The sequence below is a fragment of the Saimiri boliviensis genome, chromosome 3 (assembly GCF_048565385.1).
Source record: "Saimiri boliviensis isolate mSaiBol1 chromosome 3, mSaiBol1.pri, whole genome shotgun sequence".
NCBI lineage: Eukaryota > Metazoa > Chordata > Mammalia > Primates > Cebidae > Saimiri > Saimiri boliviensis.
The window spans coordinates 91218853-91507210 of NC_133451.1; the positions used below are offsets into that span (position 1 = coordinate 91218853).

General features: G+C 41.8%; 1 protein-coding gene and 1 long non-coding RNA gene across 6 annotated transcripts in view; both read right to left on the reverse strand.

The window, feature by feature from the left end:
• Window positions 1–1133: 1133 nt before the first annotated feature.
• On the reverse strand, window positions 1134–192621 carry TSPAN5 (tetraspanin 5). Of its 4 annotated transcripts, none has more exons than XM_003929530.3 (8): window positions 192150–192619; window positions 36561–36611; window positions 17329–17475; window positions 12292–12462; window positions 9918–10043; window positions 7130–7177; window positions 6907–7023; window positions 1134–3345 (listed from the first exon to the last, which is right to left on the reverse strand). In XM_003929530.3, the coding sequence occupies exons 1-8, from the start codon at window positions 192228–192230 to the stop codon at window positions 3280–3282; spliced, it is 807 nt and encodes a 268-aa protein (XP_003929579.1). In that variant the 5' UTR covers window positions 192231–192619; the 3' UTR covers window positions 1134–3279. The 4 variants fall into 4 exon arrangements, with proteins under 4 accessions (XP_003929579.1, XP_074252584.1, XP_074252586.1 ...); XM_074396483.1 differs by lacking the exon at window positions 192150–192619 and adding an exon at window positions 153319–165771; XM_074396485.1 differs by lacking the exon at window positions 17329–17475 and having other exon boundaries at window positions 192150–192621.
• A 7020-nt stretch (window positions 192622–199641) lies between these two features.
• Window positions 199642–288358, reverse strand: part of LOC120363581 (uncharacterized) — a 156370-nt gene continuing 67653 nt past the window's right edge. Inside the window, exons 2-4 of one of the 2 annotated variants that reach the window (XR_012516885.1) lie at window positions 210839–210979; window positions 202653–202684; window positions 199642–201043 (exon numbers count right to left, since the gene is read on the reverse strand). This is a non-coding gene — a long non-coding RNA (uncharacterized LOC120363581). Of the gene's footprint in view, window positions 201044–202652; window positions 202685–210838; window positions 211372–288358 lie in introns of those variants that run through there. The other variant, XR_012516884.1, reaches the window with a different exon arrangement.

The window sequence follows — 288358 nt, forward strand, 5'->3', positions numbered from 1 at the left end:
AGACCATTGTGGCCAACATGGTGAAATCCCGTCTCTACTAAAAATATAAAAATTAGTTGGGTGTGGTGGCATGCACCTGTGGACCCAGCTACACAGGAGAATTGCTTGAACCTGAGAGGTGGAGGTTGCAGTGAGCCGAGATCGTGCCACTGCACTCCAGCCTGGCGCCTGGTGACAGAGGGAGACTCTGTCTCAAAAAAAAAAAAAAAAAAAAAAAAAAGAAAGAAAGAAAGAAAGAAAGAAAACTCTCAAGAAGCAGAGGATTGGTCATCTCCAATTACCACTGATAAATTTCCTTAATATCTAAATAACATTGTTGTTCAAATATCCGGGAAATTAGGCAAAATGTTTCTTGAGCAAGTCTGAGACTTGTCAGGATCTAAGTGTGCTATGCGAACCTTAAAATTTGTTTTCATTTGATCTTTGAAAAAAGTCTTTAATCAGTTCTAACAACAGAAGTCTTCTTCTGCAGTGATAATTCACAATGAAAGACATTTAAGCTGACATTTCCCAAATGGGTTTTTAAGATTCCGGCTCCAAGAGACTATGAGAAATTATTTTCTTATAAAAAAGGTTGTGAATATTATCAACATTTATCTAAGCCCATAAGTCATAAATCCCACCAGGCATTAAATTTTCAAGGGAGCTTTTAAATCATACATACCCCAGGTCTCCCACTCCAGAACTGCTAGGGGTCAGGTCTGGGGATCTGTATTTCACATGGTCCCCAAGTGACTGTAACCAGCAGATGACAACCTCATGGGCAGGGATTTCCTACATATGGGGCTCTGGCCCCTGTGTCTTGTCAGTCAGCATTTGAAAGTATAAAGAAATGCCCTTCCCAATTACAAAATCTTACCTCTCCATTTCCCTTCCTAGAAAACTGGATCCCAAGAGCAACGCTTCTCAAAGGGTAGTTCCCAAACAGCATCACCCATGATCTTATCAGGATACAAATTCTCCGTCCCCACCCTAGACCTACCAAGTTAGAAATTATGGGCATGGAGCAAACACATTCATGTGTTTAACAAGTCCTCCCAGGGATTCCGACACCCGCTAAAGCCTAAGAACCACTGGATTCAAAAATTTCACAATTTCAAGAAAGAAGTAACGAAGACAGACACAACTCCATGTAAGGTAGAACCAAGTTTATTAATGACAGCCTTTATTACAACCACTCTCAAGTGTAAAAAATAAAGGGTGATTAATTAATATTTAAAACTCACTCGGACTTGCTGTTTGGCCTTTCAGTGGATATGCCAAAGAGCAGGGATCTTGCCTGATTCTGAATCAACTGGCCAGATGGAGTTCACTGGAGAATGAGGCAATCAACAAAAAGACAAACGATGCCGGCTGGAGGGCTCATGTCTACTCCGTGCTGGAAGGACATTACAAAATGGCAACTGTGGTGGGGACAGAGATGAAACAAGACAACCTTACAGTCAGAGTAAGACGTGAACACCTCTACCTATACAGAGACAAAAACACACACATGCAGAGCCATACGCACACCCAAACTGTGAACACAAGCTTTGAAAAGAATTTCCTCTCTGTCCTTTCTCTGAGCAGACTGACACATTCATCAGCCACCACAATGCACCATGGGGCTGAAATAGAAAACCTTGCTTAATTTTCACAAAGCATGCTAGCTGGCTGCCCGGGATGTGCTGGCAAATCTGTCCGCACCGTAAAATGTGCCTGTGGTTTTCCCAGCTTTCCACAGACTGATACCTGCTCCCCAGGAGGGCAGCAGCCGGTGGACACAACCTGGATTAAAATCTAGAGGGCAAAGCTCGTCCCTCCCACCTCAAGTAGGGGCAGGGGCGGCAGCACCAGGAAGTGGTTTCCCACTTTGTGTTAGAGTACTTGCCCCGGTTCAACGCATTCCCCTCCAAAGTATTTGTGCTTTGATACCATCCTGATGGTTAGTCTGCCTAAGAGAACTGAAGGAGCTATGGCCATGCACTATGTTCTTTTTTTAATAAAAGCAAACTAAAACTGGAAGAAGAAAAAGAAACCATTTAGAAGCTTTTTGATCGTGCCAATGTTGTTTCAAAATTGGGTTTAATTCCATTCACAGAGAAAGAAGGGGAGGGTCAGAAGAGGCCACTCAGATCGACTGTGGAAGAGAGTGGCAGCCCATGGAAGCACGTGCAATGGCACAGCTGGGCTCTTCCCAGCCACGCTGGGAGGACATGCCGCAGCCTCCCAAGACTGTGAAACTAGGAAATAAGTGCTGACCAAATAACATACTTAAATGTTTGTAGAAAAGCTGGCAGAAAAGGGAGACGATGGATTCAGGTTCACAGGTCATGCAGGTTAAGATTTTATCAAAAATGAATGCTTGAGCTGAGTAAGAAAACACTAAAATTTAAGTGGAACCGTATCATAGCTTTCACCTTTGGGAGACGAAAAACAAACAAACAAACAAAACAAAATGACCCAGAATATTCCAGAGTTTCCAAAAATCCAACTGCTAATTTTGGCAGGGTGAGAAGAAGGGGGTATTTAACTAATACCTCTTCATTAACCTCATTTTCTCCTTGAATGTCACTGATAAACAAAGCTCAGGCCTACTTAGAAAAAAGGCCAGTCCTGCTAAAATACGGCATCATGAAGTCTTCCGACGTTCTTGCTCGGTGCACGTGAAATACACAATTTCTCTTATAAGGAGACTTTCCAGGATAGGCCAAGTGTGCTTGCCCAAGGGACTTGCTGAACACCATCACAAAACGTGAACCCAAGGACGAGTTGTTTTCCTCTTCAGATGAGAGTTGCAAGTGTTTCCTAAAACGTACATGGAGGGAGGCCGACAGACCACTGCCCTCCCAGGCGAGGGGCCGACTCCTTGAGGAGACGCACTCCTATGGGCCATAGAACAGAAGGTGGTCCGTCCAAGGTGGGGTGACGAGCAAAGCTGCCTCTCCCAGCCCTCCAATTACGGAAGGAGAGGACAAGACTGTGTTTTCCGCAAATTCAAGTACATCTGGGTCCCCCACCCTCCCTTTTTCTCTTTTTTGGTAAGCATCCAACCATCCATCAATTCATGGCTACAGTAGAGATTCATGGCGCAATGACTTTCATACTGGTTATTTATTTTTTAAAATTCTGTCAGTGAGCAGCATTTCCCAGTTTTACACCCCCCTAATGGCAGCTCCATTAGGCGAGACTGCAGGCTGCACTGTGATTAGGTCCATGCAGCTTGGACATCAGTTCGGCACGCGGGAGGGTCCCGAAGGTGGGTCTGTCCAGTGTCTTGCAGCAGCGGTTGCAGGGGCTCTACCAGCTCGCCCTGACAGCTTCAATATCGCTAACCAAATTCTGGGCCAGGCATATCCCAAAAATCTGAGAAAGGGAGAAAATGTGAGTCAAACAGTGGCACTCTTAACTTCATTAGGCTCTTCCCTGGCCACTATGTCTCATTTTTTAAAATCGTTGATTTTTGAATTTTTTTTTTTTTTAAGACGGAGTTTTGCTCTTGTTACCCAGGCTGGAGTGCAATGGCACGATCTCGGCTCACCACAACCTCCACCTCCTGGGTTCAGGCAATTCTCCTGCCTCAGCCTCCTGAGTAGCTGGGATTACAGGCACGCGCCACCATGCCCAGCTAATTTTTTGTATTTTTAGTAGAGAGGGGGTTTCACCATGTTGACCAGGATGGTCTCGATCTCTTGACCTTGTGATCCACCTGCCTCGGCCTCCCAAAGTGCTGGGATTACAGGCTTAAGCCACCGCGCCCAGCAATTTTTGAAATTTAAGATGTAATTCGTATGTGGTAAAAAGCATCCTTGTAATGTGTATACTTCAGTGGCTTTTAGTACATTCACAAAGCTACGCAACTATCACCACTATCTAATCAGAGAACATTTCATTACCTCAACAAAAAATCCTGTACCTGTGAGCATTCATTCACATCCCACGACCCCTACAGACCTGGCAAACACTATCCTACTTTCTGCCTCTGTGGATTGCCTCTTCCAGACTTTTCATATCAAGTGAATAATATAATATATGGCTTTTGTGACTGTCTTTTTCATGCAACAAAATATTTCCAAGGTTCATTCACATGTACTATTAATGTATTCATTTTGATGGCTGAATGGTATTCCACTGCATGGACATGCCACATTTTCTTTATCTACTCCTCAGTTGATGGGTATTTTGCATTGCTCTCATATTTTGGCAATTATGAATAATTCTGCTATGAACATGAGTCTACAAGTTTTTGGGTAAACGTGTTCTCAATTCACTCCTAGGAGTAGAATTGCTGGCTCATATGGTAGCTCTGTATTTGACTTTTGAGAAACGGCTACATTGTTTTCCAAAGAGGCTGCAACTTCTCATTTCCATCAGGAACGTGAGGGTTCCATTTTCTCCTATCCTTGCCAATACTTGTTACTGTCTGTCTTTTTTATTCTAACCACTTTAATGAGTATGAAGTATGTGGCTTTGAATTGCATTTCCTTAATGACTAATGACGGTATCTTTTCATTGTGTGTGTGTGTGTGTGTGTGTGTGTGTGTGTGTGTGTGTGTGTCTTTTTAAAATAATTTAAGAGACAGAGTCTTGCTCTGTTGCCCAGGCTAGAGTGCAGTGATGTGATCAGGGCTCAATGCAGCCTCAAAGGCCTGGTTTCAAGAAATCCTCTTGCCTCTGCTTCCCAAGCAGCTGAGATTACAGGGACAAGGCACCATGCCTGGCTGCCCATTTTTAACTTGTCTTCTTATTGTTACATTTTTAAAGTTCTTATATTTTCTAGATACTAGAAGTTATCTTTTCACTTTCTTGATGGCAGCATTTTCGGCACAGAAGTTTTACATTTTGAAGTCCAACGTGTCTACATTTGTTTGGTTGCTTATGCTTTTCATGTCATGTCTGAAAAGACACTGCTTAATCCAAAGTCACAAAGATTTATGCCTGTGTTTGCTTCTGGTGTTCAACAGTGTTAGCTCTTATATTTAGATCTTTGCTTAATTTTGAGTTAATTACATATGGTGTGAGTTAGGGGTCTAAATTCATTATTTTGCATATCCAGTTTTCCCACTACCATTTGTTGAAATGACTGCCCCTTTGAATGGTTTTCGTCCCCTTGTCAAAAATCAACTGACCATAGATGTACAAGCTTATTTCTTCTTTTTTATTTTTTATTTTTGAGACAGGATCTCACTCTGTCACCCAGACTGGAGTGCAGTGGCATGATCTTGGCTCACTGCAACCTCCCGGGCTCAGGCAAACCTCCCACCTCAGTCCCCCAAGTAGCTGGGACCATAGGCATGCGCCACCACGCCTGGCTAATTTTTGTGTATTTTGTAGAGAAGAAGTTTTGTCATGTTGCCCAGGCTGTTCTCGAACTCCTGAGCTTAAGTGATCCACCTGACTCAGCCTCCCAAAGTTCTGGAATTACAGGCATGAGTCAACTGCACCTGGCCTTATTTCTCCTATTTTTTCTTTTTTTTTTTTTTTGAGACAGGGTCTTGCTCTGTCATCCAGGTTAGAGTGCAGTTTCACAATCATGACTCACTGCAGCCTCAACCTTCTAGACTCAAGCGATCCACCTTGGCCTGCTGAGGACCTAGGACCATTGGCATGTGCCATCACGTTTGGCTAATTTTTTTTTTTATTTTTACCTTTTGTAGAGACAAGGTCTTGCTATGTTGATCAGGCTAGTCTTGAATGCCTGGGCTCAAGCCATCTTGCTGCTTTGACCTCACAAAGTGCTGGGATTATATCCATAAGCTACCACAGCTGGCCTGGTTTTACTTCTTGATTTTCAGTTTATTCCACTGATCTATATGGCTAACCTTACTCAAGTACACACTATACTGATTACTATATAGCTTTGTACTAAGTTTTGAACTGGGTAGTATGAGTTCTCCAACTTTGTTTTACTTTTGCAAATTTGTTTTGGCTACTATGGGTCCCCTGCTTTTCCATATGAATTTCAGGATCAGCCTGTTCATTTTTGCTAAAAAGGTGGTTACAATTAAAAAGGTGTTATATTAATAAAAAGGTGTTGATAAAATGAAGTTTCATAATTGTGAACACAGGGTATCTTTATATTTACTTGGGTCTTCTTTAATTTCTTTCAACTATGTGCTCTTGGGAAAGTATCACACCAACAACATGAAGAATCCAGCGCTTGAGACTGGCCAGAAGAAAGGTGCTCCCTTCCCTCACTAGCACTTTGGCAAGGTGACTCGGGGAGAGAAAGGGTTATGGCTTCTCTGTGAAACTCCCCAAAACCTTAACCTCGCCACTGAGATCTACTTCTAACTATGCATGTTTGACTCAGTTGCCACAACATGGTATTACTGAGCCCATGTAAATGACGGAATGCCAGCAAGCAACAACTGATCTAATCAATGTCTCCATCTTAGAAAAAGAAAAGGTTTCCTCAAATATTTCACGATAGTAGCATCTAAACTCAGAGCTTTAATAAAACACAAACCAAATCATTTAGGTCTGTTCCCCAGACCTCCAATGTGTCTTAAAAACTGTGACAGGAAGGTTTTTGTTTTCCTTTTTTTTAGATAGATAGGGTCTCGCTTTGTTGCCAAGCTGGAGTGCAGTGGCATGATCTTGGCTCACCGCAACTTCCACCTCCTGAGTTCAAGTGATTCTCCTGTCTCAGCCTCCCGAGTAGCTGGGACTACAGGCGTGTGCCACTAGGCCCAGCTAATTTTTGTATTTTTAGTAGAGACAGGATTTGGCCATGTTGGCCAGGATGGTCTCAATCTCTTGACCTTGTGATCTGCCCGCCTTGGCCACCCAAAGGGCTGGGATTATAGGTGTGAGCCACCGTGCCTGGCCCCTGACGGGAAGGTTTTTAAGCAAAGCTTCGATCCTGGCAAGGGCTCTGCCAGGGCATCATTCCCCTATGATATCCATAAAGGACCCTTATCTTACCTGTAGCAATGCAATGCCTATGAAAATACCAGCCACGATGGTTAAATTGTCCTGCAACCACTTCTCAAACTGGGGCACACAGCCTTTCGTGTAGATTACAATCTGCTGGTCAACTTCCTTCACAAGGGAAGAGAGAGCACACTGTCACAGATAGAGCACCAGGGACATGCCAAAGCTCCTCCAACACCCTTTGTGCTAAGCAACAAGATGAGATTCCACTTACTGGTTTTTGCCTGGCATCATAGCCACACTGAGTGTTGATGACATCTTCCTGAAGAGGAAAGGAAAGAGAAAAGTGAAATTTACTCATTAAACAGAAAGCCCACCTAGAAATGTGCAGAAGACCTCTGTTACGCATGGGTAATAAAACGTGTATCTGAGCAAAAAGACTGCAGCACCGTGTTAAACACTTTATACACATGACCTCATGTCATTGTTGCGACAATCTTCAGAGGTAGGTATTAAAATATGCCCGATTTTACAAAGAAGGAAAATTAAGGCTTGGGGAATATCAGAAAAGACAGCAAGTCTATCACACAGGAGGCTGAAGATTCAAAGTGTTGCCAACCCCAAGAAGCTTATGGGATTTAGGGCACTTGAGACAGTTAAAAAACATAACCTAACTCTTCAGGTGTGCTCTTTTGGATGGACTGCTAGTTTTTAATCTATATACTTCTGTGTTAAATGGGTTTTCAATGAGCTTTTAATAATTAAAAAACAAAACAATGCCCCCATCACATATCACACGGACAACCTGACGTCTCACAGGGTCTGATCAGAAGCATGGGTTCCACTTTTTTGGGTTAGTTTATTTTCCTCCTCTGTGGGGTACGGGGCAGATTTTATTAGCTTAGAATGCAAGGCACGAGCTAGCTCTACCCAGAGGATGTGTAGGTGCAAGAGGAAGCATTGATGCCTCTGAGAATCCAGAATTCTCCTGAGGGAGTGTTCACGTGGGACAGGAACTGGCCAGAGGAGATGCGCTGTGCGGCACCCGCTGGCCAGTGCCAGGCCAGCAAGATGAGCCCCTTGGGCTCTAAGCGGACACTCTGCTGCCATGTGGCCCTCCTCAGAGGGGAGAGGGAGAGGAGCTGGTGGGAAAGGGCAGCCGGCGGGGCAGCACAGTCCTTAGTGACTTTGTCTCCTCCTCAGACCAAGAGAAATAGCCGAGGTGGTCCCCCGGGGGCAGTCTGCAAGACGTTCTGCTTTTCCAAGACCACAGCTCTTTTTAAGAGCCCGACCACCTCCACCATAGGAAGGAGCATCCCCACTAAGCTCGTCAGCACCCACTCGGCTCCGCTTCTGGGGGAAAGAGAGAGCCTTGGGGAGGACATTCGGGGACTGCAGGGCCAGAGGATGGTTGAGGAGACCCAGAAGGGCTCTGTGGTTAGGAGCGCACACAGATGTGCAGAGTAATCCCTCATGTTTGTCATGCTAACACTAGAAAGTTGCTTTTGTTTTTTTTTTTGAGACTAAGCTTTGCTCTGTTGCCTGGGCTGGAGTGCAATGGTGCAATCCCAGCTCACCACAACCTCTACCTCCTGGATTCAAGCAATTCCCTGTCTTAGCCTCCCGAGTAGCTGAGACTATAGGCAGGTGCCATCAACCCGAGCTAATTTTTGTATTTTTAGTAGAGACAGTGTTTCACCATGTTGGCCAGGATGGTCTCAATCTCTTGACATTGTGATCTACCTGCCTCGGCCTCCCAAAGTGCTGGGATTACAGGCATGAACCACTGCACTCAGGCTGGAGTGCAGCGGTGCAATCTCGTCTTCCTGCAACCTCCACCTCCCAGGTTCAAGCAATTCCCCTGCCTCAGCCTCCCGAGTAGCTGGGACTATAGACACATGCCACCACGCCCAGCTAAGTTTTTTTAAATTTTAGTAGAGACAGGGTTTCACCATGTTGGCCAGGATGATCTCAATCTACTGACCTCGTGATTCACCCACCTCAGCCTCCCAAAGTGCTGGGATTACAGGCATGAGCCACTATGTCCAGCCTTTTTCTTTTTTTTAAAGAACTGTGGTCTCACTGTCACCCAGGATGGAGTGCAGTGTGGCATGACCATGGTTCACTACAGCCTCCAACTCCTGGGTTCAAGTGATCCTCCCATTTCAGCCTCTAGGATAGCTGGGACCACACGTGTGTGCCACCACACATAGCTAATTTTTTTAAGTTTTTTGTAGAGATAGGGTCTCACTCTCTTGCTCAGCCAGGTCTTTTACTCCTGGGCTCAAGGGATCCTCCTACCTCAGCCCCGAAAGTGCTGGGATTACAGGTGTGAACTACTATTCCTGGCTTAAGAATTGCATTTTAAGTCATTCTATGTTTCAGGTACATGATTTGACCCAAAACATTATCAAACCTGTGGCAAAAGGGAGTGATTTATAAATAGATTTTATATTTTATTCTTTTTTTAAAATAAAATGCAAACTGCGATTCCTGTGATTACTACGACTCTCAAGAGTCCAGCTGCTGCGGTCTTTCTACACAGCAGTCCAGCCCTGTCTTGTCTGGAACTCTCCTCCTACTCCTAATATTTCCCTTAGAACTGAGCCAAAAAGAAAAGGGTTAGTTACTAATTCCAAACCAATGCAGAGAGCTCTTACAGGAGCCTGCCCTTCTCATGAAGAAAGACTAACAGGGCTACAGGTGGCTGCCTAGGTCTCATACACCACTCCATCACCTGCAGGCAGTGGAAGCTTGGGAAAGTCACTTACACCTTGTGTGGCTTGATTTCTTCCCCTGAAAAGGGAGGGTAATGGTGGCATCTGCCAGTAGGAATGTTTCCAACTTAAAGGCTTAGAATAGGAACCAGCACACACTGCTAAATTAATGCCAGCAATTATTACTCCTACTAGGAAGATTTGAGCACTGTACCTGCTACAGAAGCTACAATTAGGAGTAACCAAGTAAGAAGAGGTTTCAACAAAAAAATTACTCTGCCCCTCCCATGCATACTCTCGGCTTGATGTTGAGAGCAGGCCAACAGTTCATTGGCATTCACTTACTGCAGGGTCTTTAGTGCAGCAGGAGAATGGAACGCCACATCGCTCTCGACTTGCATTGGAATCTGTGCAATTGAAGTAAATATTTAGGTTCCAATCATCAGCTCCAAAAGCCCCACAGCACTGCCACTAGAGCAAACAGGAAAGAATTAGAACATCCCAACTTGGAGGCAAGATGGTGCCTACACTCACAGCCACTGAACGACACCCAGCTTCTGCCAGTTCTGTCCTTTCTGCCCCAGACTTTATTTTTAAGTCAAACTAAACCTAAATGGCCCATATAAAAGCTTCCAAAGTAATTAAGGCCGAAGGTTTGTAGGGATGTGTTGGCACGTGATTTAAACGACTGATGAGATCCGTGGTGTTAGGTGGAGGAAGGGCAGAGCAGCTATACAGCAGGGCTCGGTTAGAACAAGATCTGTTTGGCTTGGGCATGTCATTCTAGAAGGAGAAACGAACATTCTAGAAGGGTAAATAAGACACCAACAACAGTGGTAGTGACAGAAGGAGGCAAGTGGGGTTATGGGTGGGCTACTGTAGGCTTACTTTTTTAAAGTTTGGATCTCTATATTCTAATGGTTCGTTAAATATCTGATTTGTTTTATGGAGGTAAAACTGAAATGCAATAATCTGTACATTTTAAAGTATACGATTTGATAAATTTTGACATCTGTATATATCACAAAACCATCACTACAATCAAGAACTATATAGTTAATATATCCATTACCACCAGATTAGAGCTTTACTTTTCACATTTGTTTCTACTCTGAATTTGTTTAAAAACAAGAGCATGTGTTTTACATTTTCAACTTAAAAATGTCAGTCTTCCAATTAAAATATAATAAAACAACCATTTACATTCAGTGGTTCTTAAATGAGGCCTGAGTCAAAGGCTGCTACACAACCCTGTCCTCACTCCCCTGGGATGTACTTTCTTTACTTTGCTGAGTTAAATAAGTATCAAGCCTCAACCATTTGAAGACTTTCTGGGCCAATAGTGACTTCTAAACATTAAATTCCATGATGCAAAAATAAAATCACGTGAAACCACAGTGTTTCCATATAGAGCACACAGCATTCCAAGACAACATGGTCCTTCCAGGGCTTGGGGTGTGCATTTCGAGGTGTGTCCACAAAGCTCCATCAAAGTGCCATCGAGCCAGTCAGGAATAATGCCGGGGAAGGGATTATTAGGGAGCCCGAACCCACTAGAACCGAATAAAACAGTGAAGTGGGCTGAGGACATGAATCAGGGCTTAATTTCCCACTTATGGTACAACTTGCTCCAGGATGGATGTTGCTGCCACTGAACAAAACCACATAACCCAGCTCAGTCCTGAGTGCCTAAGGAAGGGGGTGGCCTCCCTCGTGACGAGTATTGACATGGCTGCTGCCTCCCTTCATCAGAGGTAGAAAACTGTCCAACCCCAAGCAGACTACCAGTTCACTGGGCTTCTGCTTGCCCTCTGGTCCTGCCATATGCATGAATGCCACAGACACCACTATCCAAGTCTGCTCAGCCTACCTGACTTTTCGGTGCAGGCATATAAACACCTGCAAATCTGTAGGACCTGACGCCTTAAGCCTAATGTCAAAACATGTATGTCTCATCAGAGTGTCATAATATCCCTGTGAGTTAGACGGTAGCTAGTATTATTTCCATTTTATCACTGGGAAAATAGGTCAAGGTCCCGTGAGCCCAGGGTCCCTTATCAGATTTTGGCACTAGACATGTGTCTTTTGGTCCCTTGCATTCTGAGTGAAACGAGACATCTGTCACTTTGCTGGCACTGAAGAAGCCATTTCACAGGCATGCTCAGGGACCAGAGGGAGTGGCCCCGACTCCACCACACAGATTCTTCACTTGTTAGAAGCCACTGGGCCATAGGAATTTCTAAGCTTATGCTTTTAACTGCATGTGCAATAATATTTGGATAAGCACGTTTTAGGAACTTTGTGGCAAATTATTCTGTTAATAAGTAGATTATTATAAGCTGTGAAATATCAAGGATTACCAAAAAAGGGGGCAAGGAATAAGAAAGATCCATATTTACTAACCAAAGAAAACTTTAAACCTGGAGCAACAATGCTCCTCAAATACAAATAGGAAAGGACATCCATGATTAGAACTTTTTGCTCAAGCATCTTCTTTGTTCCTCTAACTTAACAGAAGTTGAAACAAGTGAAAATGGGACATTTCCATTTGCAATAGAAATCCTGTAAGTCACACAGCAAGTCGGAAAATAATAAACAGAAACCCACGCAGCAGTCAGGTAGTTTCCAGCCGGCAGATGCAGAAACCAGGAAGGATATTCACTGGGGTCATCGTTCAGAGAACTTTAACTTGAAAACAAACCAACCAGTTCAAACTTACATATTCCTGGGTGAAGTCTATGAGGTTCTGCAAATCAATGTCATCCCGATATGCTCTGATGTTGTTGTTTATAAAGAAATACAGCTGGTCTTTGATCCAGTCTTTGAAAACAAATGCTAGAACTCCGGCAGTGAGCTCCAGGAAGAAAATAATTCCCAGGAACACAGAAAACTAAGACAAAAGACACATACACTGAGAACAGTTATAAGGGCTATTTTGATCATATGTAGCTAAGTGGTTCCTCTCTAAACAGGTCTGTAATTACATTGGATTGTTACACATCTCCAAAGCAGATAATCTTCAGTTTCTGCAGATTCGTTAATAGAATATTACACTCCAAGAAAGGACTTTTAAAAATTAAAAATCATTTCATAATCACATTTTAGGGTCTCTGGTGTTCCATTTGGTAATTAACCAACAAAGCCCATAAGCAAACATGGATAATAAGAATTTCTCATTAGACCCACATTAAGGCCTAATGAATTTCTCATGATTAATGTACTGCCAGATGCTTGAGCAATGATCTGCCCCAATCTCTAGTAAGCATCTGTAACTTGAAAGATAGATTATTCCAATATTTTAAGATCGCCTGTCATTTGCTACTGTGGCCTTGATTCTCTTACTCAATATATTCCTTTTATGGATTCAGACACTGTTTTAATTCTCCTTTGCACCTGCTGTACAGGGGAAAGTAACAGATGTGTTCATCTTAGATGAAGGGGTCAAAGAGGAAGTAGTGGGGTGGGCAGTGACTGTGACATGAAAATAGTTTCCCATCATAAAAACACAATGAAACCCCAGAGTTGAGGGCTTTCTTGGGAATGGTAGCTGTGCTTGCCTTCCTCTAGGAAGCACGGGCCCCAGCAACATTTTAAGTGACATCAAAATACAGCCGAAGGGAAACTCCTGCTTAAGGTAGACAACAACGGGTTGAAAAGAAGGGCTCAAAGCCATGAGGCCATGTGGTAACTGCCCGTAACTCTGGAGAAATTTCCCTTCCATCTAGAAAACTCAGAAGAGTCTCAGCTTAGTCATATGGACCTTCTGCTCACACCCACTGTTTTTTCCACCTCCTACCATCCTGTATTCTCAACCTTCTCAAACGTTGTTGTTAAAATAGATTATGAGAAATGAGCTGTGAAGGACCAGAGGGTACACTGCGGGTAAACTTCTGGTAACAACAGCAGAGAGGGTGACATGGGGCCACAACTGAAGGCCACGTGCAGAACAGTGAGCGTCTGAGGAGGCGGAAGGTGCTCAGGGCTGCAGTTCTGTCTTCAGCAAGCAGACAAGGAGCCACCAGCCAAGAGAAAAATATATTGGGAGGGGTGCAAAGGAAACGACAGTTACTCATTAAAAGAAAAAGCGAAAAAAACATTCATTCATTCCGCAAACATCTACTGAATGATCCACAATGGGTCAGGCCCCGAGGTAGGTGGGCTCTGCAGAAGCAAGGATGAGTAACACCATACCCCTTGCCTTCAAAGACGTCCCCCAGTCTTATGTGATCAGGGGGAGGCTAGGAGCAGGGAGTGGGAAGGACCACTACACATTAGATGTCCGCAGATCTGACAGTGTTTGTCTAGGGTGCCAAGTACTGCTTTGTGAGGGTGAGCGTGGGAGGAGGGGTGGAAGGTGGAAACAGGTGCCTGGCAAAGTTTTTGGACTCCCAGGTTTAGACCCCCATTCTAGACCCTCCAGCTCAGCCCTTCAGGTCTCCCTAGAGTTCCTGCTTATATATCCTTCATGAATTCACTGGAAATGGAATTTAAACAGTTCTTTCAGTCTCCAAAAGTGCTGGGATTACAGGCGTGAGCCACCGTGCCCAGCCAAAATTTAAACAGCTCTTAATGATCATCAGCAATGCCAATAATTTCAATTTAAACTTTCCCTAATCTTGAAAAATGAACAGAAAAAAAAATCTCACCACTTTTACTCAATGCTTACCCTACAGTGTAAATAACTCCCTGCCCTGTATTAGGCACCACCTTAAGCATGTCAATATGAATTACGAATTATCGTACTATCAAAATGACAAAATTAGAGCTAGCACACAGGAGCACATGCAGGAAACACCAAGTCAGGGAAAGATTTTAATTCGATTTTTGTTCTCACCTCCACAAAGATTAAGTGCATTTTCCAGTTCCCCTGGTAATTTTTCTCCTCATGTTACATAATATACATACCGAAAATTGAGTCCAAAATCAATTCATATAAAATATTTGGTAGATAGCTACATGCCCCAGGCCCTGCTGAACTAATTTCCCCTATTTCCAAAGATGTGGACACTGATTCACAGGCATCATCCTAGGGCCTCAGCCAACCAGGAAGCTCTATCTGCTTTTCGCAGTATCCCAGTTCTTGGATTTTTCCCTCAGCAACTCTCCTCACGGCGGCAAATCTTTGGGCTATTTGGAGTCCTGTGGACGTTTACTTACTACTTATCTCAGATCTCCTGCTCGAAGGTTACTCCTGGCCAGTTTTTATCGTTTGTATTAAATGGAGAGAGAGGCCATTTAAGACATTTTCCAAGTCTCAAAAAGCCCAGAAACAACACGGTTCTCTTCATTTCCAACATGAGACTTTATAAATATGGTGCTGATTTAGACAAGTGTGTATTTTTCTGCTTATTCAGTTAACGCTGGAATCTTCAACTATAAGAAATAATAAATTATAGTAAAGGGACAACCACTATAAATGAAAGTATAGTCAAGTAAGTCACAATTAAGGGGACTGGACAGGTGCAGTGACTCCGCCTGTGATCCCAGCACTGTGGGAGACCAAGGCAGGCGCATCACCTGAGGTCAGCAGTTCAAGATCAGCCTGGCCAACATGGGGAAATGCTATCTCTACTAAAAATACAAAAATTAGCCAGGCATGGTGGTGGGTGCCTGTAATACCAGCTACTTGGGAGGCTGAGGCAGGAGAATTGCTTGAATCTGGGAGGCAGAGGTTGCAGTGAGCTGAGATGGCGCCACTGTACTCCAGCCTGGGCAACAAGCGTGGAACTCCATCTCAAAAAAAGAAAAAAAAAAGAGGATCCCACATTCTGGGGCATAGAGGCCGAAACTGATAAAACAGCAACAGCTGAGCATGACTAGAACCCAATCAGGCTACAGGAAAGCTGGCGAGGTGAGCTGAGTACTGAGATGCCTCATGCCAAGAAGACAGGCAGGTTGGAAGGTGGCAATCAGGGACAGAGCTCTCCTGGGGGCTGCCCAGGTCTCTTGACTAGGTGAAGAATGAAGCATTTGGTGGTGTGTGTGTGTTCGTGTGTATGTGTGTGAGTGTGTGTGTGTGTTTGAGTGTGTATGTATCTGTGTGTTTGAGTGTGTGTGTGTGTGAGTTTGAGTGTGTGTGTGTGTGTGTGTGTGTGTGTGTAGCAAAGGAGGGATCTGGCAGATAAGGCAGATGGAGTCTTAGGAAATTAGCTACAGCCACTTTGGTTCCATGCATCCAGAAGAGATAACCAGCTGCTTGCGAACTTATCTGTAAGACCAAGTACCCCTCGGTTTTCCTTGTTAGAATGAGTCATGCTAACTTTCAGGTTAAACAGCCTCCAAAACCTTGTCTGAGCCAGAGCTGCTCAGATTTGAAATGGGCTGCCCTGGGTGGGGCACAGTGAGTCCCCTCTTCTCAGGGATGTTTAAGAAAAGATGCCAGAGGATGATGTGGCAGAAATGCTGGGGAAGAGAATCACACATTACATGATTATTGGGGTAGTTCTCGGATTTTCTGTAAACAAAAATGTCCCTGGATGATGATGTGTCAATAAAGGTTGGGAATAATTCTGGTAACTGGTAATATTACACTACAACTGTTGTCTGGAAATCGCCACCATCCTCCCTCACTACATGAAGGTGGGTGCTTTTGATCCTTCTCCCTGTTCTTAAAAAGGGGGAATGGGGCGGGCACGGTGGCTCAAGCCTGTAATCCCAGCACTTTGGGAGGCCGAGGCGGGTGGATCATGAGGTCAAGAGATCGAGACCAACGTGGTCAACATGGTGAAACCCCGTCTCTACTAAAAATACAAAAAATTAGCTGGGCATGGTGGTGCGTGCCTGTAATCCCAGCTACTCAGGAGGCTGAGGCAGGAGAATTGCCTGAACCCAGGAGGCGGAGGTTGCGGTGAGCCGAGATCGCGCCATTGCACTCCAGCCTGGGTAACAAGAGCGAAACTCCGTCTCAAAATAAATAAATAAATAAATAAATAAATAAAAAATAATAATTAAAAAAAAAAGGGGGAATGGATGCTTCATATAGAGGGCTGTGATGCAGATGCTCACCAGAGCGCCAAGCTCCATGCTGACAGGCACATTTGGCTACATTCACCAACCCTATTTAAGATACATAAATGGCACATGCCATTTTCTTCTCCATTGAAAGGAGTCTCCAAAGCAAAGGCTTTCACTTTTCATTCTCTATTTTAACTTTAAATACCAATAAGCCCCCTGGTGAAACCTCTCCTCTACAAACATGCACTCAGACAGTGATCACACCAACTGCGCCGCATCTAAACATCATGCTAGTCATACAAAGGAGAACTTTGTGCCGGCTAAGGACAAAAGAGATTTACCTTTTACTGTTTCTCCAGTCAGCGAAAGTTACTGCTTAACAGATTTAATCTGGACAGGCCACAGCCACTGTGCTTTTGCCTGGTTTCTCCAAATCCACGGCCTGCACAGCTCCCCACTTTCTATGTGCATAAAAGCGTGGGGAGGAATCACTTAGAAGAAAACTATATATACCTACCTTGGTCCTAAAGGTATCTTAGGGAATGGAATCCAAGTCTGTGATATATATGTACGAAACCTCCATGGAGGTCACGGTAGGGGAGTGGGGGTGGTAATATCCTTATTAAGGAGGCAGGACTGAAAATCAGGGCTAGAGAACTCTCTCAAAAGAAAATCACGACCTGGGCCCTGCTTTTGCCAGTGCCTTTGGTACAGCTCACTGTCTTGCCTATAGATAGGGTGACCCCCTGAGGGAAGGTAAAGTTTTGGCTCTCAGTCTGAGAGTAGAGAGTGGGATACTTACAAACTTGAGAAGGAAAGTGTTTTCCCGTAGCGCTCCAATGCACCCTGCAAATCCCAAAATGAACATCACTCCTCCCACCACAAGGAAGAGCCAAACTGGGTCAAAGCCGCCGAGATCGGTGATGGAAGAGATGTTGGACAGAACTCCCTGGGAGCAGAAAAGAACACACAACAAGGCACCGGGATGTGGGGTCAGTTTTCCAACATGTCAGCATTATTGCATTTGTCTTTTCCCCTCCCAAAGAAAACCTTCAGAGAGCATCTGATTGTCAGGTATGTGATTCATATTCAAGAGGGGAAAGAAGGAGAGAGAGAAACCATGAGAGAAAGAAAGAGAGGGAAAGAAAGGGAGAGAAAGTGAGAGAAAGAAGAGAGGGAGGAAGGAAAGAAGGAAGGGAGGAAGGGAGGGAGGGAGGGAGGGAGGGAGGGGGAAGAAGGAAGGCGGGAGGGGGAGGGGAGAGTACCAAGCAGGGGCCACACACTTGCTTCCCAGTACTTCCCAGTCAGCGCTGATCAACATCTGAACTTGAGAGTTTTAAGTTTTCATCCATTTAAAGGTTGTGGGTAGGAACATTCAGAGAAGGGTATTTTGTTTGTTCTTTTTTGTCTGTTTGTTTCTTCCTTTGGCGGGGGGGTGTCAACTTACGAACAATAATAGGATATTAATGACAGAATGCATATGGGGAATTAAAAACTCTTAAAATATAAAACAAATGTAATTTTAAAAAGTCTAAGGTTTAAATAAAGTCACAGGCAAAGGGTTGAGAGGCTATGAAAGCAGTTAGGGTTGAGGGTGAATTCCTTAACTTCTGGGGTGACATCACAGAAGGCAACCACACCCTTCAGGAGGCTGCATAGACCAAAGGCTTGATCCAGTTTTGTGTTTCTTAGGTTTCCAAGCAGAGAACTATGAATATTTACTCTGGGGGGGAAAAGGTCGAAGGAAAACGCAGAAATACTCAAACCAATTCTCCACCCATACAAATGATCCTGAGAAGAATTTGCCAGGAAAGGCAGACAAAATCCAAGCAACAGGCTGAGTGCAGTGGCTCACACCTGTAATCTCAACACTTTGGGAGGCTGAGGTGGGAGGATCTCTTGAGGCCAGGAGTTTGAGACCAGCCTGGGCAGTATACTGAGGCTCTTTCTCTACAAAAATAAAATTTAAAAAATCTAAGCATCAATGGTAGAGGCCCAGGGTTGTTAGGAAACCAGTCTCTCCCCTGAGAAGGCCTTTAACCACAGATGTTTGTACCTGAAGTTTTCATGTTATGAACCTTCTCAGCCACGAGAAGAGAGAGAAGACTTTGGGGTCCATGAAAACATTCTTGGAAGATTTTAAGTTTAATTATGGGAGAAGAAACGGTTAACTTGGCACCAGAACGAAGAGGTGGCAGTAGAAGAACTGACAGAGATGTCAGTTCCATCATAAAGAGGCATTTTCAATATCAACAAGTCTGTTCAATGAACCAAAGAAGGCTGCGCTGAGAAACATGGGATTCCCCAAGAGGGAAGCTAACGCCGTGAACCTTTGTCAACAGCATTCTAGCAAAGATCCCCAAACTGGATGGGAAATAAGGCCTTAATGTCCTTTAAGATTCCTTTCCAGACTGTTCTATGATTTCACCCATTTTTAATGGGCTTTTTAGTTGCAGCTCGCAAGTCCGAACAAAGATTAGATTGCTCCCAAACCCTCACTCGGGATCCATCGTTGTACATAAAGAGCTCAGTGGGTAACAAAGGCAACGATCTGAGCAACCCAGCAAAGCAAGCAATAAGCTAGCAAACATACCTATGGCTGAAATATCAAAATAGTCCCTCCCCCAAAGACAAAAACATGTGATCCCAACTGTCAGGAGATTCCTAGATCATTTGCACTCTCAGTTTAATAGAGAGGATGAAAACTGGCTTAAGAAAAACTCATTTTAATACGTCCTCTCCCCGGCCTGCAGAGGCAGTTTTAATTGAGAGGCCTTCAGCTGTTTCCAAGGAAACAACAATCATTTGGGGGCTTAGCTGGACTGCAGGTTCTACTTATTTAATCCTAAATTCTGGCAAAGATAGAGCTGCAGATACTACGGAAAGCTAGGGGGAACGAATCTCCCACAATGCATAGGAAAGACTAGCAACAACTTTATTTTTAATGGATTCCGAATATACACAGGTAGTTACCAGTTGAAAACTAACTCAAATCTTTTTTTTTTCCCTGGGGTGGAAAGAATATATCCTTTATTTATGTATCTAAAATTATTTTAAATTAAAAAACTGAAATGAACATAAAATTTTATGTATAGTCCATGTCTTGAATATATATATTCATTATATATATATATATATATATATATATATATATATACACAGTGGAATGACTAAAGCTGGCTAGTTAGCATGTGCATTACCTCACATAGTTATCATTTTTGTGCTGAGAACACTTTACATCCACTCAGCATTTTTCATGAATACATTATGAGCTATCATCACTACCTCAAATCTTGAAACACAAGAAGTGAATGTGAAAGTCAATGCCCAACGGCCAGTACTTTTCCCCTTGAGATTAGGCTTATTTACCTAGAAGGAGAGAAAAACAGATTTATTCTTTCACCTGTGCACAATTTCCCAGCATTCACTGAGCGACAGCAGTTTTACTGCTTTTTACTACACAGAGCAGGTGTCCCCAAACTTTTTACACAGGGGGCCAGTTCACTGTTCCTCAGACAGTTGGAGGGCCGCCACATACTGTGCTCCTCTCACTGACCACCAATGAAAGAGGTGCCCCTTCCTGAAGTGCGGCGGGGGGCCGGATAAATGGCCTCAGGGGGCCGCATGCGGCCCGAGGGCTGTAGTTTGGGGATGCCTGACACAGAGGACTGAGAGGCTGAGGCAGGCAGATCATGAGGTCAAGAGATGGAGACCATCCTGGCCAACATGATGAAACCCTGTCTCGACTAAAAATAGCCTGGCATGGTGGTACGTGCCTGTAATATCAACTACTCGGGAGGCTGAGGCAGGAGAATTGCTTGAACCTGGGCGGCGGAGGTTGCAGTGAGCCCAGATCACACCACTGTACTCCAGCCTGGTGACAGAGCAAGATCCCACCTCAAAAAAAGAAGAAAAAAAAGAGGAGCTGGTCATAATCCTGGCAACAGTGATTTGGATCACAAAAATGATAAGGTGTTCAGTCTTCTGTTGTCCTAAAGATGAGGTCTTTCTCTGAACTTTTTAATTTCCTTAAGCTCAATTTGACAGATGAGTAACAAGTGCTAGTTTATGCCTGCTGAGAGTAATTATAATTAAACCTTGTAGTTGACAAGAAGCTGGAAGAAAAACAAATCTAAGATTACAGTTAAGTTTACCAAGTAATTTAAAATCGGCACTCATATTCACGGTAAATCCTCAGGAATGTGCAAGAACATCACCAGCAGACACCTAGTCTTCTGGGAATAAGAGGGCACCCCCCTTCTTCTGGGAAGAGCACCACCTCCTCCCTCCTCCTCGTAAGGACGCCTTCGCTCCTCCGTTCACTCCATGACCCCTCGGAGCTGCCAGGATCTCACATGATCCCGCTGGCATGGTGAGGCCTAGAAGTCTGGATTCCCTTCCTGGAGTGCCAGGAGTTAGAACAGGCACCTTTCTCTAGTGGCTGAGACTCTAAAATGTCAAACTCCAGAGCCTTGTGAAGCATGTCATGTTTCTTAACACATGGAGAAAGTCAGACTGCAGTGAGAATAGAAAATCAGCGCTCAGGAAGAAACAAAGAACAAAAGCAGGGAGAGAAAATCCAGACAGCATTATAAATCCCTGGTCCAGTGGTTCCTGAGGCCTGCCCTAGAGTTACGTATGTCACTCCAGGAGCCTTAGATACACTCCCTTGGTTGCTTATGCTGGTTCTTTTTGGGTCTTCATTTGCATCTGAGAAGTCCTGCACAACAGAAAAGCTCTGAATAAAGTATGCTTCAGTTCTCCATGAATGTAAACGCATACACAGACACGCACATAGACATACACACACACACACACACACACACACACACACACACACACACACAGCCAAAGCTGGGAAAAAATGTGGGAATAAGGAGCAAAGGGATGCACCGGGTTTTAAATGGTTACTTTCCCCTGCTTGCTGATATTTCAAGTCAACATGGTAATTAAGCCAGTGTAAACAGTCTTCATTCATGTTAACTCACTATCAACTCAGCATCATCAATGAAATTAGCAGTTCTGGGGAACTTCTATGGAACTTTTAGGTGCTTTGTCTGTTACTGACAAATAACGCATAGCATGGTTGAATTTCCAATTCTGCATGCAAACTTGAATGTTTAACCCTTGAGTTTAAATATCAACTTTTAAAAACTCAAACATGGAAAAAAATCAATACACTGGGAGGTGGGGAGATTGCCTGAAGCCGGAAGTTCGAGACCAGCCTGAGCAATAAAACAAGACCCCATCTCTAGAAAAAATTTAAAAATAAGTCAGGTGCAGTGGTTGTGTGCCTGTAGTCCTAGCTACTCAGGAGGCTAAGGCAGAAAGATCACTTGAGCCCAGGAGTTGGAGGCTGCAGTGAGCTATGACCATGTCACTGTACACCGCCTGGATAACAGAGTGAAATTCCTTCTCAAAAAATAATAAAACATAAATAAGTAAATAAACGAATACAAAATGTTATTCAAGTACTCTTCTGTACCTGGAACTGCTGTTTATGCCAAAAGTACACACACACACACACACACACACACACACACACAGAGCTTGGCATTTGTATTCCTTAGGAAGTTCTCATCCTTCTCCTACCTGAATCCTACTGGCAAAGCAAGCTCTGGGAGCTAACGATGTCAAGGGTACTAGACTATGCAGATAACATCAGAAAATATCCCCTGAAGCTGAATCTAACTGGAATGAGGATAAATGAGTGAGAAGCAGAGTAACGAGCCACACGTACTTATTTCCATCTGTTTTAGTTGATGTATGAAAGTGAGATTCTGAACAACAGTAGCAGAAAGAGAAAGATTCAGAACAAGAGAGAGTCTGCACCAAGACCGTAGGTGATCAGAAAAATATATTCAAGAGGATCGATTCAGAATGCTGTGTGGGAAGAATTCCTATATGTGTATCTTATTACACAATAAGATTATATTAGTAAGAACTGATATAAATGAATATATTCATAAGAACTCTTCATATGCAGACTATATGCTTTGTCAGCATTCTTCTTAGGATCCTTAATCTTCTTTTCTCCCTCTTCTAAAGTCTACAGCTGCTGCTGCGGCAGGCAGCAGAGGCAAAAAACAAATTGACCATAACATAAAGTGCTGCTATAGAGACAAAATGAATACCAGTCCATGTAAAAAGTTGAAAGAAAAAAATATATTCAACAAATTGGCCATTTTGCAAATTAGCTTTTGAACAACTAGCTCTGGGCATATCCATTTGGAGCCTTTAAGAGATCATTCTGGAATAGGAGATTTCCATTATCCACTAGGTACTAGACAGCATCTCTCGTAACTTAGCGAATAGACCAGTATATGTTTAAGAAGAAATAAGACACATCAGTGGTCCCTATCTGAGGCAATAGCATTGTAACAGAAGTTTAGAGAGCCACAAGCAACAATGTATCCATTTGCACCCATCAAGGTACAAGGGAGACTCTTGCTATTTCAGCCACTTAGACTAGCCTGCTCTAGAGGGGCAGAGAGAGCATTCCTCACCTCCAATATCCCCCGGGATCTAAAAATCCAAAACTCAGAGTGGGGTAGCCTGGACGATAAGGGGGGACAGACAGACATACAGACTAGCTTGTCTTGAATCCCAATCCTAAGCCAAACTGAGGCTTAGGCAGATGGGGTAACCAGCTTAAGATCACACTTAGTACCTGTGTCTGTGAGTACTTATTCATCCGCCGAAGCCTCAATTTCTGTATCTGTGAAAATGGTACCCTACGTCCTAAGGTTATTATGAAGATCATGGAAACAATCCAAGTAAATCCAAACACAATGTGAAGTGCTTGGAACATAATAAAAATTCAGTAAAAGTATATTGCTATCATCACTGTTGCCACTATTATATTAATAATATAATTATTAGAACAAGAGGAAGACAACAGACACTGTAGAAGTACCCAGGAGGAGTGTCTCACCCAACTGCACTGAAGAAGAATCTGTTTTGCTCTGGGTACTTGCCTTGCCTGACCCCCTCTAAGGAAAGCTATAGCCACACCTGACGATCATGCCTAGCAGAGGTGACAGTCACTGACTCGTTAATCAGATCTTCTTTTGGGGGGAACTGGAAATAATCTAAGACACAGAGAGAAAAGGCAGAGGGGGGAAGCCATGAGGACGCTAAAGCCAGGAGTTGGCAGGAGCCATGAGTGGGCAGAAGCTTAGGATACTGAGAAGTGGAGCAGCAGAGAAGAGAGCAGGGAGGAGTCAGTGACTGCAGTGGCACAGCAGCGGTGGTGCCACAATGGTGGCACATGGATCCAGGAGCAAGGATACCTCTGTTGCTGGGGCGCTGACGGGCACACTGACAACCAGAGTCACCACTCTGGAGTGACCTTCCAGTGGCTGAATTAGGTTCTATCCCCGTTAGATCTGGCTTTTCAGTGGTTTGATGAACATAGTATGTCTCAGTAAGAATGTGAAAAAGCAGCCAAAACCTTCCCCCTCCTCATTGGTGCCTTATTCATGCAGCTGTCTCTGGAATTTTAGTGGCTTCTTCCCCGTGCTTCTGCAATAAAGAAATGTGTTCGGAATAACTATTTCTTCTTGAAAGAGGTTTCTACGCACATACAGAAACGAGAAGGCAAACAAAACTCCAGAAGGGTTCTACACCAATAAACTTCAGGAGTGTCTGTGGTTTTTTCATCACCAGCACAGAGCAGCCTCTGTGTGCCACCTGGCAAGCTGCAATTTCTTCTCTCAACCCACACAGAAAAGAAATACAAAAATAGCATTAATAAACCCCAAGGTCTGGGACTCTTCTGCTTTTGCATATATAAGCACATTCCTTCCAACTGCTGGATAAGAAAGAGAGAGACAGGCCTATGAAATGTGTATCCAGAGCTGGGCCACATTGACCCCTTTGAGATTTATGAGACTGGCTCTTGATTTGCCCACCTCTCCATAAACCAGATCCTACTGACAACAGTTTTCTTAGAGTAAGAGATAAAGAAGCATTTCCCTAGTGAGAAAGGGTAACAAGAATGACATTTCAAAGAAAATACTGCTACTCGGAGAGAGGTGGTCCTGGAGAGTCAGAAATGAGGTTCTAAATGGTATACACAGGAAGATCAAGTAGAGACCACAGGGTTACAGAGGAACCTGCCCCTATAAAAACTTGTCAAAGATGCTAGGCACTCTGTAAAACTCCAAACACCTACCTATCTAAGGAACTGCTTCAGAGGCCAGAGCGAAGACTCAGGATGAGAAGAAAGCTTGTCAGGCCCTGAACGGTCCAGGTAGATGTAAGGGAGCCTGAGCAGCTTAGTTCATGCCTAGCAAAGAGAGGCAAGGATAAAGGATGACCAGCTGCTTCAAAGGTGCATGGCACCTACTCATCTTTTCTTGTCACAAAAGATCATCAGTGAGACTCAAGTAATCCTTTACTTTGCAGATTAAAAAGTGATCATGGCCTGCCTTTGAGGGGAGGAGGAGGAGAAGGAGGGGTAGTCATCTTTTAGGTCTCCATAAAATCCTGCAATCAAGTAGCTGCTGTTGGGGAGGCCAGTGGTGCCAGGTTCCATCAGCTGGCACTGCTCACAGGCAGGGAGATCACCATCCCTACACACTCTGGTGGGGGTGACTGCCCCATCAACATAGAAATAGCCACATGCAAAAGGGCAGCCTTTCAGAAATCACCCACATTCTCAGCCATTCCCAGATTTTTCATTGACATTCAGAAGGCGAGGGACATACCTAGAAACATTCCAGCCTAAGTGTAAAGTTTCAGTTGAAAGACTTAATGGAGGCTCTGGTGTGGACTGACGGTTTATGTCTCCCCCAAACTCACATTTTGGTGCCCCAAGCCCCAGTGTGGTAGTATTTTGAGATGGGGCCTTTGAGAAGTAATTAGGTTTGGAAGATGTCATGAGGGTGGGACCCCCATGATGAGATTAGTGTCTTTATAAGAAAAGGAAGAGGCTGGGCTTGGTGACTCACGCCTGTAATCCCAGCACTTTGGGAGGCCGAAGCGGGCGGATCACTTGAGGTGAGGAATTCGAGACCAGCCTGGCCAACCTGGTAAAACCCCATCTCTACCAAAAATTCAAAAATTAGCTGGGCATTTTGGTGGGTGCCTCTAATCCCAGCTACTTGGGAGGCTGAGACAGGAAAATCACTTGAACCTGGGAAGTGGAGGTTGCAGTGAGCCAAGATCACGCCATTGCACTCCAGCCTGGGTGACAGAGTGACTCCATCTCAAAAAAAATACAAAAATTAGCTGGGCATGGCAGCGTGTACGTGTAGTTCCTGCTACTCAGGAGGCTGAGGCAGGAGAAGCACTTGAACCGGGGAGGCAGAGGTTGCAGTGAGCAGACATCACGCCATTGCACTCCAGCCTGGGTGACAGAGCAAGACTCCATCTCAAAAAAAAAAAAAAAAAAAAAAAAAAAAAAAAAAAGGGGAAAAAAAAAAGAGAAAAGGAAGAGACCAGAGCCCTCCCTCTCTCACTCTGCCACGCCAGCACACAGCAAAAAGGTGGCTGCAAACCGAGAGCCCTCGCCAGGAACTGAACCTGTCAGCACCTTGATCTTGGACTTCCAGCCTGCTGAACTGTGAGAATAAATGTTTGTTATTTAAGCCACCCAACTCTGTAGTATTTTGTTATAGCAGCCTGAGCTAAAACAGGCTCTGATCATGATGCCCCAAAACTCAAGTGAAAAAAGGCGAAGTCTTCAGTAGCACTAGTCCTAGAAAACAAAAAGAAGAAAAAAAAGAAAGAAAGAAAGAAAGAAAGAAAGAAAGAAAGAAAGAAAGAAAAAAGGCGAAGTCCAGACTAGCGGCAGGAGATCCTCTATTCTGGGACCTCAAAGATATGTGACTCGTTCATTTATTGAGCGAATACTTTCATGAGGATCACCTGTGAGCTGCTAAGTATTAGTCAAGGGTATTTCCAGTAAAACATACAGTGACACCCTCGGGCTGCGTCTAGAGGGAGGTGGTTAAAGACAAGAGTGTGCTGGGCAGAGGCACAAGCAGTGGGTGTCACGGGGTCCATGGGGAGGGGTAGAAGGTCCTATCAGCAAGAGGCGGAGACAAAATGACAGGATTTGGCCTACTGGGGCCTCTACATAGCAAGTGGTGAGAGAAGATGAAGAGGCTGGTTGGGTGAGGCTGGGTTTGTATCTGCAGGCGTTTACGGCAGAGGAAGCTCCAGGCCATTTCTGTACTTAGGTGCCCGCTCAGGTGGCAGTCAGGTGCTGCGGAAGCAGCTGGCAGGCTGTGGGGTGATCCAGGTCACCCTGAATAAAAGCAGCACCGAAACAGCTACACCGCTCAGCAGTGACTCCAGCCAGGCACTGGGTTACCTGGATTATTTCACCCTCACGAGAAACCAGCCAGGTTGGCACTCTTACACATGTTAGGAGACAGACACAGAAAGGAACTAACTTGCCCAGGTCACCCAGGTCAGGAAGTGACAGAGCAGGGATCTGAGCCGGGGCGCCTGACCCCACAGCAGGGTTCGCATCACTCCCTGTGCTCTCCTGCTGGAAGACAGGGTCACAGCAGGCAAGAGGATTTCTATTTCCAACTTCATACCATACACGTGTTTCCAAAATTTTAAGAAAAATACACAATATGATGCAATAACATGCTTGCCTCTGATTTCACTGATCACTACCTGAAAGCCAAAGTGAGTAGGAAACAAGACCTCCCCTCCACAGCCCACCTCCACCACTGCTGGCAAAGGATGTCTTTCTTTTGTGTGCCTCGGTGAACTCTGACAGGGATAAAGGGGTCAGAAGCAGGGCTGAGAGGGGAAGTGAGGTTTCTCTCGAGAAAGCGGTTGCTGTGCTGTGACACCACTCCCTGGGGCCTAGTGGTGGGGTGTGGACAGCCTCTTTCTCACCCTAAACCTCAGGAAGTGTTCCAAGGCACTGCAGTTAACTTGCACAGCCATTAGGGACCGACTCTGCCTAGGAAGGGCCTGTGGCCTGCGGGCTGCCTCCTGCCCTGGCAACCTATTGAGAAGGGCTGGCCGCTGCTCTGGTTATCAGAGGCAGGCAAAGACAGGCACAGGCTGTTCTGGGGAGACTGACCTCACTGCCAGATGAGTACCTCCCGGGGAGAACACGGGGGCAGCACAGACGAGGTAGCCTGGAGTCATCCTGGACACTGTCAGATAGGGCTGCCTGCAGACGTGAGAACTGACCTCAGAAGGCAGAGCTCAGAGGTACGCTGGCTGAGGAAGGTGGCCACGTGCGAGCAGGGCTGCCAGATGGTCACCCAGAATCGAGACAGCCACCAAGCTCAAGGAAACCACTAGGCACAGGCACTCACCAGGGGAGCTTCCCAATGACGAGGCTATCCTCCCCTTTAACTTCTGCCAGGCCCAGAGAGCACAGCCCACCCAGCTTCTACCCGAGCAGGCAGTGGGCAGAGTCATCTGGGAAGGGTCAGGGGCCAGCAGGAGGATGCAGAGGGCAAAGGCCCACATCCCCTCCCCTCCTCAGGGGCCAAGGCAGATGGGAGGGCAGGGAGAACATGTTAATGCAAAGTTAGGTTTGGAGTTTTATTATCCAGCCCTGTCTCATCACTGGGCCTGGATCTGTGCCCCCAAGTGAGAGGAGGACTGTGATCTCTGAGGGTGAACAATAAAGTCATTGAATTTTTCATACAACTGAATTTTCATCCCCCACTGAATACAGTTTAAAGGGGAATACACAGAGGAACATGAAATTTTCTTCCCACATACTTCATGTGTATGTGAAATATACTGATTAAGGCATATCGGATCACGTAGCTTCCAGGTACTGACCACCAGCTGTTTGGTTTCCAGCTCTTTGGATCCAACAGAGAACTTGAGGGAATCATTGGGATAACTGAGGAAGAGAATCGCAATCTACATTTCAGTCTAGAAAATGCACAAAAGTATTTTCAGCATCTCAGAAATGTCTCCTTACAGAAGTTTCAATGCTAAGAAAGCCATTTTTTCTGTTCAAATCATCTGGGTAACCATTTTCCCCTATTGCCTCCCTCTGGCTACAGAAACTGGCCTGTACTGCTATGACTTGCCTGAATCACTGAATCTCACTGAATTTTCCTCCCTGGGCAAATAGGGAAAGTTTTTCCAAGGTGAATCTCCTGTATAATTGTGATGGGAAAAACCAGAGGTTTCTGCAATGACACCTAAAATCACAGACAGCAGGTAGGGGAAAACCCTCCAGGAAAAGGAATCATCATCTACAGCAAAGCCAAAGAGAAAAGCAATACAGGAGCTAGAGCTCCTGTAATTCCCCCTCCCTACGGGGATCAGCTCTGGGCACCAGCTCCTTCCTTCCAACCACCCCTAGAGAACCCAGCCTCGTGAGTGCAATGGAGCATGACGGGCAACTGGCCAGAAGACTGGCAGGGAAAGGGCCAGACTTGGTGCCTCGGTTTCCCCGCCATGAAACAGAATGTCATTCTCTTAAAGTTAACCCGAGGGGATCCAGAGGTCAGGGAAGTGCAAATTCAACTCCTTTATAAAAAGTGATTTTTTTCCTGTATAGCATTTTAGAATGCATAAAGCTCTTTTTTGCATATTCTCATTGGCTGAGTCACCAACAGCTTCTGGGCATCCACTGTACAGGAGGCACTGCACTAGGAACTGAGCATGAAAGGACAAAGACAGGCTCCTGTCCTCAAGTTTCCAGGCCAGACAAGCCAGGCCTAGGTATTCCCTCTGCTTATGGGTTAGGTGCTGCATTAGGGGAGGCAGGGGCAGAATGGGAACATTAAATTCACACTAAGGATCAGGGAAAGGCATTTTTTCCTCCTCTGAAAAGCTGAGTCCTCCCACACCCCCAATACCCTTACTTCTAATTGTGGGTGAGTGATCACTCTCCCTCTTGCCCCCACTTAAGAACTAAGTAATGAGCACAAGAGTTGGGCAAAATGGAAAGGGAATGGCAACCCTAATTTTTCCATGAAATGAGATAATCATATATAAATTTCCACCTTTACAACAGAAGTCATTTTTTTCTTTTGATACAGACAATATATGTATTTCATGTTTCTAACCCCATATTATTCTCAAATCAGACTTCAGAAACCACATGTATGTATCTCCTTTTATTCTGTAAGAATTGCCAATATAGTATGCTTACTGGAGATGTGAGGCAATTACTGACTTCTGTAACTCCACGATACAGCCAGAGTTTTTTTTTTTTTTTTTTGAGACGGAGTTTCGCTCTTGTTACCCAGGCTGGAGTGCAATGGCGCGATCTCGGCTCACCGCAATCTCCGCCTCCTGGGTTCAGGCAATTCTCCTGCCTCAGCCTCCTGAGTAGCTGGGACTATAGGCACGCACCACCATGCCCAGCTAATTTTTTGTATTTTTAGTAGAGACGGGGGTTTCACCATGTTGACCAGGATGGTCTCGATCTCTTGACCTCGTGATCCACCCGCCTCGGCCTCCCAAAGTGCTGGGATTACAGGCTTGAGCCATCGCGCCTGGCTACAGCCAGAGTTTTAAAGAATGCTGTCATTGCTCATTTGCTCATTCATTCTTTCATAAGCAATACCTCTTGAGTACTTGCTATGTGCCATCTAACGTTCTAGGGACTGGAGTGCAGCAGTAAACAAAAAGTCCAGGCAATAAACTTGTTAGTGCCTAAGTGATGAGTCCCATGAGGAGGAAAAACACAAGGAAGGGGAAGAAAGGGCTGGGTTGAAGGTGACATTTGAGAAGAAACCAGGAAGTAAAAGACAGCACCAATGTGGTTTTCTGGGGAAGAGCATGCTGGGTAGCGGCAAGTGCAAAGGCCCTGGGGTGGTGGGAGGATGTTTGGGATGCAGGAGGAATAGTGAGTTGGTAAGCAGGACTATAGAACACTGTGAGGAAGGGCACAGCATGAAAGCAAGGGTCACACAGGCCATGGACACCATAGATGGCTCTGGGTGAGAAGATAAGCTCACTGGAGGCCTAGGAACAGAGAAGTAACAGGATCTGTCTTACATTTCCAAAAGATCACTCCAGCTGCTGCACGGAGACAGGCCTAGGGTGAGGGTCAGGGTGCAAAAGCAGGGGGAGGGAGACAAATGGAAGCCTTCTGCACAAATGCATGCAAGATGTGTTGGCCACTTAGACCAGGGTATAACAGCGGAGGTGGTGGAAGAAATCAGATTTTCAATATAGTTTCAAAGTAGAGCTGACAGTATTTGCTGATGGGCTGAATGTGGTATAAGAAGAAAAGAAAACAGGAATGAGCAAGTAGAAGAATGGAGTTGTTTCTTTACTGCATTTGGGAAGAGCAGGTTGGGAGGGCATGAGAATCAGGCACATTGTTTTGAATGTGTTAAGTTTCAGAAGACCACTAGATATTTAAGTGTGGATGCTGGGTAGGCTACTGGCTGTGCAAGTCTAGAATTCAGGTGAGGTTGGAAGCAAAAATATTAATTGGAAGTCATCAGTGACAGATGGTGTGTAAAGCCCCAGGTCTAAATGAGATTTCTTAAGATGAGTGAAGGCTCAGATTGAGCCTTGGGCAATCCAAAATTTCAAAGTCAGGGAAATGAGGTGGAACTAGCAAACACGTGAGAAGGCACCACCTGTGAGGTACGGAAACCAGGAGAGTGTGATATCCTGGAAGCCAAGTGGGGAAAACGTTTCTAGAATTGAGGAGTGATGCCTCATGCTTTGCTTTACTGATAAAGGTTCCCAAGTACCAGGATGAGAAAATGTTGTGCTTTGGGTCCCAGCATGGGTTCCATAAGAAAGTGCTAGATTACCTGGCCTAGGCCAGGTAATCAGTGGAAAAGCGGAAGATACCATCTATCCACAAAGACAAGATGCAGAAATACAGTCTGATGCAATGACAAGTAGATGGATTAGAAACTGCTTGACTGATGACACCCAAGGGCACACATAAGTGAATGAGTGTCAACCCCAAGGAAATTTCTAGTGACATGTCATTGGGCTCTGTCCTTGGCCTGCTCAACAGCATATCACTGGCTTTTATCGATGATAACTAAACTTGACTGCAGTCACAACAGTCTAGGAGGCTTGTTAAAATAGAGCATCCCAGTGTCTACCCTGGACCTACTGAGTCAGAATTTTTCCGGGTGGCATGGTGGGGCAAAAGGACAGTCTGACTTTGCAGAAGGAATAAAGGGAGGAGGCTGATCAAAATGCACAGCTGAAACCAAGCTGGGCAGAAGGGGAAAGAAGCTAAAGGAAGGTCTGAAGGGGTCTCAGCAGGTGGAGAGGTGGGCTGAAATATGACTGTCTTTGTGGAATCCTGCAGCTGCCTCTGAAAATCAGCCATAGGTGAGTTGTGTGGGATAACCAGTTGGATGTGCAACCAACTGGGGACTCTCAGTGAGCTGCAGACACAATGATCTACAGAGGATCCCAAGCTGCACTGATGAGAGGAGAAAGGATGCAATCCAGCCATACTCTCTACAGCCCACAAAGCTTCCTCTACCTGGTGCAGAAGACACACCAGAGCAGGGCCAGATGAGCACCAACAAAATGGACAAGGGACTCCAGCCCGCATCCTGCGAGGACCACCTAGAGAGAAGCAGATGTTTAGCCTGGAAACTCAGAAGGAACCAGGCCCTCACCCTGACATACCTCTCGGGTTAACATGTGGAAAGACTTATTCTGTGGGATCTAACAGGGTAGATCCAGAATCAGAGAGTGAAAACTAGTGGGACATGATTCTAATTTGGTGGAAGCAAGGTCTTTCCAACAGGAAGGGCAGAAATGGTGAGTACTGTGCTGTGGGAACCATTCAAAATGCATATATACCCCTAAGTAGCATTTAATGCAATGTATTATTTTATGTATATACACATACGCTTCCTACAGCTGGGTAAACCCCATGAGGACCGAAACTAGGTCACTTCATCCACACTTCCCTACAATTCAGCACAAGCGCTGCCCATGCTATGTGCTCAATAAATGTTGTTTGAACGAATGAGTTGACTGTGACTGGGTGTTTCAAGGGTGTTGTGGAGGTGAATCAAGTCACATAATTGTTAATGTTCCTTTCAAACAGCAGATCCTACGATCTCTGAAAACCGCACACAAATCAGCTTCCCCTGGAGACACAGTTATCCTTTGCATCTTTACAGTTGATTTGAAACTCAGACAAAACGAATTCTTGAAATTATTATGTCTCATGTTGAACTGCAGCATTAGCCCTGGCTTTAAAACTCAAACTGATACTAAGCATGAGGGGTAACCATTTTTGCTTCCTGCTTCTGTATTTTACATAAATATGTTGAAAGTTCTATCTGCTAAGAAAATTTGTTTCTTCCACTGGAAATCTCATTCTTGCAGCCATGATCTGGTTTGGGGATTTACCCTCCAGGCCTCTTATAAGTAAATGTCACCACATCTGGGTCTGGGGGATGTAGTGCTTCATGAGCTGGTGGTGTCAGCTCAGCAGGTGCAGGGTCCACTACACTGTCTCACTCAGCAGAGGCCTGGCCCAACTCAGAAATTAACCCAAAGGGCTTTCAGATCTGCAGTTACCGAGGAGATTAACGCACTTCACATGCTCCTCAAGAGAGCACAAAACAAAACCAATTCTCTGGTCCATGGATCAAAGCCTGAAACTCCTAAAATTTGAGGCCACTTTCAAAGCCACCTTTGTGCTCTTGCCCCATGTAAGAGTGGACAGCCTATGGTCATGGGTCCAGGGGAGGGAGCCGTGTCTCCAGTGGGCATCTGCCTTACAGCAGACACTGTACTGAGGGTGGTCTCATTTAATCTTCACAACAATCCTATAAAGTGAGAATAGCATACCAATTGCACAAACAAGGAACGGGCATCTCGGAGAAGTTAACTCAGTTGGCCAACATCACACAAATGAGATGGTAAATGGAGGAGCCAGTATCTGAACTCTGGTCTGTTTAGCCCCGTCTTAGTTGGCTAGGGCTGCTATAACAATTGTCATAGAGTGGGTGACTTAAACAATAAACATCTACTTCTCATAGTTCTGGACACTGGGAAGTCCATGATCAAGGTGCCGGCAGATTCGGTGTCTAGTAAGGGCTTTCTTCCTGGTTATGTCCTTACCTGGCAGAGAGAGAAATATTCTTTCTTGTCTCTTCTGTTATCCGAAGGGCATTAATAATCCTATTCATAATGGCTCCACCCTCATGACCTAATTACCTCCCCCAAAGCATCACCTCCAAATATCATCACATTGGGATGAGGGCCTCATTTGGCATATTGATTTGGCAGGGTGGGGAGACACATTCAATCCATAGCAAAGCTGCAAAGCTGTGTTCTTTTCCCAACCAGCAACCAGAGTGATCTTAAAACAAAAGTTGGGCCAGGCACAGTAACTCATGCCTGTAATCCCAGCACTTTGGGAGGCCGAGGCAGGTGGATCACGAGGTCAGGAGTTCGAGACGAGCCTGGCCAACATAGTGAAACCCCGTCTCTACCAAAAATACAAAAAATTAGCCAGGCGTGGTGATACGCACCTGTAGTCCCAGCTACTCGGGAGACTGAGGCAGGAGAATCGCATGAACCCAGGAGGTGGAGGTTGCAGTGACCTGAGATCACACCACTGCACTCTAGCCCAAGCGACAGAGTGAGACTGTCTCAAAAAAAAAAAAAAAAAAAAAAAAAAAGTCCTATCAGAACACTCCCTTATCAAAATGCTCCAGTGGCTTCCTTTTGTACTTAGAATACATCCAAAATTCTGCAGGACTCTGCCCAGTCTGGCCTCTGCCTGGCAACACGCCCTACCGCTTCTTGTCCTTGTGCTCTCCCTTTCAGGCCTACTGGCCTTCTTGCTGTTCCCTGGAATCACCGAAGTCCCTGCCTCAGGGCCACCGCACTCGCTCTTCTCTCTTCCTGGAATGCTCTTCCCCCAATACCCAGTAGCATCCCTGTCGCCACTGCAACGCCACCTCCTCAGAGGGGCTGTCTGCAGTGACTTCATCTAAAAGAGACTCCTTTTCCCACCACTCCCTAACTTGATGTTTCCTGCCAGCACTCACCAGTACCTGGACAAACACTTGGCCAGTACTGCTTCTCATTAGTGACCCACTAGAATGCAAGCCCCATGAGGCAGGGACTCTGTACCCCTCACTGTCCTATTCCCCACACTCAGGGCCCAGACACACGGCCAGCACTCACTGGACTGGGCTGGTACATGGCTAAAACCCACTATACCCTCCACTGCCTCTACTTGCTCTCAGCTCGTGGAGTTCTGCTACATAGAACTGGGTGATCTTGGCCAGGCTAACTTTGGATCTCAAGAGAAATCTTCTATTGGCTGATGGTGGCTCTGACAAAAAAGGAACTGCTATTTCCTCCCTCCCTGAAGACCGCCTCACCCCCTTGCTCTGATATTTGTATGACACTGCCAGTTTTAGAAGTGTGTGATTTTATCAGAGAAGAGACATTTGAGGCAACTGATGAAACAAAAGGATAATTATATTTCATAAAGAGAAAATTAAAAAAACTTCAAAACGACCAACTGCTGTTTATTGCTAGAACAGACAATTAGTTCATTTACTGCCTTCCAGCATTTTTTCAAAGCAGATAGAAATGGACTCTTATTAAAGGAGTTATAAAAAGCTGTGTTATCTGGCATTTGACCAACTTCTGAGATTCCAGAAATCTCCAAGCTCACAATAGGTTTGAGGCAAAAGTTAATCATAATCCAAGACAAGACCAACTGATACTCGATGTAAAAGTTTCTGGAGATGAAATTACCTCTGTCTTGGGAACTTAATTGGTCTCACCTCATACATAATCACTGCCCTGCCTCAAAATTCCAGGAAGCCTCAGTTACTCTGGTTGCCAAAAAGTGGTTCATTTTCCGTAAAACCTTTCACATTCTGTAGAAGCATTTTGTAAATAAATAGATGAGGGTTCATTTTCAAAACTCAGGATTTGCTTTGAGTTTTGCTTTATATGGTCTGTCTGAACATTGCTTCAGTTGTGGAAACGGCGACTGGCCTCTGAGGGGCTTTTGTTCGCTGGACCTTCCTAGTTTTTCTCTCTTTTCTTAATGCATTTACCACCTCAAAGGAACTCTCAGCTTCAGGCCAGGGTCAGGCTAGAGGGTGAAATACCTACTACGAGATCAAAGAATGGTCTTCTGGGAAAATTTAAGTTAAATTTTAGTCTACAGCCACTTATAACCAGTCTGTACATCCCCTTGTCCTTACAAGGTGGGAAATAATAAAGCTTTTGTGTACAGCCAGATACAAGGATAGATAAAATGCTGCAGATGATTTCACTTGCAAAGAAGGAAGGAAAAGGGGGTGAGGGGGATTTGTATTCATTGTTGAATTCCAGTGGTGCTCTCAGTAGGGGGAGTTGTAGAGAAAACATCAGAAGGTGGGATGGGAAGTACAGGATGGGCGTGGGCACAGGCAGGGTCCTCGTGAGAGTGCTGCTTAGAGCAGAAACCTCCCAGAACACTGCATCTTCACTGTTACGTAGATTACTCTGCATTTCCAGATTTTCCTTTTATTATACTGTATTTGTTCATAAACTGAATATTTTTTAATATTTGCCACCAGCAGCCAAATGTCTCCATTATTTACATTAATGATGAGTGTATTTGCTACTCAAACATGAATTTATATCCCACTTCCTTCACTCCACATGCTAACAGTTTATCACATAACACTCACACTAAAAAAAAAAAAAAAAAAAAATGTTTTTTTTTTTTTTTGCTTGAGTTATCTTCCAAAGGGTTAAAAAGAAAAAGGCAGAAAAAAGGCTACAGATGGTTTAGTTATATTTATAATCATTACTGGAATTCTTGTACAGAAAGTATCCCATAGTAACATTGATCTTTGGCTAGCTGATCAAATTCCAAGGTACATTCTCTGCTGAGCACTTGCATTGTTACTTCAGTAATTATTTCGATGCAGTGATCAATTTAGGCACAATTCCTACAGTCTTTGAGAATACGACATTAATCTTCCACCAACACTTTTTCTTGTTAAAGAACACGTTTATACTCTGTGGTTATCAAAGAGAAAGGGGAATAATTCATAATATGATGTGCAGCCTCTAATACCCACGATCTGTGCATTTTCATGATATTCAACTTACTTTTTCATTCCATGCCCACAGTCCAATTCCAAGAAACGTTATTCCCAAAAACTGAAAAAGAAAGAAAGCAGTGTAACTATAAGGGAAAATGCCGCTAATAAAAAGAAGAAAGTTTTCGATCAATTCTTTTGTTGCTTTACCTGGGTGGGAAAAGCTTTTTCTAAAATGTAAGCACTCACCTTTACCAGGAAAGTAAATACCATAATCCCCCTGCTTAAAATTTTTACAGCATTAAGAAGGGCTGGAGACACACAATTGCATAGAAGTCATTCAGATTATGAATAATAATAATTAGGTACAATCCTGAGTACAATGAAATTATCAATGTTTAATAGGTTGCCTTTTAGGGTAGAGGAGGAAACAGATTCCCCACGGATCTGAGGCCTGCGGTCACTAGAAACGGATAAGCAGAGGCATGAATTTAGACGATCTGGGATCTTCTCTTCAGCACTGAGCCACTACAAATGCATCAGGTCAGCAGGGGGCACGTCAAGTCTCCAGTATCCCTCCACAACTCTTGCTCATGCCTTCGAAAGGTAACACGAATCTTATTAATGTAACCCAAAGAAAATTCCTAAGTTCTGTTTTCAGAAAGTCGATTGTGTAAATTTTAGTTCAGAGGACCTCCCACCACCCTTCTTGGTTTCAGTTCAGTGCCACAACTTTATGCATTAGACGGGGTACACAACACGTGGGACTGAGTTACACATTTAGCCCCAAGGCAGAAGCAAATCTCGAACATACCCACACATCTCACCGTTCTGTCAATTAGCTGTGCTGAGGACTCGGGAGATGCCAGCGGGGAACAGGTGATAAGCAGGAGGGCTTTCCATTTTACTTTTTGTTGTTTTTTTGTTTTGTTTTGTTTTGTTTTGTTTTGTTTTTGAGATGGGGTTTTACTCTGTTGCACAGGCTGGAATGCAGTGATTCGATCATAGTTCACTGCAGCCTCAACCACCCAGGCTTAAGCGATCCTCCTCCCTCAGCCTCCTGTGCAGCTGGGATCATAGGCACATGCCACCATGCCTGGCTAATTTCTTAATTATTTGTAGAGACAAGGTCTCACTATATTGCCCAGGCTAGTCTCACACTCCTGGGCTCAAGCAATCCTCCCGCTTAGCCTCTCAAAGTACTGGGATTACAGGCGTGAGCCACCACTCCCAGACTAGGGCTTTCCATTTTAATTAATTCTCTCTGTATTCCATCTGCTATAAAATACACATATTTTCACCACATTTTAACACATCTAAAATTGGGATGTATCTTAAAATCCATGGTATCTTATCATTTGTTTTTCCCCCCTTGATATAGAAAATAACGATGTGTTTTGTAACTGGGGTGACATAGACTTGATGACACATTGTACAGGGCTGTCCACCCACAAAGAACTCAGCGATCAGGACTGGGAGTCACTGGGCATGAGTAAAGATACAGTTTATTCCTCATCTTTATTATCAACAGCAACTCTGAATTTCCTTTCCAAACACGGAAAAGAGACAAGCAGTTTCAGTCTGATGGCAGCACACTGTCTATTTTACTAACATCTTAAGTTAATATGGGGAAAGTGGTCCACTGAGAGGGGTACACAGAGAAAAATGAGTGAAAAAGGCGATTTTTTACAGTTCCAGGGAAATCTGAGACCTGCCCACTGGGTGAGGCCTTCACCACTCTCAGCAGGGAGTTCCTGATAGTTTGTTAAGCAATGGCTGAGAAGTCTGAATGGGACTCGGACAGATGGCAGGAGCAGAAGGAAAAGGGGACAGACAAAAGACAATCAGCTACTCCGAAAACATGGTGGTGTTTTTAAAAGCAGATCTTCCCGAAGGACACTCATCTGACATTGAAGCTGGACAACACGCAGTACATTCTGAGCCCTATACAGAAAAGCATGTCTGATTTGGCAATAACCAAAGACCCCTTTCTTCCTACCCCTTGCTCTCATGGGGGCTGCTTGGAAAGTGTTCAGAAAGATTTCTCGTTTCAACATCCCAACAGAGAAACCGTGCTGAGCCCTGGTCAGAGTGCTATTTCATTTTATATTTCAGATCGAAAACAAGAAGTGAATCCCTGAATGACTCAAAGGTACTTGGGACGCTGTAAAACAAAAATAAAACAGTTCAGCATGTTACTCTCACATTTATAGGTGCTGGGCAAAAGAGAACCACTGACAAGTGAGTGTACCGGCTCCCATCAGACCTAGGAAGCATGGGAGCACAGAGTTAAGGCTTTGACTTCAACACATTGACATCAAACCCAACCCACTGGAACTTCCAGTGCCAAAGCTCCTCATAGACAAATGTTTGGTGATTTTTCCTGATGCAGTATTCACTATCCCTCCTGCTGCTGATGGGGTGGACATGTTCCTGCCATTTGTTTTTATTACTTGCCAGGCATTGTGCTTAGTGCTTTGTGTGCAACGTGTCTTTTAAACTTCACAACAATTTTACTCTGAAATAGGCACTATTATTATCCCCTTTTTAGGAAAGAGGAAAATGAGGCTTAGAGAGTTGAAATAACTTGCTCCGAGGCACACAGCTTCTAAGTACAGAAGCAGAGACTTGAACAAGAGAAATACATGTTCTCACCAGTCCTGATAAATTCCCCTTTCCCCCATGATTCAAAAAGTTGTGGCATTCAGGCTGGAATTACATGACACATGATCAGCACATCATATATTCCTCCTCCAGCAAGCAAAGGGATGTGCAAAAGGCAGAGACAAAAACCTTGCCTTCACATAAGAATTGGCTATGGAACTGAAAATTTCCCACTTTGACGTCAGCAATGGAATCAAGCAAAACAGAGAAATTCAACGGTGGGTCCACATTCTCCTTTTTTTTTTGGAGACGCAGTTTCACTCTTGTCTCCCCTAGGCTGGAGCGCAATGGCACGATCTCAGCTCACTACAACCTCTGCTTCCCATGTTCAAGCGATTCTCCTGCCTCAGCCTCCCAAGTAACTGGAATTACAGGTGCCTGCCACCACACCCGGCTAATTTTTGTATTTTTAGTAGAGATGAGGTTTCACCATGTTCGTCAGGCTGGTCTGGAACTCCTGACCACAGGTGATCTTCCCGCCTCGGCCTCCCAAAGTTCTGGAATTACAGGTGTGAGCCACCGCACCTGGCCCACGGTCTCCTTTTGAAATAAAGTCTCCCTCTCTCTTCTTAGCACTTTGTGATGTTTTTCCTTCAGGAGCCATATAAATAGCTTGGAAATCAATGGTTTTCCATAAAGAGGAGAGAGAAAAAAAGTAGGGATTTAAAGAATACTCACAGACAATTTCTGTTATAATCTTGCTCCCATATTTCCTGCTTTGACTGTGACTTTCCAAACAAGGGTTTAAGAATTGGGGGGAAAAAGAACACAAGGGAAACAATACCGAAGCAGGCAAGTGGTATGAGCCTGGGCCTCAACTTGATACATACCTTCAGTGCTACATCACTAGCAAATGTCCTCCCAATTACTCTCAGACCATATGTTTTGTTTTAAAATCAGGTTGTTCCAGTTCCAAATAATTAAACAGAGAAGAGCCAAAAAACAGAGACAGGCACGCAATACTTGAGGCGCATTCAGTTTCCCCTTCCCACCTCCCAAAGAAAAGACGACCATAAACCACCACACCGACCTCACTCTGAAACCCAGGGAGGCCCACTTGCAGGAAACAGTGGAGAACTCTTAAAGTCAACCCTTTATTCTTTTGAAATAGAAAAAAAAAACCATTTCTGAGGCATCTTATCTGAGGCATCTTCCCACATGGCAACATACACAAATGTGCAGTACAAATGTTTGTCAACCCAAATTTTGATGTTTTAAAATACATAACAATAATTTTGCCAACATTTGTTGAATGCTAAGTATGGCTAAACTACAGCCACGTGTTACTTAAAAAAGGGAATACGTTCTGAGAAATGTGTAGTCATGCAAACATCATACAGTGTACCGACACAAGCCCAGATGGTCTAGCCTACTACACACCAAGGCTCTGTGGTATAGCCTGTTGCTCCTACACTACAAACCTAGACTGCATGTTACTGTACTGAATACTGTAGGCGACTGTAATACAATGGTAAGTATCTGGCATCCAAACACATCTAAACGTGGAAAAGACAGAGTAAGAACACAGTATGCTAATCTGATGGGACCACCTTTGCATCTGCAGTCTGCTGTTAACTGAAACGTCATTACGTGGCACATGACTGCTGCTTCAAACTGAGCTGTGCTGGTGAGTGTAAAGTGCATGCTGAATTTTGAAAACTTACTATGAATAAAAAGAATGTAAAATATCTCATTAATAAGTGTTTTATTATTGACTGCATGTTGATGTGATAACAGTTTGGATATACTGGGTCAAATAAGACATATTAAAATTAATTTCATTTTACCTTTAAAAGATAGCTATAGAGAATGTAAACTACACATGTGGTTTGCATTATGTTTTTATAGAATAATGTTGGTACAAAGTATCCCACAACAATATCCCAGGCACTAGTTATTGTTCTAATCCTCATTTTATAGATAAGGAAACTGAGGCTTAGAAATTTTAAGGCTGGGTGTGGTGGTTCATGCCTGTAATTCCAGCACTTTGGGAGGCTGAGGCAGGTGGATCACAAGGTTACGAGATCGAGACCATCTTGGGCAACATGGTGAAACCCCGTCTCTACTAAAAATACAAAAATTAGCTGGGCAGAGTGGCACACACCTGTAGTTCCAGCTACTCAAGAGGCTGAGGCAGGAGAATCATTTGAACCCAGGATGTGGAGGTTGCAGTGAGCTGTGATCGTGTCACTGCACTCTAGCCTGGAGACAGAGCGAGACCCCGTCTCTAAAAAAAATAAAAAGGGGCCGGGCATGTGGTGGCTCACGCCTGTAATCCCAGCACTTTGGGAGGCTGAGGCGGGTGGATCACAAGGTCAAGAGATCGAGACCATCCTGGTCAACATGGTGAAACTCCTGTCTCTACTAAAAATACAAAAAAAAAAAAAAAAAAAAAAATTAGCTGGGCATGGTGGCGCGTGCCTGTAATCCCAGCTGCTCTGGAGGCTGAGGCAGGAGAATTGCCTGAACCCAGGAGGCAGAGGTTGCGGTGAGCCAAGATCACGCCATTGCACTCCAGCCTGGGTACCAAGAGCGAAACTCCATCTCAAAAAAAAAGAAAGAAAGAAAGAAATTTTAAATATTTCTTCCAAGATCACAAAGGTGCCTGAGCTGCATTGCTCAGAAAATCTGAGTCCTTAGCCCAAGACCAAAACTATTATATTTTCCTAATATGCATAGAATATTTGTCCACAGAGAAAGAGAACTGTAATGAAACTCATGCCTTAAGACTCTAAATTACTCTTTTAATTTCTAGGTATCAATGGTATGTTTTCCCACCTGGAAGTGAGAATGGCTGTCGGGCAGACTGATGTAGCCTTCCAGCATGGCAGAACCGGAGCCAGCAGAGCTGACCCTCAGGAACAGCTGGACAGGAAAACGGCCTCAGGATGTGATGAGGGTGATTAGTTACCTCTGGACCACTTTTCTCTGAGTTCTACAAGAGGAAGATCCCTTCCTTCATATTTGGCAGTTTTCATCCTCGCTAAACCTCTAACATTTTAAAATCAGTCCAGCGCCCTATTCTAACTGGTATAAAAATGTATACTTCAAGAAGCCACTCATCCATTCATTTAGAATCTGCAACAAATATTCTTGAGTTTCTATTTTGTACTAGACACTACTTTTCTCTTGGGATAAATGAAAATAAGAAAACACAAACAGTTCCTGCCTCCAATGAACATACAGTCCAGTGAGAGAGAGAGAGAGAGAGAGAGAGAGAGAGAGAGAGAGAGAGTGTCATCACAGAGTAAACCATAAAATCATTCTTGATGGTGCTACAAACGAGAAACAGGTAAGGCCAAAGAAGACTAGAAGAGGTGATCTGACCCAGAGGGGCATCTGGGAAGGTTTTCCTGAGTAAGGAATGCGTAAATGGAGTCTGAAGGATGAGAAGGAGTTAATGAGCAAAGAAAGGAGGAAGCGTGTTTCAGTCAAAGTAGAGAATGTACAAAGTCCCTGTTGTGAGAGGAGCATGACAAGTAAACAGTTCTAAAAGGCAACCCGTGTGGCTGGTGCACAAAGAATGGGGGAGGCGGGGAAGTGGGGAAGGTATGGCAGGTTTGCAATTGCAGACACGAGCACGGGTCAGCCCATGCAGGCCTAGTAGCCCACCTGAAGGAATCCAGTCATTTCCCTACAAGTGCCAGGAAGCCATTGAAAGGCCGGCTACGTGTGGCGAGCAGGGGTGGATTAGGTAGGCAAGTCTTTGCAGATCTGAGCTTTGGAAAAATGAGGATCTGGGCTGCGGAAAAGCATAGAGTCCAAGTGGATCTATAGGGACCAAAAGGAGGTGACTTTGGTAATGCAGGCAAGATCTGATCACGCCCTGGGCTGAAATATGATGAGATGGATGGAACTGAGAGCTACCGAGAAGCAAAACTGACATTTTCAGTGCAGATGGGGAGAAGGGGAAGGAGGTGTTAAGGATGATGCCTACATTTCTGGCATCTTCTACACAGAGACTATGGCTCTTCAAAATTCCAAAGACTTACATCCTCTCTGACAGAAGTAATTCTCAGGTGCCAGTTTCATAACTAGCTTGATCTACTGGCACTTCCGAAGGACAGTTTTCTTTTATGGGTATTGTGGCTGCTATCTGAATTCTTTTTTAAATAAATGTCAGCTTGTATACTTTGAAAAAAATAAATAATTTAAAAATCTATATATGTTTCCACCATTAATAAAAAGCAATTACATATAATATATGATATACATCAAGTTCCTAGACAATTCATAAATTGCCATTTTCAATCCTCTTTGCTTAAAAACATAGCAATTACACCGATGGCATCTGCCCAACATCCTGTGAACAGACTCAAAATAACAGCACACAAGGTAACTATGACAGAGGAAAATAAAGATCAAGTCAATCTTCTCACCTAAATTGGAGTCACAAAAATATCATCCTAAATAACAATGAATGGAAAAAACCCAACATTCTGATGAAGTCTTTAAGAAAATTTTAATCTCTGCCTGAATAAACAGGAGAGATGCATTTAGAACACCTGGCACAGAAGGGAGGAAAGCTGCATTTTCCTGAAGCTGCAACACCTGTACTTTCTATTCTAGTACACATTTTCTGACACTTTAGTCTGAACAACACTCCGGTTTTAGCAGGGGTCCACACAAGTGTGCTAAATATTTCTGATAAAAAAATAAATGTCTTTATAGAGAAGAGACTTATTTCAGGAATAAAAAACCTCAGGGAAGAATTCCGGCCATGCCAAAGGAGTGTGTGGGCTGGTGGAAAATTCAATATGCACAAAGTCAATCCCAGTTTTCCCATTGGGTCTCCGTGTCCCAGTTTGTACGTTCAAAGTGTCCGGAATCCTCATGATAAGATGGCGTGACTGATAAAGCTCAAACTGTAAACAGGACATGTCCCATCCAGGCCAGGGTCACCATCTCTCACGTCACTTCGTCCTGACAGCCCCCTTTCAGTGTGGCCCGAGTGCACCCCGCCTGCTGCACCCTGACTCCAGTGCTTCGTAGTTCCGTGATCTTGGGAAAGGGTCTTCGTTCATTTGGCAAATATTTACTGAGCTTCTACCATGCGCAAGAAGGTCATCTAGGGGCTTTGGATAAACAGGGAAACAAAACAAAGTGACTGGTCTTGTGAGGTTGACATTCTAGCTGAAGTGTGCAGGGAGAGAAAGGAAATATAAAGAAACATAAGTGAGTAGATGCAGGAAATTTTTTTAAATGGGAAGTGCTGCGGAAAGAGATCAGTGTCAGGGGCTTGTCATGTGGTGGAAGACAGGATGCCCTGCAATATGAAAGTAGAGCAAACGAGGGAGGTCTTCACTAAGAAAGTGACATATATGCCAGGCGCAGTGGCTCACGCCTATAATCCCAGCACTTTGGGAGGCCAAGGCGGGCAGATCGCGAGGTCAAGAGATTGAGACCATACTGGCCAACATGGTGAAACCCTGTCTTTACTAAAAATACAAAAATTAGCTGGGCATGGTGGTGTGCGCCTGTAGTCCCAGCTACTCGGGAGGCTGAGGCAGGAGAATTGCTTGAACCCGGGAGGCAGAGGTTGCAGTGAGCCGAGATTGTGCCACTACACTCCAGCCTGGTACCTGGAGACAGAGCAAGACTCTGTCTCAAAAAAAAAAAAAGAAAGAAAGAAAGAAAGAAAGTGACATATAAGCAAAAACCCTAAAGAGGTGAAGGAGGAATGGCGGGTACTGGGGAACGGCATTCCAAGTCTGGAGACACAGCTACCACGTGGCTGCAAAGCACAGCACAGAGGATAGTGGGAGCCAGGCTGTGCTGGGCTTTGGAGGCTATGGTGAGGACTCTGGTTTCTCCTGAGACAAAGAATCACTTGAGGGCTTCTTAGCTTCCTAGATCCCTGGTGTCCCTACCTGTCACATGGACTTACAAAGGGCACCTCAGAACTACAAAAGCCATGGTGGGTGCTGATGTGACCATGTGAGCACCGAGTGCTTGGCACAGTATTTTCATTAACATCACTTCCTGCCCCCTTCCTGACACAGTTCTCAACCTGCCCCTCCATCCCTGCCATTTACAACTGGTCAATAGGAAATGCAGCTTCAAGTCCTGCCTCCTTCAAGTACAAGAAAATATACTAGTTCACAGTGATCAGAGGCTCATTCGTTTTTTCTCTCTCTCTCTCATGAACTTCCGTATCACTCACTGCAAGTGCCCTTATTTGACATTTATGCATACACACACCCCCTCAAACACAGAGGATTATGAAGAAGTGATGTGTCCTGGGATCAGATAACAGGGGTGATGGGGCCTGTGCCAACCAGGGAGCAAGTGCTCACAGGAAGCGCCAGCATCCGCATCCAGCCTCCCATTCATCCTCTCTCTCCTCAATTTCAGCTTGAGGGTCCTTTCAGGAACAACGTATACAGTACCCTGTGTGTTTAAAAGAAATAAACACACTCTAGTCAGATATTAATATGGTACTTAATTGCAAATCTTTTCCATTTTCTTTCTTAGCAACCTGGATTTTGAATTCTGGGTGACTAGCCCCAGAACTTTTAAATCTACTAGTTTTGATTAATTTGATTTCCACATTAAAGAAATTTCTCCCCATCAGGGCTTCAAGATGCATCTTTCCTCTCCCTAAGCTTATGACTCCTGGTTTTTGCATGATATATTGTATAAATGGGTTTATTTTCATTGTACCTATTTTTTACAGAATCTTTTAGAAAGAATGTGGGATATAAATGATAACCAAGGCTGGGCGCAGTGGCTCACGCCTGTAATCCCAGCACTTTGGGAGGCTGAGGCGGGCAGATCATGAGGTCAAGAGTTTGAGACCAGCCTGACCAACAAGGTGAAACCCTGTCTCTTCTAAAAATACAAAAATTAGCCCGGCATGGTGGCACATGCCTGTAATACCAGCTACTCAGGAGGCTGAGGCAGGAGAGTCGCTTGAACCTGGGAGGCGGAGGTTGCAGCGAGCTAGGAACATGCACTGCATTCCAGCCTGGGCAACAGAGCAAGACTTCATCTTAAGAAAACAAACAAAAAAACCCCACAATATTAATCGAGTCAGTTCTTCCGTCTACATCCCCCTTTCTGAAAACTGGCCCTGCCCCAATGGGGGCTCCTGCAGGAATATTTGTGGAGGATGGGCCTTCTCCCAGTCTCTGGACAGATGAGTCACTCAGATCAGACATGTGACTCAGCAAGAGCTGTTCCACTGAATGCCAAGCTGGGCCAGAGTCTCCCTTTCCCCAAGAGTCTGGTATTGGGCAAAGTGATTTTGGTCAGCTTTAGTCTCCCTCATGCTAGAAGAGATGGGGGGGGGGGGATGTTATGTAGATAAAGTAGAAAAGACACCAAAAATGGCTTATGTTCCTGAGTGCTTCTGGCTTCTTATCCCGGTACCTGTGGTGGCACTCGTTATGCTGGGTTCCATGCAATCCCCTAGGCTCCTATTTTAAGTAAGCCCCTTCCATCTTAGCTAAAGCTACTCTGGGGCTTTTCTGTTACATGCAGCCAAAAGCATTCTGCTATGGTTTGTACACCGTTTATCTGCCCTCACCAAAATGCACGTTGAAATTTGATCCCAAGTGTGGTGGCGTCAGAAGATGGGGCTTAGCGGGAGGTGTTTGGGTCATGAATGACTTTCAGTATTCCAGAGGTAACTGAATACTTGTATTAAGAGTTGTGAGTTCTTGTTCTCCTGAGACTGGATTAGTTCTGTGGAAATGAATTATTTCCCACAAGAGCTGGTTGCTATGAAGTGAGTTTCCTCCTCTTGTTTGCTCCCTCTTTGCATGTGTCTGCCTCCCCTTTGTGTGTCTCTGGCATGTTGTGATGCAGCACAGAAGTCCTCAACAGAAACCAGAGCCATGGCCCTGAACTTCCCAGCCCGCAGAACCGTGAGCTAAGTAAATGTCCCTTCTTTATAACACCCAGTCTCAGGTATTCTATTATAACAATACCACAAAACAGATTAAGACTGGTCCTAAGACGTAAATAAGAGACCAGATTAATTGCTTTCATGCTTTAATCCTGTGACAAGCGTACAGTGAGCTACAAAACATGCAAAACAGGTATGAGACTGATGGTGCTCAGAGACTAATCATGCTTTGGCAGAGGGAAATTTCTCTCCAAATAACTGAATGAAGATACCAGTTGTTCTGAAATACTGGGCAAGATGTTGCTACTTGCTGTGTGAGGAATATATAATTCAGCCACATATCCACCTGCAGGAAAGAGCTGCCTGCTGCTTGCTTGTTGAATTATGGAAGCAGAATGATATGGCTAGAATAATCCATGGAATGGTTCCTGAAAACCACCACACAGCAGAGCCTGGGAAAGAAGTGAGGCAAGGGAGGAGGTCTATTTGGAGGTATCCAAGCATTTTTGGAACTCTGTTCTCTCCTGTTTTCCCAGAGGATGAAAGGGCTCTTTGCCTTTTAACTTACACGATACCAGGAGAAGGCCAGGGCACCCCTTGAAGACATGTCTACAATCCAAGGACAATCTTGTTTAGAAACTCCTTTGTTAGGGTTTGGAGCTTGACATTTTGGCAAGTGCTAGTAATCTGAGATGGGGAGAGGAGAGAGCTGTGCAAGCGATCAAACTGATACTTTTCTTGGAAATTACCCAGGCGATGCAGGCACGTAAAAGGGGACGTGAGGGATGAGCCATCCTCTTTTGGACTGAAACATGGAGGCTGCAAGTTTACAGCCCACTAATCTTTGCTTGTCTCAGTAAAAGAAAGGCTTGCACCCTTCCATCTGTAGCTCCCAGATTAGATAAATCTGAAAAACATACCAGAGAAATGTTCTGAAGGCTGAGAAGGACTGAGGAATAACTCAAGCACTTCAAACCAGAGGCATGAGAAGTAAGTTGTCTATAGACAAACATCAGCCTTTGTAGGAATAAACTGCTATTTATATTAAAGAGCTGAGCTATGAGCTCTCTCTAATGGCAGCTTCGAAAGTTTCATACTGTCAGATGTACAGTTTTTATGCTGAAACATCTTGACTTTTTAAAAAATTTCCTTGGGCTCAAGTGATCCTCCCCTCTCAGCCTCCCAAAGTATTGGGATTACAGGCATGAGCCATACCACGCTCAGCCTATCTTGATATTTAAAAACAAGGTATGATAAAGGTTAATGCAGACAAAGACCAAAATAGAATTATTCCTTTTTAAGGTAAAAGTAGGATTATCTCATTCAATTTATTTAATGAATATCTTCACTATATATCAGCCACCATGCTAGGTGTCAGGGATAGAAAGGTGAATAAGAAAATAGATGAGATCTTTTCTAAAAGAGCTAATGGTCTGGTGGGAGTGGGCGGGGGACACATAAATAAAACAACTCAGTTACAGAAATGGTGCATTCCCAGAGATGCACATGGTCTCCACAGAAACACAGAAGCTGTGAGATCACTGCAGGGGTCAGAGGAAGCTTCCTAGGAAGTGACACTTGGACTGACTATATTTTAAAGGGAAGATGATAGAAAGACTATCTCCTGTAGAGGCAACAGCTTATGCAAAAGGATCAAAGCCTGAAACAGCATGTCCCTTCAGGAAGCTGCCAGTGGTTCCAGGGCTGGAGCAGAGAAAGCCAGACAAGGCACTAGGCAGGCTATGGTTCCCACACCAGTGGTAGCACCAGGGAACTTGTCAGAAATGCAAATGTTCAGGCAGCTCCAGACCTACTGCATCAGAAACTGGAGGCAGAGACCAGCAAGTTCTATCTTCTTAATAAGCCCTCCCGGTAATTGTGATATATGGTAAAGTTTGAGAACCTCTGGGCTACAAGGGATACGTGAGGCCCGATCAGCATGGCTGTATGTGTTGTGGGTACCAAGGCACCAGCAAGCCATGGAAAGCCAACCAAGGGTTTTAAGCAAAACAGTTACAGATTTGCATTTCAGAAAAATCATTCCAGCACAGTACAAAAAAGGAATTGAAGAGAGATGACATTGCAGGGCACAAGACAAATTGGGAGGCTACTAATTTGGTGAGAATGACCACAGCTGAAAAAGGAAGAGGCAGTCATAGCAAGATGAATACAGCAGATGAAGAGGTGAAGACTCTATGGACTCAGTGACAGGAAGCAGCAGGGTGCAAGGTTAACACTACGGGCCTTTAGGTCCAGGTGCAATGGGTCACACCTATAGTCCCAGCACTTCGGGAGGTCAGTATGAGAGGACTGCTTGAGCCCAGGAACCAGATCAGCCTGGGCAACACAGTGAAAATAAAAACTAAAATTAAAAAAATTAGCTGGGCTTTGGTGGTATGTGTCTGTAGCCACAGCCACTTGGGAGGCTGAGGTGGGAGGGTCGCTTGAGCCAATGAGTTCAAGGTCACAGTGAGGTACGATCATGTCACTGCACTGCAGCCTGAGTGAGACAGTGAGTCTGTTGGAAAGGAAAAGAATGAACGGTGAAGGGGAATGTCCTGCAAGATGAGGAAGGGCGTGCAGTCTAAGAAAATGCCCCAGTTTTTAGCTTAAACAACTTGGCAGGCTTTTGGTGTCATTTACAAAGTTAGGAATACTGGAAGTAGAGAATATTTTGAGAAAAATATCAGTTTTAGATTTTAATTTCCAAGACAGATGTCAGACACTGATGTGGAAAGATCCTGACTTTGGTGCAAGGAAATCTGGAGGCTGGACAGCGGGTGGCTCCAGAGTCAAGGTTAGCTTAGCATTCACCTAGTGGCTGTGCGACCTCAGACAAGTAATTTAACTTGTCCGTCCTCTGTTTCTTCTTCTACAAAACACAGAGACAAGTGGTATCTATCTCGTGGGGTCATTGAGAAGACTAAATGAGATAACGCATGTGCTCAAATAATGTGCTCAAAGTGTGTGGCACATGCCTGGCTCAATAAATAACTGTTATTGTTGTTGTCATTAAGGTCACATAGTCTGGAGGAAAGAGGATCAAGGGATTGTCTTAGAGAGCAGGAAGATTTATGAGGCAGTGCACAGAGGGGACCTAAAAGGGAGACGCAGAAGAACTAAATAAAAGGGCAGCAGGAGGCCGGGCGTGGTGGCTCACGCCTGTAATCCTAGCACTTTGGGAGGTCGAGGCGAGGGGATCACCAGGTCAGGAGATCGAGGCCATCCTCGCCAACATGGTGAAACCTTGTCTCTACTATAATACAAAAAATTAGCTGGGTGTGATAGTGCATGCCTGTAGTCCCACCTACTTGGGAGGCTGAGGCAGGGGAATCGCTTGAACCCAGGAGATGGAGACTGCAGTGAGCTAAGGTCGCACCACTGTACTCTAGCCTGGCAACAGAGTGAGACTCTTTTTTTTTTTTTTTTTTAAGGCAGCAAGAAATCAAGAAAGAAGTACCACCAAAGCTCACATAGCAACTATGCATTAAGGAGAGAAAGGGGCCAGCTCTACTAAGCAAAGGGGTGGCAATAGTGGAGACTGTGTTCCATTAAGTGGAAATTCAAATATAGAACAAGAAGAAAGTATTTAAAAAAGTAACTTCCCTCAACTCAAATCAGTCCATTATGATCACTAGACACTGTGCGTGTGTGGCTGGGTAAGACGAGTTGGGAGGCATGGAAACCACCAAAAAGGAACTCAGGACTGGCTGGGGCACCTCCGTAATACCTGCAAATCATCTCTATCTTCTGTAGGAGACAAAAGGGAGGCAGAGTTACACAGTGTGTTCCAAAGACCACCAGACGGGGAGTCAGGAACCCCCAGGGGTAGTGGGCAAGCCTCATAGAAACTGTGTGTGTGATGTTGGTCAAGTTACTGAATGAACGTCTCCTCGGGGTAAATGGGTAATAACAACACCCAATGCAATGTCACAAGACTGTGATTGTCAAACACAGGGAAGACATTTGGAAAAGAATATGTTGCATATACAGGATAAATTAAAATACCACCTTTTATCCATCTGTTAAAATAACAGAGATATAATGCCGCAGCTACGGCTGTGTCATGTGGCACCTGCACCGCCTTTAGAAATCAGGGCAGATTAGCCATTCATGAAATCAGTACTTATGTGGTGTCTGTTTCTAGAGTAGTTTGTGTGGGGAGATAATTCTCTTACATCTACACTTTTTTTTTTTTTTGAGACAGAGTCTCGCTCTGTCATCCAAGCTGGAGTTCAGTGGTGCCATCTCGGCTCCCTGCAACCTCTACCTCCTGGGTTCAAGCAATTCTCCTGCCTCAGCCTCCTGAGTAGCTGGAATTTCAGGTGCGTGCCAACACGCCCAGCTAATTTTTGTACTTGTAGTACAAACAGTGTTTCACCATGTTGGCCAGGCTGGTCTCGAACTCCTGGCCTCGTGATCTGCCCACCTTGGCCTCCCAAAGTACTGGGATTACAGGCGTGCTCCACCTTATCAGCAAGGCACTGCCTGAAATTACAAGTGAGTCCTTTATTACCACCTTTGCAAGGAAATTTATACAGCAGACAGCCTTGAAAGACACAGACAATGTTTCTTCACAGAGCAAGGATCAGGCAGGCTTACTGCCCATTATAAGAGACCAGAGTTCCCTAAGTTCAGGATTTCTTTCCTAGAATACAACCCACTATGTATACCTGGCCCTCTCTGTACCACCCTGTATAAATTAGGGTTCAGGGGAAGTGTACAAAAATATTGATACTCTGGTTCCTGGCATTGCTGTGATTAATAAACTCCTATGTCTCTGCCCCAGCAGTGTGATGCCTTCTGCCAGGGTTTGTGGCACTGTGGCAGGGTAGCTTGTTGGCTGGCAGGTAGGGTGAAACCTCAGACCCTTCGCAGTTCTTGACACTCAGTGTCACTGTTCCAAAGAAGAGTTTGGTGTCTTAGATTGTTCTCCGGCTCCCTGGCTTGCTTGGGCTTGCCCTGTGGGATGTCAGCACTGTCAGAGCTGAGGAGGCTGCTGAGACATTAAGTAATAGCTATTTTTGGTACTTTTAAAACAGCACAAATGCTCTCTCTATGCCAAAATATCTGTGTGTGTGTTTGAATTATTTTGTTTTTGTGGGTTCTGTTTTTTCGGTTTTGCTGATGAAATCTCTTTTCTAAGAAAGATAGGACGTTTATATATTTACAGAGGGAAAGTGACATTAACAGATGTCTGCTACAATGTATCATTTTTTCACTTTAAAGTGTTCTAATTTAACTGTAAATATTAAAAGTTCCTAAGAAATAACTGCATGTTTCAGGTACATTTTAGTAAACCTCTTGCCTTTGAAATAACAGAAATGCCAGGAAAATGTAACTTCAGAGCTTCGGACATTCTACAGAATAAGCTGAATGGTGTTTCTTACACTTCTGCGCTCCCAGGGCCTACATGAACAACCCCACATTTAGGCAAAGCCACCACAGAAAACTCTACTCAGAGTACACTGACTTTTTGTTAGAATTCAGAAAGCTTCTGAAAAGTGAAACCTTGTTGATAACATTAGCAACAAAGTCATCCAAGAAATAATCTCTGAGAACAAGTCCACACTGAAACAGGAACTGAATTTTCTCCTGGTGGGCCTTTTGAAATACTCCACCTTAAAAATGCCAGGAGCCTTCTTAACAGCTATCACCGAAGTTATACCTCTGATCAAACCAACCATTTACGAAAAAAACCATGACAGATGCCTTCACTTCAAGCTCTGTTTTCATATTTCCATACTCATGTTTAAAATCCCCCTAAGAGTTGCACTAGACTGACATCATCTTTCTGATGCTTTATAAATTCAATCAAAACCTAAAAAATCTTGAGAGATGAAGGCGGGATGCATGGGGCACAATCAGGTGATCCCAATCCACTGCTGATCATGTGAAAGAAGGCCTAGAGGCAATTAGTCCTTTGTTGTTGATGACGAGTAACCTGCACATAAAATGTTCTATACACTGGGGCATCTTTGATCCGTCTCACTGGCTCAGTGACTCACAAAGGAGGAAGGAGGGGGGATGTCTGAAAACAAAAGGGCAGCCTGACGGCACCATTTAGTTATTTATTCTGTATGTTCAGCTCAGTTTTTCCTCTTTCCAACTTTTCATGACACTATAAAAAGAAATGGAATGGATTCCTTTCAACCAAGAACATCAGCACTGCATACTAAGAAGTAAAGTGCTGGCTTAACGCAGAGCTCACAGAAGCCACTGAGCAGCAACCTCTCTCCTTAGTTAGGTATTTTTAACAAGGAAAATGGCTTTTGACAAATAACTCTTTTATATAAGACTTTATTGCACAGACTCTTGGAAATTGATTTACATATAAGACAAACTATTCACAGCTTCAGGAGAGAAGGCTGGGTTCTCAATAAGCACTGCCTTGGAAACTATCCATGTGTGTGCACTCTGGAATTTTCCTTTTCTGTTAGGTTTGGAAGAGTCTCTCGATGAACAACAGCATGAGGGATGTGAATAAGCGTCCCTTATTTCCTCTGGTTTAAAGACATCCATAACTTTTTGTTCTCTGAATAAAAGTGGCATGACATGAAAGCGATTCAAAGATATAAAAGTATGTGCTAGAGATCAACAAGCTTCTAAAATGATTTATTCAGATGAATATAAAAAATCCACATGGAAATATAAATTATGTCTTTTTTTTTTTGGGGGGGGGACAGAGTCTCCCTCTGTCACCCAGGCTGAAGTGCAGAGGTGTGATCTCTGCTCACTGCAACCTCCACCCACTGGGTTCCAGCATCTCCTGCCTCAGCCTCTTGAGTAGTTGGAATTATAGGTGCCTACCACCATGCCTGGCTAATTTTGTTTTTTTTTAGTAGAGATGGGGTTTTGCCATGTTGGCCAAACTGGTCTCAAACTCCTGGCCTCAAGTAATCCAACTGTCTAGGCCTCCCAAAATGCTGGGATTACAGGCATGAGCCACCACACCCAGCCTTTATCTTCAAAAATTAAGAGCACCGCTAATTTCCTGAAGTTAAAACAGAAAGTATAAAGGGACCATATAAATTATAAATAGTGACACAGCCAAATGAGCCTGACTTCTGGTGGCAAACCTGGGTTCAAATCTGGGCCCCAGCATTTAATAGATGTGGCCTGGGTAAGCTGACACTCTCAATTTTCTCACCCATAAATACAGACTATTGCCTGTCATTCACACAGCATTGATATGAGGATTAATGAGTTAAGGTATATGTTTTATGTATAGGAGGCACTCAATAAACACACTATTACTGCCATTAAAAATGCAATTAAAAAGTCTCTTACCTAAGCATAACATAAGGTCACTTTCCAGATAAAATGAAACTAGCACATCATCTGTGCATTATTCAGTTAATCTAGCAGATTTTTAGTAGAACTGAAATAGCATATACTGTCGGGAAAAAAGATTGCAAAGAGGACTTCAAATCCTTTTTTCCTTTTGCAAGGAACTTTTCATTTTGGATATAAGATTTCATTTAAAGCTGTTTAACCAGAGAGGGTCGCCATGGGAAAGTAAACCGCTGACGGAATATATTAGGTTCACATTAATTTATAGCGGTAGCATAATGCTTATGAAAAATAAGCTGGCTGGAAGCCCACGGTTTGCCCTTGAGCCTCAGCCAGCAGGGAGGTTTTGTGCAATGTGATTAGTGAATGAGGAGACCCTAGGTGATTAATTAGTGTTCCATGCCAATCCTATCAGACAGGCTTTCAGCCAGTAACGTAAATAAGCCACCTGATTTTTAAGTTCCTCATCTCAAAACTGACTTTCAGGTGAGCATGACTTTGCCAAACACTTAAATATTAAGGGAAGATTTTTTCCAAATATCCTTAAGACAAATCCTGCTTCCTTTGACACATACTTTAGCTCTGGTAAATGGCAGATTAGATGGGAAAGAATCTAAATAAGGAAACTTGTCCGCAAATTCTGAGTACTGAATTAAACAAACTCATTTCATAAGTCCCTAGAACGGTTCAATGTTCGAAAGAGAAACCTTTGCTTATAAATAGATGTACTACCTACACTTGTGTACCAGTAACTTTTCCCAGACTTTACTATGCAGTTAGGTTTTAAGACATCTTTTTACTATCTGTCATTAAAGTGTTAATGACCTGTTTTTGATCTATAACTTCCTAGATATTTCTGATATGCATTTTAGCAAAGTACTGTCCCAAGACAGATGTCTCTATGGCCAGATTTGTTAGTTTACGTAGCTGCAAGGCCACTTCTCTGGTATCTATTACTATTTCAGTCAAGCTTCTTAAATTAGATTAAAAAGGGAAAGAAACAGCTTTCCTAAATTAAATCAGCTCCTTTAAATGAGGTTGACCCTTGAGTATACAATTTGTGTAAACATAAAATGGGTCCTGCTCTTCTTGAAATCTTATCATTAGATTCTCAAAACTGAGCTCCAAATGTGAGAGGTGGTATACAGCAAGTCTTCTAGTAATGTCATTCTGTTCAATGTCATTTCCTTCAGTAACACTGATGAGAGGCAGGGCCATTCTCTGCGTAGACGTTACACATTTGTCCCACGTCTGCACAGCTTTTCTCGGTACGTTCGTTTCCTCCCACATCCTAAAGATGTGTGGATTAGGTGAACCCAACTGAAGTGTTCACACGGTCCCAGTCTGAGTGAGTGTGGATGTGAGAGTGCACCCTGTGATGGAATGGTGTCCTGTCCAGGGTGGGTCCCTGCCTTGCACGCTGATATGCCAGGACAGACTCCAGCCACTCTCAACCCTGAACTAAAATCATGGAATCATTGAGTAAATAATTTTTTTGTTTTTATCAATCCTGTCTCTTTTTTTCTTTTTTTCCCAAGACAGAGTCTTGCTCTGTCACCCAGGCTGGAGTGCACTGGTGAGATCTCAGCTCACTGTAACCTACCTCCACCTCCTGAGTTCTGTATATATAGCTCACATTTATTTCAATGTTTAATATTAAAAGTGTTTTGAATCTTTATTTAGAAGTTTGCTGATGTATGTGACCAGAAATATGTCCTAGCAACTTAACTTTTGTTTGTATCAATTGGCCTATGGTAAAATTAGATTTTTTTATACATACATGTCATTTTGCTTAGTCACAGTTTCCAAATAGATAAGGACTTACTGTATAATTAAGACACAAATATTCTGTTCTGGTCTATATACTATTTTCTCACTGTAGATGAAAGGCTTCATATGAATAAAATACTGTATATAAATATCCTCACGCATAGGATCTACATACAGATCACTATGTACACACACAGAAACATCAAAAAGTGTCCTAGGCTATAAAGTGCAGGTGTCACAGGCTAAAATCATTAACTGTTACAGGCTGCAAAGGTCCAAGGTTTAATGCTATCAGGCTGGGGCTCATCAGAAAGGAGCCTGATTTTTTGCTCAAACACTGTCAGAGCTGAAAGGAGCCTCTGAGGCACAGCAAAGTCAAGTCAGGAAACAGGAAACTGAGAATCTCCATTTAGAAGGTAGAATACCAGTCCCAACGTAATGTCATTCTTTTACACATACATAAGAAATCCAAGGCAGGCCAGTTGAAAACATCCGAATGAGATAGCAGTCATGGCGAGAGGCAACCCGCTCCCACGGGTAAACACAGGAACTCTAATTCTGTGGCTTTCAAATGTCAGCACAAAGGTAAGGAAGCATCCAAGACACTACACAATTTCCTAACAAATACCTCTGAGGGCTTCAGTGGGCAGGACACCCTGCTATGTTCACAGGTTGATAAATTATGGCGCCATGGAGTTCATGCCCTGATGGTACTTACCATTTCATCACAGAGATAAGTTATGAATCAATAATGAACAGAAATGCCAATTTGCAGTAAATGCCATAAATGAAACTGAGAAAAAATGGTAAGTTTAGAGAAGGCCACCAGATGCCAAGATGAGGAAAGATTTCATGAGGGGGTATAGGTCTCAAGGGGGTCAGGGCACATTCTAAGAAATGGAGATGGAGGACCTTCTAGACTACTGTTTTTTAAACAGGTTGCAACTTGCTTGATATCACAGTTTAATGGGCATTTTCTTCCTCAATGAAATGGAATAGAATGTTATGGGATGTAGCAAGATAAAGTACTACTTCATGAAGCTTTTTAACTTCATATAAATTGTATTGGTCGTTCTGCTTCATGAAAAATGAAGTGAGGTTTTCTATTTGGCTGGAAAATCAGAACTCAGTTATGAGGTCATTCCAAGCCAGCATCTAAAACATAGCATCAAAGAATCTGGATTTTATACTGTGGGGACAGAGAGATCATTACAGGTTTTTAGTTTTTTACCTTTTTAAAGCTTTATTGACATCGACTGTGCTTAGTATCTCACACACATGATCTCACTTATTTGTAACCACCACGCTTTGAGTTGGGTATGATTACCTCCATTACAGAGGAGGAAAGTGAGAATCAGATAGATTATATAACCAGCCCAGAAAATGAAGCCAGGTCTTTTGAATCCAAAGCTCATAATGTTTAAAAAGACACAAAAGAAAATTATGAAATGATCGGAGCTGGGCTTTAGGAATATTAATCTTGCACCTTCAAAGAGCTACACTGAATAGCCATTAGACAGCTATATCATTAGAGAGGTTTCTTTTGATCTCTCAATTTCAGAATATAAAATAAATTTAAATACACTCCAAATCCAAGGCAAAAAATCACACCCAAACCAAGAGTTAAAACTGCTCTTAACGACCCTAAAAATATTTCAGTGAAGGTTCTTATTTCTCAATAGCTGTATTGATATCTTCTTACTTCATTCTGAAGCCATGAAGCTAATGACTTATCACTTGAAAAATGCTTTGAAGAAAACATGAAAATAGGTGGAAATGCAGAAGTCTGCCTAAAGCAGAAATGCTAACATAAAAGAAGTAACCCACTGCTTTTCTCAGATTCACCCCCACCCAGCCCTCTGTTCTCACCCCTACATGCTCTGTCTGATCCTACCTACCTCCGGGAACAACTGCGAGGACTAATGGTGTAATCTGTGAAGTGCACAGAGCTCCCTGGAAAAGCAAGGCTGTAAAAAGCCCGGATGTTATCACTAGAGGCAGCTGAGAGAACATGCCAACGGTCAACTGCTAATATAAAAATGTAAAAAAGAAATAACAGTAGATGGGATCATGTGTCTAATTTAAAAAGGAAAAAAGTATTTGGAAGTAGCTATGTCTGATGAATATGGAATATCTGGGTATTGAGCAATGAAAGACAAATATTCTTCCTTCCTTTTCTGCCAAAAAACATCCCTGACAACAAAAATCAAAAGAAGCTCCTCCACATACCTAGAATAACCCAATTGCCCAACAGGCAGAGAGACCAGGAAGGTAAAGCATTCCTCTGTCCGGCATGTGAGGCGGAGAGAAATGCACACTAAGTACCCAGCAAATCAGAAAAGCCAGCTGTGCACAGGATTCTGCTCCTCATATACTCTGAACAATCTATTCAATGGTTATGGACTAATGTATGAATCCTCTTTAAAAGAAAAAAGTCATAAATCCTCAAGGCTGATGTTAAGTTTTTTATTAAAACATTCCTTAAATATGCAGAAATAAAAACTAGCATAAAATCCCAAGCAGATTTATACAGCAACTAAAAAGAATACTATCAAACTAACAGAACTCAAACTAGCCACAGTAATTAAATGTAATATGATTTTTTTTTTTTGCTAACACTAAAATATTGATGTAGGCATCCAGTCTAGTTCTGTATTTAATCTGTTTTGCTATTTTAACTTTCACAAACATTTACATAGAGAACACCTGTTTACATAATCATGTTGAACAAAACAGCAAAAAATCTAGAGGACCAACTGGGATGATTAAACCTCATACTTAACCCAAAGTCAGCCATACTTAACCCAGATGTCACAATAACTCTACAAAGCTCTCTTACTAACCTGAACAGAGTTAGTACCAGAGAATTATTGAAATTTGCATTAAATGGTTGTCTCATCCAATCAGGTAGAAATGAGAAACAGGAACTTTTTTCATTGCATATTTACCAGCTATGTTCACTACTATAAGCTATTCTGCAAGGTATATGTACAACGGCTAGACGTGCCCACCACCCTGCTAGAAATGGGGGTAGGGTACTGACTGCTCCGATTTTAATATGACCATACTGCAAACGGCTTTTCATTTATCTCTTTCAGTCTTCACAAAAGGGGAGAGATACTATTATTATTCACATTTAACAGGCGAGGGAACAGTTAAGTGACTCACCCAAGGTCACACAGATTGATAGTGGAAGAGCCAGGATGCAAAACCAGGAAGCCTTACTCCAGACCCCAAGCTCTGAACCGCAAATGCCTCTTGATCGCCATAATCCCTGTGTGGAACGCTGTGATCCCACATGGCCCCATCCACCCGCTGAAAACACGCACACAGATGCAGGTCTGCCCCTATACCCAAGCATTCATTTATAATGTGGTTGACCACATGATCCCAAAGATGCTAACACTTCTAACTGCCTGCTACGTATCTACATTTAGTTATTAATCATTCAGCTAACGCATGCGCCCTAAAGATAATGAAATTAGAAACTTTTCTTTCCAGCTGGAAGGGTGTAGCAAGGCCTGATTTGAAGATGATTACAGCTGCTTCTACAGGGTAAAAAACTGCCCAAAGTGGGCACCGAGTTCAAAAATGATATAGATATACTCGTCATTAACAAAAACAAAGAACTAGCATTTATTGCATACTTACAATGGACCTAGCACAGTTAAGTACTTGTGTCATTTCAATAAAGTTTCACAACCACCACTGAAGTAAACACCGTATCTTCACTTTCCCATTGTGGAAATTGAGCTTACAAGACATTAAGTAATCTGGACTAGAGCGGCTACCTACCTAGTGACTGGGAAAACCACGATTCAAACCCAGACATCTGACTCCAGAATCCCGGCACTCCAAATGCAGGACCAAAAGATCTATTGGCAACATGGTTTCCCGTCACCACGTCTCCGACCTTGGCGATTCAGTTTCATAAGACTTTTGCAGCCAGTTTAATCCCTAACTTACTCATCTTGTTTGGTTGGTTAAGAGATGTTATACTGCCACAAAATAATCTAGATCTGTAATAATTCAGAATCTTTTGGCTTTGAGACCAAAACTGCTGTAATCGTAAGAATCACCAACTAACAACCAAGACTTAGAGTATATTGAAGCCAAAGAATGTACACTTCTATAGAAGCAACAAAACCCAGCTTTGGTCAGAAAGCCAGACCACGGTTTCTGCAGCCTCCACTTCAGACTCTGAGTTCCTCGATGGAGGTGTTATATCTTGGACATGGCACCTGGTAGGAAAAAGATGGCAAAATGGCCAGCATCGACATGTGTCTACTCCGCTGTTCTCCACCAGGCCATCACCTAACTGGGTAGGCAGAAGGGCCTGCAGGCACATTGCCAGGAGCTAACAAGGTTGCTGGGACCAGAGCAAAAGAGAAACAGAGGAGAGTTCATGAGCACATCCTTAAACAGCTGGAAGTGCTCAGGGATGAAATGTCCCCGTAACACTGACAGAGTGATAACGGTGACTTCTGTTGCTCTCCTGCCTTTGCCAGGAGCTACAGGTGCCTTCTGTATACGACTGTCATTACCCCGTGAAGGAGACAATGATGTCCCCATCATACCAATGAGGAAACAGGCTCAGAGGCAACACAGCTCTAGAAAGCAGCTTGACTGAGGCCAGGGCCCCCCGACACCACAGCCATTTCCACTTTCCTAAAGGCACACTCCCCCCACCTGCACTTCTGCCATGAATGCTGAAACAAAGTGGTGAGATGTGCTTGGACTTGGGAATAAAGGAATGGGAGTGAAACTGACGCAGAGATATTTAAAACCAACAAAGATTTTAGAGGTTGTCTAGTCTAACCTTTTCATTAGCAGAGTAAACTAGAGTAGTTATTAGATTCACTTAAAATTACACAGCATATATATATATATATATATATATATATACACACACACATACACACACACACACACACACACACACACACACACATACGCATATATAATATACGTATATATAGAGAGACGGGATCTCAATCTATTGCCCAGTCTGGAACGCAGTGTCAAGATCATAGCTCACTGCTGCCACGGACTTCTGAGCTCAAGCCATCCTCCTGCTTCAGCCTCCCAAGTGGATGGGACTAGTGGCATGTGCCACCACACCTAGCTAATTTTTTAAAAGACGGTCTCACTATGTGGCCCAGGCTGGAGTGCACTGGCATGACCATAGCTCACTGCTGCATTGGACTTGTGGTCGCATAATCTTTCTGCCTCAGCCTCCTGAGTAGCTGGGATTACAGACACTTTTCTATTTTTAACTAGAATTACAGAACCTTGAAAATGTGCCAGAAACAGCCCTAGTACCTTTAAATAGGCTAATTTTCACAACACCCTGGTCAGGCAGGTGTCCCGTTTTACAGATGAGGAATCTAAGGTATAGTGAACTTAGGTAATTCACGGAAGATCTTTCTGCTGGCAAATCCCATGCTCTCGACACACGCTTCACCACCCTCCCAGAGAGCCACTTCAAGAACTGTTGATCAGGCCTCCAGTGCTTGCTCTCCACATTGGGAGGTGGCAGGACCTGGCACAGAGGTCTGCAGCAAGCCAAGCTAGGCCATGGCTTCCGTCCACACCCCTTTGCACTTAAATGCATTGATACTACAATGAAGAGCTGGCAAGGTCATCCTGGTTTTGCTCCATTTTCTCCGTGCTACTGTCATCGGAGGTGCGGCTCCCCATAGTAGGTGGTGGGGTTTACTTCCTTCCATGCTGAGCTAGGCTGGACACATTTCAGCCAACAGCAGGACAATGGGGGTGGTGTGACCACCTAAGAGGGGCTCAGCCCCATGCTCTGTGATCAGGGCCTGGGGACCTCGGCACCTGAGGTGCTAGATTGTGTCACTGCTGGGCAGAGTTTTCCCTGCATTAGCAGCAGTAGGGAAATGTGTGCACACAGGAAGGCTCAGGTTCCCCAAACTTATATAACATCTGGACTGTTTGTCTGAGTGTTTATGTTTGTTTTGAGACGGAGTTTCACTGTTGTGGCCCAGGCTGGAGTGCAATGGTGCAATCTCGGCTCACTGCAACTTCCACCTCCCAGGTTCAAGTGATTCTCCTGCCTCAGCCTCCCGGTAGCTGGCATTACAGGAATGGGCCAGCACGCCCGGCTAATTTTGTATTTTCAGTAGAGACGGGGTTTCTCCATGTTGGCCAGGCTGGTCTCAAACTCCTGATCTCAGGTGATCTGCTCATCTCGGCCTCCCAAAATGCTGGGATTATAGGTGTGAGTCACTGCACCCAACCGTGTCTGGACTGAAAGGGAGGACTTGTACAGGGCTCCAGAGGTTAACTGTTGGTTATGTAGTTGCTCTACTTTAGTGCAATGACTTTGGACACTTTAGGGCACAGCCAAAGAGCAAAGCAGTTACACTGTGGTGGTCCTGCCTACTCCCCACTCTTGGCCATCAGTAAGTCTGGCTTGGGGTAGAGAAATCCAAGGGTCTCTTCTCACTGAGGAGGCAGGTCTGGAAGGCCATATATACCAGTTGCATCAGTTCACTGTGTCAGCTCTTTAGTCTGCAGAAAGGTCCACAGATGGGCAGGGACAGAGGGCAAGGGCCACTCTGCCCCCAGAGCAGGGCCATTCCTCTGATATCAAGAGTACGTCCATAAGACTACTGCAACCTGTGGCTCAAAGTCAGCAGAAAATGGTTATAAACACTAGGTTAGAGCCATTTTGTGAAAACTAATTCAGTGTTTTTCCCGTTGCTTGGTACATACACACGAATCAGTGAAATATTAGCTTTTATTCAAGGCATAACATAGGAATTCCTTCAAAATTAAAATTTTATGTTATACTTTGTATCAGTTGCTGCTAAAATATTTATCAACACGTACTGTGACTGCCTGTGCAGGAATTTATTCAAATTTATTCCATTTTGCCGTTTTGTACTGATTTTCACTGATAAATTTCCTTTGACTGTAGTTTGTATAAAAGAATTCATTCAAATTTATTGGATATTATAGTTTATTTCTGCATTACCTTTATTCACCAAAATGTCATACAGGTATGTGATTTTCAAAAAAGGGTCTGTGAAGTATGATACAAAAATGTCCCCCATCTATAAATGCCTTGTGTTACCTACTATGTATTTATCCACAAGTTTCCTCTGTTATCTGCTATAGTTGAGGGCCGGAGGCTGGGAAATACTACTGCTTGTCCAGATGTTATGATCTCCTTCTGGATTTCTGTAACCTGTATTAGCAAATGCGTCTTCCCCTCACCCCCACCAAAAAAATAAAAAATAAAAAAAAATCCTTTTATGTCACTTTCAATGCTTGTATGTTTGAAGTAATCAAATCCTTTTCCTCAAATAATTATTTGTAAAAATTGGAATATCATTTACAAATCTTTGCTTCTTATCTGCATCTAAAAACAGAATAGGGAGGTCCAGGAGCCATGAGCTTCTCCCAAGTTTCAGCCTGAACTGAATCATAAACTTCTTATCTTTTCTCAGAGGCAGTGGGGCTGTAGGTTCACCAAACACAAATGACGTCGGGCCCAAGGCGCACCCACATGCTTCTATCCACTCTACTGCTCTTACTCTCTTCTTCCCCACACATTCTGACATGGCAGGCTTGGAATAAAATCAAGAAGCTCCTCTAGGATGAGAGAGCAATAAACAGTTTATTAGGACATTTATGCCTCAACATGACATTCCCTTCACTTTTTTTCCTGGTGATCTTTTGTAATACTCTAGGGGGGAAGAACTATGGGCAAAAATTTATGTAATTTATTGCAACATAATTTTAATTTACACACTGTGGTAGGCAACCCCCATATGGCCTTCAGTGATTCCCAGCCCTGGTACTCACCCCTTTGTGTAGTCAGTCCTCTCCTGTAATATGATACTGGGGTTGGTTGTGTGACCAACAGAATACAGCAGAAGTACAGGAGCATCCTTTCTAAGATCAGGGTAGAAAAGACCGTGGCTGTGTCTTGGTGGCCCTCTAGTGCGTGTTCTCTCTCTCTCTCTCATCAACATGGCTCTGTGGGAAGCCATGCTGTGGGCAGCTCCATGAGGCGGCCCATATGGCAAGAACTGAAGCCTCCTGCCAACACTCATGTGAGTTTAACGCAGCCCCTGCAGCCCCAGACAAAGCTCCGGATGGCTAGAACCTCAACTCGCAGGTTGGCTGCAACTCCATGAGAGAACTACACAGCTAAACCATTCCCAGACTGCTGACTCTCAAACTATGGGAGATAAAAGTTTGTTTTAAGCTGCTAAATTCTGGGGTAATTTGTTATATAGCAATAGATGACTAATACACACAGATTTCCATATTCTTCTTTGAGCTTTCTTCAGGGATCAAAGTTTCTACCATAAACATGTATTACTTTTACAAATTAGAAATCAAAGACGGCGTATGTGTGTATGACTTCCTGGCCGAAGATGGGATGGGCTAAGATGGTGACGTCCCTCTTTTTTATATCTCTTAAATTCCTGGGTTGAAAATTACCCAGCACAGACTTGGTGGGGACGTTACAGAGCAAAAGGGATAATAGGGAGTTGAACAAAATTCCTTCTCTCTTGGGATTATTTGAGGAGTACTACTGACATTCAAACCCTGCCAATCTGTGTCTTCTTATACCCTCTCAAATAGGCTGATCAGTCGCTTCTTTTGTTGACTGAGGACTGCAGAAAGATACACATTTCAATTCAAGAGATATTTAGGGTTAACCTTAGGAAGAACTTCTAGCCAAGGAAACTGTTATTAAATGACTTCACAGGATGAACAGTTGGCATGGCACAAAGATCACGGGCCTTAGCTTTATAAGGCCAGGCTCATGTCCTGGTTCCACTTCTTTCTAGTGGAGTGATTTTGGATAAATCATTTCCTGTCTCTGATGCTCAACTTCCTTACCCATAAAATAGTGACAATACCATCTACCTTGTCAGTTTTCAGCTGGCTTTATTCCCTCCTTCTCTAGACAAGGGCGGATAAATCCAAATCGCTAGACCCTTTCCAGTCCTAAGATTCTCTGGTCCAGCCTTTACTCTGACTGGAGAAGAGAGGTGTACATTTGATAAACTAAGGTGGTCCTTATCCACCAACCTTCCTGCTCTCTTGGAAAACTCTGAGAGACTCATTTCCTGGATGTTTCTCTCAGATGATCATATATATACCACAATGCATCCTTACATCCTTTTGCTGCATAGAAAATGTGGGATAGGCTGAGCATGGTGGCTCATACCTGTACTTCCAGCACTTTGGGAGGCTGAGGATGGTAGATCACTTGAGGCCAGGGGATTGAGACCAGCCTGGGCAGCATGGTGAAACACCAACTCTACTAAAAACACAAAAAATTAGCCAGGCATGGTGGCATGCCTGTAATCCCAGCTACTCAGGAGGCTAAGGCATGAGAATTGCTTGAACCTGGGAGGTGGAGGTTGCAGTGAGCTGAGATCATGCCACTACACTCTAGCCTGGGTGACAGAGCAAGACATTGTCTCAAAAAAAAAAAAAATATCATACTGAATGGGCAAAAACTGGAAGCATTCCCTTTGAAATCTGGCACTAGACAAGGATGCCCTCTCTCACCACTCCTATTCAATATAGTACTGGAAGTTCTAGCCAGAGCAATCAGGCAAGAAAAAGAAATAAAGGGTATCCAAATTGGAAAGGAGGAAATCAAATTGTCTCTATTTGCAGATGACATGATTGTATAACTGGAAGACCCCATCATCTCAGCCCAAAGTCTCCTGAAACTGATAAACAACTTCAGCAAAGTCTCAGGATACAAAATAAACATGCAAAAATCACAAGCATTCCTATACACTAGTAATAGACTTAAAGAGGGCCAAATCAAGAACGAACTGCCATTCACAATTGCTACAAAGAGAATAAAATACCTAGGAATACAACTAACAAGGAACGTAAAGGACCTCTTCAAGGAGAACTACAAGCCATTGCTCAACGAAATAAGAGAGGATACAAACAGATGGAGAAACATTCCATGTTCATGGTTAGGAAGAATCAACATCGTGAAAATGGCCATACTGCCCAAAGTAATTTACAGATTCAACGCTATTCCCATCAAGCTACCAATGACCTTCTTCACAGAACTGGAAAAAAACACCTTAAACTTCATATGGAACCAAAAGAGAGCCCGCATAGCCAAGTCAATTCTAAGCAAAAAGAACAAAGCAGGAGGCATCACACTACCAGACTTCAAACTATACTACAAGGCTACAGTAATCAAAACAGCATGGTACTGGTACCAAAACAGAGATATAGACCAATGGAACAGAACAGAGGCCTCAGAGGAAATACAACATACCTACAACCATCTGATCTTCGACAAACCTGACAAAAACAAGCAATGGGGAAAGGACTCCCTGTTTAATAAATGGTGTTGGGAAAACTGGCTAGCCATGTGCAGAAAGCAGAAACAGGACCCCTTCCTGACACCTTACACCAAAATTAACTCCAGATGGATTAAAGACTTAAACATCAGACCTAACACCATAAAAACCCTAGAAGAAAATCTAGGCAAAACCATTCAAGACATAGGTGTAGGCAAGGACTTCATGACCAAAACGCCAAAAGCAATGGCAACAAAAGCCAAAATAGATAAATGGGACCTAATCAAACTCCACAGCTTCTGCACGGCAAAAGAAACAGTCAGTAGATTGAATCGGCAACCAACAGAACGGGAAAAAATTTTTGCAGTCTACCCATCTGACAAGGGGCTGATATCCAGAATTTTTTTTTTTTTTTTTTTATTGCATTTTAGGTTTTGGGGTACATGTGATGAACATGCAAGATTGTTGCATAGGTACACACATGGCAGTGTGCTTTGCTGCCTTCCGTCCCCTCACCTGTATCTGTCATTTCTCCCCATGCTATCTCTTCCCACCTCCCCACCCCCCGCCCCTCCCCCATTTCCCCCCAACAGACCCCAGTGTGTAGTGCTCCCCTCCCTGTGTCCATGTGTTCTCATTGTTCAACACCCGCCTATGAGCGAGAATATACGGTGTTTGATTTTCTGCTCTTGTGTCAGTTTGCTGAGAATGATGGTTTCCAGGTTCATCCATGTCCCTATAAAGGACGTGAACTCATCGTTTTTGATGGCTGCATATTTACAAGAACTAAAGCACATGTCCCTCAGAACCTAAAGTATAACTTAAAAAAAAAAAAAGCCAGCCGAGACAAAACAGCATGACCCGGTCTCTACAAAAAAAAAACTTTAAAATTAGTCAGGTACAGTGGTACATGCCTGTAGTCCTAGCTACTCAGGAGACTGAGGCAGGAGGATCATTAGAGCCCAAGAGTTCAAGGTTACAGTTAGCTATGATCATGCCACTGCACTTCAGCCTGGGTGACAGTGAGACCACATCTCTTTAAAAAAAAAAAAAAAAAAAAAAGGGCTCCATGAAGGCAAACCATGACAAAAGTTTGCTGTTGAATGAGATGTGACAGAGACAACTGTGAAACACTGGAAAAATTCTGGAAAGACCCTCTCCCGCCCCAACAACTTAAATTTCTTTGCAAGTATTGCTGAGTTTTAGGTCAACCTTAAAAAATGTAAATGGAAGTTGTGGCTGATAAATTATGGCTGAAGTTTACACAATGAAGATACTTCAGGCAGAGGACACTTACACAAGGAAAAGGCCTTGGGCCTATCTCAAAACATTCCTAGTACTCAAAAATTTACAGCAAGTGACAGACCACTGGGGGAAAAATAACAGTCTCCGTGCACAGAGCACGAGCAGAGAAAAAACCAAAATGCTAGACAACATGCTACTTAAAAATCGTATTTTCATTTAAAATAAAATGTGTAAAGTATGTGCCATTTTACACACACCCTCCTCATTTTCACTGACTCTCTGAGCTAACTGACCAATTATCAGTCTTGATTGAGTTTGGCAACAGGGTTTCAACTCTGTGTGAGACCATGTTCTCACATGGTAGATGTGCCTATAGGGTCAGGGGTTAGGAAGCTTCCATTAGATAACACGTGTAAATCATTTCTGCACCTTGACTGGCATACATAAATATACATATGTATACAGACTGTATACATAAATATACATATGTATATAGTCACCCATAAATAATACATAAAAATTCTGATACTTTTTTTTTTTTTTTTTTTTGAGACAGAGTCTCCCTCTGTCACCCAGGCTGGAGTGCAGTAGCATGATCTTGGCTCACTGCAACCTCTGCCTCCTGGGTTCAAGTGATTCTCCTGCCTTAGCTTCCTGAGTAGCTGGGATTACAGGTTCCTGACACCATGCCCAGCTAATTTTTTTATTTTTATTTTTAGTAGAGACAGGGTTTCACCATGTTGGCTGGGCTGGTCTTGAACTCCTGACCTCGAGTGATCTGCTTGCCTTGGCCTCCCAAAGTGCTGGGATTAAAGGAGTGAGCCACCATGCCCAGCCTACTCTAGAATTTTTTTTTTTTTTTGAGACGTTGTTTTTGCTCTTGTTACCCAGGCTGGAGTGCAATGGCACGATCTCGGCTCATTGCAACCTCCGCCTCCTGGGTTCAGGCAATTCTCCTGCCTCAGCCTCCTGAGTAGCTGGGATTACAGGCACGCGCCACTATGCCCAGCTAATTTTTTGTATTTTCAGTAGAGACGGGGTTTCACCATGTTGACCAGGATGGTCTCGATCTCTTGACCTTGTGATCCACCCACCTCGGTCTCCCAAAGTGCTGGGATTACAGGCTTGAGCCACCATGCCAGGCCGAATTTTTTTTTTTTTTTTTTTTTTTTTTGAGACGGAGTTTCGCTCTTGTTACCCAGGCTGGAGTGCAATGGCGCGATCTTGGCTCACCGCAACCTCCGCCTCCTGGGTTCAGGCAATTCTCCTGCCTCAGCCTCCTGAGTAGCTGGGATTACAGGCACACGCCACCATGCCCAGCTAATTTTTTGTATTTTTAGTAGAGACGGGGTTTCACCAAGTTGACCAGGATGGTCTCGATCTCTCTACCTTGTGATCCACCCGCCTCGGCCTCCCAAAGTGCTGGGATTACAAGCTTGAGCCACCGCGCCCGGCCCAGGCCGAATTTTTTAAAGTCTGTAGGGAATTTCCTAATTTTCCCCCAAATAATGCATACTTTTGAGACTACCTGAATCCATACCTTTGTCTCTGTGGACCTTCACAACATTTGATTTATCCATCCTATAAAGTGACCGAACATTAGATCACAATATTTGGCTTAAAAATAAACAAGGGTCAGCGAGACTCAGTGGCTCATCCCTGTAATCCCAGTACTCTGAGAGGCCATGGCAGGAGGATTGCCTGGGGCCAGGAGTTTGAAACCAGCAGGGGCAACATAATGAGACCTTGTCTCCATAAGAAATTTTTAAAAAATTAGCCAAGTGTGGTGGTGCACGCCTGCAGTCCTAGCTACTCGGGAGGCTGAAGGATTCCTCAAGCCCAGGAGTTTGAGGCTTCAGTGAGCTATGATCACACCATTGCACTCCAGGCTGAGTGACAGAGCAAGACCCTGTCTCTGAATGAATGAATGAACAAACAAGTGCTTACCTTGTTCCTAATTTAATTAGCAAGCTAAACATATCTTGCACATGGCAGATGTAAGGCTCTGGAACGTGCCCTCAACTTTGCTGCCTCCAGACCCACAATTCTCTTGAACTCCCTGGCCATCTGGAGTCCCTACTGAAACTAAAGTGTCCACAGTCAACCAGTCTCTCTCTCTCTCTCTCTCTCTCTCTCTCTCTCTCTCTCTCTCTCTCTCTCTGTGTGTGTGTGTGTGTGTGTGTCTGTGTGTATGTGTGTGTGTAGGGAAAGCCACGGCCTGTCCAACAACTCATAGTCCCAGTCTGGTAAATCAAGGAACCTCATTCACAGACAGAGGATGAAAGAGCTGCAGAATGCAGTTCTGACCCTGGGCTGGCTAGACCGCAAATGAAAAGAAGTGACTGCCGAGGGCATGGGGTGTCACATCTCTGTATTTTGCTGTTCATAACGACGGCAACAAGAACTAAAGGCTTGGGAAAGCAGACTAGAGAGAGAGGCATAAAATGAGATAGAAGGAAATGATGACTTTTGAGTGGCAATACAAAGAGTGGCTAAAAAAAAAAATTTAAGCAGTGTCCAGGAAGGAAGGGATGACACATCTTTGAACACAGCTGTAACATAAATTAAGAGTGGAAATGAGGTATAGCTTGGAATAAGAAGTATCTAAGTGTTAACACCACTCTCAGTTGAATTATTCAAAGAAAACATGCATATAACTAGTCTTATGTTCAGGGGAGGGATGGTGGAGGTGTGTGGTGGCATCTCCTGAGAGCCCCCATGGAGCAGCTCTCCTCCATTCTGACAATGTGGCTTCAACGGGGCTCAGCCTACAAGGCAAGTATATGACCCAGGACATTCGGTGACCAGTGCCTCTCATGGCTTCGGGACTGACAGTGGCAAGGGGGATGATCTGAGCCTAGCCCACCAAAGTCCATGTCCGTCAGATGCAGACGAAGCTGAAAATACCAGAGAAGAGGCTTTCTCTTCCTGCTAGTGGAACAGAAACCTACAGCAGCTGGTGGTTGTTTCTGCCACTACTTGGGGTCAAACTTGCCTGAAAAAGAAGCCAACAGAGAAAAGGCAGAGCAAGAAACGAAGAGAAAAACTGCTGATATCTTCAGAGCAACTGGAAATGGCCAATGCCAACAGCAATACCCCGAGATGTTTCTGTTATGTCAATCTGTAAATTCCTATTTTTGCCTAAGCCAGTTTGATTGGGGTTTCTATCACTTAGAGCTGGAAATGTCCTAAATCAAAATGTAAATAACTAGCTGCAATTTTCTTTCATTTTTTAAAATTTAACCACATTGCTTATAGTTCATGCTTTTGAACATGGGATTATTTCTACACATAAGCCACATATTCTTTTTTTTTTTTTGAGACAGGATCTTGCTCTATCACCTAGGATGGAGTACAGTGGTGCAATCTCCGCTCTCTACAACCTCCACTTCCTAAGCTCAAGTGGTCTTCCCACCTCAGCCTCTCAAGTAACTGTGACTACAGGTGTGTGCCACCACATCCAGCTAATGTCTCTGTATCTTTTGTAGAGACAGGGTTTTACTATATTGCCCAGGGTGGTCTGGAACTCCTGGCCTCAAGCGATATGCCCACATCAGTCTCCCAAAATACTGGGATTACAGGCATGAGCCACCATGGCCAACCCACATATTCTTAATAGGCTCAATATAAGTTATTTCAAAGGGTAGAATGAAAATGTAATCCAACTGGGGATACATATAAAGATACAATATTAATATTATTAATAGGAAACATTTGCTAAGTTTACCACAGGCACATAGTAACACTGAACAAATGTTTGCTCTTAGTATTATAATTCTGTATATTAATGTGTATTAAAATAATTAATGTACACTAGGATATATTAATAATGTATTAATTATATATATATATATATCTTAATGATCACAATGTTTCGCTATAAGTATTCTAATTATCTCTGTTTTAAAGAAGGGCAAACTGATTCAGAGAGGTTAAGAAACTTGCCAGACACTAGAGCAGGTGGTAGGTCAGAGACCCAGGACCAAGTAAGCATTCTAACTAGAACATTAGCTCTTAAGCCACTATACTCTGCTCCCTCCAGAATATCAGAAGCATTACTGAAAATACATAAAGTTGGTTCTGCTGTGCCACATAAAGAGGCTCAGCCACCATACGGTGTCCTGAGCTATCCAGTACCACAGTGATAGAAAGGACGGATCCCACAGAGTATCCCTGGAAGGTGTTTTCCAACTGTGGAGTGCCATCCATCGGTGAGTCATGAAAATCATTTAATGAGTGAAAACTAGCAGTATTCCCCCACAGAATCGAAAACATCATAATATAGTATATAAGGGCAAATGCTGCCTTGTGGAACCTTTTGCTTATACATATATATACACACACATACGTATGTATAGCCCAGATCAATGACATGAAATACGTTTTACTATAAATCATGTAAGTTTTAAGGCCATGAGTGTAGAGCAGAAGGTTGTGTGAATGCTGGCTGTAATATCCCCTAAACCTGGACTCATAGGGTTGAGGTGGGGGGAGAGAGAGAGAGAGAAGTTAAAACTAAATGACCTCAGGAGTTGAGGGAAATTAGAACTGACCCACACTGCAATGTATTTTCATCAGGAAATCCTTTAAGCGAATCTCTTTGATTCCCTAAAAGGACTTTTTTCGTTAACTAAATATCAGAGACTAAGGATCCTTTCACAAAACCCCTAATATCTGATGTCAGATATTTTGGAATGTCAGAAAGAGGACGAACATGACACAAAAATAGTAATAATATTATCATCATAATAATAAATGATGCGACATGATAAACTATGGGAGAGGTTTACCTGATGTTTATGTGGTAATTCAAAACTGCAAAGAGCCACGCAGCGATAAGAAAGCAATGCACTGGGCGAGCGCTAATGAGGTCCACGCCGCACACAGCACCAGAGCCCAAGCTCGGGGCAGCTCCCCAGACACACGGCTGATGTGGAAACCCACAGGGCACCTTGAGTTTGTCGGGGGAAAAGTCAAACTGGCAAGCATAACAGCAGCCTTGCCTGGGCTAAAAGAAACACCAGGCTCGCTGGCTCTCCCTCGCTCTGCTCTTCTGTGGCAGCACGAGGCGGCCCCTCGAGATGGTGAGGAGCTTAACATCCCACGCAGTGCTTTCCCCGAGGCTCCCCGGCTCCTCTCCCCACCCAGGAGAGGGCACTTTTTAAGATTTTATTAAACTGTCATCATAAATTGCTTATAAGAGCCAAGTAACAAACTTTATCGCTTTCCCTTTCCTTCTAAGTGGCGAGAAGTGGGCCTGTGCCTGCTTCAAAGCACTGAGCCAAACTCAGCCGGCAGCAAATTGCCAGCCATTAACTGTCGGACTGGCAGGGCTGAAGAAGTCCATTTTATTAGCGGCTCATCCATAATAATATACTTAGTTTAAATCCTGTACAGACTGAATTCATTAACACGGGTTAACAATTCACCCTTGAGCTCAGATTCCTTTGTGCTTCTTCTAAGTGGTATCACTCTTTTAGCTCCTCCCACTCACAATAAATTATTTTATCTCAAAGTTCAGGAATTATTTTCTGTCAGTGTTAGGTATTTCCTATAAGTGGCTCTGAACTTTTGTGGATTAAGGACCTCCTTTGAGCATCTAATGAAAGCTACAGATCCTTTCTCAAGAAGAATGCACAAAGAGGCCGGGCATGGTGGCTTACACGCCTGTAATCCCAATACTTTGGGAAGCCAAGGCGGGCAGATCAGTTGAGTCCAGGAGTTTGAGACCAGCCTGGTCAACATGGTGAAACCCCATCTCTACTAAAAATACAAAAATTTGCTCGGTGGGATGGTGGGTGCCTGTAATCCCAGCTACTCAGGAGGCTGAGGCAGGAGAATTGCTTGAACTTCAGAGGTGGAGGCTGCAGTGAACTGAGAGCTGAGATTACGCCACTGCACTCCAGTCTGGGCGACACAGCAAGAGCCCGTCTCAAACAAAAAAGAAAAAGAAAAATGCACAGAAGTGTGCAATGTGCATACACGCACAATTTTGCTAGGATTTTAGGGGTGCAGAGATGCCCAGAAACTTTCCCACGGTCTCTTAGAAAGCATATGAATCCACAGGTAAGATCCTCAGTTCTAGTCTATATCACCTTTCCTAGTGCTGAATACATTGACGACAAAAAAATCTTCCACTTATAGTTAAGTGTTTCTCTCAAACACCTAATGAAAAACAAAACAAGCAAACAAAACAGTGATGTTAACATTTCCCACTTATCTTTATTGTACTTCAGAAATGAACAATCAAGTGTCTATGGTCCCATTATTTGCTTTGTGCTAAGAGGAATGCAAAAAAAGACTCAGTCCCTCATCATAACAAAACTGTTGTGATGAAGCAATATTGGAGAAAAGAGATCCATACCTAGTTATATGCTAAATTATATGGTACCAGCTAATGGCATAGTGGGAATTTTGTTTTTAATTTTTAAAATTAAAAAAAAATATGTAGGGGTTCAAGTGCAGTTTTCTTACATGCATATATTGTCTAGTGGTAAAGTCTGGGCTTTTAATGTACCCATCACCCAAACAGTAAACCCAAGACATAACTTTTCAACCCTTACCGCCCTCCCATCCTCCCACCATTTTTAGTCTTCAATATCTATTATTTTATTCTACCTGTCCATGTGTACCCATCATTTAGCCCCCATTTATAAGTCAGAATATATGGCATTTGCCTTTCTGAGTTATTTTACTGAGGATAAAGGCCTCTAGTTCTATCCATGTTGCTGCAAAAGACAAGACTGCCTTCCTTTTTATGGCTATATAGTATTCCAAGGTGTGTGTGTGTGTGTGTGTGTGTGTCTCTCACTAATCATCAGAGAAAGGCAAATTAAAACCACAATGAGATACCGTCTCACACCAGTCAGAATGGTTGTTATTCAAAAGACTAAAATAACAGATGTTGGTGAGCATGTGGGAAAAAAATATATATATAAAATATATATATAAATAAAAAATATATAAAATACATATATAAATATATAATATATATATAAATCTGTAGGGGATATATATATATATATTTTTTTTTTCTTTTCTTTATTCAATGATCCTCCACTGATGGACACTTAGGTGAACAGTGCTGTGGTGAACATATGACATGGGGTGTTTTTAAACATAATAATTTCTTTTCCTTTGGTTAGATACCGGAATTGGGACTGCTATTTTTAGTTCTTTCAGAAATCTCCACATCATTTTCCAGAGAGGTTGTACTAACATACATTCCCACCAACAGTATATAAGCATTCCCTCTTCTCCACATGCTCACCAACATCGGTTGTTTTAGTCTTATGAATAATGACCATTCTGACTGGTGTGAGAAGGTATCTCATTGTGGTTTTAATTTGCATTTCTCTGATTATTAGTGATGTTGAGTATTTTTTTCATGTTTGTTGGCCACTTGTATGTCTTCTTTTGAAAAATGTGTGTTCATGTTTTTTGCTTACTTTTTAATGGGGTTATTTCAGGATTTTTTTCCTTGTTGAATTGTTTGAGTTTCTTGCATATTCTGGATGCCAGCCCTTTGTTGAACATGTAGTTTGGGATTTTTTTCCCCCTCATTCTGTAGGTTGTCTGTTTACTCTCCTGATTTTTTCTTTCACTGTGCAGAATCTTTTAAATTTAAGTGTCATTTATCCATGATTGTTTTCATTGTGTTTGCTTTTGAGAACTTGGTCATAAATTCTTTGCCTGGGTCAATGTCAAGAAGAGTTTTTCCTAGGTTTTCTTCTAGTATTCTTATAGTTTCATTCTTATATTTAGGTATTTAATCCATCTCTAGTTAATTTTTGTCTATGATTAAGAGGTCTGAGTTCAGTTTCATTCTTCTACAACATATATTTAATTTTCCCAGCATCGTTTATTGAATAAGGTTTTATTTCCCCATTTCCCCAGGGTACATTATTGTTGAATTTGTTGAAAATCAGCTGTAGGTGTCTGGCTTTATTTTTGGTTTCTCTATTCTATTCCACTGATCTATGTGTCTATTTTTATACCAGTACAATATTGTTTTGGTTACTACAGCTTTGTAGTATAATTTCAAGTCAGGTAACGTGATGCCTCTAGATTTGTTGTTTTTGCTTAGGATTGCTTTGGCTATTCTGGCTTTTTTGGTTCCATATGAATTTTAGGATTGTGTTTTTTAATTCTTTGAAAAATAACGTTGGCAAGTTTGACAGGGATTGTATCAAATCTGGATTGCTCTGGAGAGATGGTAATTTTAACAATGTTGATTCTTCTAACCCATAAGCATGGGATATTTTTCCGTTTGTTCGTTTTGTCTGTGATTACTTTCTTCAGTGTTTTGTAATTCACCTCCTTGGTGAAGTATATTCCCAGCTGGGTTTGTTTCTTTTTTTTTGTTTGTTTGTTTGTTTTGGTTTGGTTTTTTGGTAGCTATTGTAAATGGGGTTGACTTCTTAATTTGCTCCTTGGCTAGATCATTACTGGTGTACAGAAATGCTACAGATTTCTGTATGTTAACTTAGTATCCTGAAACCTTACTGAAGAGATTTATCAAAACTAAAGAGTTTTTTGGTGAAGTCTTTACAGTTTTCTAGATATAAGATTATGTCATCAGTGAACAGGGATAATTGACTTTCTCCTTTCCAATTTGGATGTCTTTTATTACTCTCTTTTGCCTGATTGCTCTGGTGAGAACTTCCAGTGCCATGTTGAGTAAGTCATGAAAGTGGGCATGCTTCTACTGTTCCAGTTCTTAAGGGGAATGCTTTCAACTTTTTCCTATTAAGTATGATATTGACTGTAGGTTTGTCATATATGGCCTTTATTATGTTGAGTTATATTCCTTCTATGTCTAGTAACGTTGAGCATTTTTATCATGAAGAGATGCTGAGTTTTACTGAATGCATTTTCTGCATCTATTGAGACGATCATATGGTTTTTATCTTTAATTCTGTCATACAATGTATCACATTTCTTGGTTTGCACGTGTTAAATCATCCTTGTGTCCTTGGGATAAATCCCACCTGACCATGGTGTAATATCTTTTTGATATGCTCCTGGATTCAATGTGCTAGTATTTTGTTGAGAATTTTTACATATATTTTCATCAGGGATACTGATCTCTAGTTTTCTTTTTTTGTTGTATCCTTGTCTGGTTTTGGTATTAGGGTGATACAAGCCTAGTAGAATGAGTTGGGGAGGATCCTCTCCTCGATTTTTTTGAAATAGTTTCAGGAGGATTGGTATTAGCTCTTTGTATGTTTTTCCTTTTTTGTTTTGTTTTGTGAGACAAAGTCTCACTCTGTCACCCAGGCTGGAGTGCAGTGGCACGATCTCAGCTCACTGCAACCTCCACCTCTTGGGTTCAAGCGATTATCTTGTCTTAGCCTCTTGAGTAGCTGGGACTACAGGCATGTGCCACCATGCCTAATTTTTGTTTTCAGTAGAGTAGGTGTTTCACTGTGTTAGCCAGGATGGTCTCAATCTCCTGACCTTTTGATCCACCCACCTTGGCCTCCCAAAGTGCTGGGATTACAGGTGTGAACCACTGAGCCCGGCCTCCTTTGTATGTTTGACAGAATTTAGCTGTGACTCCATCTGGTCCTAAGCCTTTTTTGTTGGGAGATTTTTATTACTGATTCAATTTCACTAGTCATTATTGGTCTGTGCAGGGTTTTTGTTTCTTCATTCTCAGCAGTTTGTGTTCCCAGGATTTTATCCATTTCTTCCAGCTTCTCTAGTTTGTGAGCATATAGTTGTTAATAATAGTCTCTGATGATCTTTTGTATTTCCATGATCAGTTGTAATGTCTTTTTCATTTCTGACTGTGTTTATTTGCATCTTCTCTCTTCTTGGTTAGTCTAGCTAGTGGTTTATCAATTTTGTTTAACTTTTCAAAAAACCAACTTTTCATTTCACTCATCCTTTGTATTGTTTTTTGGTAGTTATTTCATGTAGTTATGCTCTGATCTTTGTCACTTATTTTCTTGTAAGTTTGGGTTTGGCTTGTTCTTATTTTTCTAGTTCCTTTGTGTGTGATGTCAGGTAACTTATGACCTACTTTTTTGATGTAGGCATTTAGTGCTACAAACTTCCCTCTTAGCACTGCTTTTGCAGTATCTCACAGGTTTTGGTCTGCTGTATTTTCATTTTCATTCAGGGAATTATGCTTCATTCTTCATTGACCTTTTTAGGGAACACCCAAGAGGCTTTCCTGTGTCCTTGGAGCCTGCCTCCCTTTTTCCCTTTACAACACCTTGGTCTTTCTTTGGGCAACATGCTGGTGCTCTAGCATCAGATGGTATGGTTGTGACCCAATCCTGGAAATCACAGCATTCCACATATCTCACAATAACAATTGGTTTGGGAATAGTAGGTGCTTAAGGCCTGTCCAGTGAGACTCAATCCTGGGATTTCTAGTCAAGAATTTTGAAAGAGAGATTCATTTGCTAGAGTTATTAAACTGATGGGAAAGACAACAGGAGCTGCTAGTGGCCACCTTAAAACCACACTGGGATACCCTAAGAATGAAGCCAGTCCAAGAGAAGGCAAAGTCAAGAAATGGACAGATCCCTGTGACATTGTTTGATCACTAGATGTCTTGTTAGGTATATAAAGGTAATCACCTTGATTTCACAGAGTGCATGACTACCCACAGTAAGTTCAGGATTCTGTGCTTTTGCATCTCTTCTCTATAACCAGTTTATCTCTCAAAGAGTATCTGGAATTTAAGTTGCCATGTAACATGAAAGATTTAAAATGATGAATGGCCCCATTTACTGTGAATTGTCTTGACACCTCTATAACGCTAGCCAACAATGGTCTTTAATTAAAGTCACACATTTTCGACATTTTATATGTATTTAAATTAAAAGCATTTTTGAGAGCTAACATCTTAAAATGGAAGTTAGCAAAATATATTGTTAGATAACACTAGTATAAAATTACCTGATTTTCTGTCTAAAAGTATTGGAGTAAATTAAGCAAAAGCTGAAACAAGAAGACAGCACTTTAGCATCCACCTAAATCTCCAAGACGAAGGAAAACTGAAGGTCAACGCTGAAACGCTAAATCTTAAACGAAGTGAAAACAATACATTAGATATTAAACAGTTTAAAAACTACTATCTCTAGGTGGTGGTATTACAGAAAACGAGAACCAAAAAAAGTCATATGTATTTCCCAAACTGTCTATCTCAATCGTGTTATCTTGATGATGGGGGGAAATGGGCTTTTAAAAATAAAAGACAAGGTAATAATATAAATTGAAGATACTGATATATTTCTCCATTAAAACTTCATAAGGATCTTCCTCACATGAAAAATTGTTCATAGGCCTTTACTGAAAGAACTTCTAAATGGTGAGGTGTGCATTTACATGTTCTCAGAATGTTTCTTAGGATCGCCAGATCAAAAGACCACGATGATCAACTACCAGCTTGGGCAAGACCATGAGAAACCAAACTTCAGATTTCAGCTAACTGTCCCCTGGAAACCTCCCAAAGAAAATGTCAAAAGCAGCTGGGCGCAGTGGCTCACACCTGCAATCCCAGCACTCTGGGAGGCTGAGGCAGGCAGATCACTTCAGGTCAGGAGTTCAAGACCAGCCCGGCCAACATAGTGAAACCCTGTCTCTACTAAAAATACCAAAATTAGCTGGGTGTGATGGTAGGATCCTGCAATCTCAGCTACTCAGGAGGCTGAGGCAGGAGAATTGCTTGAACCCGGGAGGTGTAGGTTGCAGAGAGCGGAGATTACACCAATTGTACTCCAGCCTGGGCGACACAGCGAGACTCCATATAAAGAAAAAAAAATGTCAAAAGCATTCTTGATGAGTTGTTAAATCTTAATAAGGTCTTGCAATCAAGTTTTTCTCAAAGCATAACTTCAATTACATTTTATACTTGATCCTTTCAACAATAAAACGTTCCTTTTATTCTAAAAAAAAATATGTTGTTCCATCTCCTCAAAACGATAAAAGATAATCTGGTTACACAGCTGCCTCTTAACTTTCTAGTGGTGTTTTTAAAAATAGAAAACTGTTTAAAAACATGAACCTACCAATTCCAAAACCCTGCAATGATTTAGTGAAGCTCAGTGTCTCATACTTTGTTCACAGCATGAACCATGATGGAGAAAGCTTATTAAAAAAGTTCTCATTTCACATTATAAATCCATAATCTAGCACACTAATCATACTCATTCAATTGTTGCACATCCGTAAATGCCATTGTACACAATCATCATTAAAATTCACTGTGGAATAATAACTTTTAAAAATCTCATCTTGAACACAAAACTATTTGAAATTACCATATTATCTTTAATTTATTTCTAGCTTAAATTTGGTTAAATGCCTCTGCAGGCTTTTAAATATAAGAATCTAAATATACTGAGGAAACAAACCCTAAAATATTCCATTACCACAGAAAACATAAACTGTTAATACATGCATAAATTCTAAATGAAAACAGAAGTTTCAGCTTAGGCCTGAAGGCCGGATCCACAAATAGTATAAGAACCTTCCAAAAGGACAAGCTTTGCTTTCTAAGGGAGAGAGTATGTGTCAAACGAATTTGGAAAACAAATTTGTATGCTATTTACCAAATGATTCCATGTCTAATGCATGTTTGGGGTGGGGGTTAGGGTGAGAAGGTGACCTGAGTATAAAAATCCCACAGAAAGATACTCTGCATGGAGCTGGAAGTGTTTGGCCTTGGAGGGTAACAGACGAAATAGCCTGAGAACACTCAAAGTTTTCCTAAAGCAAGGCCCTGAAGTGTTAATTGATCATACACACAAGAAAGTTAACAACGTGGTGACTAGCATTTCCAGCAGCCCCAAACAGTCCTCCCAATGGTAGTAGACATGTCCACCTTCATGATCTGGGTGCTGGTTACAGAGTTTCTTCAGTTTGAAAATCTGTCAGTATGCACACTTTTCTGAAGGCATACAGTACTTCATAACCCCTAAGAGTCTCTGTGCTTTCCTTCCTACCACCTCTCCAATTTCACCTCATACCCCTCTCTCTAGTCACACGGGCCTACTTTCTATTGCTTGACTATAGCAAGTAATTTTTCACTTAATCTTCCTGCTAATTGTATATCTTCCTTCTCTCCTTTATGAAGATGGGTTACTCTTATTCCTAAGGGTTCATTTCAGAAGATAACTCAGTAAGTCTTTTCTGGTCACCTTGGTGAATTTATTCCCTCCTTATATTACTAACCACACTTCCTGAAATTATCCCTTCTAATTATATCTGTAGTTGTTTTCAGCTCTCTCCTCTAGCAGGCTATACGCATCATGAGAATGGAGACCATGTTCATCTTACCCACCTGTGTTTCCCAGCACATTTCCTTGAACATAGTAGGTATTCAAAATGTATGAATGATATTTCTCAACCCCCCAAATTTTCAGGTATTATGCTAAAAGGGTAAATGTAGAAATAAGTAAATACATAATTAAAAATTTGCTTGAATACAAATTTCCAGACCACTTTCTTATGCCTTGCTTTACCCAAAACCAGCGGTAGCAGCTTCACAGCACTGATGCCAACACGATAAACAAAGAGTTCCTCAGTCATCTGACCTACCGTGTTAAACAAAAAGATCAACCAAAAGCATTAGGATATCCTTAGCAAAAGTGAAGCTACCAATTCATTCTTTTCTTCTCCCTGCAAAAAGACTGGAAAATCACTCCACACACATGCAAACAGACACACACACACACACACATACACAAACACACACACACACACACACACACACACACACACACACACACACCCTTGACAGGAATGGTTCTCTAGCACTGAACTGGCATCTCCACCTACTACCCAACCCACTGGGACTTCACAATCCTTACGCGCTGTCTTGGTCCCAGATGCAGAGACATTTTATGCCAAATTTGTGGGTGGGAAAGTCAATGCCATCCTTCCTGTAGAAGGATACACAGATGACTGTTATACAACTTGAGGATGACCTGTGCCTTCCTGTCTCAGGAAGCTCCCAGAGCCTCCCCAACTGCATCTGATTCACCATGTGGTAGGTTTCAAAATTGCTCTGATGCTAAAGCACTGGGAAGTAGAGCTGCCCATTGAGGAAAAATATGAAACGCTGAGATACTTCAATTCTTTTTATGAACCACAATTTTTTTTTTCTGGAAGAAATGGCAGTATATGAATGCCATCTAAAACCACAGCTCACACTTACCTGGCAGGGGAGATTACTTCGACCCTAAGAAAGAATTAAAAAACCACCATAGCCTCAACTTGAGTGTTCTCAATAAAATAACAGAGTTATTAAACGAACTGGCTGTGTCTGAATTTTTCTGTTAACAGTTTATACTACTTATTCATTCATTTTCACCAATACTTTTCACCAAAAGGTATGTGGTAGCAAATGCCAAACACTTAAGAAATGTTGACAGGAGAAAAACATGACACTGAAAAAGTTTCTATTAGCCCATTTTATTTGCCCTCTGGGGACTGAGATAGGCCATTATTCATTTTTGGCAGTGGGACTGCTGGGCTGAGTCTTTTGAAGTCCAATATTATCGTTCTTTGCCAAAGATAAGGAAAATATGTAGACTTCTATATTTTGAAGAAGTTTCTAATTCTCACCAAGTTTATACTCATCGAAAGTTGAAATGATTATTTTAAAATAAATTTGTTAAAAATTATACCAATATTTTGAAAGAGCCAAGAAGTAAATTGACCCTTAATACCATATCGTATTATAATGTGCATAAATGTTAAACACGAAGTAGTTTAAACACTGACTAAACAGGAAATCTTGAATCAAATGCTCCTATTGAGAGTGACAAGGTCAAAGCCAATTACGAGACACCAAAAGGTGTCTTTGATAGCAATGCTTTAAAAATACATAAAGATATTAAAATAGTACATTTTATCATACTAGCATTTTTATTTTTCTAAACAGAATACACACTTTATAGCAACATATAACATATAAACAGGTCTGTGGTCTCCAAAAATGACACTAAACCAAATGAAGTGGAAGAAAATACACAAACAGTATTATATCTGAGGGCACATCTGGCACTTCTGGCATGCTACTAAGAACACACTTGGGTAGGAATACAAACTCTACAGTCTCTGAACTAGGCTGGGCGGCTGCAATTTGGGAAGCCATTTTTTTCCCTTAGTTAGAATAAAATGTCCATCAGACCACATTTGTAAGTATTCACTCAATAATGAATACAACAGTAGCCATTTTACCATCCAAGTAGTTTTTAAAATCACACACTTAGAAATACAACTGAGAATTGAAATAATTTATGTAAATACTCTGCCTGCATTTGGGAAGGGCAAAATTCTCCATTCCTCATGCAACAGCTGTGAGTACTGACTTCCTTCCAAAGGAGGTAGATGGAGTCACTTTACAGTAGAGAATTCTGTCAGAGAGTACATCAGTCATGTGATAAAGATTATGTTGACATGACAATGCCAGTGATAAGTCATGTTGATAGGATGTATCCCTAATATAACAAAAATGGCACTTAACCTGTGTGGTCTTCCCCTAGTCTAAACATAAGAAAAACACTAGACAAATCTAACTGAGGAGGATTCCACAAAACACCTTGAACAGTATTCCTCAAATCTGTCAAGATCATAGAAAACAAGAAGGTCTACCAAACTGTCACAGCCAAGAGGTGCTTAAGAAACCAGGAACAATGTAATGTAGTGCCCTGGGTGAGATTCTGGAACAGAAAAGGACATTAGGTAAAACCTAAGGAAGTCTGAATAAGGTACAAACTTTAGTTAATAATAATATACCAATATTGGCTCATTGGTTGTAACAAATGCAGTGTATTAACATATGTTAATAACAGGGAAAAATGGGTGCACGGTAAATGGAAACTGTATTATCTTTACGACTTTTCTGTAAATATAAAACTCTTCTAAAAATAAAGTTTAGACCAGGTGCAGCAGCTCATGCCTGTAATCCCAGCATTTTGGGAGGCCGAGGTGGGTAGATCACCTGAGGTCAGGAGATCAAGACCAGCCTGGCCAACATGGTGAAACCTCCGTCTCTACCAAAAATACAAAAATTAGCTGGGTGTGGTGGCATGCACCTGTAATCCCAGCTACTCGGGAGGCTGAGGCAGGAGAATCGCTTGAAGCTGGGAGGTGGAGGTTACAGTGAGACAAGATCGCACCACTGCACTCCAGCCTGGGCAACAAGAGTGAAACTCTGTCTCAAAATAAGTAAGTAAATACATAAATAAATAAAAATTAAGTTTGATGTTTCTGTTTCTATACAGACAAGGTAGAAATGTATCAGTGAAAATTCCGTCACCTTCCACCTTTAAAATTTACTTTCATAGTTGTTCAGATGGTGGTGGTTCCAGGCAGAATGAGTCTAACAAAGTGAACCAAAAAAGGTAGCCTCAGATGAGCCCATTCACATCTATACCTGGATGGTAGACGCACCTGGCTGCGATGACCTGAGCACATCCTGGGCATGACTCTGGATGGCAGACGCATCTGAATGTGTGTTCACAATTTCGAACTAAGGAATCCAGGAGTAGCAAACCCAATTCCATAAATAAGGAGATTGATTCCTTTACCTGTCAGGAACATCTGAACCCCCATTCCATCCTGTGGAACGTAAGCCATACAGCGAAGGGAGGCCTTTTGTTTTGGGTTTAATTAAGGTTGCCAGATGGAGGTTGTTAAGTGAAAATGCTATATAAACTGCACGCCTTCTTCAAGCATTTGCAGTTCTTCTGCCCAGCCAACCGCCACTAGGCCCTCTCCCCTGTATGTAAGCTCCCAATAAAACCTCATGTCTTGGCTGGGCACAAGGGCTCACACCTGTAATTCCAGTACTTTGGGAGGCCGAGGTGGGAGGATCACTTGAGGCCAGGAATTTGAGCCCAGCCTGGCCAACATGGCAAACCCCAGCTCTAATAGAAATACAAAAATTAGGCAGGTGTGGTGGCACATGCCTGTAGTCCCAGCTGCTCAGGAGGCTGAGGCAGGAGAATCACTTGAATCCGGGAGGCGGAGGTTGCAGTGAGCCAAGATTGCACCACTGCACTCTAGCCTGGGTGACGGAGCGAGACTCTGTTTCAAAAAACAAACAAACAAACAAACCAAAACCAAAACCAAACAAATCAAAAAACCACCCCATGTCTTGTTCGCTGGCTTTAGGTCTCTTCTTCAGTCTCTTGAACCTGGTGCCATCCACATAGGAATTAATAGGAATTAAGCAGGACAACTCCCTGCTTAGGGTACCTCTTACAGTCACTATTAAATTTGATCACTATCACCTTATTAACCATACAATTTAAATGCAGGTGCCCTCTGAAAACTCCGCAGAGTCTTTTCTGTGGGCTGCCAGTTCCCCCAGAGCTATGATGAGGAAGACAGAAGACTGCCGGTGTCGGGCGGGCAGGTTTTGTGGTCACAGCCTCTCCATAGCTTTGTAAAATCAGCTAAGACAGATTCCTCTAACGATGAGCATCTCAGGATTTTTAATACAAATGTACAGTGAAGAGGATATTTTGCAACATTATCTAAATCCCCTGACCACAAAACATTTTTGGGGTGGGGCAAGGTGGGACACCTCTCCAGGGACTAGGTTTCATGGAAGAGTTTCGGGAAACACAGCTCTTAATGCAATGGTCAAGTACCCAGAGGCAGGGAAGGTGCCTGCTCCTCTAAAAAGCTACGTTGGGCAACCCACTCTTCCTCCAACACCCGGAACTGTGCAGGGTTATCGGCTTCCGTGACGCTATCAACACCACAGTGGTCACCACTACGTATTATTTCCAGTTATTGACACATGAAGCAGATGGATTTCTATCTCCCGTTTCTACTTTTCTCTAAACATAAAATTAAAAAGGTGGTGGTGGTGCGTTATAACCTATGCTTGCATCTGGCAGAAGAGAGGCTTGTAGATTAGATTATAACATATTTTCTCATTGCTATGCCCCACGTACAGCTATGTTTGCTGACTTTAATTTGGAATGAGGAGATATGTTGGGGATATTTCTTTAGAAAGTGTGGATCCTGATAATCACTGCATAAAACAGAAACTCCCAAGATGTACAGTTCCATTCTAGGCTGATCCTCTGATGACTTAACCAGAACAGTTAAACACATGTAAACAAGTAGACACGATAAAATAAAATTTTCTACTTAAATTTATCCACTCTTCTTAATTTTTCACTAAACAATTATTTTACTTTAAAAACTCAGTTGTGAGGTATACAGAGCTCATATTAATTAGATTTAATTTAATAAATGTTCAGAGGAATCATCCCCTTTCCTAGCAGTTCTAGCCGTAGTTAAGCCACAGTTACACTGTAATATGTCAATCATGGGATATGGTTGAAGAAGTGAGGATTTTATTTAACCAAAACTTTTCAGCTGGCTTACTCCCTGAATAGAGCACAGAGACCTACCTCAGAATCCTCTTTTAGGTTGGGGATATTTTATTAATCACTCAAATACTTGCTTTAAAACAAAGCAATTGAAAGAAGGTGAACAAAAATAAAAGGTATGTGTGTCTTGGAGAACTAAGAATAAAAATATAAAGGAAAAATAAAATCTTTCTCTAAAATTTCACACTAGAATATTATAATCTTTAAAAAGCCATTGAAAAATTAAAAGCATTTCCAATGTTACTGAAATGAAGGCTAGAAAATAAGAAAACTAAAACCAAAAAGTGAGGCTTGAAAAGGTAATTTTTAAAGAAACCAGCCATTAATCCTAAGTCTCACACTGTCCCTCTGGATCTCAATCTGCTGCCTAAGTAAATCCATACTGAACTCAGAACAGAGACTATTAAGCAAAAAGTTTTTAAAGTTGCAGAGAAAGGAGGGTAAATGGCTTGTGCATCACTGCGAGCTAATATCCACGGCTTCCCTGGGGACTTTAACGTGGTGGAACTTGAGAGATCTGTTTGCCAATTGATGGGCTGCTTTTGAGGCTCTTGATTAACATATGTAGATTTCCAAAGTACCTTGAAAGCTTTCTATTACCTCAGCACTCCAAAGGCAGTATTTAAATGTTGATACTTAGTTTCAGCTTTTTCCAGTTTCTACTACAGGCTTCCACATTCATGATCACCTGTTCACTCTTAGCAAGCCTCAGAGCAGAGTGGAGTTGCTTGAAACCCATGTGGGCAAGCTGACCTGACTGTGGACAGGCCAGAGTCTAACTGAGGGGCAGCAAGGTTTTCAGATGGTCTTTAGACAACAAATTGAAAGCGGTAATTTCTTTTCTTTGGCATCAGGACATAACCTGTGAATGTTTTTTCATTTACTCTCCCAGCACTCTATGGTGTAGGTCCTCTAAATGCCCCCACTTAAATAACAAAGACATGGAAGAAGCAAGAAGAAATAACTCCCTCCAGAGTGGCACAGCCAAATCCTAACCCATGGCTTTTAGCCTAAAACCTATACTCTCTCTGGCTTGCATGTTTCCTTCCATGAATATAAGGCAGTAAAACACAGCGGGAAACAGCCCTTCAGGACTTCAAACACTATGGGAAAAGACAGTAAGACAATTTCCCTCCGATGTTTTCTATAGCAAAAAGGCATCACTATTCCAGTAAAAATTTCTGTCAGGCTAGGATCTTCCTTTCTAGTCTTTCAAATTTGAGAATCATAAAAAATACCTTTGAACACAATACAAATGGCTAAACATGTCCGGATATTCAACATGAACACTACTGGCATTACAGGCTAATGGGGTGATACTATGAGGGGGGAACATTAATATCTTTATTTATCTCTGTCCTTTTGCAGAAAGGAAGGAAAATGTATAAATCTGAGTAAGAAGAGGATAATGAAGAAATTGGTAAGCAGGAGTTCACAAGAGGGTTTAAGCCTTCCTATGTGCTAAAATATTACATATACACTCTTTTCTTGAACACTATTTTAAGGCAACTATTTTTTACTATCATTAGTAACGATTTTCCTTGAATTATTTTAATAATCACTATTGGGGATACTCTACAACATAAGTAGTCTCCAAAAGCTTTTCTGCATTTGCAAAAACTGTAACCACAGACAAACCATAGCTACATTTTTTAGGCCCAGTATCTTCATCAGAATCTGAACATCCAGGTGCTCCTCAAGGCTTAATTTTCACAATTGGTAGAAAGCAGAAATTTGAGTCAACCAGCTGTTACAGCCCACAGAAAACCAGCAAGCACTTTCAGTTATTTTTCCTTAGTGAAGAATAAATTGACTGACTGTATTGAGCTGTTCCTGTGTTTCCCTCTCCAGAGATGTCACTTCTCTGAAGAATTTCCAACATATAAACAACCAATCCTTTCAAACAACATTCTCTTAAAATTAATTCTTATCATTTTCTAATCCCCAACATCTTAAAGTGGAAAATGCAGTTTTTCTAAGCAGAAGCATATTTCTATTTGTCCCCAAGTAGATTCTGAATTCCAATCAGATTTAGTCCAAATGCCACTTAATGACTTTGTGTTCCAACCCAGATAACAGGACAAGCTGTTAACTTATCATTTGGTGACAAATACCTCTTTCTTCAAGTTTCTCCCCAATGGTGTTATTATTAGCAATGAAGCGTGACTTATAAGCAGACTTTTTCAAAAGCTAAATCGGAGCAGGGTAAATTTCCATCCCTCATGTTTTCCCCGTATATCTGCAAAATGTTTCACTTAGATTATGATTTCCAAAACTTTAATCTATTTACTACAGGAAGATTTTCTAAGTATGCTGTTAATTAGTCTGTTCATTCCACAAACACATATTTAATTGCTTCTAAATGGTAAGCACAGAGAAATAAAATTGAATGAGATCGAAGAGACTAATCTCTCTTCCATCAGGGGAGGCAGGGGGCGTGTCAACCTTGTTCAGGATCTGCCTCCAAGCCTGCTTTGCATGAGGCTCTGCTCAGCAAATATTCACTGAAATGTGAATGACAAAGCTCTGCCTTCAAGATGTTGATAATCCTTGAAGAAAAGTGACAGGCACTATTCTAGATTCTGTAGAGCAATGAGCAAAACAAATAATGTGCCACAGTGACACTTATATTCCCATGCAGGGGAGCACAATAAACTAAACTATATATATAATATAATGTATGACAGGGGCTCTAAAGAAAAAAAAAAAGGCAATGTAAGAGGATGGGGAGCCTTTCCAGACCGAGTGGTCTTATACTTGGAAGAAGTTTCAGATGAGCTGAGGTTTAAATGAAATGAGTGGCAAATGTTGCAGACATTCTAGATAAAAGTGTTCTAAGCAGAAGGAACTAATTAATATGCACACAAGTAATGATAACACAGTTTGCAGCTAGTATAATGAGGCATGTGGCTGAGTTTGGTAGCTGTCTACCAAAATTCAATTTTTCGTTTCTGGCCATCCAGCCAGACCACATGTCTCAGCTGCCCTTGCAGTTTGGGTGGCTTTGTAACTTGTCTTTACCAATGGACTGTGAGAGAAGTTGTACACGTCACTTTGAAGGCAAGGCCAGAAGCAAATATGTCTGCTCCATGCTTTCTTTTTTACCCTTTTACATAAAATGGAACACAATGGGGTTAGCAGAGCCACAACGCGGAAGGGGCCTGGGTCTATACATCATTGCCAAAGAACAGCCATCCAGGCCAGGTACAGTGTTGTACGCCTGTAATCCCAGCACTTTGGGAGGCCAAGGAGGTGAAACACCTGAGGTTGGGAGTTCGAGGCCAGCCTGACCAACATGAAGAAACTCTGTCTCTACTAAAAATATAAAATTAGCCAGGTGTGGTGGAGCAGGACTGTAATCCCAGCTACTTGGGAAGCTGAGGCAGGAGAATCGCTTGAACCTGGGAGGCAGAGGTTGCGGTGAGCTGGGATTGTGCCATCACTCAGCCTGGGGAACAGGGTGAAACTCCATCTTGGGAAAAAAAAAAAAAAAAAAAAAAGGACAGCCAAGCGGGAGGGCACCAAAATGGCCGAGAGAAGCCAGCCCCAGAATGCAGCTCCCAGCAAATGAGATGCACAGGGCTAGAGGACTTCATGATTCCAAACGAGGTGTCAGGTTCATTTCTGTGGGACTGATAGGGCTCTGAAAATAGGCCCAGGGAAGAAGCCACAGGGCGAGAGCCACCCAGGGGGACAAATCAAGATGGGGGGGTGTTCCCACCTGAAACGTGCAGCCGGCTTGGAGGGTTGGGGGACTTTTAACCCCCTTGGTGCTCCGATTCAGACTCTGTGCTAACCTCATCCCTCCTGCAACCCACAGTCCACAAGAGCCCTGCCAGACATGGGTCGTCAATGCAAATCTGAGCAGCAGCTACTGCCGGGCACAGCATGTTGTCACAGGGACCTGGGTGGGAGTTTTGACTAACACCACCAGGACAGACTGTCCCATAGAGGGAGGCAGAGCTGAAAGTAGGGAAACAGACCATGAGGCCTGGCAGGCGCCACTTCCACAAAACTCAAATGGAAGCCCTCGCTAGAGAGCCTGGCAGCAAACACACCAGCTTAACCCCAACCAGGAAGATCCAGCTGGGGAAGGGGAAAGATCAAGGCGGGGCCCATCTCAGCTACAAACAAACTCCAGGGAAGGACCACCCACTCAACAACCTGACTGAACCCGAGAGAGCCCTGTAACACCCTCTACAGGCCAAAAAAGATACAGCTCCAACCTCAATAGAAAAAAAAGTCCACTCAGAGACTCCTCCTGAAATCACCAACTTCAAAGATTAAAGGGAGATAAATCCACAAAGATGCGAAAAAACCAGTGCAAAAAAGGATGAAACCACCAAAGAACTTCTCCTCCCAGGGATCACAACTCCTCACCATCAAGGGAACAAAAAAAGGGAGAGAATGAATCTGACAAACTGACAGAAGCAGGCTTCAGAAGGTGGATAATAACTAACTTCTCTGAGTTAAAAGATCATGTTCTAACCCAATGCAAAGAAACTAAGAACGTGAAAAAAGGTTAGATGAAATGCTAACTAGAATAACCAGCTTAGAGAAGAACATAAACGACTTGATGGAGCTGAAAAACACAGCACGAGAACTTCGCGAGGCATACTCAAGTTTCAAGAGCCAAATCAATAAAGCAGTAGAAGGGATATCAGAGATAGAAGATCAAATCAATGAAATAAAATGAGAAGGCAAGATTAAAGTAAAAAAAAAAAAATGAACAAAGCCTCCAAGAACTATGGGATTATGTGAAAAGACCTAATCTATGCTTGATCAACATACCTGGATGTGACAGGGAGAATGAATTCAAGTTGGAAAACACGCTTCAGGATATTATCCAAGATAACTTTCCCAACCTAACAATGCAGGCTAATATTCAAATCCAGGAAATACAGAGAACATCACAAAGATATTCCTCAAAAAGAGCAACCCCAAGACACATAGTTGTCAGATTCACCAGGGATGAAATGAAGGAAAAAATCCTAAGGGCAGACAGAGAGAAAGGTCAAGTCACCCACAAAGGAAGGACCATCAGACTCATGGCAGATCTCTCAGGAGAAACTCTGCAACCTATAAGGGAGTGGGGGCCAATATTCAACATCCTTAAAGAAAAGAACTTTCAACTCAGAATTTCATATCCAGCCAAACTAAGCTTCATAAGTGAAGGAGAAATAAAATCCTTTAAGGACAAGCAATTGCTGAGAGATTTCATTACTACAAGACCTGCCTTACAAGAGCTACTGAACAAAGTAGTGAACAGGGAAAGGAACAACCAGTACCAGCCACTGCAAAAACATACCAAATGGTAAAGAACAACGACACAATGAAGAAGCCATGTCAACTAACAGGCAGACCAACCAGCCAGTAACAAAATGGCAGGATCAAATTCAAACACAGCAATATTAACAGTGAATGTAAATGTCCTAAACGGCCCAATCAAAAGACACAGGCTGGCAAACTGGATAAAAAGTCAAGACCCATCAGTGTGCTGTATCAGGAGACCCATCTCACATGCAAAGACTCACAAAGGATCAAAATAAAGGGATGGAAGAAGATTTACCAAGCAAATGGAGAGGTAAAAAAAAGCAGGAGTAGCAATCCTAGGCTCTGATAAGATGGACTTTAAACTAGCAAATATCAAAAGAGACAAAGAAGGGCATTATGTAATGGTAAAAGGTTCAGTGCAACAAGAAGAGATAACGATCCTAAATCTATATGCACCCAATACAGGAACATTCAGATACATAAAGCAAGTTCTTAACCACCTACAAAGACACTTGGACTCCCACACAATAATAGTGGGAGACTTTAACACTCCACTGACAATACTGGACCGATCAATGAGACAGAAAGTCCGCAAGGATATCCAGGACTTGAATGCAGATTTGGACCAAGCAGACCTAACAGACATTTATAGGACACTCTATGCCAAATCCACAGAATACACACTCTTCTCAGTACTGCATTGAACTTACTCCAAAATTGACCACATAATTGGAAGTAAATCACTCCTCAGCAAATGCAAAAGAACGGAAATCATAACAAGGTCCCTCAGACCACAGCGCAATCAAATTAGAACTCAGGATTAAGAAAAGCACTCAAAACCGCACATTCAAATGGAAACTGAACAACTTGCTCCTGACCGATGAATGGATAAACAATGAAATGAAGGCAGAAATAAAAATGTTCTTTGAAACCAATGAGAATGAAGACACGATGTACCAGATCCTATGGGACACATTTAAAGCAGTGTCTAGAGGGAAATTTATAGCAATAAATGCCCACATAAGCAGCAAGGAAAGATCTAAAATCAACACCCTATTGTCGAAATTGAAAGAGCTAGAGGAGCAAGATTAAAAAAGCAAAACAAAACTCAAAAGCTAGCAGAAGACAAGAAATAACTAAGATCAGAGCAGAACTGAAGGAGATAGAGACACAAAAAACCCTTAAAAAAATCAATAAATCCAGGAGCTGGTTTATTTAAAAGATCAACAAAATAGACAGACTGCTAGCCAGATTAATAAAAAAGAAAAGAGAGAAGAATCAAATAGAGGCAATAAAAAACGATAAAGGGGAGATCACCACTGATTCCTCGGAAATACAAACTACCATCAGAGATTACTACAAACAACTCTATGCACATAAACCAGCAAATCTGGAAGAAATGGATAAATACTTGGACTCTCATACACTCCCAAGTCTAAGCCAGGAAGAAGTTGAAACCCTGAATAGACCAGTAACAAGGTCTGAAGTCGAGGCAGCAATTAATAGCCTACCAACCAAAAAAAGCCCAGGTCCAGACGGGTTCACAGCTGAATTCTACCAGACATACAAAGAGGAGCTGGTACCATTCCTCTTGAAACTATTCCAAACAATCAAAAAAGAGGGAATCCTCCCTAACTCTAACTGCCTAACCCTAACTCACAGAGGAGACCAACATCACCCTGATACCAGAATCTGGCAGAGACACAACTAAAAAGGAAAACTATAGGCCAATATCCATGATGAACATTGATGCAAAAATCTTCAATAAAATACTGGCAAACTGAATCCAACAGCACATCAAAAAGCTTATCCACCACAATAAAGTAGGCTTCATCCCAGGGATGCAAGGCTGGTTCAACATATGCAAGTCTATAAACGTAATTCACCACATAAACAGAACCAAAGACAAAAACCACATGATTATCTCAATAGATGCAGAGAAGGCCTGCGACAAAATCCAACAGCGCTTTATGCTAAAAACTCTCAATAAACTAGGTATCAATGGAACATATCTCAAAACAATAAAAGCTATTTACGACAAACCCACAACCAATATCATACTGAATGGGCAAAAATTAGAAGCATTCCCTTTAAAAACTGGCACTAGACAAGGATGCCCTCTCTCACCACTCCTATTCAATATAGTATTGGACGTTCTAGCCAGAGCAATTAGGCAAGAAAAAGAAACAAAGGGCACTCAATTAGGAAAAGAAGAACTCCAATTGACCCGATTTGCAGATGACATGATTGTATATTTAGATGACCCCATCAACTCAGCCCAAAACCTCCTTAAGCTGATAAGCAACTTTGGCAAAGTCTCAGGATCCAAAATCAATGTGCAGAAATCACAAGCATTCCAATACACCAATAACAGACAAACAGCCAAATCATGAGCGAACTCCCACTTACAATTGGTACAAAGAGAATAAAAATACCTAGGAATACAACTAACAAAGGAGGTAAAAGATCTCTTCAAAGAGAACGAAAAACCACTGATCAAGGAAATAAGAGAGGACACAAACAGATGGAAAAACATTCCATGTTCATGGTTAGGAAGAATCAATATTGTGAAAATGGCCATACTGCCCAAAGTAATTTACAGGTTCAATGCTGTCCCCATCAAGCTACCAATGACTGCCTTCACAGAAGTAGAAGAAAACCACTTTAAACTTCAAAAAGAGCACTCATAGCCAAGACAATCCTAAGCAAAAAGGACAAAGCTGGAGGCATCACGCCACCTGACTTCAAACTATATTACAAGGCTACAGTAATCAAAACAGCATGGTACTGGTACCAAAACAGAAATATAGACCAATGGAACAGAACATAGGCCTTGAAGGCAACGCCACACATCTACAACCATCTGATCTTTGATAAACCTAACAAAAACAAGCAATGAGGAAAGGATTCCCTGTTTAATAAATGGTGTTGGGAAAACTGGCTAGCCATTTGCAGGAAACTAAAACTGGACCCTTTCCTTATACCTTATACAAAAATTAACTCCAGATTGATTAAAGATTTTAACATAAGAACTAACACCATAAAAACCCTAGAAGAAAACCTAGGCAAAAATCATTCAGGACATAGGCATAGGCAAGGACTTCATGACTAAAGCACCAAAAGCAATGGCAACAAAAACCAAAATAGACAAATGAGACCTAATTAAACTTAAGAGCTTCTGCACAGCAAAAGAAACAATCATTAGAGTAAACTGGCAACCAACAGAATGGGAAAAAATTTTTGCAATCTACCCATCAGACAAAGAGCTAATATCCAGAATCTACAAAGAACCAAAGCAGATTTACAAGAGAAAAACAAACAAACCCATTCAAAAATGGGTGAAGGATGTGAACAGACACTTCAAAAGAAGACAAATATGTAGCCAACAAACATGTGAAAAAATTCTCATCATCGGTCCTTAGAGAAATTCAAATCAAAATCACATTGAGATACCATCTCACGCCAGTCAGAATGGTGATCATTAAAAAATCTGGAGACCACGGATGCTGGAGAGGATGTGGAGAAATAGGAACACTCTTACACAGTTAGTGGGAGTGTAAATTAGTTCAACCATTACAGTATGGCGATTCCTCAAGGATCTAGAAATAGAAATTCCATTTGACCCAGCAATCCCATTACTGGGTATATACCCAAAGGATTACAAATCGTTCTATCATAAAGACACATGCACACGTATGTTCAACGTGGCGCTGCTTACGACAGCAAAGACCTGGAACCAACCCAAATGCCCATCAATGATAGACTGGACAAAGAAAATGTGGCACATATACACCATGGAATACCATGCAGCCATAAAAAACAATGAGTTCATGTCCTTTGTAGAGATGTGGATGAACTTAGAAACCATAATTCTCAGCAAACTGACACAAGAACAGAAAACCAAACACCACATGTTTTTACTCACAGATGGGTAATGAACAATGAGAACACTTGGGCACAGAGAAGGAAATAACACTCACAGGGCTAGGTCGGGGTGGGAGGGTGGAGGGGAGGGACAGTAGGGGAGGGGTGGGGAGGAAGGGGGGGGATAACACCCGGAGAAATGCCTGACTTAGGCGCTGTGGAAGGGAGCATTGGAGACAGCAAACCACCAAGGCATGTATGTACCTATGCAACAATCCTGCAGGATGCAGGGTATGCACATGTACCCCAGAGCCCAAATACAATTAAAAAAAAAAAAAAAAAAAAAAAAAGGACAGCCATCTTCTGACCAAGCAGGCAGCCAGGCATGAACAGAGTGTTCTCTCCTATTAAACTGTGAGTTCCTTGAGGGCAAGGGTCAGATCTTTTTCCATTGTCATACCTCTAGAACCTGGTACAACTCCTGGAAAATGGTAGATACTCAGTAGTTACGTAATAAATGCTACTGAAGGCATAAAAAAAAGCAAGTTGGTCAATAAGTCATTGAGAAAAGGGAAGGGCTCGGCAAGGGTTCATGACTGAGACACTTTAAAGAATGGGGCAAGTGGCTTATAAGGGCCTGGTAGGCTGGTCTGGGTGGATATTCTTGGCAGTGGGAAGAGCATAAGAAGAAAATACATGACACATTTGAGCAGGCGTTCCCAAACTTTTTACACAGGGGGCCAGTTCACTGTCCCTCAGACCGTTGGAGGGCCGCCTCATACTGTGCTCCTCTCACTGACCACCATTGAAAGAGGTGCCCTTTCCTGAAGTGCAGCGGGGGGCCGGATAAATGGCCTCAGGGGGCCGCATGCGGGTCGTAGTTTGGGGACGCCTGCATTTGAGGGACACAGATCCCGAAGTGTTTCCATGCTTGTGTGCTTTTCATTCAATAAACATTTATAAGCACCTGTTATATGTTGAACACTATCGTAGGTGCAGGGAACACAAAGTCCAGTAAGGCCAGGCCCTGGTGAAGAGGAAGCTGGAAGCACATGATGCAAGGAAGACATAAAAGAAGAGTGGCAATGCTAGCGGGGGTCACTGTGCCATCACTGTGTCCTGAAATTCCAGCAGACACTGTCCAGGCAGATTAGCGGGGCCCATTCCAGCAAAGGTACGAAACAGCAGGGTAGCTCACAGAACTGCAAATAGCCCAGCCCCCTCGAAAGCAGGCTCCGCGACAGCAATGACTTCCTTTTATTCACCGATGAGTCTCCAGTGCCTAGAATAGGCCCTGCATTTCGCAGATTTTGAATGTCTAGACATTTGATGGGAGGGGTTGAGGTTATAAACAAGGCTGGAAAGGAAGCATAAACTATTGCATAACAGAAGGAATTCAAAGAGCTCTGACGGGAAACAGTAAGGCCAGATTGGTGTTTTACAAGTGCGTTCTAGTTGAACATGCTTGAAGGGGCGTGATATCTGGGCAGGAAGAGCAGGTAGGAGATGACCGCAATGGCCCAGGAGAGAGGAGATGAAAACTGAAATAATGCAACAGGAGGAGGTGGGGGGTAGAAAGAAAATCACAGGATTTGGCCGGGCATGGTGGCTCAAGCCTGTAATCCCAGCACTTTGGGAGGCCGAGGTGGGTGGATTACAAGGTCAGGAGATCGAGACCAACCTGATCAACATGGTGAAACCCCGTCTCTACTAAAAATACAAAACATTAGCTGGGCATGGTGGCGCATGCCTGTAATCCCAGCTACTCAGGAGGCTGAGGCAGGAGAATTGCCTGAACCCAGGAGGCGGAGGTTGCGGTGAGCCGAGATTGCACCATTGCACTCCAGCCTGGGTAACAAGAGTGAAACTCCGTCTCAAAAAAATAAAATAAAATGGGAGTCTAAATTTGAGAAAAAGTAGGCTTGGGGAAACAGTAATTCAATGTTACACATGTTACATTTGGGATGCTTTAGAAGAAATGTCCAAAAGGTAGCTTGTGAACAGCATTCAGGTGAAAGCTAATGTCATGAGAGGGAATGAACCTGCCCAAACACAGCCACGACCTACTGCTGTGCAAGCTGTGCACTGCACAACTCCTGGGGCTCCAGTTACCCTGGGTCACTGCAGTTTTGTACAGTTATTATGACCATATTTTGGTAGATGACTATCATGTATCTTGAAAGAGTGGAGCCTTTTTGTAATTCATCAAAGTCATCATATAGGTGAGCAACATGTTTGTTAAAGGAACTGCCAGAGCAAGCAGAGATGAGAGGAGGGAAAGAGAAGAAACCCAGGGAAGGCAGGTGAGGGTGAAGAGGGGCAAATCTATTTCATGTTTGCTTAGGCTTCATTTTAAAGCCGATCTATAAAAAAATCTGACAACCTCTACATTTAAGATCTCAATGACTTTATTAAGCCTTAAGCTTTCAGGTCCTTTACAGATTCTGTTAATACAGGGAATATCAGGAGCTTCCTGAAAGCAGTACTGGCCCTGCTTTCTCATGGACATCTCAGTGTTCATCCTTTGGCTCACACGTTTGAGGCCTCCATTTTCTTCATAAAATAATGACCACAATGATGAAAACATCCTTATGCTACACACTCACACAGACACAGTTAACAGTTCTCCTCCGGCCTTCCACACACTTTTCAAGAATTATGAGAATGGAACAGAAACCACTTCAGGGCATTTTCTAATGGTTTTCCCAAAACTAGAAGTAAGCATAAGTAATGTAAGGCAAAGAATGCTGGTGAGTTTCTACATCAAGACGCGCTGTGTCAAACTGGTGGTTCAAAAATGGAGGCAATTCTGCGCCTCCCCGAGAAGATATTTGATAACATCTGGAGACATCTTAGTTATCACAATATTGGGGAGGGGTGCACTGGCATCTAGTGGGTAGAGGTTGGGGAAGTCACTAGAGGTTCTACAATATACAAGACAGCCCCCACCATAAAGAATGACCTGGCCACAACATCAACAGTACGGAGTGAGACTGAGAAAATCTATGCTCAATCATAAGCCTTTTGAGGCCTAGAACCAGTAAGTACTTCTTGGCACAAAGCGGACACTAAGAAAAAATGTGTGATAAGACAAAATTATCACACTATATGAAAGAAATGGGCAACAATTTCACTTTCCTCCCCCTCCCGTTATCACTGCCTTCCTGCTAGACGCCCAATCCAAATTACATGAAAGCCAGTAAGAGGCATTAGAAACCTAAATGATACATACAGTTTACATACTTCTCTATAAACCAAATCCTAGCATTTCTATCAAATTTTTATCCCAAATGAATAACATCTTTGGAAAGTAAAAACATCTTGTCCTGTGTAAAATCCATTATTTTCTAAGAATCACATGAATAACAACATAGCCTCCTAAGAATACAGACAAAAACACTTCTTGATTATTGTTCTCTTACATACTAATAAATGCAATTCTGGCAGTTAATTTAGATTAATGAAAAAAGCAAACAGAATCAAGTAAAATCAGAAGCTAAATATAGACGATCTAAGTTAATCTCACTCTGAGTCCTTTTATCCCATTACTAATTAATGCTTCCCACACCTAACCTAAATAGCCACTCATTTGCTGCCCCCAAATTTAAATGCGGGTAAATAACTTTTACACATTTTTTAGCAGGGCATCTGATTTAACTGCTGACGCTTAGGTCCTGACATTAAAATCAACTGTGTCTCTAATTTTTAAGGCTCTACTTTAATTTCTACTGTCACTAAATAAGAAACAAAAGCTGTTTATTTTAAAAACCCTAGACATCATGTTCCTGCTTTTACTGGCAAAAGAGACAGGATATCACCATCTCCAACCGGCACCTTTCAGCAACTGAAGCCTTTTTGTCCTCAGCCTGGGTGTTGAGACAATAACTCCCTCACACGTCACATGCCCTGGAAGTGCTACAACAGCTGAATGGGTTTTCATGGGACATAAATCACTTTCCCACTACCTGCCACTTACGAACCTGCTTCTCATGAACCTTGAATCCTGCACAATATGGCCCGTCATGTCCTTCGTGATGGCTATGAACAAGGGGACTATTTGCATGAGCAGATAAAGGGCATTTTCCCTTTTGACACTTGGGTTCTTTTTTCCCTTTGTTCCTTGAAATTCTTTTTTTCATTAAAATCACAGAAACATCCAATGTTCACGTGTCAGTTAAATTTTCAACTTACACTTGCATGTTTCATATAACTGCTGAGCATTTTAATAGGATTCTTGAAAGCAAAGTTACCTGGTTCATTTCCAAATATATCTCCATATTCTTATAATTTTGCAGGAGAAATTATAGAACTGAGGAGAAAGGCCTTAAAGAACTGAGGAGAAAGCATACCCAGTAGACCACAAATTTGCTGATTGACAGTGTTTTTCCATACACAAATTTCCTAAATTCATTTATTCCTCTTGAATCCGAATTGTTGAAAAGAATGATTCAAGATATTCTTGTAGATGTGACCACCATACGACATCTTATCCCGTTGCTCTGTATTAAATTCGGACTGCTTAAAGTAGGAATTATATATACTTGTTATGGGGACCAAAAAGCTGCCTGGAATTTTGTAGCTTTTATCACAAGCAGCTGAGGGGCTGTGTGAGCGTCACATAAGCAACGATCCCTGCTGAGTAGATCACAGCTGCCAATGGTCAGCCCAGGTGCCTGTGTTCCCTCCTTTTTCAGTGTCCCAGAGCGCATCCTTCACCTGCATGCCCACTCAGACAAGAACAGATGCTGCTGCAACAGTGTGGTCCAGTCACAACAAACGACACTTCTCCGTGAGCCATGTTACGCCAAAGCCTCTCCAGGCACAGATCATGAAGCAATTTAATACAAGCTTAGATAAAAAGCCCAGTGAACAATTTAGAAGCCAAAAGAAAACACAAGAGGAAGTTCCTTAGTTTTAGAAGAAGAAACGGGCAGAGCACATGTCCACAGGAAATGAGAGGAAAGGTGAGGAGAGGCAACAGCTGTCTGCCAGGTCTGTTATTTCAGGGAAACGGTGAAAATGTATTTCCCTTACTCTAACAACCGAGATTATGAGTCCTTATAATCCATGCTTATAATTCTCAACTTTTTCTAGGGTCAGGAGAAGCAAGTGACAATGAACAGAACCCAAGCAGAACGAGACTTATGTGTGCTGATTGTGCTAAACAAAAAGTGGAGCCCCAGTGTTTTTCTCAAAGTGGCTGGAAAACAGTCTCTGGCTTGGCTTGTAAAAGCTTTATGGTGGGTGGGGGTGGGGAGATGTGGGATGTATCTCTCCCCTAAACAAGTCTCATAGGAAAAAATATCCATTAATGAAAAGACCTCTGCATTAGGAAAAGATGGCAGTGGGGATGTATGCTGACAACCTTGAGAATAATACCAAAGGCTACAGCCAAGACATGTGATTCCAGTGTCAGGCTAGAGCCCAGCTGGAGCAGCCATGGGAAAAAAAGATACCATACAGAGGAGAAGCAGGGGGCCAGGGCTGAGTGAAGTGGGTGACAAATTGGTGCTAAGGCACCACAAGCGGCAGGCTTGTTTTCTCCTGCCTGATGTTGTAAGAGGCTTTTACACTGGAAGCCTGGATGCTGCGGAGGAGGGCGGGTGGCATATATGCAGCTGAGCTTTACTCTGAGACAGCAGAATCTGTCACCACCAGCATAGCAGGGAAAACATGACGCAAAGACCCATCTGGGACAGGTGGGTGCACAGCCCTTGGCAGGGGCACAACATGCAGGACAGGAGATTCAAACCCCAACACAACAAATTCCCTGGGGCCAATGAACAAGCCTTGGCCTCGAGAGGAGGAATACAAATACTGGAGCCAATTGTAGCAGAAACAGCTGCGCTGCAGCCTACACGGCCAAGTGCAGGACACGCTGGCGTGATGTCTTCAAGAGGGTGCAGGCTCCTGCGTTCTGCAGCAACAAGGCTGTCCCCAGGGTCTTACTGGCCAATTCTTGCAAAGGGGCACTCAATAAATAATATGAAATCTGCAAAGTCTCTCCATCCTGCCTACTCCCAGCACAAAATCCATCAACAGACTGGATCTTCTCAGAACCTGTTAGGCCGATGAGGACGCAGAAATGCAGTCATATTCCCTGCCCTCAAATGGCTTACTGTCATCTAGGCCTGACGGTTTCTTCCAAATTGTGGGTTGCCTCCTACAGTGGATAGTCAGAATCAATTAAATGGGTCAACATAAACACTGTTTTTAACACACACAAAGAAGAAAATGTTCCTGTGGAACTCTTAATTAAATGTGCCCATCACAACATTAAAATATATTCCTGGGACAAATTTAATTCTTGGCACAAATAGCTGATTACTGAAGAAGCCAGGAACAGCTAACCATTCACAAAGAACTTTAACACAGTTGGTTTGGTTTTCTTTTTCCCCTTCTTTCTGGACATCTTGGTAAATGTTACACGATCGGTTTTATGGAATCCAGAAATCCCAGGATCCAGCTGTCATTATTATGCTGGTTTTATTTATTTTTTTATTTTCAGTGATTCAGAGAGGGTGGCTGCCTTGTTTAAAGCAGCACAGCATGGCTGGGATGTAACTGCAGATGGGTCTGCCTCCAGTATGTCCTCAAGTACCACAGGATGTCAGAGATGATGATGAGCAATGAGGGCTAGACACAAAAGGAGAGAGAGGGAACCCAAAAGTGGCCTGGAAATGAGTTGGGGGAGTTGGGGGCTGGGGGGATCAGGCAAGTGTCCAGTCCAATACAGCAATGGGTACTGGGGGTTCAGAGCAGACTGAAGGGGTTAGAGACAGAAACATCTGCTTTCCATCAGTCCTGAGACTTCGGGCATAAAGTCTCGCCTCTTTGAGTTTCACTTTCTTCACCTGTAAAATGGGGATGACGACAGTATTTACTTGAAAGGACTAAATGAGGTAACATATGCAAACTGCTTGGGCTTAATATATAATAGCTTTAAAAAAAGGAGTCACCTCACCTACGCAGAATCTTGCACCAATAGAGAAAATGAACACTTGTCACCATATTCGGTCCTCACAACAATCCTAAGAGATAGGTAAGATGGATTTTTAGAGCTCAGGAAACTCCAGCAGACAGAAAGACTTATGCTGGGGCTTCTGACCCAGGCCTCTTATTCAACAGGGAAACGACTAGAAAATAAGTCGGGATCACTCAGGGAGGCAGACTGAGGACCTCAGAGGCTAGGCAAAGAAATTTAGACTCCCACCAACAAGAGTCAGGGCTTCAAAGGGTTTTGAGGAAAGGAGACGGTGAGTGAGAGAGAGGAGATATGAGGGCCTTGAAATAAAGACAGCATACTGCTCTTAAACATTAAAAAGCCAAGACAAGCAAAGTTATCCTACAGAAACAGCTCCAAGCCCTATCAAATTCAAAGTATTGTTTCTAGGGGTAAGAATGTCAATCAAAAGGGCTTGGTCAGTTTTGAAAGTGGAGGAAAGCAGATGTTCAAAGAGAACCGCGATGGCCTTGCCACTCCCAGCAATATGTAGTGAGAAAGGGCCTCAGGCAACCTCCTTAGCCTTGGAGGGTCAGGACCCACTGGCAAAGTGAGCCTCACTGCGGAGAAGGGTGCCAGCAGCAGAAGCCGACCCACTTTGGGTATTCCCACTGGCAAGCCTCCTGACTGTGAAATGGATGCCTCAGACCTAACCTGATGCCATCTGACACTCCACTTCTCTTTGTTTTCACTCCACACCGGCCAAGTAAGCATCTGATTGTGATTTGGCTTCCCAAGCAGGCCTGGCTGCAGGAAGAAAACGTGTACTGGTTGTTCCCACACCAGAATCCCAGGCCATGAAATGGAAATAGAAGCAGTTCTATTCTCATTTTAAGGCAGCAAGTAGACAATCTGGTTTTATATATCCACTTCCTAAACTGGGATAACAATGGAGAGGTTAGCTCCGGCTAAACTCATAAACTCTGTTTCGGAGCCTTGGTCCTCAGGGAACCAAGGATGTCCACTGGAACACGCTGCCCTGCAGAACTCCTTGGGAAAACCCACTCTGACTATCTGCAGGGACGTCCTACTAGAAGGGAAGTGGGAGGCAGCCTGATCTAGGTTCAGCAAAGGGCAGGATGGCTGGGGGAGCTGGTGTCAGCACGCTAGCTCACGGGCTACAGATGTAAGGTGACCAGAAGTGTAAACTAGAGTAGAGGCAGCAGGAATGGAGAAAAACAGAGGAGAAGACAAGAGACACTAAGGAGGTAAAAGAGATGCAAAGATGACTTGAATTTCTATCTCTGGGACTCAGAGTGGGGCCCCCACCTCGGCAAGACAGAGAAGAAAATCTGTTAAACTTGGATGTGATTCGAGACATGTTCATTTGAGATGACACTATCATAACTATACTCAATCCAATGACTGGCCGGGACCACGATAGGACTGTATTCATTAGATGGCTGGGTCACTCTATCCATTTCGCAAGCATTTACTGAGTGTTTGCAATGTGCCAGATATTACTCTGCCAGTCACTCGGGACCCATGCCTTCTAGGAACTTACATAGTCCAGTGGTGTTGGCAGAGAGGTCAATTTACTATTTTCGTAAACATAGTAGGTGCTGTGATGGCGACACGCAGAGTCCAAAGGGAACATCTCAAACAGTGAACATCAAGAGAGAACAAAACTTTTTCAGCCAAAGGACATCAATTGTCTTTAAAGAGAAGAATCAATTTTATTCTTTCGTCTTCTTGAATTTTTGATTTTTTAATCAAACATCAAAATCATATGTAATTTTAAATCAAACATGGAAATGTTGATTTTTAAATCAAACATCAAAATTATATCTAATTTTTACTTCATCTCACCCTATAAGTGGTGAAAAATAAATAGCAAGAGGACTGAAAAATACTGTCTTAGCTGAGAGATTGCAGCAACACATGTAGAAACTCCCAATAAAATAAAGGTACATGCCAGATCTGTGACAGCCCACAGACAGGCAAACATTTAGATCATGAGCCAAACACCAAACCATATGTAAGGCACTGCCTACGTAAACACCACGCATTCATTCAGTTTCATCATCTGGCACAGAATTTCCAAACTGCAATTCATATGAACAATTATTTTCCATTGACTGAAAATTTAAAAGATCACAAAATGACAAGAAAGGTAAAATTAGAGAAATTTGCCTGGTCTATAGGACATATATAAATGCTGACTGCAAAGTTCAGCCCTAGCAAGGTAGAGGGGAAAAAAAGAAAAATGCCACATGAAAAGAAACACACACAGTGTCTGAACCAGCTTTAGAGCCAGGATAGGTTAGGCAGAGAGAGGAACAGAAACAGAGGGGGATGGACTCAATGAAGTATCCACCTGAAGCCGGCTTTCCCTTTGAGTATTGCTGAGACCTAAGCCCTCCACCAGGTACACTCTCCCATTTGCCCTGTCTGCTCTTTCATACCCCAATCCCCTTAGGTCCGCATCCCAGTTCCTACAGACCTCAGCCAAACCGGCTGTGAGCGATGCGTGCTGGGGCCTCACCTACCAGTACCCTGAGAAGGCCTGAGAACTGGGGCTGTCAGAGCCTGCAGGCAAACACCGCGCCCAGTAGGTGGAGGTTGCAGTGATCCCAGATTGCACCACTGCTTTCCAGCCTGGGTGACAGAGCAAGACTCCAACTCAAGAAGAAAAAAAATAAGAGAGAAATCCATGTAGTAAAAGTTCCTGTAGCTCACTCTCAGTGGGCAGTGGGTCACCTGTTTTCCTCATTCTAGCAAGTTCTAGCAGCCCTGACCATCTGGCTTTCAAACCAAAGGCTTATTATAAAGCAGCAAATTTGAAATGGAGACGGGCTGGCCACGAGCTATACTGACAAAAGCAAAACTGGACAGCCAAAGAGGGGACACACATCACATAAAGGGAGGCATGAAGAACCATGTGGACCCTGAAGTCCATAGCCACAAGTAGAGGGTGGGCTGCAGGGGGGTGGGGGGAGTGCAGAGGGGGCTGCTGGTGGGGAGGAGGGGAGTCTGGAAAGGGGGAGTGCCTAGGGTTACTGCAGGGGCTGGCAAACCCCAGGCAGCCTGGAGCACTGCAACCAACAAGAAGTTCTCCCACATACTGTTGCGGCTGTTTTTCAAATTTATAATGTTAGTATAATGACTAACAATATTTAAAAGCACTACTAAACTGATGATAGCATTTTTATTAAACCACTCTGGATGAGGTAAGCAAAAAATACACATACTATGCAAGGTTAGGAATATTTGATGCCAAAAAGGGAGCCCTTGTTTATGTAAAGGTGAGAAGCTACGCATACAGTGGAAGGTGAGCCTTGAGGCTGACAAACCTGGCTGCAAATCATCGTTTCTCCTCTCAGCTGTGTCTGTAAAATGGGCACAAAATTCTCTACCTCATAGGATTTCGTAAAGGAAAGGACCCAGGGCAGTGACCATTTCCCTTGATGAATCGGTTTGTTCACACATTCAAGAAACAATACATACTACCAGACATTGTAGATTTAACAGTGAACCTCCAGAATTTCTGCTGTCAAGGATATTACAGTCCAGTGGTGAAGGGAGACGAGAAAAGGCAATTAAAATACAGTGAGAGGGTTATTTATTTATTGACATAGTCTCAATTCTGTCACCCAGGCTGGAGTACAGTGGTGCAATCTCAGCTCACTGTAACCTCTGTCTCCCGGGTTCAAGTGATTCTCACGCCTCAGCCTCCCAACTAGCTGAGATTACAGGAGTGCACCACCACACCCAGCTAATTTTTATAATTTTAGTAGAGATGGGTTTTTGCCACGTTAGCCAGGCTGTCTTGAACTTCTAACCCCAAGTGATCCGCTGGTCTTTGGCCTCCAAAAGTGCCGGGATTACAGCTGTGAGCCACCATGCTAGGGCAGAAGGACATGAAGACTGTAAGCACAGGCACTCGAGGGTCCCTGACCGGTCTACAAAGTAGGGAGGACAAAGCCTGGAGAGTGACACAGTTGTGAAGATTAAAGAGCTTTAATTAATTCCTTACTGACTTCAGCAAATGTTTAATGCTGCTGTGGCCAGCACTCTTCCGGGAGCCAGGGTCACAGCAGAGAGCAGACTTGAGACCTCTACCTTCATGAAGCGTATGTTTGGAAAAGGAGATAAAGTGAGATAAACACTAGAAAGCCTGCTACATCTCAGACATTCTGTTTTCAGAGGGCAAGGAAGACTTCAGAAAGAGGTCATTCAAACTGATTGAAAGAAAAATGTTTATGCTTAATGGGGGAATGCCTCAGCTATCCAGAAAGTTCACTGTCCAAAATAACACAATCCTAGCACTCGCCGGGGTTTTAGTGTTCTCCCGTTTTAACTTCTTGACTTCCTTTACTCTTTTAGCCATTAAAATAAATATGGAGATGAAATGATGTTGTAAATACACTTCCCTCATGTGGCACCTCTTCCTCATTCACCTGGAACATGTTTACCTAGTGTGACAATAAACAGTCCAGATTGTCTAACTCTTGAGAAAGGACCATGTCACAATCACAGTGATTTGTTTAAAGAATCTTGCCCACTGCATAATTAGCCTATAGGTCACCATCTGTCTCTAAGTCCTCATAAAACTAACCATATGTTGTTTTCATCAAGGGCTGAACTAAGGTAACATAGACCCTTCTCCAGGGAAAATGCCACACATGTTTCTTATGGAGAAAGAGGGTATTGAGAGAATGCTTGGCTCCTGAGTTATTACCAGATTTTCATTATATTTAGAAAAATTTTATTTTATTCTGTTTATGCTTTGACCATGGCTATTAACCCAAGCAACACTAACAATTGTAGAAGTTTCTGAAGGGGGCTTTTGTAGAAGACATTGCGTAAATAGGCTTAGAGTCCCCCAAATTTTATTTTTCCTCTGTGGAATAACCTGGTGATATGAGAAGAAAAACACATAAGCAAATATATCTTATAAACAATTTTTCCTATCTATTGTCCATTGCATTTAAAAATGCAAACTCGTAAAATATCAACTTTTTTAATTTTTAATTTTGTACAGATAGAGTCCCACTATGTTGCCCAGGCTGGTCTCAAACTCCTGGGATCAAGTGATCCTCTCGTCTTGGCCTCCCAAAAGTGCTGGGATTACAGGCTTGAGCCACCATGACCCAGCCGAAATATCAACTTTAAAATCATAGCAATGCTATTCTAAAGTAGATAACTACAAGAGAATTTAAATCATCACTTGAAACTGTTTGAAAACTGTCACTGAATACTATTTTGATTTATGAGAGCAAGAATTCTCAAACTGTTAAGTACTGATCTTCTCACATCACCCACCAAGGACTAAACAATCTTAATAAGAAGCAGAAGTACAAAATGTTCTGAATTTTAGTTTGGTTTAGTTTATTTTTTAAACAAAAGATGGATCAAAATTACCCCAAAAATGTACATACAGTTTAAAATTATATTGCTGGGAACACTGAAGCATTTAGGTAACTCAAGAATGTTAGAATCTCATGGTACAAGTGGGTCATTAATACTGCTGCTATGATGCAGAGAAACTGGTTCACCAACTGCCTTCCCTGCAGGCATTACAAAATTAATCTGATCCATGGTCAACAGATTCACGCATCAACTATATTTACAAAACTGGCTACAATGTCATCATTTTAAAAAGGCCAAGAGTTTCCTATAAGGCTAGTGATTCCATTTCGCCTGGGTAAGTATTTGTTGAACTGAATCGGATGGTGCACAGCAGGGAAATTTTAACGTTCCAGATCTTTTGACTCATTAATCCTCAAGTTAACCCTTGTCACCAAAAATAGCCAATCTCTCAATCTTGAAGGTTTAATAGCACATATTTCACCTACTCACTGAACTTGAATTGCATCTTTTTATTTTTTCTAAACTTACCAACAGCTGATGGGCAGGGTTCTTCCGCATAGAGTTTTATTAAAGGTTCATTTTACCCCCTGACCAAGAGCACTTACCTTTCTCACATGGAGTCATTTAAGCCTAATTCTTACAGGCTTTTAAACAGTTATCCTCAGAGATCGTGAGCACTCTCCCAGAGACCTCTTTGCCTTATGGCACTAGGTCTTACAGTGAATGTTTCCAGTCTAACAGGGCCTTGATCATCTTTAGCGTAAGTGCAGTGCTTCATCCAAGGACCTCGTCAAGGTTTCTCCCCTTCCCTCCATGGCAGTGTTCTAGGGAGTCACAGTGAAAAGAAACAGTAGTGTGATCAAAGGACAGGCCTGGCTTCCCATCCTGGCTCATGCACAACTTCCAATCCTGGTTTCATCTTTTCTAAATGGGAATGCCGTCTCCTCACGCTTATTCAGGGTAGCTATGACTATTACGTAAAAGCAGGAAGGGTGCCTAGTGAGGGACCTGATCCCCAACAGACATGGTAAATGGCAACATTACTGAAGAAGTTAGAGACCATTCTGCCCAGTGAAGTCTGCTTTTTTAAATCCAGTTAAAATGATCTTTGTCCACTGACCAATGCATTTAAGTCCTCCTAAACAAGAAAAGGGCACCATGAAAATTAAGAGCTAGCCAGGTGAAGAGGGTGGACGCTGGAATGTTTTGGGCCACAGGAAAAGCAAAGACTCTGGAGGTAGGAGCTGAGAGGTGCACGCAAGGGCAGAAGCCGGAGCCAGTACATTAAGTGGAAAAGGAAATGCAGAGTCCTGCAAATCCTCTCTGCAAAGAACACCTCAGGACACAGGGGAATTAGCGGCAAGTTCTTTAAATAAAGTACAAATTAAATGTGAAAAAAGTGGATCGATACATACAAATATTTGGAAAACAAAAAATATAGAAAGTTATTTAAAATATGTAAGTCATCAGAGATAATAACTACTCACACAAATCCTCTCTCATATTTATCCACAGGTTTTCTAAAGTTTCACAAAAGTATCTGAATACATAATATATCTCTAATGGGCTAGGGGAGTTTTGGGTTTTTTTTAAGCCCATACTGTCTGTTTCTTTTCAATGAGATGATATAACTGCTAATGTTTCAGCTCTAAGCTCTTCAATACACATACCACCTATGGAGTCTGAAAACCCGAAGTGAATCTTGTTCCCCAGCTCTTTCTGCTGATTCTCTTCTCTTTCTGCTAAAAAGAGGTGTCTGTGATTATTTACTGGGTGATTTCACCAGCCAGAGCCACCGGGGCTAATCCAAGGGTTTCTTTTCCTCAGAAACAAAACAACAACAGAAAAATCTCCTTATTTATAATATTCAACATTTCACACAACAGTCACGTAATATTCTAGAAACATTTCCTCTTTCATCAGAAACTACAATATCCTAAATATTGTATCTAATGCCATTACCATCCATCTGCCCTTTTCTTAAAAAAAAAAAAAGCTTATTTTATGTCCTTTCTCAGCCTCTGACGACCTAGGTAATTCTATTGCCTTCTGGATATTCACATTATTTACAAGATGATTTAAAAACATCAAACAGTATTAATTGCTTCTTTCTCCCTCAATTCACATACACAATCTACTTTGCCAATGTATTAAACTTCAGATGTTTCAATTAACTCAAAATCAACCTGCAATGTTACAAAACTTAGTTAAACTTATATTGCCATACAATCTCCACAAATGTTGCCTTTTTCAAAAAGGGAAAATTAAAAAACAAACGTAGTTGTATATCAACCAAATTAGACTGTCTGAATATGTTGATTATCTTTGATTATCCAGACATTTTGATTCAAAACCGTCATGGGCCATGAGGAGTGGTTTATACTTGTAATCCCAGCCAGCACACTTTGGGAGGTCGAGACGGGAGGATCACTTGACGTCAGAAGTTCGAGACCAGCTTGGGCAAAAACAACTAAAAACATTAGCCAGGAATGGTGGCATATACTTATAGTCCCAGCTACTTGGAAAGCTGAGGTTGGAGAATCACTTGGGCCCAGGAGGTCAAAGCTGCAGTGAGCTGTGATCATGCCTAGGCAACAAAGCAAGACCCTGTCTAAAAAGTCAGGCCTAAGAATAATTTTTCTTTTAGCATAAACCTATTTATTACATTTTTTTGTTTTGTTTTGTTTTTTTGTTTTGAGACAGTGTCTCGGTCTGTTGCCCAGGCTGGAGTGCACTGGCATAATCTCAGCTCACTGCAACCTCCGCCTCCCAGGTTCAAGCAATTCTCATGCCTCAGCCTCCTGAGTAGCTGGGACTACAGGTACATGCTACCACATCTGGCTAATTTTTGTATTTTTAGTAGAGATGGAGTTTCACCATGTTGGCCAGGCTGGTCTTGATCTCCTGACCTCAGGTGATCCGCCCCACCTTGGCCTCCCAAAGTGCTGGGATTACAGGAATGAGCCACCATGCCAGGCCCAGCATATTTATTGCATTTTATTAAGTCTCCACTCCTGGTATTCATGAAAATAGAAAATAACTGTTTTATATTCTGCCTAAAAATAAAACCCTAAATCTAAAACTGGATTTGAAAAAATATATATATTCATACTGCTTTCTCATATATTTTTGTTAACAGAGAAGCCAGAAGAGTGCCATCCCTGCTTTCAAACCTGACACATATTATATTTCAGTTTTGTGAAGTACCTGGCACTTCTCAAGCAGAAATTACTGATGTACTGATTTTTTTTTTTTTTTTTTTTTTTTTTTTTTGAGACGGAGTTTCACTCTTGTTACCCAGGCTGGAGTGCAATGGCGCGATCTCGGCTCACCGCAACCTCCGCCTCCTGGGATCAGGCAATTCTCCTGCCTCAGCCTCCTGAGTAGCTGGGATTACAGGCACGTGCCACCATGCCCAGCTAATTTTTTGTATTTTTAGTAGAGACGGGGGTTTCACCATGTTGACCAGGATGGTCTCGATCTCTCGACCTTGTGATCCACCCGCCTTGGCCTCCCAAAGTGCTGGGATTACAAGCTTGAGCCACCACGCCCGGCCTGATGTACTGATTTTAAATGTTTACCACCCTTAAAATTTGCCAAGAAACTTGCCAACCAGAATCTTTATTGTTTTTACCCCTGAAACTCCAAGTCCCCTCATCATTTGCCTTCTCCCATCCCAGAGACATCCACGTACCCTTCCCTCACAGCATCGTTCCACAATGCATGACCTACCATTACACAAGTGATGTCATTTGCCAACAACTTTCTTTACCTGTGGCACCTATCAGGGTCCTGATTTATTTTGGATCTGTACTATCTCAATTTTTGCTGTTTATCACATTTGACAATAGTGTGAGCAGGTAGAAAGCAACAATGACAAAGCCCCAAGGAAAACTGGAACACCCAAGAGAAAGAAAAAAGAAGCAATGTCACATGGCCTTTAGAAACACTGGCTCCACAGCCCGACTCTTTCAGCACAAATCCAGTTCTACTATTTACTGGCTGTGTCAATTGGCTGTGTGGGTGACTTTACCTCTCCAGAAATGGAGATACCCATAATACTAATTCTTAGGGTGTCTGTGATAATAAAAACAGATCAAACAGAGGTACACTGGGTGAAGTCCTCAGCACAGTGCCTGGCACATGGTAAACACGATAAGCATTAGCTATTTTTAGAGATCTGTCTACCAATTCAGGAATTAAGAATTCCCTCAGAGATTCAGCATTATTAATTATACCTTAAATCTGTATGAGTTGGCAGCGTCACATTAGATCACAAGATTCAACACACATCCTGTTTTTTGGCACTTATTAATTCTGGAGAGTTAATTAGAAAGTGAAATTTATTTTAGGAAAGGAATTCAAGCAGCTATGCAGAATTAATCAATTATGCAAAGCTGTGTGGTCAGAACGCAGCCCAAGTCTCACAGAACCTCCCCTTGAGATGTGAACTTGCAACATGAATTGGAAGCCCCATCCCCTTTATCCCTGTAGAGCCAACACACCTGTGAAGGAATTCATTCAAGGTACCCTTAAATACTTTAAGTGAAAGTAATCTTGGAATGATATTCAGTTTGTCTATTTACAGATGAACTCCTCTTAGCTCTTCCCCAAAAAATAATTCCCCTAGACTTTTTCCTTCTTTCAATCAGTATTTATCAGTACTTATTTTATTTTATTTTATTTTTTTGAGACAGAGTCTTGCTCTGTCACCCAGGTTGGAGTGTAGTGGCACGATCTCAGCTCGTTGAAACCTCTGCCTCCTGGGTTCAAGTGATTCTCCTGCCTCATGCCACCATACCCAGCTAATTTTTATATTTTTAGTAGACATGGGGTTTTGCCAAGTTGGCCAGGCTGGTCTTGAACTCCTGACTTCAAGTGATCTGCCCACTTCAGTCTAACAAATGTACTGGGATTACAGGTGTGAGCCACTGTGCCTGGCCTTTTAGGACTTACCAGACTTGCCAGACTCTGTGCAAACTGTCTTTGGCACTATTCTCTTAGGTGGACAATACCACTTTTCTTCCAGATCCAAAGCATACCTTTCCCAACTCCCGAGTCCTCCTTGGGAATTCTTTCCTCTACGCTGCATATGACACTTCCCTAAAGCACACCTCCCCCTTCGCACAACAGATGAAAGCTTCTAGAGGGTAAAGATCTATTTTTTACCTTTGTATGCCCACAACATTGACTGCACTAGCCTGTGTGCATTCATACATAGATAAATATCTCTGATGTAGTGACTAATGCCAAGGAAATAGGGAGATGTGCTGGAGGGGAGGCTCTGGTGAGTGACTGTCCTCCCCACAAAACTGTTAGGGCAGAACAGATGCTGCCCGTAGGTCCCCAAGTGCAGTCAATTGCAACACAGCATCCACGACCATCCTCCATCCCCAGGAGCCCAGGCTGGCCGTCATGTTCCCAGCTTCACTTCGACATCCTCCAGCATCCTCAAACACGCTCTTCTTCCTTTATCAGGAATGCCATAAATCTCCATCAGAGGAAGAGAAACAATACTCATCCTCTGCAAACCTGTGCCCAAGTACAGTATTTCACCATGAACCAGAGCAAGGTCAATTTCTGGAGCCCCAAACTGTTCTTTAGGTGGACAGTGAATAAGCTGAGAGAGAGTTAATATCAACCCATGCAACAGTACAGAGAGGATTCACGGTTCTGTTTTTTAAAAGGAGGGAGACGGCTAAGTAAATGAGTGTTTAACCAAAGGCCAGGGCTCTGCTTTCAATTAAGTTTGATTATTTTTAAACCATTTCTTTGAAATAACATTGCTATTATTTTTCCCACTAAAACTGTCAGATAACAAGGCAGACGAGAAAATTGTATTACAAGAATGCATTTCAGCATTAAGGCTTTCACACACAGCTATCACTTCCCATTACCAATCCTGCTTTTCAAGAGTTTCTCTAATCCCAGCTGTCTTATGCAGCATCAGGACATTTGGGCTTAACTACAGAAGGCAAAAGCTCCTAACCTGTTTATTCAAGTCAGATCTTCATAAACAATGTGAAAGAGACAAAAGACAGCAAATAATTTGTTCCCAATTACTATGTGAAAATTTACGTGAAATTTTTCACACATTTATATTAGACACTGAATAGATTTTTTAAAAACCCTATGTACTGAAAAGAACGCTTAAATTATCCTTTAAAAGAATGAACATATCCTATATATGACTGACGATAATAACTGTTTTCTGATATTTTAACAGTATACAACAGCATTTTTTTTCTCATTAGTGATTCTCTCCAGGTTTTCAGCTAGGAGAAAACCTTCCATATCCATTAGTGGAGGGAAAATAGATACGTTAGTTGAAATCAAAATCTCCATTACCCTCTTGAAGCAAAATAGTCTCTTGCTCATCTATAAACTTAAACACATTCATATGTAGGTTTCACACACAAAAGTCTCTGAGAAACGATTTTAGGCTGTGGCCACCCACCATCACCAGGTCAGTGCAGATGGGGGCAGATGACGTGGACTGCACAGTTGAGTCCATCTGACCCCAACGAAACAGTTCATGGAAACATCACCTGACCCCAACCGCTTGAGCCCAGCAAGGCCAGTTGTCCGGCTGACCATTTTTACTCTCATATAAACTGTGGAAAGATAAGGGTAAAATTACTCTTGACTCAGACTTCCAGGGCAGGCAGGAAGCTCCATTTACACCAGCTTCAATCTTCCTTCACAGGGAGTTGGGGGACAGTGGAACAACCCAACCTGGAGAAGGCTCCCCAGAGAGAAGTCAGCGAGAGAAAAGTAGACACCAGAACACAGAGATGACGGCTGTGAAGTCCAAGATGAAGAACAGGGGAGAACAAACAATTAAAAGGAAACTTGGTCGGGGGCGGGGGGGTGTCTAATCCATTCATAAAGAGAGTTACTTATTTGATTTTAAAACCAAACCACAGAACGTTTAATAATTTAGCACGAAAGCCTTTTTTTTTAATTCAAAAATGAGAACCCTGCTGCTCAGAATATTTACAGGGTCAGCCCGTTGGAGAGCCATGCAGGAAGAAGAGAGCGGCCTCTTCACTGCCTGGGCAGGGACTACAAAGACAAGGCCACGGAGTCTGATTCGTAGGGTGTTTTCCATCTCTAGTTTCTGTGGAAAACAAGATTCTGGCTAGAGCTGCACCTTCTCCTCTCTACTCTTCTCAAACCTCTCTTGTTTTGGTCAAAGTTAATAGCTCCAATCTGAAAGCACAGGCTGACCATTTAGAAACCCCAGGGCCAATACAAAGGGAGTTAAAAAGTAACTGGAACAATCTGCTGGCGCTGAGGCGCCCACCATGGTCTGATACAAAAACAAGTACTCATTGAGGGGAATCCCTCCTTATTTGGCTGTCATTTTCTAAGATTTGTGCAGAATAAATGACCAAAAGATCCTCGAATAACAAATAATAAAAATAAGTAAATTACAGAGTCAAAAAGCCATTCTGAACACACAGCAAAGCACCAATTGAGGACCGCTGGCTTGGCTGGACACCAAGCTTAAAGGGAAAAACCTGATCCACCTCAGAACGCCATCATTTCCATTAATAATAGGTTTTACCTGTATAACCCAGCTGACTAGCACGACTAGATGCAGAAATGTATAATTACAGTCAGGAAAGGTAAAAATGAGCCTGAGGAAACTCGATGCTTCAGCACTTTCTAAACGCCCCTGTCTTTTAGGCAATTCTGCTCTTCTCCTTGTTCTTTTATCTCAATCTTGACTGCTAATCCCTCTGCAGGGTATTAATTACTCTGTCACAATCACATTGCTCCACAAACAAGAAGAACACAATCAAGTCCAAAATGGATTAACATTTATTGTATTAACAACCTAATATTCTGTGATTGCACCATTAGTGCATATTTTGCTGCACATTAAAAAGCAAAGGGTAATTTCTTCCCTTTGTCTCTGATCAGCTTAACTCCCTGATTTTTTTTTAAAAAGCACCAGAAATATTTGAAAGTAACTTGTACAGCCAGTAATTTGCTTATAGATGTAATTTTTGTCTAAGAGACCCTCAGCATGAAATGAAATTTCATTAGACTGACTAGAAGTTGAAGTCACTTAGGGGTGTATGGTGAATGCACCTGAGAGCGTAACTTAAGCGTATGCTAAGAATAATCCCATATGGCAGATGCCCCTGAATGTGCTCAGAGTTCTGAGCCAGGGATTTGGAAGTGGCCACCCTGGAAGTGGCCACCTTGTCTATGGGGAACATCTGAGCCCTCAGCCCATCTTGTGGAACATGAGCTGTAGGGAAATGGAGGTTCTGAGTTTGGAGGATGATGAAGGTTGCCAGGTGGCCATTGTTAAAGAAAGGGTGCTAAGTGAAAATGCAATATAAACTGCATACCTTTTCCAAGTGGTTGCAGTTCTCATGTCTAGCCCACAGCCACTGGGCCTTCTACCCTGTATGTAAGCCCCCAACACAACCCCACGTTGCATTTGCCAGCTCTGGGGTCTCTTCTTCAGTCTCCTGAACCTGGTGCCATCCCCGCTGGAGCTGACAGAAAACAGGAGCCCAGAGGGCAGCAGCTCAAGTGCTGATGAAGATGTTGAGCCCTAACCACTCAGTGATTCCGTGTAGGAGTCAGTGCACACAAAACTGCAAGGAAGAGAAACGCCCATGACATGTGCACTAATAAAGAAAATGAGATAGAAAAGCATGCAAAGAGATTGGCTTTCCATTTTGACAATCAGTACAAGAAGGCATTCGCCACACCTTGACTTGCCACAGATGTGAGCACAAATCTCATCTCCAAAAAGTTCATTGTGATCTAAACACTAGACTTCAAGTCACAAATCTCGTGGCAAATAATGCTGCAGAACAATTTTCTGAGGAGTTCAAGATGTGTGTAAAATGAAGACCAAGATATCTGATAGTTTATTTTCCACATCACTAAAGTTCAGAGATGGATTTGTACACCAAGTTCTTCCTCAATGCCTCTTCAGCACTAACCCCATTGAATTGTGATTATGTGCCCCCCTCGTTAAACTGCAAGCTCCCTGAGGCAAGGATTATGCTGACTTTATTGTATTAAGGCACTCATCACTGGAATGAAGAAAAGTGTGCTTGGTACCCACAAAAGATATCAAACAGTTACGAGCTGTGAACTCCCTTCGTCAGACAAAAAGCAAAACATATTCCTTGGTACCATATACAAGCACTAGAGGGAGGGAAGGCAGATCTACTCATGATTAGAAAATAGAACGTTGTGTTTATCCATACATCACTTACCTAATCCCATCCCCTCAACCCAATTTCAACTTGTCAACAGAAATAACTTAAAGCAAAGTGGGTTGGAAGTCAAAATTATGTATGCGATTCCTCTATTTTCTACTTCATTTTACCAGTTTTGTCCTATATTTTCACTTCTATTCTTAACACTCTGGTGTAATTTTCCTTCATTTTGTCTCCCTTTTTAGGCTCACTTATTTATTGATGTGAAGTGTTTTTTTTGTTTTTTTTTTTAACTTTTATTTTACAGTGGAGGTTTGTTACACAGGTGAACTTGTGTTGTGGAGGTCTGCTGTACAGATTATTCAATCACTCAGGTATTCAGCCTAGTACTCATCCGTTGTTTCTTAATCCTGTCCCTCCTCCCACCCTCTACCTTCCACCCGGCCCCAGGGTGTGTTGTTCCCCTCTATGTCTCCATATGATCTCATCATCTAACTCCCAGCCTTTCTTATATCGATAATCTCTAAGAGGCAAAACAGAGATTCCATTTTGATAAAAAGGAGAAAGAAAATTAACCCCATGGTCCTGACTCACTTTTGACTTGATAAGAGAGGAGAGAGCACTGTGTGAGGGCAAGAGCTGGTCAGCTCGGACAACAGAAAGACTGGGACTAACTCCTGCTCATCACTTCACTGCACGATCCTGGCCATGCCACTGATCTTCGGTTCCTCCTCAGCGATTGAGAATAGTAACTGGACCAAACCTCACAGGGTGAGAAGGAGGAATAAGTGAGAGGATGCATGAAAGTGCCCAGGAGGAGATGTGGCTCCTGCATCTGTGACTGCTGTTATTCATTGCTTCCCCACTCTCTCCCCATCTGACACCCACTAGACAGTTAATGTAGGGCTCTGTGGTTTTCACACAGAGAGACTCTGGAACTTTGCCATGCTTGCCCCTTGCTCCCCCTCCCTTTCTCACTCCCATCTTCCAATCTCAATCCTCTGTTCCAAAGGCCAGGGGACCCTACTGTATACCCTATGGCACCAGAGATTGTTTTGAGGAAAATAAGAGGTGAGACTTTACAGAGACCTTCTCAATTATTCTTTTTAAGAGATGGAGTCTTGCTTTGTTGCCCAGCTGGAGTCCAACTCCTGGGCTCAAAGGATCCTCCTGCCTCTGTCTCCTGAGTAGCTGGAACCACAGGTGTGTGCCACCATACCCGGCCTGAAATACTCTTACTAAAATAAGGACACTTGAGCTAATGCCATCTTATGGAAAAGTTATTCGTTCATTCCTGTTATATGTGAGCAGTCAAAATACTCATTTCTTTTTCTTTTAAAATGTCCGGTTACTGAATAAACATACATGCCCAAGTATTACTGATGCCAGAGACTGCATACAATACTCAACTCTGCTTCCCAAGCACCTTCATAGTACACAGTTGAATGAACAAACAAACACACTGTCAGTGCTTGAGCCCGCAGGTAAGAAAACATATTTACAAATGAGAAATGAATACACAGAAGTATTTGCAAAAATATTACATACCATTTTCTACTTTTATATGTAGACTTTCCAGTTCAAAGTCATGTCCCAAATCCTACCCTGTATTTGAAAAATCATTTCCTTGCTAAAAGTCTCTTTAGAAAAACTTTGATTGCCTCAGGATAACTTGTCCTTATCCCAAGTTTTTAAGAGGAAAAACCCTAAAAGAATTTTATCTCTTCACGAAATAAATCTATTGCCACTGCAAAGCATGGTAAACGGACCTTCAGAAAAGATGGGAGTGACCAAGAGAATCGAACGTGTCTTGAATGAGAAGGCACAATTTATCCTCAGAGTGCCCGAAGTTCCAGACTCAATCTAATCCCTTCTATCCACAACAAATACCACTAAGAAGGGATTTCACATTTGCGGATACACTGCATCCTCCTTCCACAGTTTCCCAAGTAAGCTGGCTGGTGGTTGGCTTAAAGAGAATAACATTCTTTTCACCCAACTTTACTTCTGACAGAACTCAAAGCAAGTGCCTTATCTGTGTCAGAACTAATGTTGAAAGAGCACTAGATTTGGAGTCAAGAGACCTAATTTTTAAAAGTTTTTAACAAAAATCTGTGTGCATTTAGGGGGTACAAGTACAGATTTTTCTGACACGCATATATTGTATAACAGCAAACTCTAGGCTTTTAGTGTACCCATGACCGGAATGGTGAACACTGTAACAGGTAATATTTCAATCTTCACCCTCCCACCTTTTGTAGTTTCCAATGTCTATTACTCCTTTTTTTTTTTTTTTTTTTTTTTTTTTTTGATAAGGAGTCTAGCTGTCGTCCAGCCTGGAGTGCAGTAGTGCAATCTTGGCTCAGTGCAACCTCTGCCTCCCGAATTCAAGTGATTCTCCTCCCGCAGCCTCCCAAGTAGCTGAGATTACAGGCATGTACCACCGTACTAGCTAATTTTTGTATATTTAGTAGAGATGGGGTTTCACCAGAGATGGGGTTTCACCATGTTGGCCAGGCTGGTCTCGAGCTCCTGACCTCAGGTGATCTGCCCGCCTCGGTCTCGCAAAGTGCCAAGGTTACAGGTGTAAGCCACCACGCTTGGCCTATTATTCCACTCTCTATGTCAGGCGTCCCCAAACTATGGCCCGCGGGCCACATGCGGACCCCTGAGGCCATTTATTTGGCCCGCCCGCCGCACTTCAGGAAGGGGCACCTCTTTCATTGGTGGTCAGTGAGAGGAGCACAGTATGTGGTGGCCCTCCAATGGTCTGAGGGACAGTGAACTGGCCCCCTGTGTAAAAAGTTTGGGGACGCCTGCTCTATGTCCATGCGGATCAACTGTTTAGCTTCCATTTATAAGTGAGAACAGGTAGTATTTGACTTTCTGTTTCTGAGTTCTTTCACTTAAGACAATGGCCTCCAGTGCCATCCATAGTGCTGCAAAAGACATAAGAAGCCAGTTTTCTAGTCCAGACTGCCCCACACTAGATGGATGCCCCTGGCAATTTATTTTGCCTCTCTGGGTGCCAATCTCCTCCACTGTGAAACGAGACACTGTGGAAGATCACTAAGGTTCCCTGCTCCCCCAGGACTTGCAGGTTACAAATTCAGGTGGGAAGATGGGCTGAAATTTTGCTCTCTAGCTGCTGACTAAATTCTATTTTTAAATTCTGCTTCTCGGACTCTTTAAAAAGTTCGCCTAAGAACATAACACACCGCCAAACAATCTGGAAGAACCAGTGCTATTGCAACAAAGCAGTGAGAGAGTCAGGATTCCTTAAAAGTAGGTTTAGAATTCAAGGTCAGTAGATAGCTGATCCTTTTCACACCAGTGCTGCCAAATGCAGTGGGAAAGTTCTTTAAAAGTAGACTGAAATTTTAAGAGGCCACACTATTATTTTCCTTCTAAATCTATGTAAAACCCCTTCTAATTAGTTTAAAAGTCATATTTTGAAAATGTTACCAGAATAATACATCTTTCTCACCTTTTCTCCTTCCTCTCCTTTTTCTACTAACCACTCGACACGTTTTGGGAAAATCCAACCTTTCTCCATTAGCTGACTCGTCCGTGTGAAGAAAGCAGACTGCAGATTAGCTGTTGGCCTTGTGCAATTTCTGTGCCAAGGCATTGTTTCCAAGGTAACAAGTTTTTAAAAAGGCACAAATAGGTCTAGCACATTTAATATGTAAATGAACTAGGTCACTCAGTAGTATTTCACTAATAGGCAAGATGACAGATTAAACCCTTCTATTCTTTTTTCTCCGTTTACCCCAGGAGGAATTTATTTGGGGCTTTTACAGCAGACATAATGATTTTCCTTTGGCAATGCAGTTTCCAAAATACTAAACTCCAAAGAGAGTTTGTTACAGTTAATCAAGCGAAAAGCAGCTTCTGTTGAGGAATCTAAATGGAGAAAGGAGAGGGGGTCCTGAAGCACTGAATCTAATTCTAGACACTTGTTTTTGCAGTTCCCTTACAGATAACACACAATGGCGCAGCACATGCACCCTTGCCAACTTTTCACATGGCGAGAGTTAGAATTCCCATTCTCATATTCCTACCAAGCCAGCGGTATACACAAGAAACCCACAGTTCTCAAGCTGGAGGAGTGACTTTGGCTTCCAAATGGAAAAGGGGAGCCAAAGTGGTCGTGCCCTGTCCTGCCCCTTGGACAAAGGCAGGAAATTGAACGCACTGGCAGATGGGAGGTCGGGTGGGGCAAAAGCCAAGGGTGAGGGCCGAGGGAAAGCAGCTTTTCCTCAGATGGACGTCCTTCGATGGCCAGCATGCAGCGCAGCCATCACACATGCCAAGGGCTCCTTCCCAGCCTGCCTTCAGGAAAAGTGGAGGGTGCCAAAGAAGGGCATTCATAACGCTGCAGTAACAAAAGCAGATAGATGCTCTGGGGCACACGGGCAGAGGAGAGGCAACAGCACTGTGCGTGCCAGTGATGCAATTAGAGAGCCCAGCTTCCACATGCAGGCTGAGGCTCCCACAGTTCACATCCCATGGTACCCAGACACCACGATTTCTAGCGTTCTTAGTTGCAAACAAAGCCCCATTGTGTTTTCCTGGGTGACCATGCTGCCAATTTGTCTCACATCTTCCAAAGAAGCCTTATTATTAGCCTCTTCCTCGGCTGTCTGCCTTTTTCTCGGCTCCATGAAGACTGAACATATATTTCACTCCCCTAAAGAAGGTGGGTAGGGTTGGGGAAGACAAGCAAGTCTGCAACAGAAGCTCCGCCCATCCGTACCCCAGTGAAGCTCCGCCCATCCGTACCCCACTAAAGCTCGCCCATCCATACCCCAGTGAAGCAGGGCACACCGCCATCTCCGTAAAGACCCACGTGCTTGGACCTGAGGCCACAAAGCCTATCTATTTCCAAGTTTTCAAATAACAATTGGTGTCTCTGACATTTCCCTGAAGGTGTCACTACACTTTTTGCCCTGTCCTCTCACTTTGAGTTCCTAAATGAAACCCATCGTCAGCCGTCCTCCCACCCTGCGCAGTCTCTTCTGCAAACTGGATATTCTGTGTCACACTTTTCAGAGTCCTTTCATTTTCCTGTTTTGTATAAGTGGTTGTGTCTCAGAAAGTTAAAACGAATTAACTTCATCCTGGCCTGCAGGATGAAAGAGAGAAAATGAAAAGGCATTAGGCTTTCAAGACATCACTGAGGAGCCTTTCAAATGAGCCAACTGTGCCGATGTCACATGAATGGGGTAGCCAGTAACAGAGACCGCAGAGGATCACAGAAATCTGTTTCCACCATATGTCTCACTAAGTAGAGAAAGGGCAGTGTTGGGTGTTAGCCTCGATTAAAAAAAAAAAATTAACAACATCTCTTTCCTGTTCCCAAGTCTATTACTTCTAAAAAAGGAATTTTAACATCATCACTATTTTTAAAGAATCTCTTTTCTCATCTTTTGCTTTGAATACATTTAATATAATTTATTCTCTCTTCCCATAGGTCCTTCATATTATTTCCACTCATTATTGTTGAAGTCTTCTAGATTTCTCATTATTCTCAACACTTCAAAAGAGAAACATAGATTAAATAATGGAAAATCTAGAAGGAAGCCAAAGGATATCCGGTTACGATGTCCAAAGAGATAAGGTTGCCCTGAGGCACATTTATCTGTCCTAAAAGAGCTTCACCAAAGAGAAATTTAAGCTCCACAATAACTGTGTGGCCTAGAAGACTTCAAATGTTGTTTCTCTAATGTGAATGTTGAAATAATGTCATTGAGTTTACATTTAGAAACATCTTAACGCTTCTAGAGTGCTTTGTTTTTTAAGGTGTCTTCATTTATAATGTATCATTTTATCTTTTTGATAAAAGGACAGATTAACAACCCTAGAAAGCTGACTAGAAATTAAGCAACGATTACTGCATTCTATACGTGAGAAAACTAAGGCCCAGCACAGGTTAAGGACCTGGAAAAGGACACACAGCAGAAAGGTGACAATGTTGGGAACAGACGCCACACTCCTGATCCCTAATCTAGGGTTCCTGCTTCCCCGCCTTCCTCTTGATGCCCTCTACCTGCAAAGAAAGTTCACATTAGATTAGCACATGCCAGAAACAAGACCCAGGTTACCCTTAAGGCCAGACAGTTGTATTCCACCATGCTGTGAATTCCAGGAGAGCAAGCACTGGTCAGAAAACTAGAGCAAACATATATTTGCATAATAATATTTCTTATGAGTCAATTAATCTCCTGGAACTAAGACCAATCCTGGTCTGGAAGCATGACTGAGACCTCAGATGTCTTAACACTGTTAAGACCTCAGTGCTTAACAGCTACATTACTGGCCTGACTTAGAGGAGAGGCCGGAAATATTCCCAAAATTCTTCATTTAAGGTCCCTGATGATGGCCCTAATAGACAAAGGAAAGGGAAGGAGGGCAATTACCAGGAAATTTAATTCCCTATAAATACAATTGGAATAACTGATGAGGGGGTTCTTAACAGGATTCTCCACATTAGCTGGATAATTGCTGCCGTTCTCCAACCACCCAGACCCACAACTGGGAACTGGCACACCAGCTACACGCGGACTACCAGAATTAAGTTCAAAACAGAAACAGCAATGATGTAATTAAGCATTTTACAAATACGATACCATGGCACAAAATTTTTCATTACCTTGTGTTAATGAAACCCATTTTCTCTGATCAATGTGTAAAATGTTGGACAAAAAGAAACTCAATCTTCCATCTGCTGTTGTGGTGTCAGTGCAAGCCTATCATGGGAATGTTTCTGCAGAAGGTGGTGGGGTTTTTCTCCCTTTTTTCTCTTTTAAGAATCTGCTGAGTTTTGTCAATAGCACATCTAGCTCCATTTAATAGCCACACTGCCTCTCTCCTCTGCTGTAATAATAGGTAAGACACCACCAGTGATCAGATTTACTTTTATGTATATATATACATACAATTGCATTTTAGGTTCTGGGGTACATGTAAAGAACATGCAGGAATGTTGCATAGGTACATACATTGCAATGTGATTTGCTGACTCCATCCCTATCACCCATATCTGGCACTTCTCCCCATGTTATCCCTCCCCAACTCCCTACCTGCCACTGTCCCTCCCCTAGTTACCCCCACAGACCCCAGTGTGTGATGCTCCTCTCCCTGTGTCCATGTGTCCTCATTGTTCAACACCTGCCTATGAGTGAGAACATGCAGTGTTTGATTTTCTGTTCTTGTGTCAGTTTGCTGAGAATGATGGTTTCCAGATTCATCCATGTCCCTACAAAAGACACAAACTCATCATTTTTTATGGCTGCATAGTATTCCATGGTGTATATGTGCCACATTTTCCCTGTCCAGTCTATCATTGATGGGTATTGGGTTGGTTCCAAATCTTTGCTATTGTAAACAGTGCCGCAATAAACATACGTGTGCATGTGTCCTTATAATAGAATGATTTATAATCCTTTGGGTATATATCTAGTAACGGGATTGCTGGGTCAAATGGAATTTCTATTTCTAGGTCCTTGAGGAATCGCCACACTGTCTTCCACAATGGTTGAACTAATTTACACTCCCACCAACAGTATAAAAGTGTTCCTATTTCTCCACATCCTCTCCAGCATCTGTTGTTTCCAGATTTAATGATCGCCATTCTAACTGGCATGAGATGGTATCTCAATGTAGTTTTGATTTGCATTTCTCTAATGACCAGTGATGATGAGCATTTTTTCATATGTTTGTTGGCCTCATATATGTCTTCTTTTATAAAGTGTCTGTTCATATCCTTTGCCCACTTTTGAATGGGTATGTTTGTTTTTTTCTTGTAAATCTGTTTTAGTTCTTTGTAGATCTTGGATGCAAGTCCTTTGTCAGATGGGTAGATTGCAAAAATTTTTTCCCATTCTGTTGATTGCTGGTTCACTCTAATGATTGTTTCTTTTGCTGTGCAGAAGCTCTGGAGTTTAATTAGGTCCCATTTGTCTATTTTGGCTTTTGTTGCCAATGGTGTTTTAGTCATGAAGTCCTTGCCTATGCCTATGTCCTGAATGGTTTTGCTTAGGTTTTCTTCTAAGATTTTTATGGTGTTAGGTCTTATATTTAAGTCTTTAATCCATCTGGAGTTAATTTTAGCATAAGGTGTCAGGAACAGGTCCAGTTTCTGCTTTTTGCACATGGCTAGCCAGTTTTCCCAACACCATTTATTAAACAGGGAATCCTTTCCCCATTGCTTGTTTCTGTGAGGTTTGTCAAAGATCAGATGGTTGTAGATGTGTGGAGTTGCCTCCGAGGCCTCTGTTCTGTTCCATCTGTCTATATCTCTGTTTTCGTACCAGTACCATGCTGCTTTGATTACTGTAGCCTTGTAGTATAGTTTGAAATCAGGTAGCGTGATGCCTACAGCTTTGTTCTTTTTGCTTAGAATTGACTTGGCTATGCAGGCTCTCTTTTGGTTCCATATGAAGTTTAAAGTATTTTTTTCCAGTTCTGTGAAGAAGGTCATTGGTAGCTTGATGGGGATAGCACTGAATCTATAAATTACTTTGGGCAGTATGGCCATTTTCATGATATTGATTCTTCTTAACCATGAGCATGGAATGTTTCTCCATCTGTTTGTGTCCTCTCTTATTTTGTTGAACAGTGGTTTGTAGTTCTCCTTGAAAAGGTCCTTTACATCCTTTGTTAGTTGTATTCCAAGGTATTTTATTCTCTTTGTCGCAGTTGTGAATGGCAGTTCATTCTTGATTTGCCTCTCTTTAAGTCTATAGGAATATGCATAGGAATGCTTGCGACTTTTGCACATTGATTTTGTATCCTGAGACTTTGCTGAGTTCCTTATCAGTTTCAGGAGATTTAGGCCTGAGATAACAGCATCTTCTAAATATACTATCATGTCTTCTGCAAATAGAGATAATTTGACTTCTTCCTTTCCTAATTGAATATGCTTTTTTTCTTTTTCTTGCCAGATTGCTCTGGCTAGAACTTCCAGTACTATATTGAATAGGAGTGGTGAGACAGGGCATCCTTGTCTAGTGCCAGATTTCAAAAGGAATGCTTCCAGTTTTTGCCCATTCAGTATAATATTGGCTGTGGGTCTGTCGTAAATAGCATTTATTATTTTGAGATATGTTCCATTGATACCTAGTTTATTCAGGGTTTTCAGCATAAAGGGCTATTGAATTTTGTCGATGGCCTTCTCTGCATCTATTGAGATAATCATGTGGTTTTTGTCTTTGGTTCTGTTTATGTGGTGAATTACGTTTATAGACTTGCATATGTTGAACCAGACTTGCATCCTTGGGACGAAGCCTACTTGATCCTGATGGATAAGCATTTTGATGTGCTGCTGCAATCAGTTTGCCAGTATTTTATTGAAGATTTTTACATCTATGTTCATCATGGATATTGGCCTGAAGTTTTCTTTTCTTGTTGAGTCTCTGCTGGGTTTTCGTATCAGGATGATGTTGTTCTCATAAAATGATTTGGGGAGGATTCCCTCTTTTTAGATTATTTGGAATAGTTTCAGAAGGAGTGGTATCAGCTCCTCTTTGTATGTTTGGTAGAATTTGGCTGTGAACCCATCTGGACCTGAGCTTTTTTTGGATGGTAGTCTCTTAATTGCTGCCTCCACTTCAGCCCTTGTTATTGGTCTATTCTGAGTTTCGACTTCTTCCTTGTTTAGGCTTGGGAGAGTGTAAGTGTCCAGGAATTTATCCATTTCTTCCAAGTTTACTGGTTTATGGGCATAGAGTTGTTTGTGGTAATCTCTGAATGGTGGTTTGTATTTCTGTGGAATCCGTGCTGATGTCCCCTTTATCGTTTTTTATTGCATCTATTTGATTATTCTCTGTTTTCTTTTTTATTAATCTGGCTAGTGGTCTATTTTGTTGATCTTTTCAAAAAAAAAAAAAAACAGCTCCTGGATTTATTGTTTTTTGAAGGGTTTTTTGTGTCTCTATCTCCTTCAGTTCTGCTCCGAGCTTAGTTATTTCTTGTCTTCTGCTAGCTTTTGAGTTTTTTTTTTTTTATCTTGCTTCTCTAGCTTTTTCAATTTTCACACCAGGATGTCAATTTTAGATCTCTCCTTGCTTCTCATGTGGGCATTTATTGCTATAAATTTTCCTCTAGAACAGGCGTCCCCAAACTTTTTACACAGGGGGCCAGTTCACTGTCCCTCAGACCGTTGGAGGGCCGCCACATACTGTGTTCCTCTCACTGACCACCAATGAAAGAGGTGCCCCTTCCTGAAATGTGGCAGGGGGCCGGATAAATGGCCTCAGGGGGCCGCATGCGGCCCATGGGCCGTAGTTTGGAGACACCTGCTCTAGACACTGATTTAACTGTGTCCCAGAGATTCTGGTAAGTTGTATCTTCATTCTCGTTGGTTTCAAAGAACACCTTTATTTCTGCCTTCAATTCATTGTTTATCCAGTCAACATTCAAGAGCTAGTTGTTCAGTTTCTATGAAGTTGTGTGGTTGTTAGTTTCTGAATTCTGAGTTCTAATTTGATTGTACTGTGTTATGAGAGACTGTTTATTATGATTTCCATTCTTTTGCATTTGCTGAGGAGTGACTTAATTACAATTATGTGGTCAATTTTACAGTAGGTGTGATGTGGTGCTGATAAGAACGTACATTCTGTGGGTTTGCAGTGGAGAGTTCCGTAAATGTCTATTAGGTTTGTTTGGTCCAGGTCTGAGTTCCAGTCCTGAATACCCTTGTTAATTTTCTGTCTTGTTGATCTGTCTAATATTGACAATGGAGTGTTAAAGTTTCCCACTATTATTGTGTGGGAGCCTGCATCTCTTTGTATGTCATTAAGAACTTGCTTTATGTATCTGGGTGCTCCTGTCCTGTGTGCGTATATATTTAGGATCATTAGCTCTTCTTGTTGCATTGATCCTTTTACAATTATGTAATGCCCTTCTTTGTCTCTTTTGATCTTTGTTGGTTTAAAGTCTATTTTATCAGAAACTAGGATTGCAACTTCTGTTTTTTTTTTTTTTTTCTCTCCATTTGTTTGGTAGATCTTCCTCCATCCCTTTATTTTGAGCCTATATGTATCCTTGCATGTGAGATGTGTCTCAGCATACAGCACACCGATGGGTTTTGACTTTTTATCCAATTCGCTAGTCTGTGTCTTTTGATTGGGGCATTTAGCCCATTTACATTTAAGGTTAATATTGTTATGTGTGAATTTGATCCTACCATTTTGATGCTAGCTGGTTGTTTTGCCCATTAGTTGATGCAGTTTCTTCATTGTGTCGATGCTCTTTACCATTTGGTATGTTTTTGGAGTGGCTGGTACTGGTTGTTCCTTTCTAAGTTTAGTGCTTCTTTCAGGAGCTCTTGTAAAGCGGGTCTGGTGGTGATGAAATCTCTGAGCAATTGCTTGTTCATGAAGGATTTTATTTCTCCTTCACTTATGAAGATTAGTTTGGCTGGATATGAAATTCTGGGTTGAAAGTTCTTTTCTTTAAGGATGTTGAATATTGGCCCCCACTCTCTTCTGGCTTGTAGGGTTTCTGCTGAGAGATCCACTGTGAGTCTGATGGGCTTCCCTTTGTGGGTAACCTGACATTTCTCTCTGGCTGCCCTTAGCATTTTCTACCTCATTTCAACCCTGGTGAATCTGATGATTATGTACCTTGGGGTTGCTCTTCTTGAGGAGTATCTTTGTGGTGTTCTCTGTATTTCCTGGACTTGAATACTGGCCTGCCATGCCAGGTTGGGGAAGTTCTCCTGGATAATATCCTGAAGAGTGTTTTCCAGCTTGGATTCATTCTCTCCATCACATTCAGGTACACCTATCAAACGCAGATCATGTCTTTTCCATAATCCCATATTTCTTGGTGGCTTTCTTCATTTCTTTTCACTTTTTTCTCTAACCTTGCCTTCTCGTTTTATTTCATTGAGTTGATCTTCAATCTCTGATATCCTTTCTTCTGCTTAGCCAATTCAGCTATTCAAACTTGTGTATGCTTCGCAGAGTTCTTGTGTTGTGTTTTTCAGCTCCATCAATTTGTTTATATTCCTCTCTAAGCTGTTTATTCTCATTAGCATTTTGTCAAACCTTTTTTCGAGGTTCTTAGTTTCTTTGCATTGGGTTAGAACATGATCTTTTAGCTCAGAGAAGTTTGTTATTACCCACCTTCTGAAGCCTGTTTCCATCAATTCATCAGACTCATCCTCCGTTCAGCTTTGTTCCCTTGCTGGTGAGGAGTTGTGATCCCTTGGATGAGGAGAGGCATTCTGGTTTTGGATATTTTCATCCTTTCTGTGCTGGTTTCCTCCCATTTTTGTGGATTTGTCTTCCTGTGGTCTTTCTGGTTGGTGTCTTTCAGATGAGTTCTCTGAGTGGACATCCTTTTTGTTGCTGATGAAGTTATTTCTTTCTGTTTCTTAGTTTTCCTTCTAACAGTCAGGCCTCCCTACTGTAGGACTGCTGGAGGTCCCCTCCAGAGCCTACTTCCCTGGGGATCACCCGCAGTGGCTGCAGAACAGTAAGGGTTGTTGCCAGTTTCTTCTTCTGCTGTCTTTGTCCCAGAAGGATGCCTGCCAGATGTCAGCCTGAGCTCTGCTTTATGAGGTGTCTCTTTGGATATACAGGGGTCAGGGAGCTGCTTGAGGAGATAGTCTGTCCCTTATAGGAGTTCAAATGCTGAACTGTGAGCTCCATTGTTCTGTTCAGAGCTGCTGGGCAGGTACATTTAAGTCTGCTGCAGTGGAACTCATAACCGCTTTTTTTTCCCTAGGTGCTCTGTTCCGGGAAGGTGGGGCTCTATTTATAAGTTCCTGTCATTCTGCCACCTTTTTTCAGAGATGCCCTGCCCAGCAAGGAGGCAGCCTAGTCACAGTCTGCCAGCAGAGGCATTGCTGAGCTGCTGTGGGCTCTGCCCAGCTACTGTGTGAACTTCCTTACAGTTTTGTTTATGGGGGTATAGTTAGAACTGCCTCAGTAATGGCGGTCTGCCTCAGTAATGGCAGATTGTCTCTGTAATGGCAGACTGCCTCGGTAATGGCGGACTGCCTTGGTAATGCCTGACTGCCTCGGTAATGATGGACTGCCTCAGTAACGGTGGACTGCCTCGGTAGTGGTGGACTGCCTCAGTAATGGCGGATGCCCTTCCCCCCACAGAGCTAGACCGTCCCAGGTCCAGCTGTGCTCGCTGTGAAACTCTCAATCCGGAGCATTTCAGATTGCTGGTCTTTGTGGGGGTGGGGCCAGCTGAGTCAGATCACCTGGCTCCCTGTTTCAGCCACCTTTTCTTTAGTTGAATGGGTAACTCTGTATCCCAGGTGTTTCAGTTGCCAGTTGAAATGGCGCCCAGATTTGTGTGAGTTTTTGTGCTGGAGACTCGCGGCGCTTTTCCACCCAGGAATTTCCTGGCCTATGGGCAGCAAAAGTTCATTTGGAAATGCAGTGATGACTCAACCTTTGCATTTTCACTGGGAACTGCAATCCAGAGCTGTTCCTATTTGGCCATCTCGGATCCTCCTCCAGATTTGCTGTCAATATCCCATCCTACTGTATGCAATTCCAGTCATATCACCGCATATGGCAAAGACATGTTGCAAAGGTTCACAACACAGACCATGAAATGAAATGGCACCACCTCAACCTCAAAAGTTACCTTTAAACAAAAACTTAGCAGATGGTCTCAAACTCTTACCATCTGATGCTCAAATTCAATTTACAAAATCAATAGGGTGCTATTAGGCATACAGTTTATATGAAATATCAACCTGAGCCAGAAGCTGCCCAATAAAGGAAGGAAATGAATTCAGGTTTACCAAGTGTCTCTGATGTGCCAGGCACAACACCTATCACTGTTACTAATTTAATTGCATCTAATTTTTCAGAAAACTCTGTGAAGTGGATACTCCCATATTACAAGTGAGGAAACTAAGGCTCAAGAGATGAATGAACTTGCCTGAGGTCAGGGCGCTGATCAGTGTCATGTTCTGAACATAGGTCAACTGAACTCCAAGTCTAGTACAGTTTCTATTCAATACCTCATTAAGACCCCACAAGAGTGAAATGGCTCCTTCAGCCTAATGACCAGCATTAAGGTAACCATATCCATCCACACAGGAACATGAGAAGGCAAGCAGAAACACACTTTGGGTACCTGTAATTAGTAAACCTCAAAGATGGGTATGTACATCATGTGGGAAACCAACTTCCCTACCTCTTTGTTCTCAGTCATAGCTCATTAGAAATTAGCAACTTTGTCCTGCCATACTTTGCTTTTCTTTTTTGAGACAGTGTTTCTTTTCACTCCTGTTGATCAGGGTGCAGTGCAGTGGCACCATCTCTGCTCACTGCAACCTCCACCACCCAGGCTCTAGTGATCCTCCCACCTAAGCCTCCCTAGTAGCTAGTACTACAGGCATGTGCCACCATACCCAGATAGTTTTTGTTTTTGTAGAGACAGGGTTTTGCCATGTTGCCCAGGCTGGTCTCAAACTGCTGAGCTCGAGCAAACCATCTGCCTTGGCCTCAGTTTCCCAAAGTGCTAAGATTACAGGCATGAGCCACCGTGCCTGGCCCCTCCTAAATTTTTTAAGGTCTTAGATTCAGGTAAATAAGAAACACTCTGATTTTCTACATTCAAAGACAGAAATAACAGGAACTTAAGCGTTATTGAACATAAAAGACTCAGGACAAGAGGAAAATGCACCAGAAAGTAATTCTGTTCTGTTGTTATTTATATTCCTTAAACAATAAAAGGGCAAAGTTTGCCAAAGAGCTACAGGAAAATCCTGTTAAAACATACACTTCAAAAAATTTCCAAGAGCTTTCTGAAAATAAAACACAATCCAGAGGCTATTTAGAAAGAAGGAAAATGAACTAATAATATAAAAGTGCAAAATAATTCCCAATTTCATATAGATTATAATCTAAAAAGCCATTTTAATTTTTTAATTTTGTTTTTAGAGACAGGGTCTCACACTGTCACCCAGGATGGAATGCAGTGGCATGATCATAGCTCACTGTAGCCTCCAACTCCTGGGCTCAAGGGACCCTCCTGCATCAGCCTCCTGAGTAGCTAAGACTGCATGCACATGCCACCATGCCTGGCAAAAGCCATTTTTTTTTTTTTTTTGAGACGGAGTTTCACTCTTATTACCCAGGCTGGAGTGCAATGGCGCGATCTCCGCTCACCGCAACCTCCGCCTCCTGGTTCAGGCAATTCTCCTGCCTCAGCCTCCTAAGTAGCTGGGATTACAGGCACGTGCCACCATGCCCAGCTAATTTTTTGTATTTTTAATAGAGACGGGGTTTCACCATGTTGACCAGGATGGCCTCAATCTCTCGACCTCGTGATCCACCCGCCTCGGCCTCCCAAAGTGCTGGGATTACAGGCTTGAGCCACCGTGCCCGGCCGCAAAAGCCATTTTTAAACTGGTCTTTTGAAACTTGGAAAGTAAAATCTATCTATAGAAACAAGGTCATAAACAGCAGTAAAATTTACAAGAAGTGCCACAAATGTCTTTACTTTTTAACAGAAATTTTTTTAAAAATTCAACTTTGAGGTATAATATACTTAAAAAAAATACACTTATTTTGCGTTACCATTAAGTGTGTTTTGACAAATGCATCCAACCATGTAACCATCCCCACAGTGAAAAGACAGAGCATTCCCACCACCCCAAAAAGTTCCCTTGTTAATCCCCCCATGCCAAACTCCAGAAAACCATTGATTTGCTTTCTGTACTTAGAGACTAGTCTTGCCTGTTCCAGAACTTCATATAAATGAACATTTTATGCATCTTTTGCATTTTATTCCTTTGACTGCACAATTTTTCTGAAATTCATGCATGCTGTTGCATGTACCTGTAAATTTGTTTCTTTTTGTTGCTGAGTAGTATTCCATTTTATGGATATACCACAATTTAACATTCACTACGTGATGGATTCTTGGGTTGTTTCCAGTTTTGGGCTACTGTGAATAATGTTGCTATGAATATTCACATACAAGTCTTTTTTGTGGATATGTTTTAACTTCCCTTGGGTAATTGCTAAATTGTTTTCCACAATAATCATACTACAGTTATATCTTGGAGATATGCAGGTTCCATTCTAGACCACAGTAACAAAGCAAATATTGCAATAAAGTGAGTCAAATTTTTGTTTCTCAGTATACATAAAAGTTCTATTTTTATACTATACTGCATCTAGTAAGTGTGCAATACCATATCTAAAAAATGGACATAACTTAATTTAAAAACACTTTATAGCCAAAAAACGTTAACAATCACTTAAGCCTCTAGCAAATTGTAATCTTTTTGCTAGTGCGTAGCCTTGCCTCAATAATGGTGGCTGCTGACTGACGACAGTGGTGGTTACTGAAGGCTGGGGAGGGGTGGCAATTTCTTAAAATAAGACAATGAAGTTAGAGGCATTGATTGACTCCTCCTTTCACAAAAGATTTCTCTGTAGCATGTGATGCTGTTAGATGGCATTTTACCCACAGTAGACTGTCTTTTGAAACTGGAGTCAATCTTCTCAAACCCTGTTTTATCAACTAAGTTTATGGAATATTCTAAATCCTTTGTTGTTGTTTCAACAATGTTCAGAGCATCTTCACCAGGAGTAGACTGCATTTCAGAAAACTACTTTCATTGTTCCTCTGTAAGATGCAACTCCTCATCCATTAAGTTTTATCATGAGATTGTGGCAATCCAGGCCCATCTTCAGGTTCCACTTCTAACTCTAGTTCTCTTGCTATATGTATCCCATCTGCTGTACCACATCCACTACAGTTGTGGATCCCTCAAAGACATTCCATGAGAGCTGGAATCAACTTCTTCCTAACACCAGTTAATATTTATATTTTGACCTCCTCCCGTGAATCATGAAGAGTCTTAATCACATCTAGAATAATGATTCCTTTCCAGGTTTTCAATTTACTTTGCCCATATCAATCAGAGGAATCACTATATATTCTACGGAAGCATTAAAAAATGTCTTTTTTTTTTTTTTTTTTTTTTTTTGAGACAGAGTCTTGCTCTTGTGGCCCAGGCTGGAGTGCAATGACACCATCTTGGGTCACTGCAACCTCCGACTCCTGGCTTCAAGTGATTCTCCTGCCTCAGCTTCCCAAGTAGCTGGGATCTAAGGTGCCTGCCACCATGCCTGGCTACTTTTTGTGTTTTTAGTTGAGACAGGGTTTCACCATGTTAGCCAGGCCGGTCTCAAACTCCTGATCTCATGATCTGCCCACCTCAGCCTCCCAAAGTGATGGGATTACAGGAATGAGCCACTGCACCCAGCTGAAAATGTCTTTCTTAAATAAGACTTGAAAGTCAAATTCCTCTTTGATTCATGAACTACAGAATGGATGTTTTGTTAGCAGGCATAAAAGCAACATTAATCTCCTTGTACTATACATTTCCATCAGAGCTCTTGAGTTACCAGGTACATTATCAATGAGGAGTAATGTTTTTTATAAGCAATAAGTCTTAACAGTGGCTTTAAAATATTCAGTAAACCAGGCTATAAACAGATGTGCTGTCATCTGGGCTTTGTTGTTCCATTTATAAAGTCAGCATCACTCTTAAAGGCCCTAGGATTTTCAGAATGGCAAATGATCATTGGCTTCAACCTAAAGACCCCAGCTGCATTAGCCCCTAACAAGGGAGTCCGCCTGTCTTTTGAAGCCAGGCACTGACTTCTCTAGCTATGAAAGTCTTGGGTGGCATCTTCTTCCAGTGGAAGGCTGTTTCATCTACAATAGAAATCTGTTGTTTAGTATAGCCATCTTCATCAATTACCTTGGATGAATCTTCTGTATAACTTGCTGAAGCTTCTGCAAGAGTACATGCTGCTTCACCTGCACTTTTATGTTATGAAGATGGCTTCTTTCCTTAAACCTCATGAACCAACCTTTACTAGCTTCCAGCTTTTCTTCTGTAGTTTTTTTCCCCCTCTCTCAGCCTTCACAGAATTGAAACAGTTAGGGCCTTGCACTGGCTTAAGCTTTGGCTTAAGGGAGTGTTGTGGCTGGTTTGATCTTCTATTTAAAATTTCCTCCATATCAGCAACAGGGCTGTTTTGCTTTCTTATCATTCACGGGTTCACTGGAGTAGCACTTTCAATTTCCGTCAAGAACTTTTCCTTTGCATTCACAACTTAGCTGATGGTTTAGCACAAACTTTTGGTCTGTCTCAGCTCTCACCATGCCTTCCTCACTAAGCTTAATCATTTCTGGTTTTTTATTTAAAGTGAGAGACATGTGATCTTTTTTTCACTTAAACACTGAGAAACCATTATTTATCAGCCTGATTTTAACATTGTTGTCTCAGGGAATAGGGAGGCCTGAGGAGAAGAAGAGAGACAAGAACGGCCAGTCGGTGGAGCGGTAAGAACACACACAACGTTTATTAAGTTTGCCTTCTCATATGGGCGTGGTTCGTGCCACACCAAAGCAATTACAAGAGTAACATCAAATATCCCTGATCACAGATCCTCATAACAGATATAATAACAATGAAAAATTATGGAATGTTGTGAGAATTACCAAAATGTGACACAGAGTGAGCACATGCGACTGGAAAAATGGCACCGATACCCTTACTCGATGCAGGGTTGCCACAAACCTTCTGCTTGTTAGAAACCAAAAACCAGAAACACAATATATGTCAAGAGCAATGAAGTGAAGCACAATAAAACAAAGCATTCCTGTGATTAATGGTAAAGATTAAAGGCTGACCCACAAATGTCTTTTTAATCTGCGGCACGTCTGATACTATCACTACTGGCTGATAAGGAGGAAGCCTGTAGTATAAGAAGGTTATTGAGAATTTCCTCTCCCTTTTTGGCAAAATCAGAAACACTTTGCCCATTTCAAAATTTCTTTCTGACAAAGCCCCACTTACCTCTCTTCCACTCCCTTGTCTCCACAGATGCCTAGGCACTCAGAGCCTGCATATTAACCATACTCTGAATCCCTAAAAAAGCTACAGAACCTGGCCTACCCTCATTGGAAGTGTTCCACTTCCAAACCTACATTTTTCTCCTTTCTTTCTCTTCTCCCCCTTCCATCAACACTTCCGCCCCGTGACACAGTTGCCCACGTGAAAGATTAGGAAGGCAAGCTGATTAAATGGACTTTTATGCAAGGGATTAGTAACCCCTTTAAATGAAGATGCTCAAACACAGGTGCAAAAGATGGCTGTCTCCATAATTCTACAACGCTGTTCTTCTTCCAAACAGGCTCCTGACACATATGCCATAAAGTGACGTGAAATAATAGCAGGTATAATAACATGAAAAAGTACGGAATATTATTAGGAGGTGACTGTATACTGTAAAGAGGGAAAAGATTTACTTTACCATTGTAGTGTGGGAGGCTGTGCTCAGAGTCTAGACCTACCTCATCAAATTCTCCATCCCTCAACATTATTTCTGCTTTTCATAGCTTCATTCCTTCTTCAATACCTCTGAACTCAAAAATTCTCAGAAAGTCCCAGGTTCTTTTCACGTTAGAACCCAAAGTAACAACAGCACAGTGGTGGCAAGGAGACGTCACCTGTAGAATGCATACTGCCATCTGTACTACAGTGAGCTCTCTAATCATTTTCCCTACTAGTTCCTTTAGACTTCCCCCTACCAGGCACTATACAGCATTCTCCATCCTGGGAACAAATACACACATCCTTTGCGGAGGAACATCCCCCCACCATATCACAAATATCACACGTGTGCATGATGTTGCTCATGGACATTTACCCTGAGCCTTTTATAAAAGATCAGTTTCTCAAGTATAAAAGCAATTTGGCTATCAAAACATGTTTGTTGTTAATACATGTGGAGGCTAATACCAAGATTAGTTGGCCAGTTCACACTAGGGTATGGAAGAAAAACAAAATCCGTGCCTTGGATACACCAATGCCACAGCGTTGTCTGTCTTCTGCTATCTCAACTCATGGGCATAAAGTTACCCAGAGAGCTGACGTATCAGCTAGGAACTGGACAGAACAGTTCTGGCCTATGCAATCATCTTAGAATGTTAGCGGAACACACAGTTTCGAGTGGATCACAGCGGTCTCAACTAAACAATATAAAGTGAGTGTACTGTAAGAGTCCAGTTTAACACAGTGGTTGATCTTGCTGCGGATTTGCTCATCTCCTTCACAACGTAAAATAAAACTGGTGCCCACTTCAGCACCTCAGCATTTCTTAACATGCTCTCTGGCTATTTACTCTGAAGCTTGAAACCAGCTCCTGTCATCAGAGAGCAGAAAAGCCCCCAAACCCCTCTGATCAATTCCTTGTTGCGTAGACTCTAAGGCAGCCCAATCCTAATAGGCACTTGAGAGACAATCACCATCTTGAATTTCTGGAATTACTCTGGTCATCCTGAGCGACCACTCTATTGGACTGCCATTTCCTTTCCCTGTTTGATGCTTACTGAACCTTTAGAGCTGTATGAAAAGAGGTTGAACTAGCATGAAAAACAAAAAGAGAGAGAGAATATCAGTCATTTCAATCATCCAGCACTGCACTGAGGTCTTGGCATCCTGTGACCTGGTAGTACTGCAGCACCCAGTGAACTCATTACCATCACTCCAGGAAATGAAACCAAAACTCAGTTCATATAACTTTCCCCGTCACCAATCACCCAGGCTTCAAAGATGTTCTATTCTTTATACCAAACCCCTAAAAAGGGGTGGTTATTTTAGTCAATTCCCAGTCTTCGTAAAGATGTCTTTCCACAAAAATGAATGCTTTGCAATGCTAAGCAGATTTTTACACTGAAAACTGTTCTAACGTCTCGTCATCAAAATGACAGAGCCACTGCATCTTTGACACAGTGTCGTTCTGGAACTGAATTGTTGAGATGAATCAGCAATGAACTGTCTTATAAAACAGCTAACATGACATGCGATGTATTAATGGGAATGAGGCATGTAAAGACTGTGAAGTAATCTCTTTACCATAATCTAGGCAGTAGTGGGATTTATACTTGAATACTGTATTAAGTCTGAGGTTTCCATTTTTAAGATATATGAACAAACTAGAATAAGCCCAAGGGGCTTATATTTAGAGAAATATCTTTTCCTAAATGGGGAAGGAAATTTTACAACTACAACTATCCTCAAACCCCCAAAAAGGGAGAGAAAAAAGAGAGTATCTTCTGAGCACATACTACAGTCATAGTACTCCGTAAGCAACTATTTAATCTCTAATACAACCCTGAAGAGCAGGTCTCATGTCGTTTGTCAGATGTGTAAACCAAGGCTCAGAGATATTATTGAGCTTGCTCAGAAACACTGAGCTGAGATTCCTCAACCCTTTCTCCCACTCAGACTTCACTCTTAGCACCATATCCAGCTGTTATGAGGCACTGTGACTCCATAGATACAAATGAAATTCACTCCCATTTACTCTACATTTTAAATTGTATAATACATTAAACATTAAATAAATATATATGTATTTCCTTGAAAGAAGTCAGTTTGTGAAGGTTTAAAAAACAGTAATGGTAATGGTAAGTTATTGCTTATGTGTTTTCTCTTTTCTCTTTGTTTTGTTGTTGTTGAAACAAAGAACTATTTCGGAAAGTCTGGTGACCTACTGACATCATCAAAGACACTAAGGTTTGAAAGTGTCAAACAAACATTTTAATGTAAACTTGAAGCAGTAACTGGATTATCAGCATATCAGAAAAAAAAGTGCCAATTATCAACCAGCAACTTGGCTAAGGTTCAACTGTGGGGATAGTAATCATTTCACTGAGCATAATGTCACATCACCCTTCCAAAGCTGGTGCTAGGACTGCTTGGTGGACAAAGTTACTAAGACACAACTGGTCAGGTGAGAAGAGGAGAGACATACCTCTGCCCCGTCCTACCTCCTAATTCAGCAGTCGCTACTCACTGTGACCTCCTGCATGAATCACTTGAGCCTCTGACCTTAAGAATGTCCAAAAGACGACAAGCCTACAACTTTTAAGAAAAATACTCTATAGGATGCTAAAGTTCATTTATAAGACTAATTTAAAATAACCTGTTTATACAGGCTTTTAAATAGCTCAACCCCAAACTGTCAGTCCCTCAGAGTACTTCATTCCTGTGAATAATCACAGGAGGAACTCATTTTTAATGGCTTCTAAACAGTATAAAACTGGAGATGTGCCGGGCGTGGCAGCTCAAGCCTGCAATCCCAGCACTTTGGGAGGCTGAGGCAGGTGGATCATGAGGTCAAGAGATCGAGACCATCCTGGTCAACATGGTGAAACCCCATCTCTACTAAAAATACAAAAAATTAGCTGGGCATGGTGGCGCTTGCCTGTAATCCCAGCTACTCAGGAGGCTGAGGCAGGAGAATTGCCTGAACCCAGGAGGCGGAGGCTGCAGTGAGCCGAGATTGTGCCATTGCACTCCAGCCTGGGTAACAAGAGCAAAACTCCGTCTCAAAAAAAAAACAACTGGAGATGTAAATTTGGCTATTTAAAATTCACCCGTTTATAGTTAATATGTTTTTTTGATACTATATCTCAACTGCTCACCCAGCATTGCTGAAAAAAAATCATGAACTATTGTGAAATAAACACCTCCCTACAGCTCCTCCCTGTTGTGTGGACTTCTCAGAGTTGTCCCCACACAACCCTACCTCTGGAATCTGCTTGTCCTGGTTGCCTGAGGTGGGGCTCATGTTGCCACCACCATTTATTTCCTCTGTCTATGGCATCTGTATGCACACGGCACATTTCTCCCAAAGGGACACTGAACACGTGTTTCTGCACAGCAGTAACAGCTGCTTTGGGCAATCAAGACCATCTAAAATTATGCACATCACAAGAGCCTACATTTTAAATCAGACCACCCTAAACAAACTCTCCAAATCAAGTGAAAATCTACCTAGCCATTTTCATGTGATGCAGTCACAGACACACCGAAAGAAGCTTGATTTTACTTCTGCAGATTACCTGTATCTTTGAAGCCAAAATCTTTGCTACATAAGGCAACTCATCAAGTTCAATTCTAGTCTTACCCCATTCTGAAAGGTTCGCCCTTGGTTCTAGATCTGTACTTTTCAAAAGAAAACAAGACAAACACAACAGACTACAAAGACTTCCAAAGCATTCTTAGGTCTCCCCACGAGCTACTCCAGGAAAGTAAGAAAACATCCTTCCACAGTACATGCTATTTCTGGATAAAATTATAATGGATATACAGGTGGATAATCATAAACATAAACTATGTAAGTGTCTAAATATTTGACTTCACCTCATCCCCCAGCCCATATCAAACACCATTATTAAGAAAACATACTTTGAAGTATTTATGTTTTAGGATACTTGTTTATAGTTTTCCAAAGCAACAAAAAAGCTATTATTAGCTATAGCTTAAGCGAGACAACTTATGCAATTACCGAACATATATGAAAGGCAATGAGGAAGTAAATGAAGAGGGTTTTTTTTTAACTCCTGAATTTTTGTGACTCTTTTTGAGGAAAAGGAGCAGAAAAGAAAGCTGTGCAGTTTGATAAACATCCTTTGGTTCTATAAAGGCTTTACTGTGACTCTCAATCCAAATTTAAAAATGTTTTCATCTTTAGGGGGCATTTATGAATAGTCACAAAGTAAATTATGTGCAAGAAGGTGAAAGAAAGAATACTTCTAAAGGGGCGAGGGGCAGACGGATGGCTTCAAAGGGTCTCCTCAGCTCAGCTCCCCACGGTGGGAAGGCCTGCCACTCCAGCAGACCTCTGGTCAGGACCCACCATTCTATGGCAAAAAAACCATCACTGCGCTGGTTAAGTTGTCATTTCCTGAAGGGAAGCACCTAACACCCTTTTCATTTTCCCTGCTCTGGGCAGTTCCACAGAATAGAATCTTGCACCACAATTCCTGGCAGCTAAGACAACTGAGTTTTCAGAAAAACAGGAGAGAGTTCATCAAAGAACTCCACATCCTGAGATGGGTATCCCGCACAACTAGTCTTGCTAAAAACTAACTGCTGAAGTGGAAAGCAGTCACAAGAAAGGCATTTCTGTGTGTTTGGTGAAAGTGTTGAGGATGGCAACATACGATAAAGTCTTAGACATGGACACAAGAGTATCTTACCTAACGAAAGAATTTGCTTTAAGTAGGAATTCTCATACCCACCATGTTTCTCTTTTTACTTTGGTTTCCGGGAAGCTCATTATAAATGTAATGCTCAAATAACTTTGGTAGCCCTATTTATTTGGTATGATTTCCCCCTTCCTCCATATAGTTTTTGTGATTTATTTGTATTTTATCAGTCCTATAGCCTACATATATATTTTGTTACAACCTTCCTTACACACTTTTTGCCTGTATTTAGAGTATGCAGTTGGGAGAAAAAAAGGAAAAATTTGTGATGCCTTAAATGAAATTTATATATACTGCACCTATTCATAAGATGGTACTTTTTCCTGAAGATTTCTCAAAAAATAAGTTTAATGCTGGAATCCTATTCATTATAGCATAACATGCTAGACATAAGCTGCAGGAGTGTGAACAAAAGTATCTGTTTGAATTCACAGGATTCCAGCTTACATTAGGCAGACATCCTCTTTCCCTCTCACAGATAAAGATACTTACGATAGGAATTCTTCACTTCCTTTTTTTTAGTCACTGGGATCCCTTTAGGATACTGATTTTTAAAAGTCATGGAACTTCTTCCCCAGAAAGGTATGTGTTCTCTCACACAATGTTTCATACGTATTTCCTGGGCATTCACAGACCCCTGGCACCATCTGGGTTCCTTCTTGCTACAGAAATGGCAGGAAACATAAGTCTCCACTGGAGTCAAGCACATGGAGTCCCTTCTGAGCCCAGCAGGTTTCTAATCCCCTTATCTCTCCCCAGTGAACCGCCACAGAGAGGACCAGTCTTCTGTGACAATCTCAACCCTGGCAGGTGACAGTGGAAGAATGAGGCCCAGGTCTCCTGACCCTGAGGAGGACACTGATGATTTTCATCCTCTCCACTGATCGGAGGCAGTGTGCTTCTCTCCAGGAAAAAAAAAAAATCCACAACATGCTGCCACTGTTAGAGAGGAAACAGATTATATAAATGCAGTGCTGTGTTTTTAACCACCAAAAAACTCACTGTGCCTTCTTCATCAGTCTCTCCCCTCCACAGTTCTCTATTACTTCAATTTGAGGACTGTTCCCACCAAGTCCAAAACATTATACTTGCTCTCAGAGAGACGTTCATTTCTTCTTTTTCCCACCACACCCTCTGAATTCTTTTCTGTAGCTCCCACAAGAAAAAAAAAAAAAAAAAGCAAAAACTTCAGTTATCAACAAATGGTACTTATTTCTGCTCACTGAACAAGATATCTCTTATTATAAAACCAAACTTTACGTCTCACTTCCTGGCATAAGACTTACATTTGGAAGGTTTTGGACAGCAAGTAAGTATTAGACTAAGAAACCACAGTGGTCTAGAGATTAATAACAGGAATGGATGTCAAAAAAACGACAAGAAAAAAACCCAACAGCCACCAATACTAGACCAAAATTTTCAATCCCAGCTGTAATATTTAAATTCAACTAGAAAACCTTACAAATATATATACTGCTGTCCAAGCCCCACCCCTGACTATTTAAGTCAGATTTGCTGGGGGTGAGCTCTGGGTGTTGGAGTTCTTAAAGCTCCTGTGTTACTCTATTGTACAGCCAGAGTGGGACACACCCATCCCAGACCACTGGCTGGGGGAGAGGGCCAGAGTAGTGCTGGGAATGGTGGAGGGAAAAGCAGATGGCATCTTGCAGGGAGCCCATTCCCAGAACAACAGGGGCAACAGCCAACAGCCCCTGTAACACAGGGGCCAAGAGCGGGGCGGTGAAGGAAGCTCCCCACGAGCACTGCCCTGAATCCAGTCTCCTCTCATGTCCAGGTGCAGGTCTACTCTGTGCAGGCTTTCCTTTGGCTCATTGATGTATTGAAGGACAACATCTCTAGCTGCTTGATTACCCTCATCACCACCACCTCTCAGTTCAGGGTTAATACTCCAAACTCCCTTCCTTGGGTGGTCGAGGCAGAATTTGTCCCTTACATAAACAGGTAAGAAGACCCCTGTAAGAAGGTTAGTCAGAGGCTGCCTGACTGATTTCTCTGGCTTCATGAGCACCTTGCCTTGCCTTCTTCAAGCAGGAGAGCTCCTCATTTAACACAAACAGGCTAATACAATTTGCAGAGGCATTAGCCCAGCTGCTGTATAGGAAAGGGCCCGGTACACAGCCCCCTCTCCCTCTGAGCTCATCTTAGTCCATTCTGTGTTACTACAACAGAATAACACAGACTGGGCAATTTATAAAGAAATAAACTTATTTCTGGTAATAAGAAAATAAACCCAACACCAAGGAGCTGGTATTTGGCAAGGACCTTCTTGTTGCATCATCCCATAGTGAAGGCAAAAGGATGAAAGACAGCAAGAGACTGAACTGAGCCTCAAGCCCTTTTATAATCAGCACTAATCCCCTCATGAGGGAGAGCCTTGATGACCTAAACACTTTCCATTAGGCTCCACCTCCCATTAGGCTCCACCTCCCGTTAGGCTCGACCTCCCATCATGGTTGCACTGGGGACTACATTTCCAACATATGCTCTTTGGGGGACACATTCAAACCATAGCAGAGCTCCATTCAGTTGCTATCAGTAGGAAAAATCTTTAACAACTTAATGACAGGTAAACTAACTCCAACTTCCTTCCCGTTTGAGGTTAAAAATCACCTGTATAAATAGGCTCTTCATTGTGAGCAGGGCTGGCCCTGGCCATCTTACAGGCACCTTCAGTTACTACACCACACAGCACTCAGGTGAAGGGCTGGCGCTCAGCACGTATCTGTCGAGTGAATGAACTGGTTCCAAGAAGCATATTCAAGCACATGTACAAAGAGCGGCCTATTCATTTAGGGCTACAGTAGAAATATAAAATTCTCCATGGTGGCCCTTCATTATACATCTCTGTTAGCTAAAAACTCACTTAGGGCCGCTCACCCGCCCCAGTGCTGCTCAGGGAGGAATGAGGACTAATGTGGTAGACAGTGTCTCAGCATCTACCCCATGCTCTTTTTAGTACTAAACTGCCCTAGTTCTAGTCAAGCATGTGATTCCCCTCACCCACAACCCCAGGGGTAGACTATATTTCCTAGGATCCCTGGGAACTAGGTTTGTTCCTATGACTCTGCAGTGATGTGACACGACTCGATGTGATGTGTCCAACTTCGAGGTCACCCTCTTAAAGACACAGCCACTGGCGCCACTGGCTAAGACATGGTGACATATGGAGTCATCTGGACGGCCAGACACGGAAGAAGGCAGAGGAACTCTTCCAATCCTGCCTACTCGCCTCTGGACTCCCATCTGAGAACTCACTATACTACTCACGGATGTCCTTGTCACAGGAGAGATTAGTCCACACCTTCACATATACCGGAAGAAATATGAGAACCTGTTTTCCAACCCTGAAACCAGTCTCTAATTTGTCCGGGGCAAGTGAGTTGGCCTCCCCCTTGCACAGTTTCCTCCTTTATAAACTGGAGATAAAAGCACCTGCTCAATGTTCTCAATACTAAGAATCAGCTATTAAAGCACAAATGCATTGAAATGTGATGTGGGACAGCCTCTGTGAATGAAACTAGATCCAGGCAGCACACGCTGGTGGGAAGTACTGCTCCAAAAGATAACAAGATTTACCTGCCATACCAGAACACTACTATTTTTGACAAGAAGCTGAAATGTGAGTTTGCCATAGCATTACTCTAAAATAATGAAAATATGCCAGATGCTTACCCATATGAATTGTACACACTGATTGCACAAATATGTCCGTTAAAACTAATAACACACCAGCGGAGAAAACAGCCTGCCTCCTTATGTGAAGTGAACTAACTGTGGTTTCACTTGTGTCTTACCAGGTAAGAACAGGGTCTTCCCAGGCAAGAAGGTGGGACCCAGAATTCACTAAGGTCTGCCCTAGGCAGGGCTATCACCAGCCCTTTTGGCACCTCTGAAGGAGTTGAGAAATGGGCCTGGCGATTTGCTTGCATGAGAAACAGAAAGGAATACCCTTTTCCTCCAAGCTGACCCAGCTCCATGCCCTGGCCTGAACTGCGGAGGGTGGAGAGTGGGCTGCATTTCAGTGGATTCCACCCTCACTTGCCCTTGTGCAGGGAACCACTTCACACCTCACAACAGCATGCAGGGTGCAGGGCCTGGTCCCAAATTTCCAATGCATATAGCATTATCATCAATAATGTAGTTACAACTAATGTTTCCCAGGAATCCTAATTCTATAGAAAAAAAACTGTCACCTGTCAGTAAATCTACCAGAATTCCCTCACTGGAAACTGAGGTATATTTTATTCCAAAGAATAACTAAATGAACACTTTTCTCATCTCTCTCCCATCTGAAGAGGGGAGAAGCAGGAGGAAGAGGAGGGGGAGGGGGAGGGGGAAGGGAAGGGAGAAGAGGAGTGGGGAAGAAGAGGACCAGGAGGAAGAAGAAAGCAGGTTCCAAGCCATACAAAAGGGCTGCAGGTAAACGAAGACTTACAGCTTAGTCCTGCAAGCAGCAGACAGGGTGAAGGGAATGAAAAAGGCTGGAAGACAACAGCTAAACATCAAGGGATTTGCAAGAACAATGATGTATCCTTCAATTAAATTCTTTTGCTGAAACTAATCTTACAGTTCTTGTCATGTTCTCAAGTGAAATCCATTTACAACTCCCAACACAAAGCAATCAGACACCCTAGAATTTGCTTAGCAGACCTAAACAGTGACAGTGCTGTAACTGGCAAGGACCGCTTTTCCTTTAAAGGGACACTTAGGCAAGTCATTTCATAACCACAACACTAAGGAGCACAGAATAGACACAGCAGGTGGCCTGCCGTCTCTGCCAGGAGCACCATCCTCCCCTGCCCCCTGTGGGGCTCCCCACTCTCCCACCACAAGTCTCAATCATCTCAGCTCCTCAACCCCACCAAGCCTCCCCAGCTCTGTCCCCTCAGCCTGACATGCTCCTCCCTCCCCTCACAGGGCTATCCTCTCCATCCCTGAGTTTTAGCTTGCGGTCTGACTTCCTCAGAGCAGCCTTTCCGCCCATCGAAACTGCATTCTTCCTGTCAGTCTCGCTCCTTGCCCCTTGTTTTATTTTTTCTATAGCACTTATCACAATTTACCATTATGATTTTTTCTCCCTGCAGCATTTATCATCCGACTTCCTCACAGATGTACATGCCAAGAAGTCAAGAATCATTTCTGTCCTCTTCACTATTTTAGATGGGTGCTCAGGCCAGGAACTGGAGATATAGTCACAACACATGTGGGCTGAGGGCAAAATCTGTTTGTTTTTTAAATTCCACAGGTGACTCAGCTGCACAATGCCCCTTTGAGAGGAGTACTAACTTGACATTTTCCTAGCAAAATAATATACTGGAATACCAAGTAAATCACTCCATATAAAAGAAAAAATTTACAGTCATGCTACATTTCTGATAAGCACAATCTCTTCATAAAGCAGCAGGCTTATGAATATTGCCTAGGCTCTCTCTTACGGTATTTCTAGATATGTTTACTAGACCATAAGTGATTGTAATAAAACCTACCCAGGATATTATCGTTTCAACAAGCACACAGAAAAGGTATTCTGCAAATGAGCAAGAATCCATAAATACGAGGCTAGTTTAGTAGCTGCAACCATTTTACCCACAAACCTGTGCTCTCTAATTATGCAAATATGGCCTTTGCAAAACACCAAGGTCCAAAATCCCTTCCCTTATAATGCAACAGGGTCCCAGACTGCTTACTTCAATGACTGTTAATATGCCAACCTTTCCCCATCAAATTTTCTAGTCTCTATTGTAAACATCACAGCATCTGCCAAACAACCCCAAAAAAAGGTGACTGATGCAATTCATTCCTAAGTTATCTCTTGGTGGTGGTTACAGCATAAATTATTACATGTTGATATTGAGGGTGGGGAAGAGAGGTGATGGTTGATGGATTTTAAAATGCATGGTCGCTCTTACTAAATACGTTTTTCATTTCAAAGATTCCCCCCCAAAATGACTCAAGCTGCATTTTCACATGGCTTTCCAATTTTATTCCTCCCTAAGCACAACCAGTTATCACCTCCAGGCTTTATCTAGCTTGCTAAATGGCCCCTTGCATCACTCTATCCTCTCCTTATTTCTGGAACTGTTTTTCTCACAGAGCCCTTCACTCTGAAATTTTTCCAAAACCACCACCAACTGCCTAAACAATGATTTCATTTTCAAGAAAGTAGTTTAGCAGTGGCTTGATATCTCAAAGCTCAAATGAGTTTTACAGTCTTCCGAGTTTTCAAAAGTCATTTGGTGTCATTCACCTGCAGTTTCTAAGTGCAGATGCAGAAAACTGAGCTGAACTGCCTAAAACTTTGGCATCCCATGTCTAAATCCAAGTTCTGCATGGGGTCTCACTCCTTAGTCCCATAAGTCGGACTCCCAGGCTCCCCCTCTTCAATTTGGTCATCAGTCTGCCACACCCACAGCACTTTCTGGGAGAAAAGGGCCCAGGCTATTCTATATATGGGGAACAAAGTTTTCTACACCCTGTGAAACCTTAGGCCCAGCCAACTGCACCCAAAGTGAATGTGTGACCCAGCACAGACAATGCAAACCCAGCTCAGCAGGGCCTTCCAAGAGGTCAAGAGGGGCCTGAGCCAATCTCCTTTTTTGAAGTTCCCAATAATGTTAAAAATAAGGAAATGACAAAACATTTTAATGCCCATATTGAGCAAGTTAACATTCCTAATATCCAAACACTTATGACTAATTATGCTCTTCATAAGACAGTTACAAGATTTATAAAATGCATTAATTCATAGTGCTCTACAGGCAGAATCTCTGTTAATGAGAAACAAATTTAAATCTGGATGATGAATGCCATCTTCTTTCAATCCTGCCAGTTTGTCTCTGTGATTAAATGTACAAGTTCATGTGGAGACAACATGAAGGAGTAAATCTGAGGCCCTTCATGAATGTGAGGCCCAAGCTAAATGGTATCACAGCCAACAGCTGCCGCCATCCTCCGATATATACACTATGCCCTGCTGGCCAACAACATAGGGCAACGTATTTAATTAAAATGTCTATTTCAACAGAGATGACGGCAATTAGCTAGGCTCATCACAGTCACCGTAGCAGAAATTTCAAGGAGGAAAGAGTCACCAGTTCCTGCTGGTAACACCCCCCAATGCTGCCTTGGATCTGGAACCATCTGACAGCCCATACCTGTGTGGCCACAGTGCACATCCTCAGACACTCTCAAGATTCTCATCTGCCTTGCCACATGTAACCTGCTATGATAACCCCCACTACAGAGTTTTTGTGCCCTGGGACTAAGTGATCCTAATGCCACAACATTCCTACAACTGGAGAGGCTGCCCCTGTGCAAAATTCACACAAGCCTGGAAACCTCGGGGACAATGACAATCCAGTACTTTTCCCTCTCTCTTAGCAAACTGCTCCTACTTTTTTCTTTCTTTTTTTTTTTTTTTTTGAGATGAAATTTTGCTTTTGTTGCCCAGGCTGGAATGCAATGGTGCAATCTCGGCTCATCACAACCTGCGCCTCCCGGGTTCAATAGATTCTTCTGCCTTCACCTCCCAGGTAGCTGGGATTACAGGTGCCTGCCACCTCGCCTGGCTAATTTTTTGTGTTTTTAATAGAGACGGGGTTTCACCATGTTGACCAGACTGGTCTCAAACTCCTGACCTTAGATGATCCACCCACCTCAGCCTCCCAAAGTGTCGGGATTACAGGCGTGGTTGTCATCACGCCTTCTTTCCAATTATTTTGTTTTCAATCCCTCAGCTTCTCTTCACTAAAAATGTCCCATGTTTGACTATTGTGATTTCTGGATTCTCAAATGCAGAGATTTCTGAGCAATGCTTTTAGAGAAAAGAAAAAACCTGGCAATAAATATACACGTTGATGGCCAGGCGCATGGTGGCTCGTGCCTGTAATCCCAGCCCTTTGAGAAGCCAAGGCAAGCGGATCATTTGAGGTCAGGAGCTCAAGATCAGCCTGGTCAACATAGCAAAACTCTATCTCTACTAAAAATATAAAAATTAGCTGGGTATGGTAGCATACACCTGTAATCCCAGCTACTCAGGAGGCTGAGACAGGACAACTGCTTGAACCCAGGAACAGAGTTGCAATGAGAAGAGATTGCACCACCGCACTTCAGCCTGGGCAACAAAGCAACACTCCATCTCAAAAAAAAAAAAAAAAAAAATACACACACACACACACACACACACACACACACACAGATTCTTAGACTCATCAGAATTCCAGACATGTTTAGTTAATGCCTTGGAATGAACCAAAGAAGGTAAATGTGTCTCACTTACAATGTGGGAGAACAGGTGGAATTTAAGGAGAAATCGGCAAATCTGGCGGGCAATAAAGTCCTGCGAAATGTCAGACAGGGAATGTGGCAACTATAGCAAGGGAAGAAGTAGAACAAATGAAATTCAAAAGGAAATGACAAAGATCCTAAGACTCCACTGCCAGTGCACACACCACCTCTGGAGAGTGTTTCCAGTTTCCCAGGGCTCTGCAGAAGAACCTGATCCAAGCACTGGGTAGTTCTGCAAGGCCCTTTTCCCTCACTATGCTTTCCCAGTCCCATATCAGCTCAACCCACTGGGCCCTTCCTCCCTCGCATTCCCCGGAACCCACATCACTCCTCGGAACCATACCTCTGCTTCCTTCTTAGAGATTAAAACCACAGAGAAAAGGAATTGCGGGGGCGGAGATAAGAAGTGACCTCTTATGAAGAAAACTTCTGGGGCCTCAGCCCAGCCTCTGAGAAACTGCCCATGTTTACACAGACCACGCTGAAGAGGAAACCCACCACTCCTGGAGTTTGTTCTATCTTGAAATAATGCTTTGAAACATGAGTGATAGCATTTCAGCACGGAACAGGTCAAGGGGAAGTTAAAGTGAGATTTTTACCTAGTGTCACTCTGACAAGAGCTGTTTAAAAACAAAAGAAAAAGAAAAAAAACAGCCCAAGAGGCGCTGGATGCCAAGATCAACAAAGCACAGCCTCCACTCAAGGGGAGCACAATGCACAGCCTCAGACTCTCCTGGAAACATTTTTGGGGCTCAATCTGCTCCTTTTAGAATGAAGGGCCTCTAGTCCTCTAGTGCCACTATAATAATATGCTTCTTTTTCTTTTCTTCTTCTTTTTTTTTTAAGATGTCTTGCTCTGTCACCAGGCTGGAGTGCAATGGCGTGATGCTGGCTCACTGCAACCTCTGCCTCCCAGGTTCAAGCAATTCTCCTGCCTCAGCCTCCCGAGTAGCTGGGACTACAGGTGCATGCTAATGTCTGGCTAATTTTTGTATTTCTTAGTAGACACAGGGTTTCACCATATTGGCCAAGATGGTCTCGATCTCTTGGCCTCGTGATCCGCCCGCCTCAGCCTCCCAAAGTCCAAAGTGCTGGGATTACAGGCATGAGCCACTGTGCCTGGTCTAATAATATGCTTCTATAATTCAACATCATGTTTTTCACACTTTACCTCTCAAACAAGAGTTGCAACCAGTATTGTTCCAACAACAAATGGGATGAGATAATTTACAAGAAGGAGAGAGAATATGGGTCCTTCTCTCCATAAAATAATGATACACTTTCATTTCCAAATTCTTGAATACTTGATATAGAGAAGCTCCATGTAAATCTTTTTTTTTTTTTTTTTTTTTTTAAAGAGAGTCTTGCTCTGTTGTCCAGGCTGTATTGCAGCGGCACCACCCACAGCTCACTGCAGCTTTGACCTCCTGGGCTCAAACTATCCTCCTACCTTGACCTCCCGAGGCGCTAGGACTACAAGTGTGCACCACCATGCCTGGCTAATTCTCTCTCTCTCTCTTTTTTTTTTTTTTAGATACTGGGTTTCACCATGTTGTCCAGTCTAGTCTTGAACTCCTGAGCTCAAGCAATCCGCCTACCTTAGACTCCCAAAAATGCTGGGATTACAGTCCACATAAATCTTTAAGAAACAATTTATGAACAAAAGAAAAGGTGTATGTTTCACTTACGCAGAAGTAAAATTTGTGGGACTCACTATTCAAAGAAAGGAAATACCTAAAAATTATTGAATCAGATTTGGACACTGGAGATCATCTCACATCTGCAGTATCATCGAGTCTGGCCTCTTCATTTTGTAAATAGGGAAAGTTAGGCACAAAATGATTAAGTAATTCACCCAAGGACACCCAGCTAGTGAGAGGCAGGACAAACAACAGAACCTAGCCAAGAATGATTTAATTATTCCAAAAAGGTATCAGAGGATGTTAGCAAAGTCTGGGATAAGCTCCTATAGTCTTTGGATGCTAATGTCAAAGAGGACAGCCAAGCCCTCCCACAAAGCCCGGCTTACTGTTCTGCACAGGCCAGAACTCAGGCTGATCAGCATAGGACGCATAGATCTTTGGCTCCCACATTCATGCATTTCCATCATGCCAAACGTGGCACAAGTTCCATAAGGCACAGTAGCTGACACCCCTTCTAAAACAGGCCAGCAGTTCCAGAGTAGTTACGACCTTCTCGGATTGCAGACCCAGCTTCCCACTTCACTGTTGTTATCGTACCACACACATCACCTCATCAAACCACAGGAAGCCAAAGCTAGCGGTACCAGCCCACCAGCTGAGCAGCAGCAGCTGCCCCAAAGACATCACCCTAGGACCTCACTTCCTGTTCTGGCACTCAAGCCTGTATCCATGCCAATTCACAGTCTGGCCCATCGTTTTCAAAGCTAGAGCTGGACAGGCCCCAGATATCCAAGAAACCATCTGTTCTAGAATCCTCCCTCCTCCAACTTCACTTCACAACAGGCCATGGCATCTGCCACTATGCTTGGTCTTCTGAACAGAGGGTGTGGAGCTCTTGTTCACAACCTTGGAGAGGACTCAGCTCATTCTGACCCTGTCCGGAAAGGGAAGAACCACTGTTTTAAATCAAACATCCTGCAACAAACAGGTCCGTGCATTCTATATGGCAGCTTTAACTACCACAGATGTTACAAAAGACAGAAAAGTGCATTCAATTTTCTAAAGTCCTAGAATTCTGAACCATCTCCCCTTTTCAATATATATTCATTTATTTTTTAATAAATGCTTTTCAAAGAAAAAGTCACCAGTATAAAATAAAGACAAGGTAGGAATAATCACACTAATAATATACTAATATCTCAGCCCTAAAGCACTGTGAACTTACTTTCCAATTAAGAGCAAAACCAGAATAAAATCAAGCATCCTTTGAAAGCCATTCAAGTATTACTATAGAAAAATTCTAGGTAAACCCCAATTACATTGTATAATACCAGTCATAATAACTAATATTAATGGAGTGTCACTAGTGGCAAACTGCACTCGGATCTTTATATGTATGATTCACTGAATTGTTCTAACACCTCTGTTATTACTCCCTTCTTTTTTTAAGCAAAGGAAGCATATGGAGGATAACTAACTTGCCTAAGTTCACATCAATAAAAGGTGGCAGTGTCAAGGTTCAAACCTAGGTCCATGGGACTCCAAAGCCAGTGTGTTTCATATCATACCATACTGTCTTGAGGTCTTCGGTGTGTAGGACCAAAACTAAAACTGCTTTTTAGTTTCGTGAGCAGCATCACCTTCCATTTTAAGAGGTTCTGTGTGACTGACTGCCCTGAAAATTTACGGGCGAAGGCGAGGAAACTGGCACCCACCTAACAAGTCCATAGCATAGCTGTCAAGCAGCGGTGCGAAGCCGGGGGGGACAAGTGAATCGTGCGCTTGGCAAGGTTACATGTGCCACTGTCTCAGACTTGAATTTAAAAAAAAAAAATGGGTAGCCAAGGAGATGGGAGAGAGAATCTTTTTCCAAATTCTACAGGGAGTATGAAATAAATATGATCAGCTCCCTAAAGCTCTGATAAAGTCAGTCTGTTAAAAATCAAAAATCGTATCTCTTACTACCTCCCCCGACCTTCTTCACCCAACAAGCATAAAAATCCGTGAGGACACACGCAGACTCTATTACTATTGGCCTATTTAAACCTTAAATTTTTTATTCTGCCTATTGTCTTTTGGGAAATTCACTCAGGAAACATTTGGCTTTGCTTATACTTCTGTTGCTGTGTTTTATTGCAGGTGTCAACATGATTTTCTCTTGGGTGACAGCTCTCCAACATCTCGTGCAGTATCAACATTCACAAGGCAGCCTCAGATTTATTGCTAAACTGAGATCATGAGCATGAAACAATAAACTCACGGGCCATTGGGCATATTTGCTGTTGATCATGCTTGGATCAGCTGCACAAGCTTGTGATGTTTATGATATAAGCAAATGGCTTTCCTTGCTCTACCTTTTCTAATTCTTCCCAATCAACTTTCATTTCAAAGTCTTACAAACCATCTATGTGCCAGCTACTGTGCTAGCTGCTGGGAATACTGCAGTGAGCAAAATAAGCTTACTGCCTATTTAAAAAGGCAGAAGTCAATCAAATAATGATGCAAAGGAGTGAGTGATTGCAAAAGAGCACTGTGAAGGAACACAGATTAACGAGTGTCAATCTGTTCAGGCTGCTATAATAAAAACACCATAAACTGGGTAACTTATAAACAACAGAAATATATTTCTCACAGTTCTGGAGGTGGGAAGGTCCACAATCAATGCTCCAGCCGATTCAGGGTCTGGTGAGGGCTCATCTCTGCTTCTTAGCGCCTTCTCATTGCATCCTGACATGTTGGAAGAGGCATATAAGCTTCCTCAGCCTTGGTTATAAGGACACTAATCCAATTTCACCTTTAGGACCTAATCACCTCCTAAAAGCCTCATATTACTGCACTGAGTACCAGGTTTCAACACAGGAATTCTGGGGGACACATACTCAGATGTAGCATAGAGGATTTGGTCAGTTTTTAAACATGGCTGCAAATTCTGAAACTCCTCCCACTGAGAGGTAAGGTCTATGTCCCCCGACTCATGAATATTGGCAGCCTTATGACAGCTTCAACCAACAGAACATGGTGGAAATGATGCTATGTAACTTCAAAGCTAGGTCATAGGAGGCCATGCAGCTTCTTTAGCTCATTCTTGGAACCCTCTGAGAAGGACCATCCAGAGGCCACTGAGCCGTAAGGAAGTCTAAGCCACATGAAGGAACTACAGTAGGAGCCAGGGTCAACAGTCCCAGCTAAGGCTGGTCTTGGAGTCATCCCAGTCCAGACACGAGACATACACGCTCGAGGAAGCTCCCTTATGATTCTGGCCTCCAGCTGTTCACATTTTCCCATTATGGGGCAGAGACAAGCCTTCTTCACTAGGCCGTCTGGATTCCTGACCTGCAGAACCCATGAGCATAACAGAGTGTTTGCTGTTTGACACCACGGTGTTTAGGAGTGCTTTGTCACACAGCAGTCGACGATGAGAGAACAAAGGTGCTGCATAAAACAGGCGCTGTCTTATGCCAGGAAGTCATGTGAGCGCTCTCCATGGAAGTAGCATTAGTGTTGCGATTAGACCTCCATCAATGGAAGGAGAGGAAGAAGCAGGCTGTAGGCACAGGCCCTGCAATCAGAGGGAGTGTGGCTGGCACAGAAAAAGCAGCACAGAGTGAGAGGAGAGTAAAAAGGATGATGAGGTAGGTAGGGGTCAGACCACATTGGGTACTTTGCTGGTGTGGTGCTTGAGAGCACTTAGAAGTCCCTGGAGGGGTTGTCTATATATATATTTTTAATTAAAGTAAAATTTACACAACATAAAAGTCACTGTTTGGGTTGAACAGCATATCCCAAAAATTTATATGTTGAAGTCACTACCAGCACCTCAAAATGTGACTTTATTTGGAAATAGAGTCATTGCAGGCATACTTAATTAAGAGGTCGCTCAGGGTAGATCCTAATCCAGCATGACTGTGTCCTTATAAAAAGATGAAACTTGGACACAGACATGTACACAGAAGACCACCATGTGAAGATGAAAACAGAGGTCAGGTGACAGGTCTACACACCAAGGAATGTGAACGATGGCCAGCAAACCACTATAAGCTGGGGAGAGCCACGGAGCTGATTCTCCCTACAACCCTCTGTAGGAACTAACCGTGTGACACCTTCGTCTCAGAGCTGCAGCCTCCAGAACTGTGAGGCGACACACTTCTGTGGTTTATGCCACCCAGTCTGTGGAACTTTGTTACAGCCACCCTCGGGAACAAATATAGTCACCATTTTAAAGTGCACACTTCAGTGGCTTTTAGTACCTTCACAGTATAGTGCAGCCAGCACTACTATCTGATTGTAGAACATTTTCCTATCCCAAAAGGAAACCTCAATTCCAACTCCCGCAGCCCCTGGCAACAATTAATCTGCTTTCTGTCTCTATGACTTTGTCTATTCTGGACATTTCATATAAATAGAATCATACAATATGCAGCCTTTTGTGCACACCTGTCACTTAGCACAATGTTTTCCATGTTCATCCATGTTGCAGCACGTATCATTATTTCATTCCTTTCTGTTCCATTGTATGGGCATACCACATTTTGTTTACCCATTCATCAGGGACAGTTATCTGAGCTCTTTCTACTTTGGGGCTATTATGAATATGACATTATACACATTTTCTTTTTTTGAGACAGTCTCACTCTGTCACCCAGGCTGGAATGCAGTGGCACAATCTTGGCTCACTGCAATCTCTGCCTCCCAGGTTCAGACAATTCTTGTGCCTCTGCCTCCCAAGTAGCTGGTGCCCACTACTAGACCCAGCTAATTTCTGTTTTTTCCTTTTCTTTTTCTTTTTTTTAGATGAAGTCTTGCTCTTGTCCCCCAAGGCTGGAGTGCACTGGCGTGATCTTGGCTCACTCAACCTCCACCTCCCGGGTTCAAGCAATTATCCTGCCTCAGCCTCCCAAGCAACTGGGAATACAGGAACCAGCCACCAAGCCCAGCTAATTTTTGTATTTTTAGTAGTGACGGGGTTTCACCATGTTGGCCAGGCTGGTCTTAAACTCCTGACCTCAGGTGATCCACCCAACTTGGCCTCTCAAAGTGCTGGGATTACAGGGTGAGCTAATGTGCCCCACCTCATTTCTGTATCTTTTGTAGAGATGAGGGTTTCACCATGTTAGTCAGCCTGGTCTCGAGCTCCTGACCTCAAGTGATCCACACCTCAAATTCCCAAAGTGCCGGGATGATTACACGTGTAAACCACAGCATCCAGTCTCATGCACACATTTTTTTTTTGAACAAATGTTTTCAATTCTTTTGGACATGTATACCTGAGAGTAAAACTGATGAGTCATATGGTAATTCTTTAACTTTTTGGGGAGTCCACAAAAACATCTTTCCATAGTGGTTGATTTTCGTTCCCATCAGCAATGTCTAAGGGTTCTCTGGAGGGTTTCAAGCAAATGGAGTAAGAGTTGTGCTTAGCGGAAAAGTCAAAGCAACCAGCATTTGTGAAAGAACATGAGTTCAGTTCTAAACTGATGGATCTGACATGACTTTTAAAACATTCAGCTGGACATGTCAGGTAGGACAGTCAGTCTGAGGCTTAAAAATGAGGTCAGTCAGCTCTGGAGTTAAACTTTGAGACTCAGCAGGTCATGAGCATGGAAGAGATTCCACGAGAGAAAGCGCAAAGTGTAGAAAAGAGGGGCTGCTGAACTTTTGGGAGCTCTGAAAATGAGCAGTGGGACAGAAGAAAATGTGTCTGCAGGAAGGAGTGTGATCAGCAGAATTTAACAAAATTAGAAAATTGGTGGACAAAGAGGAAAGAGACTGAGCAAAGACAAAAGAGATTCACCATTCTGTAATAAAAAACAGATTTGTAAATTGTCTAAACTGTGAAATTTTAACAGAAAAAGGATAAACACCATTTTACTTCTTTCTACATTTTTCCTTTTTAAAATTCCTTTCCTTTTTTAGGGAAAGGGAGGGTAGTGGTGGTGGAAAGGAAAGGTTTTAATTCCCTCAGTCGTATGTGTAAGAGGTTAAACTACTTGACCTGTTATCAGAACTCGTGAATAAATGCTGTACAGACTGGATGTCAAACTTATCTAACTTAAAATAGACCTCTCCCAAGGGAACTGCATGGAAAGAACCTGGTTATGTGATTAACAAGTTTCTATTGTTTCATCAAAGCATCTCAAAGTTGGAGAAGACAGCTGGACACCACTTCAAAGTATCAATAAGAAATCAACAGCGATTAAAGCAGGAGAATCATAATTCCTCCACACCCTCTCCCTGCTGACAAGTAGGTATTTAATTACAGAGTCCAATCAAAAGATGAGAATCCTATGAATAAACCTGTAATAATATCCTCTGTCCCACTTCAAAATTATAGCTTAAATTATTTTGTTCCTCAAAAGCCATAGTTCCAAAGATTATAAAACTCTTTACAGATCAATCACAAGTGTAGCTAATCCTTTCAGGTCTACAATGTGAAGAATTAAATTTTAACTTTGTAATCATGAGAACAAAGGACTCTTGAGATTAAATAAACATTGCCTTTAGAAGAGCATAGGAAACAGTTTTAGCTCAGGCCTGCAGCCTTTTTGGGATACAAACCCATCCCTTACTCCTTTGGTTGCTTTCAACATTAATACAAAACTGGGAAATTTAAAATTCACTGTAATTCACTAGAGTGAATTACTTTATTTGAAAACAACACATGCACACATACATATATAAATTCCACGTTCCCTCTGTATTCACATACTTTGAAAGGTTTAATTTTATCCATTGGCCGAAGAGGTGTTCTCCCAGAGTAAGTTTGGAAATTAGTTATTTAAGGTAAGCCTATGTCAGGTGGAAATACGCTTGATATTAGAACCCTATAAAATATCTTCTTTTTTGCTTTATATGAAACTATGAAATTCATTCTAATTACATTACCAAATTGAATCATATTGAAAAAGGTAATAAAATCATATCATTAGTCACAATCAGCCACTTCTGCTGGCATTCATGCCTGGTATTTGACACATATTTTATTCCAAAGCCATACAAAAACCCAAATAGAAGGTACTACTATCACTGTTTTACAGACAAAAGTCCCAGGGGCAGAAGATCCAAATTTTACCTCTAGAAACACAGAACTTAAATACAAACCTTTAAATTACACACACACACACACACACACACACACACACACACACACACACACACAGCTAGAGACTGCCTCTACCACATTATGCCTTCATAGAACTGTTATGAGAGCTTTTAGAACATTATTGCCAGGTACAGATGTAAGTGCTGCGGAATGATGAGGAGATAAAGAATGAAAAATAATGGTTTCCCAGAGGAAAAAAGAAATACTCGTCAACATAAGTAACATTACTAAAAGTTCCATAAGAAGTTATTTGATTAAATATAGGTTGGGTTTTTCTGTGGTTTTTTTTGTTTTTGTTTTTGTTTTTGTTTTTTGGTAGAGGAGATATAACATTTTAGATACAGGGTATGATACTCATGTTGTAAAAGCAAGAGCAAATGTTTTACAAAACACTGCTTCCCCACACTACATAAGAAAAAGTCTTCTCAGTCAGTGCCCCTGTCCCTAGTTCAGAGAATCAGTGTGACAATAGTACTTGGAGAACTCTAAGAGTAGTAACTTACATTAATTAGTAATTAATAGGGTAGAGCCACAAACATTAACTTATTCATTAATTCCCAAAGCCAGTCTGAGCATCTCTCTTTGATAGGGGAAAGAAAGTCAATGTTACATTAAGTGATGTCAGCCTACTTCCAGAAACTGCTGATCATAAATACACAGGACTAACACTACACTTAAGACTTTAGATTCCTCCTGTACAGAGAGGCATTAATGAACATATTTTTAGATTTAACCAATCCCCCCCCAAAAAATCATTGGAAATTTGTAGGATTCCAGAAGGCAAAATATGATTTGAAAGCACTGAAACATAATAACAACAATTATAGGAGGGGGTAGAGGAGAAAAAGCTAATAATTGTTGAGTGCTTATAATACTCTAACACCTTTGTAAGTGCCTTATGGGCAGTAGCTATTTATGCCTAGTATTCCATTATTGGAACACTAGGGAGTTACTTATATCCTACTTCTCAAGGTCATCGCCAAGGTCTGATTGCAAAAATTCAAACAAATTGCAACCTCAGGCATAACGGGTTAACTCTCAGTCCTTACGGTGAGCTTGTGAAGCATGTATGATTTCCCTCCTATGAGGAAACGAAGGTGTTTTGAGTTGCCCAGAGTCACGCTGAGTTCTGAGCAGAATTTAGAGCCACTTTAGCTCCAAAGCCCATGAAACTGACCGAGACTTTACCCAGTTAATAAAGGCAAGACTTGTTTTCATGTTCAACCCAAGATTAGTCATGCAAGATTGAAGTTACTTCACCAAGGAGAAGAAACAAAAGCCTGTTAATGTTTTGCCCTTTACATACTTCCAGGGCCAGAGGGCCAAACCCGTTTTTTCCTGTGAAACACTGGTGCAGTGAAATGTCAAGCCAGATGTGGTCCACTCTAAAATACTACTCATTTGGTATTATCTATCTTTAATGGCTTCATCCAACCTACTCCTTGAAACCAATTTCCTCTTGAATACATTTAATAGCTTCTTTATGAATGAACCCTATTAGTAGCATTTATCATTCCTTCTGAAAACATGTTTAAAAGCAAGAAAACAGTATGTCAGAGTATTATGTTTACTTCATCAAATATACATCTTCTCTTGAAAAGAAAATCACGTTGCCTATTAGATCTTTCTGTGCCAGATAAGTTTTAAGAGAAAATTTATACTACCACATATTTTGAAGTTGAGTACTATGTTTATAAGAAATAAGGCAATGAGTGGAAACACTTCATAACTAAGTATCTCTAAAGGATTTTCCATAAACCAATTATTCACTCATTCCTCACTTGTTACTGTATTTATCAACATCAGCATGTGGTTCAAGGACCATCCACATGAGAATCATCTGTGGCTGGCTGTTGACAATACAGGTGAGATCTAATGAATGCTGGTTTCCCGGTGAAGAAATCTCCATCACTCACAAACAGCCCAGGTGCGTCTTCTGTGTTCTAAAGGTTGAGGATCACTGAATTCCCTTTATGTGTTAACAGGACAGATACACAAAGGGCTTATCATAACCTCGTGTAATTGGTCTTAAATTGGTCTCTCTGCCTCTACCCTTAACACCATCCCTACAAACTGCTTATTCTGTATATAATAAAGGGATCTTTAAGGAATAAGTCAGATCATGTAGCTTACTCTGCTCAAAATTCCCCAAGAGTTTCTCATCTCCCTCAATGGCAACAAGCCTAGAATAACCTCCCTGCTCTACCTTTCTGACTCATTTCCTACCACTCTCCTCTGCCCTCCTGCTTGGCTCCAGCCACTAGGCCGCCCCCTCCCCACCCCAGGCCCACCTGGCTGGCACAGGGGAGCCTTTGTGCTCTACATGCTCCCTCTGCTGAGAGCGAGAGCGCTTTCCTGCAGCTAGCCGCCCTGGCCTGTTCCTTCCCTTCCTGGGGGTTCCTGCTCCACGATCACCAGTGTGGGAGGCCTTCCCTGGCCCTGTTATCAAGAACCTGCCCGTCCCTTTTCCTGCCTGATTTGATCCTCTTTAGCATTTATCACCATCTAAGATACTTGCTGTTTTACTTATTTTTCTCGTTGGTTATCTGTTACCCGCCACTCAAATATAAGCTTCATGAGAGCAGGGATTTTTTTTTTTTTGTCTGCTTTTTTCTGAAATGTATCCCACTTGGCACAAAATAGGCATCAAAAAGTATTTGGCTAAAAGAATAAATGAATATCATCAGTGTTCCAAAAATGGGTACTTGATTAATGAAGCGTTGTGAGAGAGAGCCACCAGCTTGGGGTGGGGGGGCAGAGCGCCTACCTCTCCTCATGGCAGGTAACACTAGTGAGGTTTTCAAGGAAGAACAGAGAACATCGTCTCAGAAAAGGAAGGACATTCTACATATCAGTTGGCCTGTAATTTAAAATGTCAGTGTCATGGAAGATGAGGGAAGAATGAAGAACTCTTCCAGACTGAAGGCGACTGGAAAGACACGAACGACAGCTGGGTGTGAGTGATCCTGAGCTGGATTCTTTCGCTATAAAGGACATGACTGGGATAGCTGGAGAAATCTCAAGGGAGTTTATCAGTGAAGGTTTATAGGAGCTCTGATTTTAGTATTCTTGCCATTTTCCTGCAAGTCTGAAACTGTTTCAAAAGAAAAAAAAAAAAAACGCAAAAGAAACTAGAATAATACGAGTAAATGCAATGCATCAAATGATCTGTGAATAAAATGCCCACTGAATAAAACAGGGAAAAACAAAAACTATTTCTTCCAAATGTTCCTATTCCCCTTACTCCCCAACTCCTCAAAGAAAAACTTTGGGCCTATATTATCTTGACTTAGAGTCAGCCAAATATGGTCATTTTTCTTTAAGTATAAACGCAAATAAACCCCCCGGATTTCAGAGGAAACACAGCATGCAGGAGAACATTTGTCCGTATAAACTCTGTAGTAAATGACATCTCTCTTCTCCCTACAGAGTGGAAGCTTGATCTCCATGAATTGCTGTAACTCAAAACATACTTTTTACACAAAAATAATGATGGGGTTGAAAACAGAAAAAGTAAATCTTTGGACTGGACTGCTGTTGTGAGCCAAAGAGAATGATTAAATATAAAACAAGGGTTGGGGGGAAGCAACAGCACTAGGTTATAAAAGAACAGATTGGCATAGATTTTTTGAAACTGAAGTTACAGGCAACATGCCTAGAATTTAGATAGCAATATTAAGGACTCAGCACTCATCCAGGCCTCTACAGCTCCCCTGACAGGTCAAATTCCATTACAACAAACAGCAGTGCAATAATAGTCTGAGTAATCCAAAGCATTCCTGCTTAACGACCTCCTTAACTCAAGCAGTATGCAGTATCTAACAGTGTTCCCCATTTTAAATACAAAAGTACAAACATAAATACAGCGAGTGATTGTTCACTATTTGAAAGGACTCATCAGAAGTCTCCATAATAAGGTATAAGGCTTTTTTTTTTCCAGCATCTAGAATAGTGTTTGTGGGGCCATTTTTTAAACACAGAAATATAATTAACTTACTTGCAACTTTTGAAGGACATGTCTAGATACAGTGAATCAAAATGTTAACAGGAACTAAAAGCAAGCACACGTTCAACATCACAACAGGAGTGTCTAAAGATCGACTCCTGTACCTTCCAAGTCCCCTACTTTCCTCTGTAATGTGGGGCCCACCACACTGTCTTGTATGCATTTGTTTTCATTTGAATTTTCTTCCAAATTGTTACAGTTGACAAATTCTCCTTTTTAAAATATGAAGTTTCAGCCTCTCCTGGAAAATGGTTAGATCTGGAAACACAGGTACTGATTCCTGAGTCGATCATCAGTTAATGGAAAGCAGCTCCCTGTCAGGCAGGGCAGAAGCATGGCTGATCCCTTTACCACACTCCCCATCACTCCCTATTGCATTCCCAGTACCCTCAATGGCTTGTTTTCTGCCTGGTCCTTCTAAGCATAGGTATCTGCAACCCCAGCCTTTAAAACAACTAAAACAGAACATACTACTCAACTTGCTAAGATATCAAAACTGAGCTGCATTATACATTGTCCTATGATACACTGCCCATTGCAGAGAGAAGGCATGCTAAGTTAATATTATGGATAAATTAATATTTCTCTAACAGACATTCTCACAAGCATCACTGGCAAAAGGCAATATGTATAATCTTCAACTGAAAATGCTTTGCTTTGGAAATGGGAATGCTTTGAATGTATCTTAGCTTATCAAAGCATAAAGTTACTTGTTTTTAAATAGCCATAATATTTATTTATGTATATTTTACCACAATTAAAAAGAAAAAACACTCACAAACACATACATATATTATCCTGTAACAGAAACAATTAATAAGCATAATTACTCTAAAGTGGCAAAGAACGGATATTACAATTTGTTTCTGAACTGTTTCAGTCTTTGAGTTGTACTGTGTATTACACATAACCAGAGTATCTTCAGTCTCAAAGAGACTGAGTATTTCTGAGCACACAAGCAAGATCGTAGGCAAGTCACACAACCCCCCTCTGTGACTCAATGTCCTCATCTGACAATGTGAAGAATAATAGTACAGACATCTTAGCGGGTTACTGGGAGGATTAAATGAGCTGATACATACAAACAGCACTTACAACACTGCCTACCACTATTGCCCATACTTATATTAATTGACACACTAGCCTAAAATGCTGATAAATTGTGTTCTCCTACTGCAAACGTTCTCATCTCTGCCCTGGTTTGCAGAATGAAGCACTGTCTTCTGGTCTTCTATCCAAAGCACACTCCATTATTATTAATTTAAGTTGCTGCTAAATCTCAAAAGTCATTAATAAAATGCGGTGATTTCTCAAATGGTTTATGGTCAGCCACTCTAGAGGTACTTAACAGAAAAGAATTAGCTCAAAGCTGGTAACCAAGTGATTTATCAAAACAATTTATCAGGTTTAAAGAAAATCCCCAGGGAAGTAAAAATGCAGCATTCAAAAAACACCAACGAAAAGAAAGACTGCTGCTATTCACAAAGGAGCAGACTTAGTGAGTGAATAAATAGAAGAATAAATGAATGAACATCAAATGGGCTATTTGCTGCTGACCACAAACTTATGCCTCCCCTTAAATTTTTTTTTTTAGTCAGACACTGCTTATATTTGTGTCATTGCTAAACTGTGTCATCATACTTACATAACCAGGCAATAATAATCTATGAAAATACTCGACTAATCAACCCAAAAGCTTCCCCTAAATCTTGACATATGCACTGACTGCATTTGCTGTGGCTGGAGCTGGGCCCTGTTCTGAGTTTACACTCGCGTTGGGGAACAAAACTAACAAACGGGGATTAAGTGGTAACCCCTGAGTATCTACAGCATCAGAGTTCCTGGAGGGTTATGCCCAGGATAGGCTGCAAGGGTGCTCAAAGTGAACAGGAACAGGACAAAGGCAAAGCAGAGGAGGCATCAAAGGAAACGCACTGCAGCTGCTACAGCTAGAGGCTTGATGGAGAAACCAGCACAGCACACGTCCTGCTCAGCAAACCCCTACCCACCTCCAACACACACAGCAGCACCACCTCCTCTGAAACATTCCCGGATTACCCCATCCTTAGGCATATACACTCGTCTCTTTTAGGTATGTATTTATTTACATGTTTTTCCTCCATTGGACTGAGAGTTCTCAAAGCACAAGAATCATCTTAATCCATCTGGTATTGTTATCCGAGGCATGCGTATTCCCTAAACATCCCTCGATTGAATGAAGATGCCTTAAGAAAGGGAGGGATTCTCTCAACCCAAGAGACTCTGCACATAACTAGAAAGGGAGGGGCCCACAAATCCAACGCCACGCTTCCTGTGCACGGAGGCTACCCAGGAGAAGGGAGTCCCCCTGTCCTCAAGGAACTTAGAGTCCACTCAGATCACAAAAAGTTCCCTGAGAAAGTTGTGAAGGGCTCTATTTAGACAGTCATTTATTACTCAGAATTGAAGCCCTCCTTCCTTTGAAACAAGGCCTGCTGGCTTAAGGGTCCTGTAGAGCTAAGGATTTGAGGATAACTTGCCACTGGTGTTTAGCACAAAAAGCAAATGAGAGTTCACTGGCAAGTATGAACGAAGGGCATCAACTTACTCATAAATCTCAACACCCTTTCCTTTGCTCAGTGGCTGAGAAACTGCCATCTGGAAGGCTCAGTGATAGATGAAACGCATTATCACAGTTCCACTGGAATACTTCTGGTTGGCAAAGAACGCAAGATGCCAGAACTTGAAAAAAAAAATCATGTAATTCTGATGACCTCGTTTCACCTTTCTTTTCAGCCAATTCAAATTCAGCCTGTTGTAGATATTTAACAATTAGAAAAAGCTTGCAATTACTTTGCTGAATCGCTCGACTGGCAAAATGTCCACGAGGCCTGTGCATCTCCCACATTCTAATGCTCTGGTGGCACTAAGGTCCACAGCAAGCAGGGAGGGTACCCTCTACACACAACATTGACACTGAGAAGCGGCAGGAAAGTAAGGAAGACAATTCCACGTCACTGAGTCCATCACCAGACTCTCATCAAGTTCACCCCAGTATCTGGGAAGCATGTAGCCTTCACGGTATGTGTTGCATCCCTGACTCCGGGTGGGTGCACCTGAGCACGCTCACACACAGGCAAACACAGCACTCCCACCTCTCATTTTTCTTTTGGCATTTGTTTTGTTTTCTGGCATCCCTCCAGACTGCCTGGGCCTCCAGAATCTTAGATGCCTGACCCTGCAGGGCCAACATGAAGGAAGCCGCCACTTCAAGGTCCCGTCCAACTGCTACACAGAAGCCAGGCCGGAGAGGGGCTTTTTATTGTTGTTCTGTTTTAAGACCTCAGGCTATAGAATCTGATAAAAATTATCTTCAGACTAGTGTTTTAAAAAGCCCGTTCCCCCTGAAGGGACCCAGCAATTTGAAAGTGCCTTGCAAAGCATGTTCTCCTGGATTCTTCAGAGCCTTTCCTGAGGCAGGCGAGCATCTGCTGTAAGTCAGAAAGGAGGAAACTGTCCCTGGGGACTCGGCCATAATAGGCCTTAGAATCCAAGATCTTAGGCCACTTTTTAGGTTTTCACTGTTTTTAATTCAACAAGATTCCCCTGGCACTGCGTACACTACCTTCTTTGAGTCTACAGATCAGTAGAGAAATGGACGCGCAGATCTGTGTGCCTCTCACTGGGCCTTGGCTACACGCAGACCGGAGAGCAGCTCTCCCATGGAATGCATTTTGTTTGGCCAAACACAATGCAACAGTGTCCTTGACCCCTTCCAATCGAAAGTTTGTCTGCCTCTGACTGGCAGAAGTACCTACCCTCTGCCACTCTGTGTTCATTTTCCATTTCCGTAACAGTCTTGGTGCCTCCTGCTATCACATTCCAAAATCCCAGGTGCACAGAGAACGTTCTTACCTCTCAAAATGTTAAAAACAGGCAATCTGTATATGCTGCCAGAGTTTCAAGAAGATAAATTATCTTCAGCCAAAATCAAAATTCAGCAGCAGCTCCCCTCTGACTCCCACCCCCATCCCCCAAACCCCCACCCAGACCCTGCAACCAGGCTCTCTCATTCTGGGAGTATGACAATAAAATCTTTTACCTGAATGACTCCACATCACTGGGCTTTAGAAGGGATCATCATATATGCTGTCATTCAAAATGAGAGTAACTTTGAAAGAGAAAGAGGACACTATTAATAAATTACACAGGGACTTCAGGTGTATACCAGCACTGTCACAGAAAACCAGGACCTATGGAGCACTTTGAAAACTTTGCCCTGAGTGTGGGTGCTACCATCAATCCATCAATGCTGCATTAAAAGGACATCTACTCCCCTCTGGATATTGACTACCTAGCGCAAGATACAGACAATCAAATAACTACCCAAATATGCAACAATGACCTCACCTAATTACAATGCGTGCTCTGAAGGAAAAGTCCTGGGTGGTATGACAGAACATTCCAAGGATTAACCTGACTGGGGAGGAGGAGGAGGACTGGAATGGAAGCAAAGGAAGAGAAGAAGGGAGTAAGCCTGCAGGTGGGCCCTAAAGGGGAAAGTACAGACAAGGAGGACTTGAGGCTGTACCAAAAGCAGCAGGAAGTTGTAGAGGTCATTCACAGCATGAGGCATCATGATCAGACAGACATGAAGGACCGTTCAGGCCCAGGGCAAAGCATGGACCATAGTTGGGAATGCAGGAGGCAGAGAGCAGGAAGCCAGGGCACTTGGCAGGACGGAGGCTCAGACCAGGGCGCTGGTTAGACTACGAGGGCAAAGCGAGAGCTGGCAAGGTCATGTCCAAGTGACAGATGAAAAGGTTACCCAGATTCTGGCTCAGTCAGAAAAAAAAGGGCCTGAACATAAAACAGCAAAACCGGCTCCTTACATAACCCTAAAATGCCTTAGGGTGGCCTTGTAATCTCATTAGCACAGCATGAAAAATCTCTCACAAGGTAATGTTAAAATTAAATGCAAACACTAAAACTACACTACAACATTTTCCATCACCCGCAGATCAATGAACCTTTCAACAGTTTAAAGAAGACAGATTCACCTAAACAACTCAATAATTCTCAATGTTTGCAATGACCTGCTCAGTTATATCACCCAATAATACAACTGCAGATGAAGTTATGAGAGTTCTGAGTGATATAGGAAGTCTGCCTTGATTCCACAGAGATGGTAATCAAATCTCAAATCCTCTTCAGGATTCAAAATCCGTAAAATCATATCCGGCCCCCATTTATTTCACCAATTTGATGAATAATTTTGTTTTTAAACAGAATTTAAAATGATCAGCACTCACTCTTTGAGAAAATCCAATAAATAAATACAAAGGAATGGTTTAGGTTACAATGGCTACACTACCCTGAACCACTGCCCCCAAGGACTGCATTTTCATGAAATATATCACAGACAGGAAAAGGAACTCTGCCCATCCTCTTTTGTATGTCATGCCAAGAATTCTCATATACTTAAAAGTAATCAATCACAAGAAAAATTACTAACAACTTTTACAATTACATCATACTCTCCATTTCACAAAGCACTGACCTTTTTCAGTGACCCTGACAGCACAAGAAGGCAAATACACATGGGAGTATCAAGATTTATCACAGGGCTTGACTGGCAGGGAGTGGCAGGGCTCTTCCATATGCTCTCTCTATAGCAGATGGATACAACGGGCCTTTGCCTTGCCCAACATAAGCCACCCAAGGAAATCTGTCTGCGACCAATGTCTGGATTACAGCATATAAAGTTTTCTTTCCTGAGACTGTCACCTCCAAAATTTTCTAGAAAAATTTCCATTTCAAATACTGTGAACTGACATGCATAAAAATGTACTTTTTTTCTTTTTGGGGTAACTGTATTATTTTCAATAAAACCCATCAAATGTGGTTTACTTTGCATGCCATTATAAAACATTTGCTGTAAGTCCACATATAAGGAGGAACAATGCTTTGTCAGATGCTTTGTCCCAAATTAAATTTTTTATAATATGTACCACCTTCTTTTAAGATACGTTCCCAACTGACTGAACAAAGGGTTCCAGCAAGTATCCAAGAAACACAAAAGAGGGATGTGAGAAAAGATGGCATCCTGAACACCTGGAATGGTGACAGGTAAATTTCTACAGATGAAGAACAGAATAGAGGTGGGGAGAATTAGGAGAAGATAATGGAAGCGATTGTAAACCAAACTGGACAGAGTGAGAGAAGAGACGAAAGATGCCCATTCTTTGGCAAGTCCTTTGGGTTGGAACTGAAATGAATCCAGAAGTAGGTACTCTATACTACTTAGGACTTCTCCACAGCCAGACCTGTGACTGATTTGACAGCCTTTCAGGGTGAGAGATAAGAGAGCTGGACAGAAGCAGAGTTAAAGAGAAAGTCAATTACAACAGGCACTTTCCACCGCCCCGGTCTCCACCATCAGCTGCCCACTCCAGCACCTGCATATCTTTTTCCACATCATAGAAAGGAAAAAATATTACTTGACATTTAGCTAATTTTACAGTTAACTAAGCACTCTCACATTTTCTTATTTAGTCATTCATGCGTTCAAAACAATTTACAAAATGCCTTCCAGAAGCCAGGCCCTGGCAAAGCTTGGATAAAAACCTTTCAGGTCCTATCCTGTATGGAACTCAAAGACCAGTGAGAAATGGGTCCTCTAACTGACTCAGCATCAGAGGGGTCACGGTGGCAAGCCTGGCCCTGATGGTACACCCTGTGGAGGTACTGTCCCAACAATGAATCCCTACATGAGGAAGGGTTTTATTGACTAATATCTTTTATCTTTTCACTATGGCTTAGAATGGTTCCAATGGTGGATCTAGCTAGATAAAACACAGCCCATATGATTTGACAGCTTGTAAAACTCACAGTTTAATAGCCAGCTTGTATTTGAACCATTTAAACCCACCTTTGATTTATCCTTTAGAAAACAAACAATTTGCTGTGAATCAAAGACCATCAGGTGGAAAATAAGGTGCTGAATGGAAAAAAAAAAAAAAGAGAGAGAGACTACAGAAAAACAGATTGCCCAGAGCCATTCAAACTGAAAAAGCACAACATGCCAGACTAGCACTCTTTAGCTGAAAGCGTTTTCCAGCCCCATCTCTGCAGATGCCATTCAACTGGCCAGAAGAAAATTACACAAATACTCCTTCTTTTCAGTATCATTATAGAATTAGGTGTTCTTTGTGATTTTAAAAGTATTTCCCCAAAAAAAGAGCTATAAGGAATATATAAGGACTGAACTGCTAAACAGGGTCTCCCTAAATGATGGGGTAGGGATAGAGGAAGTTTAAGAAGGAGTACCCAAGGGATATGATTCTGGAACCAAGTCTTGTAAGAGTAGCAGCAAGGCTCTTACCAAGCCCTGAGGTGAGAGCTCCATATTCATTACCTCTTTATTCTTTACAATCTTTTGTTGTAAAGGCAGACACCATACCGTTGATGGAAGGCAGACAGAAATGGCAGAAATACCATTTAAAGCAAAGGTAAGTGCAAAGTTACCGAGTGAAGAAATGTAAGTAAGGGCACAACGTGGCAGTTCTCCAAGTCCCAATTCCCACAGGGTGGTGGGAAAAGGGCCGACGCCTGCATACACAGTGAACTGCTTTACAGTGGAGGATTCCTGAACCTAGGGAGCCTGAATATTTTATAATGAACATCAAATATGCCTACTCCCTTGCTCTGTACAGGTAAGACTGTGGAACAGAATATGGATGAGAAAATATCAGAGGTAACAGGTAGAGAAGGTTCCTGTAATGGTGCTGGCTTTAATCTTCTCCAAATTTAGAATATTTCACTATTTAAAGCAGGGGAGTATGACACAATCAGATCTGCCACGAGAGAAATCTCCAGCAGCACAGTGGGGAGAGTAGAGCTTTGGGGAAAGACGGGAGGTATTATGACAAAGCCAGTGAGAAATTACTCACAGAGGTATGCTGTAAAAATAATTTTACATAGAAAAATTATCTCTATTAATCTGTGCACTTAAATTAACACCTTGTATATAAAATTAAAACAAAGTGGGCCGGGCGCGGTGGCTCAAGCCTGTAATCCCAGCACTTTGGGAGGCCAAGGCGGGTGGATCACGAGGTCGAGACATCGAGACCATCCTGGTCAACATGGTGAAACCCCATCTCTACTAAAAATAAAAAAATTAGCTGGGCATGGTGGCACGTGCCTGTAATCCCAGCTATTCAGGAGGCTGAGGCAGGAGAATTGCCTGAACCTAGGAGGCGGAGGTTGCGGTGAGCCGAGATCGCACCATTGCACCACTCCAGCCTGGGTAACAAGAGTGAAACTCTGTCTCAAAAAAAAAAAAAAAAAAAAAAAAAAAAAAATTAAAACAAAGTAAAGTAAAACTGCTGGAAAAAAATGCGGCTGGCAGCCTCTTCATCTGGATGACAAATACACTGGACTCAAAAGTCAAATGTAATTATAGCCAGACTTAATTCACAAACAAGAGTTAACTATTTTGAACAGGAATGATGGAGCTTATTCTTTGATTAACGTAAGTGAACAAATGGTTTACTTGGCTTCATAGGTACGGTAACAGAGGTTCAGCAACTGCAGGTCTTTTGGTCTCCCTATACCCAGTGGAGACCAGCTAGAGAGTGGGCCCTGGTGTGAAGTTTCTTAGCCCAGTCTACAGGGTAGCAAAGCACCTCATAAGCAGTTCTTGTCAGGCTGAGGAACCCTCCCCCTTGGTAGGGAGCTTCCCAGCACCAGCAAGTTCCTCTTCAAAGAGTGAGAGGCGCAGGCAGTAGTTATCACACTAACAGAAATGTCTGAAGCCATGTAACTTAAAAGGACTGTCCACTTTCTATGCCACTTACTTAAGCCTTTGAAGGACTGCCGTTTCCCCTGCCCTCAGTGCACACAGCACTGTCACACTGCACAACTCCAAGGAGCATCACACACATTCCAGGGAGTTATACAGTTCACCGCCTGTGTAGCTGCACATGGCAGCCCTCCGGGATAAGAGGTCACTCTCCCACAGATACTTCCCCATTAAAATCCACTTCCTGATCCATCATTTTTCAATCCCTGAATCCCCGGATTCCAGCAGTAATCATGGATCTCCATTAATCACAACAGACAGTTAATAATATTCACATATTATCAAATATTATTTAGAATTTAGTTTTGACTCAATGTCAGTAAGACTCATTTTGGAAACAACAGGAATGGAGTTTCCACATCTTGTCTCACATTTGAGCCCTGTGAGTCCTCTTTAAATCCAGAATCTTAATTTCAGGTCTAATTACCATGTAGATATATTATTCTTTTGATGAGGAGGGGAGCCAAAACTTGTGGCAGCTAACAAGTATACACTTTTATAGCTCTTATCACAAACGGTACAAAAATAATTGTTCTGAACAAGTGTTTTTACTCGACTTTCATCAACTGCATAACTGAATCGTCCAAATCAGCTTCGAGGTGATCTCACTTTCAATAGGTTGGTTAACTGACTGCTTGAAAGCATTTCATCCTATAAATATCAAAAAGTCAACTTAGAAATTATCTTCCCTTCAAGTCCAACAGGGCTTAAAGGTAAAAAGAAAGGCCGGGCGCGGTGGCTCAAGCCTGTAATCCCAGCACTTTGGGAGGCCGAGGCGGGTGGATCACAAGGTCAAGAGATCGAGACCATCCTGGTCAACATGGTGAAACCCCGTCTCTACTAAAAATACAAAAAAAAAAAATCAACTGGGCATGGTGGTGCATGCCTGTAATCCCAGCTACTCAGGAGGCTGAGGCAGGAGAATTGCCTGAACACAAGAGGCGGAGGTTGCGGTGAGCTGAGATCGCGCCATTGCACTCCAGCCTGGGTAACAAGAGCAAAACTCCATCTCAAAAAAAAAAAAAAGAAAAAGAAAACATCTGCCTCAGTCCAATTTCAACAGAGACAGCCTGTTTCTGAGATTGACTCCTCCCGCTCCTTCTTAACTCTGCTCCACTGTCTCGGCCTAGACCTTCCCACTTGTCTCGTCCTCTTTCAGGGCCAGATGTCTGACCCCCTTTGCACCTTGCCTCTGCCTGGGCTACAGCCGTGCCCAGTGGGGATGTCTAGGCTCCTGATGCCACGGGTTCTCCGGCCCCTGCCACCAACACTGGATGCTGTTGCTCTGCATGCTCAAAAATCAAGCACTCTCATGTGTCACAGTCTTACATGTTGCCTCACTCAAGATACAACAATGTTGGTAAAGACGTCTTGGTATCCCTTGGTTCTCAGTTCCCTGGAGATATACTGGCCAGAGGCACAGATATGAAATGCCTGTAAAGTCTTCATCAGGTCTATGAGAGCTGAGATGCTCTAAGGAGCCACCCCACCAGCACCCTTTGAACCACACTTTGTTGGGGAGGCCCGGGTGATTATCTCCTAAACAGGACACATCTGAATGCATTTAACTGGCTAGGTATCAACTTCTATGTAATACACAACCATTTGGTTTCTTTATTCTGGTTGTTTTACATTTACTAGTTTATCATTAAAAAAAATTACAATAGATGCAGATGAAGAGATTCACAGGTAAAGGTATAGGGAAAGGGACATGGTGCTTCCATGCCCCTTCTAGAGCAGCACCCTCCAGGAACCTCCACCTGTATCTGGTCTTAATTTGATTTTACCCTATTAGCAAGGTAATAAGTTAGCTTGTTGCTGTTTCATGGAAGCTGGCAGAAGACGTGAGGCTCTTGGGCCACAGACAAAGGACTTTATTATTCACATCATGATACAGACAATACCAGCGTCATGTTTGCATCAGTCCAGTGGAGACAGTGCTGAGGGGCCCAGATGGCAGCTGCCCATCCAGCTGAGGAACCTATGCTTGGGGAACCTGGTGCTTTATAGTAAGCAGTGAGTGACAGTAAGTCAGCATTTTTTCCCAGAAAAAGATGTTAGTTCATCCCTAGAGGCTGCTCACTGCAAATACAACAATAAGAAATGGCCCAGGTAAAGAGTGTTCTTGACATACCCAGTAAGACATGCAAGAGCACAACAGACCCACGGAGAAGTGTCTCCCAACAACCTACGTGTATTCCTGAAGTTAGATGAATATCCCTAGCAAGGTTCATGGTCTCAGCAACTCCTCCACATGAACCCCCTGCTATACTCTCCATATCATGGATTACAAAAGCAGCAATACATGTCTCTCACTGGAAAGGAATTCTTATCTATCTACTCTAGCTAGCTAGCTAATCTAATCTAATTATCGAGACAAGGTTTCACTGTGTTGCCCCGGTCAGAGTGCAGTGGCACAATCACAACTTACTGCAATCTTGAACTTCTGGGCTCAAGTAATCCTCCTGCCTCCACATCCAGAGCAGCTGGGAAAACAGGCACACCCCACTGTGACTGACTAATTTTTTTCTTTTTTGTACAGACAGGGTCTTACTTTCTTGCCCAGCCTGGTCTTGAAATCCTGGCCTAAAGCAATCCTCCCACCTCAGCTTCTCAAACTGCTGGGATCACACGTATAAGCCACCTCACCTGGCCTCACCCCATAATTTAACTGTTTACTCCAATATCACAATCTAGGATCCTCCACAAGCGTATCCTTCCCTCAATATGGTGACCCAACCCAGCTTTTGCTTCTTTCCTTTCTTTCTGTTTCACCTTCATCACCATTAGAAACTTATCTATGTTTAGAAATGCATCAGAAATCAAGAAATGAATGAATAGTGGGTAGGACAGAAGCTGGTCTCAATCCGGTCAAAATATTGTTCCAGAAATCTTAAGGGAAGAAAAACCACTTATGATAGTTAAAGGAAGAGAAAGCACTTATAATAGCTCAGAAAATGAAAAATGATCAGACAGAATTCCACTTGACAAATGCTCACACTCTGAAAGGCATTAACTTAGGAAAGGGAGGCAGCTTTCCTTTACCATAACATCAATGATTTTTTTAGACATACTTTTACTTCTCAGACAGTGAAGAATAATTTAAAATGCCAGATTCCTTAGAGTTCAGCAGCCCATAAACATGGTTTGCACAAAAACTGTAATCATGCAAATATAAATTCAATTAGAGAATCTGTAATTGCCATCAAAATGAAGTATATATTAATAAATTAAGCAACTTCCTAAACGTGCCTATTTTTACACATTACAAATTTTTGTGGAGAGACCCAGATGGATGCTAATTTTGTTTCTAAACTAAGAAAATTACTTTAGATTCAACTAATGTATTTCAATTAGTAATTATGAGATAGCTGCTATATTTCAGGTAGTTTTCTAGGCCTATTTATATACACGATTTTATGGAAATTGTAATGTTCTGTACATACTACCATTAAAAAAAAAATGAAACAGGTAGGTCTGTGGCCTCAAAATGATCCCCTAGGTAAGACAAAAATGCTGGCAGGCCAGGTGCAGTGGCTCACGTCTGTAATCCCAGCACTTTGGCAGGCCAAGGCTAGCGGATCACCTGGCGTTAGGAGTTCAAGGCCAACCTGGCTAACACAGTGACATCCCGTTTCTACTAAAAATACAAAAAAATTAGCCAGGCATGGTGGTGTGTGCCTATAATCCCAGCTACTCAGGAGGCTGAGGCAGGAGACTCGCTTAAACCCAGGAGGCGGAAGTTGCAGTGAGCCAAGATCGTGCCATTGCATTCCAGCTTGGCCAACAACAGCAAAACTTCATCTCAAAGAAGAAAAGAAAAGAAATGTTGGCATCATTATCCAGAAAGAGAGGACTGGTCAGGTCATGCCAGGAATGGATGTGGTGGACAGCTGCAGCTACACAAGAGGAAATTACAGTCCAGGAGGAGCGGAACACGGCAGTTGCCCTGATGAGAAAACCCTCAGTTCCAGTTGCCAAAGGAAAGCATGGAGATACACTCTCCTCCAATTGGTGGGGGACAAAGGAAATGAAGCCTGGCATCGGTGACAAGTTCAGGGTACACTTTCCCAACAAGGAAAGTTAAGGGTCCAGACACTGACAATTTCCCAGGTGACAGTGAAGCAAAAGCCTGCAGCAACTCCCCTGACTGGTCACCTATTGGTCCCTTAATTATCACGTCAACATTCACTCAGTGCTCAGGGTTGGGGATACATCATCTCATGGAATCTCTACAATGATCCTAGAGGTTGCCACTACTGTTACCCACTTTTTGCCCAAAAGGATTAGTGATAAAGTAACCATCCATGGTCACACAGCTTGGAAGTATCAAGGCCCATGTTTCAATCCAGGCAGTCTCATCCTTAACCAAAGTCTTACACGTTGTAATATTCTCTGCCTAGCATTGGGAAGAGGTGGAGGAGAAAAAGTTAAATCACAGAAATAAAGAGTAACTATCTCCTTCTTTTTTTTTGAGACAGAGTTTCGCTCTTGTTGCCCAGGCTGGAAAGCAATGGCAAAATCTCAGCTCACCACAACCTCCGCCTCCTGGGTTCAAGCCATTCTCCTGTCTCAGCCTCCAGAGTTCGCTGGGATTACAGGCATGTGCCACCATGCCCAGCTAATTTTGTATTTTTAGTAGAGACCAGGTTTCTCCATGTTGGTCAGGCTGGTCTCCAGCTCCCGACCTCAGGTGATCCGCCTGCATTGGCCTCCAAAAGTGCTGGGATTACAGGCATAAGCCACCATGCCCAGCCTATCCCCACCTTTTTTTGGTCATCTCCTACTATCTGGAGCTCTTCAATATAAAACAATAAAATAAATTCCATGGATATCTGCATTGTGTAATAAAAACCAAATAGGACATATGTGAATGTGTAGATTATGTTTATCACCAAGAACCCTCAAACACCTAATAGCTTGTTTAAACGAAATATAAACACTATTAAAGACGACAGAGAATTTCAAATAATGCCTATGCCATCAAGCTTAATTTCTTCAATATACAATTTTATGTGCAAATTAATTGGAAACCTTTGTGTTTCTGCTAACTTTAAGGCCACATATGGAATCCATATGAAGCAGAGGTTTCTGAGTCTGCTCATTCCAAAGCATAAGAGTAATGCATAATAAATAACCTGAATAGTTACTTAACATAAGCAAGGTTGATGTGAATCAAAACAACTGCACCAAAACCGTTTAACAGAACCAAATGGAGTCAAAGTGCTGGGACTTGGCAACTTGGACAACTCAGTGTGAACACATCCTACAAAGAACACAGGCCAGTGCCGACTTTATCCTAATGCAACATATAAATGGTAAGCAGATGCCTTCTCCACCAGTCTCAGCTCAATCTCCAACCATGGGTAAAATCCACAAGGTCTCCCCTGTCCCCTCTGCACGCTTTTCCTACACAGTGATACCAAGAACATCTGAGCCACCTGAGACGCTGGGCTCCCAGAACAGCAGCTCTGTTCCTTGTTTTATAAACTGGGGGCTTTGCTTATAATTTTAGTTAGGAAAATAAAGGATTCCACTATGAAAAGGGTGGGCAAAGTGAGGAACAGTGAGTAGTAAAAACTAGGACCCAATTGATTTGTGAGGTCCCTTTTCAACATGTAAATCCCAAGATTACACAATCAGGGCCACAAAGGACCAATTAATGCATAGTTCTAATATTTGGGTGCTAAAAAGATTGGCCAAATAACAATGCATTAAGTATTTGCACAGCTATTCCTGCTCACAAGAATTCCAACCTTCTGTTCTTTCATCAGCAGGTCAACCTTTTTAGAGCGAGAAAGAGATTTCGCTTCCCTAAAAGTAAAAAGCTCTGTCTTCTCAATTTTGGAATTAGAATCACAGGATGGGTGAAGAAAAAAATTCAATAGAAAGAACACTTAAACTTTAAAACTGCATTTTAAAAGGTTCTTAGCAATAATTAATGATTTCTTGGAGTTTCTATCTAAGACTCAGTAATTTTATAGTTCAAAGAGTTTCTTCTCTAGCCTTCAACCAATAACCACAAAAAATTTTTTTTTCTGCTTATGTGTTAGACTCTAAAATAGATCTCTAGCTTTTAACTTTAAAACAAGTTTATTTAGTTTGCATATTTATAGTATACTAGAATAAGGAAATTTTAGTCTCTTATCATGAATGAAAATATTTAGAGGTGATATGGTCTTTTAGGTAGTTTATCTTGTTTTTCTTCCAAAGACAGTACATGTCTACAGTACATGTCCACACTGCATGATGACATTGTAATCAGTGACAGAACAACTGTGGTCCCAGAAGATTCTAATGAAGCTGGAAAAATTCCCATGGTCTAGTGACATCTTGATGATCTTGATCCTGTGTAGGTCTAGGCTAATGTGTGTGTCTTCGTTTCTAACAAAAAAGTTTTAAAAATAAAAAATAATTATTTTTTTAAAAGGCTTACAGAGTAAGGATATAAAGAAAATATTTCTGTACAGTTATACAATCTGTTTTTAAGCTAAGTGTTATTACAAGAGTAAAAAAGCTTTAAAAAAGTTAATAAAGTAAAAAAGTGACAGTATGTTGAGGTTAATTATTGAAAGAAAGCAAGTTTTGTAAATTTAGTGTAGCATAGGTATAGTTTTCATGAAGTCTGTCTGCATTTGTGTAAAGTAATGTCCTAGCCCCTCACCACTCACTCCCTAACTCACCCAGAACAACTTCCGGTCCTGCAAGCTCCATTCATGGTAAGAGCCCTATACTGGTGTACCATTTTTTATCATTAATACTGTATTTTTACTGTACCTTGTGTATGTTTAGACACACAAACACCACTGTGTTATAATTGCCTGCAGTATTCAGTACTGTAATACGCTGTACAACTTTGCCGTCCAGGAGAAATAGGCTACGCCATACAGCCTCGGTGGGTAGCAGGCTACACACCATCTGTGTTGTACACTCTATGATGTTTACACAATGATGAAATCTGGTAACGACTCATTTCTCAGAACATACCCCCTGTTAAGCGACACATGACTGTACGTTTTTTTAAAAGACCAAGGATATAGATCAGTATTGAATAAGCACCAAGGATATATATTGATAACATATATTTTAAAAACCAAATATATCAATATTTAAGTGGAATACATATTTATGTATTTCACAAAATACATTTCAATTAGTTTTGAGACCTTTCACTTCTAAAATAGTGATTCTGTATCTTTAAAAATGACAAGTAAAACACTTTTCAAATTTTTGTGCAATTGTTTCCAATCTTCACTGCATAGCAAAACTCTCAAAGCATACAGAGAGAATATTAGGGACTATTAATCTTGCAGGGTCAGGAAAAACTATGAAAATGCCACATATAGTTGTATCATCTAGACATCCCTTAATTCAATCTATTCTTTCAAAACCCAATAGACGAAGCCAAAAGAACTTGGTACTAAAGAGAACACTAGTTTCCCTAGGATTCCAGCTATGAGATTAAAAACAAAAACAGAGCGGGCTTTCTCACAGGAGCTGCTATGTGGGCAGTTGCTGCCCATCCTTGGATAAGTAGGGCACCAACAACGAAACAGGTGCTCAGAAGTCTCTAGCCCTAGTCTTCCGCCTCCATAAGGTCAGGCTGCAAAACATTTAAAACTAACAGCCTGGCTTCTTGGGGCTAAGTTTTCCTATTACTTAATTATAACTTCTCCCTTTAAAAGTATAGAGTTTTTCAAATGCCTAAAGGAGACGTATTGATTTTATTTTGTTTTTCTAGTTGTGTGAAATTGATGTTTATTCACAAGGTATTTGCTCTGTATGTTAAAAACACTTATTTTAAATGTTGTCCTAAGGGGGAAAGGCTGGTAAAGTCAGAAGAAATGTTTAAAAGCCACCAATGTAACAGCACATTTTTCTTTTAAAAAGTTAATTAAGGTTTGCTAAATTCAAGTCATCATAGGTGAATACAACTGAAACTCTAAAATATTTTTTTCATTCTGAAGTGTTTGTTCACTGTTCTCAAAGCACTTGACTCAGAGTTTCCACTTTTAATATAGTTGAACCAAAAGAAAATATTATTGTGATAAATTTCCTTTAAAAAAGCAATATTGATGTTGCCGTATTGTTTTTGCAATAAAAAAGCACCCTATATTTAAAATGCATTAAATAAACAGACACATTCTAAAGCTGACCTTAAGCGATATGTACCTACAGTAACTTGGAAGAGGAGAGGAGGATGCCCCTGAGATACAGTTCCTAAGTATTTAAGGTTGACTTCCTGGTAGCCTGAGATACAGTTCCTAAGTATTTAAGGTTGACTTCCTGGTAGCCTGAGATACAGTTCCTAAGTATTTAAGGTTGACTTCCTGGTAGCCTGAGATACAATTTCCCAAAGCATTTTCCTTTTCATACCTAAGACATAACTACTCACTGACCCTAGGGTTAGCAACTTTTCAGAAATGGGGGATGCCCCTCTTCTTTCCCACACCCCTAACAGAAAACAGAACATGGAGTATGCAAACATTTAAACTCATTCCCCAAACATTTCACCTCTAGGGATCCATCCATCTCACTAATAGATTTCAGCTTATAAATACATGCCTTGCTGCAAATTACTTAAACACACGTGTTCCCCAAAGTGAGATTCCCTAGTGACCTGTGGTACCAGAAGAGACAGTTTTAGAATGCAGCATTAAATACCGTTCACTAAGAAAGTCACTGCTTTCAGCTATCTTTTAATCCTCTGGTCCAGTTAAGGAAAATGTCTCCATTTGATGCCAGAATGTCGAACACTTGGTACACTTGTTAACCTCCATTACAACAAAAGAAAAGAGGCCTCTGACTCAGGCTTACCAGCAGGTACCAATAACTACATGCTGGTAGAAGTTAATAAGTCATATTTGTCATCATATGCATTTGAATAGTGATACTTTTTACGCTCCTGTTTAAATATATGTATTTAAGATTTAAAATCAGAGTCAATTTAAAAAAAACGATTGTTTCAGATGGACTAGATCCTTGTGATTCAAAGTGAGATCGGTGAGCCAGAGGCATCAGCATTGCCTAGGCATTAGCTAAAGATACTGGATCTTTGGCCCCTTTACTCCTACTGAACCAGAATCCGCATTTGAACAAGATATCCCAAGCAACCTGATGCATATTAAAATCTGAGAAACTACGGGGTGACACAAGAGTTTGTCCAAAACCATGCAGGTAGTTTACAAATGGCTGAACCTTGGGATTCACTGCTTTATATCATCAGGTGGCGACCTAAATCCTGATATCCGCTGAAACCAGCTAGTGGAGGTCAGGAGGACCAAGGGAAGTAATATGGTTGGTGTTTACATAACAGGGAGTCACAACCCACCTGAGGACTGTGAGATTAATGAATCTATACCAGCAGTTTTAGGGGTGTTTGTGGTAAGCTGGAAATGACTTTAAACATGCTTCTGTAAAATCCTGTTATGCTACATACATCATTCTTTTTTACTAATAAAAACTATAGTAAAAGTTCTACTTAAACTTCTCCCTTCATACCCCACTGCCTCTTAAAGGGCTGGGGTTTTCAGCATGCCTTCTGCATGGGAATGAGTGACAAGGCTCCTTGCACCTACTAATTTATCATGCCGTGACCTTCCTCTCAGAGCTGAGCCCAGTTATGGAAGATGAAACTTGGAAATGCGACAGCCTGTGCCTTCTGTGTCAGGTGACAGTACAGGTGGCAAAAAAAAAAAAAAAAAAAAAAAGCACAAGCTCTCGTTGGATCCCATTTATGCCCTAGAGGAGAAGCCAGTAAGTCTCTCATTCCCCAAGATGATTAGTCAATGATCCAGGTAGTTCAATCCAAAATCCCAGCTCTGCATCAACTGAAAGGACATACAAGGGGAAAACCCAAGTTATCTGGATCACTGACACAAGTTTCACCTTCATAACCTGAAGAATTTATCTGAAATACACAGAGTAAAAAAATAACCAAAATATGCAGGATTTATAATACCGTAAAGAACTAAAGACATGTAGTTACAGCCATCTAGATAGTTCCAGAATGCCCAGATTTAACAGATGTTGATAAAGTGTTTGCATCCTCCCCACCCCACCCAGGTATGGGGCCTAACACCACAGCTATCCATCAGAAACTCAACTTCTCAGTACAAAATGCTAATAGGAGACATTTTGGTTTTGCAAAAAAAAAAAAAAAAAAAAAATAGTGAATCTAACTGGGTAAAGAAAAAAGGGAAAATTAACAACAAACAATAGATGCGAATTCATGGTCTGGTATCCATGATAAGAACTGCGTGCCACTCATTACAATGAAAAGAACACTGCGAACATTTGTTAGATCTTTTTTTCCTTTTAGTTATTTTGAGAATGCACTTATGTAGGCAGAATATTACAGAGAACAAAAAACATATGTTAGTGTAAGAATATTTTAATGATTCTGAAAGAAGGGAAAACAACCAAAAGAAATTACCAGTGTTGAGGAAAGTATAATAATTGCTAATACCTATTGACTATTCCAAGCAGTTTATACATATGAACTCTTTGAGTCTTCACGACTCTGAGATAGACATTATCTTAATACTGCTATTAATAATATGAATACTACTAAACGTACCATTTTGCAGATGAAGGGGAGACTTAACTGAAAAGTGGGCAGGTAATGTCTAAGGTCACAAGCCTGGGAATGTAGCTGGGTAAAAATCCAGACACACTCAAACTCTAAACTCTTTAAAGCAGACTTTCTGCGCCTCCCACCACCAGGGTACCAGAATGCGCAAGTGAGAATGAATCTCTCAATACTCTCTCACACTGAACCACACAAACAATTCTTCTAAGAGGTCAGTGACCTGTGGAGTCTCCAAATAAGGGGTTGGGCCATATTGATACAACTATACCTTAAAACAGAACTAACTTCTGGCATTAAATCCATCATCAGTGATTAGACTACTTACTTGGCAGAATTAAATTTTAAGGCTGCTTGGGGGGAAATATTAACAGTTGGAGAAAATTTTTGTTGGAAGCACAACATTATGCTTTGAGAAATGCTTAAGTCAAGTATTGGTCTTTTATTAGGACTACTTAATTGAGTACAACGCATTAAAATAGCTGGCCTGAATATTTATTAGAGCACCAGCTGTTCCCTCCAGATTTTTAGAAACTCAAGCCGTAGTGCCAAGTGTAATTTAGAAAAATTTTCCAACAAGTAAAAAGAGCCCTATGCCTTGTAATACTTATCAAAATAGTAAATAGTAGCTGGAAGTGGTATAGAACATCACTTTTCCCTTTCAGTGAGGAGAGCCAAAATGTCTTGCCATTTGTAAATGTTTTGCCATCCACGAAAACACCATTTTGTAATTGGGCTTAGTGATTATATTGCTTAAAAATTATACCTTTGGATTCATAATTAACGATCCTTTATGTACATATAGATAATATCACAGTGCTAACCATAGAGTTTATACACCATTCTGATTTGGTTTTGTTTGGTTGGCTTTTCTGTTTTGCTTTTTTTTTTTTTTTTTTTTTTTAAATAAAAGGAGTGGTGTTAGACCCAGTAAAACATCTCAGAGAAATAATATAGGTTTTTATTCAAAATTTTATTTTTCAAAAGATTTCTACTTTAGGAACCCAGCCATAGTCAAAGATCTAAATTTCTTTTAAAGGGGGTTGAGGAAAGAAAGAACGTTAAGAAATAACAGGAAAACATTATGCATAATCCAGATATTCCACACTGAAGCTTTCTTTTTCTTTTTCTTTTTTTTTTTTTTTTTTTTTGGCCCCCACCCCACACTGAAGCTTTCTAAAGAACACTGGCAAATAGTGTTCTAGATTGCATTTGCTTTAACATCAACTGTGCCGCAAGTTTCGATATGGGAAAAGAAATGTCCCTTCCACAGCATCAATGAACCTGTCATGCAGACCTTGATGCAGAAAGCAACTCCCCTCCTGCAAACTGAGCACAGTCAGGGCTGGAGGCCAACAAGAAAGCCCCAGAAAATGGAGGCTGAAAGGAACAGCAACAGTAGACGGGGAGGCTGATTTTTTTTTAAGGAGAGGGTGGTCTGCGGTTGTTAAGTGCCTATAGTTAGATCTACTCAACTTCATTGATATGTGCAAAGCAGTCCAGGAAAAGCAGAGCAAGGGAACAAAAAGTCTAGCTCTTCACCGTGCCTATCGAAGGAATGACTGGCTTCTAGCGCTATGTGATGCTAATTGTTAGCATCCTAATTGCAGCACTAGAAGTTCTCTTTGAAGAGAGTTTTCTTATTTTGCTTTTAGGGCTTTCAGGTTTAAAAATAAACTGGCATTTTTGAATTAATAAAAAATTCCACAAGGGATAAAATAGGCCACATTTTTTTTCTTGTAAGCAAAGAACAGTAGCTTTGTGTGCTGGTGAAATCAGTCACCCTTTGGTCACTGCTCTACACCACCCACACCCAGCTCTCCCACCCATGCAGGAAAACAAGCCTCCAGGAGGCAACGCAAAGCAGAGGCCACACCTTCCCAAGAAAAACAAGCCAGAGCTTCTCAAACTCGGTTGGGCATCACAAAGACTTGCAGGAAGTTTTGATTTTTTTTTCTTAACAGAAATTCCAGGGCCCCATCCTGAATGGACCTATTAAACCAGATCTCCCAATGGGAAGACTGAAATTTTTACTATCAGGCTGCTACACTATATGCATAAAGGGGTGAAATCCCTACTAATCCCAACTAATCTTACAGAAGTCACCCCTAGTTAGTAAGAGGGACTTCCCATCCATGAAGAGATTCCAAAAGATAAAACCCACATGAGGACTAATTTTTTTTAATGTACTCTGGCCATCAAGATTCAAAAACATCTAAAGGCTAGAATACTGGTTGTTTTCTTTCTTAAGTGGGGGTAACCCCTTTTTTCAAGCAAAAATCTTTCTTAGTATCCCAAAATATCAAACTAATAGCCGAGCTTTTCTGAGGGAAAGAGAGACACTGCTCAGCCCACACCCCACGAGCACAGACCCACCCACCCACATAACACCTCAAGGAAGCCTAGAATTGCTGGTAGCAGGTTTGAAATGCACTAGGCCAGAATAAGACATTTAAATGGGAGAAATAAACAGAACTAAATCTAAATTCAAACAATTAACTGGAGGGTTAGGGCTTCTGATTAGCCCATAGCTTAGGGGGATGGTTTAATACAAAAGTGAAGGTTTTATTTCACTAAAAAGTCAATTCAAGCCAACAGTGCTCCTTGGCTGCCGGGAAAAGCAAGTGCGGTTTAGCCTGGTTTAATCACTAGCATTTGTATTTAGAGATTTACCATTTATGAAGCACTTTGATATGCATGATCTCACGTAATACTGGATAACAACTTTGCAGAAAATTATTTTCCAGTTTTTTTAGATGAGCAACTGAGGAACTAATCTGTGAAAGTAACTTACTCAAGGTCAATTCCAGACAGTAGCAGAGGCTTCTGCCACCGGGCACAGCACAGCCTAGGGACAGAAGGGAGAGTCCAAGCCTAACAGGTTACTGCTCTCTGATGGTTAAAAAGGCCTGTGAACAACGTGTTCCCTGCTGGTTGCTGCATTAACAGAGGTGTGTCCAAATGGGACCCCAGGCAGAGGCCCATGACCAGGGCAAAGAACAATCTGGAAACAGTATATGTAGACTTAATACTCTAAAACTGAACCCTGCCATGCTCTTAACACCTCAAAAGTTACTCCACATCTCTGTACTCCGATTTCATGTCTCAAAGATATAACATGTTTGGAAGACTCTTTGAGATGCTTACAAGAGAAACATCATTAGTGTAAACACACGGAGGAACCAGGAGCTTTTAAAGGTGGAAAAGAGAAGGTTTGGGAATGACATAATGGCTATTTTTAAATCATGAAGGACCATGGGAAAGGAAGATGAGTCTTATTTTATATCATTCAAGACTAGCCTCGGCTCTTCTTCTCCTTCTCCTTCTCCCTCCTGAAAATTCAAAGCCATTACGCAGGTCTAAGCCAGTAGGCCTCTGCTTACAGAAAGATAAGAGGAGGGACACTACAGAGGTCCAGAGCAGGATATCACAGGGAGAAAGGTATCTGTATGTCAGAGCACCAACAGCTGAGGAGGGCAGCCCAGTGAGGAAGTGGCAGCAGCCACAGAAGGCTGGTGACACAGGGGGAGATTTACCAAATAAGCAAACTGTTAAGAATAAAGGGACCCAGGAATCTCACTGTCAAGGAAGCAATTATAAAATATGGAGAGGAAAAAATAAGCCCTGTGGTATCAGGAATTTGAGGTATGATTGTAAACTCATGGTTTAAAAGTACATAGATACAGAAATACAGATGGACGTGTATGTATATACATACACAGAGCAGCGATACCCTAATAGCAATGAGCACACCAAACAACCAGATCTTGGCTTCTAAAGTCCATTCTCCATTCAAAAGCTCCTTGGAGAAATGACTGATACAAAAGATGACACAGGTAAATCACAAAATGAGTTTGGAACATCTTATTCTGCCAGAGAGCAAGAGGGTGCTCAGAGACTGATGAGACATAAAAGAGCACAGGAGCCAAGCCAACGTGGAAACACTGCACTGGCCAAACCGAGGGCCATTTTAAATAAAGTCAGTGACAGAGAGTAACATTAAAAGACACTGAAAAAAAGAAGATCATAAGTTCTTACTGATATCAATAATAGATTGAAAATTTGATGAGGAATAGGCTATTTACATAGTTTCAATATAATTTACCATAAAATATTTATAAACTACAAATAGGAAAAGAGTATATGGTAAAGAATCCTGGCAGACAACACCCTAATCAAGTGACCATCATCAGTAATGGGACAAACAGAAATCAATGCCACCCTGATAGGGTACAATGAGAATGCAGCACAATTTCTGTAGTGTGCCTACCAAAGGTGCATAGCCTGAATCTAAGCTTGTGGAAATGGCAGACAAACACACACTGAGGGACAGTCTACACAGTAACTGGCTTATAATTGTCAAAAGTATCAAGGACATGATAATTCTTACTGAAAGAGACGAAAAAGATGTAACTAAATACAAAGTGTGGTTCTGATCTGGATTCTTTTGCTTTAAAACATTACTGGAGGCAACTGGGAAACCTGGACAAAGTCTAAGGATTAAATAGTGTTAATGTATCATTGGTAATTTCCTGGCTTTGATGGTGGTACTGTGGTGATCTAGGAGAATATTCCAGTTTACAGAAAATACATACTAACCTGTTTGTGTGACAGCCATCATGCTGGCAACTTTTTCTCCAACAGGATAAAGCAAGTTCTCTATACCACATGCAATTTTTCTATAGGTTTGATATTTCCAAATAAAAACTTGAAATGAACAGTAAATTAGGAGGATGGAAATTATGCAGAGGCAGATTACATCTAGTTTGAAAACAGATGAAACTCTACAATTAAAGTGGTCCAAAAACAGATCCGTGCTTAGAAGGGTAGGCAGGATACAGTGGAGACGCCTCACTGACTAGGAAGTTAGAGGAGATCATTCCTACATACTTTCTGATGATTTTGTAATCCCTTCCTTCAACGTACTTTTTTTTTTTTTTTTTTTTTTTTTTTTTTTTTTTGAGACAGGGTGCTGTTCTGTCACTCTGAAGTGCAGTTGAAGCCTCAACCTCCCAGGCTCAGGTGATCTCCCTACCTCAGCCTTCCAAGTGGCTGGGACTACAGGCATGCATCACCATACCCAGCTAATTCCCAATTTTTTTTTGTAGAGAAAGGGTCTCACTATGCTACCCAGGCTGGTCTCAAACTCCTGGACGCAAGTCATCCTCCAGCCTCAGCCTCCTAAAATGTTGGGATTTAACAGGTGTTAAATCCACCATGCCTGGCCATAACATTTATTAAAACATCTACTGTGTTTCCGACAATGTGCAAGACACTGAGCTTATGAAAGTGAGACAGCCCCCACACTTGAAGCCCTTATAATCCAGTGGAGTAGGATGATTTGGAAGTTAGAAATTTTAAAACAGTCATCAGTGTTACACATAGGAAGAAACATGTGATTCAAGAATGCTGTCTATAATACTCCAATTTTCATTTATGAACTTCCAATAGGCTCCAATTATTCCATCATATTCTTGAAGAACATTTTCATCCTAACATTTTTGTGCTTGTGGGTGGTGTTAATCGTGGCATATGCAAAAACTTTATCACTTTTCAATTATGAACAGATGTAAATGACTTACTTGATGTTTTATTTTAGAATAACAAGCATCTTCTAAACTAAATCTCTACCCGAAAAGCTGGGGCTATCACAGAGTGTTAAGAGACTTAACACTCCAAAGCTGAACCTTGAGATGCTCTTCAACACCTCGAAAGTTACTCCACATCTCTGTACTCCAATTTCTTCATCTGTCACAAAGATATAATATCCTTGGAAGACAATTTGAGGTCTTACAGGAAAAACATCACAAGTGTAAAGCTCTGTTAAAAATGCAGATTGCTTTCATCTTTTGCCAGGGACTACCTATTACTGTGGACATTAAGACAAAGTGACCCATCTAAATGAGTGAAACATTTTGGCAATTTTATGGTGGGTGAAACACTATTTGGTTTTCCAACTTCTCCTCACTTGGCTTCATTTCAATCTGCGGAGTACATCATCAAGTGAGAATGCTTCTACGCCTGCATACTGCCCCACGGAGGGAGTGGCCAGACTAAGCAAGTCTATATTCAATTACTTTCCCCACTTTATACCTTTCTTACACTTTTCCCATATGACACTTTCATAACCATATTTAGCTTTCTTCCTACCATCTCCCTGTAATTCAAAAGGCAATTTAGATTCCCATATGGTTGCCATCGAAGCTAACAGATGTCTAGCAAATTAAAACAAAAATTATGACTTATAAACTGCTGATGTATCATCATTCCAGAACATCTTGCAATTTATAGTGAATCATAAGATAAGGCTTCCAACTTGATGCACCCCCTCCCCCGCACACACACACACAGAAGGTTTCCTAAGTCTCCCTCCTCTCTGAATTTAAGCCCCATGGAAGCAAATTAGAGGCAAGATTCTGCCATCAACCCCGGATAAGCCTTCGCTTAAAGACACAAATGTATCTGAAAGCACATCAAAAGAGAAATTTGGCCTCAAGTATCTAAGGCTTTTCTAATTTTTTGTAGCAAAGAGAACGGAAAAATGAGTTGGTTCTCCCAAATCATTCACGACTTCCATGGAGTTTTTTCCTAACAAGTCACTATAAAATCTATTGAATCCATTTGCCGCATCTTCCTGGCAGGTCTTAAGAGTATTGTATTACCTCGTAGCAATGATGCCAAAGTACTAGAGTAAGGCATTCTAGAAGTTCTATATCCCTGTATGGAACCAATATAAAATATGGAGACAATAACAATAATGATATTCATCATTTGTTCAATATTGAGCTATTTTGCTGAGTAAAACATTATCTCACTGAATCGTTCAAACTACAACACCATTAGATAATGTTATCTTTCCTTTATAAACAAGAAATTAAGGCTCAGTGCCTTAATACAGCAGACTATAATATTTTTTGAGGATGACCACACATGCATGACCTTCTGCAATGTGACTTTGACACTTCTCCATCAAAAGATGGCATCTAATTCTTCACCCTTTGAAATTGAGCAGGCTGCATGAGTGCTTTAACCAATGAAATAGATAAACGTGGCACTGCTAGTTCTAAGTGCAGCCTTAACCGGCTGAAAGCTTCTTTAAATCTTAGAGACAGGAGAAGCTGCTGTAGGTGCATCTTCTGTAGATGCTCCAGGACTCTGGCTAAGATCCCAGCAAGCATCAGCTGCCAGTCATATGAGTATACCATCTTGGGCATCCTGCTCCAAAGAGCCTTCAGATAACTCCAATTCCAACCACATCTCACTGCAACTGTATGAGACCACGAGTGAGATGTGTCCAGATGAGCCTGGCCAAATCACAGAACTATGAGCTATAATAATAAATACGGTGTTTTAAACAACTAAGTTTGGAGGTTGTTATGTAGCAATAAATAACCAGAATATTGAGATCAACTTACTTGCCTAGAAAGTTACATATCCAGAATCCAAAACAGTTAAGAGCCAGAATCCAAATATTAATAACATCTATTACTGATGGGTGATGGGATGTGGGGTTCAGTACCCAAAAGAAATGACTTTAAAACAAAACCCTCCTTCTCCTCCCTCCCCCAACCCCAAAGCAGTCTTAGGGTTTTCTGAGAAATGTTCTAGTACGGTGACACCCTCAATAAAATCAATTCCCTTCTGTCTTGAGTTGTTCCAATATGTAACAGAGAAAACAACTTTGTCCCCTACCACCCTGTGATAACTAATGAGAAAGGAATCTGTACAAGATGTTGACTTTGTTACTCACAACATCATTACAACCGTTATATAAAAGGATTCAAATTTTATACATGAAGCTGTAATTCTAATGATAAAAATATGTTTAATGACTCACGGGAATACATCTGAGATTTACAGTGGTGAGAAAAAAGCATGTCGACTATACCAGGAACTGAACAAGCCAAGAAGAAATTAGTGAAAGTTTTTTTTTTTTTTTTTTCAATAAAATGGTCTTAGAGGAAGAAATGAAAGTAATAAAACTGGTCTTCAGACAAGCCTCCCTAACAGAAAATGTCTATAATTTATCAAGTGTCCTAGTATATACTACCACTGTTATATGTTAGTGGCCAAACTCTTCTATTTTTCTTCTCCAGCCTATTGAAACTCAAGAAACTCATTCTGTGTAACAACTAGAAAGAACCTTATAACTCATCCAACTCCTTCAATTTAACAGCTGAGAAACTGAGGCCCAGGCAGTTAACTAACAAAGAGCCAAACTCCCAATTAGGAAATTAAAAAAAAAAAATTTCAGTGCTGGTGCCACCATATGTTCAATTTTATTTTACCAGAACTATACTTGTAAATGTCACCAGTGTATGTCAAATTTAGTCTAGCAGTTCAGGGTAAAAATGAACAATTGGGAAACCATGCTGTTGGCAATCTCTTCTTCATAATTGTATGGGAGTAGCACTGAGTCGGCTGTCTTTGGCAGTCGCAGACAGGTTGGTGACTCTGCAGAGGGCAGAGGTGTGCAACTTTTCAGAAACAAGCTGCCAAGCTACTGACCCCTGCTTTTCAGTCACTAGCATCTTAGTCTGAACTGCTTTAATCAAAACCATATGGTTGCCTTCCTGTTGATCACCACTAGAGACCATTCTACGATAAAGCAGGATATTTAAATATGGGGTAATTTTGGAGCAGAGAGCAGGATAGGAAAGGTGTATCTGAGAGGAAGGCTTTGGGCATACAAAGGAGAGGAAGGGAAGAGAGGAGGCAGGGTAAGTGAAGGGCCCTCATACCAAGGCACTCACTTAACAATTCTGCCTGGGGCAGCTGGCTTAGCAGCCTAGGTCTTCTCTAGGGCTTCCCATACTCACCCACCCACCCACCTATGATGACCTTCAAAATCAAAAAAGATGCCGCTCTATTCTGGAACTCTCCATGCAAGCATGCTGCAATTCTTTGAAGTGCTCTACAATTCCAGGGGTTTTGCTGCAACCTAATCCACAGAACAGGCTAAATTTGTCCCTGTGCACTCTACAAAATTACAGCAAACTGTCAGGGAAGCAGGCCCGAACCCTTTTATTTCCTTACCATCCCCTGCTAGGAAACGGCAGAGAAAGTCCCCGGGTGATTTTTGTCGCTAGGTAGCTAAAATGTGCAACTTTTAGAAATGTTCAAGTAGAAACAAGAGCTCTGAACTCACTACCCCAAAAAGAACCAGTCCCAGTTCCGTAGTCCCTGCCTCTCCAAGTCACAAAGTTTCAAGTTGCAATCAAATCAGAATATCTTATTCAAAAACGTGACTACCCACCACTTTTAAACATTTTCACAAATGGAGAAGGGGCAAAGAAAGAAAATAATTTCTTCTTCCTGTATTTGTAGCAGTGTTTGATTGCAGGGAGGTGGGGGGCTGTTTCCGGGAATCATGCACAACACTGGTTAAAAAAAAAAAAAAAAAAAAAATGCCTGTAGAATGATAGGATATGACATCCATTCATGCGTCCCCTCATTATTTTTATTAGTCCTGAAGACAGATGACATGCTGAAACGGAAAGTGGTCTCCAGTCCCTTCCATTTCCCCTCACAAAACATACATGACCAATGCAAGGTACTCTTATGGAAAACAGAAAATAAAATAACCTGGCAAGAGTGTGGTACAAAAAAAAAAAAAAAAAAAAAAAAAAAAAAAAAACAAAACATGAAAAGCTGTATTGACAACTATTCTCACAGATGTATATATGTACAGCAAACGGCCAAAATTAAAGGAGAATCCAAATAAATACATTCCGTGTTCAGACTGCTGTGGATAATTGTTGATCCCGCAGTTGGATCATTGTTTACCTCATACTGAACAGCAACTTAGAGAACCCCCCACCCAGACATCCACCATCTTTACTTTCCATGGAAAAGGGGGTGCCCAGTGAGGAAGATGAGATGGGATGAGAAGGAGAAGAAAAATAGCATGGTCTTCGAACCAACGTTTTCCCCTGGTCCTGGAGAACTCTTTGTCTGGCTGAACACGTTTGCCAGATCAAGGAAAAGAAGGAAAACAAACAAACAAACAAGAGTAGGCGTCCCAGCCTAATTACAGTAGGTGCTCAACACAAGCAGAGCATAATTTGAATCTTGTGTTCAAGCATTTGCTCTCTTGGTTCCCCAATAAAACATGCCTCGCACACCTCCTTTGCATTTCTCCAAAGGTTTCCCCAAAACGGTCCGCTCTGTGTCATTCCTTTAAAAAGGAGAACGTGGGGCACGGAGCACGAACACATTGAAACATATGTGGACGGTGACTTGTTATTATCCTGACAATGACATATACATATAAATAAATCCCTCTACCCCGCGCGCCCGCTGGCCAGTCCATTATGCACAAGGAGCGCTTTCCAGCTGAAGAGGAAGAGCGTGCAGGAAACGTTATTTACGTGCACATTACAGAACCATATACCACGGCATCTGCATCCTACACAAAGCCCGAGATGGTGCAAGAAGATACACGCTGAGCATGGCACAGACCAGCCGCGGCAACGCGGAGCCAAGCCCTCGTCCAATCAGATCGTGGTTAGAAGGTGGACCTTAGGGTCGGCTGTGCCCGATTAGCCTTCCCTGTTATGACACCACGCTCTGCCCAACATCCATATCCCACCGGGAGCAAATCCAATTCGTGCGGCTGCTCATTTCTCAAACTGCCGAGTCCTTTCTTTTATCTGCATCCCTGCTATTCGTTCTTTAAAAAGCCACCCGAAGGCCTCGGTGCCCCCTTTCTACCTCGGTTTCTCTTTTCACCTCTTCCCATTCCTCGAAAGGATTAAATGTTTATTTCTCCAACGCGCCAGCTGGAAAGGCGGAAGGCGAATGCCTATGCGCTGCTCCGGCAAGCGCCTGCGGGGCTGCGAAAAGTAAAGGCAACGAGCAACGTGGGGGAAATCTTCGCGAAATCGATCGGCCACAATAGTTGGAATCCAAGGAGCGCTCCAACTTACCCAAAATATGACATTGAAGCCAAATATGAAGTATTTGATGCAACAACTGACTTCAGGACCCTTGTAGTGCTTCCCGGACATCCTCTGGGTTCATGAAGACACTTGCCCCGGCAGCCCGAGTTTGGAGCCCCGAAGCACCGTCGCTCGGAGCAGCGCGGCGGGGAGCAGGAGCTCAGGGACGCCGCACGGGGCCGCGGCGCGGGCGGCCTGGGCTCAGCCGCGCGGGGACCGACCGGCGGAGAGCGGATCCCGCACCTCCAGCCTCTCCTGCGCCGAGGCCGCCGGAGCCGGGGTGGCCGCGAGCAAGCCGGGAAGCCTCGCGCTGCAAGCCCGCGCCTCGACGAAGCTGGCCCCTAACACAAAGCGAGCGCCCGCATCCGTGTGCCAGGCGGTCGGTCCGTCGGTTCGTCCCCGGGCTTCGGGCAGAGGCGGCCGCGGCAGATGCTGACGGAGACGCCGCTCGCCGACTCGCTCGCCCGCCCGCCCGCGCGCGCCCTCCCACCCCTTGCTCCGCCCGCCGCTAGCTCTGCCCGCCCCGCCGGCTGCTCCTCCGCCCGCGCCGCCCGCAGCTCCGCCCGCCTCCCAAGCCTTGGCAAGGCGCGCGCGCGCACGGGGTCGGGCGCTCCCGGGCCGCGGTGGCACCACGTAGCCTCCTCCTTCCACCGCTCGCTTTATCCCCGCCCCTTCTCGGGCCAACCCCGAGCGCAGCCGACCCCGAGCGCCGCCGACCCCGAGCGCCGCAGACCCCGAGCGCAGCCGACCCCGAGCGCCGCCGCTGGGTAGGTAGGGAGTGGGAGAGTGGACGACCGCAGGCGAGAGGGAGAAGGAAGAGCGCCCGGGGAGCAGCCTGGCAGAGTGATCGGGATTGATGAGCGGCGGCTGCTCTGGAGGGACGCAGTCGAGAGGGCCGGGTGAGTGAGGACCTGCGAGCCACCCCCAATACCCGCTCTGGGGTAGCAGCTCTCGCGCCCCCTCCTCCACAACTGGCTTCTGTGGCTAGAGTAGATGCGGTGCCACTGGACAGGGGAGGAAAGTAGTCGTGTACTTCGCCGAATGGAAAAGAGGGTAGTTGGGGAAGAGGGAGAAGAGCCCCAGGAAATGGGAGGAATGGATGACGGGATGGGACGATGCAAAGGAAAGCTTCCTGAATCCCCGTGTGACTCTAACCCAATCTCCCCACCTGCCGGAGAAATGAGTTTCATCCTAGAAAAGGAGACGAGGAAAAAGAGACGGCCCAAAGGAGTCCTGGCCCGGGATACGAGCCTCGCCCGAGGGTCTATGGCAACCACGCATACCCGGACAGCGCACGCTCCACCCTCCCCCGCAGAATAGTGCCTAAGAAACCTGCCTGCCTCCTAACTCTAGGAAGGAATCCAGAACGGTTTCCAGGGAGGTCTTCTGGGGAATCGGAATTGGGTTTTTGGATCACGAACCATTATGTTTTTGAACTCTGGGGAATAATAGAAAGCGTGGCTGGATGTTGCTTTAGAACCCTATTTGAGCAGGTGTTGCTCACCCGCCCTCTTCCTGGAGCGCTTTCATAGGTGCTGTCAAAGCAGGTACCAGTATTTCATGAAAGGAGAAGGAAGAACCGCCCAGGACTGCGCTTAAATGTCTATGGAAATATTTTGAGGGATTCCAAAGGCTAGAAGGAGGTGAGATCAAAACACTTTTCCAGCACCACCCTGTGCAACCCGGTCCTGGACACGAAATCTAAAAAGCTCCCCAGATGATACTTAAATACTTGAGTTTGAGAGCCTGTAGTTATAGGGTTTCCCTACCTAACAACCTCTCACTTGTCTCAAAAACTGGCTACCTAGTTGACAACAAGCAGTCAAGTGCTGGCTAGGCAAGAAGCTAATTTTTCATGCAATAAACCACACTTTGAGATAGTCCTGTGCTTCAGCAGCAGGAGGCTATCTTGAGATCTATACCTATATTGAGGTATGAACCAGGTACCCACAGAGATGGGAGGGCCAGGAGATCCTACTCATTCAGTACCTCAGAAGCTATGACACGAGATAACAGTGACTTCAGCCCTTTGGATGAAATAATCCTCTCTTCCTCAAAAGCGCTCTCCACCCACTCAAAACACAGGCCATACTACCACCAATCTGGTAGACTTCTAAAGTAAGATCTTTCAGCAGCAGATTTCCTTGTTAACAGGAAGGCACTGACAAGCTTTACCTAAGCCTATTGGAGCTATGTTGAAATTCTATACATAAATAGAAGTTGCTGCAGGAATACTGGATAACAGAAGAAAGGTCTGTCTTAAGCTGATGTGACACATTTCAAAAAGGACCAGAAATTAGATGCAACTGATGACTGAGTTGATCCCTAAGTGGATTTATCTTTGAAATAAAAAATCATTGGAGATAGCCCATATACCCAACACATGCGTAGCCTACCCCATTATCAACCTCCTCAACCAGAGTAGCAGTTTTGCTACAAATAGTGAACCTGCACTGACATATTATCACCAAAGTCCATGGTTTACATTAGGGTTCACTCTTGGGGTTGTATATTCTATACCAGGCGTCCCCAAACTACGGCCCCCCGAGGCCATTTATCCAGCCCCCCACCGAACTTCAGGAAGGGGCACCTCTTTCATTGGTGGTCAGTGAGAGGAGCACAGTATGTGGCGGCCCTCCAAGGGTCTGAGGGACAGTGAACTGGCCACCTGTGTAAAAAGTTTGGGGACGCCTGTTCTATACAGTTGGACAAATACAGAATAACATGTATCTACCCTTATAGTATCATACAGAGTATTTTCACTGCCCTAAAATCCTCTCTACACTACCTATTCAATCCCTTCCTCCCCCCAGTCCCTGACAACCACTGATGTTTTACCATCTCCCTGTCTCCGTAGTTTTGCCTTTTCCAGAATGCCATATATAAGGAATCATACAGTAAGCAGTCTTTCTTTCAATTTTCCTGTGAAACTAAAACTGCTAAGAAAATAAAGTCTTAAAAAGAAAAAATCAATGGAGAAGGGAAAGGTAAGATAACTAATTGGTAATTTGGGGGTGGGGAGACTAACTGAATCCTCATCTCATTTCATATATCCAAAATAAGTTCTAGGAGGATTAAGGAGTTAAATACATTTTAAAGCAGAGCAGAAGAAAATATTTGTCAAACCTCTGAATAGAAGTATTTCTCAACTTAGAGGCAATAGAAGGAAATAATCAATAGATATGATTGGGTAATATCTTAAACACTTACACATGTCGGACTTTTTTTAGTGTAAGCTAAACCAGAAAAAAATTGACAGCAAGCATGAAAAATAAAAATCTGAATATCTGTATTATAAGTAAGACTCATAGAGCTAAGGTAAAATATAGAATCGAAGTGATTGAGTACAAACAGAAAACAAACCATAGAAGAAATCAAAATAATATGGGGGAAATTAATCTTCTAGTAATCAAAGAAGTATACATTAACTCTAATAAAGATACAAAAATAATGAGCACTGGTTAGCACATATGTTGTTGCTGTCCTTATGAAACAATATGTCCATCTGGAAAGCATTTTGGCTGTATGTAGCAGGTCAGAGTGCTCCTACATTTTGACTCAGCTGTCCATCTTCTGGGAATCTACCCAAAGAAATACCCTAGCAAATGGAAAAAGTTATATACTGCAAGATGTTTATCATAGCATTATTTATATTGAAGACTTTGCCCAAAATTAAAGATCAAAGAGTAGGGGTGATATCCAATTCCTTGTAGTTACTTGGACCACAATGTCCCTTCACATTCTGTGCCTCTGCACATGTCATCGTGAGTTTCTACCCGGAGTATTGTCCCTCGTCTGTGAGCTGATTCCTCTTATTCTTCACTACTTTGGTTCAATGTCTCAGAGGCTCCTCCTTTGTTCCCTCAACACCCCCTGTGTTTTTCCATCCTGGCACTTACAGGCTGCCTGTAAGAACTTGTTTACCTACCTGTCTCCCAATCTGCTGGAACTCCTTCTAGGGTGTGGCCTAATTCTCAGTAATCTTAGAATCACCAGAACTCTGCAGATATTGCAGGTGCTTGATAGGTATTTATTAAAGGAATGAATGAGTCATTTGCTCAAACTTTTTACAGCTCTTGAAGATGCTGCTTATACAGTATGTGGCAATGTGTGAATACATTGTAGTGTTAAATTTTACAGGCACTATATGTAGAATTATTTCCAAGTAATATTGTTAAATTTTAAAAGCAAGAGACAAAAACAGTGTACACAGTAGGCTGTCATTTTGTCAAAAGATAGTGTGTTGGCAAAAGAAGATACATACACATATTTCCTTGCTAATAGGTAGGCTATCTATGGAAGAAAGCAAAATAAACTGATAACAGCAGATTAGAGTGGAATAGGAGTGCAAACTGGGGGACTAAAGATATTGATGGGAAGGAAACCTGCTTTATTTTTAAATAACACCTTTAGTTTGTTTTTGAAATCTGTACCATGTGTATGTTATACCTGTTTTGAAAAATAAAGCAATCTACAAAATGGTATGCAATTTTATGAAAAAGGTTAAGAGTTAATATTTGCCAAATAATAACAGTTATGAGATTATGGGTGATTTTGTGTTCTTGTTTCTGGTTTTCAATTTTTAAGTATGGTTACATTGCTTTTACAATTAAGAAGGTAAAATTATAAATAAAGATGTAAGAAAGCAACGAAGTAATCATATTTATTTCACACAACTCCTTCACAACTCAATAAATGCTGATCTATTTTAAGGAGAAAAGGAGAGGAATTTTCTGTCTGAATACTGCTAAGGCCACCTCCCTTAAAACTCTGAAGTTGAAAAATGGCTAATAAGCTTAACTATGGAAAAGTTAATGAGCCCTTCAAGTGGCAGTGAAAACAGGTAAAGTGTGTTCTTCTAATAGTTGCCTGGCTGAAGAGCAAGATATGACAACAGCATTTTAAGCTAAGACACTAAGTGAGCTTGTCTGTCTCCACCTGAACTTAACTGTTCGTGCGCACCTTCCTGCCTCCCTCCTCTCGGCTCTGTCACTCCCTGCCTCTCTGCTCCTCTAATACTGTTTTTCATTTTCTTCTCTGTTGCTGACCTGCAGGTTGCCTCCCCACCCCTCCTGCCACCTTCCCATCAGAACCCCAGCTGTGTTCAGTGCCCCTCTGTTAAAGCAGCCACCTGCTCTGGGAAGTCCGGCCCTCTGCATCACACCTGGCAGTCCCATTCCTCTCGCTTGTGTGTGGCTCAGGAATAAGCAGGTGACCCAATTCTGGTGAACGAGCCATGAGAAGAATCCGCTAGAGGTTTCCTTGCGTCTAAGAGATGGTCCCTTTCACTCTTGGCCTTGGGTTTGGATGTGACGCCTGAATCCTCTACAGCCTGATGACAAAGACCACACCAAGGATGGAAGTGTGGAAGGAAGAAAAGAACCGGAGCCTTCCAGCCTTTGCCGTATGGCTGACTTAACCAGCCTTGAAGGTCGCTTTTTCCCCAGGACTTCCTATCAGGTGAGACAAATTTCTTGGTTAAGACACTTTGATGGCTTTCCCGTTTCATACGGCAGAAAGTATCCTTACTGAAATACCTTTTGAGGCTCTCCCCCAAGCCTTTATTGATTTTCTCTTCTTGAATCACCACCACCGTTTCTGCATTTCTCTCCGGGTCACGGTTTTTCTATTCCCTGCACCACCCCCACCCCCACCCCTCTTCCCCAGCTGTTTCTGTCTCAAACAATACAGGGAAACCTTTTAGAGTGTCTGACAGATCATACCCACCCCTTTCTCCCAGACCTTCTCAACCACAAGGTGCTCCCCACCTCCAGCCACGTTTGTACTTCACAGTTGATGGGGTGTCGGCAGATTCAGGCTGAGCCAGCCTGAGAGTCTGTCTCTCTCAGTAACAAAAGGAACCTTGTGCCTGGGTGAAATGCAGGCAATGTTTACCCGAGAGCTGGGGTGGGCTTGCATTTCCTGGAGGAAACCAAGACTCTCCCTCATCCTCTGCAGAAAGAGGAAGGAAGCCTAAACAGAGAAAAAACATGGCAGTCTCTGACAGCCTGGGCGCTGTGAATGGTTGTACATTTTGTGCTCTGAAAGGCTCCCGTCCCTGCTAAAGGCATGCTTCTAGATTTTAAGAGGACTCCGTCTTTGAGGTCTGTGAGATTTTTGATAGAATCATTCATCACATCCCATGTGGGCTTTACCTGCTTTGAAGTGAGTATCTCAAATTGGCAAATCAAAGAACCTTGATTAAAACAAAAGGTCACCTCACCTCAAATCCTTTATGAAATGAGGTCAGCTTAAAATACCTTTTGGTTAGCTATTATATATAATTAAACTATATTTTTGTTATAGTTAATGAATTAAATATTTTACCTTCTGTTCTTTAGTTGAAAAGTGAGCAATTAAATGGTCTATTTCTCTAATGAAACAATTAACTGATTCCTCAGGATTTACCACCCACTGTGGCCCTCTTGCCTGTACCCACACATACCTACGAAAGAAGACCAGTTTTCAGATCCCAGAAGAACATAAAAGAGGGCATATCTGTCTTATAATTATGATTGAACAAGCATATGTAGAGCACAGTTGTTTCACTTTTAGAAATTAATTATAATTGTTTGTACAATAAAATGAATTCTGTCTTTTACCCAATGTGACAGAACAGTAATTGATTTTTTTTTTTAACTCTGCCATTCCACCTTCTTCTGTTAATAGCACAAACTTCCACCTGCTTTGGACATGGCTATGCCTGTGTGGATCAAGGCACTAGGCCCTGATGTTACCTTGCCAGGGGCCAGGCAAATGACACAAGTTCAGCCAATTAGAAGCTCACATTCTGATACTGAGCAGAACAGAAAAAGAAACTAAAAGCCACCTGAAATTTGTTTCTTGCAGCCTCTGGACAATCCTGAAGCTTTCCTTGAGATGTCTGGGAGCCTCCTGATTTTTCTGCCCTTCCTCTGGTTCCATAAGCTAGCTGTCAGGTTCTAACTGAGGTCTAAGGGGAATCAGTGGGTGAGTGGTGGGTAGCTGGAAAAACACTCAAGGAATCATAGACAGTTTCAACATGGCTTTGTTTTCTCTTTGGGTGTGAGTGAGTCATATGTACAGCATCAGCAGGGTAATTATACATTTTGCAGATAGCAGTGGCTCCGAGCCCAGCAGGAGCTCACATGGGTGATCACCTAATGTGCCTCATGTGGCATGGTTACAGAATATGTGGAGTTGTGCACCTGCACTCCAAACCCACTGAGTCATGCTGCGCTGGAAGGCTGCCTAAGCCTACTCCTGACTAAAGCACAGCCATTTCCCTTACACTCCACCCCCCAGGACTAGGGCGTCCTCCAGCAGGGACGTGCCCATAGGGAATATCCCTGAATCCATAACCGACAACAATACAGACAGCAGTGCCTCGCCATTAGGATTCCAGCTATGCTACTTATGACTATCAGGGCCCAGCATAAGCCAGAGCCTAGGGGTGCCCACCATCTCTGCAGGCAAGCATCATTAAGGCTCTCGACCACCTTAATCTGCCATGAGACCCCTTGCAGGGCTGCTGTTATGTTCTACCAATTGTCAGGGATAAAGGTACAATATTGTGTATCTAAAAGGGTGCCAAATCTGTCCCACAGACTCTGGCCAAGCAATGGATGAAAGGAGTATGCAGACACAGGTATTTTTGCCTATGAGCACAGCTAGGGGACCCCACGGTTTAGCCTGCCAATGAGAAAGTGCGGCCCTGATAAGCCAGAGACATTCACATTTATTTAGTACAGATTTAATGACAAAGACTTGGAGCAAACACAATTTATGGGTAATTAACTTTGTCGGACCCCCTCTCCCCCCGCAAGTAGGGGGCAGTCCTGTGTGCAAATGATCAAAGGTTGGTTTCCAGAGAAATAGGTAAACAAACTTATCTAGATAAATTCCTTGTACTCCCTTGTTATCTGCCCTTTATCATTTGCCTCAGGGTAAGAACAGCTGCCTTCAGCTCATTCTTCCCCAAAGCGTTGCAAAACCTCCTGGCCTTCTAAGAAGGTTTGCGTCTTTCCTATAATTTTTTCTATCATCCTGACCGATCGCCTGCAAAAGAGCACAGGTGCCTCCTTGGGCAGCAGTTCCTATGTCTGAGGCCATTCAGTTTTGTAATACCACATTTCTGATCTGATCAACCTCATCTGTTAACAGGAGGAAGACCACTAGCGTGTAATTCAGACCCCAGGTGGTGTGCTTCGTAAGAGCAGTAATTTGTGCTTCTAAAGTTGTGACACCTGCTCCAGGGATAGTCATTTCCAAGAGGTAAAACCACCAGGGGGCTCATCACACTTGCACAAACCGACAGCATAGCACCTCCCAGTTATGCAGGCCATCTGGGCAACATGGGGAGAACAGTGGCAGGTACATAAGGCCACCCCCAGGTACAACATCCAGTCCAGTTTGCTGGTAGTTAAGGCCACCCTTGTCCCCACAGACCCATCAAATCCCAGGGAGCACAAAATCTATTGGGGCCCAACCTTGGTGGGGCCGCTTGTTCCACCATACCTTAAGTGTGGTGACATGTGTTATGTTTGCACAGGCCATGACAGGTACCTATCTCACGGGAGTGTTGCTCCAATGTTGCTCTATGCACCACAGTACCTGGGCTGGGGGTACTACACGTTCCCCCACTAGCCAGCCCCATTCATCATAAACACAAAAGGCCTGCAAGGCGGCAGATGTGCTGTGGGTCTTACAGTGTCCTTTGTCCAAAGCTTGCTGTGTTGCATGTCTCCAGCCATGTCCAATTCTCTGCAGATGCTGAATGCATGTGCCAAGGCATGCCGTCTGCAGCTGCTGCTGGAAGGGCAGTGCAGATCCAACAGATGGAAACATTGGTCACCTCAGCATAGGCGTGGGCCTAGTCCACAATGTAGTTGGAGCATGTTAACCTATGGTTGAAATGATAGAGTAGGCACAGGTACTAACAGAGGTAAATCACATCCCTCCACAAAATATAGGCTAACCTTTCATCCCTGGATAATAATGCAACCACCAAGGGCCTTTACTCTGGGCGATGGTACCATCCTTTCTCAGCTCCCCATGGTTCCTTTGAGTCCTGTATCCATGCCAAAGTCATGGGAGAGCTCATAATATGCCCCATAGACAGTACATATGTCCCCTGGAGGAGGGTTCTTCCCTGGCCATTCCCCTGTGAACATTCAACCACAGGGGCCATGTATTGAACACCCAAGGAGTGACATGCGAGTCATACTGTAGGCCCTCCCCGAAGGGAGTCACGATGGCCAACCACCCACAGTGAGGGGCCTGGAGGGTCCATGGCCACAGCCAGGTTTTCTATTCCCCTGTTTGCAGGGGTGTTGGGGCTGCCAACAACAGGTTACCTTTCATCCCCATACCTGATCGGAGGAGGTCATCCTTGGTGTGTATCTGCAACTGAATGGGTGTGCTGGCCTAGAGTAACAAAGCCTCCCCTGGGGCTAGGCCACCTTTCCATAGCTGTCCATTCAAGGTTTGAAGCACCAGGTCCAGCCTGGAACTCCAGCCCCACAAAGATGGGGGTGTGACATGCAAGCATAACCCATTCTTCAACAGCCTGCTACATTGCTCAATCATACCTGCAGCTTGTGGGTTGTATGACACATGGGATCCCCACTTTACATTCATTTTTGTTGCTCATTGTTGTACCTGTTGTCCTGTGAAATGTGTTCCTCTGTCACTCTCAATGGACAAAGGGCAACCATACAGGGAACATAAGTGTTTCAGGGCCCTGATGGTGTGCTATTGGTCGGCCACCCTGCCAGGGTAGGCAAACAACAGGCCTGTGGCCTTGTCGATAGCTGTTCATGCATGGGTATACTCTTGTGACTTCAGCAGCAGCCTGATGTAGTCTACTTGCTACCTGGTCACAGGCACTGCAGCCTCTACCTTCTGGGTTCAAGCGATTCTCCTGTCTCAGCCTCCCAAGTAGCTGGGACTACAGGCCTATGCCCCCATACCCAGCTAATTTTGTATTTTTAGTAGAGAAGGGGTTTCACCATGTTGACCAGGCAGGTCTTGAACTCCTGACCTCAGGTGATCCACCTGTCTCAGCCTCCCAGAGTGCTGGGATTACAGATGTGAGCCACTGCACCCGGCCTGTTTCAAAAGTGCTTGCATGTTCCCTTACATTCCTACCTCCAAACAATTTCAGAATGCCATTTTCTAGTCACAAACTCCACCCTTCCATCTGTCACCAAAATCTAAGTATTTTGCAGACTTAAGCATAATTCAACTCCTTATGAAATCTGCCCCATTTAACACTGGACATGCTAATCATATCCAATAATTTCTCCTGTCACCGTTTGGTTTTTTACATTCTAAAAGCTTTGCTTCTGTGATATATGTCTTTCTGATGGAACTATAATTGCTGGAACACTGAATTTAATGTCCAGAAACATGAATACATATTAGCAGATTAATCAGATATTCATTTAGGTTTTATTATAAAGAATCAATTGATTCAACAACAAAATCTGAACACATCTCCTGTTAATGTACCTGTTTCCATGGTTCCTGCCCTAAGATTGTACCTGGAAAAAATAGACAAACAGAAGAACATAGGTTAGAACGGATTCAGTGCTGCAGTTCCAACAAAGTGTGATATGCATATGATAAATATTCAGAACGGGATTGTGAAAAAAACACCTCTTCCAATTCCTTTTTTTCATTTTTTTTCTGTGCTAGTAGCATTTACTAAGTACAGTTAATAGGAATAAAAAAAAATTAGTTGAATTGGCCGGGCGTGGTGGCTCATCCTGTAATCCCAGCACTTTGGGAGGCTGAGGTGGGTGGATCACGAGGTCAAGAGATCGAGACCATCCTTGCCATGATGAAACCCCGTCTCTACTAAAAATACAAAAATTAGCCGTGTGGGATTGCATACACCTGTAGTGCCAGCTACTCGGGAGGCTGAGGCGGAAGAATCGCTTGAACCCAGGAGGTGAAGGTTGCAGTGAGCTGTGATTGCGCCACTGTACTCCAGCTTGGCGACAGAGCAAGACTCCATCTCAAAAAAAAAAAAAAAAAAAAAAAAATAGTTAAATTAACCAAGACTTAATACCTTATATCTGAATCATTTATTTGAATGACTGATAGAATAAGTTTGGCAGATCACCTGAGGTCAGGAGTTTGAGACCAGCCTGACCAACGTGAAGAAACCCCATCTCTACTAAAAATACAAGATTAGCTGGATGTGGTGGTACACGCCTGTAATCCCAGCTACTCGGGAGGCTGAGGCAGGAGAATTGCTTGAACCCGGGAGGCGGAGGTTGTGGTGAGCCGAGATTGTGCCATTGCACTATAGCCTGGGCAACAAGAGCGAAACTCTGTCTCAAAAAAAAATTTAAACTTAAACACAATGGCGCACCTGCTGCGGAAAACAGTTTAGTGGTTTTTTATAGTATTAACCATAGAGTTATCGTATGATCCAGCAATTCTACTCCTAGGCCTATATCCCAAAAAATTAAAAGCAGGGGCCCAAACAGATACTTGTTTATATACCAATGCTCATAGCAACACGATAGCCAAAAGGTGGAAAGAGCCCAACTGGCCATCAACATATTTCACATTTTGTTTGCATGGATAAACAAAATGTGATATACAGGTGCAATGGAGCTTTATTCAGCCTTAAAAAGGAACAGGATTCTGATAGTTGCTACAGCATGGATGGACCTCAAAAACACTATGCTAAGTGAAATAGGCCAGACACAAAGGAACAAATATTGTATGATTCCACTTATATGAGATACCTGGAGTGATCAGATTCATGACTGTTGCCAGGTAAGTGCAAAGACAGCTGCTTCATGAATCTGACTGCTCTAGGTAACTCATATAAGTGGAATCACAAACTCTCCAATCTAAAATAAAATAAAAAGAAAATATAATCTAATTGTAAAAATTAATTAAGATATTACCACTTATAAAAGGATCGACTTTGCTAAGGGATTTATCCAAGCATCACTTTAAACAGAGAGCTGCTTCCCCAGTAAACTGAGTTGTTCCCTAACGGATTGTTAACAGCCCAACAAAAACTGTTGAGAGCAGAAATCAGATTTAACCTGTAAATTAACTTTGACAAAGTTATGTAATAATTTTACTAATATCTTATTGAGAGAGTCATGGAGGTTAGGGGATTGGCTTGAAACCAGTTTCTGGGCTAATTGGAAGGAGGTACAACGAAGCTCTAGAGAAGCAGCTCAGGAAGCTGGGAGACTGTCCAGCACACTATCTTGGGCAAGAAGTCAGCCCACCTTCACTCTGTCCTCTTACAGGAGGCGCTAGCCCCTCTCAAGCCTCACATGAGAATCCAACACAGCTGAGGTGAGTTGGGCTGTGGCGGTGAGAGAACACAGCTGCCCTGCAAGCTGACCACCCAAGTTTTCATTTTAATAGTCAGCTAACTTTTCTAGTAATCAGTAAACCCTTTTAGGTCAAGGATCAAGTTTTCTTTGTAGCATGCTGCCTTGCAAGTATTTCACACAGGCTGAGTGAATACTATTATTTTATAAAGAGTGAATGAATGAATAATAAAAATGGCAATGGAAGGTCCAACAAAATAGTTATAAATCAGCTCCGAATTTTTAATATTTATGAGATCTTGAGTCTTAAAAGTTCAAATGACACACATGATTTTACAGAAATACTCCTCAAAGCATAAAGTGAGAAAAAAATTGTGTTTAAGTTTATTCTGTCTTCTGCTACAAAAGGGGCATATTTTCTATTGCTTTTGTAACTCTGCCTTGTACCGGAATGCACCACATTCATAATAAGGACTGTTGACAGAATGAATGACAAGGCAAAAAATAGCTCGCAGTACTTTTCATTTTTTACAAGTGTGGAAAGCATATTAAACCATTTGCTGATTAAAAATATGCGTGTTTTGACTTGCATATGAATCAAATTAACATATATAAATCCAACATCTTCACATCACTAGGTTCACAGCCACAGCCAATATAATCTTCCATGTTTCTTCAAATTCATCAATTCCAGAGTGACATAATTATTAGGCATAAAATACACAGTGATGATTTATAACTGAAAACTAACTTTTGTTTTAATTCAATGATCATTTATCCTCTAAAAGTAAAAAAGGTACAAGATCATTGAAAATCTAAGTTTTGTTTTTGTTTTGTTTTGTTTTAAAATAAAATAGAAATGGGATTTTACTATGTTGGCCAGGCTGGTCTCACTGAACTCCTGACCCCAAGTGTTCCTCCCTCCTAGGCCTCCCAAAGTGCTGAAATTACAGGCGTGAGCCACTACGCCTGGCCAAAAATCTAAGATCTTATGTTGAATTTAGCTCTATACTTACTACCACTAAAGGAAACTAAAGTTTGAGGTGTAGAAAAAGAACTCTTGTCCCTCAGTATGATTAATTAGTATAAATGAAAGCACTATGTTGAATCCTCGCACCTGGCTGAGTTACGTAGCCCCAGAAACGTGCAAGCTTCCTAGTTGCAGTTTCCATAATTTCACCTCCTACCTCCTCCTTTTCTCCAGGCTGGTCCATCCCCATCTTCTTTTCTCCAAGACTCTGGTTTAGGGCAGGGAAGACTCTCTGGGAACCAGATAACTCTGTACACTGTTACACTAACGGACCAGGCAACGGTCCTGGGAAACAGAACACATCCAAGCTGCAAACCTGTGTCAGACTACACCAGATCTGGGCCGAGCCAATTAAAAGGGCCCAGGAGCTGTTATTAAAAGACACCCTGTTCCTTCCTCTTAGCTCTGCAGTCCCTTAGGATTCACTGCCACCTGCAGCACCTCTCTAGGATCAGGAAAGTAGTCTGAGTAGAATCCCTAGCACCCAGCCTCCCCTTACATCCTGCTATTGATATACATCTGATGCTACAAATCTGGCACCATATAAATGCCCAGCACTTTGGTCACTGAGTCCTTCCAGAGCTGCTGGCACTGAGCCTGTGAGGGCAATAAGCGTCTTTCTAGCAGAATGCTTTCTAACCTAGTCTTGTGATATGAATTCTCCAGGGCTGTTGATATAAATACAGATCCCAGGACCTTACTCTAAGCATTCACATTTATAGTGGGTCTATTGGGGATCCAGGACTCTGAATCTTTAACAAGTGCCCGGGTAATACTCTTCACCTGGGAATATTGGAAAATACTGTGTTCAAGCACTCTTTAAAGTGCTCGCCTAGCCTCTTGGTGAAGGGAGTTGCTGTTTGTGGATTTAAACCTTGTCCTCTACAGAGATGATAAAAAGGAAAATGCTGGGAAGTCTATGTAAATCTAAGGCATGTACCATTACCATGATGAAATACCTTTAGCCACAGCCACTGGGACACTATGCACAGCCTGGGTGAGCCTCTTTTCAATACACAGGGCTAAGTGACTGGAGCCTAGAAGATGGAGTAGGACAAGGAATAGCCAAAGGCAGTGGAGAGAGGGAGGCAGAGCAAAGCCTGGAATCTGGAGATCAATACACATGTATTTCAACCCACAATTGCTTTGGCTGCTGATATAAATCAAAGGAAAAAGGAGGGAGATGCAGGGAGAAAATGTAAACAGCCAGGTAAGTGCAGTCTTCTGTTAAATATGAATTTTTAGATATTAAAGAATGAATATCTTAACAGACTTATTTGTTTATTGAACTTCTGATTTTATTTTTTAGTACTGCTATGTGAATGAATCTGAGTTAGATTCCTAAACTCAACTAGGTGCCAAGAATGAAGGGATACTCATGAGTTTTACTGATAGCCACTCTGGGAAAAGATTTCCATCCTGCCAATGTTGCTGCTGACTTCACCATGAATTACAGAGGGCTGTAGTTACAGCATGATCCCCTCGCATGGACGAATGAAGAAAATTTGCAACGATGCCAGAAATGAAAGAAATGAGTATTGTTGCAGGGTGCTGGAAGATAATTTGGAGGTAATAACGACTCTCTTCTTGAGACCTGAACAAGAAGTTGTGAGCTAAATAGTAGCCTGCAGAATTGTCTGGCATTAATACAAGGAAAACCTTGCTCAATGTCTCCTTAAAAAAAAGATGAACACAGTCTTCTGTGATGGAAATATGTGCCTGCATAGTAACAAGGCAATGGACTAGCTTTTTATGATCCCATCTAGACCTGTGATTATACAGCGAAATATTAACAATGAATGCAACCTCAGCAAAGGCACACTGTACAGGAGTATAGCATGTATGAGAAAAGAGGTTAAATCTCCTAAATGCCATTATTTAGGAAAAATCTTTCAAGTCTTTAAACAATTTTTTTTTCAAATATAAAAATTCAAAGTTAAGTATCCTTACATCAGAAATTTATCTTAGCCTCTTTAGAAGTTGTGGTTTCTTCTATTGTGACAAACATTCCCAAAGAGTTACAGGCAGCCAGGACAAAGGTTTGGGACAACTAGGGAGTATATGAGATGCCAAAAGTATATTAGGGCCAAATATGCCTCATAGTAGCCTCTCTTGACAGTCACATAAAATATGCAAAAAAGATACCTAACAGTTCTCATTTTCAATTATAATGCCTTAGGTCTCATTACTTTTTCCTCAGACCGGTATAAGGAAAAACGTTTTTCCATACGCATCCTGCTGATAAAACTTCAGTCACTGACACATTCCCTTTAAAACTAACAAGGCTCTTTATCTCCCTGCATTGGCCAGATAGCGATTTTACAGGCCACTCAGAATTACCAGAGAGAGCTGAAACTGGAGCAGAGAGATAGATGAGATCCCTGCAGATAAACCACATAATTCAGGGCAGCCAGGAGTTGCAGCCTCTTCCCTCACTTAACCTTGTACCAAGGCTGCTGCGGGTAATCTGATTCCCTGCGTACCTTTCTCTGTCGGAATGGAGAGTGAATTTTAGGGAGATGTCAGACTGGCAGAGGGAGAGGCGACACCCTGTGAAGGAAGGAAAACTGCATAAGGATTTAGGAGACTTAACCTCATTATGCCACCTAAGATCGATTATTTCACTACTCAAAAACCTTAATGTCCTTACCTGAAAGAGAGGAGGTTGCACTGAACTATGAGAGAGAGATCCTGAGATCTGGAAGGACTCTCAAAAGTCCTTGCTTGGGGTAAGTGGGGGAAATAAGTGGGTTCTGGGCTGTGGTTCTCTCAGAATGGTTCTGCTTTGGTCTGTTTACACATCGGGATTACATGTAAGATTTCATCTTCCAAAAGGTATCCGATGCTAAAGAAAGCTAAAACATGTTTCCTTCTAGCTCTACCACCGTCTGATTTTTTTTTTTTTTTACCTGTCTATGAGAAGAGGAGATGAACGCCTGTTAAAGCAACCAGAAGGCTCTCAGTAAAAAGTATTAACAAGATATCAATTGAATCTGCGAAACAGAGAGGTGCTTGAAGGTTATGAAAGAGGAAACCTGAAAGGAAACCCAGATGGCACATCTCTCTTCTTGGCTAGGTAAGAGGCTGTCTCACTCTTGCTTTCTCACAGCAAAATTTCTACCCTTTCCCCAGTGGTGGTCAACTCTGGCTGCCCAGCAGATCCCCTGCGATGATATTAAATGATAGAGGGATCTGGTCTTCTGCTCTGGGGATTCTGATTCAACAGATGTGGTTTTTAAGATCTAGAGGTGGTTTTGATGTGTAACTGGGATTGAGAATTTCTGCCTGGCTTCAGCTCTTCGACATTTACTAAAATTGCTCTCTTAAAAGACATTAATCACCAGGCACGGAGGCTCATGCCTGTAATCCTAGCAGTCTGGGAGGCCGAAGATCACCTGAGGTCAGGAGTTTGAGACCAGCCTGACCAATATGGTGAAACCCCGACTCTACTAAAATTACAAAAATTAGCCAGACGTGGTGGCATGTACCTGTAGTCCCAGCTACTCAGGAGGCTGAGACAGGGGAATTGCTTGAACCCAGGAGGCAGTGGAGGTTGTAGTGAACCGAGATCGGGACACTGCACTTAGCCTGGGCATCAGAGCCAAGACTCGGTCTCAAAAAAAAAAAAAAAAAAAAAAAAAAAAAAAGACGTTAATGACACCCACAGTATCAGTTATCATTTTGAGGTAGATGACTACAAATCTCATCCTCTAAACAACCAGCTTCTATCTAGGTGTCTCATCATCTCTTTTTCCACCAGCCAGTCTTGCCTTCCAAGGTCCTCCTATCGGTAGTGGCCGAACACTTCTTCCAGTGACTCAGGCTCCCAGGGACTTGAAGGCATCCATGATTGCCGTTCCCTGTGCCCCAGCATCCCAGCTACACAAATGCAGTAAATCCACCCTTGCGTCTGATCCTAAACCAGGTCCTTGTTTTCCATTCCTCCTGCCACTCTTCCAACCAGGCTCCCTTTATTACCTGATACATTGTTTACAGTCACGTGATCAGGGTGTCATTCTCTCATCTTTACCCGCTATGATCCATCCCAATCTGACTTGTTAGCCCGTTATTTAAAACTGCATAGGCTGGGCGCGGTGCCTTATGCCTGTAATCCCAGTACTTTGGAGGCCGAGGTGGGCGGATCATGAGGTCAGCAGATCAAGACCATCCTGGCCAACATGGTGAAACCCCATCACTACTAAAAATACAAAAATTAGCCAGGCGTGGTGGCACGCACCTGTGATCCCAGCTACTCGAGAGGCTGAGGTGGAAGAATCACTTGAACCCAGGAGGCGGAGGTTTCAGTGAGCTGAGATTTTGCCACTGCACTCCAGCCTGGTGACAGAGCAAGACTCTGTCTCCAAAAAAAAAAAAAAAAAAACTGCAATGGCTTCCCGCTGCCTACCTTTTAAAAACAAACCCCTTCATCTATCCATCTATCTCTCCGGTTTCACAATAGGAACTCAATCTAAGTTTCTAGCGTATCTTTGATTACACAGCAGCATGGACACAGTCCACCATCTAAAGAGCATTATCCTTTCTTCCATAAACATGTCCTAGGCTTTCAGATCCTATGCCTTTGCCCTTACGCCTCCACCTAAAATGCCCTCCTTCCCATTCTATGTCACCCCCTTCCCATTGGCCCACCAGCTCTTTCCAAATGAATCTGAATGGCAGTAACAGTGTGCTCGACTCTTCCGCAGCAGTCATAACACCCTGTCCTCAGCCTGCTTATCTTCTCTCTCCCCGTTTGCTGAGGTCTTGCTTCTTCAGAGCACTGCCCTGTGAGCCTTGTCACTGTATGAAAAGAGAGTGGGCTTTGGACCTAGTGATCCCTGTGTTTAAATTCCAGCTCTACCAACAAACAGCCATTTAAACTGTTAAATTATTCGAACTGTTCAAATTATTTGCCCTTTCCTGCCTTAGTTTCTCCATCTATAAAATGGGAATATTAATATCCAATTCCTAGAAGTAAGATGAAGTCTGAGAAAATGGATATAAAGTGCCTCTCACACACACAAAGGCTTTCAACAAATAGTAATTCCCATTAACAAATGTCAAATGGAGGCTTGACAGGCTTTTATCTTTATTGGAAGGTGACACAACACTAATCCAGCTTGATGGAACCATTTTCTGTAGATATTCACCACCTGCTCCTTCTTACCCATTAAGAAGATTACAGGGCTATTTTTACTTTTGAGACACGACTCTGAAGCTGAGAAGTAATAGCTTCTTCCCTATTATCTGTCTGTTTACCAGGAATAATAAGAATTGGTGGTAATAGTGAAATGACAGGTAGACAAGAACAGAAAGAAAGAGCAGCAAGAAAACTCTGAATTAAAATATTTAACACTTACTGAGAACTGGCTGGGTGCCCACAACTGGCTGGGTGTGGTGGCTCACACCTGTAATCCCAGCACTTTGGGACGTCAAGGCAGACAGATCACTTGAGCCCAGGAGTTCGAGACCAGCCTGGGCAGCATGATGAAACCCCATCTCTACAAAAAATACAAAAATTCACAGACTTAAATTAAATATTGGTTGGCTGTTTGTTTGTTATTTTCTTCCCTTATTCCTTCCTGTCTCTGCTATTAAGCACAATTATCGGTATAAAAGAGGTTTTTAATACCTATTTTTAGATTACATTCCAGCCTGGGCAATAGAGCAAGACTCCTGTTCTCTCTCCCCATTTCTCTTTCTCTTCCTTTCTTTCAAAAAAAAAAAAAAAAAAAAAAGGTTCTAATAACCAAGAATGCCTGTTTTGTTTGGCTGAAAAAAAAAAAATACGAAAATTAGCTGGGGGTGGTAGCATGCACCTATAGTCCAAGCTACTCAGGAGGCTAAGGTGGGAAAATCATCTGAGCCTGGGGAGATTGAGGCAGCAGTGAGCTGTGATTGCACACCTGCACTCCAGCCTGGCTGACAGAGTGAGACCTCATCTCAAAAAAAAAAAAAAAAAAAAAGAAGAAGAATAAGAAGAAGCTGAAAACCATCCAAAATAAATATCAAGTTGCAAATGTAGTATATAAAAGAATAATCCACCATAGTCACCTAGTTAATTTCAGAGAGGTACAAGTTGTTAAATAACAGGAAGGCCATTAACATAATACATCCAATTATTATGTCAAATACAAAAGAGTAGTCTTGCTTAGAACATATTTGGTAAGAAGCAACAACAATCCCTGATATTATTTAAGAGGAGAAATAGAGAAAATATTTACTCAATGTAAGAAAAAGTATTCGATTAAAACCAATAGCCATCATTGTATTTAATAGCAAAACATTAGTGAGATCCCCATTAAAATATGCACAAAAAAGAATATTGTTTAATATTATTCTGAAAGCTGTGACCAATGCAATAAGACATGATACAAAAGATGTACTATTAACAAAGAAGAGACAAAATGATACTTACTTTGTGACAGTTATTGTAAAACTATAATTCCAGATAAATCATTTGAAAATTGTTTAAACACAAGCAGATGAATGTAAGATAGGCAGAAATCAAAAGCATTCCAATATAATTGTAATAATCAGCTAGAAACTTTTAAATTTATTCATATTTATGTATATGTACATATATAGTTTACCTTTTCTAAAAAAGATTTGGCGTGATTAAAAAAATAAAGCCCATACAAAGTAACAAGAAAAAATATGTAAAAATCTCTAAGTAGCTTTAATGCATGTTTTTCAAATATTCAAAGAAAAGAACAAAATTATACTGAGATATATTTATTAAAATTCAAGAAAATGGAAAAATACACTATGTTCCAGGGCAGAAAGATGATGTTGATATAAATATTTAAATATTTTCTAAATAATATAGGTTTAATCATGACATTTAACAAGTATTTATTGAACACCTGTTATATACCAAACAAAATGCTAGGTACTAGGGTTACAGTCATGAACAACACAAAGGCTCTGCCCTCCTGGTGTTTAGATTCTTGTGGAGTTGGCACAACAAACAAATCAAGCCTTAATATAATGTAGTGTCAGGTAATGACGTCTGCATCGAATAAAACTAAAATAGGGTTAATCAAAATAACAATGAGATACCATCTCACGCCAGTTAGGATGGTGATCATTAAAAAGTCAGGAGACAACAGACACTGGAGAGGATATTGAGAAATAGGAATGCTTTTACACTGTTGGTGAGAGTGTAAATTAGTTCGACCATTGTGGAAGACAGTGTGGCTATTCCTCAAGTATCTAGAACTAGAAGTACCATTTGGCCCAGTAATCCTGTCACTTGGTATATGCCCAAGGGAGTATAAATCATTCTATTATAAAGACACAAGCACACGTATGTTTGTTGTGGCACTGTTCACAATAGCAAACACTTGGAACCAACCCAAATGCCTGTCAATGATAGACTGGATAAAGAAAATGTGGCACATATACACCATGGAATACTATGCAGCCATAAAAAAGGATGAGTTCATGTTCTTTGCAGGGACATGGATGAAGCTGGAAACCATCATTCTCAGCAAACTAACACAAGAACAGAAAGCTAAACACTGCATGTTCTTACTCACAAGTGGGAGTTGAACAGTGAGAACACGTGGACACAGGGAGAGGAAGATCACTACACTGGGGCCTGTAGGTGGGTGGAGGGCAAGGTGAGGGATAGCATTAGGAGAAATACCTAATGTAGATGACAGGTTGATGGGTGTGGCAAACCACCATGGCACGTGTATCCCTATGTCACAAGCCTGCACATTCTGCACATGTACCCCAGAACTTAAAGTATAATAAAAAAATAAAATAGAGAATCAAAGAAGGGGAATGCAGTCAGGGAAGGTCTTTGAGGGAGTCACATTGGAACAGACAGTTAAATAAAGTGTAGGAGAGGGCCATGTGGCTATCTGGGAGAGTAGTATTTCCTGCAGAGGGAACAACAGATGCAAAGACCCCAGCATGCTACCAGCTTGATGTAGTCCAGAAACTGCAAGCAATGCAGTGTTGCTAAGGCAGAGTGAGTACAGTGGGGACCTGTGCGGGATGAAGGTGGACGTAATGTGAGGGCAGACTGTGCAGGACTTTGGGGCCTAAGTCTTGTGGTGCCTCTTTTGACCAGGTGAGGATGTGATCTAATATGGTTTTTTTTAAGACCTGTTTGGTCTTGGTGCTGAGAATAGACAGGGTAGAGGTGAGGGGAAAATAGAGCAGTAAGAACAGTTAAGAGGCTATCTCAGTAATTCAGTCTGGAAAAGACGGGCTTGTACTTGTGTGATAAGGGTGGAAAGAACCAGAAGTAGATTTCAGATATATTTTGGAGATAGACATAAAATATTTGCTTATGGGTTGTGTATGAAGGGTGAGACCAAGAGAGGAATCCATGTTGGTCCCTCGGTTTTTGTCCTGAAGCTACGGGTTGGCTCACGGTGCTAATTACTTCACTGGGGAAGACTGGGAAAGGAACAAGAGCTGCAGGTTGAAATCAGGAGCCTTAAGACATGTTAAGTGTGAAATGTCTGTTAGACTCCAAGTGGAGATGTTGAGTAGGCAATTGCCAGAAGAGCATGAAACTCACAGAAACATGTTGGGCCATCAATAGGTAGATGGAATGTACAGCCAGAGGACTGGATGAGGTCATCCACGGAGAGAACGCAGAGAGACTCCTGGGGCTCACCAACACGAAGAATTTGGGACAAGAAAGAAGATCCAGCAGAGAAGATTGAAAGAAGGCAGCTAATAAAACAGGAGAGAACCTGGAGAGTTTAGAGTCTTAGAGGCCAAGAAGGTGGTTTAATATAATCCCTATCAAAGCATTCGTGGTTTATTAACTGACAAAATGCTTCTAAAACATACCTGAAAAGTATAATTAATGCACACCTAGGATAATGGATCATTCTGCCACATTATTCCTTTTTCACCACTGATACAGACATGATATTTTCATGACTTTGTAAAATAAAAATGGAATCTTTCTAATTTTTTTTAAATAGCTGCTTGCTTATGTAAGCCTTCTGTCTCTTGCTGTGTAACCCCTCCACTTTTATATGGGCACGTGTTTCTGTCGCTTTCCTGGAGCCCTTGTAGCACATTAATAAAATGTAGCACATGCTTGAAGAAAATTTTGTCTAGGACATTTTGTTTTGGAGATTCATAAATTGACGCTATTTTACATAACAATCTATTGTGCCATAGGAAGCATATTATAAACCCTTAAGCAGGGACCAAGTATTCAATAAATGGTGATAACATGAATATCTAGAAATATGAAAGCTTTGATTTCTCACTTCATTCCACACACCAAAGTGAATTTTAGATTGGTTAAAAATTTTAATGTTTAAAATTTTAACAGTAGAAACATTTGAAGAAAACATGGATATTTATTTATAAAACTTCTACATGGGAGAAGTTTTCCTATACTAGAAATAACAGAAAAAAAATGTAAGGCAAAGACCAGCAGATCTATAAAAATAAAAATTCTATACATAAAACCACCATTAGGGAAATATTAACATGGAAAAATATTTTCCATAAAATGTTGACGTGAATATAGTTTCTACATAAAGAGTTCATGCAGACAGATACAAAAACCAGTAGGGCCCCTGCTGATAGTTGGAATATTTATGAAGAGATCATTACCCAAAAGAGAAAATCCATCTAGTCAATTCACATGCAAGCATGTATCCTTGATAGTAACCAAAAAAATAAACAACACAAAAAAAGTGATCATTTTTCACTAACACTATTACTAAGGTTAGTTGTGTTTTTTGTTTTTGACACAGGGTCTCACTCTGTTGCTCAGGATAGAGCTCAGTGGCACAATCATAGCTTACTACATTCTTGAATTTCTGAGTTCAAGAGACCTTCTACCTCAGCCTCTTGAGTAGCTGGGACTACAGGCACACACCATCACTCCTTGATAATTTAAAACAATTTTTTTGGTAGAAATGGAGTTGGCTGTGTTGCCCAGGCTGGTCTTGAACTCCTGACCTCAAGGATCCTCCCACCTCAGCATCCCAAAGTGCTGGATTACAAGTGTTAGCTACTGCACCTAGCCCTAAAGATTTGCTTTTTAAAATAATAATATATATCCTTGGGAAAGGTTCAGTTAAGGGGATCCTCTTTTGTACTGATTGTATGAATTTAGACAAGCGATTTGAATTTGTATCAAAATCCTTCAAAAAGAAAAAGTCTGTATTCAACAGATGACTTGGCATCTCCGCTTGTAGACTATCTTAAAGAAATATAAAGATTTTCATAAAAATAAATATACCATTATTTATAATTGACTCCAAATGGAAATAAAAGTTTTGCAGATACAGTGGAACTGAAATGGTTCAATTAAAAAACAGCCTTCCCTGTTGCACGCAGAAAATAATTCCTAACAATGTTACAAAGGAAGCTTCACTACATGCATTCTTCTGCCCAGTGGGGATCTTTTTGTAGCCCTGACCCCAATCAGTAAGTTACTTTGTCCACCAAAAGAAGAATTTAGCTTCCATCCACACGATGTGGGCACAACCTAGAGGCTGCTGACCAGGGAACACAGAGAACCAGATTAAAGGGCTGGAAAATGACAGGGTCATGCAAATAGAAAGGGAAGCTTCCTCTGATAACAAACAAGCAGCAGTAGGCATTCTTGCAGAGTTTATTGAAGGAAAACAACATCGCCTTTGCAATAAAATTGACATAGACTATTTTTTTTGAGCAAACTCAAAGACAGAATTTCTGCAGAGAAATTAGGGTAAAAAATGAAAGAAAATGACATTCCTGAAAATACTGCCTTAGAACAAGGCAATTGAGGAAGATCAGCAGAACTTAGGTAAAGTCCAAAGCAGGGGAATTGGGCAGAGACTGTATGAATGCATGTTCATTTAGTCATACTTCCATACATGCATTTATTTATTCGCTCTTTCATTCTTTCAGTAATTTATGTGTTGACTTAGCAAATATTTATTGAGCAGCAAATATATACTAGGCACTAAGCAAATATTGGGGGTTAAATTACCTTAGTGAAAAAGACAAGTAAAGTATGCTTTCATGGATTGTGTAATAGCGGCAAAGCTAGGCATTAAAACAATAATAAAACATTACTTAAGTTCAAATTGATAAGTACTAACAACAAAGAAATGTTGAAATCTGTTGGAGTGAGTGACAGGAGAACCTAATCTAACTCAGGGGATCAGAGAATTCATTTTGGGGTTTCTATGAGATCTGAAATTTTTAATGAAATTTTAAAGGTAAAAGAGATTTACCTAGGGTAATCATTTTTACCAATTCCTTACTGGGGACAGAATGGAAACGTAACTATTTGTGGTTTACTGAATATACAATATACCTATGTTTTCTATAGAGTTAAATATTAACTATAGGTTTTATACCGTTGTATGAATTCCAGCAAACATAGTTTATTATTTCTATAAAGACCTAAATTATGTTTTTGAATAGATAGTTGAAAGGAAGCTTCCCATCTATTTAGTCGAGAGTATGGTATTTAACAACATTTTCTTCTGTCTAGTTATTCTAACCAATGCCAAACCATAACCATTTAGTATAGGCATTTCAAGATAATACATCAATTCAAAACAAGTATTCATTGAGTATGCGTTATGTGCTAAGCTGTGTTTTTGCAGCTGAGATAACAGTGGTGAGGAAAACAGACAAGGTCCCTGAATTTCTGGAATTTACATCTTAAAATGAACTTAAATTACTTGTTTCTAATGTTCTCATTGACATTCCCAATGGCAATAGGAATGACCACCATACTGCACATTGTATTCTCACCAATACTGAGTACTATCATTACTTGCTTTTGTAGAAGGAAAGTACAAAAATATTAAGGCATTGTTATGGGGTGAATTGTGTACCCCCTAAAAAGATGTTGAAGTCTGAATCCCCACTACTCAGAAATGTGATTTTATTTGGAAACAGGGCTTAGGCAGATGTAGACAAGATGAAATCATTAAAGTGGACCCGACTCCAATGTGACTGTTATGTTTAGAAAAATGGGAAACTTAGACATAGAGAGTCGCACACAAGGAGAACACCATGTGAAGAGAAGACAGAGATTGTGGCCATGCAACTATAAGCCAAGCAATACCCATTGCCAGCAACCATCAGAAGCTAGGAGAGAGGCACCGGACAGATTCTCCTTCACGTCCTCAGAAGGAACCAGCCCTGCCAACACCTTGACCTCCGACTTCAGGCCTCCAGACTGAGACAATACACTTCTGTTGGTTAAGCCACCCAGTTTGTGGTACATTGTTACATTAGCCCTATCAAACTAATACAGGTATGTTTCTTAATTTGGATTCCACTGGAAGCAGAGATTGACAAGACTTGGGTGGTAATTTATGTTTGACACGTGCTCAGGATATAAATTTCACTTTCAAAAGTATCATGGTATTTATTTGTTTGTTTTCTCTTATTTTCCCCATGGGTTTAGACGTAAAAGATAACCAAGCAGACAGTGGCATATTTGTAATCCCAGTACTTTGAGAGGCCAAGGTGAGAGGATTGCTTGAGGTCAGGAGTTTGAGACCAACCTGGGCAACATAGTGAGACCCCTTCTGCACAAAAAAATTAAACAAATTTAGCCGGCCATGGTGGCAGGTGCCTGTAGTCCTACCTACACTAGAGGCTAAGGCAGGGGAATCTCGCAAGTCCAAGAATTCAAGGCCGTAGTGAGCTAGGATCTTGTGATTGCATTCCAGCCAGGGTGGCAGAGAGAGGTCTGCTCTCTAATTTAAAACAAAAAAAGAAGCAAACCAGAGACTGCCAATGGGCAGTAAAGGCCTTTACTGTGACTTGACAAATCTGGGTGATCAGTCATTAGAACTGGATGTAGGAGGAGCGGATCTAGCTTTTGTGGGGCTTGAAGTTTATTTAATCTTCTATTTAAGAAAAAGAGTATAAAATTATAAATATAAAATTAGTTATAAAAGCAAATATTTATTTAGAATAAAAAGAGATAAAAAATAAATTACAAACATTAGAAAGATGATAAATGCTACGAATACCCATACATCTAGAATTCTATTTTTGTTTTTTAATTCTCTGACAGCTTTTTATAATTTATTTTTCTACTTATTTGGCTGCATATTATTATTACTATTTTTTGAGATGGAGTTTCACTCTTGTTGCCCAGGTTGGAGTGCAATGGCGCAACCTTGGCTCACTGCAACCTCTGCCTCCCGGGTTCAAGCAATTCTCCTGCCTCAGCCCCCCGAGTAGCTGAGATTACAGGTGCTTGCCACCAGGCCCGGCTAATTTTTGTATTTTTAGTAGAGATGGGATTTCACCATGTTGGGAAGGCTGGTCTCGAACTCCTGACCTCAGGTGATCCACCCACCTCGGCCTCCCAAAGTGCTGGGATTACAGTGGCTGCATATTATTTGATCACCTCGTTATCTAACACCAATTTTATAACATGAGTTTCTATAGATAGAAAATAGTCTTCTTCTAGCACGGTTGGTCTAAATTTGTGTTTGAGTAGTGATCTATGGGATGCATAAAACATGCAACCTCACACATAGATGTGTTCACTGCCACAGGACAATGCATCAGAAACCCAAGAATGCTGATAAAATCTGCTTTAGATGATTTTCATGAAAATGTATTTTAGGTTTATAATTATGTATAATGTATTATCAAGTATGTTCCTGAACAGGAGAGAATTTCTGTCTTGATGGGGCATTGATGAGAGTTGAATCCTTTGTTTACAATTTTACATGTCAGATGTTTGAAGGAATTTTCCACAGAATTGCTTCTGGCTCTGCACATTGCAGACCCTGCTTCTCTCTCCCCCGACATACTCCTACTACAGGACAGTAGGATACATATATATCCTGATATGGCCTCTAGCCCTAGTCCTTCAACATGATGCCTGGTATGTTGGCTCAAGCGCAGGAGAAGAATCTGGAAGCCATTTCTATGCCAGATCAGTCAGTAATAGCTTAACTATGTAAAGAAGTGACTTGACTCTCATAAATATATCCTACTAAAAACCACAATTTAGTATATTCCCCAATTCAGCTTTCCCTTAATCAGCTCCCCAAAACACTTATGTCCCCAGTAATACCACCTGACTGCAATGTGAAAGATGGGAAGTCAAAGTGGAAGGAGACAAGGTCATAACCAATTGCAATATAAATATTTTACTTTTGAGCCAGGTGCAGCAGTTCAAGCCTTTAATTCCAGTGACTTGGGAGGCTGAGCCAGGTGTTTAAGGCTGCAGTGAGCTATGACTATGGAACTGCACTCCAGCATGGGCCATAGAACAAAACCCTATTTCTTAAGCAAACAAACAAAAAAGACAGAAAAAAAATTTACCTTTGCAAATTTTACAAAAATCTACATGTATGTGAATGTATGCATCAGGATCCTTCCTGGGACCTTATAAGGAGTCCAGGCATGAGAGGACCCATCATGAGAGGGGCATGAAGCTTAACCTTCATTCATACTTCATTCATACTTCAGAGTAACCTGCCTTTCACAAGGCTAAATTATCTGAAGCTTTGTCACGGGTGTGTTCTTTTTTTTGAGACAGAGTTTCACTTTTGTTGCCCAGGCTGTAGTGCAATGGCACAGTCTCAGCTCACTGCAACCCCCATCTCCCAAATGCAAGTGATTCTCCTGCCTCAGCCTCCTGCGTAGCTGGGATTACAAGTGCCCGCCACCATACCTGGCTAATTGTTTTGTATTTTTAGTAAAGACGGGGTTTTACCATGTTGGCCAGGCTGGTCTTGAACTCCTGATCTCAGGTGATCCACCTGCCTTGGCCTCCCAAAGTGTTGGGACTACAGGTGTGAGCCACCGTGCCTGGCCAGGTAAGTTCTTTATATATTTAAATTTTATCATTTGGGCTTTGGCATCAGGGCATGAAATTTAGACCATCCCTCCTGGGTAAAAGAAGGCCGTGATGAGTGGGAAAGAGAGTGAGTAAATGAAAAAGGAATTGTTATAAGAGTTGGAAAGTGATAATGAGGGACTCTGTTAAAAAAAAACTTCTCTTCCTGGGTCCCGGAAGGGCATGATTTCAAAGGCAGGAGTTTCCCGGCTCCACGCCTCCATCCGGGAACCAGAGGGGTTTCAAATGTAAAGTTCTTTGTCTGGGTTTGCCGCTGGTGGGCTAGGTAGGGAAAGCCAGGTGGGGCTCCTTTGTTCCAAAACTCCCAACGAAAGATCTGGGATGTGGGGGCTCTGTAACTCAGGGCTGTGGACCTGAGTAGCTAATCCGGTATCAAAGATCAGTCACTCCAGAGGAAGTTTAAAAGAACTCCTCTCATTGGACAAGAACATGAATGGGGAGAGAAATAATAAGCTGTGAGTGTAAATATAAGCATTTTTTCTAACCCTTCTACTTCTGCCATAAACAGATAGAAGATAATCTTCAAAGAGAAGATAATATTACTCTGGTTTATGTAACAAAGAGAGTCAGATTTGGTTTTGGTTAATCCAGAAAGGTCCGTGATTGAGGACCTACCCACTGAAAGTTAATTTATTACTTTATCCCTTATTTATATGTGGGCCTAAGACCAAATGCTTTTAATTAATATGTTCATAAGTGGCATGTGTATTAAGGTTGTTTTGAGCAATAGTGATAAATATATTTGAATATGCCCAAGTTTTGTTATTTGTGATAGTGATAATAACAATAATATTAGTTTGTGAGTCCAGCGAATACTGTCTGGTTTTATATTGTTTGGTCCAACTGAAGCCATCAGTCTTAAGGTAAAAATCGCCCTTGGCTATAGGGTAGATTTCTTTACAATAAAAGAAGTATTCTTTTGATTAATAATTCAATCTAGGTCTTCAGATAGAGGAGAGGAAAATAAATGATCTTAAAGACATTAATACACAATTTATATCCTTTAGTGAGTATAAAAACAAAATCATAATCTAATAGATTAGTAAAAGTAACATGGAATTCAACAGGCTTTGACTTTGGTCTAAGAAGCTAGAAATTACTTAGGTGCCCCCCCAACCATGATGTATCCATCTCCTGGTTTAACATGGAGCAGGAGGGAGAAAGGACACGCTGATGAAAAGCCTCAGGCTGTTTAACTGCCTTGACTTGGTCTCTCCTATATTAGTTTTCTATTGCTGTTGTAACAAATTACCATAAACTTGGTGGCTTTAAACAACACAAATATATTATTTTATAGCTCTTATATTGGAAGTCCAACATCGATCTTGCTGGGCTAAAATCGAGCTGTCAGCAGGGCTGCACTTCTTTCTGGAAGCTCTAAGCAGGGAATTCTTTTTGTTGCCTTTCCTGGCTTCTAAAGGATGCCCACACTCCTTGGCTCACGGCCCATGCTCTCCATCTTCAAGGTCAGCAGTGCGGCATCACTCTGACCCTTCCATTGTCACAACTTTTTCTAACCACAGCTGGGAAAGGTTCTTCACTTTTCCGGACTCATGTGATTAGATTGGGTCTGCCTGGCTAATCCGCAATAATCTCTCCATCTCAAGATCCTTAATTTAATCACTTCTGCAAAGTCCCTCTTGCCACGTAAGGTAGCATACTCAGGTTCTAGAGATTGAAATGTGAAATCTTTGAAGGGCCATTATAATGCTGGGGGAGGCCCAGCGGTCAGTGGCCTTCCTGGCTCCTTCCTACTCTACTGCAAGGGACATTTTATGGAGTATCGCCACGTATGATGGCCTTCTGGAGAGGTCTTCCAACAAGGTAGTGTGAGAGTGAGGGGGATCAGAATGGCTCCCCTCTTTAAAAATTAATAATAGTAATAATAAATATTATTAGTAAAATCTCTCCTCTTAAGAACTTCGAGTGTTGTGTTTTGTATGAGTTGAGTGGCTATCTAGCCTGAACACAAAACCAAGAGATAAAATACTACTATTTTTGTTATTATTTGTCTTGGCCTGGTTTAAACTGCTGATTACACATTAAAATCAAAGGACATCAAAGTCCGTTTCCAGATTCCTGCAAGGTTCATTTCCTTTCATTGCTACTTTGCTGTTTTGTGCTTTCTGGATTTTGTGCCAATATTTGCAATTTGGGTGGAGGACAGTTTACCAGTCAACCCAGAATTCTTTTCACCTGCTTGCTATTATTCAACTTGCAGTATAACAAAGCTCCTTTGAACTTTACATATCAAAGAAAAAAATCACCCTTTCTTAGACTAACATCTAAAGCAGGTCAGTGTGTACAAAGAGATACCACCACTGGAATTGACTTCAAGACCTAACAGATCTTCTGGCAGACTATCCCCCATTGACTGGAGATCTTTGATTTTTGAAATTATTGTTTTTATGCAGATGTTACTCTCTGCTAAGTCATCCTATCCTTTTTACGCTTTTCCATTAAAAGTATTTACAATCAAGACATTAAGCACTATCCTGTTCTTTCTTTGAATTCTTTTGCTAATTATTATACACAGATAGTGTCACACAGTCAAGGAAGTTATTTGTATAAGTAATGATTGAATAGATGAATGAAGGAACAAAAGGTACAATGTTGTGTGGCAGATAAGCCCAAGTCTATCAAGTCTTGGCTCCGTTTATTGTATCTCTATGGGTTTGGGTCACTTAGCTTCTCAGGACCTCAGTTTCCTTATCTAGAAAAATGTGGGTAATAATGCCTATCTTGTATGGTTATTGAAAGTATTTGGGATAATATATGTAAAATTCCCAAAGCACAGAAACAGGCAGTAAATCTCTCTCTCTCTCTCTCTCTCTCAATAGGAATCATTAACCAGTGTTTTGTTCTTTGGGGATTACACACCTAACCCTCAATAATCCACATGTGGGTTGTTCTCTTCACAAGTTAGCTCCAGCACATTTTTGAAAGTACGTCGATTTTCCCATGAACTCCTCATTTACTCTGGGCTAACTTCCCACCACCAATCTCATGTGTGTTTATAGAATGCAAACAATTTAGTATTAAGCTGTGTGTTACTTTTGCAGAAAGGTAAATTTGCGGCCACAACCAAACCTGTATGGCGTTTGAAACTCTCTAACTTGCAGTGACTTGCCCAATTGCTGAATAAGCCAGATGTAAAATTTTTAATTTTGTTATATCAAAAGGGGGAACAGGATTGTGTGGCCAAATAATTGTATGGATTTATACATTTTAATTTTTCTTTTTACTTACAACTCTCAGACCATGTCTATGCAAAAACACCAATACTAATTTTCCCCCAACAACTCTTCTGACATACAAAATGTTTGCTGTCACTGGTTCAGTTGTGATCATCAGGTCAGTAATGTCTAACCTCAGTCCCATTCCTGGGCCCCTGGGGAGAAGAGTTAATGGAATCAAGGCTAGCTGATGAGTTCTCAGCTACTCCATGAAGCTGAGTCTCATAGATTAATGCAGAACTGGCAAGCTTAAAGCCACGGGGAAAAGGCTGAAATGTAAATACATGCGGATGATTAAAAACAGTGGTAAACATTTGAAAATTAAGGTCTTAGGTATGGTATAGAGGATAAAGCATCACAGTTCCAAACAAAATTAAAGATATTGCACTTCTAGTACATTACCAGAGGCTAGTGAGTAAAGACTTAAAAAGAAGGAAAAAACGTAACACCTAAGTATTCCTGACATTTATTGAGGATGAAGAAAAAAATGAATAGAAAGAAAAGAAGGCAAAGAGCAAAGAACCTTCCCTGGAAGAGCAGAGCTGTGCTTTGGCAGCAGGAGCCAAACCCTATGCCCATCTGTGCTAGTGGGCTTCACTACCCAGCTAGGAAGGACAGGGTGCTTGCTATGTGCTCTTTTCTTTTTACAGCTTTATTGAGACAAAGCTCACATGCCAGAAGAGTCACTCATTTTAAGTATGCAATTTAATGGTTTGTAGCATATTCTCAGATGTGTGCAATTATCACCACAATTTCAGAATATTTCCTTCAGCTCAGAAAGACACCCTGCACCCTTGAGCTCTGACTCTCATCCATCCTCCTGTTCATCGCCCAGCCCATGCAACCACTAATCTACTTTCTGTATCTATAGATTGTCCTATCCTGGACATTTCTTACGAATGAGAATGTGACTTTTGTGACTAATTGCACTTAGCATCTTGTTTTCAAGGTCCGTTAATGCCGTGGTGTCATTTCTGTCTACAGCGGAATAACATTCTGTTGCATGGCTATGCCTTATTTGCTTTTCCATTCAGCAGCTGAAGGACATTTGGGTTGTTTTCACTTTTGGACTATGGTGGCTATTTTGAATACACATTCATGTGGAGGTTTTTGTGTGGACATATGTTTCCATTTCTCTTGTGTACATACCTAGCAGTGGAATTGTCGGGTCATGCGGCAACTCTATGCCTGTTTGAGAAACTGCCAGGCTGTCTTCCAAAGTGCCTGCACCATTTTACATTCCAGCAGCAGTGCATAAGATTTCTCTACAACCTTATCTATCATGTGTGCTCATCTTTTGGCTTCACATAGGTTCTTCTATGTGACAAGAGAAATGAGGTCAAAATATAGGATTTGCTTTCTAGGCAAAAGAACCCTCCCAGCACTTTGGGAGGCCGAGGCGGGTGGATCACGAGGTCAAGAGATCGAGACCATCCTGGTCAACATGGTGAAACTCCGTCTCTACTAAAAATACTAAAAATTAGCTGGGCATGGTGGCGGGTGCCTGTAATCCCAGCTACTCAGGAGGCTGAGGCAGGAGAATTGCCTGAACCCAGGAGGCGGAGGTTGCGGTGAGCCGAGATCGCGCCATTGCACTCCAGCCTGGGCAACAAGAGCGAAACTCCGTCTCAAAAAAAAAAACAAAAAAAAAACCCACTGTTATTCATATTCTAAGAAATGCTTATTTTCTATTTTACAGTTCTAGTACAAATGTAAGCTGATTTTTTTTTTCAGGATGTACTACAATAATTTGAATGGTGAAGATAAAATCCAACGCTGAATGTGAAACATATAAAAAATATTTCTTATGTTACCACTTAAACAGCAAACAGCCCAAAGCGCCCCCCAGTACCCTACCACTTTACCACCCTGAACTGGCCGATTCTTACTCATCCTTGAGTTCTCTGGATGCCCTCCCCAAGTCACTGGCTTGAGATAGGTCCCCTTGGGGTGATGCTCCCATGGCACCTCTATTTCCTCTGACAAAATGTGCCTCCGAGGTTTTTTTAAAATACACAATCAAATCCATTTGTTTATTTATATCCGTACAAAGCTATGTAGAGATAATCTAAGGTGTTATAAAACTGCTCAAGTATGAACAAAATAACATTTTATGGTCTAGAGAGACAAATAAGTTTATACTCTCTGGATCTGGAAATAATGTAAACACAAACAACATACGGTGGTTCTCAGGTATTAATCATTATTCCATATCCATCTTGCCCTCTAGCCTGCAAGGTACTGGGGCAGTGACCTTGGCTGTCTTTCCCACAGTATCTCCAGCATCTAGCCATGTGTGTACTCCATAAGTATTTGCTGAATGAAGATGCAAAAGAGGTTTTCCACTAAGAAGTTTTCCTGCTTACTAAACTTTTCAGTGAATGTGAATAAATTAGGCTGTACCAAAGTGTTTGCTTTGTTTAGGAAAAACTTAAGCTGCATCTTAGCTCTTTGACACACTCCAAGAGCAGGCTTATTTTAACAGCAAATTCCTCCCTGAGTCAGCTAATGCTAAGGTATGTTCAATACTTTTCTGAAAACTATTCTAATCTCCCCTAACAGAGGCCAGAGTGAAACAGCTCTTCTGACATTTGGGAAGCTCTGATTCTGTCAGTCATTTTCTGTTCTTTATCATGTTTTTTCAAAGGAAAAAGCTGTTTTCCTGTGTGTGAGAACATTCTCTCCTATCTAATAAAGCTCAATTGTCTTTCTGTTCCATTAGTGTGCAGGAAACCACCTGTCCAATTGAGATCAGAGCTACAGACGTCAAAGTGTCTCATTTGATATAGATGTGCAGCTGTCAGATCAGAGATCAAAGACTTCTCTTTAATGAAAACAAGTCATCTTTACCAACATGACTGTAGAATTTATATGAATACAGTTATCCGGATTGAACGATTGGCATTCATCTTTCTCAAGCTCCTGTCATTTTAACAATGACTTGGCTCTCCCAACTTCCTCAAATAAAGGGACGAGGGAAACATCCTAACCTCTGCCCCCTCCCCTCTAATCCTGCTCCTTTTTCTCTGGTCCCTGTACCAGAGGATTCATAATGGTCTCCCAAGGGTCATGCTTGAAAGAGTTTTATTTGAACAAACACATGTAAAAAATTGTTGAGAATAAGGGCAAGTATTTCAAAATTGGAAGATTTCACATAAAAATCACATCTCCAATTTTTCTTCAAAAATCAGGCAGTACCAACACTGAGTAGTATTCTCAAAGGCAAATTTGTAGGGTAGTTGCTAAGGTGGTTCCCAATGATGCTTACCTCCTGGTTTGCATGCCTTTGTCAAATCTCTTCCCCTTGAGTTTGAGCCCAGGGTGAACCTGGCTCACTTCTAATTAATAGAATCTAGCAACAATTATAGGATGTCACTTTTGAGATTGGGTTACAAATGGACTGCCTTCCATCTTGTTCTCTTTCTTCCTCACTTACTCTGGAGGATGCTGACTGCCCTGTTGTGAGCTGCCTTAAGGAGAGACCCATATGGAAAGAAACCCATGCCATCAGCCACCAGCCACCAAGAACCTGAGACCTGCCAACAACCACGTGAATGAGTTCGGAACTGGATCCTCCCTCAGTTCAACCTTAAGCCAAGACCACAGACAGAGCTGACATCTTGATTATAGTCTTGTCAGAGACCATGGGTTAGAGGACCCGGTTAAGCCATGCCTGGATTCCTGACCTACAAAAACTGAGAAAATATGTTTGTTGTTTGTTTGTTTGTTTGTTTGTTTGACATGGAGTTTCACTTTTGTCACCCAGGCTGGAATGCAATGGTGCGATCTGGGCTCATGGCAACCTCTGCCTCCCAGGTTCAAGTGATTCTCCTGACTCAGCCGCCCGAGTAGCTGGGATTACAGGCATGCATCACCAGGTCCAGCTAATTTTGTATTTTTAGTAGAGATGGGCGGGGTTGCTCCATGTTGGTCAGGCTGGTCTCTAACTCCCGACCTCAGGTGACCTGCCTGTCTCAGCCTCTCAAAGTGCTAGGATTATAGGTGTGAGCCACCGCACCTGGCCATTTGTTGTTTTAAGTCAGTATGTGTTGGGGTAATTTGTTACCCAGCAATAGATAGCCATTGCGGTAACCATTGCAGTAACCGTTGGAGCTGAGCACAGCTGTGCCCTTTGGAAAGCATGCATTCTCTCTGCTTGCCGTTGTCTAGCCCACCCGTGGTCACTGAGACCCTGCTCTATGCTGTAGAATAATCCACTGTTCAGTAAGTCACTTTGTCAGGACCTAGAGTTATTAAGTGCTACAGGAGATGTCTCTGGTTTTCATTCCCTCTTCTTCACTCTGCGTGTCCTAATCGTGGTTCGATTTCTTCTGTTGTCTTGCTTGGGCTTTGGCAGCCATCTCCTAATTCCTTTCTGTTTCTTGTCTGACTTGCTTCCAAGTCATTCCTCCATGCTGCTGCCAGAGATCTCTTTCTAAACACTCTCCAGGACAAAAATCTAAACTTTTGGCTTGGCTTCCAAGACCCTCCATGATGAGCAAGCCCACCTCGTGCTCCAGCCCCATCTCTCCCCGACACCTCTCCTTGCCACTGCCAGGAGCAATGCACTCCAGTCACCCGAAACTCCTCACTGCTCCTCAAACGCGCCTAGCTGCACCATACTTCTGGGCCTTTGCCCACCCTGATCTGTTGGCCTACAATGAAATGCCCTTCTCTGCCTCCCTGCCTCGTGACCACTCTTCACCTCTCTAGCATCATCTCATCTGTGAAGCCATGTCTAAATCATACCCCATGTAATCAACTGTTGCTTGTCGGTTCCCCTACAGTCCTCTGTTCACGCTGCTCTCTTGGTGTTTGGCTCACCAAGTCATACCTCCTGCCTCATCTGTCATTCTCTCACCAAGGGAGTGCGCTCCTGGAGGGAAGGGTGGCAAGATCAGTTCCTCTATACCTGCATTGTCCAGCATAGTGCCCAGCACAGGCCGGGCACTCAGCTCACAACAGTGTTTCTATAAAACAACATCCAAAATGTTTCCATTGTTCCCCTTAATGCCACCACTTGACAGTTCCCCTACCTGGAATAGAAGCCACCCAACTTTCCTTTTACTTACTTGTAAGCGACATTCTCTGAGAGGCCATTCCCTGACCCCTTAGACCAGGCATCCCCAAACTACGGCCCGCGGGCCGCATGCGGCCCTCTGAGGCCATTTATCCGGCCCCCTGCCGCACTTCAGGAAGGGGCACCTCTTTCATTGGTGGTCAGTGAGAGGAGCACAGTATGTGGTGGCCCTCCAACGGTCTCAGGGACAGTGAACTGGCCCCCTGTGTAAAAAGTTTGGGGATGCCTGCCTTAGACCTTTAATAAGACTTAACACTGCTGTAATCACTTAGGTGGCATCCCAGTGATTTGATTATTATGTGTTCATTTAATGGCTGCAACAATCCCATTAGAGTTCTCCCAGTCGACAGATGAAGAAACCAAGGCATTTGAACCCTGGCAGTCTGACTAAGGGTCTGTGTGCCTATTCAACTCCTTTTCATACCTGTTTATCGGTTGCCCTCCCACCTCCTACACAAACCAACCATTAGACGGTAGGCTCCAACAGCGTCAACCTAACTTGTCCCGAACACTCCCCAACCCAGTGGCTGCTACAAAGTAGATGTATGGATGAACTGACTCGGAATTCCTGAGAACAGATAAATAAATAAATTTTGAAATTCAGTGATTTCTACCTGGTCCCCTGGGTCAAGAAATGCAACTCTAAATAGCCTACCTCATACAGCCAGGTGGAGTTTGCCACATTTCATGACAAGGCCAGGTGTCTAAAGTTTGATCGTGCAGAGATTCCAGAACTGGTTGCAGCCTTCTCAGGAAACAGGAGATATCCGAGCTCCATATCTGGTCATGAGTGCCCTGGTAACAGCTGTGACTCTGCCCATTGAGTGGACTCCAGGAATTCTTGAGAGGACCCTCAAGAATGTATCAGCTTCTCATAGAGAAGGAGCTGATGTCTGTTAAGCCCTCCTACAGTGCTCTAGGAACTCCCTGACAGAAGCTCTGATCCTCGTAATTCTCCAAGGACACTTTGCTGTGAGGATTTGAGCTCTGACGTGGATGCTCCATGAGGGCAGGGCTCTGTATTCCCATCTCCTAGAACAGCTGATGGTGGCTCAGGGTGGCTGTTGAATAAGTATTTGTTGAATGAACTTTATAGATGAGGACCCAGGCTTGGCAAGTTCAAGCGTCCCACCCAGCACCACACAGCTGGTCAGCTGTGCAGTCAGCATTTCCGTAACAGGCTCTCTGGAGCTAAATTTATGCTTTCCCCACTATCCCATACTTATTCCACATTATTACCCATTCCCAAGAAACTTCTCAGTATTGTTAGGGTCTTGAGGGTTCAGGGGTGAGGGCCCTGTTACCCAAGGCCCAAAATGCGGCTCTTAAAATTTGCACTTATGTGGATTGAGCTGGCTTTGGATATCAAAGAACTTCAGAAACTCTTTAGTCTAAAGCAGATTGCAGCTATGGGAATGTGAAAACCATATGCCAAGGGGCTAGTGAGTCCCCTTCCCCCAGAGTCCTCAAGCCTGGCTTTTCCCTTCATTATCACTGTTTGGAAAAAAAAAAAAAAAGGCGGAAAGCCTCTTTTTGCACTCTCTCTCTTTCCTGAACGTTCATGTCAGCAGGCTCTCTTCTTTTCCTGAACATTCGTGAGCCACTGATGTCCCCTGTTAAATGCACTGCTTTCAGGGCTGACTCTCAGGCTGGATTAAAAGGTATGCAGTCCTGTACAAGCATTAACTCACGGCTGTGCACTGCATTTTTAAAGGCCCAGAGAGCTGCTGAAGTATGAAATGAAGTATCCTTACAAATGACTGGCCTCATTTAGTCTATAAAGATGCTGTACTCGTTATTTATGTGGATTACCTATTTCCTCATTATAAATCTTCAAGAGAAATTTCTGCCTTCACCCTTTCATGTTACATATTTTTGAGATTCTATTTCTGTTATCTGCAAAGAAAAATTTAGCAGCCAGATGAAGTATTATGGTTACCCTGGAAAAAATAAAAGATTCTAACTAGTTATAGAATAGGTGTTACTGGATATGAATTCATCAACCTCCTTGCCTACTATGCCCTTTCTTGTTTGGGGTGTGTGTGTGTGTGTGTGTGTGTGTGTGTGTGTGTGTGTGTGTAAGAAGCAGAACATGATGATGGGTTTGCTAGGCAACTCATCTATTGGGAAGCTCTGTTAACATCTGATTCAGAGAGTTGTGGCTCTCAATTTACGAATTTGAAAATTGGTAGCAGTTAAGTTCAGAAAATATGTGTCTATGTGAGAAACTGCTGTAACTAGCCTTATATGTTACTGAGTGAGGCAACTGGTCACTAGATGGCATAATTTGAGGCTAAGTATTAACTTAGCTCACAGTTAATTTGGAGTTAGATTTTTTTACCCAAGCTCACAGTGTTGTTAATGTGAGGGTTAGGAGGTAGGGGAAAATCAAATGTAGACTAGACCATACTGAAGAGGTAGTATCCTGAGATGAAAACTGTATGGGATTTAGAATCTCCATTCTGACATTATTTGCTACGTGTCCTGCAGCAAGTCACCTGCCCTCTCTGAGCCCCACATTTCCCATCTCTAAAATAAATTTAGGCTGGGTGCAGTGGCTCATGCCTGTAATCTCAGCACTTTGGGAGGCCAGGGCGGTTGGATCACCTGAGGTCAGGAGTTCAAGACCAGCCTGGCTAACATTGTGAAACTCCATCTCTATGAAGGAAGGAAGGAAGGAAGGAAGGAAGGAAGGAAGGAAGGAAGGAAGGAAGGAAAGAAGGAAGGAAGGAGGGAGGGAAGGAGGGAGGGAAGGAGGGAGGGAAGGAGGGAGGGGGCAGGCAGGGAAAGAAGGAAGGAAGGAGAGGGGGAGGGAGGAAGGAAGGAAGGAAGGGGGGAGGGAGGAAGAAAGGAAGGAAGGAAGGAAGGAAGGATCAGCCAGGCGCATGTAGTCCCAGCTACTCTGGAGGCTGAGGGAGGCAGAGGTTGCAGAGAGCTGAGATGGCACCACTGCACTCCAGCCTGGGCAACAGAGTGAGACTCTGTTTCAAAAAAAAATAAATTTAATAATAATCACTTCAGAGGATTGTGGGAAGGGTCAAATTCAAGACTGTTGGTGAAAGCACCAATGCCCCCACCTAGCTCCCTTAAACTGGGGCTGTGATCTCACTTCAACTCACGGAGGCGGGCTGCATCCCACTCAGCTTTCCTCCGCTTTCTCTCAGCCTGGGTTACTGCACAGTTTGTAGTTTCCTCTTATTCTCAATGTTCTTGAGTCATCTTGTGTTTGCTAGTGAGATTATGGGTAGAAAATTAATAAATATGGCTGAAAAATGTAAACTTTGGGAGGAGTCAAAAATTCAGGCTGGTTTTGCCAATCAAAACGTGTGACCTATGCACGTTAGTATCTTAATGTGGCTTCTAACTTGCTGCGCAGGATAGGAGCCTTAACACTGGTTCTCCTCGGCAGCCTGTGACCAGTCATTACAGAAGAGCCAGGCCTGAGGCCTCCAGCCTAGAGCGGGAGGAAATGCAAAGATAAGGGTGGACGCCATCTGCATCCAGGTGAAGCGCTTCGCCCCTGAGCAAGATGCCCGTGTGAGAATCCTGCCCTGCGCTTGCCAGCCATGGGACCTTCGGAGCCAAACATTCTTATGCTGCCCCGGCCTCACTGTGCAATGGTGACATTAATAATACTTCCTTGTTGTTACGCATTCGTGTTAATATTCATAGCGGCATTAGAATTTGTTCTGCTTTTTTAGTTTTCAGAAATGAACTTGTTCAGATCAGATTCTATTGGTTATGGACACCACCCAAACAAGGCCCGGTAAAAGGGGATTATGAAGAGGTATGGGATTCTCAGGTTAATGAAGTGTGAGAAGTAAAGCCGAGCCTCATGGGAACTGGACGGGCATCTGTCTTTCTCTCCATGCATGCAAGCGTGCATGCATGCACAAACACACACACACACACACACACACACGCACACAGAGAGAGAGAGAGAGAGAGAGAGAGAGAATTCTTTGTTTCTCTCTCTTTGTCCCTGTCACGTTCTTCATGGCAGATCAGCATCCTCTATTTCTCATGGTTTCTGCTCCTCCATACAACTTCAACTTGCAAATAGTGTGACCCTGTCAGGGGCCTCGAATATGTAAGATTTATGATCATGTAATCACAGGCACTGCATTTCTTTTATCAAAGTCTAGAGAGAAGCTGATAGAATTTTGGCCAGATTAACTGATTTGGGGGTGTGCTCAGATATGGTGGTCCCTGGTTCAATCTGCTGTGATTGGTGAGGGTGAGTCACGTGATACTGGAATCACTCTGTCCAAGGGAGACAGGTGGGCCCAGTAAGCTAAAAACAGGACTTCTACCATAAATAAATAATTTAGGACATAAATTTTACCTTAACTATGGAAACTGTTAAATTTTAACTTTCGTAGAAAAAGTTCTTTTTTGATAAAAGTAATACATATGGCCGGGCGCTGGTGGCTCAAGCCTGTAATCCCAGCACTTTGGGAGGCCGAGGCGGGTGGATCATGAGGTCGAGAGATCGAGACCATCCTGGTCAACGTGGTGAAACCCCGTCTCTACTAAAAATACAAAAAAATTAGCTGGGCATGGTGGTGCGTGCCTGTAGTCCCAGCTACTCAGGAGGCTGAGGCAGGAGAATTGCTTGAACCCAGGAGGCGGAGGTTGCGGTGAGCCGAGATCGTGCCATTGTACTCCAGTCTGGGTAACAAGAGCGACACTCTGTCTCAAAAAAAAAAAAAAAAAAAAAAAGTAATACATATATATTTTATACCTTGGAAAATATACACAAAGAATATTAAACATAAGAATCAACCTCAATTTTCCAATTTAGAGATTAACCGGATTAACATTTTTATATTTCTTTTTTCCCTAGTATTTTTTCATTGTTGAAATTATATTGTAGCTATTCTTTTGTAAGACAGTTTTTCTTGAATTCTCCAGGAACAAATTCTAAAATAAATATTCAAGGCTGGACACAATCACACCTATAATCTGAATATTCTGGGAGGCTGAGGTGGGCAGATTGCTTGAGTCCAGGAGTTTGAGACCAGTCTGGGCAACGTGGCAAAACCCCGCCTCTACTAAAAATACAAAAATATTAACCAGGCATGGTCGTGTGTGCTTGTAGTCCCAGCTACTCAGGAGGCTGAGGTGAGAGAATCATCTGAGCCTGGGAGGTTGAAGCTGCAGTGAGCCAAGATCATGACACTGTACTCCAGCCTGGGCAACTGGAGTAAGACCCTGCCTCAAAAAAAAAAAAAAAAATTCAAGAGCCCATAATTTATTTATCTTTAAAACCATCCTAGGAAACACCAGTAGAAAAATGGAGAAGAGCTATAGGGATGGGAAATGTTACAGTCATTATAGTTGTGTAACAAATTACTCCTGAGTGATATAAAACAACCAGTGTTATCTTGCATAAGATTTTGTGCATCAGGAACTCAAGAAGGGCTCAGCTTTCAAAGTCCACCAGGGCTGCAGGCCTCTGAGACCTCTATTGGGCTGGATGTTCAAGGTAATCATTCCCATGGCCGGCAGGGCATCCTGAGGGATCCAGATCTTTGGATATGGCACCCCAGCACGGCAACTTCTGTTTAGTCAGACTTCTTACTCTATGACTAGTTTCCCCAAGAGTGAGTGTCCAAGAGAAGTAGACGGAAGCCAATGGCCATTTATGATGTATCCTTGAAAATTTTACAGTGTCACTTCTGTCATCCTCTTTTATGAAAGTAGTTGTGAGCCTATGAGGGAAGAGACACAGACCCTACCGCTTCATGGGAGGAGTGCTGTAGAACCTGAAGCCTATTTTAAAAAACCACCACAGAGAGGAAGCGAATAAATTGTATGTAATTAATCCAGTTGGCATGGCATTGCAGTGGGAGCTGAGTTCTGCTGGAGAAGTCTCAAACATCTTGATTATAGAAAATATCTCAAATCGTCCCCATGGAAGGCTGATAAAGGTATTTAACCATCAATTTCCCATTAACAATTGGTTAGGCTGGGGAGTGGGAAGAGGGAGCACTAGTTACCCCGGGAATGGAGAATTTCACTGGCATTGATTTCCAGCATACTCCTGGCCAGAGGAAAGCCTCAGGCAGAGAGTTTCAGGTCTTCACAGCAAGCAGCCTTCTGGAAACACAGCTCTGCATAGAGATGAATGCCATGAGGTTCTGAGGAAGGTGCCAATAGTAACTGGTGCAAATACATTAAGCATTTTTCTTTGTCATTAAATCGTCTCTGTGACAACTTTTTGTGGTTAGCTATTTTATTTTGTTTAATTGACATCTCCGAGCATCAAGCTAAGAGCTAGGGGAAGAAAAAAGTCACACCATGGTGTCCATTAATGCCACTGCATGTTCTCTAACTTTGGGCCACCAATTGTTCATCCTTCTAATTTCCCTTAGTCAGTTCGCTTTCTTGACACCAAACTTTCACCTCTTTCCCCAAGACCTCTTTTCTGCTTTACTCTTAGCAGATGAGCTAATCTGCTTCAGTGAGTAAAGGAGGTCAGCAGATGATCAGCCTCAACTTCATGTTCTCCTGCTGTAAACCAAAAATAAAATTCTAAGCCCCGAAATGACTGAACAGACTCCCCTCTTGGCCAAGGGGATCCTAAAGAAACCTGAAAAACTAGTTCAGTCCATGACAGGAAGGGGAAGGGTTGGACATGTGTCATTATATGCTTCTCTCTTTGGAGTTTAGCTGCAACTGACCAGCATTAACATGAAAACAGAGACCTTAAGACTGAGAAATGATACAAAATTCCAAACTGACTCTGGTACAGCATCACATGGTAGATAGCAGGCCCTGAATAAAATCAATGTATTTTGCCCCTAAATATATTTCTTGGACATATTTTGAAATGGCCCTGCGAAGCTGTCTCTTGTGGGGAAAATTTGCATTCTATAGAGAATCTCCATCCCTTTTTAAGGTGTGATAAGAGACCCCCAACATCTATTCTCTCTGAAGCCTGTTACCTGGAGGCGACATAAACATGACAAGAACCTTGGCTTCCACAAGCCCCTTTATCATTTTTTATGAGTTATAGTTCTTTTCATTGTTCTTAAGAATGAGACAAAGTTAATCCAGCTTTGCTCTTGTCTAATTGGATACTCTCAGCTTTTCTTTTCCTACTTTTAATACCTGAGTAATAAGATAAAATAGGACCTGTTCAGGAGAGTTCAAGGGAATGTTTTCTGATCATGCTTTATTTCTGTATATATGTATTATTTATTTAAATTTTAAGTCCTGGTGTACATGCGCAGGATGTACAGGTTTGTTACATAGGTAAACGTGTGCCACGATGGTTTGCTGCACCTGTCAATCCATCACCTAAGTGATAGTCCAGCATGCATTAGCTACTTTTCCTGATGTTCTCCTCCACCCCACAGGCCCCAGTGTGGGTTATTCCCGTCCCCGTGTCCATGTGTTCTTATTGTTCAGCTCCCACTGTGTGTGAGAACATGTGTTTTTCTGTTCCTGCATTAGCTTACTGAGGATAATGGTTTCCAGCTCCACACATGTCCCTGCAAAGGACATGATCTCACCCCCTTTTATGACTGTGTAGTATTCCATGGAAAAATTCCATAACATTTTCCTTATCTAGTCTATCATTGATGGGTATTTGGGTTGATTCCATGTCTTTGCTATTGTGAATAGTGCTGCAATAAATATACATGTGCATATATCTTTATAATAGAATGATTTCTATTCCTTTGGGTATATACCCAGTAATGGGATTGCTGGGTCAGATAGTGTTTCTGGTTCTAGGTCTTTAAGGAATCACCACACTGTCTTCCACAATGGTTGAACTGATTTACATTTCTACCGACAGTGTAAAAGCATTCCTGTCTCTCCGCAGCCTTGCTAGCATCTGGTGTTTCTTGACTTTTTAGTAATTGCCATTTTGACTGGTGTGAGATGGTATTTCATTGCGGATTTGATTTGCATTTCTCTAATGATCAGTGATACAACCCCCTTTATCTTAACTCAAGCTGACTTCAAGTCTTCAGGCAGAGCTTAATTCTTTGGACCAATTGCCAATCAGGAAATCTTTGAATCCACCTATGACTTGGAAGCCCTACTTCTATATATCACACCTTCCCAAGTCTGACCAATGTGTACCTTAAATATATTGATTTACATCTTTGCCTGTAACTTCTGTCTCCCTAAAATGTACATAACCAAGCGGTAGCCCAACCACCTTGGGCACGTGTTCTCAGGACCTCCTGAGGCTATGTCATGGGCTGTAGTCCTTAACCTTGGCAAAATAGACCTCTAGACTGACTGAGACTGTCTCAGATAGTTGGTTTACACTACCTATCTATTTTTTTCTATCTAATCCCTTTTGATCCCCTTTCTCCCAATCTTAGACGATAAGGAGTTCCTCCTCTAGTTCAAGACCAGCCCCCAACATCCCCATCTCTACTTGGATCCCAACCTCATGCACTCCTGAGTTGTCTCTGGATCTTATCTCATTAGCCTGCTTCACTTTCTGCTTTATCTTCAACCTCTCATTCTTTGCTTCTCCCTGCTTCCCTGAAAACACACCCAATGCTTTCTTCAGGCTAAAACAACATGTCCTTCTCTATCTAGCAACTGTATAATCTCTCTCCTCATTTCCCATTGATTTCACAAACCACTGCATTGGAGTGGATTCCATACTCTTCCCACCATTCCTCAAAACCACTCTCACTATGATCATCCATCAACCACCAATTGCCAGCCCTGAAGGATAAGCTCTACTTCCAGGCTCTTACACCTCTGCTGTCCTTGAGTCCACAGATCATCATCCTCCTTAAAGCTCTCTGTCCTCTAGGCCTTCAGGAGTCCGCACTCTCCTGACTGGCCATACCTTATGGATATTCCTTCTCTTAGATTGGTCACCCTTCCTTTGTCTATTCCACAAATGCTGCTGTTATCTGTCTATTGCTTGCCTTTTGTCTACACTTTCTCCCTAGGTAATCTTATCCTTTTTCATGCTCCCAATTACAGAACTGTAATCTTCTATCGGAAACTCAGATGGCGTCAGAGTTTAGAATTTTTAGATTTTTGAAAGATAATACGGAACATATACTGAAAATTATGTACTTCTCCCAGTAGAGTTTGTGACAGCACACATAATTAAACAAATGGATATTTATGTAGCAAAACACATAAATATTCACACTAAGTAGGATTTTTCAAAGGGGGTGCAAATAGTCCTCTCATATATTCGGTTCATGTTTTGGAGTCAGAAGGGCTCAAATCTGGTCAGGCTTTGCCACCAAATAAGTTTTTAAAACACTTTTGTATTTTAGATTTTCTTTCGGATTTGGAAACTACAGGTAAAGGATTATGGACAAATACTACTGGTGTGCTGATAACTCACAAACCTTTTATTTTCAGATCATGGTTCTCCCTGGACCTTTAGGTTTAGGTATCTAAAAGCCAGCTGGATACCTCAACCTGGAAGTCTTACAGACATATCCAGCTCAATTCACCTAAAACAGAATGTCTTCCCATCTAAGGTCTGGTCTTCCAAGAATCAGGCTCTGAAGCAGGTATCTATGTACAAGACACTTATCAATGGGACACCATTTACCAGCTCCTCCCTTGGAGCTCTGGGGCTGGAATGGCCCATCAGAGTTTTCTTGAATTAAGAAACGCAGCTTGGCTTTTGTGTCCCTACATCAACCAGCCATTGAATGTGGGCTGCCTTTGGCAAGGTGGTATAATCTTGAGCAAAGCAGCTCCCCTGGGCTAGAGAGGGCTCAGCTGTGAGCCATCAGCAACCATCGTTCCTGGAGGCTGGAGAAATGATGGCTTCTGTCTTAAAGGAGAGCGGTACAGCATCCACCTCAAGCTCTCCTCCTAGCTTCTGTGTGTGCCATCCAGCCAGGCGCCCAAGTCAATAGCTTCCAGTCATCCCTGACTCCTCTCTGTTTCTTAGCACGTCTACATCTGATAACTCATTGTGTCCTGCCAATTTACTCTTCTAAAAATACTTAAAAATCTGCCTCATCTCCTCCATCCTTATGTCCAATGTCCTAATTCAGATTCACACTGTCTCTTTCTTGCCTCGTTTTCTGCAATTGCCTCCTACCTGTTCTCCTTTCTTTCACTCTTTCCCCAGTTACGCTGATTTCCCTTGTATGCAACAGAACGCACTATGTAAAACTCAAATCTGGACACGGTGTTCTGCTGCTAGAAATGTTCTAATAGTTAACTATTGCCTACAGGATAAGCTCCAAGTTCTTCAGCCTATGATAAAAGGCCTCTCTGATCTGGGACCCATCCAGCCCTCCTCAGCCACTTAGCTGGCTCCCAACACTTAACACGCTAGCCCCTCCTCTGTCTGCCTCTTGTTCTTCTCACACTCTTCTGCTGCTGGTCTCCATGCCTGAGCTCATGTGGTCCTCTCTGTGTAGATGCAATTGATCCTATAAAACACACTTTATCCTATAAAACTTGACTCAGTTGTCACTTGTTTTAGGGACCTTCTCTAAATCCCCATCCCCAGTCTTGGTCGGGTGCCCCTTCTCTTTTCATTTATGATACCATATGCATACATCTCCCATTGCACTTAGCACACTGTGTTATAATTAGATATTTTTGTGTCATTGCTTCTTGAAAACCAGGACAATGTTCTCCCGTTTGCAGAGGTAGGGACAAGGCCGGGCGTGGTGGCTCACGCCTGTAATCCAAGCACTTTGGAGGCCAAGGCGGGTGGATCAACCTGAGGTTGGGAGTTCAAGATCAGAGGTAGGGACATAATAGGTACTCAGTAAAAGTTTGCTGAATCAATTAATATGAGTTGTTTAACTCCAAAATCCATACATTTTTTTCTTTAAACTGTGTTGTCTATCCTGCAACACCAATGCTTTCAGCATCCCTTGCTACTCTGGTAATCATAATGGCTGACGTTTTTTAGACTATAGTGTGCACTAGGCACCATGTTAAGGAACTCATATACATTTTCTCATTTTACACTTAAACAGTTTGGTGAGGAAAGAACCATTACTCTCATTTTCCTGAGGCAGAAACTGAACATCTGAGGGCTTAGGTACCCTGCTCAAAGTTACACAGCTAGTAGGCAGTAGAGCTGGGATTTGAATCCGAGTATGCCTGACCTCAGAGTATGCCTGACCTAGCTTTGCAACGAGGTTTCTGGGAACCCCTCAAGTTCTGTTGAACTTCTGATCTGCAGACTTGAAGCTACACAGGAGCTCTTGAGAAGACACTTATTAAACCGAGGCTCAAAAGGTCTGTGTTTAGTCCAGAGTTCAGAATATGCCATTCTCCTAAATGAAACTCTTCAATGACTTCCTACAGAATATTGAATAAACTCCAGATCTGAAAAATGGCTCACATTTCCCTGAACACAGAGGCCTCTGCCTTTATCTCTATCCTTATACTCTCCTGCTACACTCTTTCCAGTCCCACTGTTGTTCTCTCTGCAATTGGAACACCCCAGCTCTTTCTAGCTCGAAGGCCTTAAATGTTCTTTGCCCCTGTAGGACTGCCCATTTCTACAAACTTTGCCTTCCATTTAGCTAGCTCTTTCATACCTCTATCTAAATGTGCTTCTTCATAAAATGTTCTCGAAGTAGTTCCCATTATCATCAGCCTCATCTGCTTATTTCCTTCATAGCATTTATCATAATTTGTAAGTATTTTATTTCTTTTTTGTTGTTTTTGTATGTTCCACTAAAGCAGGGTCTGCTTCTTGTATTCACAGAGCCCATGAATGAATGGAGGAGTAGGTTCCATGAATGAGGGAATAGGTGTTAAATGAAACAACTTTGTTGAAGATTGTTTACCTGTAGGATGGTTACTATTTAAGAACAGAAAATAACAAGTGTTGGTGAGGATGTAGAGACACTGGAACCCTAGGCGCTGCTGGGAGAAAAGGAAAATGGTGCAGCTGCTATGGAAAACAATATAGTGGGTCCTCAAAAAATTAAAAATAGAATTACCATATGATCTAGAAATTCTACTTCTGGGTATAGATCTAAAAAAATTGAAACTAGGGTCTTGAAAAGCTATTTGTACCCCCATGTTTATAAGGCATTATTCAAAACAGACAAAAAAATGGAAGCAACCAAGTATTCATCAACAGATGATTGGGTGAGCAAAATGTGATATATACATGCAATGGAATATTATGTTGCCTTAAAAAGAAGGAAATTCTGACATCTCCTCGAGGAATAACCTAGAGGCCATTATGCTATATAAGCCTGTCACATAAAACAATACAGTGTGATTACACTTATATGAGGTACCTACGGTAGGAAAATTTACCATAAAGACAGAAAGTAGAACAATGGTTCCCAGGAGTTGAAGGGAGGGGGAATAAGGAGTTAGTGTCTAATGAGTACAGAGTTTTAGTTTGGTAAAATGAAAAAAGTTGTAGAGATGGACGGTGGTGATGGTAGGAAATACTTGACAACACTGCCCTACATACGTGAAAATGGTTAGAATGGTAAATCTTACGTTATGTGTATTTTATCACAGTTTTAAAAGAAAGGAAAAAGTGTATTAGTCCATTCTTAAACACTGCTATAAAGAATTGCCTGAGACTGGGTAATTTATAAAGGAAAGAGGTTTAATTGACTCATAGTATGGTTGGGGAGGCCTCAGAAAATTTACTATCATGAAGAAGGGAAAGCAAACACACCCTTTTTTACGTGGTGGCAACACAGAGAAGAATGAGTGCCCAGTGAAGGGGGAATCCCCTTAGGAAACCATCAGCTCTCATGAGAACGGACTCACTATCATGAGAATAGCATGGAGGAAAACACCTCCATTGATATGGTTTGGCTCTGTGCCCCTACCGAAATCTCATCTTGAATCGTACTCCCATAATTTCCATGTGTTGTGGGAGGGACCTGGTGAGAGATGATTTAATCGTGGGGAATTTTCCCCCATACCATTCTCAGGTAGTAAGTCTCATGAAATCTGACATTTTTTTCAGGGGTTTCTGCTTTGCATCTTCCTCATTCTGTCTTTGCCTGCCGCCATCCATGTAAGATGGGACTTGTTCCTCCTTGCCTTCTGCCATGACTGTGAGGCTTTTCCAGCTGTGTGGAACTGTAAGTCCAATTAAACCTCTTTCTTTTGTAAATTGCCCAGTCTTGGACATGTCTTTATCAACAGCACAAAAATCTACTAATACAGTACATTGGTGCCAGTAGAGTGGGGCATTGCGGCAAAGATACTAAAAAATGTGGAAGCAACTTTGGAGCTTGGTAACAGGCAGAGGTTGGAACAGTTTGGAGGGCTCAGAAGAAGACAGGAAAATGTGAGAAAGTTTGGAACTTCCCAGAGACTTGTTGAATGGCTTTAACAACAAATACTGATAATGATATGGACAATAAAATCCAGGCTGAGGTGGTCTGAGATGGACATGAGGAATTTATTGGGAACTGGAGCAAAGGTGACTCTTGTTATATTTCAGCAAAAAGACTGGTGGCATTTTGCCCCTGCCCTAGAGATTTGTGAGACTTTGAACTTCAGAAAGATGATTCAGGGTATCTGGTGGAAGACATTTCTAAGCAGCAAAGCATTCAAGAGGTGACTTGGGTACTGTAAAAGGCATTCAGTTTTAAAAGGAAAGCAGAGGGTAAAAGTTTGGAAGATTTGCAGCCTGACAATGCAATAGAAAAGAAAATCCCATTTTCTGAGGAAAAATTCAAGCCGGCTGCAGATATTTACATAAGTAATGAGGAGCCAAATGTTAATCATGAAGAAAATGAGGAAAATGTCTCTAAGACATGTCAGAGACCTTTGTGGCAGTCTCTCTCATCACAGACCCAGAGGTCTAGGAAGAAAAAATGGTTTTGTGGACAGGGCCCAGGGTCCCTGTGGCCTGTGCAGCCCAGAGACTTGGTGCCCTGTGTCCCAGCCACTCCAGCCATGGCTAAAAGGGGCCTACATAGAGCTTGGGCTGTGCTTCAGAGGGAGAAAGCCACAAGCCTTGGCAGTTTCCATGTGGTGTTGAACCTGTGGGTAAACAGAAGTCAAGAATTGAGGTGTGGGAACCGCCATCTAGATTTCAGAGGATGTATGAAAACTCCTGGACATCCAGGAAGAAGTTTACTGCAGGGGTGGGGCTCTAATGAAGAACCCCTGCTAGGTCAGCGCAGAAGGGAAATGTGGGCTTGGAGCCCCCACACAGAGTCCCTACAGGGGTACCACCCAGTGGAGCTTCAAGAAGAGGACCATCATCCTCCAGACCCCAGAATGGTAGATCCACCTATAGTTTGCACCATGTGCCTGGAAAAGCTGCAGACACTCAATGCCAGCCCATGAAAGCAGCTGGGAGGGAGGCTGTACCCTGCAAACTACAGGGACGGAACTGCCCAAAACCATGGGAACCCACCTCTTGCATCAACATGACCTGGATGTGAGACCTGGAGTCAAAAGAGATCATATTGGAACTTTAAAATTGGAGTGAAAAATAATAATAAAAATAAAATTTGATCAAAATTTGGATTTGCATGGGCTCTGTAACTTCTTTGTTTTGGCCAATTTCTTACATTTAGAACAACTGTATTTACACAATGTCTGTATCTCCATTGTATATAGGAAACAACTTGCTTTTGACTTTACAGGCTCATAGGCAGAAGAGACTTGCCTTGTCTCAGATGAGATGTTGGACTGTGGCCTTTTGAGTTAATGCTGAAATAAGTTAACACTTTGGAGGACTCTTGGGAAGGCATGATTGGTTTTGAAATGTGAGGATATGAGAGGAGTTTTGAAATGAGATTTGAGAGGAGCCAGGGGTAGAATGAATGATATGATTTGGTTCTGTGTCCTCCCAGAGCTCATCTTGAATTGTACTCTCATAATCTCCCTGTGCTGTGGGAAGGACCCAGTTGGAGATAATTTAATTATGGGGGAAGCTCCCCCATACTGTCCTTGAGGTAATGAATGAGTCTATGAGGGCTGATGGTTTCATAAGGGGTTTCTGCTTTTGCATCTTCCTCATTCTGTCTTTGCCTGCTGCCAAGTAAGACGTGACTTGCTCCTCCTTGCTTTCAATCATGATTGTGAGGCTTCTCCAGCAGTGTGGAATTATAAGCCCAATTAAACCTCTTTCTTTTGTAAATTGCCCAGTCTTGGGTATGTCTTTATCAGCAGTGTGAAAATTGACTAATACACCCATGATTCAATTACCTCCCACCAGGTCCTTTCCATGACACGTGAGGATATGGGAACTACAATTCAAGATGAGGTTTGGGTGGGATCACAGGCAAACCATATCAGGAAGAAAGTTATCTAACTACTTAGTAGCACTGCTGATCTCCTGCCTCCCAGTCTGGTATCCTCTTATTTATACATGCTGGCTCCTCTCAGAGTGTCTTCTATTGGCTAAGCATTATAATCATGTGCTCTCCCAGCAGAGAATACCTTTCTAGGACATATCAAAAAGGGATCATACTAATTTTAGAATAAGTATTAGAATAAACTTTAGGGTTTACTAAAACTCATATCTTCTGTGTCAATCAGGGCGAAGATAGGGTTAAGATAGGCAGGAAGCCACTACACCTGGTTGAGGGGAAGGAAGGAAGTGGTCATTGGAACTTGAAGAGCTGTGGTTGTACGAGAGGCAGTGACCTTTGGTAGAGAAATGCTGCTCTGTACTCACTGTTATAAAGGAGGTATCTGGTCAAATAAGTGTACCTCCCTCTGGTCTTCTGCTGCTGATGTCTCCAATTGGTTGAACCCAACTGGAAGTCAGAGGGCAAGAAAACCTGTTGATGCAGTCCATAGAGCCCCAGAACATTGAGTAGAGGGACAAGGGCAGAGAGTAGGTTTGAAGGTGGCATTATGCCAAATTTCATTTTAAAAGTGAAAGCATTCAGACCCTGAATTAGTCATAGTTCTCTAGAGAAACAGAACTGATAGAATATAGATAGATAGACAGATAGACAGACAGAGATACAGATATATCAGATGGGATTTACTAGGGGAATTGCTTATTTGATTACGGAGGCTGAGAAGTCCCACAGTATCCTGTCTGCAAGCTGGAGAACAATGTATGGCTCAGTCCAAGTCCAAGATGGTATGGCTCAGTCCAAGTCCAAGGGTCTGAGAACCAGGAGAGCCAACAGTGTAATTCTCAGTCCTAAGCTGAAGGCTTGGGAACTGGGGAGTATCTGGTGCAAGTCCTGGAGTCCAAAGGCCCAGGAGTTCTGGTGTCCAAGGGCAGGAGAAGATGGATGTCCCAGTTCCAGAAGAGAGAGTGAGCAAATTTGCCTATCTTCTGCCTTTTTGTTCTGTCAGGCCCTCAGCCCACTGGATGGTATGGGACTGCATTGGTTGAGGGTGGGTCTTCCTAGTCCAGTTATTCAAACACCAGTCTTTTCCAGGAATACCCTCACAGACACACCCAGAAGTAATGATTCATCAGCAGCTATCTGTGTGTCCTTGAATCCAGTAAAACTGACACCTGAAATAAACCATCCCAGACCCAAAGAATTAAATGACTTATTTCAGGTCTTCTAATGGCAGATATAAGATTCTCACTGTATTTATGACCTAATAATTGGCTTCTATCCACATAGTGATAAAGAATGAGAATACAAGTCTAAACTTGGAAAATCTGCCACAAACAGAACACTTAAAACAAGTTTTGTTTTTGAAAGAGAGTGATATGCACATCTTCCACAGAATTAGCATTCATTAGGAGTTTTTATGCTTCGAACTTTGCAAGTCTGATTTATCACATGTTACAAGGAAAATAATCTTCAGAGTTTTCTTCCTGTTTCTGTCCTGATGATTACCACAGTTTATGGGACATTTAGAAGAAGCCGAAGCAGAGTATTAAATTATAGATGTTTAGTTAAATAAAACAAGATAGCTAAGTGAAAGAAACTTGTTGAAGAGAGTCACAGAATTGCATCCTCAAACATGGGTTTTTCACAATCAAAAGACTTTGAGACAACTTTTCAGACTCCTAGAAGTTCACAGAATGGTGCTTAAAAAAATTGATGTGACAAGACTTTTGAGCACAAAATATTGAAGCTTTAAGGGTATAAAGCAAAAATCGTACTGTTTATCTTTCAAGGACGTGATGCAGTATAGTACCTAAGTAATTCAAGAATCAAAATTCCACATTCAAGAATCAAATTATTGAATCCAAACCCTGGCTTCATCACTTACTAGGTGCACAACTTTGGGCAAATGACTTCATCTTTCTTTCTAAGCCATAGTTTTCCTAACTGTGAAATGTGAATAATTGCATCTATATCATTGATATAGATAGTTACTGTGTCTATTTCTCCCTTCAATTCTGTCAATTTTTGCTTCATAGATTTGGTGGTCTATTATTAGGTGTGAAAACGTCTATAATTATCTTCCTGCTGTATCAAATCATTTATTAATATATAATGTCCTTTGTTCTTATAAGCTTCTTTGATATAAAGTCTATTTTTTCTGATATTAGAAAAGCCACCTTTTGGTTATTATTTGTATGGAATATCTTTTTCCATTCTCTTACTTTTAACCTATTTCTATCTTTGGATTTAAAGTGAATCTCTTATAAACAGCATATATTTGAATCACACACTTTTATCCATTCTGCCAATCTCTATCTTTCGACTGGATCATTTATTTTGTTCATTTTTTTTCAGCTTTCTCTACATCTTCTTTTAGTACTTTGAGCATGTTTAAGACAATGTTTTAAAGTGTTTTCTAAGTCTTTTTCAAGGATAGATTTTAATTTAATTTTTTTTTAATGAACCAAACTTTCTCTGTCTGCCTTGTAGTTTTTTGTTGAAAAGTGGGCATTAAAATCCAATAATATAGTAGCTCTGGAAATGTGGTCCTTCCTCTTTTCCAGCATTCATTATATTGTGTTACTGTTCTTGTTTGCTTTTATTGTTGTAGACTGTGGTCCCTTTGCCAACAATCAGCCTGAGGTATAAACTTAGGGTCTTCTCAAATTTTTTTCAAAGTCTGAATCTTTCTTTGGAAAAGCACAGTCACTGTCTAATTTATCTCATATATACAGTTGCTTTTGAATAGCCTAGTCTTCCGTGTCTGTCTCCCAAAAGAAGGAAAAGAGAAAAATAAAAGGAGTTGGTAAAATGATGGTACCACTTAAATCTTCTGGAGTCACATCAGCTTGAGCTGGAGGGACTTGCAACAGTGGTGGGTGGTACAACAACAGTGGCCACCCACCTCATCGTCGGCCCCTCTGTGATCGGAAGCAGTAACCAGCAATCAGAACACAGATGCCCGATAGTTGGAGAACAGTGTTCTTTTTGCCCATCCTGGCTTCTCTGTGCAAACTACTTCAAGAACACATGCACAGCTGCCTGCCATGGGGCTGGGAATGGAGGATGGGTAGCTGCTACTGCGCTAAGAACTTCCATTAACCAAAATTAACTACAATTTACCATGTACATCTTCCCCTGCGGTAAGTAAACCTTCAACAGGTTCTAGAGACCTTAAATAGTTACTAGACACATTCTTCCAGTGTAATTATTGGGTAGATAGTGAGACAGTTTTCTAGTATTTCCCACTTTGCCATTTTCTCAGTCCTGATTCTCTTTTTATGCCATGTTCTATGGACACTTTACCCATATCCACTAGCTAGAGCCCTAAAGGATGTGAAAAAAAATGACAAGTTCCTTGCCCTCAAGGAACTTCCAGCTTCAGGATGCGTGTTGACTTGTTTACATATTATTATGTTTGGCAGATTCCTCTCTGGTCAAATGTATCAAAACTAACAAAATAATTAAAAAACAAGCTACAAACAGTCATTCTGTGTTATTCCTCTCGAAGAAGAAAACATACTATTAACATAATTTATGGCAGCAACAGAAAAGCCAGGATGAGGAACACCAAGCATATGTGTGTTGGTTCTGGAATTAGAAATTAAGTTGTCCTAGCCCAACATGCTCATCATTAGCCACAACTGGAAAAAACTCTCATTTCATGGCAGTACAATTGGCTTAAAGTAATTCAGTTTCTTATTTGTAAAGCCCTTCTATTAGAAGGGGCTTAGGAAGGCCTCCATTTGGGGAAATAGAAGGAACCCTCCCACTGTTTATGGTTTCCTTTACTTTTATTTGAGAAATAAAGGCAAATCTTGCTTGTACCATCAAGTTTTACTGTTTCCTAATTTCTTTGGCTGAGATTTGAATGGATTCACTAAGTTCTGTTTCCTTCTTTGTCCCGCTTTTCTACGCCACCAATGTTACTTGTTCCAAAGGTTTGTTAGAGAAATTTTGTTATCTTTCCTGGTAGGTTTCTTGTAGTTCTTGAATGAGCCACATTCTGCAAGTGGACGTAACTTATTTATGTAGTATGTGCCTTATGTTAAGGAACTTAATATTCCTTAGAAGGAAACCACAGTTAGAAACAGAATCTTAAAAAAAAATCTGAATTCTAGTATGTTCAAGGATAGGTGATCTAAATGGGAAATCTATACAGTGCCAAGACTATGGGTTTACTTAGCTGGTTTTAAAATAATACAGCAAATTGGAGGATTTGATTATGAATTCATTTAAAAGAATATTATGTGAAATGAGCATTTAATACTAGATTCTATATTGCTTTAAGTTATACCCTATGTGCCACGCAGCTACTAGTAAAATAAAAGTCAAATTGCTTAGATTAAGTTCACCATTATTTTGTGAAATAAGATAAAAAGTGTAACCTAAAACTTCAGAAGGTTAATATGGTCATTTTAGTAATTGATTGCAAAGGGGAAGATTATAGAGAAGTGCTATCACAATAAAGAGAGATTACTTGAAGCTTATGTTTTACAGTGAGAGGAGATGTGAACACATACTGATTAAGTGACTGAACATCACTAAGTGCTTTATGTATGTTGTTTTATACAATGTTATCAAAATGTGGCTGGGTGTGATGGCTTATGCCTATAATCCCAACACTTTGGGAGGCTGAGGCAGGTGGCTCGCTTGAGGACAGGAGTTCAAGATCAGCCTGGCCAACACGATGAAGCACAGTCTCTACTAAAACAACAAAAATTAGCTGGGCGTGGTGGCACATACCTGTTGTCCCAGCAACTCAGGAGGCTGAGGCGAGGGAATCTCTTGACCCTGGGAGGCCTAGAGGTTGCAGCGAGACAAGATTGTGCCACTGCATTCTAGGCTGTGCAACTGAGCGAGACTCCATCTCAAAAAAAAAAAATGTGCTATGAGCCTTCCATTATCATGGCCTGTTTATAAAAAAGGAAGCGGAGAGGTTAAAGAATTGGCTGAAAGTCATGTAGCCAGGAAGTGATGGAGCTTGGATCCTTAACAATCAGATTCCTACATTTATCTTTTTGCCACTGAACCATCTGATATGTATTATTTGTTTCTTCTTATATTAAAACTTGCTTTGCATTGGATAATAGATAATAATGTCAACATGGGTTGGCTTTATTACCTTGATAGAGCACAGAACTCACTTTAGGATTAAAAGACTGGTAGAAGAGAAAGCTTGTGCTGTTTATTCTTCACTGAAGAGCCCTATCCTTGTGCTTTTATGTAGTGATTGCTCCATGAATAAACAAAATCTGTTTCAATTATTATTCCCTGAGCTGAGTGAAAATAGATTAAAAGAAAAACTAAAATATTTGTAGTTGTCATTATTTATGAAGTTCATTGGTCAACTAGGTTATGAAAATCTTTTGTAACTCACATTAACTCCCCTTTTAGAACACAGCCACATTGAATGGGTGGCTTTGGGATCTGCTTGATGCCAAAAAGGACCTGTGGAAACTATGTGACCTTGAGAAAGTCACTTAACATCTCCAAACCTTATTCTTTCTTTAGTCAAAGAGGGATAATTCTTTATCACCCAAAGATGGAGAGTCTAGGTAGATATAGATTTTTTTTAATTATTAAAAGCATTCATTTTGATACATAGATAAGTCAGTAGAGCTTCTGCTCTGCCACAGATGCCTCTATAAAGAGCCCTGTGCCATCCAACCAGGAAACACTGTTATTGATTGATTGAGATAGGGTCTTGCTTTGTCACTTAAGCTGGAGTGCAGTAGTGCCATTGTAGCTTGCTGCAGCCTCAACCTCCTAGGCTCAAGCAATCTTCCCACCTCAGCTTCTTGAGTAGCTGGAATTACAGGCTCTGCTAATTTTTGTCTATTTTGTAGAGTTGGGGTTTTCCCATGCTGTCCAGGCTGTTCTCAAATCCTGGGCTCAAGTGATCCATTTGCCTTGGCCTCCCAAAGTGCTGGGATTACAGGTTTGAGCCGCTGTGTCTGGCCAATCAGGGAACATTTGAATGATGCGCCATTACTTATCCCCATCAGAATGTACACCTTTATGTCATTCCTGTTCATTGATGGCTTCCAAATCCAGATGATCAAATAGTCCTTTATGTCCAAAGCAGGCTCAAAACAATTAGTTCAGACATCCCAGTCTCTATACACTTCTTTAATTCCAGGTAAGTCATGACATGAATAAAGTCTTAGCAGATGGAAAATTGGCTGCCCTTGAAAAGCTACTGCAGCCTTTGCTTGGCCTGTTTGCCCAACATCACCATGGAGACAGCCAGGGTGGCATGGTGAGATAATAGATACTTTTTGATGCTCCTTGTGATAGGATTTGTAATGTGAAAATTCTAAATCTTGGATCCATGGTATGGTCCCACCTTACTCTCCAGGTTTCTCTCTTATACTCCCCTTCCTGCTGCTCAAGTACTCCAGCCCAAACAGGTCTGGATCCCTGATGCAGAAGCAGGCTCCAGCACTCCTCCTTCAAGTTTTCTTCCTTCTACCCACATTTACTCTGCAATCCTCTCTCAGAGTTCTCAGGTTTCTTCAGGGCCTAGGCTGTGACTTGCAGCCTCTGCATTGCCCCACATCAACCAGGCAGACCAGTATATTAAATGAGCTCAACAAACATTTTTTTTTAATAAACCAAAAATGGGCTGTATTAGTCCATTCTCACACTGCTATAAAGAACTACTGTAAACTGGGTAATTTATGGAGAAAAAGGTTTAATGGACTCACAGTTCCACAGGCTGAACAGGAAGCACAGCTGGGAGGCTGCAGGAAACTTACAATCATGGTGGAAGGTGAGGGGAAGCAAGCACATCTTATTGTGGTGGAGCAGGAGAGAGGGAGTGAAGGAAGAAGTGCCACACACTTTAAATCATCAGATCTCATGAGAACTCACTCACTATCCACTATCATGAGAACAACAAGGGGAAAATCTACCCCCATGATCCAATCATTTCCCACCAGGTTCCTCTCCCAACAAAAAGAATTACAATTAAACATGAGATTTGGGTGGGGACACAGAGCCAAACCATAACATGGACAAAAAGAGAAACCTAGTGAATGAAGATGGTAATATCACCAACTGGTGTCAAAATATCAGTGCTGCTTTTCCACCTGGTTATCCCCTTCCACACTCGATCTGCACTCAAGTTGCCCTTAAATGTCATCTTATCACTTTTATCCCTTTCAAAGACATTCTTTTATGATTTCTCCTAAACCAAAAGGTTAGGAGAGGTCAAGGCAGAAGCGTACTTTCTCCTGACTTCTCTTTGCCCTAGAGCCCCTTTGAAACAGTCTTGCTTGAGAAAAAAAGATTAGTACATGATGGAAATGACACTCAAGAATAGTTATTGATGTGAAATATAATTTAGTTTCAGAAAAACTATGATAAAATTGCATTTTTAGGGGGTACTTATTAAACCAAAGAGGTGTCTTGTAACCCTGACTGTGAAGAATTCCGTATCCCAGGAAATTCTTAGGAAGAATGGGTTTGTAGAAATACCTATGGAAAGCAGCACTGCCCCAAGAGTTGAGGTGTGAACCAACAAACCTGATGGTCTGGAATGTGTGCCTAATCTAATCCCAAGTGTGCATTTACTGAGTAGTCAGTTTGGGGGACACCATGCTAGGGGGGGTAATAACAATAGTCACTACCTATGGAACCTGACATGATACTAGGCAAACAACAAATATCACCTCACTTAATTCTTCCAGCAACCCTAGTAATGTGAGTGTCACTATCCTCATTTTACAAATAAGTAAATTGAGTCTGATAGAAAGTAATTCAGTTGCATAAGACCACACATGTTTTAGTGGCAGAACCAAGCTTCAAATCTAGGTTTTTCAAATTTTAAAATCATCTCTTATCTACCTTATTTCACAGGGAAAACTTGGCAATATAACTGAAGAAATTATTTTCATAAAACAATCAAAGGGCAGGATACTATAAAGTGCTAATCTTAAGCATTGATAAATAATGTTGATTTCTAACAGCTATCTAAAGCAGTAACTACAATCAGCTCACCCATGTCTGAAAAATTAATGATGAATAAATATCTGTTAAGTGTCTACTTTTGGCCAAATCCTATGCAAGTTGCCTCTAGATACATCAAGCAAAATCTCCTTACAGTGATCTGTGAAATAGGTATTATTATTATTACCCACCATTTACAGAAAAGGAAATGGACACTCAGGTCAGTAATTCGTAGGGGCCATGGTTTACAACATGTGGTTTAAAATGTGACTAGACTTTTGGGATAGGATCTCTTTCCAGCAGGTTGCTAAGATAATAAGATGTTAGCTGGAGTCCTGATGTTCATTGTTGTGCCATTTAGACAATCTGTCTGAATATGGACAATGGGAAGACAAGCACCGTGGAGAGGTGGGGGAAGACAGGCTCCTGATAATGTCATTTGAGTAACAAGGTTACTCTGTGTTGAGAAGAGACTGAGGAGCAGTGTGGAGAACGGAAGGAAGCCAATTTGGAGGCTGTAGCAATAATATTCAGGTGGAAGACGATGATGACTATGACCAGGGTGGTAGCAGTGGACACAGTGGGTAGTGGTCTGATTCTGGATATATTTAGAAGTAGAATCGTCAAGATTTGATGACAAATGAGATGTGGAATTTGAAAAGCAAGGGAGGAGTCAATGATAACTTCAAGGATTTTTGACTTATTTGAACAGGGGTGTGTCTTCTCCACAAACTGGTTTACTGAAGTGTAATATCTTCCTTTTCAGCTACTGATTTAGGAATAGGCATGTGACCTGATCATAACCAATGGGATATGACAGGACATCTGCTGGGAGCTTCTCCATAAAAGAACGACAGGTAGAAAAGAGTCATTCCCTTTTCCCCCCTTTAGATGTAGTTGTGCCTGGATGTGATACCCAGAGCATCTGCAATTATCTTGTTACCAGCCTAAGGATAAACCAACAGGGAGGTTGGCAGAGCCGAGACACGGAAAGAACCAGGGTCCCAGGTGACATCACTGAGCCACTGAAGCAACAAAGCGTGTCTATGAACTTTCTTATTGTGGGATCGTGTATTTCTGTATTATTTAGGATAGCTGGTGGTAGAATGTCTGTTTCTTGCACCTTAAAGCATCTGACTCTAGGATGCTCTTTTGTAGGTTTTATCGTTTATCCTTTTTAGAATGAAGTACCAAGGGATTTAGAAATGTTTCCTGTGTGTCCAAAACAACAGAATTTACACTATAACACTCTTAGTTGAAGGAAAAAGATTTGGTAGGGAAAAAAAGGATGGAAAGGACAACAATTCCATGGTGATAGTAGGCAATAAATTACATGTACATTGATTTATGACATGGAAGGAAACAAATCAGCTGTGGAACTGTGAGTGCAAAGCTATGGTGCCCTAGGGAAGTGTGTTTCCAACTGCAGTTTGCGACCTACTAGTAGGTCACAGAAACAATCTAGTGAGTCTAGACTAGCATTTTAAAAAATGAACAGAACAAATAAGATAGAATAAACAGAATAGAAAATATCAGTACAAAGCAGAGCATGTAGGAAGGATTATTATGATCTTGTGGAGCTTTTGTATCCATTGTATATATATGTGTCTACTGAGCCATTGTGTAAGATGTATGTCTTCTTGTGGGTCAGTCATAGTCAAAAGGGTTTGAGAAATGCTGTCTAAGAAAAAGCACTGATCATCTCTCCTTTCACACAATGACAATGAATCACCAGCACTATCTGGTTGATCTGATTTAAATATATAAATAAATCTAACATCTTTTCTAATAAACATTATTCTCACTGTGTGACTGTAATAAAGTATTTCTTCTCAAATAAAAATGATGCCCAGACACATAAATCAACAGGGGCTTGAGGACACCAAGCCGAGCCCCTGTGGCTCGTTGGGTCCTGGAGCCCCTGTTTGGTGTAGTTTACTCTTGGGTTCTTTCCCAGGGTCTCTTTGGAAAGCTATTTTTGGTTTCTGCCCGAGTCTTGCTTTTTATGCTAACTTTGAGTGGAGGAGAAAAAAGAGATTTATTTCCACGGCCTGGCTGACACAAGTAACCTGGTATTGGTGTAGATTCTTATTAAAGCTGATTTTTTTAAATTCCAAAGACATTAGAAATTGCTCTGAAATTCCAATTTCCAGCATAATTAGTTGTTCACAAGGGAGCCAATCATGAGTTCTACTTGTTTGGAGGACTCTTATGAATCACATACATTTACGAGATGAAAGCTTAAGGTAAGGGCTCTGTGCTCCATGCCACATTTCCTCATCTCACCTTTAATCGCAGGGCAAGGGTAACAGACAGTTCTGTGCAGTCTTAGGCCTCCCCTCAGGTATCCACCTTTGATATTCTTCCATTTTCGGCCTCAGGGCCTGCCCCAGTGCCTGCCACAAGCGTCTGCCTATGCGCAAGGAAGACCAGAAATGTCAGAGACTTCACATCTCTCGGTGCTATCTTCAAGTTAGGAAAGATGGGAACTGATGGACACATGCTCTGGCCTCCTGTCCTTCAGGGGACAATCCTGGGAGGAATGCCATATGCTTCTCAGACCTCCAGGTGAAACTATATCCTGACTGCCCATGGCTAGACCCTGATAATGTACCATATTTACTTTTTCTCATTCCCTTTCTTACTCTTCTCTTTCCCTCCTTTTTGGATTTTTTTTTTTTTTTTTTTTTTTTTTTGAGACTGAATCTCGCTTTGTCACCCAGGCTGGAGTGCAGTGGTGAAATCTTGGCTCACTGCAACCTCTGTCTCACAGGTTCGAGTGATTCTCCTGCCTCAGCCTCCCAAGTAGCTGGAATTACAGGGGCCCACCACCATGCTCAGCTAATTTTTATGTTTTTAGTAGAGACCAAGTTTTTACTATGCTGGCCAGGCTGGTCTTGAACTCCTGACCCCAAGTAATCTACTGGACTCAGCCTCCCAAAGTGCTGGGATTATAGGCCTGAACCACCAGGCCTGGCCCCTTTCCCTCCTTCTTAATCTTTGAGATAACTTCTCAAACAGAAATCTGTATCCAAGTCCTTGTATGCAATTTGGCTTTTAGGAAAACTATTAAATAAAAGAGAATCTAAACTTAAAAGAATCTGACTCAAGACAAAAACATAACCAAACAATTATTTCATGAATCCAAATAAAGTCTTTTCAGTATGATATATACAAATGTTTTTAAAAGAATAGGAAGGATTTTGGTAAAAGAACTACTTGGAGAAATACGGCTAGTCCTTGGAGGAACAAAAGAAATTGAGGTCAAAACTTATAAATTAGTAGTGAAATTTAGCAATCTTATAAAACAGAGGGTCATTGTCACCAAACCCATTTCTCACCCACCTGGCAGCTGAAAAAGTCAAAAGTGGATGAGCAGCAACTGAGAACGTGGAAAGGTAACCAGGGGTACTCTAAAGCCAACCTTCTTTTCAGAGAGATGGTAACAACTGCTAGAAACGCTGTTGCACTACAACATATTTCCAGATGAAACGGGGAACAGAGAATGTGAAAATCTATTCTGGGGAACATTGTTTCACAAATAAAAACATAAAGGGAAATAGAAAAAAATTAATTAGAAAATACAGCTTTTGGGCGGGTGTGGTGGCTCATACCTGCAATCCCAGCACTTATGGAGGCTGAGGTAGGAGGATCACTTGAGACCAGGAGTTCAAGACCAGCCCAGGCAACATAGTGAGATCCATCTTTAAAAAAAAAAAACAAAAATTAGCTGGGTGTGGTGGCATGCACCTATGGTCCTAGCTACCCAAGAAACTGAGGCAGGAGGATCACTTGAGCCCAGGAGTTTGAGGCTGCAGTGAGGTCATGTCTCTATATTTCAGCCTGGATGACGGCAAGACTCTGTCTCTAAAAAAAAATAAATACAATGATTTTAGAAATACATCATTATTCTTTTTAAAATACAGAAAAATACTAAATTTGAGAAAGTTGGAAGGCAATTGAATTAATAAAAGCTCTAATGAACAAAACCGATTTCAGTATCAAAATGCAGCATCATTTTCAAATACCCACAGAAATACAATCTGATTTACTAAACCAATGCTTAAAAGAATTCCTTAGGCAAACCGATCTAGTAAAAAGTTAAAAATACCTTATAATGTGTGATATTGGTTTTTTTCACTTAATACATTTCTGAAATAGTATATTGTAAGCATTTTAAACGTCTTCCTGTGCTTCTTTTTATTGTATTTACAGAGAAGATTATTTTTCAAATGGTAAATTCTTGTTCACCTTGTTTTAGAATATCACAAATGATGCTTTAATGATGTCTAGATGAACGGCATTTTCCTGCCCTGACGCGTAATGTCAGAGTATGACACACAAAGCTGAGAACCTATAATTTTTTCTATATTTAACTTTGGTCAGGTGCTTATTAATGTTGAGTCAAGTTTTGGTTTCTGAATTTCTAGAGTGGCAGAGAAGCTGGAAAAGATCCAGAGAGAAATGACAGACACTATTAAGAGGATGAAGGATGAGACCTAGAGGAAGGGGGAAAGAAGCTGAACTACCTTCACCTTGAAAATTACAGGCCAAGGACTGATTTAATGACTTTCTTCAAGAACAGAATGGTTTATTTTGAGGAGGATGATAGCTGGCTTTTCTCTGTCTCTATAAAGAAGAAAACCAGACAAAATTGGATTAGAATTCAACAAGAGAATTCTGTTTGACCTAAGGCAGAACTCAGCTGCAAAGGTGATTAAACTCTGTCGTTACCATCACCGGAGAGCTTTGAAAATGTGCTCAGCAACCATTAGTTATGGGTAGTTTAGGCAAGTCACTGGAGGAGGAAATCCTTTTCAACTCTATGTCTCCATGTATTTGAATTCTCAAAAGCCACTTTAATAGGTTTAGTCAGTGTATAGGAGAGAACAGATTTCCCAAAGAGGAGTACAAGGTGACCAGAATATATCGTCTTTCATTCTGAAGCTAGAAAGTTTCGACACAAAATATTCATCATATGCCAAATATTCATCATGAAACTCTAAGAGATGGTTTGCAAAAGCTATTAATGAAGCTAGTATTTCCCAAATTTTATAAATGGACTAATGGAAACCTTGTTGCAACAAATCTAAGAGAAACTGAGATTTAATGATCCATTACACATCTATCGAACACCTGCTATGTTTCAAACACTGTTCCAGGCACTGGGGATTCCAAGCCTAATACGACATGTCATTGCTCCTGGGAGCTGACAGTCTAGGGAGGAAAGAGGCATGTTGCTGGTGAATAGGGAGAAACACAACGTGCTGTGGGAGCACCTGAGTGGGACCCCTAGTCCAAAGGGGCATTCAGGGAAGGCTCTCCAAAAACAGACATGGGGATGAGTTTCCGAGATAGATTAGGTGTAAGCTTGGCACAAGAGGGGTTTATTGTAAAGAAGGTGGATGCTGAAGAAATACCAGTACAAAGAATGAATGTATTTTCAGTGCTGACTAGGTATAGGTACTGGGCACTGTATCAAGTGCTTAGTCAGCATAAATTTATCTTCTCATCAGCCCATCTCTAGTTTATTCATTCACCAAATATCTGAGTACCTGCTATGTTCTAGCAACCATGCATACAACAGTAAGTCAAACACAGATTCTGCTTGCTGAGAGCTTAGGGCAGTGAGGGATGCTATTCAATAATAAAGCAATTACATATGAATATAAATTTATAAATAAGTTGCTGAAAATACGTGATGTTTATATAAAACAAAAGTATCTCCAAACTGTATATTTCTAAATGTATATGCATATGTCAATGTACTTTTAAAATATTAACAACTCAACTTTTAAAATTATTAGTATACAAAACAGGTAACCTAGTCAAACCTTAGAGATGGGGAAAAACGGCCTTGTGTAACTCCTTAGCTAAATCCAATATACTCCAGTACTAAACTGTCTGAAGGGTTACAACACAGCATCTCTATCTTTTTTCTCTGCCTTATCAAAGACTTCCAGGATTGCCACCACTGACAAAGTTGTTCACTGTTGGATTTTTTTTTTTTTTAATTTCAATAGTTTTTGAGGTACAGGTGGGTTTTGGTTACATGGATGAGTTCTTTAGCGGTGATTTCTGAGCTCTGAGTGCACCTGTCACCTGAGCAGTGTACACTGAACCCAATATGTAGTCTTTTATCCCTCTCCCCACTCCAAACCTTGCTATCTACAAGTCCCCAAAATCCATTATATCATTCTTATGCCTTTGCATTCTCATAGCTTAGCTCCCACTTGCGAGTGAGAACAGACCATATTTGGTTTTCCATTCCTGAGTTAGTTCAGTCAGAATAACGACCTCCAGCTCCTTCCAAGTTGCCGAAGAGGGCACTATTTGATTCCTTTTAATGACTGAACAGTATTCCGTGATGTCTATATACCACCTTTTCTTCATCCACTTGTTGGTTGATGGGAACTTAAGTTGGGTCCGTATCTTCGCAATTGTGAATTGTGCTGCTCTAAGCACATGTGTGTGTGTCTTTTTAGATAATGACTTCTTTTCTTTTGGGTAGATACCCTGTAATGTGATTGCTGGATCAAGTGGTAGTTCTACTTTTAGTTCTTTAAGGAATCTCCATACTGTTTTCCACAATAGCTCTACTAATTTACATCGCCAGCAGCAGTGTAAAAGTGTTTCCTTTTTACTGCATCCACTCCAACATCTACTGTTTTTTGAATTCTTAAATTATGGCCAATGAATCTGCATTCCTAACAAGCTTCCAGCTGATGCAGACACTGCTGGGTCTACGGAGCCTGCTTAGAATTGCACTGTCTTAGGCCATCTGGATTGAAAAGCTGACTTCTTGCAAGCTGGGCTCTGGAGTTGTACTAAGATAATAAAAATAACAGTGAATTTATATTGAGATTTTACTATGTGCTAGTCACTGCCAAGTGCTTCCTAGGTATTATCTTATTTGATCCTAACATAGTGTGATAAGGGAGGCACAATAATTAGTCCCATTTATTCTCAGAGAGAATAAGTAATTTGCTAAATGTTACACAGCTTTGGCAGCCCTGGAGTTCCAGCCCAGGCTGTCCTTCAAGCCTCTGATCTCAGCCAGTATTGTGCTCAGCTGCCCACACAGGTGGGATATGCCCAGGATACAGCATCTTGAGAATTATGCCAGCCCCACCAAGTGTCCCTGAGACCTCTCATGATAGAAAATGGCCACCTGTCACCTGCAACAATGGTTCTCATTAACACACACCAGATGGAATTCCTCCACTGACACAACAACATTTCTACTTTGCCCAGGGTGAAATGTAAAAGAAACTTGAACCAACTATAAATTGCAACTCAAAAGCAGTTCAATAATTCCCAGTTATCACAGGTGAGAAAACAACAGAACAGTAGCCATTGATCACTATGAGCTATCACCAAGACAAGATTGCCTGCCCTTACATGTGATTCTTAATACCCTAACTGTGATGCAAGAGAGAGCAAAGAATTGCAAACACTATCCTTCCTTCCTTCCTTTCCCTCCTTTCCCTCCTTCCTTCTCTTTCTCTCTTTCTCTCTGAGACCAAGTCTCAATCTGTGTCCCAGGCTAGAGTACAGTAGCACAATCATGGCTCACTGCAGCCTCAACCTCCCTGCGCTTAGGTGATCCTCCCATCTCAGCCTCCCAAGTAGCTGAGACTAAAGGCACATGCCACCATGCCCAGCTAATTTCTGTATTTTTAAAACTATTTTATTATTATTATTATACTTAAGTTCTGGGGTACATGTGCAAAACATGCAGGTTACATGGTTATACATGTGCAATGGTGAGCTCCATCCATCACCCCATCATCCACATTAGGTATTTCTCCTAATGCTATACCTCCCGAGTCCCCCACCCACCGACAGTCCCCAGTGTGTGATGTTCCCCTCCCTGTGTCCATGGGTTCTCATTGTTAAACTCCCACTTACGAGTGAAAGCATGCAGTGTTTCATTTTCTGTTCCTGTGTTAGTTTGCTGAGAATGATGGTTTCCAGCTTCATCCATGTCCCTGCAAAAGACATGAACTCATCCCTTTTTATGGCTGTATAGTATTCCATGGTATATATGTGCCACATTTTCTTTATCCAGTCTATCATTGACAGGCATTTGGGTTGGTTCCAAAGTATTCATTATTGTAAACAGTGCTGGAATAAGCATACGTGTGCAGGTATCTTTATAATAGAATTATTTACAATCCTTTGGGTTTATACTCAGTAATGGGATTGCTGGGTCAAATGGTATTTCTAGTTCTAGATCATTGAGGAATCGCCACACTGTCCTCCACAATGGTTGAACTAATTTACACTCTCACCAACAGTGTAAAAGCATTCCTATTTTTCCACATCCTCTCCAGCATCTATTGTCCCCTAACTTTTTAATGATCACCATTCTAACTGGCGTGAGATAGTATCTCACTGTGGTTTTCATTTGTATTTCTCCAATGACCAGTGATGTTGAGCTTTTTTTTTTTCATGTTTGTTGGCTGCATGAATGTCTTCTTTTGAGAAGTGTCTGTTCATAACCTTTGCCTACTATTTAATGGGGTTGTTTTTTTCTTGTAAATTTGTTTAAGTTCTTTGTGGATTCTTGATATTAGCCCTTTCTCAGATGTGTAGATTGCAAAATTTTTCTCCCATTCTGTAGGTTGCTTGTTCACGCTAATGATAGTTTCTTTTGCTGTGTAGAAGATCTTTAGTTTAGGTAGATCCCATTTTTCTATTTTGGCTTTTGTTGCCATTGCTTTTGGTGTTTTAGTCATGAAATTTTTGCCCATGCCTATGTCCTGAATGGTATTGCCTAGGTTTTCTTCTAGGGTTTCTATGGTTTGGGGTCTCACATTTAAATCTTTAATCCATCTTGAGTTAATTTTTGTTTAAAGTGTAAGAAAGGGATCCAGTTTCAACTTTCTGTATATGGCTAGCCAGTTTTCCCAACACCATTTATTAAACAGGAATCCTCTCCCCATTGCTTGTTTTTGTCAGGTTTGTCAAAGATCAGATGGTTGTAGACGTGTGGCATTGCCTCCGAGGCCTCTGTTCTGTTCCATTGGTCTATATCTCTGTTTTTGTACCAGCATCATGCTGTTTTGATTACTGTAGTCTTGTAGTATAGTTTGAAGTCAGGTAGTGTGATGCCTCCAGCTTTTTTTATTTTTATTTTTTGCTTAGAATTGTCTTGGATATGTGTGCTCCTTTTTGTTTCCATATGAAAGTTAAGGTGGTTTTTTCCAATTCTGTGAAGAAGTTCATTGGTAGCTTGATGGGGATAGCATTGAATCTACAAATTACTTTGGGTAGTATGGCCATTTTCATGATATTTATTCTTTCTAACCATGAGCATGGAATGTTTTTCCATCTGTTTATGTCCTCTCTTATTTCCTTGAGCAGTGGTTTGTAGTTCTCCTTGAGGAAGTCATTCACATCCCTTGCTGGTTGTATTCCCCTAGGTATTTTATTCTCTTTGTAGCAATTGTAAATGGGAGTTCACTCATGATTTGGCTGTCTGTTTGTCTGTTATTGGTGTTTAGGAATGCTTGTGATTTTTGCACATTGATTTTGTATCCTGAGATTTTGCTGAAGTTGCTTATTAGCTTAAGGAGATTTTGGGCTGAGACGATAGGGTCTTCTAACTATACAATCATGTCATCTGCAAACAAAGACAATTTGACTTCCTCCTTTCCTAATTGAATACCTTTTATTTCTTTTTCTTGCCTGATTGCTCTGGCCAGAACTTTCAATACTATGTTGAATAGGAGTGGTGTGAGAGAGGGTATCCTTGTCTTCTACCAGTTTTCAAAAGAAATGCTTCCAGTTTTTGCCCATTCAGTATGATATTGGCTGTGAGTTTGTCATAAATAACTGTTATTATTTTGAGACATGTTACATCAATACCTATTTTATTGCAAGGTTTTTAGCATAAAGGGCTGTTGAATTTTATCGAAGGCCTTTTCTGAATCTATTGAGATAATCATGTTTTGTCTTTGGTTCTGTATATATGATGGATTATATTTATTGATTTGTGTATGTTGAACCAGTCTTGCATCCCAGGGATGCAGCCAACTTGATCATGACGGATAAGCTTTTTGATGTGCTGTTGGATTTGGTATGCCAGTATTTTATTGAGGATTTTGCATCAGTGCTCATCAGGGATAAAAAATTTTCTTTTTTAGTTGTGTCTCTGCCAGGTTTTGGTATTAGGATGATACAGGCCTCATAAAATGAGTTAAGGAGGATTCCCTCTTTTTCTATTGTTTGGAATAGTTTCAGGAGGAATGGTACCAGCTCCTCTTTGTACCTTTGGTAGAATTTGGCTGTGAACCCATCTGGTCCTGAACTTTTTTTGGTTGGCAGGCTATTAATTGCAGCCTCAATTTCGGACTTTGTTATTGGTCTATTCAGGGATTCCACTTCTTTCTGATTTAGTCTTGGGAGGATGTAAGTGTCCAGAAATTTATCCATTTATTTGAGATTTCCTGGTTTATTTGCATAGAGATGTTTATAGTATTCTCTGATGGTCATTTGTATTTCTGTGGGATTAGTGGTGATACCCCCTTTATCATATTTTATTGCATCTATTTGATTCTTCTCTCTTTCTTCTTTGTTAATCCGGCTAGCAGTCTACCTATTTTGTTGATCTTTTCAAAAAACTAGCTCCTGGATTCATTCATTTTTGAAGAGTTTTTTGTGTCTCTGAGCTTAGTTATTTCTTGCCTTCTGCTAACATTTGAATTTGTTTGTTCTTGTTCCTCTAGTTCTTTTAATTGTGACATTAGGGTGTTGATTTTAGATCTTTCCTTTTTTCTCTTGTGGGCATTTAGTACTATAAATTTCCCTCTACTCTCTGTTTTCAATGTGTCCCAGAGATTCTGGTACATTGTGTCTTTGTTCTCATTGGTTTCAAAGAACATTTTTATTTCTGCCTTTATTTCATTATTTATCCAGTAGTGATTCAGGAGCAGGTTGTTCAGTTTTCATGAAGTTTTGTGGTTTTGAGTGAGTTTCTTAATCTTGAGTTCTAATTTGTTTGGACTGTGATCTGAGAGACTGTTTGTTATAATTTCCATTCTTTTGCATTTGCTGAGCGGTGTTTTACTTCCAATTATGCAATCTATTTTAGAATAAGTGTGATGTGATGCTGAGAAGAATGTATATTTCATGGATTTGGGGTGGAGATTTTTGTAGATGTCTGCTTGGTCCAGATCTAAGGTCATGTCCTGGATATTCTTGTTAACTTTCTGTCTCGTTGATCTAATATTGACAGTGGGGTGTTAAAGTTTCCCACTATTATTGTGTGGGGATCTAAGTCTCTTTGTAGTCTCTAAGAACTTGCTTTATGAATCTGGGTGCTCCTGTATTGGGTGCATATATATTTAGGATAGTTCACTCTTCTTGTTGCATTGATCCCTTTGCCATTATGTAATGCCCTTTTTGTCTATTTTGATCTTTGTTAGTTTAAAGTCTGTTTTATCAGAGACTAGGATGGCAATCCCTGCCTTATTTATTTATTTATTTATGCTTTCCATTTGCTTGGTAAATCTTCTTCCATCTTTTTATTTTGAGCCTATGTGTGCCTTTGCGCGTGAGATGGGTCTCCTGAATACAGCACACAAATGGGTCTCGACTCTTTATCCAATTTGCTAGTCTGTGTCTTTTAATTGGGGCATTTAGCCCATTTATATTTAAGGTTAGTATCGTTATGTGTGAATTTCATCCTACCATTATGATGCTAGCTGATTATTTTCACATTAGTTGATGCAGTTTCTACATAGTGTCAATGGTCTTTACAATTTGGTATGTTTTTGCAGTGGCTGGAACCAGTTGTTTCTTTCCATGTTTAGTGCTTCCTTCAGGAGCTCTTGTAGGGCAGACCTGGTGGTGACACAATCTCTCACAGTTGCTCGTCCATAAAGGATTTTATTTCTCCTTCAGTTATGAAGCATAGTTTGGCTGGATATGAAATTCTGGGTTGAAAATTCTTTTCTTTAAGAATGTTGAATATTGGCCCCCACTCTCTTCTGGTTTTTAAGGTTACTGCCGAAAGATCTGCTGTGAGTCTGATGGCTTTCCTTTGTGGGTAACCCGACCTTTTGCTCTGGCTGTCCTTGGCATTTTTCCTTTATTTTAACCCTGGTGAATCTGACAATTATGTGTCTTGGGGTTGTTCTTCTCAAGGAGTATCTTTGTGGTGTTCTCTGTATTTCCTGAATTTGTAAGTTGGCCTGCCTTGCTGGTTGGGGATGTTCTCCTGGATAATAGCCTGAAGAGTATTTTACAACTTGGTTTCAGTCTCCTCATCATTTTCAGGTACACCAATCAAATGTAGATTTGGTCTTTTCACATAATCTCATATTCCTTGGAGGTTTTGTTCATTTCTTTTCACTTTTTTTCTCTAATCTTGTCTTCTCACTTTATTTCATTGAGTTGGTCTTCGATCTCCGATATCCTTTCTTCTGCCTGATCAATTCAGCTATTGAAACTTGTGCATGCTTCGCAAAGTTCTCATGGTGTGTTTTTCAGCTTCATCAGGTCATTTATGTTCTTCTCTAAACTGGTTATTCTAGTTAGCATTTCATCTAACATTTTTTCTGGGTTCTTAGCTTCCTTGCATTGGGTTAGAACATGCTCCTTTAGCTCAGAAAATTTTGTTATTACCCACCTTCTGAAGCCTGCTTCTGTCAATTTGTCACACTCATTCTCCATCCAGTTTTGTTCCCTTGCTCGAGTTGTGATCCCTTGGAGGAGAAAAGGCATCTGGTTTTCGGAATTTTCAGCCTTTTAGCACTGGTTTCTTCCCATCTTCATGGATTTATCTACCTTTGGTCTTTGAAGTTGGTGACCTTTGGATAGGGTCTCTGAGTGGACATCCTTTCTGTTAATGTTGAACTTATTTCTCTCTGTTTGTTAGTTTTCCTTCTTATAGTCAGGCCCCTCTGCGTCAGGTCTGCTGGAGTTTGCTGCAGGTCCACTGTAGACCCTGCTTGCCTGGGAATGACCATCAGAGACTGCAGAACAGCAAAGATTGCTGCCTGTTCCTTCCACTGGTAGCTTCGTTGCAGAAAGGTACCCACCAGATGCCAGCCAAAGCTCTCCTGTATGAAGTGTCTGAGGCCCCTATTAGGAGGTGTCTCCCAGTCAGGATACATGGGAGTCAGGGAGCCACTTGAGGAGGCAGTCTGTCCTTTATTAGAGCTCAAATGCTGTGCTCAAAGATCCATTGCTCTTTTCAGAGCTGCCAAGCAGGGATGTTTAAGTCTGCTGAAGCTGTACCCACAACAGCTCCTTTTCCCAGGTGCTCTGTCCCAGGAAGGTAGGAGCTTTTTTTATAAGTCACTAATGAGATGCTGCCTTTATTCAGAGATGCCCTGTCCAGTGAGGAGAGAGTGTAGTGACACAGTCTGCCTTCTGAGGTCTTGATAAGCTGCCAGGGGCTCTGCCCAGTTCCAACTTCCTGGCACCTTTGTTTACACTCTGAGGTTGAAACTGCCTACTGAGCCTCAGCAATGGTGGATGCCCCTCCTCCCACCAAGCTTGAACGTCCCAGGTCAAGCTCAGACTGCTGTGCTGGCTGCAAGAATTTCAAGCCAGTGGATCTTAGCTTGCTGGTCTCCATGGTGGTGGGACCTGCCGAGCCAGACCACTTGACTCCCTGGCTTCAGCCCTCTTTCCAGGGGAGTGAATGGTTCTGTCTCACCCGTGTTCTAGTCGCCACTGGGGTATTGAAAAAAAAAAACTGCAGCAGCTAGCTCAGTGTCTTCCCAAATGGCTGCCCAGTTTTGTGCTGGAAACCCAGGGCCCTGGTATGCTAGTTACTGGAGGGAATCTCCTGGTCTGGGGTTGTGAAGACTGTGGGAAAAGCGCAGTATCTTGGCTGGAGTGCAGGGGACAGTCCCTAATGGCTTCCCTTGGCTAGAAGAGGGAGTTCCTCAGTCTTGCATTTCCTGGTTTAGGTGACACCCCACCCTGCTTTGGCTTGCCCTCCTTGGGCTCACCCACTGTTCAACCAGTCCCAATGAGATGAACCAGTTACCTCAATTGGAAATGCAGAGATCATCCACTTTCTGTGTTGATCTCACTGGGAGGTGAGCACCAGAGCTGTTCCTAGAGACTGTCTTGACAGCAGTCTCTTACATATTTTTTTTAAAAGAGTCTTATCCTTTTTTTTTAAGAGTCTCTTTTACTTACTCTTATCAGGACCTCTCTTTCATTAATCTAATTTGATATGGCCCAGAAAACAAGAGAATAGATGGGAGAGAAACCTGCCACATTTGATTGTAACAAACATATTTTTACATACTGACAGGGAAATGTTTAAACAATCACATCAAAACATTCTGCTTCAATGGTATTACAGGTAATCAGCACAAAAATTTAATTTTTACAACCTAGATCTGAGCACTTCTTATTTGTCAGGTCTGGTTAGAAACAGACATTTTGAAAGAATTAATTCTATTCTTAAATGGTTTCTCACTTGTTTGCATATTATTACCCAACTAAGACAAAACCCAGCCATATGTGCACCAGGGGAAGAGGAAGGAGGGCTTTGTAAAACAAAACCCTCAAACACACACCTTTACATGGTTTTATTAAAACACATACACATGCGTGCATTTATATATTAGGATTTATTAAAACGTGCTTAAATTTATATAATTAAAATAATTTTTATTTATAATTTGATGGTAAATTAGTCTGGATTAAAGTTTTAATTGTTTGGGAATACCAAGCCTGAAGTGATAACTTAAAGGATGATCCTGTGTCGACAAATATGCACATAAGATTACATATTCGTGTGTATGTGTTTATGTACATACACATACTGAACTTAAATGTGTATATTGAAAATTTAAATGATCTTATAATAGTGTCTAACTTTTTCTTAAAGAATGCAAATGTGTCTTCTCACAATTATGAAGGCTAGAAGTCTGGATGAAGCTGTTGTAAGGGTAGATTCCTCAGAAGCCTCTCTTCTTGGCATGCAGATGGCTGCCTTCTATGTCTTTACATGGTCTTTCCTCTGTGAGTGTCTGTGTCTTAATATCATCTTTTTTTTTTTTTTTTTTGAGACAGAGTCTTGCTCTGTCACCATGCTGGAGTGCAATGGTGTGATCTCGGCTCACTGCAACCTCCATCTCCCAGGTTTGAGTAATTCTCCTGCCTCAGCCTCCTGAGTAGCTGGGATTACAGGTGCCCGCCACCATGCCTGGCTAATTTTTGTATTTTTAGTAGAGACAGGGTTTTTTTTTTTTTTAGGTTGGTATTATAACATTTATTAAAATAATGCTATGGGTTAATAGAAACAGCAAAGAACCAAAGAATTAAAATGGAAGCTATGTAAAATCCCAACTAAAATGCGAAGTGTCTAATGTATTCATTCATTAGCTAACTAAAAGCCCAAAAAAGACAAGACACCCAATATAATAAAGTATTGCAAAACAATTGGCAATTTTCAGTTATCAAAATTGTGGATTTTGCATTTTGTATCCTTTTCTCAATCAAGAAAAAAATTCTTTTTGAATGTTATATAACATACATATAAAACAAGATAGAAAAATACATTATAAACTTGTAACAATGGCTGTAAATACATTATCTTACATGTTTCTCATAGGCAATAGGTTGGTTATGGTACATACATAGCATGAAACTACTAAGATAATAAAGAATAGACAAAAATACATGTCAGCTGTATGATAACATACAAGCGACATTCCCATCTACCCATGCTAAAAAAATTACATAATACTGTCAGAAAAAAAGTCTTAAAAACTACATATTTTAATAAGAAATAAATTCAATAAAGAATGATAATACTGAGAACCAAGGCATTCAGAGATTTCAAAAGTCATGCTTTTTTTTCAGTTGATCCAAAATTTTGTCAACCAAGTTTTCAAAAGTTTGCTCAGAGCCAACATTACCCATAAATGTCACACATTTATTATTTCATACATTTACTTTCTTCCCCATAAAAGACCTTTGATAAACATCTAAAATGTCCAGGTATAACATAGTTGAGATGAAACTGGATCAAATACTGGTATTGTTTTTAATAACTATCACCTCAAGTGTTTGAGGGTCGCAAATTGATTCAACCAACCAAACAATATAAAAATCAAAATGGCACAGCATATACTGTAAATAAATCAAAACTGCATGTGTAACAGAAAGACAAAGCAGTGTAACCTCTGCCTCCCCCACCCTTTAAGTTTTAAAGAATGTGAAAAACTAGCATCATAGTGCATATAATACTCAACCACATTTCAGCTTAAGCTTCTAATTTCTCCAGAAGTTCAAACAGTTACGTAGTTCAAGCAATTTGTGCGCAAAGCCTGCATCTAAACATTTGAGTGAATAATCATTAACTGCTCAGTACCAGATGTGGCAAATCTCAAGTGATGGTGGACTCCCTTCCAGCTTATCAACTTGTCCCCTCTTCCACACCTTCCCAGCGTCACAGAGGTCAGCAGGAAGCTTAGTCAGTACCTTCTTGGCGACCTCCCCCGCCATCTTGTCTCACTTGGAAACCGTTGTCAGTTTATTTACTATGCAATAGACATTCATTGTTTTGTATCCAGCTAGCTTTGGTTTAATATGCCACTGCTTTGTCTTTCTGAGACAGGGTTTTGCCATGTTGACCAGGCTGGTCTTGAACTCCTTACCTCGTGATCTGCCTGCCTCGGCCTCCCAAAGTGCTGGGATTACAGGTATGAGCCACTGCACCTGCCTTAATATCCTCTTCTTATAAAGGGCACCTATAATTGGGTTAGGACCCACCTATGTGACTTCATTTAACCTTAATTATCTCTTTAAAGGCCCTATCGCCAAATAATGTCCAACGTTTATTGAGCAACTACTGACAGAAACTGCTTTTAATGCTTACACTGCTATTTAATCCTCATACCAATTATTTGAGACAGGTTCTATTATTGTTTTCCACATCTCAAATGTATCATCTCCAAAACTGCCTCCTGCTTGTCCCACCGCAAACCTTCTAATCTTACCCTTCTTAGTTTGTGGAAATTCTTTCCTGTTACTCATGCCAAAAATTGGAGCATCATCTTTGATTCCTGGCTCTCTCACTTCCCTCTCCCTCCTTCCTTCTCAGGACCAGCATGTATGGTTATGCAGGTTATGCACTGCACAGATAAGGAATTGCCATTCATATTGTAGGCACCATAGATTTCTGTTCTAAGTACAGTTTAAAGTAAGTATATTATGACAATTTTCTGTGGGATAGAAGGAAAATGTCTTGATTACAGGACACTAAGGTACATGTCACCACATACACTGGATAATTGCCGTGGCCTCCTTGCCTCCACCCTTGTCCTCATTTAGCCATTCTCAGCACTGTAGTCGGCATGGCCGTGTAGGTCACTCTAAGTCACACCTCTACTCAAAACCCTCCAATGAGCTTTCACTCAGAAAACACAAGTCCTTACAACAGCCCAATGAGCTCTGCTCCTGATCGTGTTCTGATTCCATGTCCACGGCTCCTCCAGTCCCTCCCTCTGCCACGTCTGCCTCCTTCCGGCACCAAGCAAACTTCTCCCTCAGTCCCTTTGCTCATTTTCCCCCTAAGCTACTCCCTTTGCACCTCCAGATCCTTTTTCAATGCAGCCTTCTCTGTGTGGCCTTCGCTGGACACCCTGTGTAAAATCACAACCCGCCCAGTCACTCCCTATCCCCTTCCCCAACTTTAAATCATAGCTTTCTTTACCATTCAAAATTTAATAAACGTTTTATTTTTACAAACGTAAACCTCATGAAGGCAGAGATTTTTTGTCTGTTTTGCTCAGTGTGAATCTCAGGCACCCAGAACAATTTCTGATACAGCAGGCGCACTCAGTAAATACTTGCCACGTCAATATGTCTTCATTTTACTGATTAGGTAACTAGGACTCAGAAAATATTGTCTCTTTTTGGAGGCCAAAATCCAGTCAGTGATGGAAAAAGGATACAAATCCAGGCGGTTTAACTCCAAACTCTGTGTCCTCTCATCTCCATGCTCTACTGCTATATACCTAATCAATGTGATTCTTTAATCATGATGATCACGACTATAATAGGTAATGTTTTCGGGTTTTCTTTGAGACTAAGTCTCCCTTTGTCACCCAGGCTGGAGTGCAGTAGCATGATCACGGCTCACTGTAGCCTCAACCTCCTAGACTCAAGCAATCCTCCTGCATCAGCCTCCCAAGTAGCTGGGACCACAGGTGCATGCTACCACACCGGGCTAATTTTTTGTATTTTTAGTAGAGACAGGTTTTTTCCTTGTTTCCCAGGCTTGTCTCCGACTCTTGAGCTCAGGCAATTCACCCACCTCAGCCTCACAAAGTGCTGGGATTATAGGCATGAACCACCACACCTAGTCAGGTAATACCTAATGTGCAATGCCTATGTGTGGCATGCAGTTTCCATGGATTCTCTCATTTAGCATCCAGGAAATATCCCATCCAAATCAGACTGAAATCCTTAAAGTTTTGGCAAATTACCTATTACGCCATACAAGTACAACCAAAGACCAGAACTTTCTTCCCAAACCCTAAAGGTCAACACAGACTTCCCTTTTCCTCGAGTAGAAGACAGAAAACCATAGCAAAATCAAATTTCACATGAACAAATTGAAAATTGTGTAGCTATGAGAGAGGCCCCAGTGTTACCATCCTATTATGGTTGGCTTCTTTTACTCAATTTATTATTCATCTATTCATTCACGCATTCACTCATTTGACAAACATTTATTGAATACTTGGCCTGTGATGTACTATGCCAAGTTCAAGGGCTACGAAGAAAAAGAACACACATCTTCTGCCCTTGAGAGACTCACAGCCCAGTGAGAGAGACAAATATGAGAGTAATTCCACTGAAGGCATAAGTGTGATATTAGAGGATCAGCACAGAACGCTGTGGGAGCCCAAAACAGGAAATGGCTAACTAACCCCTGCCTGGGAGACACAGAGTACTTCCCAGAGGATACCACCCAAGATAAGGGCTTCATTAGGCAGGGTGCAGGAAACAAGCCTCTGAGCAGAGGAAGGGATTTGCACAGGCATGGAGGCATGACTCATGTGCATTTGGGGAACTGCGTGTAGCTTGGTATAACCAGAGCTAGGAAGCCAGGGGATGGGGTGGGAGGAAGGAAAACAGGAGCCAGAAGGATTTTTAAACAAATTCATGATTAGATCAGATCTTATGAAAATCCCTCAGGAGGCTGAATGGAAACTAAGTTAATGAGGCAAAGCCAGCTCAAAAAAGGCAAAAAAAAAAACACTTGGCATTTTGAAGCTGCTACTTGGATGCAGGTGTTTTGACTCAGGGATATTTCGAGGTGGCCCGAAAGTAATTTAATTTTCAATTCCTAAAAAATTATCAAGTCATGTGCAAAATAATCATCTCACCTCATCACAGAGCCTTATCTCATGCCAGCTCCTGCATCTAGGATGAAGCTCAGAGAAGGGGTGGAGATTGGAGCTGGGGTGAAGAGTAGAGTGAGTATTCAACTACGTCTCACAGATAAGCTACATATAGCCAGGAGACTGTTGACTGCAGGTTCCTAACTCAGAAAGAGCCATTAATATGTAACAAGCATCCTGCTCCTTCTCTGTGAGTTTCCTTGTATTTTGCAAGAGCTGCACCTCAAAATCTCTGGTTACTCCCTTGCCGTTATGATCGTAGCAATGATTTATTTTGGTTAATAAATGTTATTAAGTGCTTTAACTGATGTTTCTATTTTCCTTATAACAATCTCAAAAACCTCTGCTTTTATGGCCTTCCATAAAATATTCAGTTTATTTTGGAGATTCAGGTTATGCATTGGGAGAGAAGCTGGAGAGAGAGTCTATCAATTAGGATGATTTTAGTTGTAAGTAAAAACAAAGTTATTGGCCTGAAGGAATTCAAGAAATGTCACCCCAGAATACACTTGAGGCTTTGGTATGCTAATTACTTCAAACTGGGCCACTTGGGGAATGAAAGACACAGAGAGAGACTTTCTCTGAGCTCCTCTTACCTACGTAAAGATGGATCCTCCAGAAGGAGCTCAGCTGTCATGAATCCATCGCCTCCTTGGGAATCTCATCAGTCAGAGAATGAGGACTCTCTTAACCAAGATTAACTTGGAACACAGAGTCTTACTCTGCCACCCAGGCTGGAGTACAGTGGCACAATTATAGCTCACTGTAACCTCAAACTCCTGGGCACAAGCAAGCCTCCTGCCTCAGCCTCTGGAGTAGCTGGAATTACAAGCTCATGCAACCATACCCAACTAACTGTTTTATTTTCTTGTAGAGATGGGGTCTTGCCATGTTGCCTAGGCTGGTCTCGAGCTCCTAGCTTCAAATGATCCTCCCACCTTGGCCTCCCAAAGTGCTAGATTTACAGATGTGAGACATCATACGCAGCCCAAAAGTCATCTTTTAAAAGAACTCATGAAAAACAATGTTAAATCATATAGATGTTACTGAAGTATGAAGTGAAAGTTTTTATGATTGGGAAATCAGGAAATATGTAATAAATGTCACAGATATTTTTGAAAATACAGAAAAAACGAATTTATATTTGACCAGGCTGTTTTGACTCGGAGTCTTGGGAACTGATTAGGAAATAATCCCAGGAGCCCAAGGGTTTTGCTTTAGGGCCTAGAGTAAAGCTGTGGTTGGGAGCATTGGAAAGGAGGAAACTGAGTGGAGAGATTTATTTAACAAATGGGATCCAGAACTTGGTGATTGGAACTGCAAGTGCAAAGGAGAGATTAATTTCTGGATCAGGTAGCCCAGCAGAAAGGAAGACCCATCATAGACGTAAGAACCAGAGGAAGAAAAGGAGCAGATGCGGGAAAAAAAGTTGTCTCAAACCCTTTCTGGATCTGATTTAATTTACAACCTCATTCTGGGAAGAAATATATGCATTCCGTGATAAAAATGGACAAGGAATTATCTGATAAACTTTAATAGAATTAAGACTTGTTCTAGGAAGCAGTCATGATGACTGACATCCCTACCTAGTTGACTGTCAGTGAAGAGTCTGCGGCCATTAACCAAACCTTTTCTTTCCCTTCCTTGTTTAACAGTGAGGATTTAACATTCTCTTTACCTATAAGAAGCACTACCAAGAGTCAGTTTTTGAAATAACTCCTACAGGCCTTTTCTTTTGCAGCAAGATTAAGACAAAACTTCAACAGACGAATAAAACTGGAGAATTGTAGAGGAGGATCGTGTCTTCTTCATTTATAGGTATTTTAAGTCCTAGTTCTATGGAAATAATAATCTAAAAATAATTGTTAAAGTAACACATGTTCACAGAGAGTTTGGAAAAATCCACAAAAATAGAAAGCATAGGGAACTTATTTTTACATCATCCTTATGCATTCATTTTTTCACTATTTATATTTCCTTCTACAAATCTTGTGTCCAAAGCCTTTAACCATTTTTCCATTGGGGTATGATTGTCTTTATAATTAAATTGTGGGAACTTTTTATAAATTAAAGATTTGGCCTCCAATCAATTGACCTTTGTAACTGGGGAGCTAATTTTGTGGTAAGACCTCTGCTTAAAGCTGGGTTCCTTAGTGACTCCTCCCATTGTCTTATTTACTATCAAAAGCTAATTGTTCTTCCAATTCCAACTTACTACTCACCAGACACTAGCCAGCTTGGCCTCCTGAGAAGAACCACGTCTACTCTCAGCTGCAATCCTGATGGTGAGCACAGTGTCTAGTACCCAAGAGGCAGTAAGAACTTGATGAATGTGACAATGGCGACATTCTTGAATAACTGTTTGTCAAGAGTTACTAAACATGTTACATATATTACCTCATTTAAATCCTCACAATAACTCTATGAGGTAAGTACAATTATTGTTACTATGAGGACATGATGAAGAAACTGAGCACATAAAGAAATATCTCATCTGAGATCCCACAGTTAGAGCTGAGGTTAAAACCCAGTTTCATTTACTTTGAAGCTCAAGGTTTTGATTGTAATGCTATCAAGAGGATTATTTCTAGAAGAGGAATTTTAGACGTGAGGCATGAACACTTAATTCTTGGAAGAAACCAGTCTTAATGCGATCTCATGTCACAAAATTTATCCCTCAAGGTTTTTTGAAACATTTTTTAGTGGAAATGAGAGGGTTATCATTATATAACTGGAAAAATCTCAGATCATAAATTTCATCTTTCTCAAAGCTTTTGAATTATAATACCAGGCAGAGCTTTTGGAAAAGTTACCCAGTGGACGGTGAGAAGACCCCACAGGTAATAAAGTGAGCTAATGATCCAGACTAATGTCATGAAACTGCTCAGAAGTACACAAACACAATTTCATAGGATGTGTTCTTACTTTGTTTAAATTTCACAGTAGCTTAAAACCCCAGTCTCATATTATATCCAGTTTCTGTTCACAAGTTAACTGAGATCATTTTTCACTGCTGATGTGTAAAATCTGCTCCTTATCGGTAGCATCACAGATTCCTAATTGATTTGACCAATTGAGATTAAGTTTGATTCACATCTGCAAGTAGAGAGTCACCCTCATGGTCACGGAGGAAGAAGGCATCCTGTGCAGCCTTCCTGCCATCTTCTCAGCTCAGCCCAGGTGGTCTTGCCACTGGGATAAGCAGAGAGAGGCCTTTATCAGTGTGCTAACTACTACTTTTCTCTGGGATGTTTATGAGGATGGCTCAGTTTGCATGCATTAGAGCCCAGGGGAGGGCAAATGACAGGCCAGACTAGATCTACAAGTGAAGTCCAGAGCAGGAGCATGCTTGGATGACTGGCATTTCACCCATCTTCCTTTTAATCCATTTCTTCTATTGACTGTTTAGCAATTTGTTTACATGTTTTTGTGGAAAGGGCATAGGATTATGAATCAGAAGATAAGTCTCCCTACTCTGTGTGATTTGGAACAAAGCACTTTCATTTCTGAGTCTGTTTCCTGAATTGTAAATTAGGGATAACATCTTCCTCCTGGGACAATTGCAAGGAACAAATGAGCCAATGTCTTTGAAAATGCATCATAAAACTCAATGCACTTCATAAATATTTTGTTACACATAATTTTATTCCAGTATTACAGCTGAGAACCCTGAAATTCATAGAGATTAAGGCTACATTTCCAGTAAGAAAGTGAGGATCTGAACCAGGGCTAGCTCCAGATCCTTCTTTTCACATGTTGCCTCCTTAAACAAACTCAAGTTGTTACTGTGAATGTATTTTTTTTTTCATAACTTATGCTAGCAATTTTTAACCTGGATTTCAGGAGCCCCACGTAATGCTCCAGAGGACTTTGTGCCAGCCATCCCTAGGTCCTAGCCCAGAGAATAGTACCCAGGTCAATATCTCATTTGGTTACACACAGATTTCTCATAGACCTGGAAATGGGACACGACATAAAAGTGTAAATTCCTGTCACCACAGGACCAGCTGCTATTATTTAGTGTGCTATTTTAATACTGAACAATTCAGAGTGAAGAAAACATCCTGTGTTTATTCTTCATCCATTGTAGTCCTTTGTCATATATATCAAGGTCATGTAACAACATACATTGCAAGTGGCTTTAGAGAATACTTTTTACCAAGACCGTAGAATACAAAGGCGCAAACTGGTGACCCTAACAAATAAGACCGTTTGATGAAGTTACTAATTAAAAATATCTTCTTTAAAACAAACAAACAAACAAACAAACAAAAACAAAAAAAAAAAACACTTCCAAGGGGGAGGAAAAGAGTGGGATATTTTTCTGCTTCTTACCTGAAAAATCTCCTCTAAAAGTTAATGTATATCTTGAATTTGAGTAATCAAAGTTTCTTTACAAGTAACAAATGCTTCTTTGTTGATTTGCAGTTTCTCATGCAGTATTTTTCTTGCAGCTAGTTATATAAATTCTATTAATTAACCGACTCTTTAGTCATTCTTCATTTGCTACAGTGTGAAAGGTTCTGCCTGCAACACCTATAAATAACAGGGCAGGCAAGCAGGCATACATTTTAAATACACAGCTTCCAAAATGTGAAGGCCTCAAGTAGGGCAATCTGTCATCTCTGTGCAGGTGTCTGAAGGTGCCTCCTGTGCTTGATTGGCTGTGTTGTTGAGATTTTAACTCTCTATCAGGCCCAGCACATGGTGCATGGAACAGAGGAGAGTCACCCACATCTCCTGGAAAAGGATCCAGAGATAACAGAGAGCTCAAAGAGGAAGGGCGAACAGGTTCCTGTGATAAGCTCAAGAATTTACCTTTGATTTCAAGCTGTTTAAATTTACAGTCTAAAATAACTATGGGATCTCTAGTGTACTTCTAACTAGTTGGCTAGTGTACTGAGATTGGGGTTACTTTGTTCCTTTTTATTATTACTAAAAATTATCTTTTCTTTCTACTATGTAGTATATGCTCAGTGCAGACAGAATTCCAGAAAGCAACAGCGAAAGATAATCAAATCAATTTCACTATCAGAGAAAAGTCTTGTTGTATATGCTACAGCATCCACACAAGAATGTATTTCATGACGTCACACCTCACATAAAATGTGTAGCATTTTGTTGCAAGTAAGTTGAACATTTTTCATGCCAATAAGTATTAATCTGCAGTGTGATTATTAGCAACTCATGTTTTAGTCTATAGATATCAAGTTATTAGTATAACCAATCTTCTCTTTAGGCATTTATTTCCATTTTGACTATTTTAAGTCATGACGTAATAATGATCTTTACATAAATCTTATTTTGCTGTTTTCTAATTGTTTCTATAATGTAAATCCAAAACATGAAATTGCCGGGTCAAATTAGTATATTTTAAGGTTGTTGGTTTCTACCAGCTAACTTCTATCTGGAAAGGTACCCATTTTGCTTCTGCCTGTTGGATAGATGAATGCTGCCCATTTCAGACACTGATAACCTAAACTATGGCACGTTGGCATATTGTGTATTTTAAGCTGAAGGAAATCACGAAAACCACAGAAGCAGAAAGGTCTCTCTGACTTTCTTTCACCTAAAATCCCTCAAGTGACAGGTGTCCTCTCTATACTCAGAGGGAAGAAATGTTACACGAGAAGCCAAGAAGAATCTGAACAAACAGACTTCGCTAAGCTCCCCCGCCAGCTTATTACTGTTAGATCCTATCCACTTTTGCCCAATGACACTTTTACACACTGTCCACTCTTCGTGGAGACTAAGCATAAAAGTATACAGACTCAGTTTCCCAGGGTCTTTGGGTCTTTATTATAGAAAGATCCTGTGTCACATAAAATTTTGATTAAAATTATTCTCTTCTTAATCTATTTTTTTAATATCCTAGATTTATGTTTTGTTTTTCAGATACATTCTATTTCTACATATTTATGGGGTATGTGTGACATTTTGTTTCATGCAAAGAATGTGTAATGATGAAGTCAGGGTATTTAAGGGTATCCATCACCTGAGTATTTATCACTGCTGTGTTTGGGGCACATTTCAAATCCTAACTATTTTGAAAAACACAATACATTGTTGTTAACTCCAGTTACCCTACTTAGCTATCAGACATTAGAACTTACTCCTTCTACCTACCTGTATATTTGTAATCTGTCTTTTGTTATAAGAATGCCACCCATGAACCTTGCAATAGGTGAGGAAAAGATATTACTTTTTCTCTCCTATAATACCAGTTTTCCCATATTCTTGTCACTGACATGTTATTCTTTTTACTGTTAGTCAATGTGTTGGGTTTGAAAATCGTAGCTAACTGAAATACTTAAAAAAATTTCTTCTAGAGTGACACTAGCAAGATGATGAAATAAGACTTTCTGGTGTTCATCCCTCACAAGAAACATCAATTTGGACAACATTCCCATACAAAAATACCATCACAAGAGTTAAAGAATGCAAGTGAGAGGTTATATCATCTGGGTATAGCACAAAAATAAGAAAAGATGCCTTGAAGAAGGTAGGAAGGACAGTTTGACATTTCCTGTGTCACCCCCACCTCAAGCCTAGGCAGCATAACACTGAGAGACCCTCCACAAGGGCAAGGAAGTGAGCTCTAGACTGTGTCCTAGATCCCAGCACCAGGCCCACCCCAGGGAAGCCTGATGCCAGGCTGGCTCCCACAGCCCTAGCTGCTAGGCCAGCTCCTGCAGCTCAAGGCCCACTACCACTGACCCAGGGACCAGTAACACTCCTGCAGACTCTGGCACTGGTCAGCCCCTATGAACCCAGGCTTGAGACCAGTTCCCACATCCCCAGGCTCCAGCAGACCCAGTGTACTGTCACAAGATAGAGGCCATGTGACAAACCTACAGCTAACATTACAGTCAATGATAAAAATCTGAACCCTTTTCCTCTGAAATCAGGAACATGACAGGGAGGCCCACTCTCTCTGCTTCTGTTTCATATAGTACTAGAAGTCCTAGCCAGAGAAATTGGGCAAGAAAAATAAATAAAAGGCATCCAGATTGGAAAGGAAAAAGTAAAACTGTCTCTGGCTACAGATTGCATGATCTTTTGTATAGAAAACCTGGCCAGGCATGTTGGCTCATGCCTGTGATCCCAGCACTTTTTGAGGCTGGAGAACAAGGATCAACTGAGCCCAGGAGTTCAAGACCAGTCTGGGCTACATACTGTCTTTATTAAAAAATAAATAAATAAAATTAGCCAGGCTTGGAGGCACATGTCTATAGTCCCAGCTACTCGGGAAGCTGAGGTGGGAGGATTGTCTGAGCCCAGGAGATTGAGGCTGCAGTGAGCCATGATCACTCCACAGCATTCTGGCTTGGGTGGGTGACAGAATGAGACAGACAGAAAGAAAGAAAGAGAAAGGAAAGAAAACAAAAGGAAGGAAGGAAGGAAGGGAGGGAGGGAGGGAGGGAAAAAAAGAAAAGAAAGAAAAGAAGGAAAGGAAGAGAGAAAGAAAAATAAAAGCCTAAAGACTTCACACACACACACACACACACACACACACACACAAACTCTCAGAGCTAATAAACAAAGTCAGTATAGTCAAAGGATACAAAACCAATACACAAAAATCAGTAACGTTTCTGTGTACTAACAACAAACTATGAGAAAACAGCCCATTTACAATAGCATCAAAAATAACAGAATACTTTGGAAAAAGCATTATCAAGAAAGTAAAAGAGTTGTACACTGAAAACTATAAAACAGACAGTGATTAAAGAAATTCAAGATGCAAATAAATGAAATTACATCCTGTGTTTACAGATTGGAATAATATTGTTAAACTATCCATACCAGCCAAAGCAATCTACAGATTCACTATAATTTCTATCAAAATTCCAAAGATATTTTTAATTTAAACTTTTATTTTTAAGTTTCAGGGTACATGTGTAGGATGTGCAGTTTTGTTACATAGGTAAATGTGTGCCATGGTGGTTTGCTGCACCTATCAACCCATCACCTAGGTAATAAGTCAAGCATTTATTAGCTATTTTTCCTAACGTTTTCCCTCCCCTATACCACCCCCTGACAGGCCCCAATGTGTGTTATTCCCCTACATGTGTCCATGTGTTCTCATTATTCAGCTCCCACTTATGAGTGAGAACATACAGTGTTTGGTTTTCTATTCCTATATTTATTCCTATATTAGTTTGCTGAATAGCATGGCTTTCAGCTCCATCCATGTTCCTGCAAAGGACATAATCTCTTTCCTTTTTATGGCTGCATAGTATTCTGTGGTTTATATGTACCACATTTTCTTTATCCAGTCTATCATTGATGGGCATTTGGGTTGATTCCATGTTTCCAAAGACATTTTTCACAGAAATAGAAGAAACCCTAAAATTCTTACGGAACTACAAACAAACAAACAAACAAAAAACCCAGGTAGCCAAAGCAACCTGGAGCAAAAAGAATAAAGCTGAAAACATCTCACTCCCTGACTTTGAAATATACTACAAAGAGATAGTAATCAAAACAGCATGTTACTGGCATAAAAACAGACACATTGGCCAGTGGAATAGAATGGAGATCCCAGAAATAAATCCATGCATTTACAGAGAGTTGACCTTTGGCAAAGACAGTAAAAACACACAGTGGTGAAAGGACCATCTCTTCAACAAGTAGTGTTGTGAAAACTAGGTATCTACATGCAGAAGAATAAAACTGAACCCTTATCTCACACCATATACAAAAATCAACTCAAAGCAGATTAAAGACTTAAATGTAAGACCTGAAACTGTAAAATTACTAGAAAACAATATGGAGACAAAACTTCTTGACACTGGTCTGGGCAAAGATTTTTTAGATATGGCTCCAACTGCACAGATAACACAAGCAAAAAAGGACAAGTGGGATTGCAGCAAATGAAGAAAAAAAGACTTCTGCATAGCTAAGGAAATGATCAACAGAGTGAAAAAGTCCTACAGAATTGAAGAAAATATTTGCAAACCATACATCTGATAAGGGGTTAATATAAAAAATATATAAGGAATTCAAACAGTTCAAGAACAAGAAAACAATTCAATTTAAAAAATTGTCTAAAGACCTGAATAAATACTATGTTTTAAATGTGTCCCCCAAAATTCACATGTTGAAAACTTAATTCCCAATGCAACAGCACTGAGAGATGGGGCCCAATGGGAGGTGACTGGATATAATGGTAGAGCTTCATGCATGAATTAATGTAGTGATCACGGGAGTGGGTCAGTTATTAAGAGAGCAGGTTGTTATAAAAGTGAGCCTGGCCCTCTTGCTTTCTGTCTTGTGCTCACTTTTATCTTCTGCTGTTTCACCATGGATATTGCAGTACAAAGCCCTCATTAAATGCCAGCACCATGCTCTTAGATTTGTCAGTCTGCAGAATCATGAGCCAAGTAAACTCCTACTGTTTATAATTTACTCAGTCTGTGGTATTTTGTTGAAACAATAGAGAATAGACTAAGACAATAGACATTTCTCAAAAGAAGACCTACAAATGGCCAGCAGGTATTTGAAAAAATGCTTAGCATTATGAATAACCAAGGAAATGCAATAGAAAAGTATGATAAAATATTGCCTCATACCTGTTAGAATGGCTACTATCAACGACAAGTGTTGGAAAGGATGTGGAGAAAACGGAACTCTTGTATACTGCGGTAGAAATGCAAATTGGTACAGCCATTTTAGAGAAACAGTATAAAGTGTTCTTTAAAAATTAAAATTAAAGAAAATGTGGCACACCATGGAATACTATGCAGCCACAAAAAAGGATGAATTCATGTCCTTTGCAGGGACATGGATGAAGCTGGAAACCATAATCTCAGCAAGCTAACACAAGAACAGAAAACCAAACACCACATGTTCTCACTCATAAGTAGGGGCTGAACAATGAGAACACATGGACACAGGAAGGGGAACATCACACACGGAGCCTGTTGGGGGCTGGAAGGCTAGGAGAGGGATAGCATTGGGAGAAATACCTAATGTAGTGACAGGCTGATGGGTGCAGCAAAACCACCACGGCACATGTATACTATGTAACAAGCCTGCACATTCTGCACACGTATCCCGGATACATGTTTTTAAAGTATAATTTTTAAAAATTAAAAATAGAACTACCACGTGATCCAGCAATTTCGCTTCTGGGTATGTACCCAAAGGAGATGAAATCAGTGTATCAAAGAGCTGTCTGCACTCCCATGCTTATTGCAGCACTATTCACAATAGCCAAGAGGTGGAAACAACCTAAGTATCCATCAGCAGAAGACTGGATTAAAAAAATACAGTATATATGCAATGGAATATGATTCAGCCTTAAAAAAAAAAAGAAAGAAAGAAATCTTATTATTTGTGATAAATAGGTGACAAGGGAAATAAGCCAGAAAGACAAATACTGCATCATCTCACTCCTATGCAGAATCTAAAAAAGCAACTTTTTTTAAGGAATGAAAACAGTGATTATTAAAGCTGGAGACATACTGGTGATGATATGATTATCGTCAGTTTCTCCTGGAGAAGGTGTTTATTTACAGACAAAGACAATTTAATTACAACCAGGAACACAGTCTGAAAGTCTGAGTTTCCCTTAGAACATGGCTTTTTGTTTTTCTTTTGAGGAGTCTTGAATTGTTTTTGTTTGTTGTGGTTTTTTTTAGCTTTTATCTTAGGGTTGGGGGCACATGTGCATGTTTGTTATATAGGTAAACTTGTGTCATGGGTGTGGGTTGTACAGATTATTTTGTCATCTAGGTACTAAGTCTAGTATCCAATAGTCATTTTTTCTGCTCCTCTGCCTCCTCCACCCTCAAGTAGGCGCCAGTGTCTGCTGTTCCCTTCTTTGCATGTATGGGTTCTCATCAGTTGGCTCCTACTTAGAAAGGAGAACATTGGGCATTTCGTTTTCTGCTCCTGTGTTAGTTTGCTAAGGCTAACGGCCTCCAGCTCCATCCTTGTTCCCACAAAGAACATGATCTCATTCAAAAAAGCAAATTTATAAAAGCAGAGAGTAGAACAATAGTTTCCAGGGGCTGGAGGTCAGGTGAAAGAGTGAGAAAGATGTTGGCCAAAGGGTACACAGTTTTGGTCAGACATCATGAATACGTTTTGGAGATCTGTTGTATAGCATGATGATGATAATAATAATGTATTGCATACTTGTAAATTGCTAAGAGTAGATCTCAAATGTCCTCAGCACAAAAAAAGAGGCATAGGAGGTGACAGATATGTTAATTAGCTTGACTTAAACATTTCATAATGTATCCATATATCAAAATATCACATGGTATATAATTCTTATTTGTTAATTATGCCTTTATAAAGCTAGGAGAAAAAAATTTTTCTAAATAATGAGGCTGAACATTTTTTCATATTTTTATTTATTCTTGACATTCTTTTTCTGAGCACTGTCCATTTATGTCCTTTGTCCATTTTCTGATTGGTGAGTTCCTTCTTCCCTTATAAATGTGAAAGATCCTCCCTGTAGCTGCCATCTTGCATCCCCTTGTATGTGTGCCTAATCTCAGCTAGTCCACCCGAGACCCTCTGAGCACCAACCCTAGTCCCCATAGTGGCCCGTTATCTGCTCCAACAAGATGAAAGAAACGATCATGAACCAGGAAAAACTCGCCAAACTGCAGGCACAAGCGCGCGTTGGTGGGAAAGGAACTGCTCGCAGAACACCACAGCTGGTGATAAAAAACTTCAATTCCCCTTAAAGAAGTTAGGGGTAAACACTATCTCTGGTATCGAAGAGGTGAATATGTTTACAACCCAAGGAACAGTGATCCACTTTCAGGACCCTAAATGTCAGGTATCACTGACAGCGAACACTTTCACCATTACAGGTCATGCTGAGGCAAAGCAGCTGACAGAAATACTACCCAGCATCTTACCCCTAACCGTGGGGCAGACAGTCTGACGTGTTTAAAGAGACTGGCTGAAGCTCTGCCCAAACAACCTGTGGATGGACAAGCACCACTCGCTACTGGAGAGGATAATGATGATGTGGAAAATTTTGATGAGGCTTCCAAGAATGAAGCAAGCCGAACTGAGTCGACTTCTGAAGAAGATAAAACCTGAAGAAATTACTGGGAGCTGCCTATATTACGACTGCTTTTAAAGAAATTTTTGTTCATGGATCTGATAAAACCTAGGTCTCTAATATTTTAAGCCCAAGCCCCTTGGACACTGCAGCTCTTTTCATTTTTTGCTTATACACAATTCATTCTTTTTAGCTAATTAAGCTGAAGAAGCCTGAGAATCAAGTTTGAAACAAAGGTTAATAAATTTCTGTGCCTAATAAAAGATAAATAAAAAGTAAAAAAAAATTTGAAGGACCATTTATGTTTTTTAACAATAATAGGCATTTTTTTCATATATGTTGCAAAGATTTTCCTTGGTGTTTCATTTATGTTGCATTTTTGTGTGTGTATGTTTAATCAATAGCAGTTTTAACTTTAACTTTTTAAACTATGAACTAGAAATAAATGGATAAAAGTTTTATAACCTAAAAGATTATTGTAGATGATTATTTTCAAGTTTTTAAATGATGCTGAGGTATATTGTTTTCCACAATTATTCTTTGGTTTATTTTATTTTTAAAATTTGATCTCAATTTAATAATACATACATTACACATGCATTTAAAAAAATTTTTTTTGTTTTGATGGAGTCTTGCTCTGTCATCCAAGCTAGAGTGCAGTGATGCAATCTAGACTCACTACAACCTTCACGTCCGAGGTTCAAGCGATTTTTGTATCTCAGCCTTCTGAGTAGCTGGGATTACAGACCTGTGACACCATGCCTGGCTAATTCTTTTGTATTTTTAGTAGAGACAAAGTTTCATCACTTTGCCAGGCTGGTCTCAAACTCCTGACTTCAGGTGATCTGCCTGCCTCAGCCTCCCAAAGTGCTGGGATTACATGCATGAGCTACTTTGCCCAGTCTAAAATTCTTTTTCTGTACTAGTCCACACTATCTTTCCTCATCAGTATCTATTTTAAGCAGGATTTTTCCGGTAGAATCAGTTTGCCCTTGGTTACAAATGCATAGAAGATTAAAAACTAAATTAAAGCTAGCGGAACCATTATCAGGATTCTTTACTTCAGCTAAAAATGTGGGAGAAGATGTCCCTCCTCTCTTCAGTTAGAATCAGTACTAAACTAGCTAGTAAATTACAAGATTTATTTTAGATTTGACTCTCAGAGAAAAGGCTGTCTTCTTGATGTGACCTATTCCAACATTAAATGATTTTCATTCATATAAAAATCTCTCATGCAGCAATCTAAGCTGTTTTTTCTTTTTTTTAAAGACAGAGCCTTCCTCTGTTGCCCAGGCTGGAGTGCAGTGGCATGATACTGGCTCACTGCAACCTCTGCCTTCCAGGTTCAAGTGATTCTTATGCCTTAGCCTCCCTAATAGCTGGGATTACAGGCATGTGCCACTACGCCTGGCTAATTTTTTTGTATTTTTAGTAGAGATGGGGCTTCGCCATGTTAGCCAAGCTGGTCTCAAACTCCTGACCTCAAATGATCTGCCTGCCTCGGCCTCCCAAAGCACTGGGATTACAGGTGTGAGTCACTGTGCCCAGCCTGTTTTTGCTTTTATTTTTAAAGTTATTATTTAACAATGACTTTCCTCAGGTTATTGTCCCTTAGACTTCTTGTCTCCAGATTGAACAATTCCAGCTCCATATGCAGACCACATCAAATAGTTTTCCTTATATTTATGTGCAATTCAAAAACATATGAGCAACTAGAGACATTGAGGACCAAGCACACACACACACACACACACACACACACACACACACATGCACGTACATGGACACGCATAGTTCCTTATTTTAAAAATGTCTAAGGTCGACTCCAAATTTTCCATTTTAATTATGGTAAAATGTCCTTTATTTTGCCTAAACAAAGATTAACTGCAATAAACCACATTTGCTTTTCATTTTAGTGAAAATTTTGGGTAAAGCCCAAAAGGGTCTTCTCACTGTGGAAGACACCTGGGATTGGCTGTAGAGAGGAAGAGGTTGCAAGACCATGTTTGTTGTAAACATAAGCTTCTGGCCTTCCCTGAGCCCTCACCGTGCATGGAGCTCTGCTCTGAGCCCGAGCTTTGAGGAAGGAGTTTATCCTTTCCTGGAAAGATAGGGCAGACAGAACGAGAACCCATGCTAATAGAGAAGATGGGCACATCAACAATGACTTACAGTGTAGAGCTCAGTGCTTGGACAGTAGGGTGGCAAAACACATGGGGCAGAGTTCATGAATTGGACCTAAAGAGGCTTTTGTGGCTCTTTTCTGGCTACATTCTAGGTCAAGAGACTTCAACCAAATAGCACTGTCTTATTCCATTAGGGCTTCTCTAATAAAAATACTTAGACTAGTAATTTATAAACAATAGAAACTTATTGCTCACAGTTCTGAAGGCTGGGAATTCTGAGACCAAGGCTCCAGCAGATTCGGTGTCCTGTGACGGCCTCTTCCTTATAGATGATGCATTCCAGCTGTGTCTTCACGTGGCAGAAGGGGCAGAATAAGTTCCCTCCAGCCTCTTTATAAGAGCACTAATCCCATTCATTGGCTTGGCCCTCATGACCTAACCATCTCCTAAAGCCCTCACCTCTTAATACTATTGTTTTGATGATTAGCTTTCAATAATAGATTGTGGGTGAGAGGACACAAATGTTCAGACCCTAGCTTCTGGGACAGAGGAGGTCCATCATATTAGCCTCTCTGCAGATGGCCTTACCCATGGCCCAGATGCCTCTCCAGAATCTCTGAAAAATTGTTTCATTCCCCAGGCCCTTCCTCCTCCACCTCATCCATTAACCTACAGTGCAGCTACCTGCCTTTCTAATTCCTACTGGTAGGAGATTCAGCTGTGGGGCCCAGAGACTCTTTATGTGGAGCCAACTCATCTCAGGTGGGTCTTGGTGAGAAAAGATGGTGTCAACATTAGCAGCAGTGAATCCATATGGGTTTACAGCAACTTGATTTTTGCCTCCTCAGAGGAAAGAATTCACTGGAGGGGCATAAGGCAAAATGAGACTAAGGCAAGTTTCAGAGCTGGAACCAAGAAAGTAAAGTATACTCAGAAGAGGGCCAAGCAGGCAACTTGAAAGATCCAAGTGTGCTTTCAGCCTTTCACTTGGGGATTTATACACTGGCATGGTTCCGGGCTTTGTGTCTCTTCTCACTGGATTTTTCCTTGGGGCAAGCTGTCTGCATATGGTGGCCTGCCAGCACTTACAAGGGGCTACCTGTGCAATGTGCTTACTGAACTTTTGTGCATGCTCATTTGAAGTGTTTTCCCCTTAACAGTTCATATGGTTTGGCTGTGTCCCCACCCAAATCTCATCTTGAATTGTAGTTCCCATAATCCCCATGTGTCATGGGAGGGAGCCAGTGGTAGGTAATTGAATCACGGGGGTAGTTACACCAATGCTGTTCTCAAGATAGTGAGTTCTTATACAATTCAATCTGGCTTTCCCCGGCCAGCACTTCTCTTTCCTGCCACCCTGTGAAGAAGGATGTGTTTGCTTCCCCTTCTGCCATGATTGTAAGTTTCCTGAGGCCTCCCCAGCCATGTAGAACTGAGTCAATAAAATCTCTTTTGTTTACAAATTACCCAGTCTTGGATATTTCTTCACAGCAGCATGAGAACAGACTAATGCACCAGTTGAATGTTCTTAAAAGGTCATATACCAGTTAAACACCACCATTTTGCCTCTTAGTGCACATGCTTGAGTCCACTTACCCAGCTCCTGAGATCTTATCATGAAGTCACTGATCACCAGCTCCAAGTGTTTTCTATTGGGAGACTGCCTTTCTCTAGTGCCAGCTGTGTCCAATTATTATTTTAGAGTGACAGTTAACTACCTGAGCATCACCTGATGGTCACCTGACATTCCTTGTGGGGACCCTCTCCTTCCCTGCTTGTGTCTGCCCAGCTACCTACTCTTACACCAGGGGTAATAGAACTAGAGTGTTTAGTGCCATTACATGCAATGACCTATAAAAATTGGCTGAGTAACTGCACATATGTCCTGTTTTCTCTTTTATCCCTAAAGTATATATTCTCTGAGATCTCCCAACCTACTATCCACTCCCCAAGAAGGTGCTCTTGAACCAGGAAACACTCAAATCACCTAGTTTTTAAAACTCTCCAGATGAGTAGTGCTGCCTCATGATATGAACCAGTCAAATCTCCAAGATGTCAGACTTCTGAGTCCAGAGTCTCAGCCAACATGTGCGAGCTCCTTGGTAAACTAACATTTTGACACTGTTTCAGATTAATATTTTAAAAATATTCTAGAATTTTCAGCTTCATATCTGAGGGAAATAACAAATGTTCTGGCAGATGGGTGGAGCAGGAGGACATGGATGCCGGGACTCAGCGTATCCTCCGTTGACCCAGCAATCCCTCCCTGGCCACACCTCACTAAGGGAAACAAAAGCTTAGGGTTAATTACACTCATCTTCCTTAGACCGTAGTTAGTTGACCAACTATTTTTATTCAAGGGTGCCTCTTAGAGGTTCTAATTCTCAATCTAAATAGCTACATAAGAACTTTATTCCTTTGAACCACATACAGTATTTTCCCTGAAAGGAATCTGGTGAGTGTAATTTTCACCTGTCATTATATTTCCAATGGATTCTCGGTGTGTGTGCATGCATGCACACAATCAGGACTCCTGGAAATTGCCAGATTAGTCCATGTCTTGATATAATGTTGCATGGACAGAATTTCACATGGGTCACTTATTGTCCTAGCACCTTTTTAGTTAGCTTGGTGCAAAAAAAAATGCAAAACTAAAACAGTTTACCTCCTAAACAGCTCAGAGCAATTTACAGAATGCCTCATAACAGACTTCTCAATTAAATTTTTTTTTTCTTTTTCAAGGCAGGGTATTGTTCCACCACTCAGGCTGGAATGCAGTGACATCATTATGGCTCACAGCTGCCTCAAACTCCTGGGACCCTGCAATCCTCCCTCCTCAACCTCCTGCCACCTGCCACTGTGCCAGGCTAATTTTTGTTGTTGTTGTTGTTGTTATTGTTGTTTGTAGAGACAGGACCTTGCTTTATTACCTAGGCTAGTCTCTCCTGGGCGGAAATGATCCTCTTGCCTCAGCCTCCCAAAATGTTGGGATTGTAG

Coding starts and splice junctions, on each gene's coding strand:
- TSPAN5 (XM_074396483.1), bottom strand. CDS start 153,420: ATGTCAGGATGCAATGAGAAGGCGCTAAGAAGCAGAGATGAGCCCTCA. Junction 17,476..36,560: donor TGTGGGCATGGAATGAAAAA/GTAAGTTGAATA, acceptor TTCTGCTCCCAG/GGAGTTCTGTCCAACATCTC. Junction 12,463..17,328: donor ACACTTTCCTTCTCAAGTTT/GTAAGTATCCCA, acceptor CTTTTGTCTTAG/TTTTCTGTGTTCCTGGGAAT.